Source organism: Seriola dumerili, unplaced genomic scaffold (assembly GCF_002260705.1).
Source record: "Seriola dumerili isolate Sdu_G_001 unplaced genomic scaffold, Sdu_1.0 BDQW01000155.1, whole genome shotgun sequence".
NCBI classification, from domain to species: Eukaryota; Metazoa; Chordata; class Actinopteri; order Carangiformes; family Carangidae; genus Seriola; species Seriola dumerili.
Window position 1 is genome coordinate 1,990,602 of NW_019174410.1, and position 231,236 is coordinate 2,221,837.

Here is a 231,236-nt window from a genome sequence, read left to right on the forward strand (position 1 = left end):
AGGCATAAAAAGTCATAGTATAGTAAGGCATAAAACGTCAAAATATAGTAAGGCATAAAAAGTCAAAAAAACGACATAGTATAGTAAGGCATTAAAAGTCATAAAAACAACATAGTATAGTCAGGCATAAAAAGTCATAGTATAGTAAAACAAAAAACGTCAAAATATAGTAAGGAATAAAAAGTCAAAAAAACGACATAGTATAGTAAGGCATAAAAAGTCAAAAAAACGACATAGTATAGTAAGGCATAAAAAGTCAAAAAAACGACATAGTATAGTAAGGCATAAAAAGTCATAAAAACAACATAGTATAGTCAGGCATAAAAAGTCATAGTATAGTAAAACAAAAAACGTCAAAATATAGTAAGGAATAAAAAGTCAAAAAAACGACATAGTATAGTCAGGCATAAAAAGTCATAGTATAGTAAGTCTTAAAAGTCAGTATAGTAAGACATAATAAGTAAAAAAAACGACATAGTATAGTCAGGCATAAAAAGTCATAAAAAGGACATAGTATAGTAAGGCATAAAAAGTCATACTATATTAAGGCATAAAAAGCCAGAAAAACGACATAGTATAGTAAGGCATAAAAAGTCAAAAAAACGACATAGTATAGTCAGGCATAAAAAGTCATTGTATAGTAAGACAAAAAACGTCAAAATATAGTAAGGAATAAAAAGTCAAAAAAACAACATAGTATAGTAAGGCATAAAAAGTCATAAAACTGACATAGTATAGTCACGCATANAGTTTTAAAACGTCAGTATAGTAAGACATAAAAAGTCAAAAAAATGACATAGTATAGTAAGGCATTAAAAGTCATAAAAACGTCATAGTATAGTGAGCCATGAAAAATCAGAAAAACAACAGAGTATAGTAAGGCATAAATTGTCATAAAAACGTCATATTATATTGTGGCATAAAAAGTCATAAATACGTCATAGTATAGGAAGGCTTAAAAAGTCATACTATAGTAAGGCATAAAAATACAAAAAAAAAAGACATAGTATAGTAAGGCATAAAAAGTCATAAAAACGTCATAGTATAGTGAGCCATAAAAAATCATAATAACAACAGAGGATAGTAAGGCATAAATTGCCATAAAAACGTCATATTATAGTGTGGCATAAAAAGTCATAAAAACGTCATAGTATAGTGAGCCATAAAAAATCATAAAAACAACAGAGTATAGTAAGGCATAAAAAGTCATAGTATAGTAAGGCATAAAAAGTCATAAAAACGTCATAGTATAGTGAGCCATAAAAAATCATAAAAACAACAGAGTATAGTAAGGCATAAAAAGTCATAGTATAGTAAGGCATAAAAAGTCATAAAAACGTCATAGTATAGTGAGCCATAAAAAATCATAAAAACAACAGAGTATAGTAAGGCATAAAAAGTCATAGTATAGTAAGTCTTAAAAAGTCTTAGTATAGTAAGGCATAAATAATCATAAAAATGACATAGTATAGTGAGCCATAAAAAATCATAAAAACAACAGAGTATAGTAAGGCATAAATAGCCATAAAAAGTCATATTATAGTTCGGCATAAAAAGTCATAAAAACATCATAGTATAGGTAGGCTTAAAAAATCATAGTATAGTAAGGCATAGAAACGTCAAAATATAGTAAGGCATAAAAAGTCATATTATAGTGTGGCATAAAAAGTCATAAAAACGTCATAGTATAGGAAGTCTTAAAAAGTCATACTATAGTAAGGCAAAAAAAGTCAAAAAAACGACATAGTATAGTAAGGCATAAAGGTCATACTATATTAAGGCATAAAAAGTCAAAAAAACAACGTAGTATAGGAAGGCATAAAAAGTAAAAAAAAACGACATAGTATAGTAAGGCATAAAAAGTCATAGTATAGTAAGGCATAAAAAGTCATACTATAATAAGGTATAAAAAGTAAAAAAAATGACATAGTATAGTAAGGCATAAAACGTCAAAAACACGACATAGTATAGTAAGGCATAAAAAGTCAAAAAAAGGACATAGTATAGTAAGCTATAAAAAGTCATAAAAACGACATCGTATAGTAAGGCATAAAATGTCAAAATATAGTAAGGCATAAAATTGTCAAAAAATGTCATAGTATAGTAAGGCATAAAACGTCATAGTATAGTAAGGCATAAAACGTCATAGTATAGTAAGGCATAAAACGTCATAGTATAGTAAGGCATAAAACGTCATAGTATAGTAAGGCATAAAACGTCATAGTATAGTAAGGCATAAAACGTCATAGTATAGTAAGGCATAAAACGTCATAGTATAGTAAGGCATAAAACGTCATAGTATAGTAAGGCATAAAACGTCATAGTATAGTAAGGCATAAAACGTCATAGTATAGTAAGGCATAAAAGTTTCAAAAACGTCATAGTATAATGAGGCATAAAATTGTCAAAAAATGTCATAGTATAGTAAGGCATAAAATGTCATAGTATAGTAAAGCATAAAAATGTCAAAAAACTGTCATAGTATAGTAAAGCATATAAAAGATAAAAAAATAAGTCATAGTTTAAAATTCATTGTATAATCAGAAATAAAATGTCATAGTAAAGTAAGGTATTAAATTGCCATAGTATAATCAGGTATAAAATTGTCTTAGTATAATCAGGCATAAAACGACATAGTATAGTAAGGCATGAAAAAGGTCAAAAAACGTCATAGTATAGTAAGGCATAAAATGTCAAAATATAGTAAGGCATAAAATTGTCAAAAAACATCATAGTATAGTAAGGCATAAACAGTCATACTATAGTAAGGCATAAAAAGTCAAAAAAACGACATAGTATAATAAGGCATAAAATGTCATAGTATAGCAAGGCTTAAACAGTCATAGTATAGTAAGGCATAAAAATTCAAAAAAATGACATAGTATAGTAAGGCATAAAACGTCATAGTATAGTAAGGCATAAAAGTTTCAAAAACGTCATAGTATAATGAGGCATAAAATTGTCAAAAAATGTCATAGTATAGTAAGGCATAAAATGTCATAGTATAGTAAAGCATAAAAATGTCAAAAAACTGTCATAGTATAGTAAAGCATATAAAAGATAAAAAAATAAGTCATAGTTTAAAATTCATTGTATAATCAGAAATAAAATGTCATAGTAAAGTAAGGTATTAAATTGCCATAGTATAATCAGGTATAAAATTGTCTTAGTATAATCAGGCATAAAACGACATAGTATAGTAAGGCATGAAAAAGGTCAAAAAACGTCATAGTATAGTAAGGAATAAAACTGTCATAGTATAATTCGGCATAAAATGTCATAGTATAGAAAGGTATAAAACGTCATACTATAGTAGGGTATAGAAACTCATAAAACTTCATCGTAAAAAATTCATAATAAACTAAATGTCCATACAGAGAGTGTCCATGGCTGGGTTTTGAACTTTCAACCTTGTAGTTGCAAAGCAGCAGCTCTAACCACTGCACTACCATGGTACCTTAATGTATTGTGAGGTAAGTTATAAAAATGTCAAAGTATAGTAAGGCATGAAATGTCATACTATAGTATGGCATAAAACATCAAAAAGTCTTAGTATAGAAAGGCATAAAATTGTTACAAAAAACGTCTTACTATAGTAAGGCATAAGAAATGTCAAAAAACGTCAAAGTATAGTAAGGCATAAAAGAGGTAAAAAAAATGTCATAGTATAGTAAGGCATAAAATTGTCATAGTATAATCAGGCATAGAACGCCATAGTATAGTAAGGCAAGAAAAAGGTCAAAATCGTCATCATATTATAGTAGGGTATAAAAATACATAAACGTCATCATATATTTAGGCAGAAAAATTCATAATGTACATACAGACAGGGTCCTTGGCCAGGTTTTGAACTTACAACCTTGTAGTTGTAAAGCAGCAGCTCTAACCACTGCACTACCATGGTATCCAAAATTCTGTGAGGTAAGTTATAAAAAGGTCAAAGTATAGTGAGTAATCAAAATGACATATAGTAAGGCATAAAACGTCATAGTATAGTAAAGCATAAAACATCATAATATAGTAAGGCATAAAATGTCATAGTATAGTAAGGCGTAAAACATCATAGTATTGTAAGGCATAAAATATCAAAAAAAAATTCATAGTATAGTAAGGCATAAAATTGTAAAAAAAATAAAAAAAAAATCATATTATAGTAAGGCATGAAAAAGGTCAAAAAAGTCATACTATATTAAGGAATAAAAATGTAAAAAAAACATCATAGTATAGTAAGGCATAAAACATCACAGTATAGTAAGCATAAAAACGTCAAAAATGTCATAGTATAGTAAGACATAAAAACATAAAAAAAACATCATAGTATAGTAAGGCAAGAAAAAGGTCAAAAACGTCATAGTACAGTAAGGTATAAAACATCATATTATAGTAGGGTATAAAAACGCATAAACATCATCATATATTTAGGCAAAAAAATTCATAATGTACTAAATGTACATACAGACAGGGTCCTTGGCCAGGTTTTGAACTTACATCCTTGTAGTTGTAAAGCAGCAGCTCTAACCACTGCACTACCATGGTATCCAAAATTCTGTGAGGTAAGTTATAAAAAGGTCAAAGTATAGTGAGTAATCAAAATGACATAGTATATTAAGGCATGAAACGTCATACTATAGTATGGCATAAAACGTCAAAAACGTCTTAGTATAATTAGGCATAAAAATATGTAAAAAAAACGTCCTGGTATGGTAAGGCATAAAATATAAAAAAAAATTCATAGTATAGAAAGGCATAAAATTGTAAAAAAAAAAATAAACATCATATCATAGTAAGGCATGAAAAAGGTCAAAAAACGTCATACTATATTAAGGAATAAAAATGTTAAAAAAAAAAACGTCATAGTATAGTAAGGCATAAAAAGTCACAGTATAGTAAGCATGAAAACATTAAAAACGTTGTAGTATAGCAAAGGATAAAAACGTCAAAAACATCATAGTATGGTAAGGCATAAAAACGTCATAATATGTCATAGTATAGTAAGACATAAAAACATAAAAAAAAAACATCATAGTATAGTATGGCATAAAAATGTCGAAAATGTCATAGTATAGTAAGGCATAAAATTTTCAAAAAACATCATAGTATAGTAAGGCATAAAAAATAATTGTATATTTAGGCATAAAAATCTTTAAAATGTCATAGTATAGTAAGGCATGAAAATGTCAAAAAACGTCATAGTATAGTAAGGCACAAAACATAATATAGTAAGGCATAAAAACTTTAAAAACGTCATAGTATAGTAAGGCATAAAATGTCATAGTATAGTAAGGCATGAAAAATCATAGTATTGTAAGGCATAAAAATGTCAAAAAATGTCACAGTATAGTAAGGCATAAAACGTCATAGTATAGTAAAGCATAAAACATCATAATATAGTAAGGCATAAAATGTCATAGTATAGTAAGGCGTAAAACATCATAGTATTGTAAGGCATTAAATTGTCAAAAAACATCATAGTATAGTAAGGCATCAAATTTTTCAAAAAAAACGTCCTGGTATAGTAAGGCATAAAATATCAAAAAAAAAATATATATATATTATAGTAAGGCATGAAAAAGGTCAAAAAGTACTATATTACATACTATATTAAGGAATAAAAATGTAAAAAAAACATCATAGTATAGTAAGGCATAAAACATCACAGTGTAGTAAGCATAAAAACGTCAAAAACGTCATAGTATGGTAAGGCATAAAAATGTCATAATACGTCATAGTATAGTAAGACATAAAAACATAAAAAAAACATCATAGTATAGTAAGGCATAAAATTGTTAAAAAAACGTCATAGTATAGTAAGGCATAAAACATCATAATATAGTAAGGCATGAAAAATGTCAAAAAACGTCACAGTATAGTGAGGCATAAAACATCATAGTATAGTAAGGCATAAAAATGTCAAAAAAACGTCATAGTATAGTAAGGCATAAAACATCATAATATAGTAAGGCATAAAAACATTAAAAACGACATAGTATAGTAAGGCATAAAAAGTCATAGTATAGTAAGTCTTAAAAAGTCTTAGTATAGTAAGGCATAAATAATCATAAAAATGACATAGTATAGTGAGCCATAAAAAATCATAAAAACAACAGAGTATAGTAAGGCATAAATAGCCATAAAAAGTCATATTATAGTTCGGCATAAAAAGTCATAAAAACATCATAGTATAGGTAGGCTTAAAAAGTCATAGTATAGTAAGGCATAGAAACGTCAAAATATAGTAAGGCATAAAAAGTCATATTATAGTGTGGCATAAAAAGTCATAAAAACGTCATAGTATAGGAAGTCTTAAAAAGTCATACTATAGTAAGGCAAAAAAAGTCAAAAAAACGACATAGTATAGTAAGGCATAAAGGTCATACTATATTAAGGCATAAAAAGTCAAAAAAACAACGTAGTATAGGAAGGCATAAAAAGTAAAAAAAAAAGACATAGTATAGTAAGGCATAAAAAGTCATACTATAATAAGGTATAAAAAGTAAAAAAAATGACATAGTATAGTAAGGCATAAAACGTCAAAAACACGACATAGTATAGTAAGGCATAAAAAGTCAAAAAAAGGACATAGTATAGTAAGCTATAAAAAGTCATAAAAACGACATCGTATAGTAAGGCATAAAATGTCAAAATATAGTAAGGCATAAAATTGTCAAAAAACATCATAGTATAGTAAGGCATAAACAGTCATACTATAGTAAGGCATAAAAAGTCAAAAAAACGACATAGTATAATAAGGCATAAAATGTCATAGTATAGCAAGGCTTAAACAGTCATAGTATAGTAAGGCATAAAAATTCAAAAAAATGACATAGTATAGTAAGGCATAAAACGTCATAGTATAGTAAGGCATAAAAGTTTCAAAAACGTCATAGTATAATGAGGCATAAAATTGTCAAAAAATGTCATAGTATAGTAAGGCATAAAATGTCATAGTATAGTAAAGCATAAAAATGTCAAAAAACTGTCATAGTATAGTAAAGCATATAAAAGATAAAAAAATAAGTCATAGTTTAAAATTCATTGTATAATCAGAAATAAAATGTCATAGTAAAGTAAGGTATTAAATTGCCATAGTATAATCAGGTATAAAATTGTCTTAGTATAATCAGGCATAAAACGACATAGTATAGTAAGGCATGAAAAAGGTCAAAAAACGTCATAGTATAGTAAGGAATAAAACTGTCATAGTATAATTCGGCATAAAATGTCATAGTATAGAAAGGTATAAAACGTCATACTATAGTAGGGTATAGAAACTCATAAAACTTCATCGTAAAAAATTCATAATAAACTAAATGTCCATACAGAGAGTGTCCATGGCTGGGTTTTGAACTTTCAACCTTGTAGTTGCAAAGCAGCAGCTCTAACCACTGCACTACCATGGTACCTTAATGTATTGTGAGGTAAGTTATAAAAATGTCAAAGTATAGTAAGGCATGAAATGTCATACTATAGTATGGCATAAAACATCAAAAAGTCTTAGTATAGAAAGGCATAAAATTGTTACAAAAAACGTCTTACTATAGTAAGGCATAAGAAATGTCAAAAAACGTCAAAGTATAGTAAGGCATAAAAGAGGTAAAAAAAATGTCATAGTATAGTAAGGTATAAAATTGTCATAGTATAATCAGGCATAGAACGCCATAGTATAGTAAGGCAAGAAAAAGGTCAAAATTGTCATCATATTATAGTAGGGTATAAAAATGCATAAACGTCATCATATATTTAGGCAGAAAAATTCATAATGTACATACAGACAGGGTCCTTGGCCAGGTTTTGAACTTACAACCTTGTAGTTGTAAAGCAGCAGCTCTAACCACTGCACTACCATGGTATCCAAAATTCTGTGAGGTAAGTTATAAAAAGGTCAAAGTATAGTGAGTAATCAAAATGACATATAGTAAGGCATAAAACGTCATAGTATAGTAAAGCATAAAACATCATAATATAGTAAGGCATAAAATGTCATAGTATAGTAAGGCGTAAAACATCATAGAATTGTAAGGCATTAAATTGTCAAAAAACATCATAGTATAGTAAGGCATCAAATTTTTCAAAAAAAAATGTCCTGGTATAGTAAGGCATAAAATATCAAAAAAAAAATACTATATTAAGGAATAAAAATGTAAAAAAAACATCATAGTATAGTAAGGCATAAAACATCACAGTATAGTAAGCATAAAAACGTCAAAAATGTCATAGTATAGTAAGACATAAAAACATAAAAAAAACATCATAGTATAGTAAGGCAAGAAAAAGGTCAAAAACGTCATAGTACAGTAAGGTATAAAACATCATATTATAGTAGGGTATAAAAACGCATAAACATCATCATATATTTAGGCAAAAAAATTCATAATGTACTAAATGTACATACAGACAGGGTCCTTGGCCAGGTTTTGAACTTACATCCTTGTAGTTGTAAAGCAGCAGCTCTAACCACTGCACTACCATGGTATCCAAAATTCTGTGAGGTAAGTTATAAAAAGGTCAAAGTATAGTGAGTAATCAAAATGACATAGTATATTAAGGCATGAAACGTCATACTATAGTATGGCATAAAACGTCAAAAACGTCTTAGTATAATTAGGCATAAAAATATGTAAAAAAAACGTCCTGGTATGGTAAGGCATAAAATATAAAAAAAAATTCATAGTATAGAAAGGCATAAAATTGTAAAAAAAAATAAACATCATATCATAGTAAGGCATGAAAAAGGTCAAAAAACGTCATACTATATTAAGGAATAAAAATGTTAAAAAAAAAAACGTCATAGTATAGTAAGGCATAAAAAGTCACAGTATAGTAAGCATGAAAACATTAAAAACGTTGTAGTATAGCAAAGGATAAAAACGTCAAAAACATCATAGTATGGTAAGGCATAAAAACGTCATAATATGTCATAGTATAGTAAGACATAAAAACATAAAAAAAAAACATCATAGTATAGTATGGCATAAAAATGTCGAAAATTTCATAGTATAGTAAAGCATACAATTTTCAAAAAACATCATAGTATAGTAAGGCATAAAAAATAATTGTATATTTAGGCATAAAAATCTTAAAAATGTCATAGTATAGTAAGGCATGAAAATGTCAAAAAACGTCATNATAGTATAGTAAGGCATGAAACAGTAAAAAAACGTCATAGTATAGTAAGGCACAAAACATAATATAGTAAGGCATAAAAACTTTAAAAACGTCATAGTATAGTAAGGCATAAAATGTCATAGTATAGTAAGGCATGAAAAATCATAGTATTGTAAGGCATAAAAATGTCAAAAAATGTCACAGTATAGTAAGGCATAAAACGCCATAGTATAGTAAAGCATAAAACATCATAATATAGTAAGGCATAAAATGAAATAGTATAGTAATGCGTAAAACATCATAGTATTGTAAGGCATTAAATTGTCAAAAAACATCATAGTATAGTAAGGCATCAAAACGTTAAAAACGTCATAGTATGATCAGGCATAAAATGTCATAGTATAGTAAGGCATGAAAAATCATAGTATTGTAAGGCATAAAAATGTCAAAAAACGTCACAGTATAGTAAGGCATAGAAAATGTCAAAAAAACGTCATAGTATAGTAAGGNTCATATTATAGTAGGGTATAAAAACGCATAAACATCATCATATATTTAGGCAAAAAAATTCATAATGTACTAAATGTACATACAGACAGGGTCCTTGGCCAGGTTTTGAACTTACATCCTTGTAGTTGTAAAGCAGCAGCTCTAACCACTGCACTACCATGGTATCCAAAATTCTGTGAGGTAAGTTATAAAAAGGTCAAAGTATAGTGAGTAATCAAAATGACATAGTATATTAAGGCATGAAACGTCATACTATAGTATGGCATAAAACGTCAAAAACGTCTTAGTATAATTAGGCATAAAAATATGTAAAAAAAACGTCCTGGTATGGTAAGGCATAAAATATAAAAAAAAATTCATAGTATAGAAAGGCATAAAATTNGTAAGGCATAAAAATGTCAAAAAACGTCACAGTATAGTAAGGCATAGAAAATGTCAAAAAAACGTCATAGTATAGTAAGGCATAAAACATCATAATATAGTAAGGCATAAAAACGTTAAAAACGTCATAGTATAGTAAGGCATAAAAAGTCACAGTATAGTAAGCATGAAAACATTAAAAACGTTGTAGTATAGCAAAGGATAAAAACGTCAAAAACATCATAGTATGGTAAGGCATAAAAACGTCATAATATGTCATAGTATAGTAAGACATAAAAACATAAAAAAAAAACATCATAGTATAGTATGGCATAAAAATGTCGAAAATGTCATAGTATAGTAAGGCATACAATTTTCAAAAAACATCATAGTATAGTAAGGCATAAAAATTAATTGTATATTAAGGCATAAAAATGTTAAAAATGTCATAGTATAGTAAGGCATGAAAAATTATAGTATTGTAAGGCATAAAAATGTCAAAAAACATCACAGTACAGTGAGGTATAAAACCTCATAGTATAGTAAGGCATAAAACATCATAGTATAGTAAGGCATGAAAATGTCAAAAAACGTCATAGTATAGTAAGGCACAAAACATAATATAGTAAGGCATAAAAACTTTAAAAACGTCATAGTATAGTAAGGCATAAAATGTCATAGTATAGTAAGGCATGAAAAATCATAGTATTGTAAGGCATAAAAATGTCAAAAAATGTCACAGTATAGTAAGGCATAAAACGCCATAGTATAGTAAAGCATAAAACATCATAATATAGTAAGGCATAAAATGAAATAGTATAGTAATGCGTAAAACATCATAGTATTGTAAGGCATTAAATTGTCAAAAAACATCATAGTATAGTAAGGCATCAAAACGTTAAAAACGTCATAGTATGATCAGGCATAAAATGTCATAGTATAGTAAGGCATGAAAAATCATAGTATTGTAAGGCATTAAATTGTCAAAAAATATCATAGTATAGTAAGGCATCAAAACGTTAAAAACGTCATAGTATGATCAGGCATAAAATGTCATAGTATAGTAAGGCATGAAAAATCATAGTATTGTAAGGCATAAAAATGTCAAAAAACGTCACAGTATAGTAAGGCATAGAAAATGTCAAAAAAACGTCATAGTATAGTAAGGCATAAAACATCATAATATAGTAAGGCATAAAAACGTTAAAAACGTCATAGTATAGTAAGGCATAAAAAGTCACAGTATAGTAAGCATGAAAACATTAAAAACGTTGTAGTATAGCAAAGGATAAAAACGTCAAAAACGTCATAGTATGTCATAGTATAGTAAGACATAAAAACATAAAGAAAAAACATCATAGTATAGTATGGCATAAAAATGTCGAAAATGTCATAGTATAGTAAGGCATACAATTTTCAAAAAACATCATAGTATAGTAAGGCATAAAAATTAATTGTATATTAAGGCATAAAAATGTTAAAAATGTCATAGTATAGTAAGGCATGAAAAATTATAGTATTGTAAGGCATAAAAATGTCAAAAAACGTCACAGTACAGTGAGGTATAAAACCTCATAGTATAGTAAGGCATAAAACATCATAGTATAGTAAGGCATGAAAATGTCAAAAAACGTCATAGTATAGTAAGGCACAAAACATAATATAGTAAGGCATAAAAACTTTAAAAACGTCATAGTATAGTAAGGCATAAAATGTCATAGTATAGTAAGGCATGAAAAATCATAGTATTGTAAGGCATAAAAATGTCAAAAAACGTCACAGTATAGTAAGGCATAAAACGTCATAGTATAGTAAAGCATAAAACATCATAATATAGTAAGGCATAAAATGAAATAGTATAGTAAGGCGTAAAACATCATAGTATTGTAAGGCATTAAATTGTCAAAAAACATCATAGTATAGTAAGGCATCAAATTTTTCAAAAAAAACGTCCTGGTATAGTAAGGCATAAAATTGTAAAAAAAAAAAAAAAAAAAAATCATATTATAGTAAGGCATGAAAAAGGTCAAAAAAGTCATACTATATTAAGGAATAAAAATGTAAAAAAAACATCATAGTATAGTAAGGCATAAAACATCATAGTATAGTAAGGCATAAAACATCACAGTATAGTAGGCATAAAAATGTCAAAAAACGACATAGTATAGTAAGGCATAAAACATCATAGTATAGAAAGGCATAAAACATCATAGTATAGTAAAGCATAAAACATCATAGTATAGTAAGGCATAAAACATCACAGTATAGTAAGCATAAAAACGTCAAAAACGTCATAGTATGGTAAGGCATAAAACATCATAGTATAGAAAGGCATAAAACATCATAGTATAGTAATGCATAAAACATCATAGTATAGTAAGGCATAAAAATGTCAAAAAACGTCATAGTATAGTAAGGCATAAAATGTCATAGTATAGTAAGACATAAAAACGTTAAAAACGTCATAGTATGATAAGGCATAAAATGTCATAGTATAGTAAGGCATAAAAACGTTAAAAACGTCATAGTATAGTAAGGCATAAAAATGTTAAAAACGTCATAGTATAGTAAGGCATAAAAATGTCAAAAAAACGTCATAGTATAGTAAGGCATAAAACATCATAATATAGTAAGGCATAAAAACGTTAAAAACGTCATAGTATAGTAAGGCATAAAACATCATAGTATAGTAAGGCATAAAACATCACAGTATTGTAAGGCATAAAATTGTTAAAAATAACGTCATAGTATAGTATGGCATAAAAATGTCAAAAAATGTCATAGTATAAGAAGGCATAAAATTGTTCAAAAAAACCTCATGGTATAGTAAGGCATAAAACCTCATAGTATAGAAAGGCATAAAACAGAGTATAGCAAGGCATAAAATTTTTCAAAAAAACGTCATAGTATAGTAAGGCATGAAACGTCACAGTATAGTAAGCATAAAAATCTTAAAAACATTATAGTATAGTAAAGCATAACATTGTCAAAAAACGTTATAGTATAGTATGGCATAAAAATGTCAAAAAACATCATAGTATAGTAAGGCATAAAAATGTCAAAAAACGTCATAGTATAGTAAGGCATAAAAACATTAAAAACGTCATAATATATCATAGTATAGTAAGACATAAAAACATTTAAAAAAATGTCATAGTATAGTAAGGCATACAAATTCATAATATACTTAATGCCCATACAGAGGGGTTCCATGCCTGGGCTTTTGACTTAGAACCTTCTCATTGTAAGGTGCCAGCTCTTACAATGAGAATTCCCAAATCCTCCATAGACAAGGGCACTGACTTTGTTCTCAACAGTTGTGTCATCTGTTCATCTGACTTGATGAAATGAGCAAAGCAGGAGAAGCAGTGAACAGGTTCCATTTCAAAGTATTTAAACAAACAACATACATATATATACATACATACATGTAGCATTTGCATATAGCATTAGTAGGACAACGAAATTAGGCAATACCCCCTAAATGGGCATTTTTCATTGTACATCGTGAACAACAAGGATTATACTTCATGCACTGACCCCTCTCTGTCATATATTTTTGTTCCGCACCTGTAGATGCATCTTTGATTGTTTGAATAACCACAGACCCCAAAGTTTGACCAGAACAATTGTTGCAAAGTCGAACCCTGCATGGATCGTGACTTCAACATTCACACCCATTGTCTTTTCGTTCATGCACACAATGCCCAGATAAGAAATCCAATTAAGTCAATGCCACGCGGTCTTATTTCCCATTTCTGCAATCATCTCGTACATGTCTATAAACAATAAGCCATTGAGAGCGTAATGCATTTTTGTTATAGATATGCAAATGCTCTATTATTAGGGAAAGGAACGTTAACATGGCAAGTGAGTTGTGATCACAACTGGGGTCCAACCAGCTAAGAGACACTGCAGCTTTTACTCTGAAACCTCTTGTCTGTCAGTTTGAAAAGAAAATAATAGGCCTTTGATGACTGCTGTTTGAATGGTTTGTGCTGTGATAGATAATTATCAGCAGTATCTTCAACACAGTGGGGAGTGGAGCACTGTTCCGCCTGCATCAGGAGGATGAAGCCTTGTTTCTCAGAGGCCTGAGAGTGTGCAGGTTATTGGGCTCCAACATGATTCACCAGGTGATCTGTCTCATTACTTCTTCCTGTCTGGCTAAACTTGCTAATCAGTGACAGCAGCTGCTTTTAACATTTGGATGGAGGAATACCTGCAGTGCCCTGACCCTCCGCGGAAGTTGGCTTCACACTGTGCTCAATCACTGTGCCCAGTGGTCGTCCAGGAAGTCTTAACCTGTGACTGCTCCTGCAACCAAGGTCTTAACATTTTTATGTCTAACCACATTACATAAACAATGTGTCCAGACAGCTGTGCCATTTTGAATATTACATTTTATATGGAACTAGGCTTCAATGCACAGGCAGACAGAGATAAATGTGAAGTCAATCTTTTCATTTGATTTTGGGAAAGATGGAGAAAAAAAAAGTGCATTTAACCAAATGTCAGATGGTTTCATTAAACCCCTTTTAATGAATGAGGAGGAAACACCGGTCTAAAGTTTCTTAAAAGACAAATGCCATGACATTGATTTTGTTTTATGCCAGGTACTACAAATTCCATGTACTGCTCACCATCTTCAATTACACCATAATTTGTCGATTAAATTCATACTCCATTTATTTCAGTGTGCAATTGAACTCAACTTGCCTTCAAAATAAAGTAATTCATCACAATGTCACATGTATTTATTCATAATGGGTCATTTTTAAAACTCTCCTGCATTAAAGGATATTCTGTCACCTGCCAAAAAATTATTGCATTCAGCTCTGCTGTTAAACCAGTGGGAAAACAATAGAGAAACACAGATGTTTGAATATTGGTTGATTAGAGCTGATTGCAGGCAGCAGGCAATTATTGATTAGTCCTCTGATATTTAGCATTTTTTATCCAACCAAACATTAGGCTTACAATGTCAAAAATGCCCATCATGAGAAACCAGACATCGTACTGATGTCCTCTGATTATGCTGTCTCATCAAGTGGTTGAAAACAAAACAATCGTGAAAACCAAAACTCAAAACTCTAAAATCAAATATTAACAAATTAACATTAATCTAGTAATCATCCTGGCCCTATCACATTTCACTGAGTTTTTTTTCAGTAAAACTGATGAAAATCTAAATGTGGGGGGGGGGGGGCATTCAGCCAAGCCACAGTCTAAATAGTATTTGATATATTGGTTTACATGGCACACGGGTCAAATCGGAGGGTCCCTTAGCAGAATTTTGCTTTGGGCCCCAGGGAGGTCAGGACAGGCTCTGCTGTTGTCCACCAGCCATCTGCTGTTTTGGCGCAATTTACAATTTCAATAGGCTTCGTCAATGAGACTGAATGCCTTTTCACAGCAACCTGCAGAATCATACCCTCCCACCACAATAGCAAAGCTGCACAGAGCATGGGACTGTTATTGTGTTCGTTATCATCTTGTTTCCTTTTTCATGAGAGTTTGTCAGGGATGTAAAAACCATCTGCGACTAGAGTAACGCAGGCATTAATTTCCACACTGGTAATATTAGTTTTACAGTAAATCAGCCTCAGAAGAAACCACAGTCTTGAACCAGAGTTAAAGCGCCTCCTAATCAAACTTTACATCTGCTATAATTAATTTTTTTTTTATCAACAATGGATGGATCAAATGACTGTAATGTAAAAGATATTGCTCATATTCACAAACCCACCGATAATTATCAGTGCCTTTCAGCTCACTGTTTTAGCTTCACGTCCAACAACTTTACTTACTTTTGTTCCACTCTCACTACTTGCATTGCATCCAGCAGCAGCAGCAGCAGGCAGCTGTTAAATCAGACAAAAAATCTACTTCACGCTGTCTTGCACCAAATGGCAAAGTTGTATTAAGCAGCATTTAGAAGCTAAAGAGCCAGATAGTTCCCTCAGGAGTTTGTAGAGATCACAAACGGAGCTAAAACAAGAGGTAGCAACACTACTCATATTCATGGTCCCCAGAGGATGAATTCCTCTTCCGTTGATGATCCTGTGACTTTTCCTGTTGCACTGCCATCAGGTTGACATGTGGTTTCGTTGAAACATCTTAACGATTGGTGGATGTACATTAAATCTGGTATATTGATGTTCTCATTTGGATGAACTGGTGAAACTTTAGCGACGTCCTGAATCTAGTGCATGCATCAGGTCAAAATCTACATTTCTCCAGTATATAAAAACTAATTCCCATCAGCCTCAGCTGAACTTTGCATCTAAACTAAACATCTAAACATGCTAATTAGCATGTTAAACTGGATTAAGACTGTGGAGCTTGGTAAAAACGATATCTGGTACACATCAGCATGTTAGCATTGTCACTGTGAGCACATTATGTTAATGTTAGCGCTTATCTCAAAGCACCACTGTGACATAATTCAACCAGAGACTCTATCATGGCTGTAGACTCTTGTTCATAGACATACACTTTCAAATTAAGTTCTTCTTCTACAGTAATTCAACAAGACACATGAAGCATGATCTTTACATACTGCATGTTCCACTGAAGACCTGCAAAGAGTACAACAAACACATTGCAACTAGTACTGTACTAATCATTTACTACAGTCCTCAGAGCAGCATCACAAATCACTGTGCAGTTTGTTCAGCACAGCATGATGTATCTGTGAGAGCTCTTCCTTCTAAGTATAGCTCATTGACTATCATCCATGCTCTGCAGAATATAGTCATTTATTTGCTCTCTCTCTCTCTCTCATACCATATTCCAACTCTGAAGTTCTTTTTTTCTGTTTCCTTGTACAATAAAATGATGTTGCAAATAAAAAGGTTTCCTCCATGTTGTATTTCATTAAGCCCTGTGCAATTTTACCTCTCAGGATAATTAAAGTCTTTCTATGAAATAAGTCTTCAAAGTTGGTGTGATCAGAAGAAAATGTTTATTTCAGTCCATATTGTAAAATAACCTTTAAAGTGAATCCTCTTAAGCTCCTTCACTCCACTTCTTAATTACAGAGGGCAGAACACATTTAATCCCCTCTTGATGAATAAGAGCATTAGTCATGGATAGAGGAGGCTTCTTAGAGGAAATCGAATGAATTCTCATTTAAGTGGTGTAATTAATTAGTTTATATGGCCAGAGGAACAGTAGTGTCACAAGTAACCAAAATACAACATGTTCAGCTATAAACAGACACCACAGTCCGGCCTAATAACATGCACGACCACTCTCTATTCATTAATGCTAATAATTAAAATCCTCATCTGGTGCATTACAAGTAGTCAGTGAGAGTTGGTCTAATTCTGTATATGTCAATGAATAAAGAAACTATGCTCCAAGTAACCTCCCACCAGAATAATAATCCTGGTTGTTTTATGTGTATTTTAATACAGTAGGTTATGTCATATTTTCATAAGATTTAAGACAGATTTGTGACTATTTTTGTCACAAAGAAGTGCTGCTCCAATCATCTGTCCCATCAAAATAAGACTGTGGCTACATTTGCCCGGCAACTACACAGTTTTGGTCTGAAAATGCCACCGTGTAACATCCTGGATAAGAAGCTCTCTTTTACAAGTGATAGTATATGATAAGAAAATTGTAATTGTAATTGTCTGAGAGCAGAATGTGAACTGTTGAATATTGATAATAAAATGTATCACACTGTTTTCCTCAGATCAAATGATCATACAGGAAAAGGAATAATAAATAAAGCTGTTGGATATTTTTATATAAAGAATGGATCAAATGACTTGTAATGTAATCTATAGGGATAGCGACAAAGATTGCTCTGTAGTTGCCCTTCTGCCTGTTCTGTAATATTCAAACTGTTATGCCACAACAGGTTGAAGTTTTGAGTCGTGGGTGGGTGCTCTTGGTTTGTCTTTACCAGTAGGCTGCATGATCCAAGGTGACAAGGAAAACCTCTAAATGGACTGCAGGTATTATTCTACAGGCACACTAGAGGAGACCTTTCCCACGGAGCCCAGTTTGACTTGTCATAGTAGAAAAAGCAGAGTGGGAACTAATAGCATTAATGACGGCTCCTGAAGTGAACCAGTTAGTCCTGTTATTAAGTCCAGGAAGTGACCCAGTGCGGCAGCGGGAACAGCGGGGCCCTGGAGCTGGCATTAATGTTGTAAGTGTCACCTGTGACTGACAGTTGTTTGCACTGTGATGGAAAAACAGAGGACAAAGGACAGGAAAGAGTCTACGGATGCAATGATAGATTGCTGAGGCTGTCTCAGCTAGCTAAAATTAGAAAATGAGAATGATATAATATAATAATATAATAATATAATAATAAAGTAAAGAGATTGACAGTATCAAGTATTTGGGAGTTGTAGCACCTGCAGTGCTAATTAGAGTTAATTAGAGGCACATCTACATTAATGTTTTCAAAATGTCATTTATCATTATCATATTTTATTGTATTTGCCTGTTAGTGGATAATAACTTGCCACCCACATGTTTAATTTCTGTTTCCTTTGTTTATTTCTGTTATTTATTGTTTATATTGCTCTAGTCTGTAAAAGTGCACAGATGACAAAAATAAATAAATAAAAAGGGTTTTTCATAAAAGTATTCAAAGTTATATCATAATGATACAGACTAGCGAGTGACTTAGTTCACATCACTTCTTTCCGCTTTTCAAACATGTTCCCTCCTTCTGGCTGCCTGACGGAGGATATGCTTGTGTTTGTTAGCTTTCTGGCTAGAAAATGGTTTTCCACAGTTTTTGTTTTAGAGCAGTTCTTGGACACCAGTGAAAAACTAACTAGTACAGAGCTCCCATAATATTAGGCTCAGAGGCCTGAAACTTGATGTAGAAGATGTAGCTGGGATATTATGATTTTCATAGTAGTTGTATGAAGTATATCCTAGTTCATGTTACCTAAACATCTTTTGAATAACTGTATAAAGCTATTCTCTTGTTAACTAAAAGTTAAGTGGTTTACTAAATGACTTTTAGCATCTTTAGCATCTAGCTTGAGGAACTTCATTCTGCCGCTTCAAAAACTTCTTACTGAATGAAATGTCAGGAGGATGTGAACACAAGATCAGAGAAAGTAGAAAAAAGCCGTGGAAGCTACTGTGACATGACTAGAACTTGTTAGTGACATTTGAGGACGAGAATTACTGTCATGTTCAATTGAAGTTAAATTGTCTGCAGTGGAATGGTTGTGTGGACATTAGTGATTCTTTCTCTTTGGCAGATTGTACTTGAATGAAGCAGGATCAGCTTGTGGCAGGAAGTAAATCCATCCTGGCTTTTGGTGAAACCAAACAGCAGCAGGCGCTGTAGTAGACCGACACCACTCAGGCCAAAGTTGAAAATCATCTTTGGATAACTTGCAAATGTTGGCAGAGTCAATCTAATTTCCATGACTCCCCCATGTCACAGACATTGTGTGTGTACTGGTCTCCTTTGTTTAGTGTGCCATTGGTAGAGTCTGCTTTGTTTTCTTGCTGCCCAGGCTGTTTATTTAGGCTGGCATGGCACAAGCGGCATGTGTCACAGTGAGGACACTGTCCAACCAGCAAGCTCACATTGTTCTATTTGGGATTTGCGGTGCATCTGTTCATATGTGAAGTTTGCCAGGTTGAAATTCAAGGTCCTGCACAGCAACACGGGGATTTTCAGGTTGATGCCGGTTGGAGAGATTCTGGGGATGATAACACTGAATCTTAAAAGATGCTTCAAAATAGACAGAATATTGAGGGAGATGTCAATCAAGCACAGTGTGTACATGCCCTACAGTGAGAAGACAAGGTCTAATCAGGAAAAATAAGTGAAAACAACTGTTTGGGTGGAGTGTTGGGGTTTTGATCAGGGACTGGACCCACCGAGCCTGAGGAGACGTCCAATCAGCCGGAGTAACGAGAAACACCTGTGTAGCTTTACTCAAAGAAAAAATGGATTGATGCATCTTAACATTTCACTATTTGACTCCAGTAATATGGTAAACAAATGGAGGATGGGCTCTGATTGGAAGGAGACTTTGACGTCTGAGTGGATCAATAATGTTGAGGTCCCAGTAACATCACTCATGTACATCACATCTTTTCAATGAGAAAAGCAGCACTGAAAAGAGAAGATCTCTATTTTCAATAGTTGGAAAAAAAACCTTATAACTGATATTGAGTCTTTGTTGATTCCTGGAAATTCAGTGAACTGGGGGGGGGGGCTGAAGGGAGAGACATGAGTTGTGTTTAGTGTCAAAAGCTGTACTCCCTCTCTGAAACATAATCAATTCAGACTATCCCAAATAAACATCTAAAAAGTCACTCCCAAAAAAAAAAAACAGATGCACCTTACAGCTCCAGAACTTGAGCCTGCGAGTCATCACTGTTTTAAAGTTTTCTTCAGTATCAAAATAATCCAGTAAAAGTTGGCAGCACATCCACAGGTACATCCCAGATAGGAACTGCTAATAGCAACTTCAGCATCTTTTAATGGTGCCGATTCGCCAAAATGTAAACAGGCTTAAAAAACAGCAGTTGTCTCAAAAGCTCCTGCTCTGAAACTAATGGTTCAGGAGTAAAGATCCAAAATGACAAAATGCAAAGTGTAATAAATGTTGTGTATCATGCAGTGTAGCTCGTCTTAGTGCAGAGCAAGATGACTCCTAAAAGATAGGAGCCTGCAGCCATAAATTACTGTAACTCCCGGAACACATTAACTACATTAATGATGTAGAGTTCTCCGAGGGTGTAAGTGTCTTTAATTAATTAGAATCTAATTAATTCTGTGATCCACAGCATGGCTCTGTACTGGCAACAAAGTGGACAACACAAACAGATTCCCGATAACAAACTGGGGTGTTCTGCACTCCGAGGTGTTGCGCTCCCTGGGGTTTTAATGTGAAACAACAGACCTAGAGGAGCTATTTACATTGATCTGTGTACTCGGGTTTTAGTTGGCTCGGAGCCTGACTCATTAAAAGGAACATGCAAGTCAGTTTTACTCTCAGCTTCTGCCAATAAACAGAGTAAGAATAGAGCTGTGGATGAAGCAGGAGAACAACAGCGCAACGTGAGAGGAAACACTGTAAAATACCATGAAATGAGAAATCCACACTCAGTAAGTTATTTTATCATACTGCTCCAATTTATTTTTGCTGAGTACCCAATGACCTCTGTGCGCCTTCCTTCACATTTAGTGATTTTCAACATTTTCTAAAGGATGTCCAGAACACCCGGAGCTCAAGTGGGGACGTGTGGGTGGACAGAGCAATAATGATAGTGTCAGCAAAGTACAAGCAAGAATACAGCAGATTGTTCTCATATCAAATTGAATAGAAAGTGAAGGTCGCAGCCCTCGATCAAAACCAAACAGGCTTCAGTGTCTGAGTTAAACCTGAACTATATTGTTGTTTTTTGATGTACATCTTAAAACTTTGCAGCTATTTATCACATTTCTTTCTGTGGTAGAAATATTTCAACCTGATGAAATATCCATTAGCCACTTAATCACTGCAGAAACTGATCCACAGTGATGTAAAAAAAAAAATCACACCTATTAACAAATTGCAAAAGTCCCTAATATCAAACAAGTGCAGCTGTAATGTTGGGCTGCCTGCCAGAGACAAATAATGGTGAAAATCAACTCTTCCTTACTATGGGTTAAGCTCCAGAAACACTGGATACTACATTTCCCATAATGCAACCCATGTGCATCTTTCATTCTACCCTCCCTGTCAAGTAAATACCGACTTCTTTTAAACTCCGTCTCCATGAAAAGCTGGCTTCCTGCCCTCCACTCAACCTGAGCTTACACTGTGACATCATCAAAACCCTGATGACATCGTCAGTCAACGCAACCGTTTTCACAGGCTGTAGCACATCTTCATCCTCAAGACGAGTAAATGTGTCCCTCTGATAAAGAACGACAGAACCAAACTGAGCCACATGAAATCCAGAAACATCACAAACTTTATTCACATTGATTTGCATCTGAACGTTCGGAGAGTTTCGTCCCTCGAACACTGACGACGTCCAGGTTGTCGGGCCGCACCATAAATACAGGAAACTGTTTTAACTGGACAAGGTACAAAGTTTTTTTGTCCGTTTCATGTGAGAGTATTTACATAATCAAACTTCTTCTACATTACGGTTAAACTAAATCATTGAGTTTACATGAGATCACTGTGTACACAGTACAATAGATAGTATACAATGTTTAGATAACGTTCTACACCTCTTTTATTTAATCTGATTAAACAATCGGTAATTTTCATATTTAATTGAGGCTGTTTTTGTTTGTCAGATTCAGTTATAGACCACTGAGATTTGGGAATCCAACAAAGAAATATGAGACATAAACTGTTATAAAATCCCTTTCACTGGGGCTTGTGGTTCCTTTAAAATATCAACATGAGTTTTGTAAACCATGGGTGAAACATTCAGATCAGTGTTCTAAGAGTCTCTAAAAGCAAATAGAGTATTACATGTCTAGATAAATTATCTGCTGCTCTTTGTAAACAGAACAGTCTTGACACCAGAGGCGACTGGACTGGAATCACTTACACCAGTTAAACCCTTTGAGGAAGTAGCACCATGCACAGCATTGAGGAGTGGGGCCATTTTTTCAGTAAAGACACATTTTTGGTCAAAGCTCCTGTCACCTCGGGTCCCTGATGGTCTGCACTTTACTCAAAGACACTTTTCCATACTGTAAAAAATATAATATGGCTACAATGCTTCAGATATTGCCTGTAATCTGATCGGTTAATCAGGCTCCACGTCACATTACAGTGAGCAGAAACTCTAAATGCTTGGAGGATTGGTCACATGCACACGTGCACGTACGCAAACACACACACACACACACACACACACACACACAGTCTCTTTGGCTCTGCACAACAGGTGTGGATTACATGTTCCATCCGAGTCCGATGTGGGTGGCCAGCAGGTAGCACATGGCGATCATACACGTCATTATCATCATGGGGAATCCTAACCTGTGAGAGGAACGAGAACAACAGGGTCAATCAACGTTTTATTCTTGCTGACAAAGTTTAAAATGATGCAAATCGATCTTAGTGGTGGGGACAGTGATGACAGGGTCCAGAGTCGCACAGAGGAAGGTCATTTCTCAGTGTTTTCCAAAACGACCCGTTTCACTGCGACAGTAACTAGACTGAAGCCTGAACACTGAAGTTAACAACACTGTTGTTGCTTCACTGTGCAGCTAGCGTGTCCCGTTTATTTGTGCAAATAAGATGGAACTATTACACGCACTCAATCTATGATAAAGACCGGGCGTGAGCAGATCAGCTGATAGACTGTGTTTATTCTTTCTCAATTGTCGCAGGAAAAAAAAAAAAAAAAAAGAGTCAAAATAAAGATTCACTTAAAGACACTTTCTCTGCGTCATGATTCTTGTGTAAATTTTGACAGAGACTTTAAACTTTAGACCATAAAGTATAAATAAAGATTCACTGTTATTCTCTCATGTTCTTAATGGGAGAGTCTGTTAATGACTCTGCAGGATGAACAGGTGGAGCGGCACTCAGAGCTGAGTCAGCTGTCTGCGTGCAGCTCAGCTGACATTTATAAACAGGAGTCTTTAATGCCATTGTATTTACCAGAAGCTGGACCAGAAGCAAATTATAGTATGTGGGAAATAAATATTAAGTTTAGAGAACAGGTGTTTTTATGCTGCGTATTTTTAGATGCTAACACTGTTGCTTAATTACACGTTTGAGAAAAAATGATTGCAAAAGTTCAGTGAAGTGTTTCCTCTCGTATTCCTTCTTATTCTTTCACAGTCAAAAGTCTGCTTCTCTTTGTTGAACTAGTTTTGTTGGTTTTCCGATGTTGGATGTGTTTTGATCTTCGGCAGCGACAGACCGCAGGAGAACTGATGCCTGTTCTGACATGTGACACTTCCCCACAGGGTTAACTCTCTTTTCACTCAGCCGGCTGCACAGGGACGTCAGAGCTGCTACAAATTCAGTGGCTCGCTCCGGGACACCTCGGCCTGCAGGTGACGCCCCCCCCACCCCTCCTCCTCGCTATCTGCTGCTCCGAGACAAGCCCAACCGAGATGTTAAAACGGGGTTGCATATTATTTGGCCGAGTGAAATCACATCGTGTTTGTAGGGAGAATTTGAAAAGCCCTCCAGTGCACCAACACACACAACTAACCAGCCTAAAGTTGGGCACCTGTGACGGGGGGGGGGGTCAACATGTGATGATCACTGCCATTAAAGTAGCAGTAACCATGGAAAATTAAGTTGACTATACAAGCCGCTGCCCTCCCAGTTTTCATTCCTGAATTAGCATCATCAATTTCAAATGTGCGCTTAGACGACTCCAGAACTGCAGATGGTTTGTCGTTTTGGATGTGGACCATGTCCTATATGGACACATGGCTGCTCCGAGGGCCAGAGATCTGTTTGCCCCCAGTCTGTGACACAGATCGGTTTTTACAGGACGACGACAGAGAAAAGAAAATACATGTACAGTTATAGAGTGCCGCCAGTCCATCTCCATCAAGGCGGCAAAACGATTAAAAACTATAGCACCCCTACTGAAAAATGAAGAGCACCCATATCGTTAAAATATCATTTACAGCAGATGTTTCCTACTAGTGTAATGGAACCGTGTGAGGCTGCAGTCAAGTGAGAGACGCAATAAATAAGTCAGCACCAAATAAAGCAGAAACACCTACTGCTGCCTCACCGCACTGATGATGATTCACTTCACTGTCCACGATCTTCCTATTGAGATGAATGGAATGTGATAACAGCCAGTTATTTTCCACTTGCACGGCCAATTATTATGATGATGAAGCGTGATTACAATAGGGTGAGCATAATGGGCTGTTTGTCCGTCCATTGGCCGGCGACCAACAGAAACACAATTTTATATTCCATTTGGTCGAACTGTGGTTTTTAGCAGCCGGGACGTATCCATTAGGCTGATGTGTGTTTTCATCACGATAGCCACTGTGGCACAAACACACGAGTCACAAGTCAGAGAGAGTCTCACAGATAACTACCTGAAATGAGAAGGTTAATTGTGCAAAAGAAAAGTAAAAGCTTCCTCTTTGTTGTGAGTGTTTTCTGTTTAGCTGGGCATGATTCCCTCTCTGAGCATCTGGGGCCTCGGCCTCCAATTCACTCTGATATTCAGTATTTAATGGGCGGTGAGTCACAGGTGCCCTTTGGTTTTGATTGTGAACTTGCTTTTTATGGAAATCTGAATATTTCAGGGGGTAAATCTATTAATTTTTATCCCATTTGTTGGCATTTATTATCACTATCTGGTGGGAGAAAACACAACACCTTGATTTGGAGTCTCCTATCTACAGTATAATAAGCCTGGCGGATGATGGCAAGTGTAACCATAGCGCCCGTGCTGCTCACAAAAGGAATAAGAAAATCAAGCCGTGCATGTCAATGTGGAGCTTGTACAGCTGATTAAATGTGAAAGAAAATTCATAGTCAGATAGTCACTGAGCCACAACCATAGATGGATGGAATGGACTGTAACCACTTCAGATTAAACTTGACAAAATAAAAGAATGTCCTACTAAAGGGCGAGTAGCAGCCCCTCTCCGTTTACTATGTTCACTCTGTTTTGTCCATTTTATTGTTGGACCAAAAGTAAATCAAAGTACGCTGCTGTTGGCGACGCTGAGAGACTGATTCAGACTGTGTTCCTTGGTGCTTATATGAACCATGTTAAATGCAAATCGCTCCATAGACAAAGCACGAGGAGTGAAACAACTGTGAGGATCCCCAGAGAATGTAAAGTATGTACCAGGCTTCACAAAGGTCTGATCACAGGTGACAGAATTACCAACATTAACTGGGATAAAATGTCCAACTTTGACTAATAAAGAATCCCACATGTGGCCAATTAAGACGACTATTTACATTAGTTCCTCATTGAAGATATTTCTGACATCTGAGCAAAGATTAGCGCTTGGATGATTTAATATTTCACAGAAAAATGAGCGTTTCAGCACTAAATGCAGTGCTCTGACTACTAATCCTCATTATCCTTTGTTACACTGCATCATAAACAAGAGCTGTCTAATCAAATATCAATACCAGCATGAAAAACAACAGCACAGAACAGTGGGTTTAGTAAATGCTTTGCCACACACAAAAAAGAGACACACAAATCCTCAGACATACAGAGAGCGGTCTGCACTCAAAGATATTAACGACTAAAGTTTTCAAAAGCTATTCATGTGCATTTTGTGCTTCCTTATAAAAGAATGGTGGATAAAGTTAGCAGCTCTTGACCTATCTTATATACTCTCTCTTATAGGAGGTTTTCTGAATCAGACGCTCCGTTTTAACATGACCTTTCACTGCGTTCCAGTCAGTGAATCCTCTGCACTGAAGAGGCTCAGAAAGGTCCAGAGGACCTTAAATTAAAGCCTAAACGGTTTATGTGTGTGAGCACTGTCTGATAACTGTGTGTCAGTGGATTACTCTTTATTGCTACAACTATTTCTTCATTCAGATGAATAAAATTATGCAGTCTTCATTTAATATGCATGTGGAAATGTCAAATTAGTACTTGAACTAAGGATTAATGAGGCTAGTCAAGCACTTAAGCTCATTAATAATGATTTCAGTGTGGTGTGGTGACCCTTTTCAATTCTAACAGTCAAAGTTTTTCAGTGGCCAATTGAACTGAGGTCAGAGTGATTATCATTTCTGTTTACACATCAATGGTTTAATCCACACGAGGAACCTTCAGCCATGTAAAGGTAGACACGTCTTCTGCCTGAACAAAGACGGAACCTTTCACCTCATTTTTATCAGCCTCTCGTTTGATCACGAAACCTCTGAACAGACCAGGGTTTTTCCTGCATAAAGAACTGCGATGCAGCCGCCTCTCTCAAAATTTCATGCCGCTTCCGCCTCCCGACAAAATTGTACTAGTGCCTACTTGTTTCCTCAGTACTCGGCGGATTTGACGTTTGTAACTGCAACTGCAGCTGTACGCCACTACAGCGATGTAGTTGTACTTGTACAACCAAGACACATGTTAGAGTTACGCTTTATTGTTTGTATTTCAAACTGCATTTCCACTTTTAATGTGACAAGAGAAAATGCTCTTAGGATGAGGCCTAACTGATATGTTTGGTAAATGTTAATGTTTTCTTGACAGTATCGAGGCCTGGCTCTCACAACAGCTATGAAATAATCAGTGACTGGCTGACGAGGAGTAAAGCCGCTCTTATTGGATCGTTTTGCTAAGTGGTGGCTGAAAAGAAAACACCAGACCACAGACAAACCCAGCACTCACCCTCAGGCCGAAGAATAAATGCTGTAAAACACTCCAGAGCCGGATAGTAACGCAGCATTCAGCAGTGTAGATGGAAGGTCACAGCAGCTGAGTGGTGTGTATATTGATCTGTAGTGGGGGGGGGGGGGGGGGATTTCTGAGCTTATGGTAACTATTTCTTCCACTGTCGTATATAATGGCATTTAAAGTACAGCTGGTCTAAATACATATAATATGTAATAAAATGTTAAAAAATGAAAAACGGTTCAGCAAGGTCAAGGCCTGTTAATGGCCTAATAACATGAGACCACTGTGACTGTGAAATGAAAGTTCCAATTAAGATGGATGGAGCGAGGAATCTCTAAAGTGTTATCATAGTCAGACAAGCTGAGGTCACCTCTACAACAAGTGAATCCGTTTATGCTGAGCAACACACATTCCCCCATCACAGACGCAGCATGGAGGGACAGAGGACACGTGAAAAGCGTTGCCACAGTACGGCACAGAAAGGGAACAAGGTTCACCTTGTTGAAAAGCTCCGAACTCTCTGCCTGGTGATCTCACACGCTGATTTAACTGCATACGATGGGAGCTCTGTGAACGTCCTGATCGCAATCGCAAAGACACTCTTTAGATAAAGAGGGACACTCGTCTCCGACACGGGACGGCACCGCTCCCTGTGACAACGCTTGACCTGCGCTATCCAATACGGAGAGTGGTGCTGAATGCACTGCACAAGAATACACAGGATTTGTAGCTTTGTGTACGTTTGTGTCCTTGATTACAGCGCACGTTAGATTTGTTGCAAATGACAATATCGCACCTGTTGTCTCCACTGCAGGAGACCATTGTTTCCAGCACAAGCGCCGTCTGCAGATGGAGAGAGCTGCATGAATATTAATTCTGTTATGTGGTGCGACAAAAGGAGGCAGCACAGGGTGAGAGACTGAATGATGGTCTTCTTCTTTTAAATCAGCTCATATTTACCAGCTGCAACAGTGTGTGTGTGTGTGTGTGTGTGTGTGTGTGTGTGTGTGTGTGTGTCAGTCACTAAACTGTCCAGGTGTCGTTAAAGGTTAAAATGTGAGTTGGTGGTTTGACTGATTGAGTACCGAGTCATTTTTTGCAGGATGAAGACTTTTGCTTTTAATACTTTAAGTACATTTTACTGCTACTTTTACTTAAGTAAAGCAGGTAAAGTAAAGCATCGGACTGTTCAGTATATCGGGGTCTTGTTGGACGGAACGGTGCAGCGTCAGGGAGCCGAGCCGGACGGCGAAACTCTCCATTTACCAGTCGATCTTCACTCTGACCCTGACCTATGGTCATGAGATTTGGGTAATGACCGAAATAATGAGCAGAAAAAAAATGGGTTTCCTCCGCAGGGCGACTGCGCTCAGCCTCAGAGATGAGCAGGTGAGCAGCTCGGAGTAGAGTCGCTGCTCCTTCGTTTCGAATGGAGCCCCAGTTCAGGGGGAACGGTTAGGATGCTTCCTGGAGGTCCTCCACCCGACTGGTAGGAGGCCCCGGGGGTAGAACAAGAACATGCTGTAGAGATTATACATCTCATCTGGCCTGGGAACATCTCGGGATCACCCTCGGAAGAGATGGGAAATGTCGCTGGCGAGAGGGACTACTTTACTTGAGCTTGATGGGTATTTTACTCTATTTAATTCTTTGTACTTTAATTTGCCAGATTTTATTTTACTGCAACAATAACTTGTTTAAATTCAGTTTTAGAGGTAAGTTTTTATATTAAAGTGCATTAATATTATATTACTTTTTGCACCACTGATCAAACATCTCTTAGAAAACGCCTACGAGGTACTAAAGTGTATCAGTGGGTAATTTTTACACCACTGGCAATGACTCATACCCTGCTCAGATGGACTATACAGCACATACAAAGGAAGTGCTTTTGCCATGCTCCCCAGGTTAATGGTTTGAGGAGAGGAGGCTGATCAGGGCCTCGGGGCATGAAAGAAGCAACAGGGACCACACCGACTAATTGCTGAGCTATGCGGGGCCTCTCGTTTCGCTTTGTGATGCTCTATGAAAAGGGCATTCATGCCCCTGGAGGCTCATCTGGGCTCCTGAATTTAACCACCTGATACAGCACCAGTCGGCCCGGAGTCACGGACAGACGTGTCTCCCCCTTTACCTGTCTCTCTGAACAGCTGTGACCCTTTGCCACAGACAGGCCAATTACAGGCAAGCGCTGCAGCCGAGAGCGCTGCCTCTCTATCCAATAACTGTAAACACGGCGACCGTGTGACGGAGGCAGAGCTGACAGTCTGAAACCGTTCTCGTTCATTTCAGGGAAATTCTACGCAGATGGACGATCCTGAGTCCGTCCAGTCAATAACACATTTGTCAGGGACAAAAACTCTGACCACATTCTCCACCGATTATTTCATTGACGTTTAGCGGCATTTCAAAGCAGATTGAGAGCGTTACAAGAAACAATGAATAAATAATTGTGAAATTTATTTTTCTTAGTGCCAAAGCTCAGCTACAGTTATTCTTTTCTTTCACCACACTCTCATTCCCTCCTCCGGCCCTCTGCTCCTCCTGCTTTAGGAAACTAAGGAAGATGGACTCAATCCTGTTGGAGGCAGCGAAAAACTTAAGTCGTACATTAATGTTACGTGTTATTAATGTGTCTTTTATTAGCTATTGATTGACTGATGGATGGCCTAACACTAAAGGACATATTTATTATACTTTACAACTGTGTCTCATAATGAAGTGAGGACATAACGCTTTACTGTAATTAAGGCAATAGTGAACATTTTTTAGGAACTTAATAATTCAACTTAAAAATAAAGCAACTTAAAAAGTGATTTAAAGGATTATTTGATCATTAATTGGCAAATCATTTCATTACTAGCTGTAACTATTATCACGACCAGAATTCATAGAGAAACAGGACTAAGAAAAAGATGCTACATGCTAATATCAGCATGCTAACATCGTCGCAATGACGATGTTAACATGATAATGTTTAGCAGGCATAATGTTCACCATCATAATTTGGCATGTTAGCATGCTAGTATTTGCTAATTAGCACTAAACACAACGTGCAGCTGAGGTTGATGGGATTGTTGTAACAAACCAAAGTATTGGACAAATTAAAGTTTCGACCTGGTGATGCCGCTCGATGAAAGGTGATTACAGTTCATCCTGAGCAGGGTTATGGATGTGTGCACCGAGTTTAATGTCAGTACATCAGGTGCTCAGACATTTCACTGAAAGACACGGAGGTCAGCCTCATTGTAGAGCTTTAACTAATCGCTTTAGTCTCTCAGGATTTATGAATGTCCAAATGTGCCACATTTCACGACGATCCATTAAACAGTTGTTGAGATATTTCAGTCTGGATCAAAGTCTCGCCCACAGCTAAAAACAGCAAAGAATATTAAAGAAAAACCATAAATATGCAAAGGAAGGCAGAATACACACAAAACGAGAGGTCACTCGTCAAAAACGCCAGGTGAAGCGGTCACCGCGTGATTCTTAAATGTACATTTGATGAAAAAGAAAACTCTACAGAGCGTTAGGCACAACCACAAACAGTGTTTCATGTAAATCCCACCTGCTGACACTGAAATCACCAACTCAAACCTGATCTGTTGCAGAACAAAACCCCCCCCCAAAAAAAGAAATGGTCTCACTCTGCCTCTATTCATCAGCACACGCAGTTCACTTAGTAGTCCTGTGAATCAAATCGCATGCTATTTCCAAGTGATTGCATGTTAAGCCTAATCAGACCCATATTCATCCTTCTTTCAACATCACTGACCACTTCCACTTCCCCGACCAGCAAATTGCAAAGTATGTCTCGCTGTTACGTCACCAGAATGAAAATTACTAGTGAGCAGGTGGCAACTTGGGAGGCAGCCTACTTACCATCCATGCTTGAGATATAATGACATTTTTTCGCCATTCACTCGGTTTATTAACATCAGCGGGTTCTCACATCAAGCCCTCCGTGAGTCTTTTCACTCAGCGTCAGTTCAATCAGTCGCATGTATGTTTGAATGTTTATGTTATGTTTATGACTCAGTGTGTTAGTGCTTCTTTTTCCTGTGGACCATGAGCGCATGTTGCTACAGATTCGTTCCCTCCACACTCAGTAGAAACTGACCTTACAGAGTCACTGCAGGGGTCACAAGCTACAATCACTGCCCAGTCCAGACGACATAAACTCATGTCTGCCAGGTTGGTTCCTGTTATTTTACTGACAGAAAGGTACACTGCTATATATATATATATATATATATACATGTATATCCCACGCAAGGTCAGGTGGAAACCCTTAAAAAACCTGGTTCTGCTTAGACAAATACACTAATGTGCCAGTACCCAGAATTCCAGCACTGCCCCTCCGCAAACAGACCAACCTCTGCCAGATAACACAGGCGCCTGCACAAACACATTTCAATCAACACAGCTCATGTTTATCAAGCAAACCACCTACATTCACTGTCAGCAAAGATCAGGACGACTTCCCTGAGAGAGCGTCAGTGTCACAGTTTTACAGCACCAGCAAAATACAGACTGTGACGACGTGTCTCTCCGACAGTTTGAAGTATTAAACAGCTTTTTAATGAACATGTCTAATCAGTAGCTTATATGTGTGTTTGTGTGTGTGTGTGTATAGGCAAATAACTTGGTAACATACCATGGTTACATATGTGCAAAATATAATAAAATTAATCAAAACTCATTGATATTTACAAATGTGCCATTTAGACTGTTAGTAAATATTGGCAAGCCACTCACGTGGCCTAAAAATAAATGCTGCCTATGTGTAAATGAAAATAGTAGGTAATTTAACTCAGCTGTGTGAAATTATCCTTTCAGCCTCGTCCAACCACTACTTTGTTTCACACCTAATAATGGTGCCAGATCTTACACACATTGCACATGCTCACACAGCGATGATGAAAACTGTGTTGCTGGCTGCAGTCTAATCTTCTCTTCTACTGTTCATTTCCCCTTTCAGTTACACCCCCCTTTTATGTTCACTACATGCAGAGAAATATACAGTATTTATTTCTATCATGTTACCCAGCCTTTGGAAATGCACTGTAACAATATCACCACATATCTCAAATATACAGATACAGCTATTATTTCAAATAAAGAAAATACATAATAGTAATTAGCTATATGCATATAAGACTATATTAAAATTTACCTGCTGTAATTAAAGGTCCCATATTTTTGGAAGTGATATTTCCATGTCTTTTATTATAGAGCAGGTTCTAGGTGTTACATAAATATTGTGAAAGTGTCAAATTGTGCAATCCACGGACACAATGCCACATATCCAAAATCTGAGCCTTAAAATGAGCCGTCAGGACTTCTGTAACTTTGTGATGTCACAACTAAACAGTCATGCCTCAAGCCCCGCCCACCTGGACCCACCATCCAGCCTTGCAGGATTTGGTTTTTTCTAAATGTGTATCTGAAATCTGCTATCTTTATTGGATCACTCAGAAAACAGTCAGCCAATCAGAAGAGAGGCTCAGAGCTTCCTCTCTTCTGATTGGCTCACCGACCTGTTGTTACTAGAGCTCCAGAGAAAAGCCTGAGAGAGGAGATGTAAAACTACACTGAGATGGTTTTTGGTTCTTAAAACCACAAATATATCTTATGGATCAAACACTTCAAAATAAAACACAGGTAAAGTGTCAAATATGAAGCTTTAAATTGAGACATCCTTCATTCTGCAGTGTATCATCTTTGAGGCACATAAACACAATCAAAGGCCAAGATAAGTTCATTTCCTGAGGTAAGAAAGTTCTTAAATTGCTTTTTACCTCTTATCCCACACTTAAGACCACACATGTGAGTCTCTGGACGGACGTTTTGGTCAGCCAGGAGTGATCTGCTACTCTGACCCACTTCATAAATACAAGCCCTGAACTCTGATGCTTGCGGCTTTTTCTTATAAATGTTCTGAGGCAACTCCGTTCACATTGTTGGCGTCTCCTCTTGTGACATATGACAGGCATTAATGTGTAAGTAACCACTTCAGGCAGAATAGGAGCCACAGTGATGCAAAAGTCATTACCCAGAGAGATAAAAAAATAAAAACAAAATCTCTGGGAGCCACATTTTGAAACATGGTGTTAATAACCTATTTCGAACTTTGGACGGTTTGATTGTGTTTAGTGCCGTTGGGGGAGAGAGGAGCTCACCTGAAGAACTCCACAAAGGAAAAGCCATATCCGTGTTGCTCAGCGATTCCTGCACACACAACGTTGGCAGATGCTCCTATCAATGTGCCGTTCCCTAAACAAAAAGGAAAAAACATTAAATGGTCCGAGTTCACATTACTCACTACAAGAACATGAGCTCAATAACACAGGATTTTATTTATGCACTATTATAATAATATTCATAATCATCTTTCAGAATTCTCTCAATATTTTCCGTCTCGATCCCGTATAAAGTTTTTACTATTTTCCATCCACCGTAGGCAACATTTTGACAGTGTGTGTCTCCATCCCGCCGTTCGATACAGCTCACGTCTCAAAAGGTGTCAGTGCGGAGATGGAGCCGGGCAGCGGCAACATAATACTGCAGATCGATAACGGCCTGTCACAGCGCAGTTGATTAAACTGAAGCACTATGACAGCTCTCTCCATCGCTCTCTCTTTTTGTCCTTCCCACCCAAACAGAGCCACACTGCGCCGAAGGGGCCGGCTGCAGGGGTGCGGTAGAGCCTGAACGAGGCAAGCTTTAAAGGGGCCTTGGGCTGCGCTCACAAAAAAGCACAGCCTGACCTCCCCGGGGAGTGACACAGCTGTACAAAGTGTGGCTGTCACTTAGAGCATATGATGCCTCCTTCTGGCAGAGGCCATCGGTAAAGATCCACACCTCAAACAGGGATAAACTATAAAGTCCCTGGTATTTTTTCCAGAAGGTTTTTGTGTGTCTATCCCAAAACCAAACAAACAGTCTCATACCATTTCTTTATTCTTGAGTTTATATTTTATTACATGAAGAGGATAAAATGAGAGGCTTACCGCCAAGACAGGCTCCCATAGCCAGAGCAAAGATGAGAGGTTTTACTGGCAGGTTCACATCTGCATCCTGACTCAAGTTGATGAGAACTGGAATCTGTGAGTACAGAGACAGATTGATAATATACACTGTTTTTAGTTTGTTAAACGCATTGATTCGGTACATTTTTAGTCTCTAAAACAGGAGAAGTCGTCAAACTTCCCAGTCCAAGCGACGCACCAAACACATAAACATAAACACAGAGGCTCCATCTGTGCTGCGATATGTGATGGGTCTTAGATGCAACATACAGCAGGTGATGAGCCAGACTAGATCCCACCATGATGGCAGATCAGTTGGATTATTTTCTCAGGACTTTTATGAAACTTCTGAGTATAAGTCCACAAATAAAGAAAACATTAAAGCCATCACGTGCAGTGTAATGTTTGCATTGGTTCCTGCTGGTGTAACTAGATGCAGCATGAGTGAGTGCTGCTGTGTGCATCACTTTCATAAACCTCACTAGCAGAGCATGCATACACTGTACGCAGCCTTGTATCGATCGAAATGTCTGCGACTGGTTAGAAAAACAAACTCCTTTCTGAGCATTTACAAGGACAGTGAAGGAAAAAATAGTTTTGCATTTGTTCTGTCTCAGTGCTTAACTAGCACAGAGACAGAAAACAACACGCCTGTCTGTGTCCAAAGGAAACTAAATCTAACGAAATATTATTTTTTTATGCTTCTGTTTTTATATTAATTCAGTAAACCAGATTTAACATGTTAGTTAGTGAGCCTAGGAGGTGCTGGTAGGTGGATTATTCAGCTTTGGACAGTCCCAGGTCTTTATGCTAAGCTAAGCTAACAGCTGCTAGCTTTACCTTAATATATGCTATATGGACATGAATGGTATCGATCTTCTTGTCCAACTCTTGTCAAACCCAAAAAATCAAACTATCCGTTTGTAAATGAAAGCCTCTCTGAAATGTTTCAGTCATGCATTATTTTGTCTGATCCGAATTTGAAAAACAAATCTTTTCTCAGTCTATTGTGGCAATCAGGACGTCCTCTCTTCCCATCTCATGCGGTTTGAAGTCCTCTTCTCTGCAGGTACAACAACATTTGCAGAGAAATCTACCAGAGAAAAAGGACATCTTCAAAACGTCCGGATACACTGGTGGGGAGCCGTCGAGTCAGCATCTCATTCTGTCAGTGGCATAACATCTCTTCCTTTTCTCGCTGTCATTTTAATTGAGCAGACTGGCAGGACACCAGTGAAACATTGATCTCTGTACAATCTATTAATTTTCACTCAAACAGACAGCTGGCAACAGAAGGGCAGAATATATATGTATATATATAGATATATATATATATATATATGGGAGGATACAAAACAACAAATAACAAAACTTATTCAATGTTGTTAAAGACTTCACGATCGTGACAGAAATTCCTCCTTTCAAGTCTCGTCTTTATCAGTTAGTCTGCTTTCGTTTATTCAGTAAGTGTCTTCACACGAGGTCAGTCACAGGTCAACATGGTTCATTGTTTATCCCTGGCCTGGTGAGTGTGCAGCTGCTTCACTCCCATCAGCAGCAGTAACCATAGCAACCAAGGCTACAGCACGGCCCCCCTTATTGATAGCAAGTGTAGGGAGATGTAAAAAAGTCCCAGGGACAGATAGTACGCATCGTGCTCATGAAGACAAAAGGCCAATGTGAGTTAGGGACGACGATGTTTATGTTTACGTGTCCAACAGAACTTTCACACGTGTATGTGAGTATTATATGTATTATCTATCTCTTGAAACCTCCTTCACTCAGCTCTCAACATTTGCATCACGAGAACAGTAATGAGATATTAGAGCTGGGACTGATTATACATATACACATATATATAAAATAAAATATTTCTTACTTCTAAGTCTGTGCAAAGCTTCTGTGTGGTACTGCACGTATGGGAGGAAATCCCATCTGATTTTATATCAAAGTGGTTAAAAGGAGAGAAAGCCAACATGCATGTTTGAGTAAAAAGGAGTCAGGACTAATGTTGTATTTCTGTTACAGGCACAAATTTATGAAACAATTGTGGTGAGAAAAAGGGAAGTGTAAACTTTTCTCTGTTTCTTTCATGTCGTGCGTTTTTAAAAGGATATGAGCTGCAGCTTCAGCTTACACCTTTTGCATCAGGAGAAAATCTTCATGCTGTTTTCTTACAGCTGTTAGAGCCATAAAACAATTCAGAGTTGGACTTGACTGATTAGAGATTGTGTCAAAAGTGAAAAGTCACTTCAACAACAGCTGACATACCTAGAAATAGTAAGTTTTGCTCAAAGGAAGATTATGTATAAAATATTTGTGAAGGCCGTCTCAATTCAAATGACTGGATGTGTGACATTAAAAGCGTCCCGCTGATGCCTCTTACCATGGTGGCAGTGAAGGGAATGTTGTCAATGAGCGAAGACGCCAGAGCCGAGACCCACATCACCAGAATAATGGCTATGGCCAAGCGCTGGTCCTCTGGCACCGCCTGGGAAGAGAGATAATAAGAGCGACAGATAAGTGCGACTTTCAGCTTCACTCAGATGTGCATCCCCCCCCTCTCTCAGCCCATCACCCATTCAAGTCAAACACACCAATTATGTTCAGTCTTTGACATAGAACCTCGTATCGGCGAGCAAGAAGCTGGGAGGATGAAGCTGTTTGAATGTGTGACATGACCACAGGTCGTGGCGGAGTGTTTGAGGTTTATCTCTGAGCTGGTGCCGCTCACCCAGCGAGAAGCATGACGCTGCCTGAACCCTCTGGTTACTCTTCTCTTACGTATGCACGGCCAGGTTAATGGAGACAATATCTACTCCTTTCATCCGTCCTCTCCTTGTACTTTAGAGAAAAGGCCACGGCACTTCTACCCAGCATGTTGTCCATTGCTCGGCGGCGCTGAGCAGGTCAGAAACCATGAATAGCACACCACCTGTCATGTGTGATTATTCGACTTATACAGGCCAACAGTCTAAACACAAGCTGACATACCTATTACTGCTGCAATTCTCTACTACGACACACACTGCTTCCATGATGCACACAGGTGAGAATTACCTCAGACTCCTCTCAACCGCTGACAGGAATTACATGTAAACAAAATAATTAAATTCAGAGCTGTGCTGAACAAAAGGATCAATATGCATGAAATGCAATATCATGTCACCTGTGCCCAGTTATCAATTACACCAGACGCATGAAGCCCTGAGAGACGATTGTTAAGGTTGAGAATCAAAAGAAAGAAAAAACAAAAACCTCACTTTTATGAGCAGTGCTGTCTGTTCTCCAATATAGTCGATGAGCTGCAGCTGGGCTAAAGCCTGAAAAATGAAGAGGAGAAGATTAATATGAAGAGAATTAGTTACAGGTGAGATTAAACCAAGAGAAGAAAAGCTATTTGGTTTTTATTTAGCAGCCATTAAAAAGACAGAGACAAATCTATTCTTGTTATCATTATTGACAGAGAGAACAAGAAAATATTCGTCATTCCTTACGGTGTCTGCTTCATGACACGACAGTGTTTCATGCATTCAACAGATAGTGTTGCACACACCCATCACAGACAACACAGCAGTTATTGTGCTGACACTGCACTTTCCTTTTATCCTTCCACTTTGGGGGCTCATGTGTAAAGAAATAGATAATTAGGTTTCAGATTGTAAGCTCACTAACGGACTGTACTGTCAACAGATCCAAGGGCTGATCCTGTTGTCTTCTTCTTCTGGCTCACTTTTTTATTTATTTGTTATAATTACCACGTGTGACAAAACAGAAGTTGTCGTTTGGCATCAGTTTGTAGTTTTACCTCAAAAAACATAAATGAGTTCATCAATATGTGTTAAATACCTCCATCAAAACAAAGAGGCCAGCAAAGAACAGCAACGTGGCCCACTCCACCCGGTGCAAGATGATCTCGAAATCCTGGATGTCTGCCAGAACCAACAGCCACAGCGCACCGAGGATAGCGATCCAACCTGAGAGAGACAACAGGAGACCTGGTCACACATCTCTCTTTACGGATTAAAAAAAAAACATGCTCACATACATAAAAACCTTTTCATGGCCTCATCCGACTGACACCGAGCCCGATGGGTTTTCACAGATTTATAACAGGACGACAAATCACACATGACACACGCTGAGACTTTTTAAATGATTAAAAGGCGTTAATTAATTTTATTAAATGGAGTTCCATCTGCTCTCTGTTCAGCAACCTTTATTAAATGTTACACATGGTATAAACTCACTCATCCTTTCTGCAGTTTGGCCCCATATAAGTTAATGGTCAAACATCCGAAAACAAATGTCACAGTAACTGAGCGGCTCTCTGGTGAGCGAACAGATCATACCATGAAGTGGTACTTGTTAGAAATGATGAATAAAGTATTTGGTCTTCCCTGGTGGGTCTTCTGAAGCGTCCACTATCGCCAAAATGTCATTTCAACATATTCTAGTCTGGAGGACGAAAGTTGGCACCAGCCTGCTGATATTTACAATTAGAGAGTGTTTCTGAAAGAGGGGAAGAGTGTGCATCCACTCGGAGAAAATTTGATTAAACAGGTGAGCAGCAGTAATTGCCTTGGCTGAGGCCTTTGGGGAAATAATCGCACAACTGATGAGAATTAGTGAAGAAAGAAGAGCAATGGAAGGAGACAAAAAAAGGGAGAGAGTGACACGGGGAAAGCCTGGAGACGGAGAGGCTGATAAGAAAGAAGAGATTCTTGCAGCTTCACAACACATGCTGGGTTTAGTTCAACACTGTGTTTTTAACAGGCAGCTAACAGCTTCTCCAACATTCACCAGAATGTGACGGTGGTTACGAACAAATGTGCGATGGGAAATTGGGCAGAGATAGTAACTGAGAAATGCAACAGAAATGCTGACGGTTTATGAAATGCTCGTCTCAAATTCAAACAGATCTTTTACTTTTCGTGTTTTCGAGCACTTGGGGAACAAGAGCACAACAAACTGTAAATACATCACTGACAAAACTGCGCTGATGAATCCGGTAGCAAACGTGTGTATTTACCATATAAATTCACTAGAGACGGAGCAACATTAAAACTTATTTGAAGTCATAACTTTCTGGCCACCATATGCCCGAAACCATCTGTTTCTTCGCCAGCCAGTCGCTAACTTATCCGCCTGCTTTTTTTTGGGTGCAGAGCAGTTTAACAGGTAACAGCTGCACCTGAAACTGCTGATGAGAGCAGCGAGACTGAAGCAAGCTAGACGCAAAGTACAGCTTGTAGCACTGGAAGAAAACTAAGCTGACACGGTCGTTTCTTTTTAAAATTGTTAATATAAAAATATTCATTAGAGCAGCTGTGTGTGTGTGTGTGTGTGTGTGTGTGTGTGTGTGTGTGTGTGTGTGTGTGTGTGTGAGACACAATCTGTTGATACTCTTTTCTCTCTCTGTTGTATCTATAACTGCATAAATAACACTGTTCAAGGTCTACATGTAATTCATCTGAATATCATTTCAAAACACTGATCTCCTAAGAGCCTGGCTTGTTTATAATCAGCCCAGTGAAATTACACTCTCTGAGACATGGTTGAATATTAACATCTCTGATAAAGATATTAAACTTGACATGTTTGTTCTGTACAGAGCTGCACCAGAGGAGGAGCTGTCTCCTGAACTTGTTTTACCGACAGAGAATCCCACGTATTTTGAACGTCTCTTTGTTTAAATGAATGTAAATCCATTTTAGAGGAATATTTACAGGCCTCAAAATTCTCCATTAGAATCTAAAAAAATGTATTTTGTCAACCAATAACTCTTCGTCCAAGCGAAATGATTATTCTGCGTGACTCTTAATGCTCATCCCTCACTGATGGAAACCTATTTGGCAGTATAAACCTAAAGTCATAAGTGAGCCTACAGGAGTTGATTACAGACTCAGAGTCTTTGTTCGATTGGATTCTTGCCTCCCAGCCTGACAGAATTACTAAGTGTGAGCTTATTGTTTCAGTGACTATTCTGTTATTGTCTGTGTTGGGAAGACTGAAGCGCCTCGTCTTCGACCGAGACTCATCGTGATAAGACAATGCAAAAATATTTATACTCAACTTTCTGTTCAAGATTTAATAATAAAAATAAATGGCGACAGGTTTCATTTGATACCTTTCGGTTGAAGATGCCTGGAATTTCTTTAACACTGAATTTGTTCATGTTATAGACATTAAATTTGGATAAATGGTGATCTTATAAGTGTTTTTAAACAAAGAGATAAGGCCTAGGAAAAATATATCTTAACAAGTGATTCTGCTGATGAAAGAAATGCTAAATCTACTTATTAGAAAAGAATGTTTAGTTAATGACTTTAAAAACCCAAAAGGTCCACTATTCACATTAGATGTCAGTAAAGAAATTTAATTATCTATAATTTATGATATCCATTCAACCAGCATTTTCCCTCCATCTCCAGTTCACATCTTTATGAGTTTCCCTATTTTTTATGTTTCATTAAATAACCGTGAGGAAGCTCCTTCTCCTTTACAACAATCCGTCCAACTGATGTTCAGCAGGTTATCTACGCTCAGGTAGTGGTGCTGATCTAGATGGTTTGGACATTAGGGTTCATCGAGCTTGCCCCTCACGTTGTGCCATATCCTCTGGCCGACTTATTTAATTTGTCTCTAGCTACGTGTGAAGTTCAATTAATGTGGAAACGTGCCAGACTTGCACCATTGCATAAAAGTGACCTCAATAACTATAGACCTATTTCGATTATTAGCATTGTAGTAAAAGTGATTGAAAAGTCCATTTAAAATCAGCTACCTGTAAATATTTTTTTTCCATCTTATCTCTATACCAATCTTGCTTCAGACCCAATTTTCCTACAACTACTGCTCCTTTAAAGTTTACCGATGTTGTTTTATTTTCTTTGGACAACAACATGCCTACAGGAGCAATATTTATAGATCTTACTAAGGCTTTTAAGATGGCTGATCAATACCTCCTCTTAGACGGACTTTGTGCTATTGGTCTTTCTAAACATTCTTTACTGAGGTGTAATTCATACTCCACAGACGCCAGTGTGTCTGATTTTATGATCATGGAAAAAGGTGTACCACAGGGTTCATCCTTAGGCCCATTGCTGTTCACTGTTTTATTAATAATGACGTCCAAAATGTCATGTTCAATTTATATGCAGATGACACTATGATCTACTGGTCCAAACCTATATATACTCTATGGGTTGGGACATAAAGTTGTACTGAAGATCCTGTTAAAATTTATCTTCAGAGTTTAGAGAAGAGTTCAACAAGTAAAAGTGCTGCAACAAAGAGCCGGTCAGTGGAGCTTAAGAAACCTATTTACCAGAGTCCAAGTACCAAGTGTTACATTCAGTCTGACATACTGTTGATGTGTGTTGTGGGTGTTTGTGGGTTAAATGTCACATACTCATTATAAAGTTCAGTATGATTTTTGTACATAGTTTTTATTTCTATTGATAAGGCTGCTCAGGGTAGTTACATGAGTTTGACAACATGTGACAATGTAAAAGCAAATAAATAAACATTTTATTTTAATTTACTTATTTGAGGTGCACCTCTGAGTATGTCTTCAGTATTTAGTCATTGTCTTTTCTTCTAGTTAGGAATAAATAACTGATAATTAATTCCCTCTCATAGTTTTACATGAATTAAGTGGTAAGATATTAAATCAGGGACCCAGAATAAACAGCCCATTAAACATTACAAAGTTCTATGATTCATTCAAGCAGCAGAGGACATTTCCTCACTACATTGATATTCCCTGAAGCTGCCTGCACAGTGAACAGGGCCAGAAACAGGCAGCAGATAACAAACCTAGAGAGCTCTCCAATTAAAAAGAGCTTTTAGGCGAGTGTGAACAGTTTATGACAGACTCATCATATGTGAGACAACACTGTCTGAGAGAGTAAATGTGCTGTGATGAACGTCTCATAACAGTTGTCTTTAAGATAAACAGAACGAAGTAAATGAACACGAGGCTAAAGCCAAAAGATGAAGAGAATATCTTAGGATCGTGATATTTCAGGTATCTTTTTGCTTTGCTAAAGATTTGACTAAAGATTTAAACCAATACTTTTTTTAACAATAAATAAATGTCTACAGAAATAACTTGTAAAATAATAAATAACACCTCTAAAACTCTAAACGTGTTTAATGATTTCTTCCCCATATTTACAATCTACACAGGTTTTTTTAAGAGGTTTTCACTGAGTTTCTCTGCATCACTTCCCTGATTTCTGCCGAGGGATCAATAAGGATTCGTCCAAACCGCAGTTGAAACTCACACAGACACATTATAGGGATCAAATGACCAGGTAATAATAAGACTGAAATTAAATCTTACCCTGTGATGTTAATGAAATTTTAATGAGGTTTCCGCTTTTAAACAGCTGTGAATGAACAGACTCTGACTGTGACCTGCATGCGTTAATGAGAGCCGTGTTTGGACAGGCACCTATCCCTCCGCGGAGACGGCCGACACGCCGCTGTGGGGTCATTCCCATTTAATAAATGTCACAGAGAGGTAACCCGAGCAGCACCTGTAATTAACTGAGCGTGTTCGGTGGCTGAGTGGCCTCGGCAGCAAAGGGAGGGATGACAGAGTGTGTATGAAGACAGCCATCTTCATTTAAGGGATTGTGTTAGCGTTAATGAGTCGCCCGTTAAGGTCGCCTGCCAAGCACTTATCGGCGACATCACCGTCCGAAGTGTCACCACATGTCCTGATTTTTATAACATGCTCAAAATATGTAAGCAGCATCTTTATAACATTGTTTTATGATTGGCTACAAACTGACTGAAGACGTCATATTTATACTGTACATGTGTATACAGCAGCCTTTATAACCTGACAGTGACCGCTCCACCACAACGCACCCCTTAAAACATTTTGGTAACAGTAGATTTGTTAGCATTAGCATTAGCTCAGTTTTTTGATCACCACCAACTGTGTGTTAATATGTCGCTTTATAACTGTTATAACTGTTTTGTTCCCCTGTATTACCGTCTGTGTGTTAATGCTTTATTTCTTTTGCTCATACTGACGTGTTATTACTGTTGCTCACGGAGTTAAACTCATACACATCACATTCTCACATTCTCTGCTCTTATTTTGATATCACTGTTATTATTGATGTTCATTTTATTGTATATATTTTGAATCTAAAAGTTTCTCATCATTTATATGTAGTCATGTTATTTTCTTGTATGTTCATTTTGAATTTTGTGATATTTCAACATTACTGTGTGTGTGTGTGTGTGTGTGTGTGTGTGTGTGTGTGACAGTCTCATCTGGCTGCCAATGTTACGTTGCTTTGTTAGCTGTCTTTTCACATGTACTTTGTGTGTCTGTAGCTCTGCCCATATTTGCCGAAGAAACTTTAAAAAAAATGTTTTTGCATTCAGCTCACACGTCGTATCAAAAGGCCTATTGTAGTTTCACTGGAACATTATTCATCAACAGGTCTGAAACTGCAGCAGATGAATAGATATAATGTGATGGGTCTAAATGCAGCTCAGTACCCATGTAATTTGTTGGTTGCTTTTGCTAGTCAGCCCATTATTTGGGCTCATTTCAAATGCAAGGACAGAGGAAGCTGTGGTTCATAATTACATGACAGAACCTATAACCACCCGGCGGGGCTGTAAGGACGGCACAGTAATGAGATAGTGTGGCGCTTACCGAGATCGAGATGAATGCTGGGAACGAAGGAGTTGAGAAAGAACATGAAGATCACCACGGCAAGGACAGACACGCACTTCACCAAGAGAACTCTGTCAGTTATTCTGTGCTGTGAAGGAGAAAAATATTTTCTTTTTGAAAAGGGGAACAAAAGCAGATTTTATCACGCAACTGGAATTATTTGTCTAATGTGAACTTTCAAAGACTAGGCCAACTTCATTACTGAGATAACATCAATGCACCGCAGTCACGGCGGGCGAGGAGCATGTCTGAGGTGAAGTATGAAAACTTACCTTTTTCTGCAGTTCTTGAATGTTTTGCTCCCAGTTCTTGTCCTCCTGAGAAATTTGTCTGTAAGGACACGGCAACATTTCAATCTCACATTCATTTAATTTTCGGTCGTAGACAAATCACTTTCTTAACAGCTCGGAAATATTAGTTAAATCATGGGAAAAGGCGCCTCTGGTGGCCGCTCATGAACACACACTGAATCTGTCTCTTCCATGTTGTTGTTAGCTCGACCAGCTTGGACAGAAGGGACAAAAACAGAAACTACTCTTGCTTTTTTCCGCATGTTTTTCTCTGGTTATTTTTGTGTAGTTCTCTTGTTTTAAACAATTAAATAATCTAAACTGAACTCTGAGCATACATTGGAAGTCCAATCAACAATATGATAATAAAAACTGTATTTCTTGCCTCATTAACACAATGTAATGAGGCACTAATGCGTAGAACCGTAAGAAACAATGAAGGTGGATCGTTGTGTGGAAATGCAGAACAGTAAAGAAAACTTGTTTCTGTGAGACGTGATAAAAAAAAGCTTTCTCAAAGATCTTTCAGTGATTTTTCTTCTAACCTTTGGAAGGTTTTCATCATCTTGCGGAGCAGACTTTCCAGGTTGAGGACCTTTTGCATCAGGAGGCATTTCACAGCTGTCTCCTCTCGGCTGGCGGGGTTAATGCGCTGAGCCGTCTGCCTCCAAACCAGGATCTCATGCTTGAGTTCTGGAGGAACAGGACACACAGAGCAGGAGAGAAAGCCATCTGTTTTGTGCACGGACTGTATAGTGGTAGTGGCTACAGGCTCTGTAGCGGTACATAGCATGTTTATAGTGGGGGTTGCTTGGTAATAGCTCCTACAGCTGAGGATATTAAGATGTTTTCGGTCAATATGCTACGAGCCCCCACAGAGGGACTAATGCAGCCGGGCGACGGCACACTGACCAGCTCAGGAACAGGCAATGCTGCAGCAGAGATACAGCCTGAGGGAGCTGGACGCCTGTGTAGATATCAGGAGGTGCCATCCTTTTTTCAGGAAGGTTGCTAGGTGACCTTAATAGGATCTAACTGGCACAGGAAAAAAAATTCCTGTAAGCGAATCTGCACAATTACCAAATCGTGGCAGGGGCTTTGAGCCGATTTAGCTGCACGCTCTCCTCGGCGGGCCGGGCTGGCGGGGAGAAGCAGAAACACCACAGGGTGGGATTTTCAGATGAGCTACCAGGACAACACTGAACGGTCACCACAGTGATCGACAGCAGCTTCCTTCAATCTGCCCGGAGCTCAGTGTGACGGCAACAGCTCCCAACAGTCGGCCTTCCTCGCTCCTTAAACGGGGGCAGGGCGGCGACGACCGGGGAGCGAGGTGGTCTCTGTTTTAATGATCCCCCGCTGAGGGTCTCCCAGAGGAGGAACGCTGCCGTGTTGGGAGTAAACACTGATAAGAAGAAGTGACTGTGTCTCTGGAAGAATTGTTAACAACCTCACATCACATTGTTTTATTAGTTTGGCCATTACCTACATCCCCAGGGTCTCACACACGGAGACGGCAGAGGCACATAATAGATTCAAGGATGGATGACAGTTACTATCCAAACCAAACACAACCTAAGGATCTTACTCTCCCGACCTCTCGACAGTGCATCAGGATTTCACAGATTGCTAAAATAATTTTATTTTCTGTTAATGCATAACTCAGGGTTTCCCGCACCTTCTTAAACATCAAATTCAAGGACTTTTCAAGCACTTTCCAGGCCAAATTCCTTCAAATACACAGACCCCAACACGGCCAGCGAGACCGGGGCCGGTAAAGACACAGACCGGTTCGGTAAAAACCTAATGGATTTTTTTTTTTTTTGGCGGCCAACTGATGCAGCAGGATTTCTCCTGGTGCTCCTGAAGGCCACTCCGACGATGACAGATGGTCCACTGTCAATGTGCTTTTGTGTGTGAGAGAGAGAGAGGGAGAGAGAGAGGGAGAGAGAGAGAGAGAGACAGAGAGAGAGGGAGAGAGAGAGAGAGGAGAGAGAGAGAGAGAGGGAGGGAAGGGGCTGAGGGAATCAGTGTGCTGCACATAGCTCTACAATGATGTAAGATTTTACCCATTTGAAATAGTAAGAAAATACTAAATCAATATGGCGGCGCTCGATGTTGATGTTGTGGCGAGCCGCCACAAATAAATCAATATATACCGAACAATTAAGGAGAGGGAGGGGCTCGAAAGTGTGAAAGCTCCTCAGCTGTTCAGTGTCACAGTGATGATCTTTTATATCAGCCTATTTATTAATGTTCAGTAAAACAAGATGATTATAAAACTTACATTTCTATTTTTAAACAGACTGTATATGTTTTCAAAAACTTTCAAGGCTTTGATTTTTATTTTTATTTGTTTTCAAATCCTCAAACTTTTAAAGGACCCGTGGGCACACTGATATTTATTCATCTAAAGAGGCGGCGCTGTGCCAGATCAGCTGAATCATTCATACAAAAACTCATTGTGCAGTAACAGTGAAACCAAGCAGCAGCAGGCCCTGCGCTCCTCTCCGGCTGCGCTCCGGCCAAGAGAATTAGTGTTTTCACTGCCAGCGACACAAAGCCCATCAGCTGAACATCAGGGGAAAAGGGGTTTTCTGAGATGAGCCATGTGGTGTCTGGGACATTCAGTGAGTCACCACGCTCGACGGGAGCGGAGCCGGCGAACGAGGCGAAAGGTGAAAGTGTTCCGGCCTCTCGCCTCCGGTTAATGACGTTGAACTTGGTCTCTCACCGTGAGCGCTTCAATTAAACTCATGTGAGACCAAATTTGAGCTTTAAAAAACAAAAAAATCCTGAAAAGCAGCTGTAGACATGGACATTTATAACACCGTGATCCTCCCTCGTAATAACTTCACCATGATTCAGAAATGCCTCATCAGGGTCGTCCGACGAAGACAATGTAAATGAAATACTGTGGAAATGACCCGAGACAGGAGGCACAGTCTTCAATTCAGAGGCCTCCATATATCATATGTTGGGAGTTGGAGGGCTGAAGTCTTAATGCACAGTTAATTAGGTTTCTATGAGGTCAGTGCATCGTCCTGGAGGGTGAGTAGGTTTCATTATGGATCGATGACGTGTTAATACACTTCAATGTAATGAGTTAAAAAACCTTCAGAATAGACATCTACAGCTGTTTCAAGTCCACGACGACATGATATTTCCTCCCCACCCCGACAGCACCCTTCATCCCTTCAAAACACTCATCATCTATACAGAAAAAAATTATGAAAAATTATTTGACCTCACCAACTATCTCAATGGACTCTTTGTTGTAGAGCTTTTTGTTCCAGTAGAGCATCCGCAGGAGAGGGAACGAGGAGACGAGGACCAGACAAATTCCAAGAAACATGTAGCCGGTGAAACTGGCGAAATCAATCCCCTGTAAAAGACACGACGATATTCTGTTAGACAACACAGTCTTATAAATACAGACAGGTCCAACATTTCATACATTTTATAGATTGATTTGTATTATTTTTGTATAAATCTGAGACAAAAATATAAGGATGCAAACTGGTGCATTTCACCTCTGACCTGTACGTCATGTCACTGTAATACAGTAATTCAGGTAATTAAAGTTCCTTACGTTCGGCAAAGAATAGACGTGTTACAGCGTACATGCTCGGATTAAGTGGGATTATAATCAATAAAAAAGGTTCATATTTGAGCCTGTGAAAAGGACATAAAAGAGCAAATAATTTGGTTGTTGCAGACAAAGGAGCGGCGATAATTGCATCGTCAAGGTTTTTCTCAGATGCACCGGGCGCTGCCGTCTCTCTTCCTGGATGAGTAAGAAACAGCAGCCCCCGCCTGAGGTTGTTCTCAAGATTGAGAGCAAATCCTTTATAAAGAAAACAATTTTCATCCATTACTGGAAATGTGTTCTTGTAGGACATCATCTGCAGAACAGACCATTTCTAAATGACAAATCCTCTAATTTTAAGCCGTTAAGATGCCGTGAGTGATTCATACCATCTTTCCTTTTTTTCTTTTCTTTACTTGCACAGTATGAAGAATTGCAACTACAGATATTGAGTGATAAAACTGGTTAATAGTGACCTCTGCAGGATTTGCAATTCACAATTGCAACAAAAGTGTAAGACAGAGGGAGAGGAGGGGAGGTGCAGGGAGGCATGCTGCAGGATAAGCCAGCGTTTGACAAAGATGACGATATCGTCTCGCATGACCTGAATTATCTGAAATATCATATATTAGTACCCAATCAAGTGTCAAGAGGAATACTGTGGGAGGTGTGCAACATCTTAAACCTCTCATCAATTATGCACCAGCGTCAGAGCGGAGCGCAATCTGATGTCATCACCCGGTACAACTCTGACTCCTCTTTTATTCACGCCTCCACAGAGACCTGCTCTCTCAGTCTGCTGTGGCCCTCGGGGCGGCCTGGTGGGGCTCAGGCCAGCTGCTCATGCAAACCTGCTGAAAATCTTCATAAGTCCTGTGTAAGCCTCATGTCCAGCTTCAAAGCAGAGACCCAAAAAAGACTGTGTCTCAGTCCAGCACATCTCTGGAGCAGCGGGAGGGCACCACAGAGCAAATCTGACGGCTACAGAGTCCAAGTCTGTGTGTCTGCTGCCGTCATGTATCTCTGTTTGCAGCTGTAAGCTGTGACCCTGGTGTGTCCGTATTTCAGAGCCAATGTCAAAGACTCCTCTGTCTGATTGGACGAGATCCACTTGGCGGGGAGAGTCACCAGAGTCCCTCGGTGAAATGATAACAAAAGGTGGTGTGAGCCGTGCTACCTCGCTCCGTGACAAATCAAAGACAAGGACACGCTGATGAGAGGCAGAATCACCTAAACACACACTTCACATCTGAGCCACTCTGACTATCTCTGGACTTCTCCCGGAACCCCCCCCCCCCCCCCCCGCCACAAACAAACAGGCAAACCATGCGTTTACGTTCAAGCCGTGCTTATCAGGGAGCAGACACGACTGAATCAGCGCTCCTCTGCATCCCCTGCGGTTCAGTCACCAGGGAAACGGAGCCAGGATAAAACTGGACGGCGGGCCGCGGGCGCCCGGTGCCGTAGGAGCTACTGTACACCGGAGGACACCGCACACCGCTGCACCCGCGAGGGCTAAAATGTCACACGCAGCGAACAGATGCCACATCAAGCAGCTGGGAAAATGTCATGTCTTCCAGTGATGTAACATTACGGCCCCCTGAGTATAAGGAGAGCGAAGGTTATGAGACGAGCCTACGTGTCAGCGCCCTTTTCAGACAGCGACAGGCTGCTCTGATTAACTCACTAAATTGTCCTTATGCTGTTTATTTACTCTTCCCGTCCCACAATCTGAACAACACAGGACAACCTGTCTGTAAATGGCTTTTCAGAATATGACGGGGTGATGGAGAATCATAATGTTCGGTGCAATCATTTTCATTCTAGCCCCAATGTCAGTATATAATACACAACATGTGTCATCAAATGTACAGTTGCAGGAAATACTTTACTAATTCCCGTTTCTGAGCTACAGCACCAGAACATTATGATGTCACAGTGACCAGTTTGACCATTTGGATATAAAATGTCATCACTTCATTTTACCCTGTCAGACATTTGGACTCAATTGTGTCATAATTAGTGTAATGAATTTTGTGAGTTACGGCCTTTGACCTTTGACCTTTGACCTTTGCCCACCAAATTCTAAATCAGTTCGTTCATCTCTGAGTCCAAGTGAATGTTGGTGCCAGATGAAATTCCCTCAGAGTGACTGAGATATCACGTCCACGAGAACGAGACAGAAAACATAATGTGGACTCATTTAATTATTATTGTTCATTTATAATGTCTGTCTGCCTGTCTGTCTGTCTGTCTGCCTGCCTGCCTGCCTGCCTGCCTGCCTGCCTGCCTGCCTGCCTGCCTGCCTGCCTGCCTGCCTGCCTGCCTGCCTGCCTGCCTGCCTGCCTGCCTGCCTGCCTGCCTGCCTGCCTGCCTGCCTGCCTGCCTGCCTGCCTGCCTGCCTGCCTGCCTGCCTGCCTGCCTGCCTGCCTGCCTGCCTGCCTGTCTGTCTGTCTGTCTGCCTGCCTGCCTGCCTGTCTGCCTGCCTGTCTGTCTGTCTGTCTGTCTGTCTGTCTTTATCTGTCCGTCCGTCCGTCTGTCTAACTGTCTGTTTGCCTGTCTGTCTGTCTGTCTGCCTGCCTGCCTGCCTGCCTGCCTGTCTGTCTGTCTGTCTGTCTGTCTGCCTGCCTGTCTGCCTGTCTGCCTGCCTGCCTGTCTGCCTGCCTGTCTGCCTGCCTGCCTGCCTGCCTGCCTGCCTGCCTGTCTGCCTGCCTGTCTGTCTGCCTGTCTGTCTGCCTGCCTGCCTGTCTGTCTGTCTGTGAGGAACATTGCTATCTGACCCTGGTGGCATGAAGACAGATTGTCAGAAGGTGTGAGGTGCGTCGTCCAGCAGAGGGGAGGAGCTGCGTGTTCAGTTACATGGTTTCACACATTATTGCATCAGACAGACAGACAGACAGACAGACAGACAGACAGACAGACAGACAGACAGCCGTCTCTCTCACAGGTTCAGTCGGAGACTACAGCCAGAGACGGGGGTCTGCTGTGTGCGCTGGCAGGTGAGCACAGAGAGTCACAGGACGGGGCAGAACTGGAAAAGGTCTGACTCCACACAGACATCAGACATGATTCAATGAAGCGTGTGACTTTTGCTAAAAACGGTGCAAGTGCAGAGATGGATGCTACAAACATCTGGCTGAGAGAAAGAGTCCGTTACAGTTTTCTTTTCCAAACCATTTTAAATTCTTGTGATTTACGACAGCAGCGGCAAAAAATATGATTCATCACCTGCACGTCGGCATAAACAAAAGGGTCAGGACTCACAGCTGTATAAAGAGAGATAACACCTGTACAACCCAGCAAACACAGACCTTTCAGTTTACCCACGGTGCGTATCCGTAACATACGGGCAAATGTCTGCACGTGCAGCGCAAGTGTTGATGCAAAGTAAAGGTTATAACAGGTCGTGAATGTTTATGTGAATACACTGTCTGCAACAGCACGTCATGCACGTAATCACACAACTTATTACACCGTGAATCAAAGACAGTGTTTTTATAACGCACCTCACCTTCATGTGTAGATGCTCTACTGCTCTGTCACTTCAATTTGTGAAACTTTTCCAGAACAAACTGTGAAATCTTTTAAAAATTTGCAACGTTCATTCGTGTTTTTCTTGAGATTCACCCGCCAGCAGCAGGTGGAACCGACGGGTCTGAGCAAAGTGAATGTGGCAGCCGTCTGAGGTTCCCTCACGGACACACTTGGTGAGATCTCAGTTCACGCTGACAACAGCTTGTTGCTGCACGCTCTGAGGGGGGGGGGGTCTGAGTCCCAAAGCCTCTTCAACAAGCTTTGACTGACCAAAACTAGATTCAGACATCTCTCTACACTATCGCCTTGATATTTGTGTGTGTGTGTGTGTGTGTGTGAGAGAGATATTTTGTAGTGTCACTTGGTGTGTGTTACTTAGGTTATGTTGTGTCCTGTTACTTCCTGCTCCGGTCATTAGACTCCTCAACCTAAAATCACTTCATATAGTTCTTGGTGACTGACATCTTCAGCAACCAGCCGCCACAACCAGCGTGCACACATCATCATGGACCTCCCCTTCCTCTTTGTTGCCACCCGGCAAAATGGGAATCCAGACTAACGAGCCCAAAAGCAGAAAGCTGCAGAGGTGTGTGTCACACCGGCGGCATCAGAGTCTCCGTCACATCGCAGGGAGTCATTTGATTTCATGTTAATATCAAAATATTGTTTAGCGGAGATCTAAAGTGGCGCCGCTGCAGCTGCTGTCTGTCGCTGCCAGTTTAAAACACACGAGGTCACAGTTAGAGGAACCTTGTGAGTCTGATTACTTCCTCTGGTACAAAAATCCTCCACGTCATAGACAACGAGGGTGAAGCTAATCAATACAAACACAATAACTCATGAGGAAAAGTCTTGATCATTTATCTTTTCATCTTGACACTGACCTTTGTGACCGTTTCGGAATCTGCCAACACAAAACTGAAATGTCACTCAGCTGCAAAGTCCCTGAATGTTAATTGTTCGGTCCCTGTGGACGAGTTGATGAACCAACGCAAACACAAAAAATAAGATACATAAAGGGCTGGAGGTGAAAGCTGTGACTAAAACTTCACCAAGCACCTGAGGGATCGATTTCAGGTGACGTGTTCCTCCGTCAGTTCTGGACCGTTTCTACGCCTCGAAACAACATGTTTCCCTTCATCTCATTATCATTCTGTCACACGCAGGTCATGAGGAGCATCACGTTCGTCCTACTGAGCGCGTGCTTCATGTGTCAGATTACACCAGGCTGATCTGTTACAGTATATTATTGCAAGTTTAGGCGGAGAGCTGTGAAAGTGCCTACTTCTTTGCGCAGGTCCTGGTTTGATACTATAATCACATTGGGTGGATCTCCGACAGCTGTGGCGGCCCCGCCAATGTTGGTGAAGATTACTTCTGCAATCAGGACATGTCTGGGGTCTAGATTAAGCACCTCACACAACCTGCAAAATCAGATAGAGACAGAAAAGCCCTTTAGCCCCGATTAGATTGCAGCGGGTGGGAGAAATAAATACAGGAATATAAAAAATAAAAAGGATATTGGAAGACAAAAAGCGTCGGTCTTTAACACGGTGGCTGTGCAGGACGTCCACGCTGCTGGACCGGGAACAAATTAGAGCACAGTTTTGTGAATCAGGTGTCTAGTTTAAAGCGAAGTCGAGAGAGTTTAATAATGGTTGAGAGTACGGATTCATTTCAGTGGCTGATAACAGAAACACTGTGCTGCACTTATGTAGTTGATTTGTGTTGTAGGAAAGTTGTAGAGGCGACTAAAGCTCATTTAGTATTATTCTATTCTGACAATGTAAACAGTTAAACACAAACTACAACCAGTCAGCAGGGAGGATAAATATCTGTGGAAATAATCTACATTTTGGGAAATACATCCATTCGAGATGGAGTGACTCAGTTAGCTCAGTGTTACGTCTGCTGATGTCAGAGTGTGTTTCTTTATTGATGAGGAGGAAGCTTTGAACGTGTTCTCTGCTTTTTGTTTCATCTGTTTTCTCCCATTTTTTTAAATTAAAATTAGATTATAATTAAAGAATTTGTTAATTTTCTGGACATTTTCTTACGAGAGTGGTGACACTTAGCTTAGCACAACGCCTGGAACCAGGGGGAAACAGCTAGCCTGGCTTCGTCCAGAGCTAATGAGTTCCACCTCCAAGGATCTCTAACACTCACTGGTTAATAGATTTAACCACCAGTCGAGCTGTTTCCACTTGTTTCCACTCTCAGAAAACAAGACAAGACATTAGAACGTTTTCCCAAAATGTCAAAACTATTTCTCTAAGAAAGTAAATCCATCCCTTCAACAACTTGATCACAGCAAATGTGCAACTGTTTTTTTCTGACGTTTTTGTCTCAGAGTTTAACACTGTGTCAGAGCCTAAGTATTGAATATCTAATTACTGCCCGGTTACAGATGAGTAAGCTCGTCTGTCTCTGCGGTGTGCGTCGCCTCTCGCCCGCTGTGAGCTGGGATAAGCAGCTACAGATCATGGATGGGCGTGTACCTTATGGTGACGGGGGTGAAGAGCATCATGGTGGTCACATTGTCCAGGAAAGCGGAGAGGATGGCGGCAATGAGACAGAGGATGATGATCATAGGCCACACTCTTCCTCTGGATAATTGGTAAGCCTGCAGAGACGGCGAGAGAGGAAGACGTGGTGATGAGTCGCTGTTAATGGAAATGAACGACCACATTAAGTGGACATCTTGATGCTTTCCCGGTGCAAGTGTGGGAGGGAGAGCTACCGAGACAAAGCGGCAGCGAGCTTTCATCACACCAAGCATCAAGTCATAATGAAACCAGAAATGATACCTGAATGCCAAATTTCTATTATGAGCAGTAGTACTAGGAGAGGTGGTGTACTCCGATTCCCAAAATAGCCATATAATATACACCAGTCTTAACCCCATGCGAGTGGCTGAGAAAGGTACTTTAATTTGAAGTGCCTGCCCTTGTCCGACTCGCACTTAAAATTCATGAGCCTGCATGATCTCCCCGTTCTCCCCCACCTGAGTGCTTCTGCACCTGAAGGGCAAAAGACGATTCAGGATTAAACCTGATCATCACCAGAGCTGCGTCTCTGACGGCAGGAAACTCTTACCTGCTGCTAGAGAGTAAAAGTTGAGAATGTTCAATTCTTTATCGTTTGTAGATCCACGATGTATTACTACAACAATCCTTAAGCAAAATGACCTTCACAGGTGTGAGGATACAAGGTTATGTCCTTAGGTTTGTGCTGAGGGGAGTTAGAATAATAATTCTTTTCATGATAAGAAACTAACACATCTGTCTGTTTCATTAGACAGTCTGGACCCAGTTTTCTGAACTTTCACTTTCAAACTGTCCATTATAGTGGCGTACAGTATATTTGGGTCAAGGTGTAAAGAAAGGAACCAAACCCTGTGAGGTTTCCTCACCGTGTCAGAGGAGTCATCAGAAAAAAGTGCGGACTCGTCACGTTTGAGCGCTTGAGTTAATTTCAGAAATAGCTCAAAGCCTGACGCCTGAAAACCAGAAGGTCGACTCCCAATACGCCACAAGGTGGAAGGTAAACGTGCACGTGGGACCAAAGGAGGTGACGTTCACATTTACTGATGTTTAAAAAGACTTTTCTGTTGGTGCTTGGACCTGAATTATTATAACACAGCCGTCTCACCTTCACCGCACAATAATCGAAGAAGCCCGTCTCTGAAAAAATGGCCACTAACACCATCTGTAACAAACAGGAGAAAAGAATCTGTTACACTCTTTTTACTTCATTATCATACCAGCGGCTTTATGACAGGAAGTGAGCGCACGTGCAAAAACCTGAAATCTGACACAGAATTTTCATTAAGGACATGATCTGCTAAGAATCTAAGTTAATTCAAATTGTTTTCAGTCAAACTTCTCAGACACACTCTTCACTTTTATGCCAAACTGCAGAACATGCTTGTTTCCATGGAGACAGTATTTTATATTGTCATTTTCCCCTCGCCCCTGTAGAAACAGGCAACACCGTCAGTAGCTGGGCAGGACGGGAAGAAAAGGCATAAATTGAAGTTAAGACGTCAGACTGAGGCGTAAAAACTCCCAGAAATATGAAAATAAAGATTTTTCTGTGTGAAATCTTGAAAACTACTCTGTCCCCAAAAGAGGTTTGTTGAGTAAATGAACATACAAGCAACGTCTTTGACTTTATGAGTCTCACCATGCCGAACAGGAGAGCCAGTGTCTCATAATCGATCCACTCCACCACAGTAACCAGACTGGGTCGCTGTGGACGGAGACAGAGAACATAATCAACATTTAACAAGATCTGACAGCGATTATTTATGATCAGATCTGTGAGGAAAAGACAAAAAGGAAAAGTCAAGAGTCAATAAATTAGTGTCAAACACATAAAACTCTGGGTGAGATCAGGAAAAATGTCATTTCCAGTACAGAACCAAACGTCCTGCCAGGTTTACACACTGTATTTGTTGTAACTGTATCGGAGCAGTGCTGTAACGCCTCCCTGCGGATGCCATTGGTCGTTTTCCACAGGCAACATTTTGATTTGTTGTTGCAGGAAAAGCACAGGTGCAAACAACAACATAAACGATGGCTCTGCTCCACTGAAGTGTCCCAGTGAACCACACAGGCCCGGCGCTCGCACACTGGAACACATAATTAGTGTTATTAATTACACCTGTGCTTTCCCTGCCTGGGTTAGGACTTTGAAAACAATTTTCCAAGATGTGATATTTCACTGACTGTTGAACCAGGCATTATGCACCTGTCTTTTCCAGTTTATCTTAGATTATAAATGCTGTTAAAGAAACATGTTCAGTTTCTTTACAGACATCTGTAACTGAAAAAAACTGGGCTTTGATTTGATTTGTGGGAAACAGAAGTTTGTAAACAACATGTTGACAACAATGAAACATCGGCAGCCATTTTGATTCCATTGATTAGGAACCACAACAAGAAAGAAGTAAGCTAAAAACCCAGCCTTGTTCAACATGCAAATCATATGACACGACTGAATACTGCCATCTGAAAAAGATTTTCACAGTTAATGTTAGCGTTACTTGTCCAATTAAACCTACTTCCAATTAGCTAGGTTAGCTAGCTAACTACCAGCTGTTAAACTCACTTTCCTGCTAATTTCAATCTGATTATCAACTAATATTTTGACAAAAATATATAATGTAGATTAAATAAGTATTTCTAGGAATCACTTTATCATTTATTTTTACACAGCTCACTAAATTAGGAGAGGAAGAGAGACTTACATCACCGATGATAGCCAGAGCAGCTAAGGCTGCTAAAGACCCCAACATGGCGGCCAGAGTGCGATGCACAATCTGAAAATCCAAACAAGAATCAAATGTAATTCCTCTGAATTGAAGAAAGCTAGTATTTAAATATTATAACTTTGATATAGTTATAAATAAACTCACTGTCTCTCACTCATACAAACAACATTTCAAACAAGCTAATGTTACAGTGGGTCAAACGCCTTATTTACCTTTGGTTAAGTTTGTTATTTTTGTCTTTTTATTCTACATTATGTTTTGGGGTGAGATGTATTTCATTTCTTTTGCCATTGTTTTGCTTTTTACTTTTATGTATCTGTTCTGATCTACTGCATCTAAAACTGCAAACTGTAATTCAAAAAAACATTTCCAAAAAATCTGGGTGAGTCAAGTAAATCTTGTTGAGGCTTGTGCTCCACCAGGTCTATGCTGATATGTCACTTTCATCTGTGTCAAGAAGCACAGAGCTTCAAGGAGATATTACACACAAATCCACGATGCACTTCAGAGCCGCTCTCCTCCACCAGGCTCCATCTCTACTCTCATGTATGACGCATCCCATTATTAAAAATTGAGGCCTGTGATAAGCATGGATGGGTTGTCAGAAAGCCGGGCTGCTCCTCTGACATTTATTCCTTTGCAATAGATTGCAGGAAAGTAGGTCACTTTATGTATATTGGCAAATACTGAGGCTAATGAAAAAGCGGGAGGGATCTGCGGCCCTTACCTTAAATTATTACAATTATTAAGTAATAAACTAATTCCATGTAAGGCAGCTTTATTGGCAGGCTTACTCTGTATGTCACATGTTCATTCTGTCAAAACAGTCATTGTCTTTAACACATGTTAACCTTGCTGAATTATTCAACACTAAACTGCGTCTCATCACTCAAAATAATAATAATTCATACAGTCTGCAGACTTTCAGACACTTCTTTGTCTGAATAAACCTGATAATGGATGTCTATGGGAGAACAGAAGCAAGAATGACAAAATACTTTATCTCAGACCTCTCCTACAACATTTCACTGGAGTGCCCATTAAAATAAGAAAACTGGCGCCCAATTACTAACAGACTGACAGATTCCTTTCTTTAAAATCGTACAGAAAAAATCACAACATCTTAAATGCGAGAGAAAGAGTTTGTGCTCGCTCATTAAGAGTCGTGTGTCAGGTTCTTATCAGACTGAAATTCAACTGTGAGCAACAAATCTTCTCTTGAGGGGAAGTGAGACATTCGCAGAGGGAGACTGGACAGAGTCGGATGACACGCCGCTGATGTCTGAATAACCACGCACTGCATGGACCTGTCCGGAGCACAGAGCGTAGATGTGCAGTCATCTCTCACATGGTCCCGCTGTTGACTTCGACACGGCGGTGTTGACCCCTGACGAGTTCACACTTTCAAATCACAGTCAGGCAGATTAACCTGTCTGATTAAAACCAAACACTGACTGGGATAAATGAGAATTACAGACGTACAGTACGTGCTATGCTACAGTAGGAAAGCTTGAAGCCGCTCCCTATTTACGACATAGCGCTGTGTGTTTACTGTCTGCCATTTGTGGCACACGACTCTCTGCTATCTCTCCCACAATGCAATGCGTCACCTTTTAAAGATCCAACGATGACGTAAAATGACAACAACTCATAAGTATCCGAGGGCATTCTATTGATAATTTAGCTTTCACTATTAAGAAAAAATAGAGCATCGCAAATAAGCGGTGAATGAGAGAGGGATTTCAGAGACGAGCTAGTTAGCATTTTATCACTTCTGTGTCCGTCATCCAGCAGTCTGTGGGTTTGGTGAATGGGTTTTTGGTTAGATGACTGAAACAAGTTTTGTTTTGTGACATAAAATACGACAGTCGTGATTTCTTTAAGCTTTCACCTCGTTTAAAAAAGGCCAGTTGCTAACGAGTGGCTACATGAGACTACAGAGGATGTCGAGGACGTTTAACGTGCCAAACATGAACATATGATCGTTTCACAGGTCCGTTTCAATATCCTCGTTGTGTTTATACTTGGAGAGGAAAGGCTTTTGTACAAGAGGTAAATCAAAACTACAAGTTGAAGTTTAGCGCGGTGACGAAAGTCATGTGACCACGGTGTAGGTTGATTGTAGCCTAACATTAGCTCTTTACTTCCGGCAATTGTATAAGTGGCGTTTATTTGTGAAGATTATCCTGCTGAACAAAACGTGCAAGTATCAGAAACTTTTGTCTGTCACAGATCTTATTTTCTGCAGTAATCAAAAAGCCAAGGTAAAAATCCCATCGGCTTTTTGTGAAGGGAACCGGGGCCTTCAAAAATACACCATCATACATCGGCAGTCTATGAGGGGCGGGGGTTAACAAAGGGTCAGGTGTCCTGCCCTAACACAGGGGTGAGAGAGGAGTCAATCAAGCACAGTCTCTACAGGCAGGAGAAGTTTCATGAAGTAAAACAAACACCTGTTCTGTGCTGGTTGATTCAAGTGTCCCAGTAAGTCCTGACAGTGCGACAGTATGCACGTAAAGAAACCAGGATCCTGACACTGAAGCATCTAAATTCTGAATCCAGCCATGTTGCACATTTCCCACTGTGCAGCAGAGACTGAACACAAACTCGTTCGTCATCCGTAGAAAAGCGTGAGCATCACGGGCCATTTACCTCAAAGATGATGAGAACGTAGACCCCGGCCAGGATGATTCCGGCGATGGCCACCTGTGTCTCCACGCTGACGAACAGCGACTGGTGGGTCATGGACAGCGGCACCACCTCATCATCCTGCAGGAAAGCCTGAATGGTGATGACGATGGGGTCACTGTGCAGCGGAGGAAACAGCGGGAAGGTAAAACAGATGTGGGTGTTTATCTTTCATGACGCATAAGCATTCACATACGTACAGAAAGTGTCAGAAAATCTGTCACGTAATATTTGCAACTTTGTCGAGGTTAGCGGCAGAGACAAAATACCGTAATGTCTCCCAAGAAAAGAACAATAATGAATCATGCTGTGGCATTATGCAACATAAATTCACCTATTGCAAGACATTACATTTAAAGAAGAAAAAGAAGAACTGGAGATGTTGAGCACATGGAGGTGAGTGTTTTTCTTTATCACCAGGGGGCCTCAGTGGGGAGTTAGTTCTCATGTCTTTTGTTAAGCATTTTCTGTCAATTAAGCAACTTTTAAATGATCTGTGGCATCTACAAATATACTGTGCAACGTGCATTTAATTTTTTGTGATGCTGATCCTTAATTCTGATCGTTCCTTTGAAATTTGCTTCATGTGTGCCGTTGCTACGACAGACTTTCTATCGCACTTTCTATTATTAATACAAAAAAGCTGCACCAAAGCTGGTCTCTGGTGCATGATTACTGTGTTGGATTGTATTATAATATACAGCTATTCATGTTTATATGTAAACACCTCCCCAGAGTTATTAATGTTTTCTAAGATTATCTAAGAACATCTCAAAATAAGGGTCTATGACAGTATTAATGTGAGGGCCTTTCATCATTAGCTAAAAAAAGGGAAAGCATACCGACTTTCACGCTTAAAGGGCCGGTGTGTAGGATTTATCTAGCAGCGGTTTGTCCAGGGCTACTGTAGAAACACGGCAGGCTCCTCCACATGTAGATATGGAGCTCTCATCCTAAGCTAAAGAACAATTCTTAGTGTATATATGATATATAATCATTATTTTCCATTTCTGCCAATAGTTCCCCCATAAATCCTACACACTGGTCCTTTAATACATTCGGTTTGTGTAAAAGTAAATCCTGGTGCATTTTCCCGTTTAGTTCATTTTGTTTGGAGTGAAAGCTGTCAATCAGTTTACTTTGATTTATGATGAAATACCTGCAGAGCTAATGACTTCCCCGCCAGCTGCAGCCTACTTTGTGTTAGCGCTAAAAAAGCAGATGTTAGAATGATAAGACAATAAACTTAAGATGGTCACTGTGAGCGTGTTAGCATGCTGATGTTAGCATTTAGCTCAACGCACTGTGGACTTCGCTTTGTTTTGAAATAAATCCTCTGAGGAAAGAGTGAAATAAAATATAAATCTGAGATGAGAAAAATAAAAGAATGAAGACTTAAATAAACCTCATCTTTTTTAGTACCTGCTGACCATCTCAAAGGTTTTTGTCACCAGTATCTGGTCACTTCGTTCACCGTGTAGAGGAATGGTCCAGTTATGAATCACCTGTTCGCAAACAGCACAATAAATGATGAGTTAGCCTTTCACTGACCAACGCTTCACAGAACACGATGCAGCGAAACCCATCACCTGGATGCTCTCACCTGCTGAGTCCTCCTCCTGCGCTGCCCCGGCTGCTCGGCCTGCTCCACCTGGATCAGGATGTACTCCTGGTTGGTGAGGTCGATCATCCCTCCCGTGAAAGGGCCTCCCACCTGGAGCTTCAGCAAGGCGTTGTCCCGGAAGTCCGTCAGGTTCATTGCTGTGGGACGCGGGTCGTCAAGAGAAAAATGCAGATATGTTGACAGCTGAGTGGACAGCTTCTTTTTGGGGCTGACATTTTGGAACCGATTCTCCTCTCTTGTTGAATGTGCCTGAATGATGTTACCACTCAAATTAATGCAGCATTCACTGATTAAATCCTAATATAGACCGTTGTGGGATAAAAACACAGCTGCATCATCCTCTTGACTGTGTCGAGCAAAGGCCCGTCGCACCTTCTTGGACACTTCTTCTTGTTTTTAATTTAATGGCAGAATCTTGAAATACTAAAATAACGCAGCAGGGAAAGGATACAGAAACTGTCTGTGGAAGACACCGCCAGCATCCTCCAGGGGTTGTCCCGATCCGGATACATGCTGAAGAACAGCTGAAACCACAAGAGTTTATTTCATTATTATACATTCAACATATGATTCAGTCTGTCCAGACAGTTCCTGCTACAGACAGAGATGCTGAGTAAAAAAAAAGAAGATTATATGTGAATATTTATTGTGTGGTGGGTCATTTTGTGTAAGTGTTGTGTGTGTAAGAGAAGTAGACTTTCTGTGAGCTAGTGCTAACCTAGTGCTAAAGATACTCAAGTGTATTCAGAAATTTGAAAGCTAAGCTAAGCTAAGCTAAGCTAACCCTCTCCTGACTCCAGCGTCATAATTTAGCTTTCTTTCAGTGGGTGAGATGGGAAGATTGATACCGCTCTCATATGTGAGTAGAATGGTTTCATTATATTATTTTATATTATAAACATATTTCCCACAGTGTTGAACTATTTCTTTAACAGGAATTAAAAAGTGATGTGAAGAAGCAACAGTGTTAATTAGCCTATGCTATAGTGCTATAATAATGTAAACCCATCCACTTACACTGCACAGAACAACAATAGTGAAGATAGTGGCAATTTTGGAGACTTTGAAGCAGCATCTGAAAAACAAAATGAGTAGATTGTAAATAGGACAGTTTGATAGAGGTCAGAATTCCCATAAGGGGCCACATATATAAAAGCAACCTGCAGGCTCTCACTTCATACTGCTGGTGAGTCTGAAGTTGAGGTTGTCCAGAGGGTCGCTCTTCTCCGAGGAGCTGGAGCGGGAAAGGGAAAGGCTGGTGACCTCGCTGCCCAGTCGATACCTCCTCTCCAGGTCCAGGGCGCTGTTGTCCCAGGGCTCTTCTCCTCCAACAAAGCTGGGGTCATGTAGGGTCATGTAGGTTATACTGGAAAACGAATAATCATTGTCAATCAATCGCCTGGGCATCAACCGCTATAGTTTCAGTGACGGAAACAAACACGGCACTGGAATTAAGGACAGCAGCTGCGATGTAAGCGCTGAAACACGTCTGTGAGAGAGAAGAAACCTGTAATCACAGTTTCATTACACGCTTTGGGCAAGTGTAAGAAGGGTTGTACAGCGATGTTATAAGTTGAACCATTTCATTAAACAACACTGCGAGCATGTTCAGGTTCATGACTAATATCAAATATTAAAACTGAAATGCATAATCTCCAGTCAGACGACACTAGATAACCTCAAAGAAAAACAGCTGATCTGTGATCTTTACTGAAGTCAGTCAAAATACCTCAGTAAAGATCAAATACACAAAAGTGTCAAGATTATATAGATAAATGTGTAAATGATGAAATAAATATAAATAATGCACAAAATATGTATATGACAAAACATGCATTAAAAGTAAAAGGTGAAAATTGAATGAGTTGTATTGAAACCATTCTGCACACACACACACACACACACACACACACACACACACACACACACACGAAAAACAAATAAGCATATTTTCCACAGTGTTGAACCATTTCTTTAACAGTAATGAAATATATGTAAAATAATATGGCTTCTATTATAATTACTCATCAATCCAACTGAACTCAACTGCTAAGTAGCTAGCTACTAGCGAGCTACTAGCTACTACCCTTCTAGCGTGCTAGCTTAATCTAAGAGAGGCTGGTCACATGTTACTTGCTGGAAGCTGACTGGTGAAAACACTGTGACAAAAAGTGACATTATGAAATAAACATGTCAACAAACAAAATTACAAACATTTTGAAATAAATACAAATTTGAAAAAAAAAAAAAAGATATTTTGAAATAAACAATTAAAATTAAAGTTAGCTTTGGTAATATGCAAATACTGGAATCATGGTGATAATTAATATTCATGGTGATAATATTCCATAACGTCTTGTTTACTCAGTATTGGACACCTTCGGGCTCCGTATCAGATTTTTTAATGTGACGTGTGAGAAGCGACTCACCTGTCATCTTGAGAGAACCTCAGCAGAGGCGACCGCTCTGATAGGTTGGCTGAATTAGTCTTTCCTCTGAGAATATTAACCACGCTGAAACTGTGTCTGGAACAAAATACAAAAGGAACACAATGAGTTAAAAAAAAACAAAAAAACAAAACAATGAACTCTGACCCCAGTGGTGAAGCCGCCAGCTGGCACATCCCAGCCGTCAATCACCAGTTAAAGCAGTTTACCAGACCCTTTCTTAGCCTGCAGGCGGCAGAAAGGCAGGTGAGCAGCTGGTGACTTGACACCTGAGGAGATCATTACAGTGTCTGTGCTCACCCTGCTGCTGCCCTGTATCCCTGAGGATCCTGCAGGCTGCGGCCCTCAGGAGCATCGCAGCTGGGTCTCACTCACACATGTCCAGCACATATACATTTAAAGCTGCTGTTTATAGGATTTATTTATTTTATTTATTTATTTATTTTTTAAAAAAAACAGCAATTCATCAAGCCCCAGTGTTATCTCAGCAATCACTCGTCCGGAGAATCGTTATGTAATGTTGTACCGACCCACTGAGCGAACAGTTAGATGGAGATCTTTCTGAAGCTAATCTGATAATCTTGAGGGGCTTTTACTCTCGGCCTGTCAAAGGGTTTGACTCCCTTTTGCAGCATTTCTGCATTTCTGCTTTGTATTACTTATATTTTTTCAAAAGTTTTCAATCGTTTATGAGCATCTTGGTGTTTTGAGACATTTTTTTTTTTTATCACTTTTCAGTTCATGTGTTTTGTGCACAGGTGATGATTCAGGGATTCATACGGCCTTACTGTTGTTGTTCTGCGTTTCTCTCGTGAGTCTGGCAGGCGTTACCAACATGCTGCAGACAGCAGGCGGCTGGATGCTTTGAATCAATGAATGCAGCGAGGGGTGTTGGATAAAGGAGTAGATTACATTAGGGAAGTCTGCCGCATTAATCCTTTTCAATACTCTTATTCAACTATAAAGAGATTTACCGTGTGTCTACAAATGTTTTCTCCCTTCTTCCTTCCCTGACACGGGTCTGATCCTGTCCCCTGGACGTGACTCGGCAGCGAGATTTCACTCTGCAGAGGAGACTCACAAACTGAAGCCAGGTCTTTTCAGGACACAATACTGACCAACAGGAAATAGGTTATAATTTGCACAACTTATTATTTTTCACCATTTGCTATTTTACGTGCGGCTTTATAATATGATGTTAACTTCTATTTTTGGTTATCTTGACTTTATTAAGATCCTTTTTGAGGTTGTTTTACAGTTTCTGTTTATTCTACACTGATGTGACTAAACCTCCATCCACTGATATACATTTGGGTTTTTTTGGCCACTTGGGGGCAGCAGAAAACTGTAAACAACACTGACATATTATCACTTTTTAAATCTATATTGTGAACGTGTTCAGCAGGAGTTGCTTATTTACATATTCAGTAGATATCCAGTATATACAGAAGTATATTTATGCAGTAGATACATGGCAACATTTATTTGGAGTTGTGTTTCCGGCCACTTGCTCAGTACTCGCTCTCTTTTAGCTTTTAGATTCCTGAGACAAATAATTGTCTGTTTAGCGGCTAAATTCTCCACTTTGTTCACCGGCTTCTCTCTAACTTTGTCTGTTTGCCGTTCGGCGCTGCGCAGCTAGTGCACAGTGTGAACACACATTACGTCGCACGCTGTAAAACCAAAGTAATGAGCTAAAAGATGCTGGAAACTTTCAGAGTAACTACAGAGTTGGATGAAAAGTCTTAGTTTGACACGATGAGTGACTCCGCTCACATTGCACAGAGTTATTTGACACATTGTTGTTGTCAAGATACTGATTACAGCAGCTTTAAAGTCTGAAGTTGAAACCTCAAAATGCAACCATTACATTCTCTCCTGGTCTTTGATGCCTTCACATTATTTTGCCATTTTCAAATAATTGCTTCAAATCTATGAATCAAATCTATACATCATTATTTCTGTGTTCCTTTCGTTCAGTCCTTTTTTATCATTATTATTATTATGATTAAACAGGAAGCTACATGCAACAGGTGAACTTTATATGTTCTCGGTCTGAATGAGCCCCATTTCCCGTCTTTTTCATGAATCTTTACGTTAAGTATTTGTTGTGTGATTGTTAAATGTCACGTTTTACACACTGTACTATAACTGTACTTGTCCTTGCAAACTCATCTCCTTGTTTAACGTGTGCACGGAGCCAAAGGAGACACACAAGTATCAGCTGTAGTACAGTCATGTGCAACTTTGACTGAGTTCATGAAACAAAAAAAAATTCCCCAGTTTAATCCCAATAACGTCACAACCACGGGCTTGAGATTAGCAGCCTCTTGAGTGACTGAGATACACACCCACAGCCACACACACTTCAACTCTGTCTGTGTGTGTGTGAATGTCCGGTGGTTTTCCACATATGCTCATACATTCCCTGGAAGATTTGACCACCACAGCCTGTGTAATATGATTCTGCACGTGTGGTTCGCATTCTTTGAACTGGTGTTATGTCTTTTTTCCCCAGAAAACCCAGTGACGAGAGAGAACGAGGGCTAATCCTTTCATCGGCACATGAGGAAAACCTGTAGCATGTAGACACAGCAGAGCTTTAAACACAAACACTGAACCAACCAAAACAAAGATCATTAAAGCGCCATGTAGAGCTGAGCGGAGCCACAGAGTCAGTGTGGCGTGATCTTTTCTATCCTTTATTAAAGCAGGAGCCTCAGTGGACGTGAGCTCTGATTATCTGATGCCATTTCAATTTTTGAGAAGAATTTTAGATTTATATTTTCAGATTCAAGGTTAAATATTCAGTAGAAATAACAGAATATTCAGGAGGTTAATCTCAAACTACATGAGCTCTGACAAAGAGGCCGGGTGTGAGGAGGCAGACACTAAACATACAGTATCTAACCCTGTTAAAGACCCGAAACCACAGTCAATTATTTCCTACAATCACTTTCCACGAACAGCTAAAAAAAAACAAAACAAGACAAACAAATCAACGAGCCACACAGAGCGTCCTATCGCCATAGAAACACACGAGCGTAACAATCCACAGATAAAAATAGTCCCTGGTGAAAACACAATTTACTGCTGTTTGAGAAACATCTGCTAAAAAACTACAGTGACAAACTAGTCAAGGAAATGATTTTAGTCTTTTTATAAACCAACATGTTCATTCATGACCCATTTTTAAATATTCACTTTATCAGTAGGAATCAAAGTTTTGGCCAAAATATTTAGTTATTTCTTTCTTTAGCTTTTCAAGGCTTCCTCTTCGTTGGTCTTGTGACCCACTGATATTTAACTCGCCTCTAAAGCAGCTCTCCTCAAATAATGCTCGAGTAAAAAAACAACAGTCATACCCATCCTCCTGTCGGACAGGGACGAAGCCCTCGCTGTGGATGACGCACTGTCCCGAGGGCAGCACTGCAGACTGCTGGAGCTTCTGGGTGTCTCTCCTCTCTGAGATGCCCTGCAGCAGACGGAGCTCCCCAAAGTTTCCCGCCACGGCCTCTGGTGACCTCAGGCTGCTCCGGCCCTGATGACCCTGGGCCGAAGTCTGAGACATCTCAATCTCCAGGTTGCTTTTGTTCTCCAGATACATGGTGAGACGCCTGCAGGGGACAAGGAGGCAGCAGATTTAAAGCACAGCACTGACCTATAATGTTGACACAGCTAACATGTTAGCAAGCAGTTGCTAAATTACACTTCCAGCAGATATGGAGCAACATCATTCATCAGTAGTCGTGTTTCTGTTTCTGCTTTTATCTCTGTTTTCTTCTCCACACATTCCTGGAGGGGAAATATCTGGCTCTTTAGATCCTTAATGCTTCTGTGTTCACTGGCTGTTTGTGTCTTTGTGCCATTTGATGCTGAGCAGGAAGTTCACAGTGGGTTTACCTGAGCTGAATACAGCCGCCTGCAGCTGCTGCAGCTGCTAACAAATCAAGAGTGTCACGATGGCTGGAAACACAGAAGCCAAACGCAGACAAACAAAGGCGTAAGTGGAAAAAGATGCTTTTAATAAGAGAAAGAAAAAACTTACAAAAAAAGAAAAACAATCCAAACAACCAGGTGAGAACAAAAACATCTCGGCATCAGGAAGAAAACAAACTGGAGGATTTCAACAGACTGAGCGCAGAGACTAAACAGACCCAAGGGAGGCACAGGTGATCCAACACAGGTGTAACACACAAAGGAGGGAAACAGGACAAAGACAGGAAGTAACCTAACATGAGACACACAAGGGGATTTCAAAATAAAACAGGAAATAAAACAAAAGTTCAAACATAAAGTGTCCATCAGGGCAAACCGCGACAATGAGCAGCTAGATTGAACCAAAGCAGTAAAGTAGTGGCTGGAATACCAAAAATAATGAGCTGAAATAGGAATAAATGTCTGTGTTTAATCACTATGAACGACGCCTTGCACATATGAGAATATTAAGTGTAGCAGCTTTAAAGTTGCAGCGGTGACCTTCTCATGTGTGCGCTGTCGTCTTGATGACTCACCTCATTAAAAATGTGTTGGCTTTTATAACTTTTCACATTAACTGAATCGCAATTATGCAATTAAGTATTAAATGAGCGTTGACTCAGAGCGTGGGAGGAGTCTGGTCGGCTGCAGCACAGGCCTGTCGTCCTTCACTGCTGATTGAGACATTGGGACATAAAGTTCACGCTGTTTTCGTCGCTTACAGTGTGAACTACACACTTTACCCCGAAGCTGATTTTTAATTGACATCCTTTGTAATGTAAATCCATCCCTTGTGGTTCTACAGTTACACAGAGGGACGTCGACATGCACCAGAACAGCTGAGTGACTCTCGCAGCGTGAGGTCAGTGTGTGAGGTCAGCTACAGCAGACATGTGGTCCTCATCGACACCAAGGCTGCATGAATTCGACGGGATTATTGCTCACATGAAAGGCAACGGGAACACACATGTGACGTGTGAGCTCTCTGCAATAATAGCTCTTTGAGAGGGTGAGACTGCAGTCCTGTCAGGGCCACAGTGCAGGGTTGAATAACTGCCCCTCGGGGCAATTTGCAGCGAGATTTCCAGGAAAAAAAAATAAAGTCGCTTGGAAGCAAACCCTCCCACATTGCATTGTCATTTGCTCGATTGTTGATATCAAAATGTTGATTAAAGCAGTTTTAAAGTGGAACTTGCACGATCTATAATACAGTACATATACAGTATAATCCACTTCCACTTATTTATTATCTATAGAAACAAAAAAGAAGTTTTTCAGTGACACACGATTCATTTTTTGCCAGAGCGCTGACTCATGTCACTTAGTTTTATTCTGCCTCACATAACATCCTTGTCCAATGCATGTGATGTGCCTCATCAGAGAGAAGAATGATCCTTTTTATACGCCATCCCGCCTGTGGGCTGTGTGTGACGACAAAGACAAACTGCTTTCTTAATTTTCCCTCCCTTGTTCACAGCAATTAAGAACTCAAGATAAATGTCTCTCAAGAAATCCATGAGATGAAGAGAAACCCGCACTAACAGGAGGTTAACGACCACAACCACGTACAAGACCGTGACAGAAGGATTATATGTGGCAGGTGTTTGCCACATTTGTACACATTTTAATTTGAACTTGAATTTTCACAGTCAGGTTATGTCCCATTTACACATTTATTTATATATATCAGTGGAATGAAAGGGATTTTTACAAAAGCCACCGTGTTACTGTACAGCAGTGTTAGGACTTAATGCCTAAACCCAGTAAAACAAAGCCCACCAGTGTAATACAGTACTGCAAATCCACTCCGCACAGAAAGCAAAGCAGCTGAGGCAAATGTCAGGTGATAACTTAGAAATTAAATTAAAGCTTTTATTTTGGCAACAAAAGGAGACGAAGGTGAAAGTCTGCAGACTTACCTCGGCAAGAGTCGATTTATATGACAGTGATGATGATGAGAAGGATGATGAAGACAAGGACAATGACGATGATGATGATGATGATGATGATAAAGTTTGTGATGTTAAAGGATGAAGGTCCAACAGTGATTCACGCTGACAGTCCTGTACAGATGTTGCTACAGATGCTGGGAGCGTCTCCCTCTGACTTTTGTTTTGTTGTTGTACTTGAGCACAGTGTGCTGGTGGTGGAGGACGAGAGAGGCCGAGGTGTTTCTTCTCCTCTACTGTGGAGGGAGATGTTCCTGAGCAGCCTGGGTCTGCAGGAGCTGAGGAGGTGTGTGTGTGTGTGTGGGGGGGGGGGGGGGGGGGGGTGATGGGAGGGGGGAGTGGCACAGTTTTCCTCTCCACTAATAGCAGCTTAACAGAAAACTTTCCCATTCAATCACTCGCTCTCCATTTTACAACCAAACTACCCTTTCTGCTTAACCGCCTCCTCCCCACCAAGCAGCCAGTTATGACAGTTTCCTGAACTGAACAAATACAAGTTTACGTCCTAAATTGAGGGAAATGTTCATCACTGATGCAGGATTTGCCCCCAGATTGTATTTAACAAGTTGACAGATGTGTTAAATCCGTTATCATATTCTCCTTAAAGCATATTGATCCTTTGAAGACGACTCAGGGCGAGACGTTATTCTTTATTTGCAGTAGATATAAAACATTGCGTGTCTTTTATACTACATCTCTGTCACCTTTTGTGATTTGACATTGACGTTGATCTTTCTGGTCGGGAGAGCTGTCAAATACAAACCACTGACCCTAGCTCAGTGAGGCTGAGTCAGATTTAAGGTGTGGAGAGGTCAGACAGGTCGGAGACAGAGAGGTTTCCATGAAAACTTAAACCCCCAGGCTGCATGTTCAGAAGAGAATATACTGTTTTATTTTTATTCTTTTTACATCTCTTCTCTGGATGGTTTTATTATCTTGTATTATATAATATATATAACAATGCACATCATGCTTCTCCAAAACATGTGGGAAAACCTTTATTCATGGACCTTTTCCAACCTCTGAAGTTTTCATGCTAACGTGAATCTTTGCAGCAGCTGCTGGTGCATTTGTTAAGTCTAAATAACTTTGATTCCTCTAAATAATGTGCTGTCCTGATGTGCAAATGCAAGTTCAGTGTGGGGGTTTCAGGGTGTCTGTGGGGCTTAAACAAGGTTAAGACAGACTTAGCGAGAGGTCAGAGGGTCTGAAGGAACTTGTGAAAACTTGTAAAAACTGCCTGATTAAACACACTCTCCAAAAAAAAAAGGAGTCTCAGAAGTTATTCGTGACCTACGGTTAAATGTGAAAAAGGTTCTCAGATCTCAGAATAGTTAACCCCTGACTGTAATCTTCATAGAAAGTTAAAGTTTAAGACCCAAGCATCAGAGTAACCCCGAAGCTCTACTTCCCAAATTCAGCCTGAAGCCCGTTTCTGTTCATTCATCTGAACCAAAAAACAGGAAACAATAAGAGCTGAAACCTCACATGCACTGATTCACTTAAAAATGTAAAATCTCCTCTTTTTTATTTTTATTCTTTTTGCTTTTTCATACCAGAAAATGTTCATTTCTTGCTGAAAATTGAACCCAAACAACTGAAATTTCAAACATCAACAGAGTAAAATTTGGGGACTTTGCACTTGCACTTGGGCGCTACAACAAAATCAGGGATTGTATCTTGAATTTAATCTCTTAATACATTTGCCTTAACCCAACACAACGGAGCAGATTAGGATTTTAACATCCTGCCATCCATGAGTAAGAGCCAGTGAACCAGACTAACAGGACCTAAGTAATTAGAAACTCCCACCACTAAAACCTTCCCCCCGTGAAAATTATCTGTCTGGTGAACTGAACACAATCAGTGACAAAAATATATTTCCATTAACTGTCCTTCCCAAAATGATCCTTGCAGCCGAGCCATTGCAGCGTTCGCTTCTTTCATTCTCAGAAAATCGGGCAAAGACAATGTTCCCCATTGAGCGGCTGGAGTCACCTGGTCTGGACTCACTGTTGCCTGTGACACCAGAAGATTAAAGCTGCACAGAGAAGATGTCCGGGGGGGGAGGCTGCACACTGGTCTTGTGGGCTGATGTGAGATATAGTAGGAAAGAACAGAGCGATCACATGTACGACCAGGACAGAGGAGAGCGAGCCAGGGGCTTTGAATGACGTTAACCGGAGTCACTCTGTGAGTCCTGGATGAGAGAGTTCCTCACTGCACAAACCGACCAAGTCATATGACTCAGTGACAGACATCAGCATCATCCTCTGATGGTCATCTAGTTACAGCTTTGTTTCATCTGCTAGTGTACTAATGAAGAATCAAGCGCCCCTCGCAGCCTCCCATCTATAATTATTTAAATGTTTTATTTTTTACACGTCACTGTCCTTTTTTAAATTTATTATTTATTATTCTTTGCTGAAGTGTTAGGAGGCAGATGGAGAAATCTAATCTCTCTTTGTGTCTTTATTATTTCATTCCCACGTGACATGTTGTTGAACTTTGAAGGGTGGGGGTGGGGGTGGGGGGAAGGGGCAAATGTAGTTTTACAGTTGTCAGACAAATGCACATGTTTATATTTGACTGAGCCTTTTTTGCCATGATTACATTTAAAAAATAGAAATTTGAATTTCTACAACTCCAGGACAACCGGTCACATTCCCCTGCTGATGAAGATCATGTTTTATAATGGGAAAGCTCCAGAACCACACTTAAATGGACCTCGTGGCGAGATTGTTTCCTCAAAAGTCACTAATGAAGTTTGAGCCTCAGCTTTGATCATCACGCTCCTCGTCAGACTGGTGAGAATCAGCTGTTGCCTTCGTTACAGAGCTGCAGGGTGAGCACGGTATTCACTCCCAGTCTACTGTAGATGAGTGGGATCATGTGCCGCTAACTTAGCGACCTCTCGGCCTCAGCAGAGAGCTAACCAACCATTCTGAGAGCAACAATGGGCGAGGGCCTGAGCCGCCACACCTCCAGCTACAGCAGGAAGGAAACATTCACCAAAACAAACAGCTGCAACAGCTGGATTTATGCTGCTGAACTTACTCAAGGTTTTTATATACTTGACACCGAGAATAATTCCCGTCTCTTAAGTCAGAAGCTTCTCGAGGTGCAAGTACGGAGAAGGACACTGTCTTTAGTCGTCAGCAGCTGGTTTAGAGCTGTCAAAGAGGTTTCAGGGAGTATTATTGTGCCAGATTTCCAAAGATCGGACGTCTGTTCTGCTCTTTCGAAGCGACATGATGGAATTTTGATGATATCGTCTGATCCCTCTGAACATTTCCGAGCCACCATCAGAAAAAGCTGAACTGCTTATCCTTTGGACAGTGCAGCGACGGGCCATGGGTCAATAGTTTAAGCTTCTTGGTAGCTGCGGCGGTGTTGGCATGAATTTTTCATAGAAGGCCCCCCGAAGCCTGAGGTCTTACTCCCATGATCCTCTGATTCTTCAGGGGTGCAAGGAGTTGCCTGGTTCCTTTGTATTTAAAAAAAGCAGCAGTTGGTCAGTGGCGCTGGTCGAGCCACTCGGAGACCGGAGACAGGACTCGCCACAAAGAACATTTGAGACACAGATGATGTGACCGATTGTAAACAATAACATCTTTCTACAAAGGTCATGAGCAGTAAGTTGAGGAGATTTCATCTGTCAGAGGTGGAAGAACTCGAATCACCTGCAGTTTCCTTCACAGAACATTTTAGCGTCTTTCAGCTCATTGTTTTGGTTTTCCAGCGTACATCTTTGCTGTTTAGGCTCACGCACTGTCTCATCGGCATTGTGTCCGGCAGCTGAATAAGCTCTGATAAACTCAGTGGCAGCGAGAGTGAACCAGAAACAGTGAAGTTGTGGGTCATCTAACCCAAACAATGAGATGAAAGATGCTGCGGTGTAAAGCTCCATAGAGAGTCAGGTGATAATTCTCTGTGGATCCATCACTTGACTGCTTTCATTCACTCATGTGATCTGTTGTTAATATAATGCATACAGAGATCATACATATATATATATAAATATATATGTGTATATTTTTTTTTGCCCTTTATTACAGCATTGGAACTATTAGAAATAACCGGGTAATGCTTTCCTGTGAGTTATTAAGCAGCATCCCCTAATATTATATGAGCAGCACTGAACAAAAGGTCATATAATGCTGTTAAACATGTCAGCAGAAGAGTCCGGGGCCACTGCACTCAGATCATGCAGGCCCAGGTTGGTTTAGCCAAGTACAAAGACAGACAGACAGACGGACAGACAGACAGACAGACAGACAGACAGACAGACAGACAGACAGACGGACGGACAGACGGACAGACAGACAGACAGACAGACAGACAGACAGACAGACAGACGGACAGACAGACAGACAGACAGACAGACAGACAGACGGACAGACAGACGGACGGACAGACGGACAGACAGCTAGAGAAGGCAGCTCTGTTGTTCTGCAGCAGCATGTGACTTCATGTGGGAGGTAGACAGACAGCTAGAGAAGGCAGCTCTGTTGTTCTGCAGCAGCATGTGACTTCATGTGGGAGGTAGACAAAAGCATGATGCTCCGTGTGTCTGCAACTTTGAAAAAGGCTTTCCTTGTCTTTCTACCCTGTTTTATCTGCACCATAAACCAGTGTTGTAACTACCGGCTGTTGCTGCGAGGACCATCTCTGTTTCATAGCAATAAGTGAACTAATGAAATGGTTTATGTGCAGCAACTGAAGCTCAGATTTAGATGTTAGACACCGATGGCTATAATAACTTCTGGTTTGGGACTGAGTGGATCAATCATGTGCAGAGCATGATCAAAGTATGCATGCCTGTGGCCTGAGCTATGAGGACTGCTGAGCCGTGTATAATCAGTATTAATTCCTGGAAAGGCTGAGAGTGACTTTGAGTCGTGGGATGGGAAATGAGCCTGAGTATATTTTAGGTGTATTAGAGGTACGTTTACACTAAATAAAACAGTTTAAAGTCCATAAAAACTTGGTTTCAAAGTATTTATAATATTAAATATTCATGGCTAAATTAAGGTAAACTAATTTCTGATTATGGTTTAACACAGTTGCTAGCAGCCCTGTGAGGCTACTTTGCCACAACAGTGCTTCGAGGTAAATGCTAACATCAACTTTTTCTCCAGGGTAAAAGGCACAGGTGCGTTTTTCAGTGAACTGAAAACTGTCACTGTGCAATATTTCACTCTGAAATGTAGAGCATGAGTGGAAGTATATAGAAGCATAAAATGGAAATACTCAAGTAAAGTACAAGTACCTCAAAATTGTACTGAAGTAAAGTACTTGTACTTAATTACCACCATTGCTAAAACAATTACTCAGCCTTCAGCACAAACTCCCGAATTCTGAGTGAAAACAAAGGCGGTGTCAATTATAGAAGCTTAATATCAAAAAGGTAAGTGACTAACTAAACCAGCTGCACAAAAGACTATTAAAATGAAATAATAAACTCTATATTGAAGTCACATATCTCTACAACAACTCACTGCTCATGACTGAGCACCAGTGTCTGCTACAATCAGATCATATATGACATTTTTGGTGATGAAATGTAAGTTAACACTGGAAATTAAAGGGCGCCTTATCAGCTAGCTAACATTAGCTAGCTAAACTGTAATTTAGGGCTAAAGTTAGAAACTAGCCAACATTAGTTAGCTAAACTGTAACTTAAGGCTAAAATTAGAAACTAGCAAATATTAGTTAGCTAAACTGTAACCTAAGGATAAAATTAGAAACTAGCTAACATTAGTTAGCTAAACTGTAACTTAAGGCTAAAATTAGAAACTAGCAAACATTAGTTAGCTAAACTGTAACCTAAGGCTAAAATTAGAAACTAGCTAACATTGGTTAGCTAAACTGTAATTTAGGGCTAAAGTTAGAAACTAGCTAACATTAGCGTTAATCTTGTAGAAATGGTATGGTCCACTTTAGGGTTGTCTGTATCACAAGACATACATGACATGAATATGAGAAATATATTATAATATTTAGAATTACATGTAAGAAGGATATGTAAATGTTACAACCCCCAAAACTGTTGTTCTTACATATAATTTGAAGCCTGCATGACATCACCTTTTTCTAACTGAGCCCTCCCCACTTCAGAAACAAAAATACAGAAATCTCTTGTGTTCACCAACCGAAGCTGTTGTAGTTGTGCTGTTGTTTGGCAGAACATGTTGCGTTCATGGACTCTTGTCACTATGAATGTAAACTGATTGAGAAAATGGGGTTTGGAGGCCTTTAAATGAGTACAGTGCTGCATGACAGACTCATACGCATTGGATAGAACACAGTAAAAAATAATAATAAAAATGTTCAAATATGTAATTTAAGTAGTAGAATACATGTATTTATTGTTAATTTATGATATAACAACAGTACACCCGCTCACCTTTTTCCTGCATAGCTGCTGACTAGTTTATGTAACAGTCTATATAACACATAACCACACTCATGTAGCTGAAGGAGACCGTTCATTCCTCGCCTCCACCTCCCTCCCTCTGGTCTGGACAGTATTGAGAAGCACCTGACTCCCACCAGCATAATGTACTCCGTGATTATTACTGGGGGAAAAAAAAGCCCACTAAGTCCACAAAGAATGCTAATGATTTTTAAGCCAAATCAAGCTTTCATAAAACAGAGGATTTTTTTTTTTTTCTTCTCTCATGCCTTTGAACTGCACAGAGCTATGCATGAATTTACGAGGTGGAGTGGACGTAGACGACACACACACACACACACACACACACACACAGGAGGGAGTTTACTACAGTCAGAGACAGTATGAGGAATGTGTAGTGGAGTCTGCGAGTAGGTCTCAAGACACCCTGCATCGCAACACGTTTTCTCCCTGCACGAGGGCGGCACAGCCCCTCATGATGCTCAGGCACAGCTGACAGCAGCACACTACAGGGGCAATTATGGGAGCTTTCTTTAATCCTATAGAGCTACAGGGTTGTCCAACAGTGATGTCCAGTATCAAGGGAACACGCCATCATCGTCCTGCAACAACCTTTAGTGCCAAATATTAAGAGATTTCTTTGTCTAAAGCATCACCAGAGTAAAAGGACGGGAACAAAACTCACATGAATCTCTGACCTAGTTTTGAAAAATTAAATCCAACGATTTCATGAGATCAGACTTTTAACCCTTTCCTAAAGCATCACATTTATACAATAACCTTAATCCAGACTACAATGTCTGACAAAGATTTATGGAAAAAAAAAAAAGAAAAATCCAGGAAATGGATGTCATTTTGAAATTATTACAAATACTCCTTGTCTCAATTTGTGTTGCATTTGTTTCTCTAAACCCCTCTGGGGTCCTGCTGGTTGTTCAGCTGATACACAGAAAATATTAGATAAAATAAATAAATAAAAATACACCAAACACACAAAATATTCCCTCAGTTTAACAAACCCACCACAAAAGGTTTTCAGTCTTTTTTCCTTTATTTATTAACAGAAATGTATTAACATTTAATATGCAGGAATGAGACCTTCTGTGAATACATGGCACAATCATATTATATACATTCTTTAAGGAGACAGTGCACAAACATGGTGGAGGGAGGGGGGTAAATACAGGAATCTTAAAATGACCCTTCAGTGGGCTCTGACCGACGCGAGCCGAGTGAGAAACACTGATTTCTTCAAGTTAAAAATGGTTGTTGTTGTTTTTTATATATATATATATATATAAAGAAACATGGCTATTACCAAGAAAACATAAAGTAATACTACTGTTTTGTCACACATTAATTTCTATATACAAACTAGGGACAGGTAATTCACACAAACCAGAGGGAGAAATCTACCACAGTGCTAGGCTGGAGCCTTTTTTTTTTTTTTTTAAACTCTGTAATAATATACATTATTCCCATGTAACACAACTATCACATGTGCAGCTGATCACCCCACTTTATTTTAAAGAAACTAAATCAGAGCAAACCTGCGTTTGTTCCTCTCTTTAGCTTATAATGCTTTTAAAGCTCATTGCACATTTTTCCCCCACAGACGTTTGTGTCTTAGTAGAATGCCTGTATGAATGTGTGTATTAATAGCTGAGATTAACGCAAGTCTCTCTGTGGCTCGTCCTCCACTCAGAGCTCAGTGTCCTGTCAGGTAGTCCTGGGTGGAGTCAGAAGCGAAGGAGTCGGCGTCCTCGTTGTCCGAGTCCTCGCTGCTGTCGTCAGCGGCGGGCTCCCCGGACAGGGCGATGCGGGCGTAGTCGTCGGTGTCGATGGACTTGCAGAAGTGGATGGCGTATTTCAGTTTCTCCTCCAGCACCTGTTTGCACGAGTACCTGGGCAGCTTGAGCAGGAAGAAACACGTGTAGGACTCTGGCAGGAAGTGGTCGGGAGGGTTGTACTTATCCAGAACCTGAAGGAAAGTGAAGGTTCAGGTTGATATCAGAAAGTCTCACAACAAATAACTTCACATTTATACACATCACTGACATGACAACATCAGTTGCTGATGTCATGGTAAACATAAATCTACAGCCAGCAGCGGGTTAACTTACTATAACACGCCTGCGTTGAAGACTCAGTTCTGATTGGTCGATTGTGGAATTCTATGGTCAGTTATTTCTGAATAGCAGACCACTACTATGAATAACAAACAGTTGCTATGGACGCAGTTTTGATCGCTCATATCGATCCGCAGAATGAAGTCCGTCACCTTTTCCGTTTCTCCATCAAAACATTTCATCTAATCACCTTGAAAAAAAATTCTCTGACATTATTATATGTGGAGATCAGGAACCTTTGGCTTCATGGTTACTGGCTGAACTGTCGCCAGTAGAGAAAAAGTTCCTCAGGTGTTCAGAGGTGTTCTCTCTGAACACAGCAGGCAGACCGGTCTGAAAAAGTGTAGTTCGGCGTGCAGCTGCATCTGTTAAGACGAGGCAGAGACGGCACTCGAGCGTTAAGAGGCTCTTTTATTTTGAAACACGATGCATTTCTGTCAAAGAAGCCAGAGATCCATGTAAAGAAAATTAGAGCCGTACAATCCAAACTTCCCTGATGCCGGTTTAAAAAGGGACGTATCTCTTCGCCCTCCTGGCACCAAAGCTTTCAGCTGCTGAAGTGTGGTTTTCTCGTGACCCCAAAATCAGCCAGGCAGCAGGGCTTTCAAGGAGGTACGCCAATCACAGCGTGAGGAGCACAGCTGTCCCCCCCCCCCTCCTCTCCGGATGGTCTTCAGAGTCTGGAGACAATGAGTGTGACTGGGCACAGATGTGAGGGGCAGCCTGAGGAGCTGCTGAGCTCCAGCCATTACAGACAGGGAGAAGCGGAGCAGCATTTAGCTTCAGTGAAACGCGGCAGTGATTAAAGTCGTCGATCGAAGAATCTAACGGACTATTTCCTCTGGAGCAGTAAAAAAAAAAACACACACACAAGCTGAAAGAAGAAACTCCTGCAGGTTAAACTGATTAATGAAACATTTTTAGGTCTGACTCTAATACAGACAGACAATATGAATTGACCTGACACTCACTGACCTAACGACAAACTATTTTGGAAAAGAATTCTTATATTCAGGTCGATAGTTCACAATCCACAGACTGTAACAGGAAAACGATCAAAGGGGCAAAAAACATAGACTGTGTGCATGTCTGATTGATATCGGAGTCATTGATAAGCTATTAATCCAAGGGAAAGAAAAGCCGCCTGTAATCATCACTAATGACCATGTTGGAGCTTGTTTGTTTCATAGATACAAAAACTGAAGTGTAAAAACAAGTTGTGGCTCTACAGAGAGTCAGAACACACATCTGGAGTCTGGCAGCAGAAACTTTCTCCTCTGACACGCTCCTGTCACGATGATGTGACGTGAGCAAGATGTATTGTTTTCACCTTGTGAATCTGTGTGTGTGTGTGTGTGTGTGTCATGGAGACACATACTGTAGCAGGAACTACACACAGAGGACATTTTGAGGACTTTGGCAGGTGTGTCACCGTGACAGTGTCACAGCTGTTAAAGACACAGTCACGAAACTTTACAGTTGTACAGTTGAGATTAAAATGAAGGCTGAGTTTGAAAAGAGGTGTGGTCTGAACCCCGAGTCAGGTGTATCATCATGTAATAATGCAGTAATAACTAGTAGTCAACCCTAGCTAGCTGTTAGCTCCTGTTTAGCATACATATAGAAGTGAGGTATCCTGTTCTCATCTGACTCTAAGAAAGAAAACCACATTTTCCAAAAAAGGTAAAACGATTCCTTTAATCCGTTAACTTTCCATTTCTCACCTGAACAACGAAGTCCCGCCCACGGAAGTCAGCGATGGTGCGAGGCAGACGTGTGCGACCCCAGACAAACCTCAGGAAGAGAGACCGCTCTGTGTTGGAGAAGGACTCCATCACTTCCCAGAACCACTGGATGAGCGGCGCTGTGGGCTCCACCCCTTTGTAAGTGGCCACTGACTTCAGCAGGTGAAGAGGAATATCTGGACTTCCACACACCTGAGGGGGGGAGGGGGGAGGGGGCGTGTTTACCGACAAAAATCAGCCAATAGAGCGAGGACAGAAGATAATTTCACACACCAAAACTGTTCTCACTCACCATAGTTTCAAGCTCATAACCGGTGAAAAGAGACAACAAGGGAACAGGAACCACTCGCGCCATGCCCTCCCGCACTGCAGACACCTGCTCGTCAAACTCATGGAGCCTGCAGCGTGAAAAAGAAAACGAGAGGTAACAAGGTAAACGCACACACGCTCACATCAGAGAATGTACCTCTTGTGCACCGAGCAGGTTTTTCTCACCTGTAGTTGATTGCCAGGCGGACGTATTCTGCGCGGTTCTCCAGGGTGATGTGCGAGTACTTGGAGCTGAGCTGGATGTCCTGGCCGCTGGCGTTGGGCACCGTGAAGGGCAGCGTCATGGCCTCAAACTCCTCAGCTGTGGCCTCGTTGTCGCGGATGTACATCAGGCCAGGAATAAAGTCCTTATCGACCTGAGGGGAACAGATCAGACCAGCGCTACAGACTTTAACAAAACTATTACATCCATCGTCATTTAGCTCTTTACGTACGGCACATTCATCTGTTCGCGTGTACGTGATCACGCTCACGCCGTTGTGCAACACAGTTCCTGTGAGCTCCACCATGATCTGCTCTTTCTACTGTCTTGTGCTGGATTCATTTCCCATCCAACCTTTCTAATGTCTCAAGGCTAAAACCACAAAACAAAGAGAAGCTTTGTGAAAGAAGAGACCCCTTTCTTCCTCCACATCACTATTCTCCCAAAGAAGGTTGAGGAGCTCATGATCACAGCGTGAGAGGTTGTGGGTCATGACTTCGTTTACAAATATTAACACAGATGAGATTTGCATTCATCTTTGAGGAACAGGCAAAGTCCGAGCTTTACTGAAACGTTTCCTACTGTAGTATTCTGTACCATTTAGAGAGCAGGGAGATTAAGGGTTTAGGGATTAATCCGTGGAGGAATGTATAGGAACGTGTTCTTTTAGCAGGTTATAACGCAGCACATGGGGGCTTGAAGTCTTATATAATACCTGACATAAAGACAGACATTCCTTTTTGTAGCTGGTGGAGATGGTACGTTAGCTAGAGATAATTAGAGCTCCTGTGGAGCTGCACGGGACTTCACAGGTGCAGTGCGTTACAACAGTACACGACACTAAACTGCTCATCGTTAAACAATGAGCCTCATGCGAGAGCGTTCGTGTCTTCTTGTCCCAAAGCATTTTTTCTGTCTGGTTTGTTCATGTGACTTTTCTAAGTTAGACTAAACAAAAATCTCAACTGCAGAAACTTGTCGTAGTTTCAGTCTGACAGATGTGCATGAGAGGCTGCGCGTGGTCCCGCTTCGTTTAGGGGAAAGTTTCATTCACAAAAATGTCACAGAGAGAGCAAAAAAAAAATAATAATAAAAAGATTTTCCCAGTGCGAAGCTTCGGGTCCCACAGTCAGAAGTCAGCAGACGAACGTAGAACCGATGCAGCGCAGGAAGTCGTATTAGAGAGTGGGTTTAAAAAAGTCTGACGCTGTGGAACCCTGAGAAAAAAAAACATGACAATCCTACTCAAAGTTTTACTAAAGTTCCCTTGATGTTTTGAGGAATGTGAACAGGAGAGTGTTGCCATGAATTTAGAGAGTTAGCTGTGGGCTATTGATCCATCTGTGATTTCTCTGTGATTTCTACGTGGTGGATATTTGATATCCTCAGAGTTTCCATCACAGCGAATCGAAACGTGTGAATCGTATCTCTGTTCAGATTGGACTGAGTTATATCTTCTAGAGGAAGTGTGATTATGCAAATCGCAGCAGTAAAGAGGTTTTAAAGCACCTGTCATGGTCTCTGCTGCTCCTCCTTCAGCTGTCATTATTAATCATATTTATGATAATTAAATTTTACATAATTTCAGAAAAGGGCGACAGAATTCTTAAGTCAAACAAGTGGTTTTTACTGATTACCACGATTATCTGTTACTGATTACCACGACGTGTTTGGATCACTAATGAACTTTATTCGCACTTATGAGAAAATTCTGAGAAAATTTTTTGAATGTGACTGATTCTTTTAAATCACTCACACGCCACTCGCTGCTGGTGACGAGAGACAGAAGCTGTGACGCACAAAACTATGACTGAGACTGAACGTCTGTATCTGAGAATCACTAACAGTAATTAATGTTAACGAATAATAAATAATGTTGGATTACTATTTCTTTTTTCCTGTTGCTATTTGGGAGTGTAGTGATGATGCATATATGAAAAACATGCAGCATTCGAGTACTGATTTGCATGTCGATTACTATGGCAACAGTAGAAGCCTTGAGGCATTTGCCCTACACTCCATCCACCATCATCAGCGCACACACACAGAAGCCCCGTCTGTGCACTGAGGAGCAGGGCTGTGCACGTACCTCACTGAGGTCAGCAATGGTCAGGTTCATGCCTGCCAGTTGTTTCCATACGGGCTCCGCCAGATTCAGACTAAGAGGGCTTCCGGTCCGGATCGCAATACCCAGGAGCACTCCTGCAGACACAGCAAGGCAGAGCACGTTACCCACAGATCGACCCTGAACAATCATGTGTCACTGTGTTGGTGAAAGTCTTTGCAACAAAAAAAAACAACAGCAACAGAAATATCTGTGTTAAATGAAGCATGCTCCACAGTCCAGGCCAGGTGTTTTATCAGTGAAAATGCACATGAAGCATTTGTGTGTTTGAAAATAATTCATGCATATTTTCAGTTTTTGTTTATCTAGGATTAACGCCCCAGAAGACCTGACCGGGAGATTAACTGGATTATACCTAGGAAGCGGAACATGCTCATGTGAAGAGGGGACTTGGCTGCAGGGTTGAGCAGGAAACAGTCCCTGTTGGCGCCCGACTCATCGCGGCCGTTGGGGGTGACAATGAGCAGTGGAGTCAGAGCGTTCTGCAGCTCCTCGCACATTTCTGCGATGGACTCGCTGTAGCCTCCGCCGCAGTCGTCCACAGACTCCCCTGAGAACAAAAAAAAACAAAAAAAAAACACATTTATACATCAATATACCGGGATGAGGCTTCGTTTATAATTTCACATTCATCTTAAAGAAAACGTCCCGTCAGAGACACGTGGCGGACACGGACACCTACCCACAAACTTGACCTTCCAGACGCGATGAGGAAGCAGCAGGCTGTCTGGGCTGAATGAACTCATTTTGGCACACATCTGACCAAACACAGACTTGGTTCCGTCGGGACCTGCCAGACCCCCTTTGCTGCGGGAACGCTTCACCTACAGCGTGAAGGAGAAAACAGAGAGAAGAAGGGTTGGATTTGTTTCTGCTCTGTGCTTAATGACTTCCTGCTAGATAGAGAGGAAGTGCTGATGGGCATGAACTCGTGGAGATGACAGCTCTTTGGACCGCGGCTTCAACCGAAAGAAGGAGGGGGGGTGGGGGGGGGGGGGGCAGTGGCCTGAACCGAGACTCTATGTGGAGTAAAGTCTAAAAGTCAGTGCAGGAACCCCCACAGACAGGCTGGTGTGCAGATCTCTCACACTTACACAATAAAAATCCCCTTATGAAAGACATCACATGTAATGCTCAGGAGCCCGTCTGGAACACAGCCTCACGGTGAGAGTGAGGGGAGGGAGGGGGGAGGGAACCACAGTAAGAGGGTGGGAGGAGACTTGTAGACAGATAAAACTCAGGTGTGTAATGTGTGTGTTGTTTGCATGTAGCATGTATTCCTACTGCACCTGTATCCTGTTGAGCTCCACCACAGGTCCGTGCTGTCTGTCCCTCACCATCGTAGCTTGAACCACCTTCCTGAAAGCTGCTTCCTGTTCACAGACAAAGACAAATATCCCGGGGGATGAATCAAGATAATGTTTTAGTGCTGTATGTGCCGCTGTGTACGCTTTGTATACATGTTCCTGGGTCTGGAAGCCGTGCCTCCCACCTTGCCCTGGGAGATGAGGATGCCCCTGAGCGTATCAAAGCCCACCGAGGGTCCGTGGCCCGTCTGCCCCAGCCTCCCCTCCAGGTCGAACATGGGTATACACGGGCAGAACAGCTCTGAGATGTGATGCAGGAGTAGCAGCCTGTTCCTCAGGGCCATGATGGGGATTTCTTGCAGGTGGTTGTACTCCATGGGCACCTTTAACACGCCACAGAGACAGTGAGAGACTGACAACATGATGGACATTTGAAGGTCTGCAGGTGGCCTGTTTCAACGATGCTTGTGTGTGCAAAGCTTTGCTGCCATCTACTTGAAGCTGTCATTTCTGTCCAGAGATAAAAACCCACCTGTGCAGGCAGTTTCCCAGCGTTGGTGGGCTTGCTTGTGGACCAGGCGAGGGTGTGAGCAGAACCACAGGCCACCCTGTTGATTTTCTTGCCCTGCAGCGCAGCCACCAGCCGTGGCCTCTGGATGGCGTTAGTGGTCCCATCTCCGAGCTGGCCTTCGTCGTTGTCGCCCCATGTGTACACTTCTCCTATGCCAGACAACAGCACAACAAGAGCTTTCTGAGAAGCTGCAAAAACACGAGTCCGAGCAGTTCAGCTCATCGACGACACATGGCGAGACGACAAACAGAACCTGTACAAAAAAGAGGTGATTGACAACAATAATCAGCGGCTGTCCTTCCTACCATCCTCTGTGCAGCACACGCAGTGCAGTGACCCCGTGGCAATGGCGATGACCTTCTTCCCTTGAAGCCCCTGGACCTGTCTGGGCCGGCGAACATGGTCGTCAGAGCCGTGGCCCAGACGATGATAGTCTCCTTTCCCCCTTAGAATTACACGAAAAACACATGTTACTTTCTCAAGTCTAACATTTGACAGTTATACAATAAAAAAAAAATTGATCCATGACTCAGTTTCACACTGTACATACCATGTGTACACTGCCCCAGACTTGGTAAGAGCCACAGAAAACTGAGAGCCACACTCTACTTTGACCACTCCGAGGCCGGTGAGAGAGTCAATCTGAAGATGAAAGAAGAACCACAATGTAAAAACAGATCTATTTAAAAATCAGCTCACTCCTGTTCTGAAACAAAATGAGACAAACTTTGAAAGTCTGTTGGGAAGTGTTGAGTCTCGGGAGCCAGATTAAACATACAAACATAAATGCTTAAGATTCTGGTAACTGTGAAATAACTAGTGAAAGGAAAGCTGCTTTCCCGCCGCTCTCAGCCAAAAGAATAGTCTTTTTTTACACATTTTTCTACAGATTAAACAAATGAGATATAATATGTGAATTAGCCAGCTTTAGAGAGGTACAAGCAGGCTCACATTTTTAATCCTTGGACAGCTCAAGCCTAGCTGTTCCCCTCCTTTCAATGTTTATGCTAAGCTAAGCTAAGCTAACCATCTCCTGGACACAAGTGGTCTTGAGCTTGTGGTCTTGAAGTGACAGTTGTGGCGACTGATCTTACAAGAAATGAAGAACAAGTGAAAGAACAGCCAACTGCCTTTGCTGATCTCCAGTACACACCGCTGCAGTCTGCCCTACCTTCATGGGGATTTTGCAGCCATCGCTGCCTCCCCGGCCCAATTTGCCATAGTCCCCGTCTCCCCAGGACCAGACCATGTCATCGTCCGTTAGACACAGTGTCTGGGCGTCCCCGCTGCCGCAGGCTACATCGATGACCCTGTGACCCTGTAGTGCATCCACCTGGATAAACCACACGGACACAAACGGCAGCTTTACCTCGCTGAGACTGCTCGGGAAACAATACTGCACAATATTTTGATTTGTGTGAGAAAGCGGGCTGTTGAAAGCGTTGACTGACCAGCTTGGGTTTAAGCTGGTCCTCGCTGTCTCCGTGACCCAGTCGCCCATAGCGACCTTTGCCCCAGGTGAAGAGCTCTCCACTGGCCGTGATGCAGGCGCTGTGAGCTCCTCCGGCTGCGATATCCACCACTTCCACTCCCCTCAGGGACTCGATGACACGAGGACGGTCACAGGGGCTGAAGTCAAGAGGAATCACAGTTACTATAAAAACAAAACCTTTTATGTCGCATTAATCCTTAATTCTTACGCCGGGAACACGACTCCTGCGTTGCGTGTGCGTGATGGCTGCGTCGTTGACCTGCTGCGGCTCGCACACGTGGGTTCACACCGGCTGCATTTTATCTCTACGTAGAGTTTGCAGGCTACTTGAATGTTGGATTTCTTCTCATTACGAATTAATTAACGATTTATTTTTGGCAGTAAAACGTCAGTAAAATGTCACCGTCTCCACATGCAGCTGCTAAAATGGTTCATGTTAATGTTATTTTCAGATTCAGTCTAGACAAAGACAACTACAGTGGGAGACGTGTGTCGTGCATGAAAAACAGGTGAGACATTGAATCTCCAGATCATGTGACGAGGCTCACAGAGGCAGCGTGTCCGCTCTAACCCGTTACCATAGCCGCCACGCACCGCTACGCACCCGGTGTGTTCCTGGCCTTACAGGGACACTGTGTGTGTTATGAGTTGAAAATTAAAAAAGGTGCAAAGTTAATGAAGTGATTCGGTCTCAACCTTCTGTTCCCATGGCCGAGTTTTCCATCCTCAGCCTCCCCCCAGGAGTAGACTTCTCCCTCAGACGACAGCGCCAGGCAGTGCTTCCCTCCAGAGTTCACAGCCACCTTCCTGATGAAGACGTGTTGGATGGACTCCAGTAAAGTGGGGGTGGACACAGACTCGGTGCCACCGATACCCAATCTGCCCCCTGCTCCGTATCCTGTGGCATACAGCTGAGGACCAAGACAAGGTATGTTAGTGTGACGTCGTGTGCAGCCTTCACAGGTGATGATACGCAGCGTCTGTTGAGAGGAACCTGTGCACACCTTTCCATCAGCAGTGACAGCAAACAGAGTCTGCTCCCCGCCAATAAGCTGCACCGGCCGCAGTGTGGCGAGGGCTTCGGTGGGAGTGGGCACTTTGACCTTTGCCCCCTCGATGCCCCCCAGCTGCCCTCTGTGGTTATGGCCCCAGCCGTAGATGGTGCCGCTCCCCCCGGCAGAGAGGGTCCAGTCGTCCGGCCGCCGGTTCATCCACTGCACGAGCTGCTCGTCGTGCTCGCGCTTGAACAAGTCGTGACTCTCGTGGAGGGCGTTCATGCTCTCGTGATCGGCCATGAGCTCACGAATCTTCTTCGTAACCTTCAAAAGGAAAAGGAGCAACGGAGGGAAACGGATTAAGAACATTGTCAGGTCAAAGTGTGATGAAGCAAAGTGAAGGCTAGCGCAGGCAGCGCAGCCTGGCACACACACCTCATCCAGGAAGGGTCTTGGTAGAGACGTTCTCTTGTCCAGAGCCACAGCCACTCTGGAGGCCGTGCAGTATCGGCGGAACCAGGCCCATTTATGGGTCTCAGCGCAGCAGGGCAAAGTGTCGAGCTCAAGATCACAGGCAAGAGCGACCAAGACCTGGACAAAATGTTCAAATTAGACTCTGTGAGAAAGCAGCGTTTAATAATCTCTGACAACCCACAACACTCTCAGCATGTGATGCCACTGTGTGGATGAGGACAGGATTGTTATCGTACCTTGAAAAAGGGACTATGAAGCAGCTGCTTCCCTCCCCTGACGATGGGGTCTTCGTACTCGTACTGCCTCTGCAGAGCCTCCGGTAGACCCTTCACTAGAGCCGCCAGCGCACTGCCCGTGAAAGTCTGAAAGAAAATACTCATAAGGGACCTGGCTTTCTATTAAATGTAGCTGCTTTTGTTCATTTAATATCATCATTACATCCATTACTCAAAGAAATGCAGCAGGTGTGTAACGGGGGAAGGAAAGAAAGGCTTAAACGGGGGAGGGGGAGGAGTGAATACAGATCAAACACATCAAGCAAATAAGAAAATGGTCACAAATCTTGTTGCAGATGAAAAGGAAAATAAAAATATGAACAAAATAACGGTTAAAGAGACAGGAAGTGGCATTAATACTAATTAATAATAAAAAAATGAAACAGCACCAATCGTACCAATATTGTATAATAGTAACCTGAACACGCATGTTGAAGGAGCAGCGTATTAATGGTAATAATACAGTAAATAAGACAGTTGAGCAGGTATTTCCCCTCAGTGCAGTCAGACTGTACTCACCATAGAGCGAGCCTCGCCTTCACTGTCTCCCAGCAGCCTGTTTATGTTGATGGACTGCCCGTACTCCGTGGTCAGGAGCTTTCGTAGTCTCTGCAGAGCCCACATTCTGTGTCCAGCAGCTGAATGCAATACAATACAATACAAAATGATTCGTTTCTAACAGAACTGCATCAACTACTATAAAGATTCCCGTAGATTCTCTTCATTTGGACGGCGGTGAATCACGACAGTCGTACTGTACCTAGTGCACTGAGCTGGGCACAAGCAGCGAGGGAAGCGGCTAGTCGAGGCACGATGCTCCTGTTGGAGGCAAAGTTGAGCCTGAAGTCCAGGAGGCATGTGACCAAGTCCATGGAGGGGCAGGACAGGATACAGCGGTCAGACAGCAAGTCTTTTGGACCTGAGAAAAGACATTGGAAAAGGGGCTGAGTGTCTGGGTGGTGTGTGTATGAGCCAGTGTGTCAAACAGTTTACAGTATGTATGAGAGCTACAGGAGCCGACGTATTTCTGTTGAATTCAGATACACGTTAAACATCTGGCGTCTGTCGTATGTGCGTCTCACCAGCAGCCGGCATGATGGGATAGACAGTGAAGCGCCAGCCCCAACCATTGACCGAGCCGTCACTGGTGAATTTCCATTTGAGTTCATCTCCTGGGATCCTTAATTCGCTGGACCAGTCAGACCACTCCCGACCTGAGACACACACACACGTCAATACATTTATTCTTGATCCCTTTGTCTTCACATGTAAGTTTTACAGTTTTTCCTCTCATCACCTGATCTAACAGAGACAATCCTATTGGCTCCGTCCATGATTGTTAGCGGGTCGTGGCGTCTCTCAGTTGAACACTGTCGGTCAAATTCTATCCTCAGACCCTCAGCACCTGCACAAAGGAAAAGGAGAGGTGTGTGTTCAAGAGGCTGGTCGTAGTGATCTCCTGCAACATCATAGAAAGTTGTTTTGTTTTTGTTTTTTGTTTTTTTACCTGGGATCTTCACAGTGCCACTTGTAGACGTGTCATCTGTGTACGGATGGCTGCTCTCTACAACAACGGGCTGGGAGGACAGACGGCCGCTCTGTGAATCCGTGGCAACATCCTCCAACTCGGTGACGCACAACTCCAGCAGCATGTCAGCAACCTGCGGACGACGCCGGAGCCAAACATCTAACGTTAACAGCTGACTTCCCATTTAACCACAGACCTTATACACATACACACACACACACACACACACACACACACATTACCTGTGGATACGCTGTGCCCATGCCAGATAGCACAGCGGACAGCACCTCTTTGCCCTTCTCCCCGGAGCGGCAAGACACCGCCAGTTTGAGCAGGTCCACCATCACTCGCGTGTCGTCGGGCACAAGAAGGCTTGTGAACTCGTCCAGGTACTGAGGCTCCGGACCGACCACCTTGCTCTGGCTCTCAGAGTCCTGAAGAAGAACATGACGGGGAAACGGCAGAGTTAGATAAACACGGCTGGTGTCACACAGATACGAGTTTTTGTCGTTGGACAGACGAACCTCTTTAGTCTTCGTCATGGTCTCGGCGATGATGCTGGCGGCTCCCGGATCGTCGGTGACGGGGATGAAAGGACGCGAGGAGGCACCGGAGGCAGACGGAGTCACGGCCGATGACGGGGTGACGGCGTCCTCTGAGGAAGGAACCTGTTCACACACGAAAAACACACATGTACATTCACACAACTGGTTCTTTTGCAAAGCGCCTTTGCCTTTTTACGTTAATAAAGTCCTTTACAATAAGACACTTACAGACTTTATAATGGTGTGGAATATTTTGTACCAGCTCCAGTACTTTATTACTACAATAAAATGTTTTATAGCAAGTACTAAATGTGTAGTGCAATATTTTACACAGATTTCCATGGAATTCAATGGGAGAAGTATGTAATGATACATCTTTCTTTTCCTTTAGTTACTGTGCATGTGCTTCAGTTCAGAAAAGTGTTGTTTGAAGATCACAGTAAATATCTAACAACAAAATCGTCTCATTTTACTGTGTATGCAGCTAACAAGTTATAATCCCTGAGAGTTTCATGGCATCAACCAATTCTTTGATGCTATTTTTGGTCTGCATTTCTTTTGTCTTCAATAGTCACTCTATATATTGATATTCAGAAACAACCTCTCTATACTGGAGCTTTTACTGGTTAATGGCAGAGTTCGCCGTGACTGCGTTGTATTCAGACTCCCAGTGCAGTTTTATCTCACTGTTTAATTTCTGACACAGTGGAAAGAGAACAGTAGCTCCTGCTAATTTAATCAAAACGTCGTCACTGAACTGGCTTGAACATGAGGTGGCTCTTATTGTGAAGCTGCCACAGGAAATGCAATACGTAATAAAAAATAAATAAAAAAAAAGCATCTACAAAACAAGACACAGTCATTTTCAGCATCTTGTGTTTTTACAGTGGCTCAGTTTTGAATATGGCAGTGAGCAGTGGAACAAGCAGCAGCAGCCACAGTGAGCTGTTAGAGGAAGAGCTGCACACCTCCAACTCCTCTGTCTGCTGCTGTTGTGTGGAAAACTACTTGCACCAGAATGAAAGTGTATTGGTGTTGTCCATGATCATTATATAAATATATCAATTTTTGACTGATTAGTTTATTAAAATACTCCGACGCTACTCCAGGATACGCCACAAGGACATCAACACCGAGAATGAAAATGGAGAAAGTTGTGGTAGAAAACTTAAAGTTATAACTATGATCAAAGTCCTGTGCAGGTTTCTGGTGTTTCTGAGTTGCTGATGGTTGTATTTGCACACCTGGTCATTATGGATACAAATGCACCGTCCACTTTTACAGTAGTTCAGCACAAAATAAAGTTGAGGCAGCGTTTAATTTAAACCTCGCTGACATTTATTAAGTTTAGTTTCTCAGAGACAGAGGTTTGGTTTTCCAAAATCAAAGCCAGACTAAACACAGCAGCTGTGCGCGTGTTGTGTTGTGTTCCTCACCTCACTCTTCTTGTCTTGCCAGGGATTAGGGCTGACCCGCTCCTCGACTTCAGGCGGGACCGGAGGACCTTCTTCATCACTCACAGTGGATGAGGAGGAGGAGTCTGACGGGGGAACGGGAGAGCTGGAAGGACACTCCGCTGGCAGAATCATGCTGGCTGGCATCAGCGCACCGACCACTGCATCCCTGGGGGGAAACACACAACACGTCCTGTCAACAGTAATACTGACTAATGACAATTAATGGTACCAGTCAGCAGATTAATTCATTTAGAGGTCATACGCACTTGTATCTCACCCTGTTTAGAATTCCAGCCTCAGCAGGGCATCATTTATTTCTAGTTTGTTGATGCAGCAATTAGGATTTTAACCAGTGCTAAACAAACAAGATGGTAATCCTCTGCTGAATTCATGCACGTCTCTACTGCTTACAGAGTAGATGCAGAGATTATTTTACAGTTTTACCGATTATAAACGAAGCCCGGTTCCATGTGAGATCTCAGTCAAGGTTCCTATGACTGTCTCATACTGAAAAGTTTGATTTACTGCACTTTTGTCACGTTGGTCCATCAGGAGAGGATCTTTCGAACGCTGTCGAGACAACATACCTTGCATACATGATCTGGAGGGCTGACAGCACGTGAGACAGAGCCTGCTGTTTGGCCAAGTTTCCATCCAGACTGAGGAGAATCTTGGCCAGCGAGGGTCGGTTGGGCTTCACGCTGCTCTGGCCGCTCATCTTGTTACTAACTGCTGATGAGTCACTGTCTGACTGGACACCTGTGGCGGACAACGACAAAGACAATGAGACAACACTGTCATCGACGTGAAGCGCCTTTCACCAGCTCCAGCCGTCGACAGCCGGCTGCAGAGCTGCAGGGCCGGCAGGTTTAGTCCTGCACTTCTGGGCTCGTAGTTCCGGTCCAACCCGTGCCACCAGCAGATGTTAACGTGGTCACGGCTGCCACCTACAGGCGGACAAAGCCAAAGCCTCTGCAGCCATGTCAAAAGAGTCGCATTAACATGTGAAATTAAAAGCTAAAATATTAGTAATTTACACATTAATAAGGAAATAGAGATAAAATATCAAGGAATTGGCTGAATTGGAGGCAAGAAGAAAAAAGAAGGAAATTGTGGTTAAAGTGCAGAGAATCAAAGTGTCTGGAAAGTGAGAGCTTGAATTAAAAATCCTATGAAATGTTCAGCTCAAATACTAAATATACACTACCCTGAATTATACATATTGTTATGGTGTATTTTTGTTTTTGGATTATTTCAAAGTTGTAATAAATTTGATTTTAATAGCTTTTATCCTTTAAGTAGAATTAAGTATTTTTTACTTTTCACTTCCAGCTGTTTGATAAATACAGACCCTGGTCTGACAGTGACTGAACATCTCCCCCTTGTGGACAAACTGCAGTCTGCCAAACAAACACATTGATAGGTTTGTGACGAACTTATAAACAGTTATAATCATTACTCATTACAGCCCCGGCCATCAGGAATGACAAACACCAGGCGGGAAGGTTGTGAAGCGAGGGACGATTACCCAAATAGGAAGCTCCGAGCGAGTCTCTGGCTGTCTGGAACAGGACAGGCTCGTGAACCGAGGGCGTGGTCACGTCCACGGTGGTCCAGGCCACGCTGTGGGAGGAGCCACAGGCCACTCGAGTGATCTTCTGTCCCTCCAGACCCTGAACCAGGGTGGGCTTCCTGTTGACTGTGGTGGTGCCGTTCCCCTGCTGCCCGTGGTCATTGTCACCCCAGGCGTACACCTGACAGAGAAACGTCATTCTGTGTTCAGTGTACAGCACGAGAGAGAGTAAAAAGGCACCAGCCGCTCACGTTTAACAACCATATAAAGAGGTCAAACACGAGTAGCTGCCTCTCGTCGCAGGAAGTGATGCGCTAACGTTTTCCACAAGGTGAAATAAGATGTGTAACAGCAGAGGTCAGAGGTGCCTAAAAAGTATGTGAGAGTGAGAGTGAATATATGGACTCCCACGAGAGGAGGAGTAACTCACACGGCGGTAAATGAGCAGTGTCTGAATGACGTGCTGTGTGTAATGACGCTCCGCTGGTGGAGGTCAGCGCTAACCTGTCCTGTGTCTGTGACGGCCAGACAGTGAAGCGCTCCGACAGCAACGTGGACGATCTTTTTGCCTCTCAGTCCTTCCACCATCTGGGGCTTCCGCACATGGACGTCAGTGCCGTGGCCCAGTCGGAAATAGTCGCCTTTCCCCCTGGTTTGAGAATACACACGGTTAACAGTCATATGAGAGCCAAAGGAGAGATAATGAAAGATCACGTGGTCACTCATCCGTCCCGTCGTACCAGGTCCACACCACTCCAGATTTGGTGAGAGCCAGAGAGAACTGTGCCCCACATTCAATTTGGCAGACGCCCTGCCCGTTGAGTCTCTCTATGTTCTGTGGGATGTTGCAGCCCTCGCTGCCTCCGCGACCGAGCTTCCCAAAGTCCCCGTCGCCCCAGGAGAACACCAAGCCTGACGACAATGAAAACATTCATCACACCAACCACAAACTGAAACATATCCACCCGGAGGAAAATCGAAAATTCTGAGGAGCATTTAAGGTCTTTATTTTAAATAAGGACAGTTTTGTTTTCTTTCAAGTTTTCAGACCAAAGTAAACTTGTGTTGAGATCAATGCCTCAGAAATTCCCCACCTCATTAAACACCTCTGCAACTTTTCAAACGTTTGAAGCCTGACTTGTTTACAGCGGTTTGTAATTTTCTTTTCCTTAATTACTGCCACCTTTCTTGGAGCGTTACGACCCCAGACGCTCAACCCGCTTGTGTATCATTTCACCACCAAGCTCGAGACATGCAGGTGAATTCCTTTGTGGACATGCTGGAACAAGGGAGATACAAACGACCCTGGAGTTCGTTAAAACACTGACCCTACAGGTTATTATTTATGTGCACTGATGGAAATACCTTCGTCAGTGAGGGCCAGAGTTTGAGCATCCCTGCTCCCACAAGCCACCTGGATAACACGGTGCCCAAGCAGCACTTTAACCTAGAAGAGGAAGACAGAGAGACCGAGAGTGCATGGTCCATTTAGCAACTTCATAGTACACATGGATTTATAGCGGCAAAGAAATAAAGAAATGAACTCCTACATACTGTACAGGAAGTTACTGGGTGTACATATCTGTCTTTCTTTAGGACAGATGTTGATGGTGCAACAGCTGTAAAATTACATCCTCAGTGTATCTGTGTATCACTGTGATAAAGTCTGCCCAACAACCAACCATCACTATTCCTGTAAAGAGGCTGTGAAGACGGGCAGGAGATGCAGACATACCAGTTTAGGCCTCAGCTGAGTGGTGTTGTCCCCGTGTCCGAGGCGGCCATATTCCCCCAAACCCCAGCTGTATAACTCCCCGCTGGAGGTGATGGCGGCGCTGTGAGAGCTGCCGCAGGCGATGTCACGGATGCGTTTGGTTTTCAGGGCCTCAATTAACCGGGGTTTGTCGCAGTTCCTGTTCGGAGAATCATCGTTTACTTTTAGATGCTGAACACAAACGTTTGAGAATTTCCATTTCAGCCAATATGACTTCAAATATCAAGACTGTTGTCTGTAAACGGTCAAAATGTTAAAGAGCCTGGAGCAGGGGAAGGAACTTGAAATTGTGATGAACGTAGCTATTAAAGAGCTATTAGAGAAAAAGGAGAAAATGGTGTTTGTTGACTCAGACACAGCAATGGCTGATTTCTAATATGTTTTGTCCTGAGTCTGAGTAGAACAACATACATTCTGCTGAAGTGCCCCAGTTTGCCGTCGTCTCCCTCTCCCCAGGAGAACACCTTCCCGTCCACAGTCAGGGCCATGGCGTGGCGCCCCCCAGAATGCACAGCGACCTTCTTCACCACGTAGTTACTGAGTGCAGTGATCTGACGGGGGATGGGGATGGTCCCACTGGACAGGCCCAGGCCCAACCTGCCGTTAGTGGCCTCTCCGCAAGCGTAAATCTTCCCTTCAACTGTCACTGTAACAATGACAGATACAGGGTTACAAACACTATACGTGCGTGTTGTCTAAGAGCAGAAACTCCAAAGGGCAATTCTTACTCACCTGCAAAGAGGCTTTTGGACCCACCGGCCACTTGTACCACATTGAGCGCAGAGAGGGTTTCAGAGAACGAAGGCACCTTGATCTGTGAAGAACACAAACAAAACTCGGTTAGAGAAAGCAGCATCTTTGGACTCCGCCCAGGGATTCACCTCCAGAACAAGTTTCAAGGACTTCAAGGATAGTTAGAACGATCCCTCCCTCAACCAGCAGCGAGATCAAAATGCTCCTTAGAAGTTAATGCATCAGAGATGATGAAGAATAATGCACCGCGCTGAAATGGACCATCATTCTGCATGACTACTTTAACTTTTCATACTTTTATCATCATAACGCAGAAAGAAAATCTGCTCTCAGTATTTGAGACCGCCTCAGCAGATAATAAAAATGAAGCATTTGAACATAAAAACCAATAACAAGTTACTAAAAGTAGGAAATATAATGACCTTGCTTGTCAATGTCAGTGTGAGAAAAGCTTTAACTACCTGTGTTAACCCTTTACTGACAAGATGTAAACCATGTGCTGCTGAATAAAACAAGGGTTTGCATTTATTCTGCAACTGTCTCTCAACTTCACGCTGCAGAGTTTTCTAATTTGGGACAAATACACACAAGCATTGAACTTGAATTATTATGCCATCATGTGGCGAGCGGCACCTTAGAGCCCTTGAGTCCTCCCAGCTGATCCTTATCGTTCAGCCCCCAGACAAACACTTTGGTCCTGATGGTAGCTGCCGACTCCAGGCCCGATGACTTCTTTCGAGCAAGACTGAAGGGCAAAGAAAAAAAATCTATTTAGGTCGGCAGACACACGCCTCAATTCACTGCCTCACTTATCAAAGTCAACGCCTGTTAAAAGATGAGGAAACATCCTAAAAACAGCACAACAACGTCCAAGCCACTCCTAAAATATCTACTCCTCGACCAGCCATACCTCCCAGTGGCAGTTTTGTCATCATCCTCTTCTTCATTGTCAGACGCCAGGAAAGGAACCGTGGCCAGGTCTTCGTCCTCCGCTCTGATACGCCCCACGATGCCGAGTCCGTGAATCTTGCAGTCGATACCGGAGCTGCGGCACTGCTTGATCGCGATCTCAATGTACCTGTGATACTGTAGAAGACACCGTTCGGGTCATTGCCACATTCATTTTTACGACAATTAACAACAAGTAGAAGTCTGATGTCAGTTACTGAGCCGACTGACCTCGGTGCAGTCGCTCAGCAGGAGGACGGTGGTGTCTGTGGGATTGATGTTAATCGTCTTCAGCTCAATCAAGTTGTTCAAAGAGCTTCCACCTGCATGTTAAGAAAAAATATTTGCTTGTGATGATTTAAAAAATATTAAAAACTTCTTTCTCTTTTTCACAATGTCAAAATCACAATATTGTTTATAAGAGGAACTACAAAAATACAAACTGTTTGTCTGAACTAAAGGGCAACAAAATACCAATGTTGGTACACACACACACACACATACACACACACACAAAACAAAACAACATAAATTTAACTGACCTGACACGACCACGAGTGACGGCATGTAGCTGCTGTCTGCTGGGTCAACAATCATCTTCAGCCTGTGCACAAGAACGTCTGGGAAAAGCTCTAGACGAATCCAATGCTGCAGAGCAAAGAATGACAAATCCTCTCATGTGATGCATTACGCTTTAATAAAGCAGACTAAATAGACTGTCATCCAGCTTATTAAGAGCACGGGATTCAATCTCCTACCTTTCCCTGCGAGCCGGAGGACTGCCAACACTGATCACTGCAGTCAATGAGGCGTGAGGCCTGGTTAACCGAGGACGAGACACTGAGGCTCTTGACGGCACGAGACCAATCGTCAATCAGCATCCCACGCTGGCTGCTGTGATGCTTCTTGAGCTGTTTTCCTGAGCGGCCGCAGAATGCTGGAGACTGGCCTAATCGTAGGGAAGATGAGCAACAGGTTCACACAAGCGCACGCGCACACACACACACACACACAAACAAACAAACAAACACACATAGAAACACGGTAAAATCCGAGGGAATGTGTGACTAACCAGGCTCGTTGATTCTGCCAAAGGAATGTCTGGTGTTGTGTTTGCGGGTCTTGAAGCAGTTTTCACAGAAGTCAAAGTCGTCACAATTCCTACATTTGAACCTGGGGCCATTTATAGGAAACATCTGACAGCCATCACACCTGCAGAGCGCACAGGGATTTCATTTGAACAACATGTGCGGGTCGCGTAGATACTGTAACTGGGTAGAGAGAAACCTGAGACATATATCACACCTCACTCCTGGGTGAACACTGGGCACCAGTTCCATCTCGGACAACAAGCCCGTCCAGTGCGACTGCTGAGGGAAGTCCACGATCACGTCCTTTCCGTTGGCACTGAAAGCTGAGACGAAACAACCAGCTCCATTAGCACAGAAAACAGAGGATTCTCAGGATGTTCAACGGAGGTATCGGTTCTTCAGATTAACGGAGAGGATACGCCGTTTAAAAAAAGGTGACAGATGAGGTCTTACCTTTCACAACTCCCACACTCCTGTGAGTGACTGAGCCCCATTTGTACTTTGGCGTCGTGACTGTGGGTTTCACCCTCACTTTGTCACCGATCTTTATGTGGGACGGAGAACTCTGTGGTGGGAATCCTGGTAAAAAAAAAGAAACATGTTGCCATGGTTTCCTCAGAGCGAGCCACTTGTCATTATCATCACCAGCATCGTGTCACGTTGAGAACTTACCAAGTAGCTCGATGTGGATGTAGCGGACCCAGTACGTTCCTCCTTTTTGCTGCCAGTCACATTGCACATTCAAGTCATGAAGTCCATCTCTGTCCAGTTTAATCACTTTCCCGACATCTCCGTCATACACTTCCTCATACGTTCTGCAGCACTTAACCATCATCCCCACCTGCACAGGAGTCAGTGACCGTTCAGACTTCAGTCACATTTCCGTAACGTGGTTTTAGGAACTCTTGAGAAAGCAGCTGCTCTTACCTGAATGTTCTCTCTAACGTACACAGCATAATCGTCATTGCTTTGGAAATCCGATCTCTTCTTAAATGTCTGGCTTTCAGTCACCACTGCACCTGGAGGCTGATGTAAAGAAAACAAAACAAAAAAAACAAACAAGGAACATTACATTGGCTCGGTCCATTACTGAGTGGGTTATTGCAGAAAGAAAAGAGAAAGTAATGTACCACGGGGAATGTCGGCTCGGCCTCCTCCAGCTCCTCCAGCACCTCCTCATCAGAGTATTCATCTGACACGGTGTCGGCATCTGACAGCTCAGTGACGTGGATGTCTGGATGGTCCAGCAGCCAGCTCACCAGAGCCTCCACACCTGAGGTATACGCTCGATTATTCTCCAAAAGCACATCTCAAAACATTACATTACAGAGACTGTGACACCAGCGCAGCAGACACACTGCTGCAGTGACAGCTGCAGAGTTTTAGCTAGAGGGCGACACAAGCAAGCAATATATTCACAAAGTCAGGTTTCTGTCATATGATAATGTACCTGGCACACCGGAGGCACTGCTTGTAGTCCCAGACAGCGACTTCAATGCGAACTCAATGTTCTTGCGTGGGAACCCCATCTCCATGAGCTGGAGGACTATGGGTAAGGGCGGGATGGGGGACGTCTTCTGTTTCTTCTGTTTAGGAGGTCTGACGTGTTGTATGGTGACGGGCGTGGTGGCCTCACTGGAGCTGCTCTCCTCAAACAGAGGAGAGGACGGGTGGGCGGATTCCACGGCCAGGTACTGACACACCGCCAGAGCTGCCGCCTACACATCCAGAGATACACAGATAACGCTCGGGTCAAATTAAACACACCAGCTGAATATATGCACCATTACTGCTGGACTCACTTAACACTGCGTAGGCCAGCTTTTAATACTAACACAGCCATTGGACTAGAGGTTATTTCCTGTTACTCTCACCTGTTGCCTCTGCCCTAGCTGCCTCTCCAACAGCAGCATGTCGGCTGCTGTCCTCCTCCTCTCCTACAGCTATCCCTTCCTGACCTCCTCCGCTCATTGAAGCCTTGATAGTATAGCTAAGCACACCGGTCGGACTGTTTGACTTTCCCATCTGTGATATCTTAAGTTTTGAGGTACCTGCTTTTGCTAACTCCTCTGGTCCAGAGTGTCTTTGCGACACTCAAACTACCAAGAGAGAGAGAGAGAAGCAAACGGGACAATCCTCTGCTTCTTTCCTTCCTTTTCTATTCTCATATTCATACTCTCTTATTCTGCTCTGGCTTTTCTTTTTTGAGACCCTGATCGTTGGTGCACCAGGTTACCAGAGAAAGGTTTATTGACTCACCTCCATCTCTTGCCTGTCAAAAATGGCTTTGATCGGGGAGGGCTGAGTGGCAGCAGACAGCAGCTGCTGCAGGAGGATCAGTGGAGGGAGGGGACCCTCAGGAGACAAGTCTCCCACTTCAGGAGATGACACCACTGGATCCTCTGCAGACAAACAGAGATGACAAGAGAATGCAATACCTGAATCCAATGTAATATTTTCATTTAGATGTAACATCTGTTGATAAAGCAGTGTTTGTCAAAACTCAGCAACTCAGTTTACATCTGCCCACATATAATCTCAGGGACCCCCCCCACAGTGTATTAGGTAAGCAGGCACTGCTAAGTTTGAACTACTATGTTGTCTCAAAAGTATGCACTAATTGTTCAAGCACCGCTCATCGTAACCTTATATCAGCAGGGTCCTCCCGCTGGGTGCCATGATAACGCCCTGAAGCAGCAGAGTAGATTTTCTATTTCAAAATTCAGATCTTACTACTTAATAAAACAATGTTGTTTTTCCTGTGAAATGGAAGTGAATATCCACAATGCATAAAACAAGATGGCACACAACAAAAGACTGAAGACCCCCGAGGCCCATAACAACAGTGAATAAAAAGCTTCTAGAATTCACTCCACTTGCTGAGGTCTTACCACTGGGGTTCGGTCCTAAGTCCACAACTGCAGGCTGGGAGAGGATCTGCCGGAGCTTGTCCTGATGAGAGAGCAGGGCCCGCCCTGCCTTCAAAATATACAGCCTCAGCTGCTGGCACCGGAGCAAATGGATGTCCACCTGGTCAGCTGGAGACATAATAGGTTTGATTAAACTCAGCTGACTAGACCTTAGACTCTCACCACTAAATCAAAGCATCCTCCAAAAGCTTAAAACCTTTTTTGCCAAGATCATTATTTGTAAAGAAGGAATCAGACAAGTGACCATTCATCAAAAATCTAAAGCCTCAGTAGTTTCTGCACCTGTCAGCCCTCTGCTAAGGGACTTCTTTAAGCGCTGTTTCTCCAGTTTGCTTCCAGCCAGACTGACCAGTTGGGCCCAAACCGCCAACATGGGCTCAGTGAAGGGCAGGTTCTGCACACTGAAGGACACTGCAGGCAGCTGAGGGACACAGCCATTAAAATAAAGTCAGTATTTTAACCGTCTCATGAATTTGTTTTAAGAGAAAGTAGTGCTAATGTGCTAGTTGCACGTACACACATGAGCATCTAAACACTTTCATACCGGTCTGAGATGGCTGAGCAAGCAAACCCTGCAGGTCCTCATCTCATGAAACTGGACAGTGATTCGTCCTTTAGGGGTGATGCGTGTGACTGTTCCCTCTCCGTACTCCTCGTGAATGACTTGGCCTCCCAGCCTGAGGCGCCCATCAATCCCTCCGATCACTGCCAGCACTGCCATCAGACTGCCCACTCTGGGACCCTCAGAATCAGGAAAATATTCCTCCAGGAAACACTGGAATAAGGACGACGGGAGATTTATACTCACAGTTCTCAGAGAGCAGTTTTTACAAATGAAATCAGATTCAAAGTACTGCTGAGAGGTTATGTTCTAACACAGACACTACTTCAATCCATAACACTGCAGCATATCTTACTGCTTCAGACTGGCAGCCGGCCATAACGTCTCCAATGGCGCTCAGCTGAGAGTTGATGTAATCGTTTATCATGCTGTTCCACTGGCCGAGAGAGTGCAGAGTGCGCAGGACAGCGACGATCTCCTCAGCCAGGGTGCTGCTGTGAGTGGCTGTAAGAGATGCCTGAGGGCGGGACTTCCTCCTGCGCAGGGAGCCCTCTGTGTGGAGGAAGAAGCCATTTTAAAATACACGTTACAGCTAAAAAGAATGCACTTAAAAGCTCGATTCGGGAACGCACCTCTGAGGAGAGGCAGGTCTGACGAGCAGGTGCTCAGTAGACTTCCCAAGAAGCTGAACAACTTCTCCACCAGGAACTTCATGTCCTGAGAGCGCTCCATCTTGTCCCACGAGGGCAGGACTGCCTGCAGGAGACGCAGTGCCAGGATCTGGAGAACATGCAAGGTGCACATGGTAAGACGTGTTACCCCCAGAGATATCGTTAATGAAAGCAGCTTCTTTCTCCTTTCTGTACTACTACCTCTTCTGCTGGACTCTATGGACCAGATATGCTCTCCCTTTCAGTAACTTTAATACAACTAAGGCTTCAAAAATGTATGAATAAGCTTCTATAATAAAAAATAAAAAAGATCGAACAAATGGCACCATAAACAGCACGGGATCTCACACAATAACTGTAACCCCACCTGTCTCTGCAGTGTAATGGCATTGAAGGACTGGTGTCCCTCAACAATTCTGATGAGCAGGCTAATCCACGCAGAGGTGCTGAGCGTGCTGCACATCTGGGGCATGAGAGCGATGCTGCGTATGAAGCCCAGAGTGCACCAGCTTCTGTGCTGCTCCCGAGACACCAACCTGTGGGAGTGACAGCCTGACGGAGGCGGGCGGAAGTTAGAATCAGATGATATCCCCAGTAACGACAAAAAAAAAGCCCTTTAACAACATGGAGATTCAGATACCTGACTTGTCATTAGCTCCGCTCTCCACGAGCATCCTCAGTAACCCACACAGGGTCCGTGTAGCGTCGGTCTGCAGCACCTCTGCATAGATCCCAGCTGATAGAGACAGCATCTTCAGCAGGTTGACTGTGCTGGTTAGCATCATAGCTGTCGGATGACCGCTCTTCTCCATCAGCTCCCCTTCTGCAACAAAGAGCGGAGATTGTAAAGATGAAGCGTTTGGCTTGTAGTTGTGGTGTTTACTGAGGCAGTAATGTAAAATCACCTGTGTCATCTTCTGTGTCTGAGTCCTCGGTGGGGGGCTGGGCAGCTGGTGGTGGCTCTGCCAGTTTGAGATCATACTTCCCCTCTTTACCCATCCTGTAGGAGTTGGTGCTGCTCGTATCCCACTGCACCCTGATCCAGCCATCCTCACCCAGCTCTCCAATGACCCTGCCCAGACCTGGTGCGGGACCGTCCTGGACAGAGCACGCACAGGGTCAAACACTAAACAGCAGAGGCCTCTCCCTCCCTGTTTCAGCATTACTCCATCAAGGTGGCTGTAAAACTGATTCACGTACCTGATCTCCCCATTTCCAGTCGACTCCCCTCATGACCCTGGTGCCTATCTTCATCATGGCAGCCAGCTCGGGGCCAGAGGAAGGTAGCGGGGCGGGGGCGGCCTCCTTTCTGGACTCCTCCAGTACCGTCGCCGAGCCTCCGTGTGCACATAAACTCAGGTCCTCTTCACTGCTGTCTGTGCTGGGTCCTGGAAAATACAAGAATAAAAAAAAAGAGACATCAACCACCTCCATCCGTAAACTTGGACCGGTGCCGTCTGCGTCTGCTCTGGCTGGACTGAGGGTTGAATATCTAATTGGACAGTACTCACCTACGAGCCTGAGGATACTCTGTGTGAGAGCAAGTATGCCAGAGTTTAGCAAGAGACTGAGGCTGTTGGACCCATGTTTCAGGGACAGCATGTGTATCATGGCCAGAAGGAAGCGTGCTTGTGGAATGGTGCCAAGGCTTGGTCCAGCTGGGTTCTCATTGGTGATGGTCTGCAAGGGAACAGGCTGCACACCTGTAACCAGACAAACAGATGGTCGGTAAGTTTGTGTGTATAACAGGTTTAAAAAATGATATTCCTACTAGAACCGGTTTAGATTTTCTGAAATAAACCAACTGTTTAGTCACACCACTCACCGAGCTCTTTGAAGCGGGCGCTGGCCTCGAGCAGGATGTTGCGGACGTTCTGGATGGCCCAGGAATACAACTTGCCGAAGGTCACCTCCAAAAGCATGCGGTTGAAGGGAGGGATCAGATCCACGTCCTTCAGGCAGTCAGACAAGGGCTCCCTGAGAAGGAGAGTTGAAACAGTGGAAGGCTCAGTAATTGAAAAATAACCAACATGGACCGAAACACACGAACTGCGTACATTAACGTCCGCTGAATAATTAGAATTCAAACCGCTAACAATGAGATTAAAGGACACACCTTAATGTCTTTCTTTTTTTTTTAACCATAGATCTAAAACTGCAGACTTACCCAATGTTGGTCCCTTCTGGTATGATCCTTTGCCAACCGCAGAGCATCGCATACTGCACAGACGGCAGCAAGAAGCTTTTGGAGGCCAACTTCAACATGGTGTCGATGCCCTCTAGCCTCACCTCAGCCCTCTCCAGCTGCCGTGACACAAAGTTAACATCTGTCACGCTTTGACTTTTAATTGTTTTAAACAACTGACAGTTTATGAAATGACTGTTGATCTACAGCTTCACTTGTCACCTGTTTAAGAAGACACTTCCTCATCTTCTCTACATCCAGAGGCTCTTCTTTCAGAACAAACTCCACTATGGTGGCCATAAGGCTGGACTGAGAAAAGGCACCCTGGACACTGTGTTTCAGCCACCGGTACTTCTGGACGTTGGCCACGGTGTTTAAAAGCGGCTGCCACTTGTCCTGCTGCAAAGGAATAAAAGATACGAGGGATGTCAGACTATACTAACACGAGCACTGTGCAATTCAGCAATTCAGTCGACCGAAACACACACTTGAGCTAAAACATCAAAATCTAAATCAGATCTTATCAAATCTGTTCTGGAGTTATGCTCATTACATTTCTTTTATCTTATGAAATGTTCCAATAATTAAGCCCCATTAAACTACCTTGGATGTTTTGCTAGTGGCTGATTTCCTGTCAGCAGGTGTGGGGCTGATATGAACATTAAGTTCCTCTTCATTGGTCCCTTCATTCTCCAGCTTTGGCTCTTCTATGTCAGCAGACTCCGACTTCTTAGGCACTATAAAAACAGAATACATCTGAATTCAGAGACTGTTTGCGTGTAAAGAGAAACGCTCCATCACTCTGATGTAGCTTTGAAATAAGCCACCTCTTTTTTTCCTGCGGTCCCTGATGAGTTTCTGGGTGATCCTCCTCCAGCGGGGCTGGGAGCTCAGCAGCTTCAGTTTAGACACTATAGACAGGTCGTTGCTTACAGCCGGACGCAGCTCGTTAAAGAGGAAGCGCAGACGCTCGATGACAGGGGCACACACCTCCTTATAAGAGCGTCCTTGCTCCTGATGGGTCTAAAATAAAGACGGACAAAGCCAACATGTGATTTAAAGCCTTTAACGTTCTTCATCTTTTGTCCTGTGTATCACAAATTACCTGCACAACCTTTTTCCACTGGGGAATCAATATAATAACAGTAGTTTATCATCATGACGTTACGCGCAGAGAATCATTACCTTGATTAAAGAACATTTTGCCTGGTAGACCATACGGCACACGTCAATCACAGATTTAGGGAGGGACCTCTGTTTCCCTTGGTCCACACCCAAGGCACATTGACTGACAAGTGAAAGAGCAATGTGACCTGTGACGGGAAGAGATTTTACACTTAAATGCTGAACGAGTGCAAATCACTTCAGATGTGATCAGTTGCTAATAAAAGTGCAGAAAAGGAAGGTTTCAGTGCCTCTTAGCATAACTAAGAACAATGGAGAGAAAAAAAAACATTTCAGTGGCAAAGTGAGACAAAATTAGCTCCTAATTCCTCCTCAAACAGCCAGTCTGAGTCTAGTTGCTAGGTTACCGAGGTCTTGATGTTTGAGCAGGCAGCAGAGCAGCAGGCGACCGACTTCCTCCACAGGGTGCTCGGGGGGGAAGGTGATGGGTGTAATAAGATGGTACTGCTTACAGCAACGCTCTATTTGGCATAGGAAGTCCTACAAAACAAACAACAACAACAAAAATAAATAAATAAAACACCATCCTTCGGCGCCACGCCCACTAGCTTCACTCGCCAGTCGTTTTTTCCTGATGCGCGTACCTTCACAGTGTGGTCCTGAGTGTTGTTGTCAGCGATGGCCTGCAGGAAAGGCTGTGCGTGGTCACTGAGGGTAATTCTTCGGGAGTAGAGTTTGGCCTTGTCTGGAGTGGTTGTACCCAGGGAGCTGCAGTGGTCTTCATCCTTCTCTTCATTGTAGTTATAGTGGATCTGACTGGTCTGCAGACCCCCGGAGAATATGGAGGACTGGAGCCATTCTGTGCAAAGAGATTAAGAATTTTAGTTCAAATTAAATCCGACAAACCAACATCTGGATTTTCAAACCAGGTTGTTTTAAAAAAAAATCATTAAACCCACTGGCACATTCATTCTCCATGGGGGACAGGGGGGTGCTCTTGGCCAGGTAGGAGGCGTGGAGCCCCAGTAGCAGCCCCAGGTTCCTCTCCGTGTCAATAAGAGGGGAGGACAGGCTGCTGAGGTCTGGGGTGGTGACTGTCTCCTGGTTCGGCTGTAAATGATAAAACATCACAATATCAAAGACTAAAACACATGATAAAAGACATTGTAATTAGGAAATGTATATTGAGCCAACAGGTACCTCCATGTACTGGCCGACACAGAAGGCCTGCATCGACTCCCTGGTGTCCTCAAACTGCAGAGCAGCTTCCAAAGCCACCACAGGGTCCTCTCCTGCAAACTGAGCTGTAACAGGAGAACAATCCACTTCTACAATCTGTAAAAACTTTGAACTTTTACATTTTTACACAAGAAAAGTATATATATATATATATACATATATTATCATTACCCAGGACACTGTTTCCTGTTAACGACTGGGACTGAGCCTGGAAGTCCTTGATGTCATAGACCTTTCCGTCGATCACTGTCCAGAAACCGCCGTCCTTGTTGTGATTCTCCAGGTCAGCCTTGCGGATTAGGGAAACCTCCTCATTGTTCTTGGAACTTTGACCTGTGAAGAAGGATCCTGCCACAGCAGAATACGAGCTAGTTACACTCTAAACACGACGCTGTGAATAAGCCTCAAACTTAGGGATTGTGCACAGTCTGTGTTACCCATAATGCCCGGCCACGCCAGATCTTCATTATCGTCCCTTTCATGTGCAGGAGCCAGGTGGTTGAAGCGGTCGAGGTGCTCCAGGAGTCCAGCGAGGAGAGGGATAGAACCGGTCTCCTGCATCAGGCCTGCATCGATGGTGAGGAGGAGGACGATGGACACCACCAACTCAGGCAGAAGGACTCCTACCGGAGAAAAGACAGTAAGGCGTCCACGACTGTCTCACACGAGCTTTTAAAGACGCGATTAGGAATGAAAACGCTCCAAACCAGGAACAGTGGTGAGAAATTTTCAGTTTCATCATGGAAATGTCGACGTATGTTTTGAGAATCAGAAAGAACTTGTGTATACGTGTTATTCTGTCCTGATCTTGATTTACTGTTCTGTCTATGATCTTGTGAAAACCTCGTAAAAATGAAAGTGTGAAACAGACTTAATGCAACACACACACATTTAGAAAGAGGGAATTACCAGTTAGATCTCCTTCAATCACACGAGACACTTCAGCAAAGTGGCGGCGACCGGTCGAGGCGATACTTGTTGCCACTGGGAGGATGTCTCCAATGTGAGTACACAGAAGGGCAATGTACTTCTTTAATAGGGACCCGACACCCAGAAGCTCTGGATCTGCAAAAACAACAGAGGAGTCACACACGGCTCAGCCAGAACTCATCTTCAAACTTGATAAACTTGGGCGAGTGGAGAAAACACTTAGAGACAGAACAACTTACTGTATCCATTTACATTCTCCGTGCCATTGACCCCCAGGTAGAGCTTGCTAACCAGCAGCCTCTGGAAGCGCAGCAGCAGGTCCAGAGATGCAGAGCGTTCCTTGCTGACATGTTCTGCCTCTAAATAGTTGGAGATGCGGCGAGCAACATCCTTCAGCCTTGCGATGGTCTGGGACGCGATGTTCCTGTGGGAACAAGTACGTAAATCTTCCAGAAGACAGCGAGCGGTTTCACAGGACGCAAAATAAATTTAAATTCAGCACGATTCCAGCAAAGTGCAGGTACCTCAACAGCTGCTGCACGAGCTGCACCAGAGGCAGGCTTTGCTTCCCCGCTGACTCGTAGATGCCTGTGTTGATGAGGTCTTTGTCCAGCATGGTGCGGCAGCGGTGCATGGTGGAGGCGTTGGCCTCCTGCTCATCGATCTCCTTCTCTTTCTGAGCCTCTTTTTTAGCTTCAATATCCTGTCATGAACAACATTATTTAGTGTGACATTTAAACCACTGATGAAATTGCTAAAAAAAAAAAGAAATCAAATTCAACCAGTTTTAAAGTTTAGCCTGAAACTTTTGCAGCACACTTGGAGCCAGTAAATTCTGGTTGTTTTTAATTCAATTAGACTCTCAAGCCAAAAGAAAATCTCCATCGATATTTTGTCACACTAATAGCCGAGACAGTGCTGCCTTGAACACGTTGTGTGAAAAAGGAGAGCAGAGTGATGACTCCTGTTAAACACACTGACCTGTATCTCAGCAGTGATGGCTGCATTCAGTGCAGATTCCAACCCCCCGTCAGCCATTAAGCTGCTGACCAGCAGGTCGATCATGAAGCGACGTCCAGGGCTCACACTCATCTCATTTCCAGATGCTGAAAAAAATAAAAATAAAACCTCAATCTCCCCAGTTCTAACAGTGTCTTCAGTTCATATGAAAATTAAGTTAATGGACTATTAAGTGCCCATTACTGTGTATAACAAATGCCAGCAAACGTTGTGATTTGCACTCACCAGCGTTAGGCAGAAGTGAGGATAATGCCCTCGCCCTTTCTTCAGCAGTGGGCAGCAGCACTGACCAGCCACTCTGGAGAACAGCTTGGGCAGCTGCTTGCACAGTATTGAGCACCCCAGCATTGCTAGCAAGTACCACCACTGTTTGTTTCAGGTTGTTAAGCAGCACGCTGCCGAGCCCCAGTCCCAGCTCCTCCGGATCGACCTGGTTGCTGATGGCTGCGTGGAGCTGAGGACGGAGAGGGAAGGTTTCAGTTTTGTGACGGGCACAGCTGTGTGAGGTAAGCTAGGCTTTAGAGAGGGTGTGGGGAGGTTGCTAAAAAGCCACGAAGGAAAGAAGAAATGAGACATCTGAAAACAGACTGCTGCCTACCTGCAGCCTGAGCAGGTTGAGAGTGGCGACCACCATACACTCCTTCTCCTGTGGGGGAGGCCAGTCTGAGCTGCCGTCCATCCCGTCGCTGACCTGCCGCAGGAGCAGGTCCAGCTGCTCAAAGGTCATGGGGCATACGTCTACCACAAAGGGCACGCGCTGGCCAACAGACCACTCTGAGCACGAGGACCAGGCAAAGCTCTGAAAACAAACAAAAACTACGTGTTGAATCTATCTGCAATCATTTAAAGCACAGACAAAAATCAGCAAATGACGGTTCCGTATGTTACCTGTCCCGGGCCGCAGGAGATGCCCACTATGTGTTTGGTGTTGAGCCCTGGCAGAGCTTTAGGCTGCTTCTTGTTAGAAAACAGGGTATCAAAGTGCTGTAGTTTATCATTACTGCCCCAACTGTGCACCTCTCCATCATCAGTGAGGGCCAGGCAGTGGGTAGATCCCACGGCAACATCCACTACTTTCTTCCCTGGTTGCAGACATAAAAGACAGAGATCAGTCTTTGTATGTGAAAAGATTCTGAAGAATGTTTTTATGTAGTGAACTCACCCTGTAAACTGTCGAGCAACTTTGGGTAGCGGACGTGCTCATCGGTGCCGTGACCCAGACGCTGGTTGTCTCCTTTCCCCCAGGTGTAAACTTGTCCATCTTTGGTGAGGGCCACTGAAAACTGGCTGCCGCAGCACACCTTCACTATGTCCAGGTCTTGCAGTTTCTCCACAAGCTTTGGCGTCTTGCAGCCATCGCTGCCTCCTCGGCCCAGTTTGCCGTAGTCTCCGTCCCCCCAGGACCAAACCTGACCTGTGGAAACACACATAGAAGGTGAGGAAGAACAGTGCCACTACAGTTTGCGCGATGCTGACGGTTTCTACGACCTCAAATGACTTGTCTTCTTTACCATTCTCTGTCACAGCAAGCGTTTGAGCGTCACCGCTTCCACACGCCACATCCACCACCTTCAGCCCCTTCAGCGCCGTCACCAGCATCGGTGTAGTCTGATCCTCACTAGAGCCTAAAACCGGATCAAAACACAATTCATGTTCAGTGTTCAAACAGACAGAGGTGTTATCATAGCCAACACTGTGTCCTGCAGGTTCAGTGCAGATGGAGCTCACCGTGGCCCAGTCGACCATAGTTCCCTCTGCCCCACGTGTAGAGCTCCCCCTCGGCCGTAATGGCAGCGCTGTATGTGCTCCCGCAAGCGATATGAACCACGTGCTTTCCCGCCTGTTTCCCGTTGAAGGCTGCAATCATTGTAGGTTCCTCCAGATACCTGAAAGAAAGAGGAAATGGAGATGACAGAATTCTTTCGAGCATTTTTTGGTTTTGCATTAGTAGCTGAGGATGTTGTCTTTGATCTACAAGCAGGAAACACTAAAAGGACTGTCCCAGATTTGGGATATAATGTAATCTATATTTTCACTATCTTCTTGATCAATAATTTAATTTAGATAAATGGGTTTAGCGCCCCAGACACCCAAACTCTACAGCTTCACTGTATGTGAATGTCACAGTTGCAAAACTGCTTCAAATTCGGAAGCACCTCATATTTTATGTGACGTGACAAGATGGAAATAACAAACTGGGTGACCCTTGAGGAATTTAAAAATCAACCACGGTTTTCTCAAGTTACTTACGTGGTGTCTCCATGTCCAAGACGGCCGCCGTCACCGCAGCCCCAGGAGAACACCTCCCCGTTGGACGACAGAGCCAAGTAGTGCTGCCCATCGGGATGAGCTGCGAGCTTTATGATCTTTCTGGAGCTCAGACTGTGGATTAGCATAGGAGCCTGCAACAAAATCATTCAGTAACTCAGTCTGCAGCAGACACAGAGATTGCTTCTTTTATTTTTCAGGTTGTATATTGCTAAACAGAAAATAACTGCACAACGCAACTGACCAGGGTTGTGCTCTTGTAGTTCTGGGTGTAAACGGCACTACTGCTGGACAGGACGAGAAAGCCCTTTTCTGAACAGACAATTTGTGTGACTCCGAGGCTGGACAGGGCTTTACACTGAATGGGTCCATTAACGTTGGCGTAAAGTTTCCAGCCCAACAGACCCCAGGCAATCACCTCCTGCAAGGTTCCCTGGAACAAAGAGCGACAGAGAGGGAGACAGAGTCGTGATTGTTTGTCGTTTTGGCTGTAATTTCTCCTTTGGCTACGAAACATATCCTCAAAAAAATTACTTATTATGATTGTGCATTTTACGTGACCATTGATTAATAACTACAGTTCCACATTTTTCCAAAGGAGCATTGATGATGAGCGTGTTTATCCAGCTTTTTGTCCCACCGTCATCACAGCAGTAAATAGGCCACAGACATATATAGCACAAACATGATAAAACAGGCCTGTAATTCAAGCAATGAGAGGGGGGAGGAAGTAACATCACTGACCTAAAAGACAAAAATAAATAAATCACTTATGCTTTGCCACTTTATAAAAAGAGTTGTCACCTTGTGCGATGTGGGGGAGTTGCAGTGTGGAGGGCTGCACGGAGAAGCCAAGCGGTCCAGGTGGGCCATGATCACCACAGCGGTTTGCCGAAGGTCAATGGCGAGGTCATTGTCCTGAGGCAAAGTCAGGTAACGCAGGAAACTCTCATTTGGACTCAAAGGGGCTGCGAGGACCTGGAAACACAGCAATCGACCACAAAGTACTTACACAACCAGGAATAGAGGAACTGAGGTATTTTAAGAAAAGCGTTCCCAAGCAACACATCAGGCAACAGAGCTTCATTTGATTTTCTTTGAGAGGATTCTTGTCCTCTCACCGTCTTATCTTCAAACTATCTATAAAAAGACGACTGCTTCGTTTCTCATATTGATTTCCGTGTCAATCTGAACTGCAAGTGAGACAAGTTTTCACCTCAGGTTCCTCTTCGGGAACAGGCTCTTCCTTGCTGCTGTGTATGTTGTGAAAGCGCTGAAGGAGGGGTAGTAGAGGAGCGCTGGTTCCCTGGGTGGAGCGCTCGTTGTCCATCTCTCTGGTGCCGCTTTCCCACAGACGCAGCAGCAGCAGAACAGCGGACAGCAGCTGGCTGGAAAAACAAAAGGGCGAGAGGGTCGAGTCAGCAGTGAGGAAGAAGTGCGGTAGGATATCGGCATAAGCAAATAAGCAGTTATGAAGGGCGTCCGGTTACCTGAGAGTGCCCCTCTGTACGGCCAGCTCCAGCAGGATGGCCAGGACTAGGTGCTGGTCCTGCAGAGGAATGTTGCCTTTGGTGGTGGCACTTCCATGTACGTCACTAGTTCCGAACGAGAGAACAACTGGGAATCATCGAGATGATCCGAAATGTTTTTACAAGTACAAAATTAGCTAGTGCTGAGTAAATAACAAACCTGAGGAACTTCGTGGCCCTCTCGACAACCTCCAGCCACACCGACGACACGGTTCCCTCATCAAACAGTGTGGCCTCTGGGAGGGCACGCAGGGCATCCAGAGACTCCTGGAGAAGCTCACTGCAAAGATCTGCATCATCTCCTGCAAAATAGCACAAATGTCTTGTGTTTTATAAATGGACTGCAGGAGTTTCCACAAGGAGGTTTCGCAAAAATATAAAAATGTACAGTTTCCAAAGCCCAGCAACAGACAAATGGTGGGGTTATAGTATTTTTTATTTTACAGTTTATTCCCACGTATTTTCTAAATCAGAAACTAAAATCTCCAGAGTTCAGAAAATGGTAAAGGAGAACTATTTTTACACGACTTATTCACTCAGCAAATTTAACTAGTAACCAATCAGACTCAGTGCTGCTGGTCGTGGCTGGTGCAGCCCCACTAACATGATATGTCTTTATACCTCTACAGGATTTGCACATGTATTCATTCAGCAGGTGGTGGATGAAAGAGCACATAGCTACACTTCTGCTGCTCCGACAGCGTATTCCAGGAACACAGCTAGACCAAGGATGAGAAGCTTAACTGTGTGTGTGTGTGTGTGTGTGTGTGTGTGTGTGTGTGTGTGTGTCTCATGTTACAGGAAAGCTACAGAAGAGAGAGGCCGGCTCTTTGTTCACACCCAGTCCCAGTGGACATGCAGCTCTCAAACTCAGATCAGTGCACGTAACAAAAACACCATCTCTACTTGCGAAGCTGACGATGAAGGGCTTTTTAAACACAGCCACTGCCAAAGCTGTTAACTATTAGATTTAATCAGACTGTGTGACTAATACATGCCGGGATACGGGTTATCAATTGTATATTACTAATACCATGAAATTCTAATTCAACTCTTCTGACCTGTTTTTGTGTCTGAGTCAGAGGTGGTGTTGCATATTCAACTTCTTGATTTTTCCAGACGTATCTGCTTTTCTTGTTGATGCATAAACATTCAGAGCTACTCGCAACCAAATGGCCAATTTTCATGTTAAATACATTAAAGCATTGGGAAAGGTCACCCTGGCCCTGTCCTGCACAAACTCCTACTGTCCTTCATCTAGTGGACACCACAGGCTAACGCTGAAAACGTACCATTGTGAAATACGTTTGGTTGTTTACTATGAGCAGCGTGTGAAGTGGGTGCTACACATTCATCAACAGCTGCTATGCAAAGCTTTGACAGCGGCTGTCATCACTACTGTTAGGGGACAAAACAAACGTCTTCACTGTAAGAATCCCGGGGACAGTCTTACCTGACCTCCAGGCCCGACGCAGGAAAGCAAAGGCAAAGGAGAGAGCTGCCCTGGAGCCCACCCTGGCCAAACCTTCAACGCCTTTACTGACTGGACGAGGGCTGAAACAACAAAACCAACAACACAGGGATCATTTCAAACTGTATATAACTCTTCAGTGACATTCAAATTTAAGTATATCAAATGCTGGAAGACCGTAGCCACATCTCTGGGTATAGGAACAGCATATCAGGGAAGCATAGCATAATAAATATAGTAAACACTAAGCATTAATGCCTGAAGAAATTCTACAATCTGATAATTCAGCAGAAAAACCTTAAGGACAGATTTTCAAAACAAACAGAGCACTAGCTAAAACATATGCAAGAGTACAGTCGACTACAAGCACAAAGATACACGGTGCTTAAGAGGCCTGCAAGAGGAAAGCACAGGCTCTTACACTAAGCTGCAGAGTTGAACTCAAATGGTCATGAACAAGCTATAAGTCACAGTTCTGCACATACCAGGAAAAAACTGAACTGTACTATATACGTTCTTTTTAACTGTTTTAACTGAATCGGTGCAGGTACAAAAAATGTACTAAAAATCTCTCCTAAATGACACATTAACACTTTACACCCACAGCTCTTGTAGCGGCGTTTGGTATTGACAACAGCTTTTAAGTTTAAGGTCCCATATTTGACACTTTTCCTGTGTTTTATTCGAAGTGCTGATCCATAAGAAGATATATATGTGGGTTTTAAAAACCAAAAAATCATCAGCTCTGAGCCTCTCCTCTGATTGGCTGCTTGTTTTCTGAGTGATCAAATAAAAATATAGAAGATTCCAGGTAAAAACACTCGCGTGGGCGGGGCTTGGGGCATGGCTGAGGGAGGGAGTTGACTGCTTTGTTGTGACATCACAAAGTTACAGGAAGTCCTGACGGCTGGTTTTAAGGCTCAGTTTCTGAATACAGGCTGTGTGCATTTCTCTGTGGACTGAGGCTTTGATACTTTCACAGTATTAATATAGAAGCTAGAGCTGATCTATAATCATACTACACATGGACACAGACCTTTAGACTATATGAGACATTTAACACATTTTCACTCACTTCTCTAAAATACTCTGACTCTACTCCTTCACCTTCTTAAGCACCGGCACATTTATTCAGCTTGTGCGTGTTAGTCTGTGGTTACAACTCAATCAGTTAATTTACTGTAACTGGTCAGTGAACACAAGATCATTTATTCTTTAGAGCTGCTTATCATGTGCAGGGTGATTGGGGGGGGGGGGTAGTTAAGGCGCTATCCCAGCAAAACATGAGCGTGAGAAGCCTACACAGAGATCCAGTCATCACATGACTGACCACATGCTCACTTACATTCATATCTACATGCAATTTAAAATGTGGGGTGAGGTGACAGCACCTTTCATTCTCTAGCTAAAAATCTTTTTACCTCTTATTGTCAGCAGCAGGCAGCGGCGGGCTGGGAGGCGTCTTCCAGCGGACCTTGTACTTCTCCTCCATCATGCTGTGGCTGAGAGAGATGAGGTAGCGCTCCAGGATGACCAGGCGCTGGCGAAGGCGTTGGGCGGACAGAGTGCTTTTGGCCATCTGAGCCGAGAGCTTCTGCTGATCGTCAACCAGGACCATCAGACAGTCCTTCAGCTCAATCTCATCTAGACACACAAGGGACGGGCGATGTCAAAATGATCATAATGGAACTTACCTGTCACTCAAAATGACATCTTACAGGAAAATGTGAGAACATTTTATTTTAAGAGCTAAAAATGACAAATGATTTTTAATAAAAAAATATATATTTAAATGTAATTATCTTTGTCATTGTATTATCAAACTGTCTATTTTCCATTAAGCTTTTTCTTCTGCAATTTGAAACTAACTTCTAGCAGCAAGACTTATCTTAAAACATGTGTAAAAGCTTATTCGCAGCACATGCAATATACACACCACTGTGGTATACAAAAATATTTCATACAACCCACAAACAATTTCACTACAATATAAACATATAAACAAAAACGCATCAAAGAGTGAGAGCATTTCTTCCTGTAAACATACTGCAGCATTTTAATAATTTAAGATGCAGTGTGGCTTTAAAGGATTTATATTTAACTCAGAACTTAACAAGAGGCAGGGATTTACAAGGCACCGTATGGATAGAAAGTTCCTATAAAACCATCTCACCGTTACACTCACAGCAACAACAGTGTTTCAAGAAAGAGTCTTGTGACACTTCAGCGCATTACTTGTAGCTTTCACTGTTTAATGAAAAAATTAATAAACCACATTCAAAACTTTCCCCCACTGGCCTTCATCACAACCAGTCCTTTGTTCTGATCCATTTCAAGAGAAAATGCTTCATTATTTGTCGACACAGCAGCGCTGCAGGGAAGACAAGATGGGCCAAAATAGCAGGTTTGAAATCCACTTAAGCTTTATGTAAGCCAGACTGGCCCGAGGTTGTATGAGCCACACAAGAGTCAGCTGGGCCTCGGCTGTCAGGACAGATATGTATCCCAGTCAGACAAAGTCTCTCACTATTTATTATACATTACCGTGGTTAAAAGTAACTTGTGCTGAAGAAACACCAAATTCAGAGGGGATGATTTAGCAAGAGGAAATACACTGCTAGCAATCAAAGCAAATCTGTCATGTGTCCATACACCGTCATGATTTCAAAAACAATAGCGGGGGGGAGTCGGGGCTGCAACTGCTGAGATCAACATGTTTCAGATATCTGACCACTCAATGGAAAAGCAGGAAGTATGCTGTTTGAACTTTTAGCATCAATGACTTGTTCATGTAGCGATCCAGTTACACTGTACAATCAGAACAGTGTGATTTCCTGGCTCAGTCAATAAAATAAGAGAGAAGCAGCCAAGCAGCTACTAGCAATTTCACGAGGCATGTAGACCATGGCCCCCCCCCCACCCCCCCACCCAATGCTTATCTCCCACCACCACAACACTGTCCCACCCAGTCCTGCCTGTAAACACAGCTTGGGTGAAAGACGCTACCCTGCACCGGACAACATTATAACGCCTACCAAGTTTACACTCCAGGGGGGTAAAAATAACCGCTCCGACCTGCAGACCTCAAGTTGTCATTTCAGAGTTTCCTCACGTGCCAGCAAAACATGTGTACATCAGCAGGGCCGGACAGACGTGAAACTGATAAACAGAGAGGTCAACCATGTGTCGAAAGGGTCAGTATCACCGTATCTAGTCAACATTTAGTTGTTGTGAAACCATGTGGTGTCAGCGTGGTATTAATTACCCTACTTGGAAGCAGAAAAGCATGAAATAACAAGACCCACAACAGGAGATCAGAGACATATCGTAGTTAGCTGCAAGCGGACATATTTTGGCCTGACACATTTTAACCTTGTTCAGGTGGCACTCTCACCTGGTTGTCGCCCCCAGTCCCAGGTCTCGATGATGGAGTGATGGACAGATGTTGACGTCTCCTCCTCTTCTTTCTTTTCTTTGTCATTGGGTTCATCCTTCTTCTGAGTTCCAAAGCAGTCACAATCTTCTAGAAGAATTTTTAAGAAAATCAGTCATTAACCTTCATTTCCATCAGTAAGGTTGAAATACACCCACCCTTGTCCCCGGCTCACATATCATCCTTAGACAGTTTATATAAATGTTATCCATGTTTCCATAAACACATTCCCAGACACATGTAAATCTGTCAGAAACACAGAGGGTAAATGAATGCCGTAATCGCACAGTGCCATACCTGGGTGAGCTGATTCTTCTCCATTGAATGTTATTTCCTCATCTTTTACCATTTCATTCCACATCTCACTCAATCCCTCTGGAGAGAACGCACGCTGCCAAAGGAAGTAAAACACAGAAAATTGAGTCCGCACTCATCAAATTTAAAATGCTCAATTTATATTCACATCTTCATACCTGATCCAATGTGAGCAGTGATTTTCCCTTAAAAATAATTGATTGGTTTATCATTATTTGCCTGTATATCATTCCTCTTTAAATTTTCACAATTACTACAAACACCAATTCTTTCATCTGTTTAACATGTGGAAGAAAATCTGTTGTGCAGTCTTCATAACCGAACTGAGAAAATTAGCACTAACAAGATACTACCACATACAGTAGTGAACAACAAGAGTACAAAACAGCTGCATCATCTCCATGTTTCAAATGATTCAAGGATACAAATGCAGTAAAAATCAGTCATTGCCTTAGTGTTGCACCATTCTTCCATAGAAGAAAACATTCACAAGTGGAAAGTCAGCTCTTGTTTTCAAAGATCTGATGCCTTAAATGTCAAAAACATTGCTCACCACTGACACCAGACCAGATACATTGACTGAAGCTGTCTTCAGCACTGCAGAGACGCTCTAACGATGGGAAAACATGACACCACTCTTTAATTTTAGTCCTCATTTGGTAGTGCAAACCAATTTTTAAGAGAGTCCAGACAGGCTGCAATTTGTGGAGGTGAAAGCAGACAGCTTGTTGCACAGAGTATTTGATAGAATGAGAGCTAATTCAGTCTTGTCTCCCAATCTTTTCTCAGTTGATCATATATTAATCATGACCGCAGAAAAAAAAACTACCAACACAAGTTTGTTTTCACAAAACAGACCTTTACAAAATACTTTTTTCACTTACTGTGTAATTATAGGCTACATCTATTTTAACACGCACAAGGGCAACACATGAAAAACAATAATCATCTGTGCAAGAGGCTTGATACAGTTTGAAGTCCAGTGGTTGCAGATATGTGATCAGGTGTGTCAGTTTATTACAACGAATGTAGCCCCCAAAGATCAACTCACTGTTTGATTCTGACCATGCTAAAGTAGCAGAATGTTGGATGTTTATGCCAAGTAGTTCTGATATAGCAGCACACGTGACTCGTGTAGCATGCATTTACTTTCTAAGACAGACATTCATTATCATTTATCATCATGAAAGGCCTAGAGGCTTTGAGCTGCATCCCAACATAACAACTGACAGCAGTTGAGGACCAAAGCAGTTTCTAAAAACAAAATATAGCAATACAGTCAAACACTGAGCTGAAAACAAGACAAATTGTCAAACTTGGATTGATTTGAGCCCCCCCCCCAAAAACTATGCTGTACTCTTAATCTGAAAAAGCAGTAATTTCAGTATGAATCCCTCCTTTAATTGGGTACATGTACCTGTAAGTCTATCTTCAGCCATTTGTCATGAAATCGCAGCTGAGCATCAAGGGTAAAAGATGGAGAAGGCATCTTCCCCTCTCCTCTCCTGGCTGCAAACGCAGCCAACCTGTAAGATAAAGAAGTGAAAAGATGTGTTATAGCACAAATTTACAAAGTCATGGTTAGAGGAGAATAAGACAGTAATGACTGAAATTAAAAAGTGAGGTTTGCTCATTTTATTATTATGCTCCTTTCGAGGCATGTCTCCAGTTACCTTTGAATTAAATACATGTTAAATGTAGTTTAACACATATCTGTTTTAATACACTAATAATAAACCACCTAATGTAAACAAACGGAAAACCCAACACTCATTTTCAAAAACACAGGACTAAATCAACCCCTGAACTTCACTTCTACGTCTTTATATACACAAACTAACCAAAGACAGTATGTGGGTTACATGTGATTTTTTTTTTTTACATGACTGTTGCTGTTGAAGTAACGTTACACAAAATGCTACATAAAAAATATCACTGTGACATATAAACTGTACCGTGCATTTAGATGCATTTCAGATAAATGGCGTTAAGGTTTCAGGCCAAAGATATATCCATAACTGTAACGCTAGACGTTGGAAGAAAAACGAGATTATCGTAGCATTTAAGGCTAGCAAGGGCACCGTTTCTGTTAACCTGTATACCGTGGTTTTAGTGTGGTTATCACAGAAAACAAAACGCAACTCTAACGGTTAATAACACACACTGACACAGCATCACTACACTCATAATGCAACACCTAATGCTAGGTAACGTTCACGTTAGCTTGGTGGCTAATGCTAACTACTTAGCTTGCTAGACAGCTAATACTAACAGAACGTTAGCTAGCTAAACCAGCTCTCGTCATGCAGGCAACGACGAATAAGCTGAAGTGACATGACACGGAACCGGGAGAGTCTGGTTCAGTGTTTTGTGGAGAAATCCAACGGGTAACATGTCAAGTTAGTCAACAAATTACCTGCGGTCTCTTCTCAAGCTATTCTCGTCCCCTCAGCTGCTTTGCTGCATTAACAAGACGTTCATAATGGATTTGATTGACAGGTCGCGGACTAGGGCATGAAGCATGGAAACAAATTGCGTAGTCGTAACTGGGTGATTCAATGCGTTTGATTTGTATCACCACAAGCCGAGGTGGGATTTCTAGTGCGCTGCGATCCGTTGGCCACAGATTCTACTCCGCCCACCCGTACTGTATGGGGTCTTAAAATGTGCGCTCCTTCTGGATTCGAGGCGGGACATAGGAGGGGCGGGGTTGGCCTGGAAAGAAGACAAGTTGCTCCACTAGGGGGCGCTGTGTCTCAAGGAAAGGGTGAAGGGATTCATTTCATATATGATTTTGTCAACTGCTTAGTTATTACACATTTCATACCGTTTTTAGATGGTATGAAATACCATTATTATAATTATTGTTATTATTGTTATAATAATAACAACAACAATAATAATAATAATAATAAAAACTTTATTTGTTTAGCACCTTTCATACAAGAAATGTAGCACAAAGTGCCTCACATGAAAAGAAAACACATAAAATCAACATAAAACATTGTTAAAAGCATTGATCTAAAGTGTTAAACATTTAAAACATAAATGTAAAATTACATTTTTAAAAAATGAATAAAATAATACATCATTAAATAGGCAGACATTTAAAAGATTAGTTTATTTAATTTTAGAGTGAAATATTCCGTAATGTTATTTTATTGACATTTTAAAGCCATTATTACGCCTTGGGAACACATGTAACATGCCACAAAGCCTTTTCTACCCAAACAAATGAAACTAATTTGAATTGAATGTTGTATCATTTGGGTGTTGTTTTATCCGTCTGCTGTTATTTTTATCATTTTGCTATTATGACATTTTCAAAGGTTTATCCCCTTAGATATTTTGTGAAACACATAAGTCTAATAGAGTTTAGGTTGAGTATTTAACGTATGCAGTGTAATCCCTACAAATCAGTTGGGTGAAAAAGGTGTAGGTGTTCCTCCTGTTTACACAGTAACACAGCGGCTCCAGCAGATACTGCTTTGATGTTGTCCTGTTGTAATGGGTTCAAGGTGTCATGTCATTGGCCTACGTAATAGTGAAGCTTTTATGAGATGAAGCAAATTCCAGATCTACCAAGGTTCTACCAGCATGTGAATTTTGCAACAAGGGGCAATAACACAATAATAAGACTTGATATAGTGCACACAAATATCAAGAACCCTTACAGAGCCACTCCCCTCCCCCACACAGGCAACTCTGATCACCTTCCTGTTAATCTAATACCTGCATACAGACCCAGGGTGAAACAAGAACAACCAGTTTGGAAGTCAGTGTGGCCTCAGGACACCATCCCAGCACTCTGCAAGTCTGCTTTGGCTGCACACAGTGGACATTTGTAAAGATGCTGCAACATGCAATAATGTCACAGACCTGCAGGATTATATAGAGGCAGTAATTTGATACATAAGCAACTAAAGCAAATGCATAGATGATGTTACTTGTCATTAAAACTATCCAGGTACACCAACCAATAACAGCCAAAGCAATCCTTCCCTAAACTGAATAAGTTCTACACACAGTTTGAGTGCACTGCCACCTTCCAACTCAGACTGCATCATTAAATTTGCTCATGATACCATGTTGGACCAGTATACAGGATGGAGGCGGAGCAGCTGACAGTTTGTTGTAGGACCCACAATCTTGTCCTCAAGGAGATTTACATGTCATGGCAGCGCAGTGGAGAGGGTCATCACATAAAGTTCCTGACCATGACCATTAAGAAGGCCCTAACAGCGGCTGCACCCGGTGCGGAGACTAAAGGCCCCATCACCTTCTACAGGGATAGTTATTCTAACTTCCTGGTTCTGTAACTGCAAAGTGACCATATAGCACCACCTGACCAGGATAGTGAAGACAACAGGGAAGATCTTGGCTCCCCTCTCCCCACCCTGACTGGGCAGAGTTTCTTGAATCAATAGAAACCCCCATCACATCCCCTACAGCCTGGGGGGAGGTGCAGGAGCAGAAACTTCAACAAATACAATAAAAAACTGCTTCTTCCCTCAGGCACTCAGAATCATTAACATCTAATGCTGGTACTTATTTGCTGTAACACTGAGTGTGTCCTTTAGTTTATTTTTTTTTTTTGTAAATTCCTTTAATAATAATAATTCCTTTCTTTATATAGCACCTTTAAAAACAACCGTTTACACAGTGCTTTGACATAAAAGCACAAACATACAAGAGAACAATGGCAGAAGAACCCAAACAACAACAGCGACATATAAACCCATAATTTAATTTAATATTATTCTAACAACATTTTGTTTTATGTGCACACAAATGATAAACAAATGAAATAAATCCTGAATTTCTCCTATAGAATAAAGTGGTAATAGCAGTGGTAATAGTATTATTATAATAATATTATTATAATAATACATTTTTTGTGACTGTGGAATTTCAGAGATGGAAGAAAACATGTTTCTTGTGTCTGAATCTCAGCTGCTGAGGCGTCTCTTCGCACTGTTGGAACAAGGAGAGGCGGTGGGACCGTAGACATTATGTCCATGGGTGGGACGGTGCAGCCGGGTGCTGGAGGGGTCGGCGCATGCGCACTACCTCACTCGCAACTCAACCTACCAAAGTGAACAGTGTTGTCCAGTCAACCCAAATGCAAAGCGGCCACAGTAATGGCTTTTGACTCGGAACCAAGTGGTATTTCGCCTCCAGTTGCCGGAATATTAATAGCTGTAATATCAAGTTTCATCAATGGGTCGACATTTGTGCTTCAGAAAAAGGGAATATTACGCTCCCGCGACAGAGGTAGACTGAAACAGCAGATAAGCAGACGAACATAATCTGGTCTCTACCAGTACAAACACGGGCAGAAGCCGGGGGAAGCCATAAAGAAACAAAATCATGTGATTCACACAAACTAAACTGTTCACTGTGTTTCCTTCAGGAGGGTCGTACCTCAGAGATGTGGTGTGGTGGAGCGGCACAATGTCCAGTGAGTATAGCGCCACCTACCGACCCTGAATACACACAACTCCCATTCTGAGTCTGGTGCTGTGTCTCTTACTTCACTGTTTTCCATCAATGTTTAAGGATAAATGTTCTGACACACTTTTTTTTTTTTTCGTTAAATCAACTTCATCAGTGGTTATTGGTCAGATTGGGAACTTCCTGGCGTACAACGTGGCCCCTGCTGTGATAGTTACACCACTGGGAGCCCTTGGAGTTTTATTTGGGTAAGTCCAACACAGAAATGGATTCTTACTTCTTTCTTTTTTTTTTAAATTTATTATTCTAATTTACTTATTTACCTGGACATTGTGATATTGTTTGACCAAACCAGAGACAGAGTGTCTACACAGCAACATACTGCAGCTTTACTCATTTTCATTGTACTTAAGTCACGTGTGCTTAGGCCCTACCTGCACCGTGCATCCAAAGTTCACTGGACTTCAGTGAGTAATAACAGCTCCGGTGATGGTGGTGATGTTTTTGTGTCAACGAGAAAATGCCAGTGAGATTTGTCCTTATCTCAGAGTCTTAGCCGACAGCTGGCAGGACTGATACCTCAGGCAGTGTAACGTCATGTAAGGCTGCAGTGCGGGATTATTTTCATCATCAGTTAGTTATATTAGCTTTACATCATTTTGTGTAGATTGTCAGAAAGTAAAAAAATACCGTTTTATCCAACAAACAATCCAAAACTCAAAGATAGTTAATTATTATTATATATGACAAAGAAAAACATAAAATCTGCACATTTTAGAGGCTGTAACCAGTAAATACTTTGCACTTTAGCTTTGAAAATAACTAACGATTACTTGATCAGCAAAATATTTGATATAACTTTCTGATAGATAGATTAACTGATTAGTCAATTTATTGTTTCAAGTTAATTCAAAAGTTTTGGTCAGTTTTTGATCTGTTTTACTGTAAATTTAATTTAATAATAATATATTTGAATATTACACAGATTCTGAAGTCTTTAAAAACACTGAACTTAGTAAGGAATTTAAAAAAAATCTTAAAATCTTAAATTTAATTTCCAAAAGGCAATAATGTTGGTTATAAAATGTGTACAATTGTACAAACAGGAGGCTGTCCACTTCTCTTTTTTTTTTATAGAGGTCCACTTACCAACCAAGTGTTGATTTTAGCAAAAACAAACATGAATTTAACTAAATATTTTTTTAATTGGTTAATCCATCCATTTTCTGACACTGACTCCAGTCCAGGTCGCACTAAATGATTCATTATAAATAGCTTGTAATTATTCCTACATAGAGTTTTGAAGTACTGACAAAAATGTTATATAAATGTAGATCTAATTATCCCTGCTGGTTTTCTGTCACTCTTTGGTGGGTATTACAGTAAAAGTATTAAATTGTATTTTACATGGTGTTAAAAGAGTCTTTTTTTAATCTAGTGAAAACTGCAGGTTGAGTAAATGATCTTTGTATCATGATTTGAAGCCATCACAAAATGCAGTTGAAAATACAGTGGATTCTGTGAATTGTCCTGTGTGTGTGTGTGTGTGTGTGTGTGTGTGTAACAAGATGCTGTGTGTGTGTGATGCAGGGCTGTTCTGGCCTCTTGGATCTTGAAGGAGCATCTAAACATCCTGGGGAAGCTCGGCTGTGTGTTATGTTGCTGCGGCTCTGTTGTGCTCGTCATTCATGCCCCTAAAGCGGAGGCTGTAACGTCGAGACTGGAGCTGGAGGAGAGGCTGTCAGACCCAGGTGACGTTTAAATTCAAGTCTGTCTGATTTTTTTTTTTTGCCTTTTATTTACTCTAGTAATTGATAAATGTGTTATTAAAGTGGATGAAGTACTGCTTGGAGTGAAAGCAGCCCAGTGAGGAGTGCCAATTAGTCAATGTGCAATCCAGTTATTATCAACTTCTTCATTTCAATTCTTTTTCTTGGCAAGAACAGACACTGTGATGACATTACCAATGAAGACAACTAAAATGTACTTTGTCATGCTGCAGTGTTTGTGGTGTACGCCCTCCTCGTGGTCCTGCTTCTGGTCACTCTAATCGTGCGGATTGCTCCAGCTCACGGTAAATCAAACATCATGGTGTACGTCGCCATTTGTTCCCTTCTGGGAAGCTTCACCGTCCCGAGCAGCAAAGGACTCGGCCTGGCAGCCCAAGACGTGTTTGGCGAGGGGCCGCCGAGCGGCAGAGCTCTGGTTCTCTTCCTGGGCTTGCTGGGGACGCTGGCCGTCAGCATCCTGATACAGTTCTTCTTCATCAATAAGGCCTTGGAGTGTTTCAGCTCCAACATGTTTGAAGCCATATACTACGTGACGTTCACCTCCACCGTGATTCTCGCCTCCGCTCTTCTCTTCAAAGAGTGGACTGCGCTAACATTGACCGACACCCTCGCCATGCTTTGCGGTTTAACGACAGTGTGTGTCGGGGTCGTTTTACTGCGCATTTCCCAGGAGGCTTTGGTGACCTGGAAGAAGAAGGAAGCACGGGACAAGACAGACTGATTGAGACTTTTGTGCCATATTGTATTTCTTATTAACAGTCTACACTTGTTTTGTACCTTGTTAACTCCAGTTTCAATGACCGACACTACAGTGTATTCATAACTAGTTCCACCTAACATTACACTTGAATCCTCTCTCAGTTATTGTTTAATCTACAAATACCACTGACTGTTAAATGCATAACTGTTTTCTAGATAATCATTCCTGTTTTAATTTCATTATTATGATGCAACTGATCTTCATGAAGTTTGTTATTGCCCTTCAGGTGAGCTTTTAAAGGCAAACTCAAACACGGCCCAGGGACCAACAGTTCATTTGTCAATTTTCGCATTTTTACTCATTTTAAACGGTTAGACGGAGGCTTACCAAACAACTGATAAACTACAAATAATTCAAGTCTTTAAGAGGTTTGTTAAATGCTCCTTTCTCCCCAGGCCAGACTGTCTCAGCGTAGAATCACCTGCACTTTGACTGATTCAGTGTGCCTGTGAATTATTCAGTGAAATTTCAGAAGCAGCCTGTTTAGTGCAGGGGTTGTACAGACGATGAGTATCAACAGTGGCGGAGTGTTTTGTCAAATGGATGGATTTGTAAAGCTGATATACCAAATACAAACTATTGTTCTGCAGCCACTAATTGTTTTCTGGTGATATTAAACGTGTGGCTACGTGTTATGTTTGTGTAATTCAGACATTGTTTAGATTATGAATTATTTATTTACATCATAAAAATGTTCACTCTCATTTCTGCTACTGTGTGTGTCAGAGATGGTTTTAATGGTGATGCCTAGTGACTTGGCAGTGCAACGTAAACTTGCAACTGCTGTGCTGGCATTGACAAGTCACTGTCTTTACAAGCTCTAGGGTTAGCGTTTGGTTGAATTGCTTGAAGGATAAAATTAAATCAAACTAGTTGCATGTCAGCATCACGTGTAAAACATCTTTTTCCATCATCATGCAATCATTGCCTTGAATCTGCACCGTCAGGTTTCTGGGGCAAGAAACAGACGTAAATACCTTCGACATCATTCCTCTCTATAGATGTTGGAGATTAGCCTGCAACTATTTTTATTGACAGTTATTTGCCCAGTTGATTCATCACTTTGTTTACAGATTGAATGTCTGATGTGTCGTTTTATGTGATCAACAGCCCACAACTGCTATGTATTTCATTCACTATCACTGGAAAATAAGAAAATCTTCACATTGGAAAAGCTGAGATCTGAGATTGTTTGACATTTTTGCTTGAAAAAAATCATCATTCATTATAATATATTAGTTATCAATTAATTTTCTGTCAAACAAATAATTGATTAATTGGTCATTTCAGTTCTATGGAATTATTCATAGATAAATGATGAATTGAAATCTCCTGTTTCCTCCAATGATAAAACTATAAAATACATAACTATAAAAAAAACTATCTAAATAAACTATTAGAAAACAAACAATAAAAATAAAATGTTTCCTCCAATTTATTTCATAAAACAGACACACATCATGAAACTAGTAAGTTTAATAGTTGCCATGATGCTATAGTCCCTATCATTAGTTATGTATATTTAAAAAAGTATTTTCAATTGTTATTATTATTATTTTTTTATATATAATTGATGGTGTGTAAAGACTCCAATAAAAAAATATGGTGATAAAATACAATCACGTGTCGACTTTGACTTGGGAGTGCAACATTATCTGTGTGGTTCCGGACTTCAGCCTGCGGAGGGCACACAGTTCAGTGGCCACATCCCCGGTCATAAGCAGAAGAAGAGGCTCGCAGTGCGGCAGTCGTCAAGCGGTGTCGGCGCTGGCAGAGTGTGTGGAGACGGAGAGCGGTATGCGATGGTTAGCCACCGAGCCAGGAAACGAGGCTAGCTGTTAGCCAACCTCTAGCTGCTGCCACTCTCTTCTTGTTGGAGGGGGGAGGGGGGGTTACCAGCCGCCGTCGGGACAGGTATTTAACTCTCACTGTGACTTCTCAAAAAACCCGACCACCAACTCACACTCGGATTCTTGCTAACTGACTCCGCGAGACCAACCAGCTAGCTAGCTCAGGGCGCTAACGTAAGCTAACGTGGCTAACGAGGGATAGCCTATGCTAGCAATTAAATACTTGTAAAAACGATCTGAACATAAGGCGGCGGTGCTGCTGTGCCCGCTGCGGTCGAAGTGGTTGCCCAGATTAGCCCGGTGCTTATCGGACCCGACCCTGTGAAAGGGCGACTTCAGGCTAGCTCGTTGAGGAGCTACACCTAGCGCGCCCAGGTGAGGATTTAACCTCCGTGTCACTTCCTGAATTCCTGTGTCTTGCAAGAACAGTATTTACATAGCAGCTGATTTTTGCTCAACACCCAGAAAACCGGTTGGCTTCTCAACAGTCACCTCAGTGTGATTGTATGGGACCAGCTCATAGTGACAGCAGATAATTTTAGGTGTGCAGTGACTGATGGATTCGACCCACCCATTAAATGATGGTTTTTCTGTTTGTACTGTCGCTTGTGGAGACGGTAGGTCTTCACTGCTGCGGTGATGATGGGTGTTAATGTCCTACCTTTTGTAACTTTCTCACAGCAGCTTGTTTAATGCCCTGTTATCTCCCATGTGCTCTGCTCTCAGGTGTGTGGGCTGGCCACAACTGCACTCTTGGTCAGCATCTACACTGTTTGGTCGTAAATGTGACAGATCACTTCAACACATCCAGCCTTACTATGGGTCAGGACAGGGGGAAGTATGACTTTTACATCGGTCTGGGATTGGCCATCAGCTCCAGCATCTTCATCGGAGGCAGTTTTATCCTCAAGAAGAAAGGTCTTCTGAGGCTGGCGAGGAAGGGGTCTATGCGGGCAGGTATGGATCTTTTCTGAGTGTCTAATGCACATAACAGCGACGCTAAGATCCAGAAACAAGTTTGCCCAACTTTGTCAGTTGAGTTTTGACACTCCCTGGTACTTGTGCAACAAAGAAAGCAAACTGAGGAGTCAAACCAGTGGGGACTGACAATTAACATACCAGACGATGCTACTTTTCAGGCTTGCCTGGTTCTGCTCACCTGTGAAGGGTGTGTGTGTGTGTGTGTTTGTGTGTGTGTGTGTGTGTGTGTGTGTGTGTGTGTGTGTGTGTGTGTGTGTGTGTGTGTGTGTGTGTGTGTGTGAGTCAACAGGACACTCTTAACACCTAGTAATCATTAACTTCATTATTTCACTTGTCCTTCAGCTCAAATCCAACAGAAATGCATGATGTGCAGTCAGGATTACATCATTCAAGTTTTGCTTACATGCAAGTTTTATTTAAACGAATAGGATCACACGTTCTGAAATATTTATTTTTTCCGCTTCAGGCCAGGGTGGTCATGCATATCTAAAGGAGTGGCTATGGTGGGCTGGTTTATTATCAAGTAAGTGATGACTCTCTGCAGTTAAACATGTAATCAGATACACGCCTGTTCAGCCTGGACGTGGTGATTCGCAGGTGAAATCATGTGTAGATGTCGAAATTAAAACTGGATTAAAGTTGGTTCAAAACAGGTTTTTCAGACTTCTTGGTTACATGTAACTGTTGTAATAATCTGGACCTTTTAAATGAGTGTTTTCCATGTGTAGTAGGTCCTCACTATTTATTGAAATATGTCACTGACAAGCCGTTGAAACCATTATAACTAACCTTGATGTCTAAAATAAATTTACAACCGATCATAACCCAGTTTTAACCTAGACTGCCATTAACCTGCAAATAACCAAGCCAGTGCAGACATGCAAACTATCGTTGTATTTGTCCTTGTTGTAAACCTCAGACAGCACGTCTGTATCTGCCTTCATCTACAACATATTTATCCTTTTCATATTTAATGTGATGCCTTAATCCTTTGCAGTGGGGGCTGGTGAAGCAGCCAACTTCGCAGCATATGCCTTCGCTCCTGCGACTCTGGTCACCCCACTGGGAGCCCTCAGTGTGCTTGTGAGGTACAGACAACCCACTGCATGAATTGGACAGTTTTTTTCTTGTGTTTGTAAATGGATTTTCTGGAGTTGAGTCGCTGTGACTGATAGAAAATATCATATTGCAGCGCGGTGCTGTCGTCGTACTTCCTGACAGAGCGGCTGAACCTGCATGGGAAGCTCGGCTGCATGCTCAGCATCCTGGGCTCCACCACAATGGTTATTCACGCACCGCAAGAGGAAGAGATCAGCAGCCTCGACCACATGGCCAGGAAGCTGGTCGACCCAGGTACAGAACTACAGATGTCACGATAACAGGCACCAATGACATGCGACCATTGTCTGCACCACATTCAATACCACAGAAAGAAAGAGAAAACAGGGAGAGGCTGCCACACACGCACACACACACACACACACACACACACACACACACACACACACACATACTTGTAGTCAGTGTTAAAGCAGTAGTCATGGTGTCAAAATAAAATGTGTTGTGTTTTGACTGACGTGATGACTGTCGCCTACTGACATGAGCACCCAGCTCTGGTTATGAGCTGTCAGTGTTAGCCTAAACCAGATAACTTTAGCCTGTGTGTGTGTGTGTGTGTGTGTGGGGGGGGGAGCGTTGCTTCTTGACGACATGTTGTTGATATAAAGTTCACAACTGAAACTCTCTCTCCCTGAATTCTGTGTTCAGATGTGGATGTCTGTCTTTGAGCTGCTTAGATAAGTCCAAGGTGTTTCTTGGCGCCGTGTGCACATACAGACCCGCCCTGATGATTTGCTTCAAATACTAAATATTTCCATGCACAAGACTTGCTGTGTTTGTTTGTTTGTTTGTTGTTGTTTGTTTTTGTTGCTGCAGCTGTACTTCCTGCTGCCGTGTCGTTGTTATCGTTTACCGTGCCAACGCCGTATTCTCTTCAAGTGTGATGTCAGACTAGGACACTTGAATGGTTGATATATGAAAGAATCACACATCAAATACCAACAACATCCACTTACCTACAACTTCCTACTTTAGACTGTAGAAAAACAAGTACTGACACATTTTCAGAATTTGGTTCCAAACGTCTCTGTACAGAACAAATTGTTCTTAAAAGCTTTTATATGCTTTGTTACTCATATCAACGCCCCCTTTTCTTGATTCAAGACTAAAGACTGTCCATGTTTTATTTCTTTCAATTCATATTTAATCCAACTTAACGCTTAACGCCTTTTCTCTCTGTTTTTTTCCCCCCGAAGGGTTTTTCATCTTTGCCACCCTCGTCATCATCGTGGCCATCATCTTCATATTTGTTGTGGGTCCCCGTCACGGTCAGACCAACATCCTCGTGTACATCACCATCTGCTCAGTAATCGGGGCGCTGTCGGTGTCCTGTGTCAAAGGACTTGGCATCGCCATAAAGGAAGCGATCTCTGGGAAGAATGTTGTGAGGAACCCGCTGGCATGGTTCCTGCTTCTGGGTCTGGTGGCCTGTGTGAGCACACAGATCAACTACTTGAACAAGGCTCTGGACATATTCAACACCTCCCTGGTGACTCCCATCTATTACGTGTTCTTCACCACGTCTGTGCTCACCTGCTCCGCCATCCTCTTCAAGGAGTGGGAGCACATGGGCACCGACGACGTGATCGGCACCCTCAGTGGCTTCCTCACAATCATCGTGGGCATCTTCCTGCTCCACGCCTTCAAAGACATCAGCGTGAGCTTGGCGACTCTCGCCGTGTCCATGAGGAAGGAAGAACGGGCGTTTCCTGCGGCCAATGGCATGGCTTCCCACAGCACGTACGAACTGCTGCATAACGAGTCCACTGGGGACATGGAGGACAGAGAAATGGGTTTGCCTTTTGACAGCATCTCCAGAAGGAACGGGGCAATGACTTCCTCCTTGGATCATTAAGGAACTTTTTTTCTTTTTTTTCCCAGCCCCCGACTGACCAATCGTGGCATTGTTGTGTAAGAACAAGACAATCAGCTGTATGGGGAGAAGTGACTTGGACAGACCAGTGGATTGTATTTAATGCTTTAATTTGCCTTACTTTTACTCAGAATATGACCTGCTCATATTCAGTTACAGTTAAAACTTAATTTCATTCCTCTGTAGCGCTGTAAATATGAGTTTTTTAAAGGAAATGTTTTGTTATATGTACATGCATATTCATGTAATGAATTACTTTCTATAAATCTGAAGGTTTTAATATATCTTCTATATGAGGTCCTGCTGACGATGACTGCGGTTAAGAGGACGTTCACTATGATTTGAGTTTTCGTGATACTTGAAGGTAACAAAAGTTTTTGTTGGGAGTCATTCTGAACTTTTTTTTTTGTAGTGTTTACATGAAAAGCTCTCGAGACGAACCAACAGATTTGTTACATATTTATTGAATTAAAATGATTAAAACATTTGAAACACAAGGCACAATGAATAAATGCTTAACATGAGTATGAGTTACTTTTCAATTTCCTTTTTAAACTGTTTAGCATGCATGTTCAACAGTATAGAAAATACAAATTTACTTTCACCCCCACTTAAAATAGGTAACTGCTCACCCTTAATAATCCACCACTGCAAACCCTTAAATATTTACCTGATAAAACTAATTTCCCTCTATAGCTTTCTGCAAGTATAAAACAAAGGATAGTTCATCCATAAAAGGGCAAATATCTATCATTTCTGATAAGGCACAAGTGAATACAAAAAAAAAAATCATTCTGACAAAAAAAAAAAAAAAAAAATGGGGCCCAACTTCCTTACATTTAACGTTCCTTCGCTAAAGTATATAAGGAGGAATAATTCTAGATGTTCTGGTAATGGTGGCAGTGTTTGGAACTTCATGCTGGTGCAGACTTTCAGCTGCTGGCCAGCGACTGGTGAATCGGTGGTTGGAAGCATCGGACGTGTTCCACCGGCATGTTCTCTCCGTCTCCGGACTTCATGTACTTGTTCAGGATGGCAAAGATCTCGTTGTTGAGGACTTGGAACTTGCGGATCCTGTCAACCATTTTCTTCAGTGGCTACAGGAAAACATGAAGACACAAGATAATGATCTTTGTACTTGTTCAGTCTTTCTGTAAAGATTTGGGGGATCATCTCTCAGGTGTTGGTCGGTGTCCTATGATGCTTCATTTCAACTGTTTGTAAAGTACACATTTTCTCTTGCTGAGAGTTACATGACAGGATTGACACTACTCATGTCTACCTGTTTAAGATGAAGCTAAACCAAAAGCTTGTTAGCTTAGTTTAGCTTAGCTTAGCTTAGCTTAGCTTAGAAAAACAATGGAAACAGCCGGGCTCTGTCTCCAGGTAAGAAAATCTTGCTAACAGCGAGTCTAAAACTCAATAAATAACATGTTGTAACTTGTTTAGTTTCATCTGTCAAAAAAAAAAAAGGTTTAAAAATGAGAAGTTGGGGTTTTATGCTATTATTATATTAGCTATATATGCTATTTCCCGGCTCCATAGCTTCATATGTAACGTTCAAACATGAGGGCGGCCAGTGTATTTCTGAAATGTTGAAATCTTTCTTTATCTTCCTCCTTAAATATCCAAGTCAATCACTTCCTTTTTTCAAGGGCGTTTCCCAACGTTATATTTATCTTACAAAACTTCCAAGGCCTCCTTTTTTTTCTGTGACCTGTGTGAACCCTGTTCATGTTCGGTTAATGGCAGTTTTTCACTAACCAGGGATACATTACTGTAGTTACCCTTGACAAGGTTTTGCCGGGTGAAGGTTGATGGTTAACTGAAGCACAGAGCCACATGTTCACAGCAGGGAGGGTTTTTCAGCTTTACAGTCAAAAGAAAAACCTGTGGTTCATCTCTGAGATGAAATCCTCATTAAAGAAGTTTAAAGTAAAGCTGATGATGTGTCAATGTGCTGTCCACCAAATGAAGTCACTGAAATAAGAGGCTAGTGACAATTATCTGGGTGCTGGTGTATGTGAAGCCTGTCACGTGATGCCAACGCTTACCACACTCTTGATGACCTCGTCTTTGCCGTCGTGTTTCTGCACCTTCAGGAGGTGGTAGCTGAAGTCGAGGATGTCGAAGCGTCTCTGCTGTCCCAGCAGGGCGATGATCATGCAGCCCGCCCAGTGGAGGCCGTCTCCAAAGCACTGCCTGAAAAAACAGGAACGAGGCGTTGATACAGACGAGACGCTTCACATCATGTGTGCTGCAAGGGTGTGATACAGATGTGTGCGCTGCTGCACTCACTCTACTGTGAACTCATGGGCTCCCACAGGGATGCAGTACACAAACTGCATGGCACTCCAGAGACGGTGGAACTCCACACACTCGTCCACGTGCATCACACCGTTGCTGGGCAGCGGCCCGCGCCAGATGGGGTCATCTAGGAAGCCTCGCACGCGCGTGAGGATGACTTCGAACATGGACAAACCACAGCACAGCCTCTCTTTGGTCAGAAGGTCGCCCTCGCGAGCGATGGCTATTTGCTGCAAGAGAAGCGAAGCGGGAGGATTCACGTCACAGCGACACACAGAGCGGTTTTATTCAACAGATAAACATCTCGGGCGTGTGATGACAGCTTCCTGCGCTGCCTTGTTTGGACTGGCCGTACCTGTGGGGTGCCGAGTCGCTCTATCAGTGGAACCATATGCAGTGCTGTGTATTTGGCTTCTAAGCGCTTCATCTTGGCGTCCAGACGTTCCCCCTCTGCACGGGGGGGACGAGAAAAGCACAACAGATGAGTCCTGTGATGTGATCCTGTTTTTATTTGTTCGTAGTCAACAAACCCCCAAAAAGACCAAAACCAATTCACCATTTACTCATTTACTCCTCCCTCCATAACAGAGGATCAGAAACTGAGACATTTATGAAGCATCACTTGATCAGAGCTGCTTGTCAGAGCTTCAGATCCTCCTCCACAGGGAGGAACCATGTCTGACAGTTTCTTTAACTTCCTGAAATCAACAATCCCCCCCCCCCCCCTTCACTCGGCCTTTGAGTGCGTCATACAAACTAGTTCAGTAACACCGGCTTTATTCTTTAACTCAAAACACCAGAGAGACTTTTCCACTTGTAAATGAACTGAACTGTAGATCCTTTCTTGTATTTACCTTTGACATGGACTCTGGGAAGAATGTTTTGGAAAGGTGCCGCATGCAGCAAATCACAGACTTCCTCTTGTGACTGGAAGGACGATACAATAAAAGTCAAAAGTCAAAAGTCAAAAGTCAAAAGTCAAAAGTCAAAAGTCAAAAGTCACTGCATCCTGAAGAAGCAGAAAAGAAACATTTTTTCCTGATCATGGTGTGATGCGTACCAGACTCTGCTCGCTCAGCAGACAGAACAGCATGGCGTTGCCCACTTCCCTCAGGTTCTGGAAACACACCGTCTTGAGCTCAGCGTACTCCACGATGTCCTTCAGCTGGTGGTGGAAGAACTCCAGGATACCTGGAAAGAAATACGTCCTAATTATCTCACCTCCCACATTATCACATATCCACCAGTCAGTCAGTCTTCAACCATCCATCACAGCAGCAGCTTCATCCCCCAGACATTTGAACTGAGGCGCCGTTCACACACACCTGCCACTAACATGAATCTCAGGTGATCTGACAGATAGAGAGTGGACGGCTGTAAGTGCAGTATGCACCCATGATGCATTGAGGTCCGATCACTCAGACCACATTCAGAGCTGTCCACACTCTTTCAGCAGTGTGAACGCAAATGTGTCGCGGGCCACGCTGAAGGACCGCCTACTCTACCGACGCCGCAATTCCACAGTGGACTGAAAATATTGTTACACTTCTCAGTGTTTTACACACATTGATTTGTGCTGATCGGCCACAACATTAACACTGACTGCCACCTATTGATTTCCTTTCTACTATTTCAAATGGCTAAAATCTTCATCATCCCCCTTCTCTCTCTCATTGACAATGACCCCGTCTGTCATAGTCTGACTGGATAAAAATAGCAACACATTTGGTCTTTGCTCTCGGTTCAGGCCGTGGTTATCTCTCTCGCCTCGAACCAGTGGAATGTCCTTCTGGCGAGAGTCCCTTCACGCACACTGAAACTCTTGCAGATGTTGCAGAATGTGGCGGCACATCTGGTTCTTCGATCAGCATAAAAGGGCACACGTCACTCCGCTGCTCATCGACCACCACTGGCTATTCATGTCTACTTGAATCAAATCCAAGTCACTGATGCTGCCTTCAGGGTGACTTCTGGGTCTGCACCATCCACTTGAACTCAGTCTTTCAGCCACTGTGTTCCTCTAAGGAACGTGGTCGGGCATCGTCAGCCCTGCACACACGACCGTCTCAGTCCAGACTGTTCTGGTCTGTGGTTCCCTGATGGTGGAACAATCCTATCAGGAACCCGGGCCGCTGCTGTTGGGACCAGGTGAGCCACCGGGACACCCAAACATTTTATAAATGGCTCTTACTGTCTGTGAACTTCTACTACTTAGTGCCTACACCAAAGCTCCTGCTGCACTGAAGCTTCAGTGTTGTCCCTCTTTGTAAGTGGCTTTGGATAAAAGCGTCTGCTACATGAGTAAATGTAAGTGCAAACACAAATGATGCACGTGTTCATTTGCATGTAGTGCTCACTCGTGACTCATGTTAATGGCAGATATGAATTTCTTCTTCCCTCTGTTCTGCTGCATTTCCTCACTGCGATGAGAAGCTATGAAAAGACTTGACAGTCAGAACTGAACAAGTACAAACTTTTGTATTGTATTTGTTCTGTTACTTCATGTAGATTTGATGTCTTATCTGCTGAAGCAGGCGTCCTCACAAGAGTTCATTTCAGTGACAGTGTTTAAAATAGCTCATTGTTAGTTGCTGCACAGCTTGGTTCTTTCAACTGTTTCAACTGTTACTTCCTGACTCCCAGCATCCACAGGACAGCTTTTGGACCAATTATTTTTCCAGTCACAAACTGTAGTTATTCTAATTAAATAGTAAATTCCAGTGTGATACGAAAATGAAGGTGAAATGTCACCATCAAAGGCAGGGCAATGTTATTCATCATTGACTCATTTATAAGAACTGAAAGTAAAATTCATGTTCATTCAGTGATAGATTCAGAATGAAAATGAAATGAAATCGTCTGTATATCAATAAAAAATTTAAAAGATTCCTAATCTTTTCTTTTCCTTTTTCAATTCAATCAATTTCAATTAGTGCAGAATAAGCAGGGGGTTAGATTTTCACCTACCTGGGGAGCCATACTCGTGGCGGGGAAGTCTGCAGATCTTGGGCATCACCTCCATCAGGGTCTTCACATACTGCATTATGGTTCCCTGGAGCTAAACACGAGGAGCAGAGTATAGTCAAAATGATGAAGAATACACAAACTATCTGAACCAACACAAATTCCCCTTTTGCTGTTGATTTGGCATCAACTACGTTCACAACCAACAAAGAAAACGACCTCTATTGACCCCTCCCCGCAGTGTCCTCCCCCCCTGTGCCCCCCCCCACGCACTGTTACTGCTCACTGTTCTACTCACCAGGCTTTTGACAACCTTCAGCAGTTCCTCCATCACCACGGCAATGCCCTGGTAGCCCAGCAGTCGACACATGACCTTGATGTGCGGGGGACCCAGGAAGTTTCTGTAGGAGCTAAATATGCTGCTGTACGCCAGGTTCAAGGTCTACATTCAGAGGAGGGACAGAAAACCACAAGAAAAAGTTCAGCTCAGAGCTCCAACACTTGAATAAACATCGTAGTGCATCGGGGTGAGGGTGAACACTTGAATGATAAATGGGAAACAAGTCATTATTTTTTCTATGAAGGCCACGCCTTATTATTAACAAATGGGTACTGAAGGTGAACTGGGCTCCTGTGTGAGTGTTAACGTCAACAGCAGAGCTGAGTCACTGAGTCAAAGTGAACACTTTCAACAAATTAACAGCCAAGGGCACATTAACAGGTTATGTTCGGTATATTAAACAACATAAAAAAAAAATATAACTTAAAGCCTGACTCCTCTTCAAACCCCCTTGAACTGCAAAGTGCCTGAAACTCCACAATACATGAAGTATTTGTGCAGAACGTACTGCAGTACATTCAGACCCTTTCACTTTTCTCACATTTTAGTTGCAGCCTTATTCTTAAAAAATATTTTTTTCCCCTCATCAAGCTTCACTCTTTACCCCACAATGACTGAACAAAAACTGAATTTTAGAAATTTTTGAAAATGTATTAAAAATGAAAAACTGACAATTTTAAGATTCTTCCAACTAGCGCGTCTGAAAATACGAGAATTGTCCAACAACCAATAACTAGACATTTACAGCCATGCTAGCAGCTCTGTGAGGCTGTGCTTAGTTACAGCCAGCTTTAAGCTAAATGCTAATGTCAGCATGCTAACACTCTCCCCACACACATATTTACAAATACACATGTTTACATATTGATGTTTTATAGGTGATTTTATGAATGTTCAACTTCTTAGTTTAGCATGTTAGCATGCTAACATTTGCTAAATACTAAACTCTGTCACCAGATTTTGTTTTGTTTTTGTTTTTTTTTGTAGATATGGAAACGTGCTGGATAGAAACACCCGGGTCAGGGGATCACCGGCAGCATTAGGAATCATCCTCCGGGGACCAACAATATCCAACGTAAATTTCATGACAATCTGGACACCAGTTGTTGTGAGACAAACAGTTGGACAGATGGACCGATGGAAGAGCGTTTCAACCTCCTCTCCCCACTCCACTCCCAAGAACCCACCACTAGATTTTCAAAATACCATGGCATGGACCAAAGTGCTGGTCAAGGGGGAATTAATGATTAATATTTCTACTATTTTACTAGATAAACTAGCAAGGAAAAAAACGAGAGGAGAAAACAAAATGAGACCAGCCAGATTTACAACCATTTTTGATTTAATGTAGATGTAATGACCCTTTTCTAACATCCAGCACATGAGATTTGCAGCTCCCTCTCTCCCCTGTCGGCAGAGAGTTGAAGCTGCTGCTCTAATCCAGCAGCACTCCCACTAGTGTGGCAGCAGCAGAGGCAAGGACGCACCGATCTCTGGTCCACTCCTGAGACTGAAAACATACACAGCAGCACCCGGCGTCGCAGCTCTTGACAGCGGACCAGATGACTAATATGACTGAACTGCAAGAGAACAGGATCATCTGAACCAGCATCTCAGGCTCTACAGTTTGGTATGTCCAACACGTGCCGGCACTGTGTTCCCGGTAAGTCTTCCCTCCTTTCATGCTTTGATTGAATAACCACTTATTTCACTTAACATGGCTCTGTGCCATAAAGACAAATGTGTTGCAAAAATCTATATATTTCAAAACTGACCTACTATTCTCTTAAGATTATCTGTGTGAAAAGACTAAAGAGCAAAAATAACCTAAGTAGACCATGTAATTTGAATGTGCCTTGTTCCCACCATCTACTCTGCATTATTCTAAAATGTAGAAGGCTAAATGAACACTTAATTACATTGCACTGCATTTGATACCACGTCAATTAAAAATAGTCCAACACTGAGGATCTAATTTGGGCTTTTATGTGAACTGCCTTTCTGTTTCCTTTCCTTTTTTGGGCAACTGTAACATCTGGAAGGATTATTGTGCCTCCACCTGACATCTGTTTCAGCTCCAGATCACGCTCTTATTTTGTATTCTATAAGCCAGAAAGGAAAGAGTCAATAAGTATAATAAATAATGCTCAAATCAAAGCTAAAACCAAAAGGTCAAAACTATTCAAAACTTGAGAGTGGGTGGGGGTGGGGGTGGGGGTGGGGGGGTTTAAACTGCTCGAGGTTGGCAGATCATCACCTGTCCTGTAACAGGTGACTAACAGCACAGATCACAAACGATTCTGCATTATGTAATTTGCTGAAAGTCTGTACATACGCTCACCTCCCTCCCACTGCTGCACTTCCTCCCTCTTATAATATATTTTTTTCCCCTATTCATGCTTCATATGATGTGGGTGTGGGATGAGTGGGCAGTTTAACACGATGTAATGTGAGCAGGATGTGTAGGACCGAAGTAATTACATGTTTTATCGCAGCTGATTGTATATGTAGTTATAGGTGAGGCGGGATTCTGATAATTTTTGATATTACGACAGAAAAGGTGTCGTAATCCACTGTAATCACTCCAAACACCAGACCAACAGACTTTCACAGTGAGTTAATGACTGCTCGTCAGTGGTGGAGCTCCGTGTATGAGAAACACAGAAATCAGAAATGGCTGCGACAAAATTATAACTTCATATCATCTGAATTTTACTCTGTGTTAACGTCATCTCTCTTTTCCAGGTCGGTTTTACATCGTGAGCAGACGACGCGCGGAATAACTGAGGAAACACTTCACTCATATCAACTCCACTCTACAACGCCTCCTCATGGGGATTGCGGTCTACAACATCTCTGCCACCTCAGCCAGGGTGAGCTGGCCATCGCACCCCGGCTGCCTGGACACCTTCTACAGCGTCATGTACGACCCCAACTGGAACAGCCTCCTCATGGGCTACAAGCGCAAGAGCTTCATGCACGAGGAACGCATCCCCGTCACTCAGACCAGCGCACACCTGGCCAACCTCCTCCCCCAGACCGCCTACTTCTTGTGCGTGACGTGTCAGGCCGCCAATCCGGTGCGGGAGCAGTGCCAGGTGTTCAGCACTCTGAGCGAGAGCGGCGAAGGTCACGACAGAGCGGGCTGGGAGCTCGCCATGGGCGTCTGGCTGACCTGCTGCATCTTGCTCCTGGTCATCGCCGGCATCCTGTTGTGGGGATGTCTTCACACCATCTGCTCCCTCCAAAGCCAGGCCGCAGACGGCTGCCCAGTGGTGACCAACTCAACCCTCCAAGACATGTCCACATCTGGACGCCTCTACACGCCCCGAAGCAGCGAGGACAGCACCAAACACGCCGCCATCAGGCAGCCCCCCCTCCACTCAGCGCAGACCACTGGCCACATAATTGCCCAAGACCATGAGCTGAGGACGCTCGCTAAGCTGTCTGGCAGCGAGCCAGCATGAATCAACGGGATTGAGGTCATCACAGCATTGTTCTGCCTGGACTGAATTGTCACCGAGTATTTTCATCCACTTATAAAATCCTATTTGGATTTAAGAGAAACAAAAATGTTTTCAAAGGAACCATTTAAATAAAAAAAAAAGAATAAATAAAACATAAATGATCTGAAAACATATTAATTAATTAATCTTGTCTGTATTATTATATATTATATCTATTGTCCCACTGAATGTTTCTCATGAAGGACTTTTTGATCTCAATGTTTTCGTAATACATTTAGATTTTGCACGTTTCACACACTGTTTCCCATCATTTTGCATTTCCAGCTATATTCTATGGATGTATGTAACTAATATGTAGTGAATGTTTGACTTCAATATGTCGACTGAAGAGGAGTCAGTCGAGTCCTGCCAGGAATCAATAAAAAACAACCCTCCACTCATGGAATCCTAGAGCATCTTCCTTCTGTTCCCTGCGAGTGCTGATAAAAGAACAATCTACTGACCTTTGACCCGTACAGATACTGTGGCTGAGCGTTGGGTGGCTTGTCCCTCTGGAACTCTTGAGAGAAGGGCAGGATGGTGCGCACGAACCTGAACACACAGATTATCCGAACATGAATCTCCACAATCACCAACATCAAGATATTATGTGAATAATGAAGGATGGCAGGAGGCTAAAAGGAAAAAAAACAAACACACACACACACACACACACACACACACACACACACACACACACACACACACACACACACACACACACACACACACACACACACTCCTCCTGAAGATAACCTTGAAGCAGTGATTTGTTGAAGAAGCTTTATCATCCGAGTTATAAGAAATAAAACCTGAATAAACCAAACATGAACACTCCAGTTTCACATCTCATACAACAAACAAGTTCAAAATGTGTCTTTATGCGTTTGGGCGTTCATGCAAACATCAAACCTTCAAATTAGTCACTAAATAATCAGAAGACTAACCATTAGTACTGTCATTACTACCGTTCTGTTCTTACTTCGCACCAAATTTGATGTGTGTCAGTTGGTTTGAAGCTATTTGATAAAACACACTGTTCATACTCATCTGAGCACAATATGAAGTTTACACTCCGTCTCTCTACAAGACCAGGGTTGTAAGCTGTAGGTGCGAAGGGATCTGTCTTACTGCTGCAAATGCCAAATCAAACTTGAAACCTATTAATATGGTCTGAAACTGGGTCTTTTGGAGCCTCTGGAGGTCTCCACCACGGTTCAGCATGTTAATCCTGCCTCGCAGATACCGATTCAGTCGTATGCATTTGCATTTATGTACTTTAATCTGGGTTTATCAATCTGACCTTCCACTGATCTTTACCATATGTTATGTTTATTTTCATTTAGAAGTGTTGATCTGACCCAGAGCAGGTGATTTACTGCTGACAGAGCCACTGTGTGCCACCTGTGTGTGAAGTGATTAATGACGGATGTAACCACCACATGACCATTAATCGTGATTGTGCAGCAGCATGTTGGCAGGAATTCATGTTTTGAAAACTAACTGGCTTGATGGATATTTATGTAAAGTATCTCTTTTAATCAAATGTCAGAGTTAATTAGCTTCTTCGTTTTCCCACCGCTACACTCAGACTCCAGAGAGGACGCAGGCAGTGACCCACCTGTTGGTAGAACCGTTGTAGCAGTAGTTGGGCAAGAAGTCGTAGTTGAGCTCCCAGAAGACGTGCAGCGTTATCCGGCCGTAGGGGGCCGACACGTTGTGGTTGGCCTCGCGGAACATGGCGTCCAGGCTGTCCAGAGTCAAAAACTTACTGAGCAGCTTGTGCGTCATGCGGTTGATATCCAGAAGACCTTCCAGTTCCTTTAACCAAGTAAGACAGAAAAATCAGTGTGTAACTGCACACCACTGCACAGCGCATACACTCTCTGCAGTTCAAGGACAAACCAGACCATAAAAATCCTACGTCTGCACAGAAGAAGCAAATAATAGGAGCAAACACAAAAATAATCATTGAGAGAAAAAGGATGATGTTATTCATTCACAACAATAAAAATCGACTTACCATGATTGAGGTGAGGTCTTCACTCTCAAAGCGATTGATGGCCAGCTCCAGAGACTTTGAAAGGGCAGCTGAAACCCTCTGAGTGATGAGCCTGTTCAGATCAATGGAGCGGCCTAGGAGCTGAGGTTCACAACCAGTTAGTAAGGGAGGCACAACATGGAGGCTGCGGGGGGGGGGGTCAAAATGCATGGTTGGGACGGTACATACCTGGACGTGGCGCTGCTTCAGCAGAGTCTCGTAGCGGTTGGAGGCAGGCCAGGGAATATTGGCCCCTTGGTTCTTGCAGTCAGCTCTCAAACGTTTGTCAAGGAGAAGACTGAGGGATTGAAAGAGTAAAGTTAACTGTACAAGGTGTTTTCATAGAAACACTAACCGTCCCTGTCAGAGGAGATCAGCTCCTGCTCATCAACACCACCCATCATGTCCTAAAGGTTTATTGTGTTCATTTCAACTGATTTTTAAGTGAGTGCCGAGCAACAAAATATAATAAATCATTTTTTCATACAAATAAATCTTTCAACACCTTATTCATTATTTTTAGGTCATTCTTTCATCTGTTTTTTCCATTATTTCAAGCTAATGCTATGAATTTAAACAATTCATTCATTACTTCTAGCTAATAAGCTAGCTAACTCTTTCCACCATTTAGTACTTTTAGCTAAGTATTTACCCGTTTATCCAATCATTTCATCGACAGCATCTCTTCCATCTCTCCCTTTCAGCTAATCATTTCAAATGTGTATTCTCTCTTCGCTAACTGTTTTAACCACTGAACCTTTAGATAACTATGCTCACTTGCTGACCAGTGTTACAGAGTAGGTGTGCACTGTGCAGCTATTGTAGCTGGTAGCTTTCTGCTCAGCATCACAACAAACCACCATGTTCTATGTAGATGGTTATTATCCACCTAAACTTAAATAAGCAACTATATGATTGATTTATTAGTTGAGCTAGTCCACAATTCTTCCAAATACCCCTTGGCAACTTCAGAAGTATCACCTGGTTGGAAAATTACAACATTACAACGCAGGTAAAGAAAAAAGACAAACAGTCCATCAGTCAAGTCCATACAGATATTTCACTGACCTTCCTGCTAGGATCTTGTAGTAGGCAAATATCTGATCAGCCAGCTTGTAGACAAACTGATCGAAGCACAAGTTCACCTGAAATAATAACACAGGCTCAAATTAACATGTATCTCTGACAATAAATGTTTAAATCTATGAGGAGCAATTTCAACAGGGGAGGAACTCCACCACAAAACAACATTTTTTCAGTTTTGAAATGTTGCACTTGCAAAAAACAATTTTAAAAATCACTTTTTACGTGGTAAATCAATTAAACAAACTTGTGTTCAAGTGCAGGCTTGGTAAGAAAAACAGTCATTCATGCTGATTTTGAAAAGTTGACCAGTAGTAGATGTCATATGTCATCACACAGTCTTTTTCATATATTTTCCGACTGAATATTGAACGATGGAAATTGACATGATGTATATTGTATATACATTTAGAAAGGTGAGATTTTGCAGGGGAAGCTTCATCACATCCCAAAGTTTAAACTTGTCAAGATGGAAAATGAAATCATCCGGTTTATGCACCAAATGTTTTTGACTATTACCTCAGCCTCTATTTCATCATAGAGGAACTGCTTCTTGAATTTGGTCAGGGCGTAATGCGCACTGTCGTTGTACAAATCCAGGGGATACAGCACATACCTGGAGGGGATTGAAGAAAAAAAAAAAAGTTTAATTCCAAAGTGTTCAAGAGTGGAGAAAATATTACAACATGAACGCAGGCTGAGTCTGGCTGTTCGCTAAAAAGAAGCAAAGCTGATAGAAAGAGACAGCGACGCCACATTGGGTCATTTAGTGCTGAAAATGGAGCGGGACACGAAACGAGCAGAAGGTAAAACAAACATTACACCTGTCGAGTGAGTTAAATCCCACTCTGGTGTCTCATGTCAGACACAAGTTCAGGGAAATATTTTCAGTCAGATATGTAAAGCTTCATTCGAAGTTTTAGAATTTGAATATATCACATTATCATAGGTTACTGTGCTGCAAACGTGTCGCTGTTTCTATACACTATACAGTCAGCTCCAGAAATATTTGGACAGAAATTGTAATCCATTTGTTTTCTGTCAATATTAAATATCTATATGGTTAATACGCAGACTTTCTACCGGTTCTGTGTGCACATGAAGAATTATAGCAGATACAGTTCATGGCAGATGATGTGCTTAATGGCTTATGTAAAACCTGCCTCATATCAGCATAATCCTTCAGCAAAGTTTTAAAAACAGACATTCATGGCTAATCCCATTTTTTAGGATTTTCCCCCGGGTATTTTTTTGAAAACATAAGATAAGAGGAAACAACTGCTGAAGTTGCTGAATGCCTCTGGCCAGTCACACCACCAATAATCTCACACAGCCAGATCTCTCTCTTAACAAATTCGAAGCACAAAGTTTGGTAAGGAAAGGACAAAGACACAGTGTGTTGGAGAACTCGGGGACAGCTTGTCTTTCCACTGATAGAGGGATGCTTCATATCCAAGATTTAGACAATTGTAAAAAGCTAATGCTAAAGAAAGGTGCAAAAAAATACACAGATAAAATGTTGGATGTGTAGGAAGATAATAAAATAAAATTTAGCAAAGATGGGAGGAAATATGTTGGAAGTAGTAGGAAAGGAATGTTTCTGCACAATTACAGCTGTTACAGGAAACAAAAATTGCATATTTTACTCCATCATGGAAGCTTCCTTGGTCTCCAGGATGTGGTCGGTGAGGATCCACGGCATGGACATCTCGATGGGGAACTGGATCCTGCGACCCATAGTCAGCTCCAGGAAGAACTCTCTGAACCAGAGCTGGGAGAGGTCACAACACTGCTGCAAGGTCTCTGCACAGAAGACAAAACAGGCTGTTATAAAACAAGTCTCAGTCTCACGGCAGTGGTGCAGCAGTGGAAGGACTCTCTCTCAGGAGCGACGGGATCAAACTGCTGTTTCCTCTCACCGCTAAAATTCAGCAGATGGGTGTAAAAGAAGGACTCGCGGTGAAACTTCTCAATGTCCAGGATGGTTGGTCCTTCCAGACTGCTGCGCAGAGTCTTCTTAGAGCCACTTTTGTCAGCGATGAGAGACTCCAGCATGGTCCTCACCATGTAGAGCTACATGCACGTACAAAAAGAAAAAGAGAGAAACAATGTAAGTGACGTCTAATTACTGTGTATAACCCACTGGTTTTATCGGCCACATCACCTGCAAACACCACATATCCTTCAAATACAGGCTTTCTAATCTCATTACAGGTGGGTGGCGTGTATAAAAGCTCGTCTGTGTGTTGCCTCCTACATGTCACAGAATATTATCTCATTGAAAAACCTGCACAGAACATCTACCTGAAAATTTAGTAGGAATCTGGATTTTCTTCTTCTTTTTTTTTTCTCTCTCTGGCTGCAACACAGCCGTCACGCAGCAGCAGGGAGGCTGCTGTACATTTCCCTGCAGTTTATCACTTCTGAGTTCACCTCAGTGGGGAACATGTTCTGAGACCTGCTTTCATAATCTCTGGCACTTACATCTCAGATGAGTTTGAGGGTAGATGAACACAGGTGATTGTTTAGGGCTTTGTAGTGCTGCACCTGGAGTAAAGATTAGTTCTTGGTATTGAGCACTAAGCTGATTGATCTGTGCGGTTTACGCAACATGAAGGTTGCTACTAAATAATGACAATAAGTGTGATATGTAACATAATTGCTATTCAGCAGTGTGAATGTATGGATTCAAAAAGAGCCGACCAAGGACCCTTTTGAAGGTACGGCTTATTGTGAGTCATTCAGAAGTGAAGTGAAGAGAGAACACTACAGAATACACAGATTTATGAGCTCACTATCTCCTTGTTCACGTGTTGCAGACCTGAGCTCAGATCTGATGCGAGCTTTGTAAGACATATGATTAATGCGGACCAGGGTCACAGTGCATGAGACCTTGGAGGCATGAGAAAGGACAAGAGGAGGAAGGGTTAAAGCGAGCTAAAGATAAAGACTGGGTTTATCAGCAGAGGCAGGGAGGTGAGACCTGTGTGCTGGAGGGCCCCACAGCGCGGCGAGGAACCTTAATGTCAAAGCCACCCTTGGGGTCTTTTTCTCCACGGAGGGCAGGATCGTTGTGAGGCTCACGTCCGGTTTCCCAGTCGCAGACCGTCTTCCGAATGGCCTGCAGGACGCTGCGGTAAGAGGACAGTTCAGAAACTTCAGTGAGTTTTCTGGTTAACCGTAGAACACAAACTGACGTAGCTGCAAACAGCTTCCCTTGTGAAATATGAATGTCAAGTGCGCAGAAAATATTGTTGTTTAGGGCAAATTTGCTGGAGGCTTAGAAACTCAGTGGGATTCATTTTTTTAATAAAAGGACAGAGATTTCTAAAGGAGCAGCTGCACAGAGCAGCAGAGCTTCATCGCTGAAAACTGCGACCTGCAACAGCTGAAATCCAAAATATCAGAGATGGAACCGAAACAGTAAAGTTGTGGGTCGGCTGAAAGACGCTATAAAGCTCCATAGATTTAAGAGAAACTGATATTTATCTGTCGGCTCATCACTTAGAGCAACACCGCCCACTGTTATTACAAAAACATGACTATAGCAGCTTTAAACATCCCACAGCCTGGAAAACCAGACCAAAAAACAAATGACTTGTATCCTTGTCCTCACATCCTGTACTGATGAAGGAACTAATGGCAGCCACTCATAAGCACTCAACTCAGGGACTTCTTAAACTACTTATGTTGCATAATCCATAATGAGGGACCCACTTCAATATGTACAAGTTCAATATGTCTGGAACATGTTTTGTTGTTTTCATTTCTGTGCAGTCATTCTTCAATTAAGGATGACAAGTAAAAAGTTTTTCCCAGCATTCCAGGGTTCAGGAACTGAGCGCTTCATACGTGCATGATAACTTTGGGAGATATAATTAACACCTGTGCACCTCCGCCAACCAGTCAAGTTGCAGGAAATATGGGCAAAACCTCTCCTTCTCTTCCTGAGTTACAGCGTTAAATAATGGCCAGAAGTGTGAATGTGATTCGTTTATTGCGACTGCGGTGGGATCTCTACCTCTGGACGACATTCTTCCTCTTCTTGATGGCCTGTCGCAGCGGGTCACGCAGAGTGATCTGAGCGAAGTCCTGCAGAGCTGAGTAGATGGTGTGACGGATGGCGTGATTGAACACACTCTCCATGCGTCCCATCAGCACCTGCAGTCCCTTTATCATAGCAATTACCTGCCAAAAGCACAACATTTAAATCAGTGAGAAGACTTGCAGCAGTTCAACATCCACTCGTACCGTAACCATGACTAACCTCTACGAGGGCGAACTTCTCCTCGCTTGTGTAGTTGTATCTGGTGGCTCTCTCATACTCCTCGGCGTTGTCGGGGCACTCCTTGTTGGAGTACTTGTCTGTGGGATGAACCAGTTTCCAGGAGTACTGCGGGCAAAGTCAGAGAGTAAATGGATAAAAATCATGCAGTACTTGGTTACCATGGTGATCCCTGCAGCTCTACGCAGTCACAAAAAATTAACAAAAGAAATAAGAACTTAATTAAGTCTCAACTGTATCTCTCCATTAATCTCCATCACTTTCCATATATATATATATAAATAATGACCAATCTGTGCTTCCTCACCACTTCCATGACGTGAGCGCTCCACTGGGAGAGCAGCTGCATGCCCTGCAGCGCCAAGTCAAACAGCTTCCTGTATTCGGCATCCGTCTTTTGGGCTTCCTGCCGCCCTGATCCCGTCACCACCTACACGGACACAAAGTCACACACTTTAACACACACACACACACACACACACACTGATGTCCTCACAGTATGGGTGAAAAGAATTTATAAAAACAAACCGTTCAGTCGTTTAATTAAATGTTCCGAGTGCAAAAACATTCATTCATTCGTGGTGTGATCATTAAAATTACTTTCCCATTCTCAACATTTCTGTCTGTGCATCAGCAGTTATGATCCACAACTAAACCTCCATCTGAATCACACTGAATTGTGACCTCTGGAAATCCTTTGGGACGAGGCATCTGCTCAAAAGCTCGTTACGTCACTGCTGGGAATTTAAATACCTCTCGCATAAGAAGGAGCTCTTAAAGCCTGCTTATGTAGAAGACTGTCAGATGAAATAGCCAGGTGGCCGATGTACTGTATGTTTATTTATTTAACGGGGTCACATCTGACACGAAGATGAACAGCAGTACATATATATGCATGTCATGCACTGCTCCACTCTTCAGCATTATAGCAGCACGACAGACAATCCAACACCTCGCTGATGACCAATTTTCACCAGTGCTGCGCCCGAACGTCTCACTTTAAACCCTGTGGAATTTCATACTGACCTCGCTGTTGCTATAGCGAGCCAGCTCCGAGATGAAGCGCATATGATCCTCGCGGATCTGAATCATCTGCTCACAGATGTTGTACTGGGGGCTGCTCGATATAGACGTGCAGGTCCACCTGGGGGGGGGGGGGGGGGGGGGGGGGGGGGCACATGTTAACGGAGAAAAGACACAGAATTACTGACAGGAAGAAAAGCCAGCCAGAGAGTTATGGAGAAGACAGAAGAACAGATCTAAAAAGGGAAAGATGTGACGCTGTGTTTGGTGTCAGGCTGCAGCTGCACGAATATCATTGTTAGGAGGATAAATTCATTGTTGGTGTTTGTCTCTTCAGGTGGTTGTTGGGAAATAAAAAACACCAGTCTGACTTTTTTTTTTTTTTTTTTTTTTTTTTTTAAATGTATGAAGTTATATTTTTATACTGTTACTAATTTACTGTCATATTGAGTGGAAATCACCTTGCAACATCAATGGTAATAACAATAATACTAACAGTATATATCAGTGCATCTAAGTGTTTGTTATTTAAAGATATGATGAAGCATTCACAATTCACACAGCTACAACAGCCAGAAACAGCATCGTTCAACTGTAACGTGTGCTTTAAGGCGGGAAACTCGATTTACATAAAGAATAAGGCTGGTGAGACTCTGGATTTTTATTATTGTCAAGTAATGTATTTCTTTTCTTCTGTTTGAGTAGCATTTGTTCACAAGACTAAGAGTCTGAAGCCGTTTTATTGGGGTTTCGAGTCCAACTGAAACTTTGACCTGATGATGGAACAAGACGAAAAGTGAATGGATCAACAAAGTTAGAATTCGTCCTGATGGGGACATGAATTTTTGCTCTAAATACCAAGTTCATGGCAATGCATCCAGACACAGCTGAGACATTTCAGTCGAACCAGAGGCCCACCCCAGAGGGAAACTCTAAAACCCTCTCGTATAATGTCAAAGCAATCCATCCAGTAGCTGCTGACATGTTTCAGTGTGGACGACGGTGGTGGACTGACCGACTGACTGCCATCACTCTCCCTTGAGCCACGCCGCAAGCATGGCTAAAGAAAGACTACAGTACCCAGCGGTCTTAGGGAATTACTGCGCATTTAAAAAACTAAAAATAAAACTATATATGTGTGACCTGTTTGTTAGAAAACATGTCCAGGGCTGGCAGGTGAGAAAGTACTGAGAGACGGATTAACTCTTTATTGGTTTCGGTCTTTTCATGGGATTTACTGACACTGACAGAAATATACAGAATACTTTATTCTCTAAGCTTCATGAACATTATGAAAACCAATATCTGTGATAAATGCTAGTCTCATATCATCATATCTATATATTATCCACACAGAAAATCCTGTAGCTCGAGATCATGATACACAGCAAATGACTGATGGGCAGATGAAACGGTGGGAACTGGTTTTCTCAGCGTTACATCCTGGAAACAGTGAAAACATTTAACAAACATCACCAGTTTTACTTGGTAACAATCCATTTATCTTCCAACGAGCCTACTTCACAGAGACATCTGGACCACACAAAACAAGTGTCTGCGTTCATCTCACCTGGATTTGTTCTCTTCAAAGTGAGCGCTGGTCTTGATGTACCGGGACAACTCAATCTGCATGTCGCCGAACAAAGGGACCACCTGGAGTTGCTGTGAACACCAAGAACAGAACACATTTGCATAATTAATACCGTATTAAACAGTGGAAACACACTGGATGAGTCTACTACAAAAGTAAAATAAGTAAAGAAGAAGAAGAAGAAGAAGAAGAAGAAGAAGAAGAAGAAGAAGAAGAAGAAGAAGAAGAAGAAACAACAAAAGACAAAGCAACTCAGAAAATAAAAACAACCATCCCAATGAGAATATGTAAAATAATTTTCTCTCTCCTACAATGCAATACTGCATTTAGGATAACATTAAATATTATATATTAAAGCTGAAATTATAAGTCAATTAATAAATTAGATAATCAATAACTACTTAATTGTCATTTTTTTATTAAGCAAAAATAAGTAATCTCTTGTTTCAGGTTCTGAAATGTGAGGATTTGCTTCTTCTCTCTGTTTTGTCATTATGAAAATTCCCTGGTATTTTATTTTCTTAACTATAAATCAATTTATCAAGAAAATACTCAGCAGATCAATCAATCATTAAAATACGGCTAAACTGACTTGCCCCTCTGCACGTTGCCATCACTGTTGTAAATGTAAATGTAAATAAAATGCAAATAAATGTTTTAGTGTTTGTTTTGAATATACGGCTGTTTGGTGAATTACAGTGCAGCTTGACAGAATATGTTCCTGTGTGTATCTGAAATACGTCTAAATCTCTGTACCTTGAAAAACTTGTCAATCTTGGTGAGGTTGATTCTCTTCTTGGCATCTAGTTTGTAGATGTTGCTGCTGTTTCCGTCCATGAGGTACAAGCCGAAACCCATTACCTGTGGAAGAGGAACAGCGGTTATTTATAAAGGGGCGTCCGTTCCTGTCAACAACGCCACAGTAAATTGTTTAGAAGAAATGGTGAAGCAGGGCTTTACTTACTTTGAGCAGCATGTGCTTCTCACTGGGAGTCAGGTACATCTTGTTCTCGTAGTAGTCGACACACAGGTTGACAATGTCTGCCAGCAGCTCTTCGTAACCATTAATCACTTCCAACTGCTGCTGCAAAGACTGACAGACAGGACACCAGAGATGATTATTATCTTATAAAGCTATTAATCACACAGTAAGCCTCACATCACACTTTAAAATACACTGAATATTTTGACATTATTTTCAAATCATATTTCTAATTAAACTGCTTGTGTAAATTTCTAAATACATCATAATTTAAGAGTCAAAAAATGAATGCTGTATATTTTTTCAGATGTTCCTCGTCTGCTTGTGAAGCCTGGAAAGAAAACAGCAGTGACACCGCTGTTGAGAAGTCCTTCCATATTAAAACTATTTCATCTTAAGAATATTTTGGACAGTGTGATGCACATGTGACAAACCTGAGTGATTTTGTTGTGGTTTGCCAGGAACATGGACAAATTCTGAGACTCCTGAATGGACGAGGGCTCAGACATCTTTCTGAGGAACTGGGCAGCTCTAGGCGAAGAGAAGACACACATTTGTTTTAATTAAAAATAAATCAATTAATTAATTAAATAAATAAATTAAAAAAACACACACAGACATTAAGCATCTATTCTGTCACTCTGACACAGAGGTTTTCAAACTGTGCGGCACACCGGGGGGGGGGGGGGAGAGAGAGAGAGAGAGAGAGAGAGAGAGAGATGTGAGGCGTGAGCGATGATTTGTGTCCTTCTTAGAGTCACACGTTTGTCACATCTGACCACACAGACGAGCACATGTTTTAAGATTCAGCGTGACTTACACTTTCCTGAGGATATCAATTATCTCTGGTCAACATCGCAAATAAACATCCATAAATCTACTGAGAAAAAAGACCTTCTTTATTACTCTTTTATCCAGTGTCAAAGTAATCCGGTGATAGTTGTCTGAATATTAACTATTAAACAGGAAGTGCTAATTGCTAATTAGATATGACTTTTAGTGGTGCCACTTTACCTGAGCTGTAAACAAGTATTGGCTTAAAAAAATAGGGCTCTGTAGTCAACAGCTAATTAACTCACTCCATGGCAACGTTATACTTCCTGTTTACATCTTCAGATAATGAGAACTGTGGCTCCAAACCTTATTAAAGCACTTATTAATAACTTTGAAACTTTTAAAATGTTGTACTATCAATATTTTCCTGGAACACTGACATGTCCTCTATCAATTCACACACAGGCATTTTTCATTTTCCCTGTGATGAAAACACAAAGGGGGGGGGTGAAAGCTCCTGGTTTCACACATACTGTTGAAGCAGTGAGGCTGGTGCTGCCATCTAGTGTCTGTTGTTGTGATCAACAGTGTGACTACAGACTGTGCTGTAACATGACTCTGGGTACCGTTTGTAGGCGGAGTGGTCGTTCTTGACGCTGCACTTCATGTTCTTCAGTTCGTCCAGCACAGCGAACATGTTGATGAACTTGCCGAGGGTCATGAGGTAAGCCTCGGACACAAAGTCCTTCCTGCGCTCAGTGTGACAGAGACGACGGACCTCCCCGCAGAAACGGTCGATTGCTGTGCGCTGGGAGAGACGAAAGATCAAGTTTATACAACTAGGCCGGAGACTGGACAGTCAAAGAGTCTCTGCTGATATATAAATATATGCATTTACCTGGAAGTACATGAAATTCATCAGCTTGGTGACTTCAGGCTCCAGGACCTCCACCGTCTTCTCATAGATCTCCACTCTGTTGGGCTGTTCGTTGCATTTCACCTAGAACAGAAAAAGAGAAACAAAAACCCTTGAAAGAATCGTAGGAAACTTCACACAACTTTTGTTCACCAAGATACTGTCATACAAGATTTTCATTATTATATTAATCTGTATATTATTTTCCAGATTAATTGTTTTGTCTACAACATGGCAGGAAATACTTGAAAATTGCCCATCACAAATTCCCAGAATTGAAAAGTGACTGTTATGTCCAAGCAACAGTCAAAAAACAAACAATATTCAATTCACCTTCGTATAAGACAAAGAGAAGCAGCATACTGTCTAATTTAGAAGTTGGAACCAGCTAATATTTGTCATCATTGCTTGGAAAATGACTGAGATGATTAACAGATGATGAAAACAGTTGTATTATTGACTGATTAATCGTTTCAGCTCTGTGAGCAGAAACACGGTGGTTACCTGTGGTATTGCACGTGAGCAGCTCCTCCAGGTGTAGAGCATGATGGCGTACTCCTGCCCCTCCTCCAACATCTCATTCTAATTAAAAAAAAAAACAAAACAAATCAATCAGACCAATCAATTCCAAACTGGGTCACATTTTCCAAACTAAATCAAAACACAAAACAACACAGACACAATGCACAAGGACTGAAACATGCATGCACCACTGCTTCTTTTGCACGTCATTTTATTCCCAGTGGGTGGCAGGAAAGTGCATTAGTGTTTTCAAACCAGCGCTGCCTCCGTACAAAGTGCTGTTTGATTCTGACCCTCAGCAATTAGTCCCTCACTAATTAGACACAAAGCCCTACTATTCCTGTTATGAGATGGTCCAAAGGACCCGTTTGTCCACGGGCCACTTGATTCTGGGCCTGGGTCCTGTGAGCTGCCTGCTACACAATACCAAATGCTCTGGTAGGACAGGAGAGTCCCTTTCAAGATCCTGTTCCCAACAAGCCCCTGACCTCATTCTGGTGAATTTATTCTTCCCATCAAGTCGTCACTGAAGTGAGAGAGAAGAGTGACATATCACATACCATGCTGGAGTGGACGGTCGCTTGCTCGATGTATCTGGCGATGCCCGTGACGAAGGCATTTCTGTCTTCGAAGTTGGTGTTGAAGTTGGGCTGTGGGAAGATGGAGAAATTGTGTTCACAACAAATGACACAGGTTCAGATGTCAGGTATGTTACAGGCAAGACGTGTGTAAGACACAGTGAGCAGGAAGTATGCATTCTCCAAGTTACCAATGCAAAGCAGTTTGTCTTCTTTACAATTAGGATTTTCAATGTTCCACGTGAAGTGAATTTATTTCACAAATATTCACCCAAATCATTTCATATCATATCATATCATATTATATATATATATATATAGATTTTGCATGGAAATGTAGATTCATCTAATTAAGCAGATGGCCAGAATTCATGTGCTATCTTTAGTAAGCTCATGTATTTAATGCCATTTGCAGCCTCCTGCTAATAAATTCTTATCCTGTTTTGTAACATAAATATCTGGATTATCAATCAATCAGAAATCAATTAATTCACTTTCTGTACACAGGAACTAAACATAGGGAAAGAAGCTGTAATCTTTTTAAAGGATACAGATAAGCATATCAGGAAATACCCATTAGGAAATGCTACAGTGGATGTTGCAAGTAACTGATCCTGTTGCTATTAACGTTTCTGCTATACGTGACGTGTTGCATGTGTTGCTTCTCGTAGCAGCTCTACATCAACTATAACAACAGATTTCTGTTCAACTTGTTTTATTTAGGGACAACAATGTGCTGATCTATACATGATCTTATTGCCTTTTTGGGGAAACACTGATATTGAAAGCTATACATGATCAATATTCAGAGATGAATGATTCTACACTCTGTTCACTGTGTTTTTATAGCTATAACAGAAAGTTGTGTTGACGGTGATTATTACTGCATCTATCATGTTGTTCTGATGATGGGAACCTTGGGGGAGACTGTGAAAGGAAGAGAAGGGGACATTTATAGACAAGGTGAAAGAGGAGGTTATGTCTATCAGTTTTCAGATTGGGGGAAATGAAGAGAGTTTTACTTTAATATAACCTCTGTTGTCATGGTGCTGTGTTTGTATTCTAGTGCCTGATGTTTTTCAATAACATTATTTCTATTTGCTATCCTTATTACTAATTATTATATTTTTCTGTGTAACTGCAGCACAGTCACAAAAATAAGAAAAAGGGAAACCATTGTATCTTAAGTAAACAGTAAGAAAAACTACGTCTCTAAGTATTACCATGCAGTAATTGGATGCCTCACAGGAAGTGTGTCTTATCAGACTGCGTAGATGATGAGCCGTCAGCACTGACCTGATACATGACCGAGGAGGGGAGGGGCTCGATGCATGGCTGCTGGTCCGGGAGCGGCAGCTCCTCCAGCAGGTCCACGTTGGAGAGAGCATCCTCTAAAGTCACTGTGGACGTCATGCTGCTGCAAGAGACACAAAGAATCATGTTGACAAGCTTTGGATAAAGAAGGATGAAGCTCAGCAGCCTTACGCACAAGCTATATCCATATAGTGACATTGTTTAGGTTTGACAAGCTGAGGCACCAGCAGCACAGCAGGGGGAGGGGTTGGTAAAACCAAACTGAACTGAGTAACTTCATCACCAGTAGTAAACTGATGCAACTGCAGGCAGCACCTTCACCTTTGAACACAACCTTCAAAAAGGAGCTTCATGTGGTGCTTCAGGTTCCCCTTTGTTGCAAACAGCTATCAAGCTGCACAGAGCTTCCTGCACAAAAAGCCTCTGATCAGCCAATCAGGTTAGTGCTCGATCGTGACGTCTGCATCATCTATCTGGCATTATCTTGCCACCTTTTTTCTTCCATATACTTCTCTATCTGGCCAAAACATGTTTGCACTTAGATCATGTTACAGTCATTTTACAGTATGTCATCAATTCCAGCAAAAACACTGAAACACAAAACTTCTTTTTTTTAAATCAAGCCAACGCAAACACTGTCGTTAATACAGTCTCCCGTTCCTCAAATGCTACAGAGAACATGATCCATGGAGTCAACAAAATGAAATCAAATGCAAATAGATTAGTTCTGTATCAGTAAGTGGTGTGGTATGCTTTGGTTTGCATTCTCACGCTGCTGCTGACTGCTGATTTTCGGACGTCACCGACACTGAACAATCAAAAAACCCATTGCAATCAGAATTGACAGTGAGTCAAACAATCCCCAGCGACTGACCACCAACACAAAAGCCTGGCAGTCGGTGCATGTACCGGCTCAGGGTCAGACGAGGTCACCTACATCCTCCTCTGCAGATGGAGGTGGAGCGAGTGAAGTGGAGCGAGTCCATATAATTAAAAGGACCGATGCAGGATAGTGAGTTTTTAATGGTTGATATTACACACAGTGACACAGCTGTTCAGTGACATGAAATCACCTTGGCCAGATTACTTTGTTTGGGACGTCATTTGAGAAAAAGGTCAGTTGCCATGGAACTTTAGGTTTGGAAATTGTTATGGCAAATGCAGAGCCCAAATCCCACCACTCTGACTCATGAAAAACATGGTTCTATAATATAGTCATCATTTCTATCATGGTTAAACTGCCAAGATGCTCAAATGTTGTTATCCACATACACATAAAAAACTGAGTCAGAGAGGCTGCAGGAAAAAGAGGATATATAACTTCACTTCCCAATATCACCAGTTCATTGTTTTCATCCAAATCATCTTTTATTCATTAACCAGCATTATGCAAAGCAGGCAGAGGACCAGCACCTGATGCACGTCCAGGCCTGCACTCAACAAGGATTTCTACAAAGTATGAGCACCGTGACCCCCATCAAAGGTGTCAGATTACAAAAGACAGCTGCTCATTGTGATGATGGAGAAGGAGCATGAACAGAAACGTTGGTTACGTTGGTTACGTTGGTTACGTTGGTTAGTGTGGTTCCTGTGAGACTTCCGTGCATTCAGGAGATGATGTAAAAATAAAAGTTACTTCACGGGCTAAAAATACCTGTGTATATATTCGTATGATCAGACTCATTCATTTTTGAGATATCTGAAGAGCACATGGAAAAACAATGTGAAATCACTAAATCATTTTTTAAAGCACAATTGGCCTGTTGGGAAACTTCTGAGTATCTTTAGATTACACTGATTAGTACTAGAGCTGAACAATATGCAAAAAAAATAAATAAATAAATTATAGTGCGGTTGCGACAGGTCACGGTTTCAGTTGGAGTGGTCATTTTCACATTTTATGCCAATTGATGACCATGTAATTTTTGTTGTGCTGTTGTGCTGTTGCGTTATGATTCGTTAACTGGGGGATTCTCTGTAACACCACAATGCTTCATTTATGGTATGTTTTACCAGGGCTGCAATATGTGCAAAAAAATCATACTGCTATTAATTTGGCAGATTTTGTGATTGTGTTTTCAGTTGAAACGATTGTTTTTGTATTTCATTCACACTGAATTTTTTTTTTTTTTTTTTTTAAATGAAGATGTGAGTTTTGTTGGTCTTATGATTATGATTTGTAGGTCGGGGCGTCTCTGTAGCTGCACAACGCTTACGGTGCTAAAAGTGCACAACAATGTGACACATTTTACCTTTAACAAAAAAATTGCAGCTTCTGCAATTTGTATATTGCACTTGGCCAAATTGTGATTTAGATTATAATTCAATTAATTGCTCAGCCCTAATTACTACTTGTACAAAAGCAGTAGTTTAATTCCACGTCCGTTCACAGGCTGATGCTCTGAAAAGCTGCGTCACAGCCCTGACAAACTGATGTGACCTCATAAACATATAAACAATGCAACTCGCTTCCTACATTTTGACAGTGACATATTTCCTATTGTTCTGGCTCTGTACTGCAGCACAATGAACATGTCATGACACAGTGACTGAGGTTCAGGTGCTGACTTTCATCTTTAATTTCAGCGCGTTGACGTCTAACACGTGTGGGAGTACAGAGCCAACAAAACCAAAAATGTGTTACTTTTACTACTAGTGACAGATTGTGCTGCCAGCAATGTAATAAGAAATGAGTAAATGAACATGTTTATGTTGCTCATGGAAGTAGCCAAAGTACACAACACACTGACCAAAGTCATTCCACTGTACAGGGAGTAAAAATAGGTGTGGTTAGTTGCGAAACACAGTTTTTGAAAGAGAGGAGGAAGTCAGATGGGAAACGGTATGTAAAGCAGTTTTCAGAGCATGTCTCATTAATGACTTTCCAAAAATTTTTTTTTTTGCTTGTCAAGCTGAGCTACAGAGAATCGACTTGGCAGCATCTCAGACTGCAGATCCGTCATCTTAGTGACAAAACAGGGAAGTATGAATCACAGACAATGAGAGCATGTGATGCAGGGTCCACTTCAAGACAAGGAACGACTGGCCCTGAGCTTTTAAGCTGATGTGCAAGAAACTGAAAGTAACCAATAAAAACAGAACACACACACACACACACACACACACACACAGTTCTGCATTTTTTATGCATTTTTGTGCTTAGAAACTGTTCATATTGAAATATAGAGAACATTTAAAAAGGAAAAAGTAGATTTGAAACAAACGTTTTAACTACAGCAAGTGCAACTATTGATGAGCCTCATGGTCAACTTTAACTCTGGACAGAAACCATGTCCATTACTGAAAAAAAGGGAACCTTGGTGGCTTTTGCTTCAGAGCACAGTTCCTCTTCAGACTGCATTGTCTAGAGATGTCTCCTCTTCGAAGAGACAGACAAGAGACAAATTAGAAGAGCCATGCCTCTTCAAGTATCATTTAGCCTGCCAGGGTGATGGCCATTACACCCACTGCTGAAGCTGCACGCCATGTGTTTGTAGGGCTCGCTCCATAATTACACAGTAAGGAGCTTAAACTGGACTCAAGTAGGTAACCTAAGTGTGCCGAGCAGAGGCCAAACACAAGCCACTACCATGCAACAGAAAGAATAATACCAGTCACACTTCTCTTAAGTGTCTTGAAATCACACAAAGGATTTTAGGCCAATGTTTAAAAGACGTTAAGTTTCAAGAAATAAATGAAAAGTAGTTAAAACTAGTTTCTGCCTGACAAACAGTCTGTAAGAAAACAGTTTGCAGTGAGGTCTGGTTATTCTGCACCTGTGATTCACAGCCGGGTTGTAAGCGAGGGGGCGATTGTGCCTTTGCTGAAGGGTAAATAATGACGAAAGACTATTGTTTGACAAGTTTGAAAAAAATATTAATCATCATTTGATCCAAAAATATCAGTCAGCTGTAACAACAACACATGTTGCAATCAACAGCGGGTGAACACTAGTTAGCAGAGAGGTTAAAATAGTTAACCAAAACTAATGAAAACATGAATGAAATGTATCTAGAGGAGGATTATCTAGAAACTATCTATGGAAGTTATCTAGAATAATGGATAAATGGTTGAAACAGACAACTAAAATGATAAAGGGCTCCCCATTCACTGTGTAGTGCACTACATTTACTGTCCACCACTTTATTTGAGTGTCCTTAATCCTGAGTGTGTAAATTTGTCCACTGTGTAAATTACACAACGGGTCAAAACAAGTAGTGTCCATGGTATGTACAGTACTTTCTGCTAACAATCCCACAATGCAATGCTCTTTACTAATAACTACTGAGTAAACTATTCTGTGTCTATTATATAGGGAGAGTGATGAATGAGTGAACGAGTGGATGAGGGAGCGATTTTGGACACAGTCGTGGATAAATCGTTGAAAAACTTCACTAAAGGTAACAGATAAACAACTGAAATAGTTTGTTCAAAGTACTGGACAATGGTTGCAAAGTAATAGATAAATGGTTGAATTAGATAGATACAGGTGATGGATAAACGGTTAACTAAAAGTAATGGATAAACAGCTGAAATAGTGGATTAAGGTTTTAAACCTTCAGTTTCTGGCACTAAGTGGTAAGAGAACCAAACCAACCTAATCACTGACAGTTCAACTGGAGGAAAAACAAAAAAACAATAAATGGAACAATATCTACTTTTATAAAATCAATAGTGTTAAACAACCAAATTAAAATCAATTCAAATGAAGATTTGGAGCATGACTGATGATGTTGATGAAGGGGCATTTGAGTTCATCTGACAGGCCTGCTGGGGTGCTCCAGACAAAGAGGTTGGGAACCATTAATCTAGACCAACCAGGACATTGTTCTGAAGACATGTTGCCACTGAGTTTTTCTTTTTTTTTTCCATCAATCCATTTATTAGATTTTGCATTTTTTCCAAAGTAACACAAACAATTGTACATGAGCATCCCCTCTCTCCCTCCCTCTCTCCCTCACATAGCAGAGATAAACAGGAAAAGACATCGGCATAGAGAGACCATCAAATACAAAATAGGTAGTTGGGAAGTGACACTGAGTTTTTAACTTGTAATTTTTCTGTGGTGTGAGCAGCACAAACGAAATTCCATTCGCCTCCATTGTAGTGGAGTGGGAGCACAAATGTTAAAGACAGATATCTCAAAACCTTCACAGATCAAACTAAAACTATTTATCTGACAGGAACCCAGTGAGTAAGGGAATTTTTTTTTTTTTTTTGGTCATTGGTGTGAACTTTTAATGTAGTTACTGCATGCAAACAGTAGTCATGCAACACCAGTTTCAACAAAAGAAAAAGAACTGTCTGTTGGATATTATGAATTGCAATGTTTTAAATACAGTTGTCTTACCTCTGCAGATGAAAAGATGACACATCTGACACTTTAGCATGCTCTGCTAGAAACTATTTGCAATAGATCACACTTTTCTATATTCTGTCTTACGTGCAGACAGTGAGGAAGCCATGTGTGCATTTTATTCCACTCAAGTGAGAAACAGATGCAATAACAAGAACTGCTTCCCTGCAGAACATGTACCTTTGACATTTCCTAGGAGATGGCAAACAAACACAGACACAATAAAAGCTACTCAATATGACTTAATCACCCAGCTGCACCAAACGGTGCCACTCTGAAGGAAGTTGCACATGTTTCTTTACATTGAGGTGTGAAAACCCCCATTTAACACATTTATTTTGCAGGAATGCACACCAAAGTTAGCACTTATCAGTGCCATATTAATCTGTTGGTATTTCAGTTTTTTCTTAAGTCAATGCATAACAAAAGACTTCCCCAATATGTTAATGTTACAATACTTCCTGACTGCTCAGTGGTGCATACATCAAGTCTTATCTTCAACCCAGAATGCATTTTAAATCACTGTTAGGAATTACTAACAATGCAAAGACAGTGATCAATACAGAACAGCGGGAAAGGCAAACGTGTCACACAGTTTCACTGACTTCACTGCCATAACGTGCACATTAAACTGCAGTTTCTCACTTGAGGTGTGTTATTCTAATGTGGTTTTTCAGCAAGATTGAAGAAGAAATAAAACCACATAGAAAATAACGATCCCACTGTCACCAAAATAACGTGTGGTTTTACCTACGGTATCTTCATACCTAATCTTACTCCTTCCTTCCTTTGTGTCCTCTGAGCTGACACTGATAAGAGACTACCAAAAGCAATAAAACAATCAACAGAAGGTGCACAGGCAAAAGTGTTTTAGAATAGGCAATCACGTTTCCAATTCCAAATGCCATTGTACGAAAATGTGAGACTTTTTTTCCGCAAAACATATTTATGTGACGTTCAAAATTTCAAATTTTTGAAAAGGCTGACTGGCACTGGCATTTACAGTGACTAGGCTGAGCAGTGAACGCAGCATCAGGAGGGTGGGGAATGCAGTACAACCGAGTTCAACCCAAATGTCCTGCTACAGTTGATTCCCAAAGGAACAAACAGAAGAGGGCGAAAAAAAGGATGACCAGAAACATAAAGTGATTCATTTAAACGTAGTAAACTTTGCGCACAGTTAGCCTGACTAATAGTCTCACATTTCTGATGGTAACTTCTCTCCCACTGTGGCTATCACACCTGGCAGACACGTAACTCTCCACTCCCAAGTCGCAATTAGTTACTAAACTCGTCGGAAACAAAGCTCAGAGCGACAAAAAAAACATATATATATATATTTGATAATAGTGATTTTTGATGTGATATGACGTGAAGTCCTGCCTCCAACATGTAACCGTGGTCATGGCTGTATCACTGCTCCGTGCCGTGGCCTGAGATTAGTCACAGCTCGGGCCTGTGTGTGAGCCAGGAAAATGGCTTTGCATTGCAACAAGCTGTTAAACCTCCTCGCGCTAATACTTTTTTTTCAAATTCCAACTGAAACTGGTGTCTGTTTTGTTTCTTTAACGGTCAACTTTAATGAAGCGCCGTTAGGAAAGGCTACACCCGAGACAACGCCACACACAACTTTTTTTTTTTTTTCCCCCCCACCGTGGGTTAAGTTGACTTAGCTGGAAACACACACCATGAAAACCAACTTCGAGATAAACCATTCCTACTCACCCGCTGGTTGTTGGTTAGCAGGGAAAACTTGCGCGTTCCAGCTAGACGGTGATTACAGCGCCATTTAAAACGCAGGAATGTTGAGCTCCTCTGACGACTGGGGGGGGGGGGGGGGGGAGTCCGGGTTTGGAGATCCTCGATCTAAGTTTTTTCTTTCTGTCGTCGGCCAGAGGAATCTTTCCCCGGTCGGTGTTATTATCATGGGCGGGGGAGAGAAGTAGAGCAGGGAGTTCCTGTCCCTCAAACAGGGAAACTCAACAGGAAACTCCACTCGTTGCTGCGGTGCTAGCCTCCTCCACTAGGGCAGGGACGCGGAGGATAAAAGGTGAAGTCAAAGGAATGTACAGTAAGAACCTGCCCGGGGGTATGGAGGGTGATTAGTGCCACAACAAAACCAAAAAAAATCCCTCTACCATCTCCAGCTACACACAGCATGGTGCGTGGATTTGACTTTACAGAAATCTTGAAGTGAACAAATTCAAAGTTGTTGTTTTTTTTAATTTTTAAATTTTATTTAATTCTTAAAAATATAATAACATTTGTATATTTATATACTGTTTATCAATTTTATACTACTACTGACTAATTAACACTTTACTACGTTCTCTTTATTAGTAGTGGATAGATAGCCACTATGATTATATTTCATCTACCTGCATTCCTAGTTTTCATTCTGAATGATTTGTTAGGATAAACAGCTGAGGTACTGATCTTATATCCAAGCAGCTAATATTATTGTGAGGTTGGCTACAACTTTTGCCAAAACTAGACAGAAGTACACTGACAAAAAAAGTAATTTTTAGTGATAATATAACTTAATCTGCAAAAGGTATAAAAGGCAAACAGCTTTAGAGAACAAAATAATCTATAAGTATATTCAGAAAATCATAGTAAAAAAATGAAACAAGGAAAAAAAAACAAAAACATAAAAACACAGTCACATGAAATCAATTAAATAAAAGTTTAAGTCGCACTTATCCATCTTTTGTTTTACTCGTACGCAAAACTTTTCTGAAAATTTTAATTTTCTGGTATCCTTTTCTTTCCAAAATCTTATTCTATTAAAGGTCACACAGCATAACTCCAAAACACCATACAGCTGATGACCCAGAGCCATCTTGTTGACTGTGAGACAACAGCGCTAACCACTGAGACTCTTTGCCGCCATTGTTGAACTTTAAGATAAACCAGGCTAATAGGATAAGTCTGATCTCCCTCTTATACCATACCTAGTGAATAAAAAAACAGGAAGGCACTGTTGTAAGGAACAAGTAAATTCAGTGTTGTATTTATGAGGTTGTCAGTTTGATTTAAGCTATAGCAACGTTACAGCTCATGCAATGAGTCATTGCAATTTACCACTTTGAAAAGTCATTGAGTGCTTTTACCCAATGAGGTCCAAGTGGAACAATGACTGTACAGATCACTTTTAAACACCCTTTAAATCACAGTAGGTCACAGTAGGTTATGGGAATAAAAGCACACACTGACACTGACTGCTCCCCCACGGGTCAACAACTTCATTAGGCTCTTTCACAGCTACAGGCCAGAGCTAACACACACGCTACACTTATTAAACTGTTAATACTGCTTTATCACCAGTAACAGAACATTGTAAATAAATACAACTCACTCACTTGGCAGAAATTATGTCTTTAGTTAGTTTCCATAACTATTTAAGTATCTCACTATGCAATACTCAGTTTGACCGAAGCCCACCGTCAATATGCAACACAATTCAACTGAAATTTCATTCCACTAAATATGTAAATAAACTATACTCTTGCCCTAAAACTCAAAAATTGCACCCATATTCCCAAGACCTTCCACAAATCTATTCATCTGTGTTATCAGTTCTTTCTTTACAAAGACTCTTAGTAAAGGCATCAACCGCAAAATGTAGAATTAATAAGCTGATTACACTGTCGATATGATTATTAATAAACTTTTATTATAAAGCAATATAACATTATGTTGAATAACAACATATACCTACATCATTGTGCAAGATTTGTTGTGCTTAATTTACACATTAACAATCAACATAACAGCTCATAAAAAAAAAAAAAAACTTTACAAAAGTTGACATGTTTTAAATACAGAAGCTGATGTATATTCACAAGTAGCTTGTTTTGACTATGGCCCTGAAAAGACACGCAGCATGTAGTCCAAGTCTGTCGCCAACAGTCGGAGCACATTGTGACCTCATATGTTGCACATCATCATGAACAATGACAGCAGTCAGAGAATAGACAGTAATGAGACAGAACCAAACTGTGTTCAGTCCATCAGGCCAAAACAATGAAACATGGATGGTTCCTCAGCACTGCTCAAATCCTGCCATCAGAGAGAGGGCAAGAGACTCCACTGCACAAGAAGCAAACAGAGAAAATCTGATTACTTCCATGTTAATTATTCCTGCGTGTACATAAAAAGTATAAAGTAAAAAATGTATGAAGTCAGTTTACTTACAGTGAGGGAAGGAGCCGCGACACACGGCCTTATTGAGTATCGTCACAAGGAACATGTGACAGTTCTTGAAATCCGACTCCATTTTATCAATAGATTCGATCCTGTAATTAAGACGTAAACACGACAGTGAGATACAAAAGGCTCGTCAAGAAAATACATTAGTATGTGAACTCCTTGTCAGGTTTAAACATCTCACCACACATGTATTGACCACAGACAGAACGTAATGTTTGTGTAGCATTTTTATAAATTACAGCTTAGATTTTATTTTTCCCTCCGGTCTGTATGAGAGCTCTTACTTCCAGGCTCCGAATCCAGCTTGCCATCGGTCAGAGAAGATCAGGACTAGATTGAGGACCTTCATTATTGCCTCCTTCACAAAACTGACCTGAGAAAACACAGCTGCATTAGACAACAGCAGATGCATGAACTGTCATAAATGCTTGTAGGAAGCTCACCAGCTGCGTCATTCTGAAGAGGGAATATAATGAAGTGATCACAAGATAAAAACATTTCATAGGATGACAGATGAGTATTAAATTATTGATCCCTAATGGGAAATTCCACAGTGAGGCTACGTCACACCAACACGTTTTCATTTTAAAACGCTGTTTTAAAAACGAAAACAATCTCAGTCCAGACGAGCATTTTAGCATCTTATCAGAAACAATCTCCGTCCATACTAACACCTGAGAACTCATATCACATGACCATTAATGAACACTGGGCATGTGCAGGTTTAAAACAGGAAGCAGATTGTCTACTCTGCAGGTGGTTAGTTGCAGAAAAAACTACGAGCGAGAAACAGCAAAGACAGTTGTAGCGTTAAAATGCAGAGCTGAACTGCAGATCAGCTGCTAGCAAAGACAACAAGGTCAGCAACACGTGTAATTCTTTATCCACGTTGCATTCAGCGCTGGACGTCATGACAAGTCGTGATAGTTGCAATGAGACCCAATCAGAAGTGATCATCATCATTTCTGAAAGTCTCCATTTCTGCCCGTCCAGACTAAAACGCAGCCCCTGAGTTTTCAAACCAAAAATAGGGGCAGCAGCGTTTCCAAAAGTCTCCGTTTTAGGCAGCTTGAAAACTCTGGAGTATTGTGGACGCACGGCAAAAGTGATGCGTTTCAAAACTGAAACACATTAGTGTGGATGTAGCCTGAGGTCGGAGTGCAGCTTCAGCCAAGGAAAACTGGAGCCGACAGAGATTCAGTGTTTTGGTCCAGAGGGGCAAATACCACTTAAGTGTTGTATAATTAATAAGATCCCCAGTGAACTATATTCCCTGTGAGTTCTGTTTACCTTCTCCCTCAGCAGGCAACGGTCATGGATAGTTGCCAGATATCTGTAATGGATCTTGATCAGTTGGTCCAGGTCCTTAGCTTCCTGTACTTGATGCTGAAACTCCAGTCCTGTGCTGTGCAGAATCTGACAAGAAAAGAGAACAGACAGATTAAAGACCACGGTGGTTTCAAATTAATTGGCTCATTAGCTACTGTATTCTTTACTGTCGACTATTTTCCAAAACATATCATATGTTTTTGGGTTGATTTTCTACCTTCAAGCCTCCCATTGTTTTCTATTCATTTCCATGTGCTATGTCAATTTACAGACTTCTGAATAGCACAATACAAATTTGGTAACTGCTTGCTTGAACGAAGTTGCCGTTTGACAGGTCAACAGACATCAGACCGTTCTCAAACGCACCACCAAGGTGATTCTTCTTCTTCAACAGTCTCTCATTCTACCTGCAGTATCAAAATTTGACGTCTCAGTGCGAAAAGCAGTAGAGCAACTGATCAGATGACGGACGGTTCAATTCCATGTAGCTGCTTCAGTTTCAGGGTCTTGGTGTTGCGCATGTTTGCTGTGAGAAAGGTTTATTCCGTGATTCCTCTCACCCTGGTCATGATGTAGTTGTGAAGGCTGTTGACAAAGTGCATCAGTTTGACCCTCAGCAGACACATTCGGTGAATCTGCTGATTGATTGGCTCTTTGACTTTTACTTCCTCAGCCTGAGCTCCTTCCAGTTTCTTACTGATGGCGGTGAACTCTGTGAGAAAGACACGTTTCACATGTTCGAGAAAAATCACTGCAGTTGGCAAAAACGTGGTAAAAAGGTGTTTTATAGAATCAACAGTCTCCACTTACTGAGAAACTGAAACTGATTTGTTTTCAAACATATCAATTAAACAACCTTTATTTTGAAGGACAGAATATAATATATGTCAATTTAAAGTGCCATTCTAAGTAGGGCTGCAACTAACAATTAGTTTCATCAATTAGTTATTTTCTTTACTAATGGATTTGGTCCAGTCCAAAACCCAAAACATTCAGTTTGCAATGATATGAAACAGAAAAAACAAGAAAGATTTCACATTAAAGGAGCAGAAACAGCCACGTTTGAGGCGATTTTGCAAGAAAAATGATTGAACTAACTCCTACCATTGAATCGAAGAGTGTCTAAACTGTATTTGGCCCATTTGATCTGCAGCAGGAGGAGAAACACTTGATTGTAAATCTTCTGACACTCAGTGCTGATCACAATGTCAACAGGCCAGGGAACCTGTGTGGAAATAAGTAAATGTTAACATGGCAGTTTCAAAAAAAGCATTAACAAAATCGAAGCAAACACATTCACTCTGCTGACCTTGTAACCGAGAGTCAGCACTTCCAGGTTATTCACCGGGTGCTTTTTCCTGGAAGGATCAATAGTCTCCAAGAAGATTGACAACCTATAAAACATGAAATGATGAGGAAAAACACACCGACTTTTCAATAATATAAAAATAAGATATCCTCCTAATTATTAACATATCTCCAGTTAATCTTCACTAATATAAGCATGCAGTACCTGCTACTGTCCTCTGGGTAGCGCTGTCCCACTGCCTCCTGTAGCTGCACGTTGAGAAAAGACAGCTGCTGCCAGCTCTCCTTCTCCTGCACCTTGTCAAAGATGGCTGTGTAAAAGTCGTACATGGTGTCTCCAGCTTCCAGCAGGAAGTAGTTCCTCATGGCTTGGAGGTATTCCAGCAGCCTGCGGAGACATCAGCAAACTCTAATGTTCCATATGCAGTGACAAGAAGTGATTCAGAGTCCTCGCTCACACAGAGTGATGCTTACTTGTAGTCTTTTTTCAGGGTCTTCATCAGGTTGCCGCAGCACTCGATGTACCTCCTCTCGATGTGGGGGTAGAGGCAGGAGCGCAGGGTGAGCTCAAATGTCTGGCAGGTGACGGACTGAGAGGAGCGGTCCACGATAAAATCCCCTCCAGAGAAACGCTCGTTGAAGTCACTCTGCTCCAAGTAGAGCCTGGGGGCGAACAAAGACCAGACTGTTTTAACCCTGCAGGTCTGGGACGACAAAATATAATCCCTTTGAAACTCAATTATGTTTGGATAGTAGCATCTGAGAGATGATAAAACCACCAGCTGCAAAAAGGCATAATGTAACGATGGCTAAATTGAAGGCCTAAGCTTTATTCTTGAGAGGACAACAGCTGTGGATTACAAACTCACCACCTGCTCTGCCCCGCCGCTTTAAATTTGCTTCATAGTTTTATTATTTTGAGCAGAACGAGCTGGTGTCGTCGTCTGTGGAGCCACTTGTCGTTTTAATGTTGTTCCTGCTTACCTGGCAAAGTTGATGGCCAGCAGCGGATCATGGACGTCATCGATCTCCAGATGCTGAGCCATGATGGAATGCATCTTGATGAGACTCCTCCTCGTGACTTGTTGCTCAGTCACTGTGTCTGTCGGAGAGTTCTCTTGGCTGCAGAGGCGCGACTGCACTGACTCTAAAAACAAGGTGTATAAACTTTTCCTCTCCGCATCTGCAACGCAAAATTTTGACAATGTTGAAAAAAAATGCTGAAACAAATCCAAACTAGAAAAACAGTTTAAGAACACAGACACTGAAAAGCATCATTCGCAGATTAAACGCTGACCTCTGGAGGATCTCTCCGCCTGCTCATCCTCCTTACAGTCCAGATTTTTGAGCAGCTGCATGGATTTCCCCGCCATGATAATCTGCTTGAGGACAGGTTTGAGGAAGGACACCATGGTGAGCTGCCTGTTGCTGGAGCCCTGATCCCCTCCGGAGCTGCCGCTGGCTGCGTCGTTCAGCTTCTCCTCGTTGTCCACCATCTCCGACACGCTGTACAGCGTGTAGGTGGCGTACCAGAAGTCCCTGTGGTTCACTGGGACGTCTTTGTTCCTGGACAAGAAAAAGAGTGAGTGTTTGGAAAGTCATGTTGGAGGAGATGTTTGAGGATTCTTGCAAACAGTTTCATACCTTTGGATGATGAACTCTTTGGCAGGGTCAAACAGGTTGCCATGGACGATCCATTCATCCACAATCTCCAAATATGGTCTGACGGTCTCTGTCCATAGAGAAAACAATAGAGCCACCTAGAAAGGAAAGATGACAGACAGTAATGTTTCTTTGTTAAGATCCATGAAATCTGCGTTCTGCGTTGAGTTCACTGAGCTTAGGACACACTCACCGCTTGCTCCGACGCTTCCCCGACACTGTCGTACTCAATGATAGCTTTGTACAGCGTGTTGAGCAAGTGTGACGCCCGCACTACATTTGGCGTCTCAGTGGGGACTTCTGCGACTCCGGTACAGAAGACTTTGTGCAGCACTTTGATCTGCGCCAAGTGAGGGCTGAGTCGCTCCAGCACTGCAGACAGGGTGACCGTCTCATCTGTAAAAGAGCAGGACTCATCAAACAGTAACTGACTTAATAAACAAACCACTCATGGATCAAATACTCAGCATTAAGGGACACTGTATATAAAGCAATACAGTAAATTGTAATACATTTTTTTATGGTTTCATAGATACAATATGACAATCGGAAACTTTTGGACGTTCTGGAAGTTCAGCCACACATGGAAAAACTATTTTACACAGCACACCACATATCTTAACAAGCTGTGACACATCATCCTGCATCCTTTAATGAATAGTAATACATCAGACAGGGGAACTACAAAACTCTGTGCACATCAGCTGTAGCAGCAGTAAAGTGGTGTGTTGTGACGTATTAACATCCGTCTCAGGCGATCCGATCACAAGTGGTCAGCTCTTACAAGATGCATTGAGGAAGCATTTGAGATCCGATCACTCAGACCGCAGGTGTCCACGTTCCTTTAGCAGAGTGAACGCAAATGGGTCACACTGAAGGACCGCCAACTCCACTGACGTCTGATTAGTCCCAACACAGTTTCATGATGAACGGAAAATATTTGAGTATTTACATGGTTAAAACCTTATTTCAGGGTAGAGCTGTGAGCAGAGCGATGATTCGCTCAGCTCCTCCGTGCCCCGCTGTCTGTCGCTCACACACACAAGCACATTGTCAATTGACAGTCTTGTCAGATTAACTAAAAACAGCAACACAAACCTGTTCATTTGCATATGAAGCAGGAAGTCAGATCTAATCACATGTGGTCACTGGAGACAACACATTTTAAAGCCAGGTGTGAAATGATGTTCTTAGAGCTGTCCACTTGTGATTGGATCACTGAAGATGCATGTTACTGCAGGTCTGAGCAGGGCCTGTGTTAATTAGTGAGCTTCAGATATGGAGGTAGGCATCTATTTGAACTTCAGACAGAGCTAGACGTTTCCCCCTGCCTCTTGTCTTTGTGTCAGGCAGAGTTATAGTTACAGTTCTATCAGGACTTAGCCGACGATTTCAGCCCATTAAACACACTTGTACTTGCCATTGCGTATGAGCTCTCTCTCAATTGAGGTCAGCTCCTTTTTGAAGCTGGTGAAGTACTTGTTGAGCGCCCACACAAAGGCCTGGTAGGTCCTGAAGGGAGGCTCAGAGCCCTTCTTGGAGCCGTGGGAGGAACCAGAGCTGGGTGGGCAAGGCTCCGAGCTGTAGCCGGTCACCTCGTCTATGAACCTCTGCAGCCTGAACACAGCTTGGCCGTACACTGCGATATGTTCCAGCACGGAGCGCAGACAGTTCTGTAGCACAAAAGACGAAAAAATTGTTTCCTACAGCTCACAGAGGATGAGTTTATTGAGGTGTAATACAAGTCATTTTTGAACTTACACTAGTTAGATGAGTGACCACCACGTTATTCCTCACTGACACTTTTCCATCATGGTGCTGGAATATAAAGTGTTTCTTCACACCAGACAGAAGCCTGCAACACGATAGCCAGATGTCACAGCTTAACTACGTGATATTAAGAAATAAGTTATCTCAATTTGAACCTGTAAACGACAAGGAATTTCCTGTATGACACAACGAGGACTCGAATGTTTTAAGATTTACGAGATAAAACAGGGTTTTACTTGTGAGGAAGCAGGAGATGCATTTCTTTGCAAGTTCGTATGATTAACACAGTCACGCATCAGAGCATCGTTACATCTTACCACAGTGTTTCCCGTATAACTTGGGTCTCTGTGACAAAGGCCTTTTCTTCTGGCAGATACAATGGATCAGTGTTGTACAAGTGCTGATCCCTGAGAGGAGACACGCTGCGCATTAACATCTGACCATTTTGAAACATTTCAACTTCACAAATCCACTAAAGTCAACTTCAACCAGCCATTAATCATATCAGTCTTTACCGATATGAACCTATTAAAAAACCATATCACTCCGAGTCCAGATGATTATGGAATATATGGAATTCTTAGGAGAATATCATTTTATAAAAAAGCAAAGCTAGCAAAAACATTACCATGCTATTTTTTGACCACTTCATTATCTTAACATTGTCATACCTCAAAGAATAATTGCTTTAAAAAACTATGCCTAGCATTTAAGCCTAGTTTATAAATTTGACACTTTGAAAACAAGATGGTGATGTTTCGCAAAAAACAAACAAACATGAAGTCAAGCAAATAAAGAAAGATGATTTCACAATGACCAGAATATAAAGTCCTATTTTGTAAAGATAAAGTCACAATATTATTAGAAAATATTTTTATATTTTAGCAATAAGTCTTTTCATTATGAGCGTAACTAAATAAAGTAACATAGTAAACAGGTGGGAGAAGTACGTCCGCCTCATGTGGAGGTTTTACCAATAAGAGTGTCACAGATTTGAGGACACTGAACCAACTTTAATAACTATGCTCAGTGTGGGAGGAGACACAGACCAGAGCTGTATACAGTCGTACCAGACAAAACACAAGTCTTCTGCAAAGAAACAGTAACTATGGAGAGTCAGGAAAAGCTAAATCATGCACATATAACCTCATGATAATGTACACACTGTTATATCCTTAAAATCTAACAATCTTCTTCTATTAAGACTTTATGCTTGAAACCTAGTCATAGTAAATTTGGCACAAATACTTACACTGTTATAAGTGGTAAAAAAAAAAAGATCAGTGAATCGATACTATATTACAAAGTAAAGGCATTTTGAACAGTTTGGAGTCTTACCACACATTGAGCAAGTTGGAGTGTAAATGCAAGCTGTGGGGAAAACGAGGAGCGTGAGCCACCCAGTACGGTGTCACCACATGCTGTTCAAGCCAGGCCCGGGCGTCAGGCTCCCCCACTGGAATAAAAACTGGAATTATTTCTATACTCAAAAACAGCTTCAGTGTTGATGCTTGTTTTGGTCCCGTCTCGTTTTTACATTATTCCATAATCACCAAGGCTTCCATGAGCTATTTTACAATTGTTATGTTATTTCACTGTGTGACAAGTTTGCACCTGTCCATGTGACTGGAACTGTTTTGTTGGTGTTGTCCTGGTCCTCCTGGGGGGTTCTGTCCAACTGGATCCCAGAGTCCTCCCTGCTGATTGGCTGCTGACTGTCATCATCCTCACTCTCCTCTTCAGACCACTCCTGAAAAGCAGTCAAGACTGATTTAGATGAAAAACCATCTAAATAGTGCGGTGCTGGCGTTGTGATAATTCACGTCCATAAAGGGTTGGTCATGATTTACTCACAGGAGTATCCGGGTATGGTCCGATGTCTATGTCCTCGCCCTCCATCAGATATTTACCCCAGTCAAAGTTGTCCTCTGGTTCTGCACAGACAAGTTGGAGAGATCATGATTCACATGGACATGTAGCATTTTTAAGTCAATATAAAAGTGACATTAAGTATCTGTGAAACATCGACTCACCGGCCTCCTTCACCCTGGGTCTCTCAACAAAGTTTGTGTTTGAGGGGGAGTCGGACAAGAAGAGCAGCAGTGACAGGATGCTGTAGTGTACATCAGTCTGCAAAAAGAAAAGAGGGAAACATGAAGCCATGAAGGAAACAATCTATTGGGGATTTGTCTTGATGTCAATGTCAGAGCATCAACCCTCTCTCTCCTCCTCCTCCTCCCATGAGTTAATTTTCTGTCAGCCCATGTCTGTGCCACACCTTTGTTCCATCAGTATTAGGTAAAGGTGAGTTAAGGAACTCTTCAGTCAGCCTCATCCAGCTTCCTGCTTTGCTCAAGTCGGAGTGGACCATGAGCTTCTCGTAGATTCTGGAAAACATGTGATATTCATTCAGAGTCTTTATCATTTAGTACAGTACATCTATAAAGATGAATCAGCACGCTCACTCCTCTGCACTGTGTGCATCTGGGTACTGAATCCTCACAACCAAAAATCAACAGTCATCTATGAATAAGTGTGCAAAATGACAACAGTGTTAAAACTGGCAAAAGTATGATGCATGTTTTGGAAGTAAAATTGTCTCCGGTCTGTTCCACCATGAGGAAGAGCATCTACATGAAACATCAGTGCTGAAGGATAGTTTCATCAGAGCATTGTCTGTGCTGTGATGATGATTCCTGATTCAGTCTAAAAAACTTTTGACACTATGTTAGAGCTGCAGGTCCATTGCTGGCTGTGTTTGGTCCTGGGCCAAAATTAGCTTCGGTTAAACACAAATTAATTTGGGGAATATGCACCATGAAAGTTTTTACTCATGTTACCATGGTATGGTCCAATGCCAAAGTTTCTGTCACTTAAGCATGTGTGAAACATAAGTTCTTACAGCATCCAAATGCTAAAGAAAACTAGACACTTTCTAGGTGGATACTCCCATAGTCCTCTTAAAATATAAAATAATTGGTACGCCCCCGCAAAGGCAAAAGACACTGCAGGAGCAATAATACCACAGGCAACACTCACCCGCTTATACTGCGTTGGACTTTATGGCTGTCCACATCCAGGTAACGATGGAACCTGTCAACAAACCAGACTATTACTATACTCGCCGCTTGTAGCTAACGTTTGCTTACATGTTAGCAGTTCACAAGCTAGCATCCATCCTGTCCACGGCTAACTCACTTAAAATTTGACGAAGCGAATTTCAGTGCCAGCTGAAAATTCTGGTCCTCCTCATCCTCGACCCCGCTGATACATCTGATCAACTTCTTCGTTTCTTTCTCTGTCTCCTTTTCGAAGATGCTCCAGTGTGTCATGTTGCTGTCGACAGTGCTGCGGTTAGCTTGATGTTACAAGCATCCACTGGTGTTAGCTAGCTATCTGTCAGGCTTGCTGCTGGACTGGTAACTCTGCAGGCTAAGTGGCTAGCACAAGCAAGAATGTGTTAAATACGCCATTTGTTGCAAAGCCAAAAAAAATTTCAGTCGTTCCTCCATTGATTCCACCAGAACCGCGCAGTGCTCGCCTGACAACAAACGAGGAAGTGTGCGCATGCGCGAAACCAGAATATTAAAAAAATCGTTGGTCTGTTTTCATCATAATCGAAAAGCTAATATTTGAAAGTGTGAATTTGTAGCGCGAAAAAGTTCATTTTCTAGCGAAAAGAATACAATAACGACTAATTCGCAATTCAAAGGGAGCACTAATTTCACAGGAATCTCCCATAATTCACTGCAGTACAGAGGTGTTACGATGGACGGTAGCCGTTGAAACCTCTTCCCTTCAAGGCTCTTCGGTATTCCCAATTTAACTTGGTGCCCACTCGCGCGGCATCCCACGTAATTTTATGGCGGTTTTACAGGGACATTGACAACAATTATCCCCGCTGGAACCATTTTGTAAATTTTATTTCACCGAGCCGCTCTGAACGACTGCGTACGTACATACGGACAGGAAGGAGAAATAATCTGGTTATTTTGTCTTTAATGGGGCGGGGCTAATCCCCCGCACACACTCCCAGTTCTCGAGCATTCACATAACTTTACTGTAGAGACCTCGGCGCTCCACAAAGCGCTGTGCTGACCATCAGAGAAGAAGCTAGCCGCCCCCTCCCGCCGAAAGGAAATGAAGAGGAGGCTACATAAGAAATACTTGATTTTGATACTGGCATATTCAGGTTTACTTCTGCTAATCCCGTACGTGTTAGATTACGGGGATAAATCCTATCAACGCGGGAAGCATGGACTGCCGCAGCAACAGCCCAGATGCCCAGATTTGGAGAACACGGTGGCGCTGCTGTGGGATAACGGTTACAGACTCAACGGCAGCGACACGACGGAGTACGCCGTCAACAGGAGCCAGTCACGGATGAACATCTACCTGCATGCCACCTGGAGGACTGGCTCCTCGTTCTTGGGGGAGCTGTTCAACCAGCACCCCGATGTTTTTTACCTGTACGAGCCGATGTGGCACATATGGCAGGCTCTGTACCCGGGGGATGCGGCCAGTCTCCAGGGCGCAGTGCGGGACATGATGAACGCCCTGTACCGCTGCGACTTCTCCGTCCTCAAACTTTACGCCGGCACGCAAAACATCACCACCTCGTTCATATTCGGCTGGAAAATGAACAAGGTGATATGTTCAGAGCCGCTGTGTGGTGCGCACAAGCGGCACGATATCGGGCTGGTGAAGGAGGACCAGTGCGCAAAGTGCCAAAAGAGGGACATCAGGGAGCTGGAGAGGGAGTGCAAAAAGTACCCAGTGATGGTGATCAAAGGAGTCCGCGTCTTGGACCTGAGCACGCTGGTTCCTTTGATGAAAGACCCTGCGATCAACCTCCAGATTATCCAGCTCTTCAGAGACCCGAGGGCCGTGCACAACTCGCGCTTGAAGTCCAAGCAGGCCCTGGTGAAGGAGAGCATCCAGGTGCTCAGGAGTAAGAAGCAGACCGACAAGTACAAGCGGCTGCTGGTGCCGAGCAACAGGGTGAACCGGGCTGAGAGCTACGTCTCCAGCGCCATGGAGCTTATCTGTGACAACTGGCTCAGTGACATGATGCTGGTGATGAACGCGCCCCCATGGGTGAGGAGGAACTACCTCCGCATCCGCTACGAGGACCTGGTCCTCCACCCCATGGAGGAGCTCCAGAGGCTCTACCGCTTCTCCAACCTCTCCACCTCCCCTGCTCTGGAGAAGTTTGCACTGAACATGACGCACGGACAGGGGTATTCATCTGACAAGCCCTTCCTTATATCATCTAGGGATGCAAAAGAGGCTATATATGCCTGGAGGGAGCGGCTCAGTGTGGAGCAGATAAATCAGGTGGAGGCCTACTGCAGTGAAGTCATGAGGCAGCTGGGCTATCAGAAAAACAGCCCGGACAAAGCAACATGAGGATGTGGCATGAGGAATCGATGGGTTAAAGGTATGCTCAGTTCACTCAGAGGCGGTGTTATTCAAGAGTGAGTGAAGATTTATATCTGCAGCTGCATCACTCATGTTTTTAAACATACACTTCTGTCAGTGCAGGAAGTTGGTGGTTGAACAGAAACCCTCTGACACAGGCTCCAGGTCTTACTGCTGCTCTCTGACATATCCGTGACCTTCGACCATTATCTGAAAGAGGCATATGAGCATATGGATATCAGCAGTCTCACATTTGTATTTGTTTGACATGGTAGCCACAAACAACATATAGGCTTTAATTTGATGAATTAAAAGGGAAGTTCCCTTCACTCAAAAAGGTTTTACTAATTGTTGGTGACTTGTTTGACGGTCACTGTGCAGGATGATGAATGTGTAGGCAGCTCTCGCTTTCAGATGCTGGTGGAAAACAGTTTTGTTTTTTGTTTTTTCATAAAGAAAAAGCACAACTTCTAGTCATCACTGTGATGTTTTCTTGGAAGCCACCACGATCCAACGCACAACTCACACTAATGAGATGTGGAAACTTGAATCTATTCTTTAACTTTAAGAGAAGTTCAGTTTTTTTGTTTAAAAACAAATCAGACACAATATATTTATAGAGACTTTACAGTAACTTTGTCAAATCATCTATCTTTGTTTACCTTCTTAATGAAATCCAACTTTTCATTTAGTGCTGAACAATATGCAAAAAAAAAAACATATTGCAATTATTTTGGCAGATATTGCAATTGTGATATGAGTCATGATTTCAGTTGAAATTATTATTTTTGATTTCTTTTTTTTTTTTTTACATATTGTGATTTTGATAATACTTAAGATAATCGTTCAGCCCTATTTTGATTTTTTTTTTGTTTTTTTCATTTTTTGGCCTCATATTATATGTTAACTGTGTTGTTCAGATAATAAGTAACTCCACTCTTGTGTTGGAGATAACAGCTCAGCCAGACGCTCCTAACCTATAAATATGTGACAGTGTTGTGGTTGTTTCTCTTTTAGTTTTCCTACAAGGTAATCAATCACAATTTGAGATGGAACCTGGTGTTCAGGCTAAATGAACAACATGTATTTGGTTTCTCAAAGGGCTGAACATTTCAGACAGATTAGATATTACAGCGCTGCTATTTTCAACACAAGTGACACCACTGTAACTGGTTTTTGTAGCATTCAGAGTGAGATAGTCAGAAATGTTTCTCCCTCCTTAATGAGTGAGCGATCTGTTGTTTAATAGAGGCGTCATTGTTTTCTGACTGGCAATGCTGGGTCCCCTCATGGATAGTGTGGGGGCTGGCAGCGAGTGCAGCTGGGCCTCAGACTGTGCTGTCGAGAAGGGGGTCATTGTATACGGCTGTCCACGACAGGACAGAGCTCCCAGGGTTACCACCAGCCTGTCACCGCCAGCTCTCACAAGCAAGGCCCTTTAGAGCTGGGCTGCCTACAAACCGTCAGCATGCAGCGGACGCAAGGGTGGAGGCGGTGGGTGCCCCTTGTCTTACTGCCTCCACCCTGATTTTGGTACTGATAGAGTTATTGTCAGAGGATCCATACAGTAATCCTGCTGAATGTGTGTGTAGTCTTCATGCCGTGTATCTGTTTCACTGTACAGCTGTGTCATAACTTGAGGGCTTTATTTTAATTATCAGCTGATTGTTTTCCTCTTCCAGGGGCCTGGTATCCAGGGCTGAGGGCAAAAGGTGGAATAACAACACAAGCAGCTGGAATGTGGTCCACTGGGAGCTCGCAAGCACAACTCTGGGCTTGTTTTCCTTCAGCCGGGTCGATGAACTGGAGAAAATCCAAGTGGAAAGAGCAGCCAATCACAGACAGATGAATCTGAAACAGGAAGATGGCAGCTTATTTTTTACAGTGTTACCTGGATAACACCAAAAAGGGTCTGTGCAAATAGAAAGAATGCGGGGAGGGGAAATAAACCAGAAGAGAGAGATGGGGCTGTTTTGTTCTGCCGTCACACTGGCCAGCCTCCATCCCTCTGTCCTTTTAGTAGCACTAATCCCTCCTCAAATCCCCTGCAGGCGCGGGCCAGAAAAAGCCCAAGATGGGTCTTTCTCTGGAGACGACTGCCAAGATCCAGGGTGGCAGCGTCAGGTTCGCTCTCACCTGCGCGCCTTATCCGTCCAGTCTATGACTAAGTGTGGCAGCAATCTCGAGCATTACTGATACCTAACTGCAATTGGCTCACTAACAGTGCTAATGTAGAGCTTTCGAAGAAGAAAGTACTGTATTTTTACTGGAAAAGAGGTCCGACTGAGGAACTGTTGTTCCACCCCCGGCCCCTCAGGAATCCGGACAGCTGCAGCGCCCCACTGACAAAACACTCGCATGGGTGTGAAATCTTCGAATATCCCGTGGACGTGTCTTGGAGAGCTGCCTCTGTCCTCTGCCAGTGAATTATGTAAAAGGTTGTCACAAATACAACAGACGGTACTGATTCATATTAGGTGCCGTTCTTACTGTTTATAGTTTTTGTTCGAAAATGGTGTAAAATGCTGTGATATCCCTCTGGTTAAAGGATGTGTTGGGGGAGGGGTAAAATACTTATCGGCATCCACATGTTCAACTTTAGAAGTTGGTTCTGTAATAATTGTTCTGGGTGGAATATCTGAAGTTCTCTTGTCAAAGAAGGAAATAACTTTTAGACCATTGAAACTGACTGCAATAAAGAGTTAGTAAAAACTAGAGAAGTGTCTCCTGAAGAAAATGTACATGTCTGTTGTTCAGATTGATGATGATGATGATGATGATGATGGTGATGATGATGATGATGATGAGCAGGATTTGCATGAAAATACATGATCTTTAAAGTGTTGGCGGAGTTAGAGATCCAGTGGAAGTGAACGGGGGCTTTAAGACACACCTGCATTACAATTTACAGTTGAACTTCTCCACTGTACAAACCGTCATAATGAGCTGACAGGTGATCAGTGTACATATGTGAGCATCTTGTCATTTGAATGGAGTTGGATTAGACCGAGCCTCCATACATCAAAATATATTATGTGAACCATAATCATTTGCTTATGTGCAGTGGATCTCCATAGTCTTAAATGCAATATATTTCTCATTATAACTCATTAACTGTACATGTCCTCAAAATTAAATAATGTACAATCAGTGGTAAATAATTAAGCATTTTGGACTTTGTACACTGGCTGAAATATTATGTCTGTTTAAATATTAATAACTGAGGAAGTGTAACAGAATTACACACTTTGACCTATGACTTAAAACCAGGAGGCGACGTGAAGCAGAAGTATCAATAAATAGATATGTTTTTAGGAAAAGCTTATTCATCATGTGATTGTATTCAAAGTTTATAAAAATCCAGGAAACTGTTGATGGTGTTGACAGGTAAGCAGAAAGGGCACGGAAGAAATGAAGATGTAGACCACTTCCTTTGACAGACTGAAACAAACTACACTGGGTGGCTCATTATTCGACAGTTTTTAATTAACATGTTGACATGCAAACCATGGCAGGGAGATCCTGGCAGCCAGCTGCTACTAGAAACAACAGGTCCACATATTGACAATTGAGCTACATCTCATATTTGTCAGGTACAGAGAGCATGTAAATATAGCCAGCAAGACGTTTGACAGCACAACAGAGAGAGAGAGAGAGAGAGAGGGTGCACATGAAGGTTATATAAGAGTGTCCTCTGCTCGAGGTAAAGTGTCAAACTCTGCTCATTTATTTGCCTGCAGCCGTCACTCCAGTCGTCTGTGTTGTTGTCCATAAAGTGCTCCCACGTCTCAAAGCAAACCTCTCCAGTCACTTTGTCCTGGACATGTCAACAAACGTGAGTCCCTTTTTTTTTTTTTTTTTCTTATGCGAGTCAACACAGCAGGAAATAAATCAGTTTTGTCTGTCTTTTACTTTCAGAGACACTATAACATCTGCTGCAGGTTTATGCTGTACACAGAGGAGGCTGTGTGACCCGCCCATAGACCACAGAGGAGATGGGATGAGTCCAAGTCTAACACCAGCGGTTTGTTGTGACAAGGTGGCAAACAAGTGATTATTTTAGTGCCTTTAATAGAGACGAGCTGAGCGCAGCTTCACATTACTTCTCTCTCCAGCTAAGTTTAAAATGACCCACAGTGCACATAAAGCTCGGCAACGGCTTGCGTAACTAGATTCACTTCCTCCTGGAGGTCCCCGGTGAGCTGTGAAACTTATGTGGGGCTTCCAACTTGCACAATCGCGCTTTTCACACCTGCCCCTGTGTACTCATACATATATGCAGCAGCCGCCGCCGTGTGCAGTCGGACGAGAAAAACAAAAGGCGACACGTGCTGTGCGGTGAATTTAAAACAGGGAGCAGATCAAATGTCTAGACTTGGTAAAAGGGGGAACACCAAAATGCGACAGAGTGGAAAAAACCTTCCTCCTACTCCCATGGAGGGTGGCGGGTTCAACCAGCCGCTCCACCTGCCTAAAAAAAAAAAAAAGGTGCTGGGTCCCGCTCTGACCTGCAAAATGTCAACTGCACACAGAGGAAATGTGGTCAGAGGGTCAACGAAGAGTAACCGATGTAGTATAAATAGTTAAACAAATCTATTGATCATGTGCAGTTGATGCAAATCAACCTGTAGGTCAAACACGGTTCAGTGGTCTGCTGCAGCAAATGAAATCCGGAAACCCAAAGCCACTGCATGTTATCAGGGACTTGCATGCTGCAGCGTTACACCACTTTTCCAATTTAAAACCATTGAGTGGAGGTGGTTACAGGTAGAATGATGTCACACTGTATCCTATATTTGATGTAAACACCAGGGTCTATCTAAATGTTTGATATCACAACAATAACTCCAGGAGGTTCGTGATTTTAGTGGACTACAGTTTAAGAAAATGGATGTTCAGGTGAAGTGTAATTAAATCTTAGGGGAAGTTTCTATATCACCAGTGTGTATGTGCAGCGATAGAGCTGCACCAGTTTAAAGAAATCCTTTCACATTTTGGGAAACACGCTCATTGACTTTGTGGCAGCTAGATGAGAAGACTGACAGCACTCTCATGTCTGCAGCGAATATGAAACTAGAGACAGCAGCTGCTTAGCTTAGCTTAGCTTAGCATAAAGACTAGAAACAAGGAGAAACAGCTAGCCTGGCTCAGTTTGAATATCTTTTCAGTCTTTGTGCTAAGCTAAGCTAAGCTAACCAGGTACTGGTTGTATCCTCATGTTTAATGGACAGATAGTAAAGTGGCATCAAGTTTCTCATCTATCCACCAGAAAACAATCTTGTTTGAAGGAAATTTAAAGCTTATGAAGCGTATTTCCAAAATACATTCAAGTTTACGTATTGCATCTGTCTACCGACGTGATCTTATAACAAAATAAAGATGTATCCTGACAAATGTGGAAAAGAAAAGAAAAACCAAACCTTGAAACAATAATAGGACAACACAAATTAGGAATTTATGTATGTTAATATATTTAACTGTAAACCCAGGAACAACAAGTGAGACATGAGGTTTACAAAAACATAAATTACACTTGACTTCAGTGATTTATGAGACTATCTCACCTCATCGTTCTGTTTACGTGCTCACATTTTCAACAACATTTGAGGTTAATATATTTATGGCGGAAACAGCCCACAGACACCATTGTTTATGAGTATACATACTGCTGATGAAGGTAAAGGGTGAAATTATTTTGCAAGCACATCTTCTGCTAATCTGTGGTTGTCGGTGTTTGGCATCTGAACACTTATTGAGTATAAAGTTGACAGGTGAAACCTTGTTCAGAGTTTGAAGAACCGGTTTGCTGTCGGCGCGGCTCCTGCATCGACTCAGTGTGACCTGTGCGAGCATGATGTCATCATATCACTTACTGAAGTTGGCTTAAGTGCAAAGCTGAAATGATTCAAGTCGATTCATTGAAATTAATTAAAATTAATGATTTAAAAAAAAAGAAGAAAAAAGTAAAAACATTCACTGGTTCCAGCTTCTCCAGTGTGAGACTTCGCTGCTGGTTTTTTTCACATATGATGGTCAACTGAATATTTTTGGGGGTTTGGACTGCAGGTAAGAAAAGATGCCACTTTAATCTCTGTCATAGACATTATTCACTATTTTTTGATTTTTATAAACTTGACTAATCACAAAAATCATCATCAGATTAATTGTCAATGAAAATAATTTGCAGCCCTACTTTACTGGATGCATCTGGTCTTTTTAATGTTTTAAAAATCAGTACACAAAATCTTTTTTTTCTTTTCTTTTTTTTTTAAAGGATTCAAAATTATGATGAAAACCTGTCCTTTATTTTATCTTGTTGAAATTGCTCTCCAACTGTATTAGAGCATATATCTCATGTCAGTTTATTTTTTAAGTTCTGGGAAATCAGCATTGTTTCATAAGACACAATGTAATTAGCGTTGAAACACTCCCATTCCTTGTTCATGTCATTGTTGCGACAACCAGTCGACTACTTTAAAACAAAGAAATAGATCCAGGCCAACTCAAAGACAAGACACACAGATGCTGTCTGTAACAGTCATGGGAGGTCATCCACTGAAAGGAGCAGTGCCTCCAAAAAGGAACAAAGCTCATCATTGTGACTATTTACACGCTCGCATTCTCCATTCCTGTTACTTCACCCATGACGGGCTGCGGTGGCTGAGAAGGCAACGCAGTCTCCAGTCTGTTCACATGTCACGTCCTCCACACAGACGCTTCTGTGTGAAACAAAGGTAATCTTCACACACACACACACACACACACACACCAAACATTACATGGGATCAGTGGAACGCATTTACCGGAGAACTCGTTATGAACTTTTGGTTTGCGGAGCCTCTTTGCAGCATCTAAATGGGGTTGTGGCTACAGGAAGCCACTTAGCATTTTCTGATGTGCTGTGATGAGAAACCTGTGAGATCATATGAGAGGAGAGCGCTGCCGGGCGATCGTTCACTTTTCTACCTCTTTTCCACTGAACACACAAAATGTCACATGTTTAAAAGTGCAGATTCAATCTTGATTGAGGATATTTCATCCCCACATCCTGCATAATGGTTTCCCTCCTGTTCAGGAAACTGAATCACAGTATAACAGCACTGAGAATTTCTCTTCTGACGCTCTTGAGGACACACGTCTCCTGGAGAATAAACTCCCTGTAATGAGGATGAAATGATCCTTGAGCTCTGCTCCCAGGCCTGGAGGGGGCTCAGTCACTCTGAGCCCTCCCCTCTTGTCTACTCCCGTATCTCCACTTTGTCTTATCTCTGGAGGACTGGACGCTCTGCCCGCAGGATGTGGAGAGAGCTGGGGGCGATGCGGTCTGGGGGTCAGGTCAGGGAGGAAGAGGCGCAGGAGGGGGAGGAAGGGAGGGTCAGACATGATCCTCAATGGGGAAAACCAGGCGCGTGCCACGGCTCAGCAGCTCCTGCTCACGGGAGTCCAGCTCACGCTCCAGCGCCTCCTCTGAGGTGCTGCCGCTCCTTTTTCCATTGGCGCTCCAGCCTGAGCCCCCGGCACCATCCCCCCCGCCGCCGGACGCACCGTTGGCTGTGATGGCAGTGTCACCGAACGTGTAGGTCAGGTCGCTGTCGTTACGGATGAAGTCAGAGTCGTGGTCCCTCAGCTGCTCGTGGTTCTGAAAACACATCCACAGTGGAACATGAGGGGGGGGGTGGGGGGTTACATACAGTGCGGGTACGTGTGGAGTGAACGGACGAACACACATCAACGGTGCAGAGGCTCAGAAGGGACACTATGGATTTACAGTAGGGAAGGGAGGAGACTTTCACTTAATGGCCCGCACTGCAGCAACTGAATTACAGTGCAGCTGAAACATAAAGCACACGACGCCACAGGCTGCACAGTGACACACGGACCGAGCCCACAGTGAACTGCAGCATAAGGTTCTCACAGCTCTAATTGACTGGCTGACAATCAATAGTCCTTCCATGTCCCCGGGGAGAACAGGATGAGTTAACTTCGGGTCACCACAGGATTACTCAGATCAAGGGATCTGAAAAAAAAATTACATAACCCCCATAACCCGCCATCTCCAACAATTAACTTACGAATCCATCAGGCATTTTATGTTGTTAAAAAGGACGTGGCTACTTGCTAATTAAAATAGTAAAAAAAAAAACTCTTATATAAGAATAAGGTAAAATGAATACATTTATTTTAAATAATTATCAAGATGCCAACGAAAAATAATACAAATAAAATAAAGACAAAGGGGGACAACATGTATGAAATAAGCTTTTAGAAGAAATTTAAAGTATAAGTGGTATTGTAGTATTACCGTATATTCTATTTTTTTTCATTGTCAAATTCCATGAAAAGACAAAAATCACAATGAATTGATCCTAAATATTTACTGATAGAGCTCATTCCTCTGTCACTGAGCTCCACTGTCGTTCAAAACCTACTAAAAACATTAATGTGCCACACCGTGAGTGAAGCTTTATGTCTTTAGTAGGAACCAGTGCTCTCGGAGCTGAGTGCCACTGTCACACCAGAGGAAGTGAGAAAGTCTTGAGGGATGGACTAACACATTGTTGTTGTTGTTTTTTTTTTCTTTGGATGCGTTAACAGTAAGACAAAAATATAGAATATGTCCAGCCGTATCCTTCAAAATGAATTCTGTAGCACTATCTTTTCAAAACCATCCTGGGAATTATAAACCACAGCCACATTTTAGCATGTTTTACAATTTGAGGTCAATGAAATCATTTCATAATATCCATAACCAAAGAGGAACCAGGCACTTGGAGACAGAGAGCACTGGACAGCCTTGATAATATGAACTACCATCTAAATTCATGGCTCCTCTGGCAGGCAGCACTACGCCGGCAAAACCAACAGCAACACAGCAGCAGAGGAAAACATTTACGGCTGTAGATCTTAAGACGGAGCTCACAGAGAATTAAATTTAAATGAGAGACAATCACTCTAGTTTGTGGTAAGGAAATTTAGAGTTAGTAACCCCGGTGTAAAAGGCTCTGTGGGTTATTGTGAAAGGAGAGTTTAATAGCAAAAAGCCTCTACGTGAAAGTATTTCACATGAAATGAAAAGGAGAATCTGACAGAGTGAATCCAAGTGTGACCGTCCCCTCAATGGGTGCTCCTGTGTTTTAAATATCAGAGCACAGTGTCTTACAGAACAGTGATCATCACGGAGGTGGGGCGGAGAAGGGCCTTTTGTGCTGCGCTCTGAATGCAAAAAGGCTTCTTGACCGTCCATTTTCTTCCTCACTGAAGGCCTCAGTGCTTTGTGTGTTTACTGGCAGGCGTTGAGAATATTTTGACAATATCACAATCCTCCTGAGAGAAACCTTCAGTATTCACAGAGAGCCTTCCCTGAGGCTCCAGCCTCAGGTTTGAATATAAGAAGGGAAAGAAAAACTACCACTTTTTGTTCACTGGCAAAAATATCTCAAATTAAGCTTTTTTTTTAACCTTAGCACCAAAACATGGGAAAGTGGTCTCTGACTTTTGGACCCCACTGTACTTTCCAAGTATGTCTGGACTAATATGTTATTCTTAATTATTAATAAGAATAAATTAGACTTTGTTAACATTTCCAAAGAATGTGACTAAAGTTTTTGCCAGGAGAAAACTGCACACACCTCTACGACTTTGCTCTGCTAGCTAACTACTAGCTAACACTGAAGTGATGTTTTGTCTTAGCTTAGCTAGTCACCCCAAATCCCCAAGTTTTGTTCGATTTATTTATACAACTGCCCCCGAGTTCAAGATGAGTCATCAAAATATTTTACAGGAAGACAAACGAGAGGCATTTTGATAAAGAAAAATACTCAAAAATAATTATTTGACACATATTTAGCATGAAGCTCCAGTTGGCGGTTGGTTAGCTTAGCTTAGCTTAGGGGAGAACAACTAGCCTGGCTCTGTCCAAAGGTAAAAAGAAAAAAAAACACCTTTACAACTTTGTAGGAATTAAACAAACAATAAATAAGATGTTAATTAGAGTGATTTATAGGTTATGATAGACAAGTGTTTTTAGCTTTGGACAGAGCCAGGCTAGCTGTTTACTTTGTGGTAAACTAAGCTAACTGAATAACCTAAATTTCATCAGGTTTCTCATCTGACTCTTATCAAGAAAGCAAATATGTCTTTCCAATTCCTTTTCCCCTCAACTACTCTTTACAACAACATGCAGTGAATAGACTTTCCACACTTTCTGCAGTGTGGACATGGGTTTCTCACAGACCACTGGTCACATGGGAGTGTCACTGTTTGTTTGCTGCACATCTACTGTTCTGGAAGTGCGTGTGGACACTGACCTCGTACGCCTGGGGGCTGGTCAGACAGCTCGCCAGCGGCCCACAGTAGCTGGGCAGAGTGGAGGTGAGAGGCGGACCGCTATGTGTCAGAATGGGCTTCAGGTAACTGGATAGTTATTAAGGAGGATGACCTGCAGAGCTCAAACATTATACACACTGAGCAAAGGCTGGTTTAATGGAGTTAATATTCCGTATCTGTACTACTTCCTCATAAGAAACCTTTTATAAAACATCTTTAAACTGTAATTTACTAATGCTTGATAGAGTATTTAACAAGAACAACGTTTGGGTTTCCAGGTTGTGAAAACTTCTCCTCCAACATGACACAGGTGCAGATTTGATAGTTACTATAACCACCCTTTATTAATGATTTATTAGGATTTACAAATGCAGTTGAGAGAAAGGGAGGAACCTGTGATCCTTTATTAATGATTTTTATTAATCTATGTGACGGCCCTTGTTTTGTTTTGGCCTGTTCCTGTTTCCTGTGTGTTTTTCAGGTACTTCCTGATAACCTGGCGGATTTTACCTGGGAAATTCAATGGCATCTCTCTCTCTCAGCCCTCCTGGAGGGCTGATGCCTTAGTGCCATAGTGTTGGTTAAGGCCTCAGTTTCTGTACATGTAATTTAAGTTGGCTTTTTTTGGTTAGTCTGCTTAGGTTAACTTGGCTTATCCTTAATAAATTTGGTTTCTTTACATGGTCGCTGTGTGACCCTCTCTTCTTGGTTATGCTCTTAAATGAGCCGGGCATAACGTCTATAACTGCAGAATGGTTATGGTTTATTAACTCATTAGAGCCTTTATCCTTCATTAATGGCTTGCTAACATTTATTACTTGATGGCTTAATTATGATTCTCACTTTCTAAATAAGCCACAAGCAAAAGTTAGTCAGTCACCTGCAATTATAAATGTCAAGGGGTGCTTACAGTAATCTAACAGGTGTGCAGTTGTAAATGTTAATAAGCTGTTTATAAATGGACTGATCTAAACGTCCTGCAGCCATTTTCCAGACAGTAAGGGCTGATTTAATAAAACAGGTGTCATGCAGAAGGAGGAGTTTCGTCAATCTGGTAACTCACAAGTAGTTCCTGTTAATGGCTGATCTATAAAGCACTGATAGATTATTTATTTGTCATGGCTTATTAACAAAGGATACTCATTAGACAGCTGTAGCTAAATACATGATCAAACAGTTTACACAAGTTAATTCCAATATAAAAACAGTTTATACTAGCTGTATACACGTTAACAAAAATAGACATTGAAGCCAGTCATTTTCTACAATTTCCCTTCTCTTCCTGCAGCAACCAGACAAAAACACATTGCAAGTGATGAATTATGGCTTAATAATGTGGGGGATGTTCACCAGCAGGATATATTTGGAGTTTAAATCTGCACAGGATTCTGTGAGCAGCTGAGGGTAAAGTAATTTTGTGATGCTTGGCAGCAGAGCAGCAGAGTGAACCAGCAGGCTCCTATGCCTCTTGTTTGTAATTAGACAGACTATATTGCACTCTGGGAAAACCCAGGGCCATGTTCAACTGGTCAGGGCACAAGTCCCTTTGGGAGGAGGCAGTCTGCTCCCTGTCACAACGTGTACGTCCAAACAGAAATCAAACCTAGCTGTCAGATGCACAGTGCGCTGCCCAGAAACATGTAAGGTCACTGAACTCCGCTCACCAAAGCTCTGAGTCATGTGTGTTAATCTGAGCATCCGCAGTGCTGGAACATGAGAAATCCACCCTGCTCACTTCAGCGTGCACGTGTCGCCAGGGAGAAAGTCTCCCCTGTAAAACACAGCTGCTCCGGTTAAAAGCAGCCACACAATCAGCCACCTGGGGAGGCAACTGTTCAGCAGGGAGGAAAGGAGGGAGGAAATGGGAGGATGAGCTGCTAAACACATTTACTGAAGTCTGTTTTATAGCCAGACTGAGCAGGGACTGAAAAAACCATTTATGGATTCATGTAGGTTAATCTGATCCCATAAGGATGATCTAATAATGACATCAATTGTGATTGCGACTTTGATGACTTATGCAGTGCACCAAAGACAGTTATCCTGACTGTATATTGGACCTGTTGTTACCACAAAGAGCGGTGCTAGTTCAAACAGCTGTGGCCTAAAAGCAAATGAAACACAAGCTTTCTTTGTTTCTGTAAAGCAGGGCACAGAAAGGATACTTGTGATCAAAGGTGTACCACAGTCTGAAGAGCCACGCGCTCTCCTGTTTGGTTTTACTCTGTCCTTCAGCCTGAGGGCCATCCTGGAGAAACACAAGAGAAAACAATCATAATTTAATCCTCTAGATTTGCTGCACAAACACACACATATCCATGAGAAGATCCAGTTCTTCAAATGCGGCTTAGCTAAACCAAGCTAACACGATGTTATCAGGCTAAAATGATCCTGTTGATTCCCATCGAGGAAATTTGGTTCTTAAACTTTAGTTAGAAGACTGATTTGTTCATTTTAAATAAAGTAATTAAATTTAGTTGAAAGTTGAAACCATATGACACAGTAACATGAGGTAGGTGCGTATGAAAGACGTCAAGTATATAATGGGGTAACTGTATTACTGTTTTACATCTTGCACCTTGTTATACAATTAGGTATTACATGTGAATGCATTTAGACTGTAAGTAATGTGCATGTTTGGTTATATTCTTGCTAATGAGAAAGTTGCTGTGCTGTCTGTGTTCTGTACAATTAACGACAAGTCAGATTATCAAACCTTAAAAAACATTCTACTTATGACATAAAATTGCCAAAATCTCTCATAATTCTGATTTAATTGTTCTGGCCTTTTAGTACATTTCAAACATTGACTGAAAAAATCATCATCAACAATCAAATAAAGCAAACTAGGTTATCCACAAGTAAAGGACTCAGAGTGACGCTCCCCACAAGACTGAGAAGTAGTTGAAACGCTTAAATAATATAAGTCCATGACAATCGGATCAGTGTAGTTACTACCATCACATCCTGCCTCCCACTTCACAGCCGTAATCCCAGGCTCACATTGGTCTGCTAATATTAAATTACACGGGACAGTGGGATGCAGTTTGAAAGATTAATCATGAAAAAAAAAGAAAAGAAAAGTCACAGTAAGTGAAAGAACGTTGGACACCAAAACTAATGGAGCTGAAATTCACCCCCATTTCCTCCTGAGCAGTCAGACTGTGCTGCACATCAACATAAAACTGAGGAAGCAGAACGCTTTGAGCAGCGAGAGCAGCACTGACGGTAAAAATAATCAGAGTGGGATACTCACCCCCTGTAAGACCTGGAAGCTGTCTCCACAGGGCTGCAGGTCCTGATCTGGATCCACACCAACCCTACAACACAGGAAGTAAGTAGTAAAAAAAAAAAATATATAAACAACTAAATATGCTGTTTAACTCTGCAGCAACCAAACTGTTGCACACACTGACACACGAGGAGAATCAGCAGTATTTCTCAGCCAGTAGATTCCCTTCTTCGTTGTTGGTGCAGTTGTTTGTATTTTGTCATGATTTTGTAGACTGTTCGTTTTGACACGGAGCAGTCGAAGTGAAAAATCAAAGAGGTTTTTTTTTCTTTTTCAAGGTGCAGCTAAAGATGCAGTTGTGGCCTGATTGTGGCTCTGCCATGTGTCGGAAGTGGCTTTGAAAACCAATACATCAGTGGCTGAAAAATGCTTCTGAATTAGCTTTCAACCCAGTACAGAGAGAGAAAAGCAACAAGATATTACACACTTTTATAATGTAAGTAATGAGGGAAAGATTTGAAAATAACACAAAACCAGACCTTGTGAGCAAACTACATTTTTATCAATACAAAAATTCAACATCAAGTCACCCCTGACCCCAAGACAGAGACGGTTCAGTGTGCAAGGACTAAACAGAAAAACTATCATGTGATTGAACTAGTCATGTGTGTCTGTGCTTTGCATCACATACATGCTGCATTTTTAAAATTGACCCATTGTGGGTCAATACACTGTAGTATTGATGCAGTACTGGGTTAACTTTACCCTGTGCATGTGGATAAAAAAAAAAACCATCTGATCACCAGAGAAACCCACGGTGACGGTTTATTTTTAACTTAATACTGTCACAAATTTATTGTTGCATGTAGAAAATAACATACAGCTTTCAAAACTGCAAAGGATACACATATTATTAACAATCAGTAATAAATACAGACATTTAATCATTAAAAAAGTAGATTTTAACATCACATCTAAACCGTATTTCAGCTTGGGAAAATAACCCAGCAGTAATAAATAAAGAAATAACACTAATACTGTTTCAAAACTATCCATGGTTCTTGGAGTTAAATTGTTTTTACCCATGGATACATGGTACAGTCACTGCTGCCAACTACTTTCAATGGAAAGTAACTAAAGCTGCTTGAAAAGTCGCTAATTGTCGCTAGATGTCGTAATACGCAAATTAGCATATTCATGACATCACTCAGCCCTTTAACTACGTGCTTCTCTCCTGCTCTCTGTGTTAACGTGCAGTCTTTTAATACAGTCAAATTTCTCATAAAGCTCTTCTCGTTTACATGTTTTTCTGTTTCTGTTGTCAGACAAACGGAACAACAACCGGTGAGTCTTTGGAAAGCAGCTATAAGCTTTGTCCAAAAAGTGCTAGATTTGTCGCTAGGTGCTTAAAAAAAAAAAAAAAAGAAAGACACTGGCAACAGAGGAAACAGTCGTGCCTGAGCCATAGCTTTTGTCACTTTCTTGCCAATAGTTAGATGAGAAGATCAATACCACTCTTATATTTGTCCGATAAATATGAAGCTACAGTCGTGGCTGGTTAGCTTAGCTTAGTTTAGCATATCAACTGGAACTGGCCTGCGTCTGTCTGAAGGTAAAAAGAATCGGCCTATCAGAACTGCAACTAACGACTCACTAATTAACATATATTTTTTTAAATCTGTACAAAAACCAAAAGTGTAAAGACGACATTTTGTGGAATTGTGTGGGTTATTCATCAGATTATTTCTTGGCTGGGTGCTGTCACTTCCTAGCTGTCTCCCTCTATTCCCAGTCTATGTGCTAAAGATAAGCTAACCAGATGCTGACGTTAGCATTTCACCATATGTAACATGAGAAAGACATAAATCTTCTAATCTAACTACTCGCTTGAAAACAAGAGCATGTTCCCTCATTTCAAACTCTTCCTTCAAAGTTACTACGGCGCATATTTCCGGTCTTCGTGGCTGGACATAAATAATTTACCCGTGGAGTCTCTTACCAACAGAGAGGGATTAAACCCAACACAAGCAGATTTTAAAAGGGGCACTTTTAATTCACATAAGCTGTAGAGCAGTCGAGTATAATCCTCGTGGACGGACGCCAACGTAGCAGCCTTTCATGGTTACATCCGATACTACAACTGACACTGCACAGTAGGGGGTTTAACTGATGTGTGTAGTTATCTTTAGACTTTTCCATAACTGTCATACGGGGCGAATATCCCTTCTGAGTAATTCAGTAACAGCATTTTTTTTCCAGCAGCATGAAAAGGAGAAGGCCACAAATATCTCTCTTAAACACACACACATACACATACACACACACACACACTTGTTGTCGTGGACATAATGCATTCTCTAGCCCCTTACCCTAAATGTAACCATCACAAATAAACGCCCAACCTGATTCTAACCCGAGCCATAAAAACCCAAGTCTTAATCCTCAAACAGCCCTTTGAAGTTGTGAGGATCCGGCCAAAATGTCTTCTCACACACACACGCTGAGAGTGTGATCTTCAAGGAGGTGGAGTTTGCACAGAGGTCAGAGGACCTGCAAAAACAAAGAGGTATGAGGCCTGCCAGGCACTGCATCAGGAAGGATCTGCGGGGAATGGACCTGAGATTATAAAACACAAGTACTGGGGGTGGGGGGGGTGGGGGGGCCACGAAGGGAGAAGCCCAGCCTTGAACATATTTCCTCTGATGAGAGACAGTATAGGCCGGCCACACGTGTTCATATACACACATACTTGCATAAGAGAACACTCCACTGACCTCAGTTTACCCACTAACCTTTAATCCTAATCCTGAAAACATCTTCTCCTCTCCTTAAAACCATCAAATATTCCTCACAAGCGATTTCTTCAGCAGGGTTTCTGTCTTTTAGGGAACACACGCAATCCTGAACATAGAGGAACCACTGCGACACAGGCCTCTCTCTCTCTCTCTCTCTCTCTCTCTCTCTCTCTCTCTCTCTCTCTCTCTCTCTGCTTATCGCCTTCCTCTGTTGCACATACTTGAGATCAGTTTACACTTTGTTTGTTGAGCTGCTTCTGGGGGACACAGTGACCGAGTTTGTTCTTCACACCAAAAAAAAAAGAAAGAAAAACTGTCGACTGAGACACAACAGAAAAAAACAGCTGAGGTTTTCACGTCATCCAGAGAAAAAGCCTTGAATAAAGAACTTCATCATGCTACAGTAACTCCTCGAGGAGCAGCACCTCCACCACAGCTGTGACACACTCCGTCAAGGTGCTTTTACTTCACAACAATCAACCAAAGTCACTGAAAAATATATAATTAATGGTGTATTTGAGAGTTTCTGTCTTTTTCCACAGAACGTCATTATGTTCCCCTTCACCAGAAAAACAGAAGTAAACAGTGAAAAGGAAGATTCCCATCTGAAGCAACCGCACGCTTTCCCAACACCATTCACAGTCACAGAGTTTGAACACGTTCAGATACAGCACCTGAAGTACTCCCACTTTCCACGTTGGCATCGCTGTTCCTGCAATGCTTCGCTGTCCCCAACGCTGTCACATGACAAACACATACACTCAGTATCAAGCACATTAAAGTTAGAGTATTAGTACTTGTTCATGTATAAGAGTATGTGGAACTCTCCCGGTGCAACACAAATGCCTGAACTTTTATTTACTTATTCAAAGTTATTTTTTTTCGACATTTTGTGCCTTTATTGTGACGGTCAAAATCAAACATCAAATTTGATTGTGTGTTAAAAATTACACGTTAGATAAAAGCACATCATCAATCATTTGAGGATTAAAAAGGTGTGTTGCAGTCAGTGTTAGTTGAATGGAGGACTGAACATAAATGAGAGTTTAACAGTGACCACTCAACGTTTTAAAAACAGTAATTGGCAACAGTCTTGGTCAAGTATGAGCCTCTGTTTTGGGAACATGCACTAATCCCTGGACTTGGACGGAGGATCAGCAGATGTTCAGCCAAACATAAAAAAAAAATGGATAAAATAAGAACTCTTCATGTCAATAAGAGTTCAAAACAAACTTCATGTCTTGTTCGATGAGGTGGGATTTTCTATATAAAGCAGTCGGTGAATAAAATTAAAGGTCACGTCAGTAGCATTCAATCATCACTGGTGCATCTGTGTTACCAAGTATTTATACATCTCAAATAGGCTGTCTGCCCTAAGACACACACACACACACACACACACACACACACACACACACACACACACACACACACACACACACTTTCTAAATTCCGGCCTTGAACACAGAGCTCCTTTGACACTTCTGGATTCCTCTCATTAAAACAAAAGGTCACCAGCCTCATAAACGCACACGACTAAACTTCTCTATAAATGATAGTATTCAAAGTAGTCGAGAGAAATCATGACGCCATTCAGAAATGATCATAGCGACGACATTCGCCGACGCGTTTCACCTCCTTTCAGCGCTTCCATTCTACCTGCAATTACCACTTCTTCTGGCACCTGTATTTTCACTGCCACTTCAACTTCTGTCAGTATTTCAACAACTTCCAGCACATCCATTTAAAACGGCTTTTCAAACTTCTCTCACTCATTGTATTGTGACTGATCCTACAGAGTGTTTTCAGCAGGGCCCAGGGGGAGTGGGTGGATCTGCCTGTGGGGGCAGGTGCAGGTCAGCCCCTGAAAAACAACTTAATTCGACACCAACAGTCATGTCAGCTGAATGATAAATGTATTTTATCTTTTATCTGTAATTAAAACCCTGCTAATGTGGCGGTGTTACTACGGCAACATTGGTTAATGTTAGCTAGCATTAGTCCCCGTAGATTAATTGGTATTAATGGTAAGTTAGTCAGTGACTAAAGTCCATTACAAAAGTACGATAACAAGCAGAGGCTATGGGCATTGCTGTTGTTGTGATTTTGCTATAGTATATGTGATTAGCAAGGCTGTGTTTTTAGTGTGTAATAATTTACCTATAGGTTACATGCTAATGTGAATTGACTTGCGTGGCTGAGCATTGTTATGAAGAGATTCCTGCACCGCTGCACTCGTGACACATCCGTCTGTATCTGACACAAGTACCAGATTCAAATACTGCAGAAAGCATCTATTTCCAGCGCACCGTCTTGGCCAATGCAAATACTGCAAGCGCAAAGACAACCATAGCTAATGTTACACCCACACCAGCTGCATTCATAGCTTCAGCAACAGAAAGGTTCGGGCCACATAGCTGAGCTCAGCCCCCTCCTTCAGGAAGTACTCCTACTTGTTTCAGCACTTTCGAACTTCTTTCAATTTCTTTCTATTTTAACTTTCACACCAACTGATGCCACTTCAGCTTCTTTCAGTATTTCAACCATTTCACATATAATAACATCTATAAGCATTGTAGAAAAATGTAAGTTTGCTAGAGCAGTGGTTCTCAAACCAAAAAGGTTCTTGGGGGTTCCCAGCAAAAAGAGGAATTATTTATTTTCAATATAATTTTAGAATTTATTTTAGTCATGGGTTTAAACACTCTCTGTAATAAAACATATAAAAGCAAAGATCTTATCAGATGGGTTCTGTGGTCTGATTTGTGTCAGTTTAGGGTCCTTGATGTGAAACATGTGGAAACCACTGTGCTAGAGAACTTGAGAGAAGTTTCTTCTACTAGTCAATATGACAAAGCTCTATCACAATCTAACCTAAACTTATAAAGCAATATTTCCTCTGTGTTTATAATATTATGAGAAATTTTCCACATTGAAGTTGAGAGATTAGGAGCTCTTCCCTGACCAGACGTGAGCACACAGGATGTCTCTCTCCCTCAGTGTCTGTGGATCGGTGACGAGCTGCATGCCAGCCTGATACAGACCATCCATCAAAACCCAATAACAGGAAGCAGCAGCGTCTCCTGTCACACCAGACGTCTGCTATCCCAGCGTTCATCACGCCGCTGCCTCACCAGGGGCTGCTGTGGATTGTGTCTCAAAAATTGTAAACGACATCTAGAAAATTCAATCCTCAGTGTTCAGATAAAATGTATATGCTGAATATTATTCAATAACAGAATAGAATAAAACTTCTCCTCTGCAATATGATGTCCTACTACTCCTCAGGGATTTGAAAGTGTTTCCGATGAAGAGTAGAAATGTGTAAATACATGCACGTATACAGGGGACAATACCAGGATCACAGAGGAGCGCAACTGATATCCGGCTGCCGTGTACCACATGTCTCGGTAACCATGGCGATGAGTTCATGGGGAGATTTTGGCAGCGCTCTAAACCTCCACCGAACACAATAGTTTCCTGCTCGGTCCGAGGAGGCATTACCCATATTAAACAGAGCCTGTTCACTCTGTCACACGCACTCTCACACACACACACTCACACACACACACATCGCCAACCCATAATCCGCTTTATCGTGACAAATAGGAGCTCCCAGTGCATCATGGTCAGACAAAAATAAGTGAGGCTGGGCTCCAAACAGACAGATAGCGACACAAGCAAAAGCTCTGAAGCATCACCGGTCCTGTCGCCGGTAACATCTCAAGTGGGAACCGCCTACACCGTCGCAGCCTGGTGATAAACAGCTGATATTACTGGATTCAGTATCACGGCTGATTTTAACAGTTCAAGTGTTAAAATCTTAGAGAAACTATTCTACTTCCTATCTTAGAAAATGCAGGGATTTCGTCAAAGATGCAGCTTAAATCCCAGTTAATGAAAAGCTCTGATTTAAAGACCTGGGAGATGGAACGTCAGCAGCAGTGGAGAACTCTAGCCCCATCTCCTGGACAGTCCCGCCACATATAGGATGAATTAAATAACGTCAACTGCTGAGGAATTACGTGTTGAAGGAGAAAATAGTAAAGCTTAGTAAAAAGCTGGTAGAAAACACAGAGCAAAACGCAGAGAGCACAGAGAGCAGTAATTACAAAAGCAGTAATACTGAGAAAAAAAAGTTTTTTAACATTTTCAGAGCAGATGGCAAACTCAGTGAGAGAAAAGCTTTTTATGCAGATCAGTTAATCCCAGAAATTATTTTTTTATGAAAGAAGATAAACCTTATTTTGATTTTTTATTATTTATGTCTGTTTTGCTAGGTGTCTGTCGGTCCTTCTACTATCAATATCTACACTGAAGTCAATATAATACATTTATTTACAGTTTAACACATTGAAATGTGTGATTTAAAAATAGTTTAACCAAAATAAAAAGTACAGATTCCATCAAAAGCTGAGATGCTGATTACTGCTATTCCACTCACACTAAGCTAGTTAGCATTAGCTTTAGCAGGAGTTTAGCTGTTTTTCTTTTCCTGTCCCTTATGGTTGGATTTAGATACCGGCTCATTATGGTGTATGGAAGTAATCAATAAAATATAATAATATCCAATAATAATTCAATTCAATTTGAGCTTCAACTAATGCTAGCTGAGGTTAGCACCAGTTAGCCTCCACCTCTGTAATGTTAGCTGTTTTAATTTACTCATACATTTGATCTCACTTGATGAAAAGAAAAATACTTATTATGGTTTATTTTGCAAAGAAATGCAAAAAACAAAAAACTAAGATTTAAGTTATTTCTTCGTCAATTATCACAATTTTTACCACCTGAGAAATAACTCTGAATAACAGAAATAACACCTGAGGAATAACTCTAGGGAGGAAAAACTGTGGGTATGTGTTGGAAGATTTTTGGATCTCTTCTTTCATAAAAGTTTTAGTTGTCAAGACTTTTATCCAAATGCACAAAAATGTGACGTTACCTGATGTGTAGCCAGGAGAGCATCGGCGTGGTCCCACCACCAAACACCCAGACAGTGAAGAAGACGATGAGCAACGTGGTGGTGAACATCATCTGCCGGGCGTAGGTGGCCGTATCCCGGATGGCCAAGGCGAACGCCATGGCGCCTCGTAAACCTGCAGAGGGTCACGTCCAAAAAAAAAATAATAACAATAATTATCTGATAACATTTACAGAGAAAGAAACAAAAGTCGATGGGGCTTTTTTCGTACCTGCAAACATCATCATGTGCTGGAAGTTTCCCTTGATCTTGTGCCTTCGACCGAGGTTGAGGAGGAAGGAGAGTGGGTAAATGTTGAAAGCTCTTCCGATGAATATGGCAATCTGACAGGCAGGTCAAGAAATTTTTCACTGAACAATTTAATGCTCGCAAGACTCAGGGAACAGGATGTCCTGACCCATGTAATAGATGAAAAATCTATTCCTACAATGACGTGATGTTGTTTTTGGGAGGGAAACAGCCCAAAAATTCACCACAGAGGACCTCGACTTTGACTTAAGAGCTACATCCATCTGGGATCAAGTATGGCCTGTCTACAGGGACATCACATAACTCTCCAATCAACTATGGCCTGCTGCTGCAGCTGTGGATGATACCCGATAGTCTGAACTGGAAGCAGAAATGTCTGATCGTTGTACAGCAAAAGGATACAAAAGCTCCAATGATGAAAATGGGGCTGAAAATGTGATTCTGGAAGGTGAACAGAGCCAAGCCCATGTAGGAGAAGATGAAATTCTCAGCGAGGAAGTGAAGGACCTCAAAGAGCTGCAAGGAACATTTAATACTCATCAGGTTTCAATTTAGACATGTACGAATACACAGCAAGAATAAAAATTTAAAAAAAAACACAAGAAGATGCCTCTAAAGTTTTGGGCTTACAAAGGGAATTTCACAGAAATGTTCTCACACTGCACTGCTTAAAAAAAAAAAAAAGGCCTGGTTCTCTGAGCTAAGCGCCTCATCTATTCCCTCAGAATCCAGAAAAGCCTTGGGAGTTGTTTTCTCTTTTCTCTCCCAGGCTGACAGAGCGGCAGACTCTCTGGCTGCCATGATGATTACAGAGCTCACTGCATCTCTGTGGCTCCGAGCGGGAGGCACAAGACACAAGGTCAAGCACACTCATATGGAGACAAATGACCACGCAAACCAGACCATTAAGAAGGAGAAAAAGAATTGAAACGACCTTTTTTTCTTCTTCTTTTTTTTTTTTTTTGTCTTAATCTAAGTGGAGTACTTTAACCTCGCAGTGAACTGTGCATGCATAGCTTTCTTTGACAGTGAAAAACCAGGATACTCTGAGCACTGATTCAACTGTCACACTGCGCGTTGCCTACATGCTAATCTGTACCCTGTCCTCAAGACTGAACCCCCTCTGGGAAACTAAACAGTCGTGTCAGGAGGGATGTCCTCAGACAGCCCCGATTAAGGTCACAGCAAGCTGATCATGGAGCCATCTGGCACTGGGGCCGAGCACCCGCTTCATACTATCAGGGGGTTCACAACCGCCAAATATAAATGGGGGGGGGGGGGGGGGGGGGTGTCTACATGTGCAGGGAGCGGTCAGATGCTACCTGCTTGGTGCGCTTTGTGGACTCTTCAGAGAGGTTGTTGTAGGTGTAGTGAGCCTGCGTGATACCACAGAACAGCACGGCCACCACGCCTGCAGAACAACACACACATATATATTGACGAGGGGTTAATACAATGACTCCATCAGACAGATTACATTGCACGGGTAGTCGGGATAATTATGATACGCAGTGGCACAATTCACCCACTCCAGTGATAATTTCCAGTCCGCTCAATGCTTTGCCACTATGTCATATATTATCTTTTAATTTCATTTCTGCACATCTGCTACATAATCTGTATTTAAGTCCCTGTCACATTTCATTTGTATAAACAGACTCAGTTCTCTGTGAACGGTTTACCGTCACTTAGTTTAAACTGCCCATAATTATGTCATTCAGCACAATCACTGACTGACTGACTTTTTAGCTATCTGGAAAAAACTGTACTTTTTGTTTTAACATGTAATGACTAAAGGGTCTTTTGATAATCCATTTCCTTTTTAATGTTCCATCATGTTGAAAAACAAGGTCCACACATTGACAAAGAACTAGAAGACGCTAAAGGTCACAGCTTTCGATCTTCTAAATCTGTTATAACTTGGCATTTTTTTCTATATGGTAAGACAGCTAACACTGGTTTCGTTGTTCTGGATTTTTTTTTTCTAGCGCCCTGCACAAAAACGTCTGGTGCTTACTTCCCAAACTGCAACCACTTCCCTCACAGCCGTGCCCCGATGCGATTACCTGTGAACCCGCAGGCCTCGGCCAGCAGAAAGGTGCTCCAGGACATGAGGAAGAAGAGGGCCGTCTCCAGCAGCGGGAAGCAGTGCAGCTTGGTGAACTTGGTGACGTGGAGGTGAAGTTAAAGAAAAACACTATAACACAGGCGCTGCTCCAAGAAACAAATCCATTTGGGAAATTAGACTTTATATATTTTCTAATTTCATTTCAAAGCATGCATCAAAGAAGGATATGAGAGCAGTGACGACTCCTGTGGCTGCGCCCATTACAAAGGAACCACTGAAAATACCCAGAAAAACCCCCACTGACTTGAAAAAGGCTGAAGCATCGAACATGTGCGTGTTTGCTCCACTGGGCTGGTAAGCCACAATAGACCTGAAACACAGAAAACATGTTGTGGCAGTTATTAATAGTTATATGTTAATAAATATCATAAATGTACCAATATTCAAATGATGTTTTGAATTGATTTGTCTCCTGAAGGGTTCGAATTATGGGGTGGGATTGTGGAGGGTCTGACCTTATATATCCTTCTTACCTGTCGTTTACTTTCTTATCGTCAGAGTTTCTGAAGTAGATGAATTAGTTAGTATTTACAGATGAAGGCTAATGTTAGCTAGTTTCTAACTTTAGCCTTACATTACAGTTTAGCTAACTAATGTAAACTAGTTTCTAAGCTTTACATTAAGTTACAGTTTAGCTAACTAATTTGAACTAGTTTCTAACCTTTACCCTAAGTTACTGTTTAGCTAACTAATGTAAGCTAGTTTCTAACTTTAGCCTTAAATTACAGTTTAGCTAACTAATGTAAGCTAGTTTCTAAGCTTTACATTAAGTTACAGTTTAGCTAACTAATGTAAGCTAGTTTCTAACCTTTACATTAAGTTAGTTTAGCTAACAAATTTTTGCTAGCTGATAGCACGCCCTTTCATTTCTAGTGTTAGCTTGTCATTTCGTTACCAATGTAAATGATACAAGTTAGTTCCGACCAAGACATGTTATTTGCTGATATAGAGTATAACAGCACTGGGACTTTTAACTACATCTATTACTCCGATTTACAGGTGTAACCGTTAATTAGCGCTATATTAGCGGTCGTTATCGTCGGCCGTTGCACAGCAAAGATGAATATAGTTCCAGAAATTACGTTTGAATTAAATGATGTTCGGGCGTCAGAAGAGGATGAAAGGGAGAAGCCTCGATACTTCAGCGAACACCTGAGGTACCGTGTAGACAAACTGTGCAGGTCAGGAAATGTCATTTAACTAATGTTAGCTAGCTGGAGGCACGCCCTTTCGTTACTAGCGTTAGCTTGTCATTTCGTTACCAATATAAAATGTCGTATATGATCTAATGTTAGCAAATAGATCAGTCATGAGCAGTGAAACAATGCAGGAGTAGTCAATTGATAGTTTATTATTTTATTTTAATAGTTAATTGTAGTTAATAATTTCTGTGTCTGTGGTGGTTTAGTTAGTCTTTTAGCTTTTTCATATTAGTTTTTTTTTATTTTTTATAGGCACCCCTTCTATTTTCACGCAGGAATTCAATAGTTTTACCTGGTTGGGTAATTCAACAATATTATTCCAAGGGGAAAACTTTGCACATCTATTTTGTGAGGCAGTTGCGTAGGAACAGGATGCATGGATCCAAACCATCTGACTTGCAACAAACCATTTATGAAGGTCTTGAACAATATTAAAAATGTGTGCCGAAGGCTAAATAATTGTATGAGCAGTGGTGGAGAGCAATGAAGTACATTTACTGTCAGTACTGTAGTTAAGTATAATTTTGAGGCACTTGTACTTTACTGGAGTATTTCAATTTCATGCTACTTTACACTTCCACTCCTACATTTCAGGGGGAAATAGTTCACTGAGACCTGCACTGTAGTGGGTTCCCTTTCGGCCTAGAGAAAAAGTTGACCCCCCCTGATTATCATTGTATAATTAGCACTCTGCCTCCTTATATTTATGGACACATCTAATTTTAAAAAATAATCTCTGTTCATTTATTTTAATATCTACCAAAATGGAATAAAATCCCTGTGATAAAGAAATCTGCAGTGGGAGAAGGTTGGAAACCTCCAGTAGAGGGAGGCAGAGAGCTGTGTCTCTCTCTCTCTCTCTCTCTCTCTCTCTGGTGTAGCAGGCGGGAAGGTGATGAGATTTGATGAGGCAAAAAAAATGTGACTTACGAGGAAAGCACAATGGCAACTGCGTCATTCATAACGCTTTCTCCAAACAGCAGAGCGTAGAGATCCCCGTCTGCATGGAGCTCATTGAAGATGGCCAACACCGTCACTACACGCAGAAATACAGATTTAAAAAGGCAAATTTCATATACACAGACATCTTCCGTTTCATTCTCTAATTCTCTAAAGTGACTGAGAGCGATCACCTCACCTGGGTCTGTGGCAGAGATGATGGCACCAAAGAAAAGGCAGTCAGTGTAGTAGAACTTGTCAGTCAGCTGTCCGACCACTTGCATCAGTTTGACCACACCGTACATCAGATTCCTGGAGAGCAGAACAGAGGGGGTTTGATATTGAATTCAGGACTGTAAATTGTGAAAAATGTGTCATTGTGACCATAAATTGTTAAGATCAGTTTTGTGTCTCGCTGAAAGTTTGTGCTGGAGTGTCGGTGTGTTACCCAGAATTATGAGTCATCATTTTCCAAAGCACAACTAATAAGGATTTATGATTAAAATACATTTCTGCCAATCAATAATATATGAATGTGTGTTATTTTTGGTTCTTTTGTGCATAATAGTCGTTGAATATCTGCATGTAAATACACCTCTTATTAAATCACTTTTTGCTTTTTGTTTTAATTTGTGTTGATTTTGTGGATGTTTCTATGTTTCATCTGTAGAAGAGAACTAAGAACTTGACATGACCTGTATATCTTATTTCCTCACTCTCTCTCTCTTTCCGCCTGGCTTCCAACCTGTTTGTTTTTGTTGTGTTTTGCTTTGTTTGTCTTTAGATGTATTTCCTTTTCAGTTATCTGCAAAACATGATGTAACCTTTATCCAACCCTGAGCGGGGTTGTGATTGATCAGATTTTAAACTGACATTTCATAAACAGGAAGTGGACACTTACCCAATAACGAAACATGAGATAGCAGTGCCCAGGAAGGCATATGTTATGATGGAGCCCAGGTTCCTGAAGAAGTGTCTCTGGAAGAGGAAAAATTGTACAAAGTTAGCATAGCTGTGTCATTGTCAGAAACTACACACATTCTCAAACTGACCACATTTTAGTTTACTTTTACAAAGCAAATGTCTGAAACAGGCCGGAGGTCAGTAACAGCCACGGGTGGGCGAGTAACTCTCTGTCAAACAGGACCAGAAACACAAACACAAATTCAGCTGTTTGACTGGTTATAAAACAAACAAGCAGCACAACACAGAGGCGTCTTCCAGATCACCGCCGACTCCCTCTGCAGTCTCAAACTAAAATGCTGATTCGGATTTCTGTAGTAAAATGTGCCTTTTCCTCAGTGACTGTCAGGAGTGATTTTTGTTGAAGAAAACATAAAAGAATGGAAGAAAAATACTGTAATGATTCTGGTGAAGAAACACACGACAGATCGTCTGTGGCAGCTCAGTTAAACGACACACAGCTAATTATACTGACATTTGCATATCCGTTACTCTTCTGTGTGTTTTGTTGCAATGATCTAAAGCACAAGATTAACTGAACGGCATCTGTCTGTGTTTCTTTCTACAGCTGTGAAAATGTTTTCATCAAAATGAACTCTAGTTGCAACAGATGATTCAAAAAGTGGTGTAATTTTAAGGCTGACATGACCTCCAGCTTCCTATTTCCTGAGGCTTGTTCAGCAAATTCCACTGTGAATCCCAACTTCACAAGAACATAAATAAAAAACCTGTCAAGACAAGAGCTAAAAAACCATAAAGAGTTTTTAAACAACCCAGTTAGGGTGTCTTTTACTTTTAGAAAATCTGTGCTAACCATTGGAACAGAATCAATCTAACAGTGACATTAATATTGATATAACTGATCAGTAGTGGATTGGTTAATTCATTTACTGACAGAAGATTAAGCAACAGTTTTGATAATGGACCAATTATATCAAGCAAAAATACCAAACACGTACTGGTTCCATCTAAAATATTAGGATTTGCTTATATCATTGTAAATTGAACACTTTTGGATTCGGGACTGTTGGTTGGACAAACTAAACTATATTATGTTATGGACTAATATAAAATTTGTTAAATTAAAATTAAAATTAAATTAAAAGTATAAATCTATAATGAAACTAATAATTTATATTAACAAGACTAAATCTTTATCCCAAATCCACGTTACATCCTATTTCTCAGCAGGTTTTTAGTACATACTGTAGTTTATATTGATCCAACTGAGTATAACCCGTCAGTTTTCATACTGACTACAGTTCATTCAGCTCTTCCTCAGAGCACATACAGGAAGGAAATGGAGGATCTTCACACGGCTATGAAAAAATAAAAATAAATTGTGGGTGTTGGTTGATTGAAAAAAAAAAAAAAAGCCATTTTGCTTTCTTGTGAAATCGAACTTGCATCTAACGAGACTCAGCTTGATGGTGGCACGTATTGCATCACTGTCTGCTGTAATAAAATGTTCGTGGTTATAAGATGTTTGTACACAAACCCATAAGACAGTGACAGTGTGTAGTGTGTACTCATATGTAGTTTGGGGCACAGCTTAGCAGCTCTGTGAGGTTCTACTCCTTCAAGCTAAATGCTAACGTCGGCATGCTAACACGCAGCGATGTTTAGCGGGTATAATGTCGACCATGTTCACCGTCTGTGTGAAGTTAGCATGCTAGCTAACCATTGCTAATTAGCGGGAAACACAAGGCTGATGTGGAATGTCGTGTAAAAAAAAGAAAAGAAATGAAGCTTTGACTTGGTGGTGGAAAGCAAAGGATCATTAAAGACAGTAGGGTTTATCTTCCATGAGGAGTGTGAATGTTTTCTACAAATTCTCATAGCAACACGTCAAATAGCTGCTAATTTTTTTCAGTCGAGTCGCCACTTCAGGATAACCCACCATGGCTTATCCTGAAGTGGCTCCACAAGGCCATTTCCTCTCATTCATCTGACTTCTCCTCGATACATCATCCATCACTGTCCGACTGGAGTCTGAGTAACACTCACAATGAGAACATGGATCAGATGTCACCACCTGTTTAAACACATATGCCTCTCCATTATTTCAAGGTCGGCACACTAAAGCACCTAAACAGGGAATGGCCTACCCATAATTGTCATGCATAAAAAGTGCCACCTGCTCTACTTGAATCTCTCACACTGTGTGGTTATGGATTAATAATGAAAAGCAGCAGAGGATCTCCCTAAAATACAACAAATCTGCTGCAGTACAACAATCGGGAGCAGAAACTGGAAGCATTGTCAGCGTCAGCCGTTTGTTCTTCACTCGCACAAACTCCAGAAAAGGAAATGAAAGACATCTGCTCTGGACTTCCCCTCCAAAGGGCCACTTATGTTCAGCGCACACCGTCAGCTCTCACAGCCGGGGCCAATGGGTGCTTTTCTTAGCCGAGCATATTGTCCAATGAGACAGCAGTTTGTGGCAGCAGATAACGTTCACTTGGGCCATGCAACAACATTATCTCACATGCTCATGTTACGGTGCAATCGTTTAAAAAATCAGCTTCCATGTAATCACACATCCTGAGCTTCACGCGCCACATCTCACCTTCTTCAGACTGTAGCCGGCGTGGAAGATGATAGGAGGCAGCAATATGTTGAAAAATACTTCAGGGTCAAAGGTCACCTGGGAGGGACAATAAAGAGAAAGCATTATTAGGGTGAATTTGAAACAGGCGGAGTTAAACTACTGATGTTTTTCTCCGTTACCTTGCGCAGCATATCATTCTGCTCCACGTTGTGAATCTCTCGGGAGTTGATCTCCCCTTTGAGGGTGTACTCAAAGAACTTGCCGCTGACATTAAGCAGCAGGGTGCTAGCAGGTCCTTCCTTCAGCGAGCAGCTCGGGGGGGTCTTGTTGTGGTAGCTGGTGGCAGGGATGCCGTATCGCAGGATCACACCCACCAGCAAACCTGAGAACAACAGAAGAAGAGAGATGATGAGAGTATGATAAAAAATATAGCCACTCTTTCATGGGTATAACCTTTTTTTTTAATTAACCAGCTAATGCGGAGGATCTACAATTACCCTAACCTAAATGTCACCGAGCTGAACACGTGAATTACTCAGCACAAGATCATTTTCCAGGTGCCGCCGCTCTACAAGCCCTCAGGATCAGGCAGGTGACACACAGAGAGCAGCGGGGCAAAGAAAGAAAAATGGGGAGCCGGTGAGCAGAAGCTTGTGGGGAGAGCAAAACCCAGGAAGAAATGAATGAGGCCGGGCAGTTAGAGAACATAAATCCTCTGATCAGACAGCAGTTATCTGCAGGAGACGTGGCGAAGCAAAGCTGCCGACACTACACTCACTGATTCCTCCTGCCAGAGGGGTAACCACAGACATCACACTCTGCCTCTGGCCTTAACCACACACACACACACACACACACACACACACACACACACACACACACACACACACACACACACACACACATATATAGACAGGCACCAGATAGTGACAGTTTTGCAACAGGCAACAACATCCTCAAATAATTACAGTGGTCACAAATTTAAGGTTCTTTCCAGCCATAGTGGGGACTTTTATACTTTTGGACCAGGAAAGTACCATAACAGGAAAATTAGTATCTGATAAGACATGGAAAAGATTTTTGAAAATGATACCACAGACTTGTATCAGTGTGATTGTACATCACTGATTTGACAAAAATAAGGTTTTCTCTTTACGCAGATAATCAGTATCATGACAAGGCTTCCACTGCGCAGCACTTTGATATTGGTGACAGCCCAACAAATACAAACAGTCTGATCTAACACAGAGCAGGTTTAAACTTCATGACATCAAACTGAACCCAACACAATAATATCCTTAAAGTTATAAGACGGAGACCTTAATAATCCAACCTGTCCTACAGATATGTGTGAAACACGTTCTCTATGTGCACATACAGTTTCTTGTTTTTGACCTCCTGCCAGGTCGTGACTCCCCGCTTGAGCTCATGGTCCATATTTGTGACGCTGAAAAATGGAAGTGAAATAAAGAGAAAAAAACCCCCAGCTTAATAAAAAAACAAAACAAATCAAAGTCTGTGTTTTTCATGTGAGATCTTTGGTTAATAAGTGACTGGCTGGGATCGCTCTGATAAACTGTGAAGGAAAACACTGTACGGATGTGATTCTGCATGTTGTTCTGAGGCATTAGTTCTGAAGTGGTTTAGCTCAGCGTGGCCTGGCACACGCTGTGACAGTGGCTTCTGCCTGATCGTGTCGTTTGATCGTGAATTCAGATGATAAACACAGACTTTGGTTTGTTGATTTAAGAGTTTTCTCTGCAAATTTATCTGCAGGGAAACGGGACCGATCTCTGTTGATTTCACAGTGAAGCGCTCCAGTTTACAGTAGACTTTACATGCTGCATAAATCTGTTCACTGAACATCCCATGCTTGTCCCTGTAGAAATTAATATAATGAACTCACTGGCACAGAAATACATCCAGACCCCAGCTGAGGACAAGCCTCCAGACTACTGAGCTTTCATTTTATAGCCTGTAACAAGCAAAGACCAAAGGTATAATCTCCCCTTTTTTTTTTTTAAAGATGAATGATGATTATATTGGTGAGATAGTCTTGTACTGACTGCACTCTGCACTGCTATTTAATATGGAGGATGAGAACACACAACACATGCATTACATGTATTGTTCCCTGTTTCCTACCCACTCTTTTCCCCATTACTCTGTTATGAACTTTGAAAGATTGACAGATTTATCAAATTTAAAATGTTTTACTGCACAAGGTATTCCTGGAGGGTCTTCTACAAGTAGCCTATAACCACCATTATATATATATATATATTTCATATTACAGTGGTGTCATAGGAGATAAAACAATATAAAATACATTAAGATCATTGTAATCTAATTGATACCACAGACACTGCATAAGTGCCTTCCCATATGTCAGGGCGCTGACTCCCAGTCAGTCAGAGATAAAGCTGCACATGCAGCAGCCTGGTGGAGAGTAGGCAAGGTTGAACAGCCCAAAGCACCTTCTAGAAATTAGCACCGGCCCAGCCAATTAGGAGCAATGTGAGCTGGTGGAAATGCGGAGGCGCCTCGGTGCATTTGTTCAGACTGAAATCATCTCACTGTCTCCGGGTTTTTCTGCTCATCGCCCCTGTGCAGCCGCGGCACAACCACCAGAGAGACTGAATCATGCTAAGCCTGCGGGAAGGTGGTGGTGGTGGTAGTTGTGAAGGAGACGGTGTGTGTGTGCGTGCGTGTGTGTGTGTGCGTGTGTTTGTGCCTTCATCATATAACCTCTAAAAGCCTCACCGTAAATCATTGCCAGCCCGGTTTCGTGAAGGAAACGGACCCGTCTGTGCTTGAAGAGCCAGATGGTGAGGATGGTTAAGGTCAGCAGTAAAATGAATGTCAGCAAATTAACGCTGTCCTGTCGGTGACTTTCCTCAGCCTCCTTCTCGGTGGCAAGTTCTTCCATTCCGTCGTCCTCCGCCTTCAGCCCTGACACCGCGCTCAGTAAAATCCACACGGACATCATCGTGTCCAGCGCCGCGCAGGCTCCTCTCCGCCTCGGCTGTCTGAGAGCGTCCATGGCGCAGGGTGCGGGATGCTGCTGCTGCTGCTGCTGCTGCTGCTGCTGCTGTCAGCACAGAGACTCTATGCCATGTCACTGCTGGAAGGTATACACAGCTGAGCCGAGCAGGGAAGCAATCCGGTGCTTTCAGACCGTAGACCGGCGAGTTCAACCTTTTAAAGGTACACTGCGCCTGTCGAGAGGCGAGGAGCCGCTGCACAGTGAGACTGCGCTGCCCTGTGGAGGAGACCAAATCACGCTGTCGCCCAGGCAGCAACCGAAGTCGACCGATTTCAAGCTACTGAGTCATTGTCCTGGGATTTTGATGATTGTGCAATTCAGTGCTTACCCCCTCGTCAAAACAGGAAATTCACGTGGTCTGTGCTTGGACGTTAAAACTCAGGCTTTAGAGAGAAAAGGAGGAGGAGATATCCGCTGTGGATCATGCGGCCTTGGGAGTGAGAGTAGTGGGGTGAGAGGTGGGTTTATACCAGAGGGGCACAGTAAGAGGGGGGGCTTGAGAAAGGGGAGGCCATTTCTATGCCACCTAAAACCTTAAAGCTGCACTAATAACTACTTTTATCATATAAATTATATTTTATATATTATTTATATTATATATATTACATTGGTGGTGGTTGGCCGAGGAAACTTGGTGCAGCAGATGAAAAACACATTAAGCTTATTTCCCTTTGAAAGATGTCCAGCAGTGCCATCAGATCGGAACTGGCAGAAACCAGCGGGACCCAGGTACACCCATCTACTGTCCGGAGAAGTCTGGCCAGAAGTGGTCTTCATGGAAGAGTTGCAGCCAAAAGGCCATACCGCCGACATGGAAACGAGGCCAAGTGACTCAACTATGCATGAAAACATAAGCACTGGGGTGCGGAAAAATGACAGCAGGTGCTCTGGACTGATGAGTCAAAAATTTGAAATATTTGGCTGTAGCAGAAGGCAGTTTGTTTGAGAGCGGTACAATAATGAGTGTCTGAAGGCAACAGTGAAGCATGGTGGAGGTTCCTTGCAAGTTTGGGGCTGCATTTCTGCAAATGGAGTTGGAGATTTGGTCAGGGTTAACGGTGTCCTCAATGCTGAGAAATACAGGCAGATACTTATGCATCATGCAATACCATCAGGCAGGCGTATGATTGGCCCCAAATTTATTCTGCAGCAGGACAACGACCCCAAACATACAGCCAATGTCATTAAGAACTATCTTCAGCGTGAAGAAGAAGAAGTAGTCCTGGAAGTGATGTTACGGCCCCCACAGAGCCCTGATCTCAACATCATGGAGTCTGTCTGGGATTACATGAAGAGACAGAGGGATGTGAGGAAGCCTACATCCACAGAAGATCTGTGGTTAGTTCTCCAAGATGTTTGGAACAACCTACCAGCCGAGTTCCTTCAAAAACCGTGTGCAAGTGTACCTAGAAGAATCGATGCTGTTTTGAAGGCAAAGGGCGGTCACACCAAATATTTATTTGATTTAGATTTCTCTTCTGTTCATTCACTGCATTTTGTTAATTGATGAAAATAAACTACTAAAACTTCCATTTTTGAAAGCATTCTTAGTTTACAGCATTTTTTCACACCTGCCTAAAACTTTTGCACAGTACTGTAGATATATATACTTATAATGCACCAAAGGGTTATGTTTTAAGATATTTTGTAGTGACAGACCCACAGGGAATTAATACCTGACTGCAGTTTCATTCAGATGATTGAGCTTCCTTCAGTTCATTGTTTTGGTTTCAGGCTGCAGTTCACTCTCACTGCTCATCAACCTCTTTCCCAGTCACAGGCAGCTAATGAAAAAGCTTTGGTAAATACACTTTACCCTACCACAGAACAGCAGACAAAAGTTGACTATAGAGGAGCATTTAGCAGCTATGTATATATATTTTTTTATTTTTATTTTAGAACAGTATCACAGCAGATAGAACAGTATAGAATACAGTGAGATATCTGTAATCTAGTTTATGATCCCACAGACATTATGAACACCTTCAGATATGTCATGGTAACTCTGTGCTAACACATTAGCCACAGCCACTTTATAAGACCACAATATGTCATTGTTGTTTTTACAGCTTCGGCTAATGCAATCTAATCATTTCAGTGCATATCCTTTATTAAAGTTGTATTGCAATGACTGACCATTAGTTGGGGACTTGAAGTGATAGGGTACATAGACGATGCACAGAGGGTGTGTATGACAGGGTGGTAATAGTGAGAGTGTGAGGGGGAGGGGTGGTCCTCAGCCCCAGGGCCCCCTGACAGGTTAGTCCAGATATGCCTTGTACCATCAGGTGCTATAACAGAAGTCTCACTGGTTTCACATTGATTTAACAAGCTGCTCTGGTGCCATTTTGCAAGTCATATATGTGGAGGAAGAAAATGTTGTGGATGTGAGAAGAGGGTGAATCTTTTTAAATTAATTCTAATGAACTCCTTTAACAGAGCCTTTACCCTACACCACCCACTCTGTCTTGTCTATATGGTTACACAGAACGAAAAAGGGTTGAACAGGAAGGCCAGGCTGCAGAGCATCTTTCACAGAAGCATGGTGGGGGATTACCTATTATTAGAGTGTCCTTGTGGCTTAAGTTGCAAGCTAATCTGATGTCTGGTTTGACTTGGTTTCATGTTATTTGTTGTTTTTTGTGTACGATTGTGTTGTTTTTAACTGCAACTCAAATTTTGCACATGTGTAAAAAAACACATATATCAGCACCATGATCAGAAAATTTGCATTATATTGCATGATATGAATTTGGCACTATTTTCACTCATTTTTATTTAATCCCTTGATATCATTATTTTTCATGAGAATTTTTACATGAACACTATGTATAAGCTACTGCTTGGTATAAAGACAACACCCAGAGGGGTGTGACAAATTTGTACATAACGGTGCGTTCAGGTTGTTCTGGAAAAATCTAGCTAGGTTATTTGATTTGACTTGGGTGGTCCTTCCTCCTATCCAACGATGAATGTAGTAGGCTCAATCTAATTTGAAAGCGCAATACTTTGTGATGTGCGACGTATAATTGTATTTCGCCACATAAAAAATGCGTAGGGGGAATTAATAACATTGTGTATGAATCAACATTTTATTTTAAACAGCAGCTATTATGTAACTATAAATGCCACACGAAATGGACACATTTAATTAAACTTAAAAACGATATCTTGTACGTTTGTGTTGTGCCCATAAAGACGCATTTTAATGTTTTAAAATAAAAACATGTTGAAGGGTTATCTTTCGTATTTGTACCCAAACGCCTCATGGGTGCACACCTCTTCTACATGAATACGTCACTCCATCCAGGCCTCTGATTGGCTTTTATACTGACCACCGCGGCTCTGATTGGTTGAGAAACGAAGCTGGGAAACGGGAAGCTAAAAAAAAAAAAAAATCTTGTCAACTTGTCAAGTGCACGTAAGCTTCTGCCTCACATTTCTCGTGTTCTCCGACGTTACAGGTAGAAAACTGCGCTTATCCGGTCGCCCCTGTTAAAAGCAAAATGGGGTGTTTCTTCTCGAAAAAATCCAAAAGGAAGTCATCCGACAAAGAGGATCGTACACCGACGACAACGACTGTCGAAACTACAGCGACAAGCAACGCGGTTCCCCTTGGCAACAACACTGACGAGGCTCCCAAGCAGTACAGCTGGGATAAAAGAGAGAAGGTAATAAAGACCTGCCAAAAGAAAAACACACAAAGAAAGTGGTAAAATAAAATAAACCGATATCTGTCAGCGAGTGGTGCTAACTTTAGTTTACCCACTGCTTAACCCCTCTTAACTTGTGTGTTCACTCGCTTCCAGGTAGCTAATGTACACTCTCCATGAAGTGCAGTTAGCTAACCACATTTACAGGTTTAACTTACAGCTAATTGAAAATGTAGCTAGTGTTATATAACAAAAACATCCATGGTAGCGATTTTAAAATCTACAAAGGTGTCAGAGACTCTTGTACCAACCTGTAACGTTAACTAATGTCGATATTAGTATTTTTAAACTGATTTCCTGAGTGCTGCAGCGGTCAAGGTAAACGGACACTGTTTACTTTTCCGAGATTCAATTGGCAGCAAAAATATCACGTATAGATCAAAAATATTCCGCTTTATTTGTTGTCTGACACTTGGTTAACCTGGATATTTATGCAGTGCTAATTATAGATTGACAACACTCTTGAGTTTTAGGTTCAAAGCCTCGCCCTCTCGCTCACTTCGTGTATCCAGCGTTATCTCATTATCGGATTACTACACAACGCTGTGTAGTTCATTATTCACTACAGCTGACCACACTTAAAAGGCGTTAACCAAACGGTGGTTCAACTTCCGTTTTCACTCAGTGAATGTTTCATCTCAACCGTGTTAGACCGAAAGATGCCCAACACGAAGCAGCATTGAGGCTGAAAATAGTTTGATAGGCCACATACCATAAGTTTACATGATCAAATCAAGTGTGACTCAAAGCAGTTGTAGTGAAAAATAAAGAAAATAAACTGCATAAGTGACACAGGCATGTTTGAATAGCTTATATGTTCTGCTGCAAAATTATCACTGTTGTTATTGGATGATAGAGGATGTAATGTATTAGATACTTGTATGGTTAAAAATGTGATGCATCTCTAAATAAACAGTATTTTTAGATTCTCATTTTGGTCACCTTTCTCTTGCATAGGTTGATCCCAAAGACTACATGCTAACCGGGCTCAAAGATGTCACGGTGGGCCGTCTTTCTGGCAAATTGAACGGGCAACAGTTTGTCATCCAAGAGTGTGAGAACTGCAACATCTTCGTGTTCGACCACTCAGCGACTATCACCATCGACGACTGTGTCAATTGCCGCATTGTTCTAGGACCTGTCAAGGGCAGTGTGTTTTTCAGAGACTGTAAAGACATCAAGTGTGTGGTGGCCTGTCAGCAGTTTCGCACACGGGACTGTAAAAAGATGGAGGTGTTCTTGTGCTGTGCCACTCAGCCTATCATCGAGTCATCTACGGGAATGAAGTTTGGCTGCTTTCAGTACTTCTATCCTGAGCTGGGGTTCCACTTCAAGGACGCTGGGCTCAGCATATTCAACAACAACTGGAGCAACATCCACGACTTCACACCAGTGTCCGGAGAGAACAACTGGAGCTTGTTGCCAGAGGCTGCAGCGGTTCTGGACTTTGTACCAGCCCCAGACCCGGAGTCTGAGTTCAAGTCAGTGCGAATCTCTGCTGACCCTGCACGCAGCATTGTGCCTTTGACAAAGGGAGGGAGGCGTAAGGACAGTGAAGAGTCCTGCCTCTTTGTTTTCTTTGCTGGGGAGTACACCACTGCAAATGCCCGCAGACTGATTGATGAGGTGAGAGTGTAAAGAAGTTTCGCTTTGTTTAACACCACTGGTTACAAAGTGCTGGTTAAAGGAGGAAGTCTTTGTTTGTATGTGAATTGAAAATGGTGGCTTGGAGTTTAAAGAGCCTGGGGGAAATACACTGATACAAGTTTGAGAGTGAGTCAGTGATATTTTAGCTGTCACAGAAGGTTACAGAATGAATAAAAAATAAAAGCAAAACCACAGTGTTAAATGTCAAAACTGGCACCATTTTATAGAAGGAACAGAAGTTTAACACAGAACCATAAATGAAGGAATCCTAATCAAGCTCTAACCTCTTGGAATAATCCCAAACAAGCAGAACAGTCTTGAAGCTGGTGAACAGCCAAATCGAATGAGTTGCATCACCACTGAAGCTTATGTTAAAGTCAGCCAACAAAGTGGGTTAAAGATAACATGTCTTATCAAACTACCCAATTATTTGCTCTATTTGTGACCTTGAGTGTAAAATACTGGCTTCTCAGCTGAGGCTGTTTCACCTGCATGTGTTAAATGTGTTTTTTTCAGCTCTCCAGCTGTGTGACCACAGCATTTGCTTACTATCTGGAATATGGAAATATGCCATTAATTAGAAATTGTATATAAATATTTTTCATTCTTGTTATATCCTCAGTATTCTCCAAGTACTTAGAGTAATATGTTTTTTTCTTAGCTTCCTTTTGTTAAGCTGACCTGCTGTGTTACCATCCTGAAATGACTGTGTTGCTAAACCAACATTCCAGTTATGTTTGTGCTCTTTCTAAAATATGCATTACTCCATCATACAAGCATGAGACTGGATCCACGTGTGGGACAGTAAAGAAGTCATCTTCACAGTTTATCTCCTCTGTGTGTTGACATGGAGGTTTCTTTTAAATGCTTGACGGTTCACTGCATCATTAAAGTGTTTATCATTTAACTTTTGTTCTGTCGTGCACAGGTGACTGCCAAAGGTTTCGTGCTAATCCAGACGAAGGAAGTCTCAATGCGACCTGAAGATGTGAAGAGGGTGTTTCAGAACAGTGCAGAGGATCTGGTGGAGTGGATCACCAAAGGTAATTTTCCTTTTTTTGTGATCTTTTTTTGTTTTATTGCTGTTGCTCCAAAATATCAGCTGCTCCGAAACTCAGCCAGGTACGTTACACCTCATCTGATGAAGATGTTTCATTAAACAAAGAGCGACGACATATTCATGCTCTGCGTTCGATGAGAATAACAAGTTGTGTTGTACATTGTTCTAGCAGAACAGAGTGAACCAAGCACTGTGTGTTTTAAAATGTCTAAATAGGGCCAGTTTGTGGTTGCTATTAATAATGACTATTATCTTAACAAGAACTCATTGTGTTCTGTTTCTCTTGGATTCCTTCTTCCACCGAAATACTGTAAAGAAACTAAATTCCCTTTTTTCAGAAGCATAAAAATGTCCTGTGGTCAATATGTGAAAACACTGCTGACTACTAGTTTTCCAGTGTCAACTTGGTACACGTTGCAAAAATCATCTGAATCAGCATTCAGATTTGGTAGTGAATACTGGGGAATTTCATGATCCTCGTTTCACTAGTAAGCAGTTACTGTTTCATAACCGTAGTGTGTGTGTGTGTAAATATAACAGGGTTTTGCACTGAGGAGGGAGACCTGTATTTAGCTGTAGTGTGGAGTGTAGCCGTGCTGTTGTTGCTCTGTAGGATTGTGACTTTCATATCTTACCACTAAAGGCCCTGTGATCGCCCTGGAGCTGAATGGTGACGGAGTTGTGGACGCCTGTAAGAACATGGCCAGTGAAATGTTCAGTGGCACCATGGTAATTACACTGTGTTTGTGGCGGTTTTTTTTTAATAGTTTTACAGAAATAGATCCACATTCTTTAGAAAACTATTCATAAAAGCTTAGAATATGTTGTGTTGTTTTTTTCCCCCCACAGGTTTTTGTCTCTGACAACAAAAACACGTCCTCTCGAGACGTGGACAGCTTCTTCAACTTTGCCGACATGCAGATGGGCTTGTGAATGAATACGTATCGAAACAAACTGCTCGCCAGACACTGAATCTAATTCCCCCCCCCGCCGTCCAGCTCGGCTTGGATATGAGTGGCGTTTGAATATTTGCCTCTTTTCATTCTTAAAAAGAAATTGATAGGGATGGAAAATATTAAGGACTGTGTTTGATAAAAGCCTTGGAAAAAACAATTCAATTCATCAATGAGTCTGCAGACTAGATCCACCCCCCCATCATCCAGAACATGTGCTGTAAACCACTTAACATCCATTAGTTGCTACGAGTGCTGTGAATATTTATATTTCTCTGAATGTATTTCATAATCCTGTTGCTTTTATCGAATGTGAATGTAGGTCTTTGCTGTAAATGTAATTCATTTTAATTTAAAGTTTTGTTTTTAATCACTGTTTGAAACCGTCCATGCAGTGGAAAACACACGAGCACAGGAATGCGTGAGGGAAAATACTTTATTTATAAATCCTATTTTTGTTTCCTGTACGGATTGATTTGTGTATGTGGTTTAGATAATTGACTTTTCTTCATTTAAGATGTGTATATTTGAAACACGCTGAGTAGGTGATAACATCTTATTGACATCTGTTAGGCCAAAGTTAAGATTAATTGTTGTGTTTACACTAAAGGTGGAAACACTTCTAAAAATGCTGGATCGTGACGTAAGCAATTCATGTGATCAGTTTTTTTTTATATATATTTTGTAATATTTGTTTTATACTTTACTCGATATTTTTGTGTAGAAATAAATTCATGTTCTTCATTATGATTTTTAGTAAAAGTTTATTTAAGTTGGACTTCAATTTGTTTTCGGGCTGATTGAATGATTGAAAAAAAGTTGTGTGGTAACGGTTGTGGACTGAGAAACGAGCCAATTAGGGTAACAACCAGTTATAAACACAATATAGTAAATTATCTGTCCTTCTGAGTTAGTAAAGTTTTTTTTAAGGTTGCCAGTTACAAAGAAAGAGAGAATATATTGTGAGAAACTGGCAACAAGGTTAAAGGAAACATTCTGGTTCCTGTTTGTAACCTGATCAACCTGTCGATTCTTTTTGTTCCTAAAGTTCAATTCAAGCGATTTTAAAATGTTTGAACAAGCTGTAAATGTAAACTCTCCTGTCTGACTCTGTATACTGTGGTGTATCTGGTTTGAACATCACTCATCAGATTAGTGAATTATTCTCTCTGGTGTTGCTGTAGAAGCACATTGTTTAAATACTAGAGATTTTTTTGTGAATTGAAAACACCACGAACATTCAGGGTGAGTCATGGGGTTTGGCATCAGTAAGTTCATTAACAATTTGACAAACTATAAATTATTCCAGTCAGTGGCAAACAGCTGGACCTCCCCCAGTCTGTGTTGAGGCCTCATTGCAGATTGAAGTAAATCTAATCTAATAAATTAGCCAGAGAGATCAAACAGTTTTGTACAGTTGCCTTTTAAGAAAATAAATAAACATAGAGATTTCTTGTGATGTACTTTTGTATTTATAAACCTTTTGTATCGGAGCGTACTGGTTTTGTAGAGCAACTTGTCTTTATGAATGCACATCTGTCTGTAATTTGTTGTTTCTACACTTAAATCAAGTCGTGTCTTTATGAAATGGCAGTTACATTAAAAACAGAGAAAACACAGCAATGACTGTTTGACTGGTTATTGAATGTCAGTCTGTTATCATTGTAAAGGACTCGTTTGTTGTCATTGTTTCCGTTGTTTATGAATAGGGAGGTTAACGCAAACAAATCGAGCGCACCCAGGATGGAGGGAAACCGGCGGGGTTTAGGACCCGGCGGGACGCGCGGTACAATAGAGCTGTTGTGCCGTGGTGGTGGACAGATTGCAACCCTGGAGATTCCCACTGAGGTGGGATACAAAAAAAAAAAAAAAACTGAATTTAATCTATAGCTGGAGCCGGAGCCTCTGTTTTCTAGGTGTCCGTGTGAAGTGTTATCCGGACGGATCTGTGGTTGGAGTGGAGCGGCCAGCAGCGCGGGGACTTGGAGGTAAGACGGGGGGAAATGTGAACAATATGCTCGTGTGTTCAGTGGAGCTCAGTGTGCCAGGATTTGCCCTGGATGTTTTATCCAGGCCACGGGCCCCGCTGCCCTCCTGCTTTTCTACTGGACTCTTTCTGCATTTGAGCTGCATACATGTTCAACTGACGTGTTTAACGTGCTCTTCACGTTAAACGGTTAACCCAGCTGAGCCGTACAAATATTCGCCCTAATGGCTGTAGGAAGTGACATCTTTGTATGATGGTGGCGCCCATGTTTGATTTCTCCACAGCCTGCAGTGCAGCCCACTCCAGGCCTCCCTCTCTCTCTCTCTCTCTCTCTCTCTGTGTGTGTGTGTTTGGCGCCAACGAGGCTCTTCGGGCAGGGCAGGCACTTGGCTGTTCACGGTTTTATTTCAGTAACAGCCTCCAGTCTACGTGTAGCTCAGGCTAATCACAGCTAACAGCCACACGTTCAAGATTATGAAGTATATGAGGAGAGAAATGTAAACAAGGCGCAGTTTGGTCAATGGCTACTGTTTTATGAACGGGTATGTGAACAGTATGACGTCATATCCGTGCGTATTTTACAGCCTACAAACCCCCCACCACCAGCACCAGCTTTCATTGTATGTGTATGTGGGGAGGTAGTAGGGGGGGGGGGTCACTAAAGTGGTCTTCCTATTTCTTGCATTGTCTCATTGTGCTTCAACTCAATGGGAGATTCTTGCTCCCCGGTTGTAATGACATTAACATTTGCATTTGCAGCAGTGTTGGTGAACCAGGAGCACAGTTATAACTTAATAAACTGTGGTGGTCTGACACTGTTTTCTATCTGCAGCCTGTTAACATTTTCTACAGCTGATTAGTAGTAGATGGTCAAACATACTGAACTCTGTTTATCCATCCGTTTCCTCCCTAAACTAATAGTGTAAAATGCAGCATCACACTGAAGTAAAACATGAGATAAGAGTACTTTGGTGATGCAGCTAATTATTATTTTTTTTATTATAGAAATAATGTACTCAGTGTTTTCTTAATTGGTTGTCTCGAAAATGTTTATCCACAGTCTAAGATGACGTCCTCAAGTCGCTTGTTTTCTCTGACCAACCAAACATATTCATTTTACAAAGATTTAAATCAGAGAAAAGCAGCAAATCAACACATTTGAGCAGCTGGAACCAATAAATGTTTTTTGTTTTTTTATAATTTAAAATGACATAAACATTTAATCCAAATATTTGCGTATAAATTTTCTATTCATCAACAGATCGGTTAATGGTTTGTGCTCTAACTGACGTAGCACTGAGAACACTGAAGGGAAGCAGGTGGACGAGAGCAGTGACACTAACATCAGGGATGTGGAAAAAATTATATATTTGTTCATATTTTATATTAATTTTGGCTCAGGAGGTGGAGCGAGTCGTCCGCTAATTGGAAGGTCGGTGGTTCGATCCCCGGCTCCTCCAGGCCGCATGTCGAAGTGTCCCTGGGCAAGATACTGAACAAGTATTGTAAAGCCCTTTGAGTGGTCAGTAAGATTAGAAAGGCGCTATATAAGTGCAAGTCCATTCACCATTCATTGTCATGAGGTTTTCTCTGGTTCTGTATGTTTTATCTCGATCGGAGCTCGATCAGCCATCAAAGCGATGAGTTGATTGACAGAAAATTTGAAATTGTTTTGTAGTTGAAGTAATTTTTCAAGCTCTAATGGTCTTGAGTAACTGAACACACAAAGTCCACTGTGTTCAGAGAGGGGAAACACTCGTGTCAATGGCAGATGCCAGATCCTCTGAGTGCAGCTACAGCAGACTCTGCTGTGGAGGTGAGCACACAGTTTACTGTGGCGTGTTTGTGCTGAGCGACTTCATCTCAAAAATAGCATTGAGTTTTAGTGAAGAAACATCCTGGAATAATAGCGAGGTTGTGACATGAAGGTTCAGTGTGTGTGTGGGTGTGTTATTAGTGACTCACAGAGGAGTCGGCGTTGTCCAACTGAACCAGATCCACAGACGTAGTTTAGACTTTATAACTAGTAACAAACTGTTTGTACAATTTTTTACTTACACTATGGTATACTGTGGGCTTGGCTTCATGCCCTCTCCCCTCCCGCCCCTCCTGTCCTCATGAGGAATGTGAGGCATGTCCTGTCTGTTGAAACACTGTAGTACTGTATTTAGGGCTACGCCGGGTTGGAGTCCTTAAGTATTTTTGAAACGTGGACTCGTGGTGTCCAAATTGAAACATGAATCCTAGAGAAATCAATCATCAGTTATTTTAATTATTCACTGATATTGTTAGTAGGTTAGTAAACTGGACATTTCATTGTAAGGTTACAGGCCAAACAGAGACCCAATGAGGTAGATAGATAGATACACAGATAAATAAATAGATATTTCATTCATAGGTGGAGTGACCATAAAGCCTCAGTGGTATACTGTGTGTACACAGAACAGATGCTTATTGGACTCACCTGTATTTCTTATTTGCAGGTATGAAATTAAGTGGTGAAGGTTTCATTGTTTATCAGAGGGACCCACTAGCATGCTTTTCAATTTGAAATTTATGGTGAGTAACTATTATTCTCTGTACCTGGTTCAGGGTTATTTGAATACCTAAATTATTTTATACAACCTTAAACTGTCTTTACTGTGTTTTTTTAAAGTGTGTCGTCTCTTCTTCTCTGCAGGATGTTACAGGATGAAACGTCTCAGGTCCTTAAGCAGCAGCGACAGTTCTGACAATGAGAGTGAGTCATCTGCCCGAGAGACGCCACAGCCTGAACTGGACTGCATTTTATTTTATCCACAGCTCTTTTATTAAAAGCCTCTTACTCTATTTAGGTCCCTCAACCTCCTTCTGCTCGTCCAACAAGTATGGCAGTAAACCTGGAACCCCCGCCTCCAACCCGAAGAAACCAGCTGAAGTAAGCCCCCCCCCCCCACCACCACCACCAGGCTCTGTGTTGCGTGTTGTGAAGATCAGCGTCAGACTGACTAAGTGCGCCCCGGCCTCTCTCCCTTCTCCCACAGGTGTTCAGAAAAGACCTGATCAGTGCCATGAAGCTGCCAGACTCCCACCATGTCTCCCCAGAGGACTACTACCTGCTGGCAGACACCTGGAAGCAGGAGTGGGAGAAGGGAGTCCAGGTGCCAGCAAGTCCAGAAACCATCCCAGAGCCGTCAGTCAGGTAACGCCGACCCCGTCACCAGACTGCTGAGAACGAACCAGCTGTTCTATATATTTATGTCATTGTGTGAAGAGCCGTGTTGACGTGTTTGTGTCTTCTGTTGTTCAGAATTATTGCGGAGAAGTCCAAGGAAGTCCTGTACAGCCACCAGAGGAAGTACATTCAGTGCTCTTGCCAGGAGTCGACCGAACCGGGTTATGTAAACATCAAAGAGCTGGCAGAGGCCATGTGTCGCTACGATCTGGACGACATGGACCTCTACTGGCTGCACGCGCTCAACCGAGAGCTGGACCGCATGGGTAAGGAGCGGGATTGTAAAAAGGATAATCCATCTTAAAATTCACATTGTGCTATCCCAGTCTGCAGCTGCGGACATCTGTCCTCCTGAGCTAGAAACAGGAGCATTAAGATCTGTGCTCATTATACCCCGACAGGGGAGGAGCCCATAGACGAGCTAACAATGGAGCGCGCCATGGAAGCCCTGGAGAGGCAGTGCCATGACAACATGAACCACGCCATCGAGACGGTGGAGGGTCTGGGGATCGAGTACGACGAGGACGTTATCTGCGACGTGTGCCGCTCCCCCGACAGCGAGGAAGGGAATGACATGGTGTTCTGTGACAAGTGCAACATCTGCGTCCACCAGGTGAACACAAGTCATCTGATCAATCAGTTATTTAATATTTATAATACAATAATGAAGCTGTATAATAATTAAAGAACTTAGAGATTATCCAGTTAAGAAATACACAGTAGAAATGGTCATTTAATGTCTGAAGTAAAAACATTGATCAATAATACTTCATTCCAAATTCAAGAGTCTTTTTCTTCATAAATTGGTTTTAGTCATGAAAATAAGAGCGAGCTCTTGTGCTAGCGTTCAGATACAAACATTTGAATATAGCTGTTAGGACCGGTCGCTTGTTGGACATTTGAAAGGCAAATTTTCTTAATTATTTTTAGCAAAACGTCCTCATGTGTCGTCAGTGAATGTGTCAGTTACACAGCGACTGTCGCAGAGCGGTCTCTAGGACTGTATACGTTCAGTCCACTCACCAGGTACTGAATGCCGTTCTCCCCACAGGCCTGCTACGGCATAGTCAAAGTGCCTGTAGGAAACTGGCTGTGCAGGACGTGTGTGCTCGGCCTCGACCCGCAGTGCCTCCTGTGTCCCCAGAAGGGCGGCGCCATGAAGGCTACACGTGAAGGCACCAAATGGGCACATGTCAGCTGTGCCCTGTGGATACCGGAGGTAAATAAACAAGCACTCGCGTCCTCTGCTCCACCTTCTGACCTCTCTAAGAAGTTCTACCCTCACAGTATAAATCTCCTCTCATGCTGCTCTGTAGGTGAGCATCGCCTGTCCTGAGAGGATGGAGCCCATCACCAAAGTCTCCCACATCCCACCCAGCCGCTGGTCTCTCATCTGCAGTCTGTGTAAACTGAAGACAGGTGCATGTATCCAGGTGAGTGTGGATCCTGTGCAGTCACTAGTAATATCAACCTTAGTTAAGGTAGTTAGTTAGCTCAGTTAGAAAGTTATCCTTTGAGTATCAGGCATTCACCATCTGGAGTTTTTTGTTTTTTAAGGAATAGTTTTGGGAAAATACACTCATTGGTTTTCAAGCATAAAGAAATGGGAAAAAAGCAAGTGTGTTTCCAGTGAAAAAACTACACCCACTGCCACGCCTGTAACTCACTAATAAACATGTTTATCTTGCTTGTTTAATCCGGACAAAAACTTTAATGTGAAAACGTGTTCAGAAAGGAAATAGGCATTTTTAGAAAATCTCCTAAAGAGGTTTGTTACTCCAGCTCCTTTAAGGAGGCGGCGGACGTGACATAGATTCTACTGCAGTTTGTAGTGGGGAAAAGATTATCCAAATATTCATATAAACTTGATTGAAAATCAAACTTAACCACCGCACAGTGACTTTTGTTGAAAGTGAACTTTTTTCAAAGGATAAACATATTGCTACATAGCTAGCGTTAGCATCCACAGCTGTTTACTCACCAGTCTAGAAGAAACATTGTGAGTTCAGCATCAAACTTCATTCCTTTACTCACCAAGATCTGTCTCCAGCGGTGGGAAGCAACAACAATGTTAACTCTTGTTTCTGTCGCATCTTTTCTTCTACTGAAGTTAGCATGCTAACAAGCTAGCCTCGACCTGTCTTGTCATTTTCCGATAGCGACTCACTGTAGCCTCCAATCTGCCCTGAAGACGTATTATAACCTCTTGTCTTGTAAATGCATCTATGGCTGAAGCTCTTGTCAATTGACAATAACCACCACCTGCTCCCGGCAAGAAACCACGTTCTGCTGCAGAGAAAACGTACAAACAGCCTCTTTAAAGCATAATAAAGAAACCTTCTATAAGAGATCTCATATTCTACAGACGTGAGTGTGGTATCCATTTTCTCATCTAACTTTGGGCAAGAAAATGAACAAATTTATTTCACATAATGTCAAAATTGTCCTCTCAGCTGCTGTGTAAGTTCAGGATGACATATAATCATCATAGGGGCCTCCTTGTTCTTTTTAAGACATTTTCTTCCTTTCACTAACCACCAACCCTCCAGACAGTAATCCAGTTAGGAAACAAATCATGTAAACTCAAGTTACCAGGAAAATTAGGTTTCTTCAAAATATGTAAATGCTTAAATCCTGCTCTTAACGTAATCTTGTTTTCCCAGTAATTGGGTTACAGTCCATCTAAACATAACCTGTTTTTCCTCTCTGCTCCCAGTGCTCTGTAAAGAACTGCACCACTCCTTTCCATGTGACATGTGCCTTTGAGCACAGCCTGGAGATGAAGACCATCTTGGACGAAGGGGATGAAGTCAAGTTCAAGTCTTACTGCCTCAAGCACAGCAAATCTAAAGCCGGGGAGGCGAGCCTGAGCCCGGCTCGCTCCAAACCCCCCGGTGAGGCGGGGAAGGTGGGCCAGCGGGCACAGAGACTGCAGGAGCTGGAGGAGGAGTTCTACACTCTAATCCAGCTGGAGGAGTTGGCCCGGGCCCTCGGGCTCTCAGAGCGCTTAGCGGACTTCATCTATCAGTACTGGAAGCTGAAGAGGAAAAGTAACTTTAACAAAGCTCTGCTGCCCCCTAAAGAGGACGAGGAGAACCTGGTGCTGCAGCCTCAGGAGGACAGCATCCACACACGCATGCGGATGTTCATGCACCTGCGTCAGGATTTGGAGAGGGTGGGAGCTTTTTGTTACACTGCAGTGTTGTAGCTGTTAGAGCCGAGTGTCTGTTTGTCTGGTTACAGAGCATTTCTCAGCACACGCAGTGTTTATTCATTTTATTAATTTTTTATATACCTATTAAAGGTTCTTATGCTCAGAGAGCATTTTTTATAAGGAGTCAGTTAATGTGCTACAATCAACATATTGGCCTATAAGTCTTGTCCTACACTGCACTAATGTTGGGCTGTAACTAATTACTATTTCCAGTTATCCTGCCTGTTTGATTCTGGATTAATCCTTTGGTTTAATAAAAAGTCAGGCCCTGAACCCTAGGTGACATCTTTAAAGCATCTTGTTTTGTCATCCAATTAAGTGAGGAGCAGCATCCGGCTGCCTGTGTGCTCTGGCCCAAAATATCAACGTTATTATCAGAAAAACCAGGGCGGCACATTTAATATAAATATAATCGAAATTACAATATGGTCAAGTGCAATAACCAAATCACAGAAGCTGCTTTCTTTTTTTTTTGATAAAGGTAAAATGTGTCACATTGCTGTGCATTGTTAGCACCATAAGCGTTGTGGAGCTATAGAGACTTAATTCTTAATTTATACTTAATTTGGGTTAATTTGTAGAGACTGAGTCAGAGTCAGAAAACTTGTGTGTATCCAGCTTTTTGGAAACTCCAACAAGATTGCAGTTTAACTGACAGACAGTGATGTTTTTATTCTGCAGGTGAGGAATCTGTGTTACATGGTGAGTCGGCGGGAGAAGCTGAAGCTGTTGCAGAGTAAAGCCCAGGAGCAGATGTTCAACTTGCACGTGCAGCTCATGAACCAGGAACTGTCTGCTGGTGAGCCGTCTGTTGCGTTATTCTTCTCTCATTAATATTCTGTTGTCATTTGAGTCGTAGCTGAACTTGAGTTTGTCCGTCTGTCTTCGTCCTCAGGCCTTCCTGTTTCATTCCCAGTGGAGAATATGCTGTTTCGTCCTCCTCCACGGATAACTCTGAAGCTGAAAATGCCCAAAGTCTCAAATCTTGGAAATGGAAATCCCAAATCTGGTAATGGGCCGCTCTGTCCGGACAATAGTGGGAATGTTGCTGAACATGCGGGTGAAGGGCTGGGTCAGGGGAAGCCTCAGCTGCACGGTCGTGGTCGGAGAGAGGAGCGCTCCAACGGCCGTCTGGCTTCCTCAAGCCACTCGAACAGCCCGGCGCTGCCTGTTAAACCCACTGGCAAACCTTTAGCCCTGCACGCCGCGCTCCACGGCCACTCGTCCAACAGTAACGGCAAACTGGACCAAGACCGAGCGTGCGTGGCCAAATCTAAAAGTCTCTTAGAGAAGTTTGTGGCTCAGAAGGACAGTTCTTGCCAGACACCCAGTGACCAGGACGCTTCTAATGAAGCTTTGGACAAGAGCAGCTTTCGTAAGTCTGCCATGGAGCACTTCGGCAGGTCATTCAAAGAGGCGACCATTAACTTGGTACGGACCACGGAGGACCTGCGGGCCTCCGACAAACTGTCCCGCAAGGGCTCGGCCAAGGAGAGACTATGGGCCAAACCGGTGTCTGAGCACAAAGTGAAAAGCGCGCGGTCGTACCAGGACAGTGACGGATACTGTCCCGACCTGGAGCTCAGTGACTCAGAGCCAGAGGCCAAAGGAAGGCACCGGCGGCAGGTCGGGCTGCCGCAGCCAGACGCTCCGAGGAAAGGAGTCAGTCGTGGGAAACAGTCGCTGGGCTCCAGAGACCCCATGCAAAGGTGACAGCTGTATTTTTGTTGTTTTTTTTTTTTCTTTCCACTCCACTCACTGCCACTGTTCTCTCCTGACGCTCTGGCAGTCTTCCTAAGTGCCAGGCTGTCTCTCTGAACACACCTCCGTCAGGGACCAGACCCCAGACCCCAGACCCCGTGCTAATGGTGCTGTATACATGAAGCGGAAGATACATGTGAAGGGTGTTGTCGTCGACATCATCACCCAGAAGGATTAAGGACCAAGTGTGTAACCCTGTCAGTGCTGGTTTGAGGGGAACAAAGCTGTCAGTCTTCTGAGATTATCATTCTCGCCTTTCGTTTGTGGCGAGCATTACGTTTTGTACTCTGCACAACTTTGTATTAAACAGCCCTGCCCCCCCCCCCCCCCCACACACACACACACACACAGGTTCAGTTTGCCTTTGACTAAAGCTGTAGGTCATAAGATGTTTAAATTGGCATGTAAATAATGTTCCACTTTATTGATACTTCAATGTCATTGTGGCCAGAAATTAAAACTGACGTGGTAAATTCAGTCGTGAGCTGCAGCCTCTCCTGCACCTGTTTGATAAACTGAACATTAGTCAAGTAGCGGAGTCTTTTTTTTTTTTTTTAAAAAACACAAATGCCTTTTGTGCGTAGAAATGCAGTTTCACTCTGCGAGTAGCTTCAGTTCTGTCATGCCATGGTTAAACAGATGTAAAGCGGTCGGGGTTCTTGTCTCAATGGGAGGAAATGTGTGTGTAAGAAAGTACGATTACATTCCCCGGTGCATCCTTCAGGGACAACCTGAAACTGGATGCACAGAAGCAAAGACTTCAGTACAGGTCTGGGATCAGTTGCAGTCAGATTGCCTTTATTAGCGGCCTCAGATCATCAATGATCAGCCTTCACTATCGCAGCTTTTTTTTTTTTTTTTTTTCTCATTGAAAATTGAAGAGCTTTGCCAAGGATGAATTCATTTTTACCACAAAAAAAACTTTTATTTTATTTTATTTACCAAGAAAAGCCAAACATCTCAAATGCATCATTCTGTAATAGTGTCTTAATACAAACGGCTGTAGAATAACTTCACTTAGGATGTGTGCTCAAAGAATAAACACCAAACATCTGGTGTCTCTCAGTCCCACAGCTGTACAATGTTTTCACGTTGTCCGTCCGTCTGTGCGATTCTCGTGAACACGATGTCTCAGGAACGCCTCGACGTTCACTTTACAAATATGAACCGATTACAAGTTGGTGGTTATAGGTCAAAGGTCACTGTGACCTCACAAAACCAATGATGAAGTGATGGCATTTTATATCCAAAGGGTCAAAGGTCAGCTTCACTGTGACATCCTAATGTTCTGCAAAAACACTTATTCAACGCTGTAACTCAGGAACAAAACGGGAGGTTGTGACCATGTTTCACATTTGGTTAGATACTGAATTGGGGACATAAATCTCGTGGGTCCACATTGAATTTGTAGCATCTTTGCAGCAACATCTATATTTGAAGCGTTGTCTACTGTCATGGCCACGACTTTGTGATCCATCACAATCAGCTTTATTGACCAAGTAGCTGACACACAGAAGGGATTTGATCTCCACACGGAGCAGAGCAAGAACAACAAAGCTCAACAAAATCAAATCAAACGAATTTTGTTTATACATTCCTATATCAGAAATCAGAACCTTTTTTTATCAAATTCCTTCAAAGTCTTAAATACAGATATTGTATGACCCTGGACAGACAGATGTAAACTGCAACATGATTGGTTGGTGGAGACGTACCGCTGTGAGGTGGTAATTACAGTTGGTGATTCAGACACAGCAGTTGTGCTCAAAAATGATTGTGTAATTGTAGTTTGATCTGCAGCCCCAGTATTCATTTAGAGTAATTGAGGCACGTTGTCAGTATCTGATGATAAATGAAGTTTTAAGTAAACAGTCGCAAAGTGTTTTCACTTTGCTGACATGTTTCAACCTGAGCCAGACGTTCAGAACAAGGCCGAGCCAAATGACCTTTCCAAATGAGGGACTGAGAAAGCAGATGAACTTTAATAACCTCACTCCTAACACTTACCAAGAGGAGTGGGGTCAACGCACAGGAAGTGGGACAGAGGCGGCGTCGCTACAGGCCGCCGCACCTCTGAGGACGCACTACATGTTCCATAGAGCAGAAACTGTGAAACACGGCTTTCACTTGCATCACTGTAATCACTTCACAAAAAGACTGTTACTGTAAAATGATGTCAACAAGGACTAATCATTAAAACAGGATGAAGAGCGTTTCTCCTGTGCAGCATAAACAAATACTGTCTCAATGCATTTCTGTTGTTTTTGTTTTTCCTAATCATGTCAACAACAAACACTTGAAGTGGATTGTAAATTGCAAAAACAGATGCACACTTGAACACTAACATTCAACACATTTTTTTTTTGCAAAAAACAAGGGTCCTCAATTTCCTTTTCACATGCCTCGTTTCCCCCTTTGAAAATACATTTTCAAATAAAATGTAAAATAAACATCCGTGTTCTTTGTGTAGATGAATTTTATACAAGAATTTCTGTTCATGAGAAGGTGCGTATCAGGGAAGCAGACAGAAATGATTAATGACTTCTGCTTAAAATAGTGTGTGTGGATGTGGATCAGTTATTCTGATGGAAAGCTAGATGGCAGCAATGCCACACTTACTAAAACCACCACCGCACATTTATTTGTATTTGCTCCAGCAGACGTGTTACCTTCCTCTTTGTAGCTGGAAAAAAATCACAGTTATAACTAACAACTAAATTAATCAAACTTCATTCAGTTATTGTGTGTCAACATGCTGTGATGTGAAATACCAGGAGCCTGTAAATGGTTAAACTAAAAGAAATACAGCCCATAAAAATGTTCCTAGTTTCACATGTACGTGCACTAATGGAACGGGTCAGTAACAGAGGAGGGGAAGCTGTGGCGTTTTCTAATCTGAAGTCAGCAGTGCTGGAGCAGCTTGTGTAGTTTGCTTCACCACCCTGGTTAGTGCTGTTTCAGGGTTTATTGACCTGCTGAGGAAGTGAAGCCAGACCTGACCAACCAAATTATCACAAACAAACAGACAACTTAATCAATTTCCTCTTGGAAAACCCATTTTAGTGCAAAGGTCAACAGCACAGAAATAAGACAAAAGGCAGCTGCTGCAGCATGTTGTTGTCTTCTTCAAGCCGAGCTGAAGTATGTTGACAGATCTTTGCACAGAAAGAAAACACGTGACAAAGTCTCAATATAGTTTGGATTTGTAGATGTAAAGGATAATCTTACCTTTATGCATCTTACTCATATTTTACAGACAACTAACTTTTCTCTGACACAGATGTTATCAGCTCAATCAGCAGTTCACAATCTTTTTGACTTATAGCCCTTCAAAGCAAAGTGATCTTATCGTGACCTCTTGTACGTCAGCACAAGCAGATCAGTCAGAAAGGGATGTTTTCTCTTCAGTTAGTCTCATTTCAGTTGCATGTAGTGGTCTGAGGAGGTGAAACCATCCAAATGATTTTTGTCGCTCTACGTTTACATATAGGAAATTTACTATAGGATCATCAAATCAACATGTTCATAACATGTAATGATACTTTTACAATCCATATTGAAATTAATTTTTACTTCTACAGATTATATAATTAGTCAATCGAGCTCAAAACATGCACGATACTAACAGGCAGGTGTTTAGCTAGCAGGCACGATGTTACTTTAGCAAGTTAGCATGCTAACATTTGGTAATTAGTACTAAAAACAAAGAACAGATGAGAGTGAAGATAATGCTGTTCGTTTTTTAAATACTTAGTTATAAACCAAAGTATTGGACGAGCTGAAATGTTGACAGATAGAAAAAGCAACAGATGGGAAACACTTTTATATCCAAAAATGAAACCCTCTTTTTGTGCTTTTAAGAAGGAAGCAGAGTCCTACATCAGAACAGCATCTACTTCACGTGACAGAAAAGCAGTGAAAACATTCAATTTGTGCTCCAGGTTTAAAATATTAATATATTTTTTATATGTGTATCTTTTACTGTACCACTTTCAGTCTGTATTTGATTGTGTTAAACTATATTTTGTTGTTTGTCTTGTTAATTATGTTGGGCTACTTCTTCTACAGAGTCAAAGTCAAAATTATGGGATACTTTAGCTCGTCAGTTGCAGCAGCTCTTTTGCGTGAGATCTCCTATTCAATTTGACACTGAGATGGATTGTAGGTTCATAGAGGACTATTTTCATGTGGGTTTACAACTAATGAAATACTTCATTTGCTTGTAAATTCACATGGGATTGCATCCTTGAAGGGATTTTGTGAAAGAAGAGGCTCTGGCGTCGAAAAATATGACTTTTTATCTCATAATTATGACTTTTTTATCTCATAATATCAACTTTTTTATCAAATAATTACGACTTTTATCACATAATTATGACTTTTTTATCTCATAATATCAACTTTTTATCTCATAATTATGACTTTTATCACATAATTATGACTTTTTATCTCATATCAACTTTTTATCTCATAATTATGACTTTTTTTAAAAATCTTCATATGGCTTTTATCTCATAATTAGGACTTTTTTTAAAAATCTCATATTGACTTTTAATCTCATAATTAGGACTTTTTTATCTCATAATATCAAATTTTTTTTATCTCATAATTTCGATTTACCGTGAGGATATTTATTTTTCTTTCGCTGGTGGAAACAGGCTTCCATAGTGGGGCATGTGGGCAGAGGTGCAGTATTTCCGGGAGTTTCCAGCCACAGAGAGCGACACAGCAGCATCACCTCTCTGTCAGACGCCGTCCCTCTGACATGTCGGCGGGCTCTTTAAGAGGAGAGACTCCGCATCTGCTGATCTGTCAGCAGGCGCGGTGCCGCCTCTCCCGCACATCCTGCTGCTGCTGCTGCTGCTGCTGCTGCTGCTGCCACCTCAGGACCGACATCACACCCGGCATTACTGACTCACTCAACGCCGATGCACCTGAAGCTCCCGGCAAAACATACGCTGGAATCAAATCGTTATGGATAACCGATAATCGGAACTAACATGCGCCGGGCTCCCCGTCCTCGCCATCCCGGGCTATGCAGGTGTAAGAGGTAACCGGACCGAGCTGCTGGAGAGGGACACGGCCACGCTTTATCTGCGGATCACATCATGCATGTTTATGTACAGCCATGGCATTTTCCGCGTTGGAATGGACGACTTCTTCTGGTGCACGCCTTTAATTCATTCATTCTCTCTTTTGGCCTCTGTGGTGGTTCAGCCGGTTCAGCGACAGGATCAGCTGCACTGTGATCAAGTAAGTGTGGGATGCACATGACAACACCTCTCACGTTACTGTGTGTGACTCCGAACACGATGCTGTAGTTTCTGTTTCTGAATGTTTATCCTA

At 41.8% G+C, this 231,236-nt stretch overlaps 11 protein-coding genes across 16 annotated transcripts; 6 read left to right on the forward strand and 5 right to left on the reverse strand.

Moving 5' to 3' along the window:
• Nucleotides 1–22,882: 22,882 nt before the first annotated feature.
• Nucleotides 22,883–67,085, reverse strand: oca2 (OCA2 melanosomal transmembrane protein). Of its 2 annotated transcripts, none has more exons than XM_022751496.1 (23): nt 66,844–67,085; nt 63,461–63,550; nt 62,206–62,397; nt 62,049–62,106; nt 61,483–61,555; nt 61,011–61,168; nt 60,830–60,912; nt 59,372–59,525; nt 56,696–56,767; nt 55,630–55,695; nt 55,096–55,152; nt 53,943–54,067; nt 52,730–52,868; nt 47,574–47,706; nt 44,867–45,014; nt 44,304–44,361; nt 44,011–44,119; nt 38,172–38,299; nt 37,586–37,645; nt 36,709–36,813; nt 34,305–34,398; nt 33,474–33,567; nt 22,883–22,970 (listed from the first exon to the last, which is right to left on the reverse strand). In XM_022751496.1, the coding sequence occupies exons 1-23, from the start codon at nt 67,083–67,085 to the stop codon at nt 22,883–22,885; spliced, it is 2,526 nt and encodes an 841-aa protein (XP_022607217.1). The 2 variants fall into 2 exon arrangements, with proteins under 2 accessions (XP_022607217.1, XP_022607215.1); XM_022751494.1 differs by having other exon boundaries at nt 63,461–63,556.
• Nucleotides 67,086–77,109: 10,024 nt separating this feature from the next.
• herc2 (HECT and RLD domain containing E3 ubiquitin protein ligase 2) lies at nt 77,110–119,278 on the reverse strand. Its single transcript, XM_022751533.1, has 91 exons — nt 119,232–119,278; nt 118,233–118,341; nt 116,798–116,891; nt 116,462–116,590; nt 114,489–114,711; nt 113,050–113,150; nt 111,757–111,898; nt 111,558–111,662; nt 111,284–111,455; nt 110,872–111,045; nt 110,312–110,500; nt 110,050–110,201; nt 109,528–109,685; nt 109,311–109,424; nt 108,962–109,213; nt 108,688–108,881; nt 108,398–108,598; nt 108,025–108,253; nt 107,761–107,885; nt 107,304–107,482; nt 107,019–107,203; nt 106,759–106,914; nt 106,287–106,472; nt 106,021–106,197; nt 105,811–105,914; nt 105,570–105,720; nt 105,255–105,469; nt 105,018–105,150; nt 104,671–104,798; nt 104,313–104,508; nt 104,089–104,222; nt 103,708–103,884; nt 103,468–103,604; nt 103,126–103,277; nt 102,812–103,003; nt 102,501–102,688; nt 102,206–102,398; nt 101,941–102,123; nt 101,668–101,852; nt 101,262–101,409; nt 100,985–101,181; nt 100,612–100,842; nt 100,350–100,488; nt 100,029–100,175; nt 99,397–99,539; nt 98,588–98,855; nt 98,268–98,410; nt 98,065–98,163; nt 97,810–97,978; nt 97,591–97,716; nt 97,352–97,460; nt 97,119–97,258; nt 96,805–96,995; nt 96,589–96,694; nt 96,278–96,369; nt 96,009–96,184; nt 95,732–95,843; nt 95,078–95,159; nt 94,757–94,991; nt 94,307–94,484; nt 93,937–94,018; nt 93,312–93,483; nt 93,076–93,220; nt 92,527–92,752; nt 91,586–91,757; nt 90,978–91,164; nt 89,521–89,664; nt 89,239–89,430; nt 88,976–89,129; nt 88,766–88,873; nt 88,551–88,682; nt 88,229–88,387; nt 87,988–88,106; nt 87,430–87,555; nt 87,155–87,310; nt 86,729–87,043; nt 86,421–86,635; nt 85,684–85,861; nt 85,404–85,565; nt 84,783–84,874; nt 84,538–84,677; nt 84,194–84,381; nt 83,847–84,044; nt 83,644–83,727; nt 83,037–83,178; nt 82,710–82,904; nt 82,319–82,431; nt 80,193–80,383; nt 79,990–80,095; nt 79,677–79,889; nt 77,110–77,804 (listed from the first exon to the last, which is right to left on the reverse strand). Exons 2-91 carry the CDS (start codon nt 118,302–118,304, stop codon nt 77,532–77,534), a joined length of 14,487 nt encoding a protein of 4,828 aa, XP_022607254.1. The 5' UTR covers nt 118,305–118,341; nt 119,232–119,278; the 3' UTR covers nt 77,110–77,531.
• Nucleotides 119,279–121,907: 2,629 nt separating this feature from the next.
• nipa1 (non imprinted in Prader-Willi/Angelman syndrome 1) lies at nt 121,908–126,400 on the forward strand. Its single transcript, XM_022751445.1, has 5 exons — nt 121,908–122,089; nt 122,229–122,276; nt 122,427–122,517; nt 123,860–124,020; nt 124,272–126,400. Exons 1-5 carry the CDS (start codon nt 121,957–121,959, stop codon nt 124,778–124,780), a joined length of 942 nt encoding a protein of 313 aa, XP_022607166.1. The 5' UTR covers nt 121,908–121,956; the 3' UTR covers nt 124,781–126,400.
• An 81-nt stretch (nt 126,401–126,481) lies between these two features.
• nipa2 (non imprinted in Prader-Willi/Angelman syndrome 2) lies at nt 126,482–131,503 on the forward strand. 3 transcript variants are annotated; one of them, XM_022751449.1, is made up of 6 exons: nt 126,482–127,044; nt 127,396–127,626; nt 128,117–128,173; nt 128,648–128,738; nt 128,843–129,003; nt 129,966–131,503. In XM_022751449.1, exons 2-6 carry the CDS (start codon nt 127,488–127,490, stop codon nt 130,622–130,624), a joined length of 1,107 nt encoding a protein of 368 aa, XP_022607170.1. In that variant the 5' UTR covers nt 126,482–127,044; nt 127,396–127,487; the 3' UTR covers nt 130,625–131,503. The 3 variants fall into 3 exon arrangements, with proteins under 3 accessions (XP_022607170.1, XP_022607171.1, XP_022607169.1); XM_022751450.1 differs by having other exon boundaries at nt 126,482–126,733; XM_022751448.1 differs by lacking the exon at nt 126,482–127,044 and adding an exon at nt 127,194–127,286.
• On the reverse strand, nt 131,087–161,990 carry cyfip1 (cytoplasmic FMR1 interacting protein 1). Its single transcript, XM_022751447.1, has 31 exons — nt 161,950–161,990; nt 154,851–154,971; nt 153,537–153,626; nt 152,959–153,036; nt 152,437–152,538; nt 152,165–152,346; nt 151,199–151,295; nt 150,747–150,875; nt 150,539–150,643; nt 149,762–149,853; nt 148,195–148,312; nt 147,476–147,598; nt 147,151–147,276; nt 146,905–147,071; nt 145,867–146,014; nt 144,803–144,956; nt 144,530–144,686; nt 143,403–143,499; nt 142,869–142,945; nt 141,990–142,098; nt 141,783–141,902; nt 141,381–141,580; nt 140,224–140,311; nt 136,212–136,355; nt 135,917–136,007; nt 134,010–134,140; nt 133,804–133,876; nt 133,305–133,399; nt 132,941–133,179; nt 132,697–132,844; nt 131,087–131,739 (listed from the first exon to the last, which is right to left on the reverse strand). The coding sequence occupies exons 2-31, from the start codon at nt 154,965–154,967 to the stop codon at nt 131,575–131,577; spliced, it is 3,762 nt and encodes a 1,253-aa protein (XP_022607168.1). The 5' UTR covers nt 154,968–154,971; nt 161,950–161,990; the 3' UTR covers nt 131,087–131,574.
• On the forward strand, nt 139,085–139,863 carry fndc9 (fibronectin type III domain containing 9). Its single transcript, XM_022751451.1, has one exon. The coding sequence runs from the start codon at nt 139,085–139,087 to the stop codon at nt 139,718–139,720; it is 636 nt and encodes a 211-aa protein (XP_022607172.1). The 3' UTR covers nt 139,721–139,863.
• Nucleotides 161,991–163,959: 1,969 nt separating the features above from the next.
• Nucleotides 163,960–174,033, reverse strand: tubgcp5 (tubulin gamma complex associated protein 5). Of its 3 annotated transcripts, XM_022751517.1 has the most exons (23): nt 173,704–174,033; nt 173,545–173,598; nt 172,784–172,892; nt 172,539–172,635; nt 172,360–172,439; nt 172,120–172,255; nt 171,844–171,961; nt 170,823–170,912; nt 170,497–170,590; nt 170,156–170,408; nt 168,929–169,131; nt 168,718–168,833; nt 168,371–168,639; nt 168,058–168,256; nt 167,548–167,736; nt 167,279–167,461; nt 167,075–167,159; nt 166,870–166,990; nt 166,326–166,477; nt 165,727–165,852; nt 164,721–164,809; nt 164,422–164,522; nt 163,960–164,316 (listed from the first exon to the last, which is right to left on the reverse strand). In XM_022751517.1, exons 1-23 carry the CDS (start codon nt 173,835–173,837, stop codon nt 164,270–164,272), a joined length of 3,045 nt encoding a protein of 1,014 aa, XP_022607238.1. In that variant the 5' UTR covers nt 173,838–174,033; the 3' UTR covers nt 163,960–164,269. The 3 variants fall into 3 exon arrangements, 2 of the variants coding, with proteins under 2 accessions (XP_022607238.1, XP_022607240.1); XR_002665304.1 differs by lacking the exons at nt 163,960–164,316; nt 164,422–164,522; nt 164,721–164,809 and having other exon boundaries at nt 165,761–165,852; nt 166,173–166,477; XM_022751519.1 differs by lacking the exons at nt 163,960–164,316; nt 164,422–164,522; nt 164,721–164,809; nt 166,326–166,477 and having other exon boundaries at nt 165,731–165,852.
• Nucleotides 174,034–174,191: 158 nt separating this feature from the next.
• Nucleotides 174,192–179,205, forward strand: chst7 (carbohydrate sulfotransferase 7). Its single transcript, XM_022751380.1, has 2 exons — nt 174,192–175,945; nt 177,609–179,205. The coding sequence occupies exon 1, from the start codon at nt 174,646–174,648 to the stop codon at nt 175,912–175,914; it is 1,269 nt and encodes a 422-aa protein (XP_022607101.1). The 5' UTR covers nt 174,192–174,645; the 3' UTR covers nt 175,915–175,945; nt 177,609–179,205.
• A 560-nt stretch (nt 179,206–179,765) lies between these two features.
• Nucleotides 179,766–208,640, reverse strand: slc9a7 (solute carrier family 9 member A7). Its single transcript, XM_022751474.1, has 16 exons — nt 208,059–208,640; nt 205,475–205,677; nt 205,314–205,391; nt 202,683–202,759; nt 201,981–202,093; nt 201,773–201,878; nt 199,809–199,950; nt 199,579–199,684; nt 198,835–198,923; nt 197,915–198,028; nt 197,475–197,586; nt 197,225–197,378; nt 189,509–189,572; nt 188,418–188,500; nt 186,234–186,339; nt 179,766–183,565 (listed from the first exon to the last, which is right to left on the reverse strand). Exons 1-16 carry the CDS (start codon nt 208,336–208,338, stop codon nt 183,302–183,304), a joined length of 2,091 nt encoding a protein of 696 aa, XP_022607195.1. The 5' UTR covers nt 208,339–208,640; the 3' UTR covers nt 179,766–183,301.
• A 3,114-nt stretch (nt 208,641–211,754) lies between these two features.
• On the forward strand, nt 211,755–217,333 carry rp2 (RP2, ARL3 GTPase activating protein). Its single transcript, XM_022751475.1, has 5 exons — nt 211,755–212,012; nt 213,012–213,680; nt 214,630–214,744; nt 215,405–215,490; nt 215,611–217,333. Exons 1-5 carry the CDS (start codon nt 211,848–211,850, stop codon nt 215,692–215,694), a joined length of 1,119 nt encoding a protein of 372 aa, XP_022607196.1. The 5' UTR covers nt 211,755–211,847; the 3' UTR covers nt 215,695–217,333.
• Nucleotides 217,334–217,589: 256 nt separating this feature from the next.
• On the forward strand, nt 217,590–226,121 carry jade3 (jade family PHD finger 3). Its single transcript, XM_022751473.1, has 12 exons — nt 217,590–217,702; nt 220,185–220,260; nt 220,382–220,441; nt 220,536–220,618; nt 220,725–220,882; nt 220,991–221,181; nt 221,317–221,528; nt 221,967–222,134; nt 222,232–222,348; nt 223,632–224,090; nt 224,811–224,928; nt 225,025–226,121. The coding sequence occupies exons 3-12, from the start codon at nt 220,393–220,395 to the stop codon at nt 225,840–225,842; spliced, it is 2,373 nt and encodes a 790-aa protein (XP_022607194.1). The 5' UTR covers nt 217,590–217,702; nt 220,185–220,260; nt 220,382–220,392; the 3' UTR covers nt 225,843–226,121.
• Nucleotides 226,122–231,236: the final 5,115 nt, after the last annotated feature.

Coding starts and splice junctions, on each gene's coding strand:
- slc9a7 (XM_022751474.1), bottom strand. CDS start 208,338: ATGGACGCTCTCAGACAGCCGAGGCGGAGAGGAGCCTGCGCGGCGCTG. Junction 199,951..201,772: donor GTTGCCATTGTGCTTTCCTC/GTAAGTCACATT, acceptor TCTGTGTTTCAG/GTCTATTGTGGCTTACCAGC. Junction 183,566..186,233: donor CCAGCCCCCAGGCGTACGAG/GTCAGTGTCCAC, acceptor ATGTGTTTTCAG/AACCACGAGCAGCTGAGGGA.
- chst7 (XM_022751380.1), top strand. CDS start 174,646: ATGAAGAGGAGGCTACATAAGAAATACTTGATTTTGATACTGGCATAT.
- cyfip1 (XM_022751447.1), bottom strand. CDS start 154,967: ATGACGTCCACAGTGACTTTAGAGGATGCTCTCTCCAACGTGGACCTG. Junction 153,037..153,536: donor CGACCGTCCACTCCAGCATG/GTATGTGATATG, acceptor TTTTTTAATTAG/AATGAGATGTTGGAGGAGGG. Junction 149,854..150,538: donor AGATTGACAAGTTTTTCAAG/GTACAGAGATTT, acceptor TGGTGTTCACAG/CAACTCCAGGTGGTCCCTTT.
- tubgcp5 (XM_022751517.1), bottom strand. CDS start 173,837: ATGACACACTGGAGCATCTTCGAAAAGGAGACAGAGAAAGAAACGAAG. Junction 170,913..171,843: donor TCCAACTTGCTCAATGTGTG/GTAAGACTCCAA, acceptor GTCTCCTCTCAG/GGATCAGCACTTGTACAACA. Junction 170,409..170,496: donor TGGTCACTCATCTAACTAGT/GTAAGTTCAAAA, acceptor TTTGTGCTACAG/AACTGTCTGCGCTCCGTGCT.
- nipa1 (XM_022751445.1), top strand. CDS start 121,957: ATGGCTTTTGACTCGGAACCAAGTGGTATTTCGCCTCCAGTTGCCGGA. Junction 122,090..122,228: donor ATTACGCTCCCGCGACAGAG/GTAGACTGAAAC, acceptor TGTTTCCTTCAG/GAGGGTCGTACCTCAGAGAT. Junction 122,277..122,426: donor GTGGAGCGGCACAATGTCCA/GTGAGTATAGCG, acceptor CAACTTCATCAG/TGGTTATTGGTCAGATTGGG.
- oca2 (XM_022751494.1), bottom strand. CDS start 67,085: ATGTATCTGGAGAACAAAAGCAACCTGGAGATTGAGATGTCTCAGACT. Junction 47,707..52,729: donor ACCAGGACCTGCGCAAAGAA/GTAGGCACTTTC, acceptor TGTCTTTTACAG/GGGATTGATTTCGCCAGTTT. Junction 44,362..44,866: donor ATGATGAAAACCTTCCAAAG/GTTAGAAGAAAA, acceptor GTGTCCTTACAG/ACAAATTTCTCAGGAGGACA.
- jade3 (XM_022751473.1), top strand. CDS start 220,393: ATGAAACGTCTCAGGTCCTTAAGCAGCAGCGACAGTTCTGACAATGAG. Junction 220,619..220,724: donor ACCCGAAGAAACCAGCTGAA/GTAAGCCCCCCC, acceptor CTTCTCCCACAG/GTGTTCAGAAAAGACCTGAT. Junction 224,091..224,810: donor TGCGTCAGGATTTGGAGAGG/GTGGGAGCTTTT, acceptor TTTATTCTGCAG/GTGAGGAATCTGTGTTACAT.
- rp2 (XM_022751475.1), top strand. CDS start 211,848: ATGGGGTGTTTCTTCTCGAAAAAATCCAAAAGGAAGTCATCCGACAAA. Junction 212,013..213,011: donor GCTGGGATAAAAGAGAGAAG/GTAATAAAGACC, acceptor TCTCTTGCATAG/GTTGATCCCAAAGACTACAT. Junction 213,681..214,629: donor CCCGCAGACTGATTGATGAG/GTGAGAGTGTAA, acceptor TGTCGTGCACAG/GTGACTGCCAAAGGTTTCGT.
- herc2 (XM_022751533.1), bottom strand. CDS start 118,304: ATGCCTTCTCCATCTTTTACCCTTGATGCTCAGCTGCGATTTCATGAC. Junction 110,501..110,871: donor ACTCCCCCACATCGCACAAG/GTGACAACTCTT, acceptor TCTTTGTTCCAG/GGAACCTTGCAGGAGGTGAT. Junction 96,695..96,804: donor CCTCCGGCTCGCAGGGAAAG/GTAGGAGATTGA, acceptor TTTGCTCTGCAG/CATTGGATTCGTCTAGAGCT.
- nipa2 (XM_022751448.1), top strand. CDS start 127,226: ATGGATTCGACCCACCCATTAAATGATGGTTTTTCTGTTTGTACTGTC. Junction 127,287..127,395: donor TACTGTCGCTTGTGGAGACG/GTAGGTCTTCAC, acceptor CTCTGCTCTCAG/GTGTGTGGGCTGGCCACAAC. Junction 128,174..128,647: donor GTGGGCTGGTTTATTATCAA/GTAAGTGATGAC, acceptor AATCCTTTGCAG/TGGGGGCTGGTGAAGCAGCC.
- fndc9 (XM_022751451.1), top strand. CDS start 139,085: ATGGGGATTGCGGTCTACAACATCTCTGCCACCTCAGCCAGGGTGAGC.